Below are 277396 nucleotides of genomic sequence, written 5' to 3' on the forward strand. Positions count from 1 at the left end.
TCTCCCAGGCAGGCCTTCGCGGCCACTACACGGGGCTGAGCACTCGAGTCCTCGGGCGTCACGGGGCCCGCGGCCACGCCAAGCACGCACGACTCCCGGGTCTCGTCTGCTCCTGGGTGCCCTGGTTCTCTTCCCTGTGCCGCTGCTGGGTCTTGTGCCCCTGCTTGGCCTCCTTCAGACCCGACCCCGTGCTACGAGGCCACGTGCTACAGGATCGTGCCAGCAGAACTGGCCCTGGCTGAGCCCCGTACCCACCCTCCTGCCATCCCTGGCCCTGCTAGCAAATGGCAGAGATCCTCTGGCCTCCGAGCCCAGACAAAAATCCTTATGCAGTTGGCCGAGGGGCCGCAAACCAAGGCTTCGCTTGTTCCCGCTCAGGCCCCAGCCATACCCTCTTGTCCTTCGGCTGCTCGTGTGTGGGGTGGGGGAGAGGAGGGTGCGTCCCCGAGCGTGCGTGCGTGGTCTGGGTGTCTCTGCGTGGTGTGTGTGTGTGTGTGTGTGTGTGTGTGTGTGTGTGTGTGTGTGTTAGATGCCGTGCCTGGTGTAGGTGGGGAAGAGCAAGCCCTCACGCACAGAGCCCCATCACACACTGGGGCCGGGCCGAGGGGGTCAATCTGCTCGGCCTGATTGCGTTGGGCATACATTGCAGAAGGTGGGTTTTCCAAGGCGGAGCAGATGGTCCCGGCACCTGAGGTTGTCCACGGGGAGAATGTCTGTTCCACGGGGGCAAGCGGTCCCTTCCGTCGTGCCCAAGCCCATGTGACCCCGAAGGCCAGGTGGCCCCGGTCCTTGAGCTGACTGAGGAGTGCTTTGAGACCCGGAGGGTGGCACAGGCGACTGGGCGCCAGCGGCGGCCCTCCCTCCCTTTGAGCGGGACGGGGAGCTGCCGCTGGCATCCGGAGCTCTGGCGGCCTGCGCCCTCTGTCCCTGTGACCGCAGGCTCTGCCGTGGGAGGCGGGATCCCACGTAGAGGTCGCGCGCTGGCTGCCCTGTCTTGGGTTGAGCGACGGAGCGCGACGTGGAGCAGCACCCGACTGAGGCTCCCTGCTTCTCTGTCCCCTGGCGTCTTGCCATGGACCCAGTGCACCACCTTGTGGCGAGCCCAGGTGTGGGGCGTCCCGCTGTGGGGCACGCTGGGGTGCAGGACCCACTTTCTCATGGCTTCCGCACGTCCCTCCCCGCCCGCCTGGAGGGCAGTTGGGGAGCGGTCCCCAACGTGGCCTGGGACCAACCTCGCTGGTGACCCGTGTCGCGGGCGCGCGCCCCAGGAGAGTGTGGGGACGGGAGAGGATTCGGGGACGTAGCTGTGAGGATTCGGTGTGCGTGGGTCTGGCGGGTGGCCCGGACGGGGTCGGGGTCGTGGTCACGGTGGGTCGTTGTGGTGGTGGTGGTGGTGGTGCTGGGGGTGGTGGTGGTGGGGGGGGTCTTGGCGAAGTCCCCGAAGACAAAAGGAGCAGCGAGGGAGGGAGGAGCAAAAGCCTACAGCACCCGGTATTCCCAGGCGGTCTCCCATCCAAGTACTAACCAGGCCCGACCCTGCTTAGCTTCCGAGATCAGACGAGATCGGGCGCGTTCAGGGTGGTATGTCCGTAGACGCTAGCCGCCGCCTCCGGGAGCCCCAAGAGCCTGAAGAGGGCCCCGGCGTGCGTCTCCACGCTGCTCTCCTGGCAGGGCTGGGAGTCCGGGTGGGGGCTGGCAGCCCGGGGCCAGCGGCCAGAGGCCCCGCGCGCCTGCTCGGGCAGCCGGTCTCGCCCAGGTGGCCGCTGGGTGGCTTTCTTCCCGAGGTGTCCTGCTGCCAGGACGAGGGTCAAGTTTTCTCGGGGGAAAATTTCTCAGTGCTCTCGGGCGCTTGTTCTTCTGGGAATGTCCACTGCTGTGGCCAAGGCGGGGGACGCACAGCTCGGGCCAGGGCAAGCAGCCGCCCTCCTCCGTCGCCTCCTGGAGCCGTATCCTTGGGTGGGTGCGTGGCTCCCAGCGGTGGTCTCGGGGACCCTTCCGGTCCTCTTCGTCCGGAAAGCGCCACTGCCCCTCCAGCCCATCAGGAAAACGGCAGCCGCGCCCTTCGCCGACCCGCTCCGCCCTCCTCCACACTCAGGGCCTGGGGCTGCGGGGCTGAATCGTGAGGCTTTCCAGCCCAGGACTTAACCTCTGGCCCCTTTCACACCCGGGATCTTGGGAAGAAGAAACAAAACCAAACACAGCCAAAGCCATCTCCTCCGACCCGGGGCCCCTCCACATCCCTTCCGAACCCGGGTTCCTGCCGGCCTCCCGGGGCGTTTCTCCCAGGCAGGCCTTCGCGGCCACTACATGGGGCTGAGCACTCGAGTCCTCGGGCGTCACGGGGCCCGCGGCCACGCCAAGCACGCACGACTCCCGGGTCTCGTCTGCTCCTGGGTGCCCTGGGCCTCTTCCCTGTGCCTCTGCTGGGTCTTGTGCCCCTGCTTGGCCTCCTTCAGACCCGACCCCGTGCTACGCGGCCACGTGCTACAGGATCGTGCCAGCAGAACTGGCCCTGGCTGAGCCCCGTACCCACCCTCCTGCCATCCCTGGCCCTGCTAGCAAATGGCAGAGATCCTCTGGCCTCCGAGCCCAGACAAAAATCCTGATGCACGGGGCCGGGTCTGAAGGAGGCCAAGCAGGGGCAGAAGACCCAGCAGCGGCACAGGGAAGAGGCCCAGGGCACCCAGGAGCAGACGAGACCCGGGAGTCGTGCGTGCTTGGCGTGGCCGCGGGCCCCGTGACGCCCGAGGACTCGAGTGCTCAGCCCTGTGTAGTGGCCGCGAAGGCCTGCCTGGGAGAAACGCCCCGGGAGGCCGGCAGGAACCCGGGATCGGAAGGGATGTGGAGGGGCCCCGGGTCGGAGGAGATGGCTTTGGCTGTGTTTGGTTTTGTTTCTTCTTCCCAAGATCCCGGGTGTGAAAGGGGCCAGAGGTGAAGTCCTGGGCTGGAAAGCCTCACGATTCAGCCCCGCAGCCCCAGGCCCTGAGTGTGGAGGAGGGCGGAGCGGGTCGGCGAAGGGCGCGGCTGCCGTTTTCCTGATGGGCTGGAGGGGCAGTGGCGCTTTCTGGACAAAGAGGACCGGAAGGGTCCCCGAGACCTCCGCTGGGAGCCACGCACCCACCCAAGGATACGGCTCCAGGAGGCGACGGAGGAGGGTGGCTGCTTGCCCTGGCCCGAGCTGTGCGTCCCCCGCCTTGGCCACAGCAGTGAACATTCCCAGAAGAACAAGCACCCGAGAGCACTGAGAAATTTTCACCCGAGAAAACTTGACCCTCGTCCTGGCAGCAGGACACCTCGGGAAGAAAGCCAAACAGCGGCCACCTGGGCGAGACCGGCTGCCCGAGCAGGCGCGCGGGGCCTCTGGCCGCTGGCCCCGGGCTGCCAGCCTCCACACGGACTCCCAGCCGTGCCAGGAGAGCAGCGTGGAGACGCACGCCGGGGCCCTAGGCAGGCTCTTGGGGCTCCCGGAGGCGGCGGCTAGCGTCTACGGCCATACCACCCTGAACACGCCCGATCTCGTCTGATCTCGGAAGCTAAGCAGGGTCGGGCCTGGTTAGTACTTGGATGGGAGACCGCCTGGGAATACCGGGTGCTGTAGGCTTTTGCTCGTCCCTCCCTGGCTGCTCCTTTTGTCTTCGGGGACTTCGCCACCACCCCCCACCACCACCACCACCCCCAGCACCACCACCACCACCACCACCACAACGACCCACCGTGACCACGACCCCGACCCCGTCCGGGCCACCCGCCAGACCCACGCACACCGAATCCTCACAGCTACGTCCCCGAATCCTCTCCCCTCCCCACACTCTCCTGGGGCGCGCGCCCGCGACACGGGTCACCAGCGAGGTTGGTCCCAGGCCACGTTGGGGACCGCTCCCCAACTGCCCTCCAGGCGGGCGGGGAGGGACGTGCGGAAGCCATGAGAAAGTGGGTCCTGCACCCCAGCGGGCCCCACAGCGGGACGCGCCACACCTGGGCTCGCCACAAGGTGGTGCACTGGGTCCAGGGCAAGACGCCAGGGGACAGAGAAGCAGGGAGCCTCAGTCGGGTGCTGCTCCACATCGCGCTCCGTCGCTCAACGCAAGACAGGGCAGCCAGCGCGCGACCTCTACGTGGGATCCCGCCTCCCACGGCAGAGCCTGCGGTCACAGGGACAGAGGGCGCAGGCCGCCAGAGCTCCGGATGCCAGCGGCAGCTCCCCGTCCCGCTCAAAGGGAGGGAGGGCCACCCCTGGCGCCCAGTCGCCTGTGCCACCCTCCGGGTCTCAAAGCACTCCTCAGTCAGCTCAAGGACCGGGGCCACCTGGCCTTCGGGGTCACATGGGCTTGGGCACAACGGAAGGGACCGCTTGCCCCCGTAGAACAGACATTCTCCCCGTGGACAACCTCAGGTGCCGGGACCCTCTGCTCCGCCTTGGAAAACCCACCTTCAGCAATGTATGCCCAACGCAATCAGGCCGAGCAGATTGACCCCCTCGGCCCGGCCCCAGTGTGTGATGGGGCTCTGTGCGTGAGGGCTTGCTCTTCCCCACCTACACCAGGTACGGCATCTAACACACACACACACACACACACACACACACACACCACGCAGAGACACCCAGACCACGCACGCACGCACGGGGACGCACCCTCCTCTCCCCCACCCCACACACGAGCAGCCGAAGGACAAGAGGTTATGGCTGGGGCCTGAGCGGGAACAAGCGAAGCCTTGGTTTGCGGCCCCTCGGCCAACTGCATCAGGATTTTTGTCTGGGCTCGGAGGCCAGAGGATCTCTGCCATTTGCTAGCAGGGCCAGGGATGGCAGGAGGGTGGGTACGGGGCTCAGCCAGGGCCAGTTCTGCTGGCACGATCCTGTAGCACGTGGCCGCGTAGCATGGGGCCGGGTCTGAAGGAGGCCAAGCAGGGGCAGAAGACCCAGCAGCGGCACAGGGAAGAGGCCCAGGGCACCCAGGAGGAGACGAGACCCGGGAGTCGTGCGTGCTTGGCATGGCCGCGGGATCCGTGACGCCCGAGGACTCGAGTGCTCAGCCCCGTGTAGTGGCCGTGAAGGCCTGCCTGGGAGAAACGCCCCGGGAGCCCGGCAGGAACCCGGGATCGGAAGGGATGTGGAGGGGCCCCGGGTCGGAGGAGATGGCTTTGGCTGTGTTTGGTTTTGTTTCTTCTTCCCAAGATCCCGGGTGTGAAAGGGGCCAGAGGTGAAGTCCTGGGCTCGAAAGCCTCACGATTCAGCCCCGCAGCCCCAGGCCCTGAGTGTGGAGGAGGGCGGAGCGGGTCGGCGAAGGGCGCGGCTGCCATTTTCCTGATGGGCTGGAGGGGCAGTGGCGCTTTCCGGACGAAGAGGACCGGAAGGGTCCCCGAGACGTCCGCTGGGAGCCACGCACCCCCCCCAAGGATACGGCTCCAGGAGGCGACGGAGGAGGGCGGCTGCTTACCCTGGCCCGAGCTGTGCGTACCCCGCCTTGGCCACAGCAGTGAACATTCCCAGAAGAACAAGCGCCCGAGGGCACTGAGAAATTTTCCCCCGAGAAAACTTGACCCTCGTCCTGGCAGCAGGACACCTCGGGAAGAAAGCCACCCAGCGGCCACCTGGGCGAGACCGGCTGCCCGAGCAGGCGCGCGGGGCCTCTGGCCGCTGGCCCCGGGCTGCCAGCCCCCACCCGGACTCCCAGCCGTGCCAGGAGAGCAGCGTGGAGACGCACGCCGGGGCCCTCGGCAGGCTCTTGGGGCTCCCGGAGGCGGCGGCTAGCGTCTACGGCCATACCACCCTGAACGCGCCCGATCTCGTCTGATCTCGGAAGCTAAGCAGGGTCGGGCCTGGTTAGTACTTGGATGGGAGACCGCATGGGAATACCGGGTGCTGTAGGCTTTTGCTCCTCCCTCCCTCGCTGCTCCTTTTGTCTTCGGGGACTTCGCCACCACCCCCCGCCACCACCACCACCCCCAGCACCACCACCACCACCACCACCACAACGACCCACCGTGACCACGACCCCGACACCGTCCGGGCCACCCGCTAGACCCACGCACACCGAATCCTCACAGCTACGTCCCCGAATCCTCTCCCCTCCCCACACTCTCCTGGGGCGCGCGCCCGCGACACGGGTCACCAGCGAGGTTGGTCCCAGGCCACGTTGGGGACCGCTCCCCAACTGCCCTCCAGGCGGGCGGGGAGGGACGTGCGGAAGCCATGAGAAAGTGGGTCCTGCACACCAGCGGGCCCCACAGCGGGACGCGCCACACCTGGGCTCACCACAAGGTGGTGCACTGGGTCCAGGGCAAAACGCCAGGGGACAGAGAAGCAGGGAGCCTCAGTCGGGTGCTGCTCCACGTCGCGCTCCGTCGCTCAACCCAAGACAGGGCAGCCAGCGCGCGACCTCTACGTGGGATCCCGCCTCCCACGGCAGAGCCTGCGGTCACAGGGACAGAGGGCGCAGGCCGCCAGAGCTCCGGATGCCAGCGGCAGCTCCCCGTCCCGCTCAAAGGGAGGGAGGGCCGCCGCTGGCGCCCAGTCGCCTGTGCCACCCTCCGGGTCTCAAAGCACTCCTCAGTCAGCTCAAGGACCGGGGCCACCTGGCCTTCGGGGTCACATGGGCTTGGGCACGACGGAAGGGACCGCTTGCCCCCGTGGAACAGACATTCTCCCCGTGGACAACCTCAGGTGCCGGGACCCTCTGCTCCGCCTTGGAAAACCCACCTTCTGCAATGTATGCCCAACGCAATCAGGCCGAGCAGATTGACCCCCTCGGCCCGGCCCCAGTGTGTGATGGGGCTCTGTGCGTGAGGGCTTGCTCTCTTCCCCACCTACACCAGGCACGGCATCTAACACACACACACACACACACACACACACACACACACACACATACACCACACAGAGACACCCAGACCACGCACGCACGCACGGGGACGCACCCTCCTCTCCCCCACCCCACACACGAGCAGCCGAAGGACAAGAGGGTATGGCTGGGGCCTGAGCGGGAACAAGCGAAGCCTTGGTTTGCGGCCCCTCGGCCAACTGCATCAGGATTTTTCTCTGGGTTCGGAGGCCAGAGGATCTCTGCCATTTGCTAGCAGGGCCAGGGATGGCAGGAGGGTGGGTACGGGGCTCAGCCAGGGCCAGTTCTGCTGGCACGATCCTGTAGCACGTGGCCGCGTAGCACGGGGCCGGGTCTGAAGGAGGCCAAGCAGGGGCACAAGACCCAGCAGCGGCACAGGGAAGAGGCCCAGGGCACCCAGGGGCAGACGAGACCCGGGAGTCGTGCGTGCTTGGCGTGGCCGCGGGCCCCGTGACGCCCGAGGACTCGAGTGCTCAGCCCCGTGTAGTGGCCGCGAAGGCCTGCCTGGGAGAAACGCCCCGGTAGGCCGGCAGGAACCCGGGATCGGAAGGGATGTGGAGGGGCCCCGGGTCGGAGGAGATGGCTTTGGCTGTGTTTGGTTTTGTTTCTTCTTCCCAAGATCCCGGGTGTGAAAGGGGCCAGAGGTGAAGTCCTGGGCTGGAAAGCCTCACGATTCAGCCCCGCAGCCCCAGGCCCTGAGTGTGGAGGAGGGCGGAGCGGGTCGGCGAAGGGCGCGGCTGCCGTTTTCCTGATGGGCTGGAGGGTCAGTGGCGCTTTCCGGACGAAGAGGACCGGAAGGGTCCCCGAGACCTCCGCTGGGAGCCACGCACCCACCCAAGGATACGGCTCCAGGAGGCGACGGAAGAGGGCGGCTGCTTGCCCTGGCCCGAGCTGTGCGTACCCCGCCTTGGCCACAGCAGTGAACATTCCCAGAAGAACAAGCGCCCGAGAGCACTGAGAAATTTTCCCCCGAGAAAACTTGACCCTCGTCCTGTCAGCAGGACACCTCGGGAAGAAAGCCACCCAGCGGCCACCTGGGCGAGACCGGCTGCACGAGCAGGCGCGCGGGGCCTGTGCCCGCTGGCCCCGGGCTGCCAGACCCCACCCGGACTCCCAGCCGTGCCAGGAGAGCAGAGTGGAGACGCACGCCGGGGCCCTCGGCAGGCTCTTGGGGCTCCCGGAGGCGGCGGCTAGCGTCTACGGCCATACCACCCTGAACGCGCCCGATCTCGTCTGATCTCGGAAGCTAAGCAGGGTCGGGCCTGGTTAGTACTTGGATGGGAGACCGCCTGGGAATACCGGGTGCTGTAGGCTTTTGCTCCTCCCTCCCTCGCTGCTCCTTTTGTCTTCGGGGACTTCGCCACGACCACCCCCCACCACCACCACCCCCAGCACCACCACCACCACCACCACAACGACCTACCGTGACCACGACCCCGACCCCGTCCGGGCCACCCGCCAGACCCACGCACACCGAATCCTCACAGCTACGTCCCCGAATCCTCTCCCCTCCCCACACTCTCCTGGGGCGCGCGCCCGCGACACGGGTCACCAGCGAGGTTGGTGCCAGGCCACGTTGGGGACCGCTCCACAACTGCCCTCCAGGCGGGCGGGGAGGGACGTGCGGAAGCCATGAGAAAGTGTGTCCTGCACCACAGCGGGCCCCACAGCGGGAGGCGCCACACCTGGGCTCGCCACAATGTGGTGCACTGGGTCCAGGGCAAGACGCCAGGGGACAGAGAAGCAGGGAGCCTCAGTCGGGTGCTGCTCCACGTCGCGCTCCGTCGCTCAACCCAAGACAGGGCAGCCAGCGCGCGACCTCTACGTGGGATCCCGCCTCCCACGGCAGAGCCTACGGTCACAGGGACAGAGGGCGCAGGCCGCCAGAGCTCCGGATGCCAGCGGCAGCTCCCCGTCCCGCTCAAAGGGAGGGAGGGCCGCCGCTGGCGCCCAGTCGCCTGTGCCACCCTCCGGGTCTCAAAGCACTCCTCAGTCAGCTCAAGGACCGGGGCCACCTGGCCTTCGGGGTCACATGGGCTTGGGCACGACGGAAGGGACCGCTTGCCCCCGTGGAACAGACATTCTCCCCGTGGACAACCTCAGGTGCCGGGACCCTCTGCTCCGCCTTGGAAAACCCACCTTCTGCAATGTATGCCCAACGCAATCAGGCCGAGCAGATTGACCCCCTCGGCCCGGCCCCAGTGCGTGATGGGGCTCTGTGCGTGAAGGCTTGCTCTTCACCACCTACACCAGGCACGGCATCTAACACACACACACACACACACACACCATGCAGAGACACCCAGACCACGCACGCACGCACGGGGACGCACCCTCCTCTCCCCCACCCCACACACGAGCAGCCGAAGGACAAGAGGGTATGGCTGGGACCTGAGCGGGAACAAGCGAAGCCTTGGTTTGCGGCCCCTCGGCCAACTGCATCAGGATTTTTGTCTGGGCTCGGAGGCCAGAGGATCTTTGCCAGTTGCTAGCAGGGCCAGGGATGGCAGGAGTGTGGGTACGGGGCTCAGCCAGGGCCAGTTCTGCTGGCACGATCCTGTAGCACGTGGCCGCGTAGCACGGGGCCGGGTCTGAAGGAGGCCAAGCAGGGGCACAAGACCCAGCAGCGGCACAGGGAAGAGGCCCAGGGCACCCAGGAGCAGACGAGACCCGGGAGTCGTGCGTGCTTGGCGTGGCCGCGGGCCCCGTGACGCCCGAGGACTCGAGTGCTCAGCCCCGTGTAGTGGCCGCGAAGGTCTGCCTGGGAGAAACGCCCGGGGAGGCCGGCAGGAACCCGGGATCGGAAGGGATGTGGAGGGGCCCCGGGTCGGAGGAGATGGCTTTGGCTGTGTTTGGTTTTGTTTCTTCTTCCCAAGATCCCGGGTATGAAAGGGGCCAGAGGTGAAGTCCTGGGCTGGAAAGCCTCACCATTCAGCCCCGCAGCCCCAGGCCCTGAGTGTGGAGGAGGGCGGAGCGGGTCGGCGAAGGGCGCGGCTGCCGTTTTCCTGATGGGCTGGAGGGGCAGTGGCGCTTTCCGGACGAAGAGGACCGGAAGGGTCCCCGAGACCTCCGCTGGGAGCCACGCACCCACCCAAGGATAAGGCTCCAGGAGGCGACGGAGGAGGGCGGCTGCTTGCCCTGGCCCGAGCTGTGCTTCCCCTGCCTTGGCCACAGCAGTGAACATTCCCAGAAGAAGAAGCGCCCGAGAGCACTGAGAAATTTTCCCCCGAGAAAACTTGACCCTCGTCCTGGCAGCAGGACACCTCAGGAAGAAAGCCACCCAGCGGCCACCTGGGCGAGACTGGCTGCCCGAGCAGGCGCGGGGGTCCTCTGGCCGCTGGCCCCGGGCTGCCAGCCCCCACCCGGACTCCCATCCGTGCCAGGAGAGCAGCGTGGAGACGCACGCCGGGGCCCTCGGCAGGCTCTTGGGGCTCCCGGAGGCGGCGGCTAGCGTCTACGGACATACCACCCTGAACGCGCCCGATCTCGTCTGATCTCGGAAGCTAAGCAGGGTCGGGCCTGGTTAGTACTTGGATGGGAGACGGCCTGGGAATACCGGGTGCTGTAGGCTTTTGCTCCTCCATCCCTCGCTGCTCCTTTTGTCTTCGGGGACTTCGCCACCACCCCCCACCACCACCACCACCCCCAGCACCACCACCACCACCGCCACCACAACGACCTACTGTGACCACGACCCCGACCCCGTCCGGGCCACCCGCCAGACCCACGCACACCGAATCCTCACAGCTACGTCCACGAATCCTCTCCCCTCCCCACACTCTCCTGGGGCGCGCGCCCGCGACACGGGTCACCAGTGAGGTTGGTCCCAGGCCACGTTGGGGACCGCTCCACAACTGCCCTCCAGGCGGGCGGGGAGGGACGTGCGGAAGCCATGAGAAAGTGTGTCCTGCACCACAGCGGGCCCCACAGCGGGACGCGCCACACCTGGGCTCGCCACAAGGTGGTGCACTGGGTCCAGGGCAAGACGCCAGGGGACAGAGAAGCAGGGAGCCTCAGTCGGGTGCTGCTCCACGTCGCGCTCCGTTGCTCAACCCAAGACAGGGCAGCCAGCGCGCGACCTCTACGTGGGATCCCGCCTCCAACGGCCGAGCCTACGGTCACAGGGACAGAGGGCGCAGGCCGCCAGAGCTCCGGATGCCAGCGGCAGCTCCCCGTACCGCTCAAAGGGAGGGAGGGCCGCCGCTGGCGCCCAGTCGCCTGTGCCACCCTCCGGGTCTCAAAGCACTCCTCAGTCAGCTCAAGGACCGGGGCCACCTGGCCTTCGGGGTCACATGGGCTTGGGCACGACGGAAGGGACCGCTTGCCCCCGTGGAACAGACATTCTCCCCGTGGACAACCTCAGGTACCGGGACCCTCTGCTCCACCTTGGAAAACCCACCTTCTGCAATGTATGCCCAATGCAATCAGGCCGAGCAGATTGACCCCCTCGGCCCGGCCCCAGTGCGTGATGGGGCTCTGTGCGTGAGGGCTTGCTCTTCCCCACCTACACCAGGCACGGCATCTAACACACACACACACACACACACACACACACACACACACACACACCACGCAGAGACACCCAGACCACGCACGCACGCACGGGGACGCACCGTCCTCTCCCCCACCACACACACGAGCAGCCGAAGGACAAGAGGGTATGGCTGGGGCCTGAGCGGGAACAAGCGAAGCCTTGGTTTGCGGCCCCTCGGCCAACTGCATCAGGATTTTTGTCTGGGCTCGGAGGCCAGAGGATCTCTGCCATTTGCTAGCAGGGCCAGGGATGGCAGGAGGGTGGGTACGGGGCTCAGCCAGGGCCAGTTCTGCTGGCACGATCCTGTAGCACGTGGCCGCGTAGCACGGGGCCGGGTCTGAAGGAGGCCAAGCAGGGGCACAAGACCCAGCAGCGGCACAGTTAAGAGGCCCAGGGCACCCAGGAGGAGACGAGACCCGGGAGTCGTGCGTGCTTGGCGTGGCCGCGGGATCCGTGACGCCCGAGGACTCGAGTGCTCAGCCCCGTGTATTGGCCGCGAAGGCCTGCCTGGGAGAAACGCCCCGGGAGCCCGGCAGGAACCCGGGATCGGAAGGGATGTGGAGGGGCCCCGGGTCGGAGGAGATGGCTTTGGCTGTGTTTGGTTTTGTTTCTTCTTCCCAAGATCCCGGGTGTGAAAGGGGCCAGAGGTGAAGTCCTGGGCTGGAAAGCCTCACGATTCAGCCCCGCAGCCCCAGGCCCTGAGTGTGGAGGAGGGCGGAGCGGGTCGGCAAAGGGCGCGGCTGCCGTTTTCCTGATGGGCTGGAGGGGCAGTGGCGCTTTCCGGACGAAGAGGACCGGAAGGGTCCCCGAGACCTCCGCTGGGAGCCACGCACCCACCCAAGGATACGGCTCCAGGAGGCGACGGAAGAGGGCGGCTGCTTGCCCTGGCCCGAGCTGTGCGTCCCCCGCCTTGGCCACAGCAGTGAACATTCCCAGAAGAACAAGCGCCCGACAGCACTGAGAAATTTTCCCCCGAGAAAACTTGACCCTCGTCCTGGCAGCAGGACACCTCGGGAAGAAAGCCACCCAGCGGCCACCTGGGCGAGACTGGCTGCCCGAGCAGGCGCGGGGGTCCTCTGGCCGCTGGCCCCGGGCTGCCAGCCCCCACCCGGACTCCCATCCGTGCCAGGAGAGCAGCGTGGAGACGCACGCCGGGGCCCTCGGCAGGCTCTTGGGGCTCCCGGAGGCGGCGGCTAGCGTCTACGGCCATACCACCCTGAACGCGCCCGATCTCGTCTGATCTCGGAAGCTAAGCAGGGTCGGGCCTGGTTAGTACTTGGATGGGAGACGGCCTGGGAATACCGGGTGCTGTAGGCTTTTGCTCCTCCCTCCCTCGCTGCTCCTTTTGTCTTCGGGGACTTCGCCACCACCCCCCACCACCACCACCACCCCCAGCACCACCACCACCACCACCACCACAACGACCCACCGTGACCACGACCCCGACCCCGTCCGGGCCACCCGCCAGACCCACGCACACCGAATCCTCACAGCTACGTCCCCGAATCCTCTCCCCTCCCCACACTCTCCTGGGGCGCGCGCCCGCGACACGGGTCACCAGCGAGGTTGGTCCCAGGCCACGTTGGGGACCGCTCCCCAACTGCCCTCCAGGCGGGCGGGGAGGGACGTGCGGAAGCCATGAGAAAGTGGGTCCTGCACCCCAGCGGGCCCCACAGCGGGACGCGCCACACCTGGGCTCACCACAAGGTGGTGCACTGGGTCCAGGGCAAGACGCCAGGGGACAGAGAAGCAGGGAGCCTCAGTCGGGTGCTGTTCCACGTCGCGCTCCGTCGCTCAACCCAAGACAGGGCAGCCAGCGCGCGACCTCTACGTGGGATCCCGCCTCCCACGGCGGAGCCTGCGGTCACAGGGACAGAGGGCGCAGGCCGCCAGAGCTCCGGATGCCAGCGGCAGCTCCCCGTCCCGCTCAAAGGGAGGGAGGGCCGCCGCTGGCGCCCAGTCGCCTGTGCCACCCTCCGGGTCTCAAAGCACTCCTCAGTCAGCTCAAGGACCGGGGCCACCTGGCCTTCGGGGTCACATGGGCTTGGGCACGACGGAAGGGACCGCTTGCCCCCGTGGAACAGACATTCTCCCCGTGGACAACCTCAGGTGCCGGGACCCTCTGCTCCACCTTGGAAAACCCACCTTCTGCAATGTATGCCCAACGCAATCAGGCCGAGCAGATTGACCCCCTCGGCCCGGCCCCAGTGCGTGATGGGGCTCTGTGCGTGAGGGCTTGCTCTTCCCCACCTACACCAGGCAAGGCATCTAACACACACACACACACACACACACACACACACACACACCACGCATAGACACCCAGACCACGCACGCACGCACGCGGACGCACCCTCCTCTCCCCCACCCCACACACGAGCAGCCGAAGGACAAGAGGGTATGGCTGGGGCCTGAGCGGGAACAAGCGAAGCCTTCGTTTGCGGCCCCTCGGCCAACTGCATCAGGATTTTTGTCTGGGCTCGGAGGCCAGAGGATCTCTGCCATTTGCTAGCAGGGCCAGCGATGGCAGGAGGGTGGGTACGGGGCTCAGCCAGGGCCAGTTCTGCTGGCACGATCCTGTAGCACGTGGCCGCGTAGCACGGGGCCGGGTCTGAAGGAGGCCAAGCAGGGGCACAAGACCCAGCAGCGGAACAGGGAAGAGGCCCAGGGCACCCAGGAGGAGACGAGACCCGGGAGTCGTGCGTGCTTGGCGTGGCCGCGGGATCCGTGACGCCCGAGGACTCGAGTGCTCAGCCCCGTGTAGTGGCCGCGAAGGCCTGCCTGGGAGAAACGCCCCGGGAGCCCGGCAGGAACCCGGGATCGGAAGGGATGTGGAGGGGCCCCGGGTCGGAGGAGATGGCTTTGGCTGTGTTTGGTTTTGTTTCTTCTTCCCAAGATCCCGGGTGTGAAAGGGGCCAGAGGTGAAGTCCTGGGCTGGAAAGCCTCACGATTCAGCCCCGCAGCCCCAGGCCCTGAGTGTGGAGGAGGGCGGAGCGGGTCGGCGAAGGGCGCGGCTGCCGTTTTCCTGATGGGCTGGAGGGGCAGTGGCGCTTTCCGGACGAAGAGGACCGGAAGGGTCCCCGAGACCTCCGCTGGGAGCCACGCACCCACCCAAGGATACGGCTCCAGGAGGCGAAGGAAGAGGGCGGCTGCTTGCCCTGGCCCGAGCTGTGCGTCCCCCGCCTTGGCCACAGCAGTGAACATTCCCAGAAGAACAAGCGCCCGAGAGCACTGAGAAATTTTCCCCCGAGAAAACCTGACCCTCGTCCTGGCAGCAGGACACCTCGGGAAGAAAGCCACCCAGCGGCCACCTGGGCGAGACCGGCTGCCCGAGCAGGCGCGGGGGTCCTCTGGCCGCTGGCCCCGGGCTGCCAGCCCCCACCCGGACTCCCAGCCGTGCCAGGAGAGCAGCGTGGAGATGCACGCCGGGGCCCTCGGCAGGCTCTTGGGGCTCCCGGAGGCGGCGGCTAGCGTCTACGGCCATACCACCCTGAACGCGCCCGATCTCGTCTGATCTCGGAAGCTAAGCAGGGTCGGGCCTGGTTAGTACTTGGATGGGAGACGGCCTGGGAATACCGGGTGCTGTAGGCTTTTGCTCCTCCCTCCCTCGCTGCTCCTTTTGTCTTCGGGGACTTCGCCACCACCCCCCACCACCACCACCACCCCCAGCACCACCACCACCACCGCCACCACAACGACCTACCGTGACCACGACCCCGACACCGTCCGGGCCACCCGCCAGACCCACGCACACCGAATCCTCACAGCTACGTCCCCGAATCCTCTCCCCTCCCCACACTCTCCTGGGGCGCGCGCCCGCGACACGGGTCACCAGCGAGGTTGGTCCCAGGCCACGTTGGGGACCGCTCCACAACTGTCCTCCAGGCGGGCATGGAGGGACGTGCGGAAGACATGAGAAAGTGTGTCCTGCACCACAGCGGGCCCCACAGCGGGACGCGCCACACCTGGGCTCGCCACAAGGTGGTGCACTGGGTCCAGGGCAAGACGCCAGGGGACAGAGAAGCAGGGAGCCTCAGTCGGGTGCTGCTCCACTTCGCGCTCCGTCGCTCAACCCAAGACAGGGCAGCCAGCGCGCGACCTCTACGTGGGATCCCGCCTCCCACGGCGGAGCCTGCGGTCACAGGGACAGAGGGCGCAGGCCGCCAGAGCTCCGGATGCCAGCGGCAGCTCCCCGTCCCGCTCAAAGGGAGGGAGGGCCGCCGCTGGCGCCCAGTCGCCTGTGCCACCCTCCGGGTCTCAAAGCACTCCTCAGTCAGCTCAAGGACCGGGGCCACCTGGCCTTCGGGGTCACATGGGCTTGGGCACGACGGAAGGGACCGCTTGCCCCCGTGGAACAGACATTCTCCCCGTGGACAACCTCAGGTGCCGGGACCCTCTGCTCCGCCTTGGAAAACCCACCTTCTGCAATGTATGCCCAACGCAATCAGGCCGAGCAGATTGACCCCCTCGGCCCGGCCCCAGTGTGTGATGGGGCTCTGTGAGTGAGGGCTTGCTCTTCCCCACCTACACCAGGCACGGCATCTAACACACACACACACACACACATACACACAAACACACACCACGCAGAGACACCCAGACCACGCACGCACGCACGGGGACGCACCCTCCTCTCCCCCACCCCACACACGAGCAGCCGAAGGACAAGAGGGTATGGCTGGGGCCTGAGCGGGAACAAGCGAAGCCTTGGTTTGCGGCCCCTCGGCCAACTGCATCAGGATTTTTGTCTGGGCTCGGAGGCCAGAGGATCTCTGCCATTTGCTAGCAGGGCCAGGGATGGCAGGAGGGTGGGTACGGGGCTCAGCCAGGGCCAGTTCTGCTGGCACGATCCTGTAGCACGTGGCCGCGTAGCACGGGGCCGGGTCTGAAGGAGGCCAAGCAGGGGCACAAGACCCAGCAGCGGCACAGTTAAGAGGCCCAGGGCACCCAGGAGGAGACGAGACCCGGGAGTCGTGCGTGCTTGGCGTGGCCGCGGGATCCGTGACGCCCGAGGACTCGAGTGCTCAGCCCCGTGTATTGGCCGCGAAGGCCTGCCTGGGAGAAACGCCCCGGGAGCCCGGCAGGAACCCGGGATCGGAAGGGATGTGGAGGGGCCCCGGGTCGGAGGAGATGGCTTTGGCTGTGTTTGGTTTTGTTTCTTCTTCCCAAGATCCCGGGTGTGAAAGGGGCCAGAGGTGAAGTCCTGGGCTGGAAAGCCTCACGATTCAGCCCCGCAGCCCCAGGCCCTGAGTGTGGAGGAGGGCGGAGCGGGTCGGCAAAGGGCGCGGCTGCCGTTTTCCTGATGGGCTGGAGGGGCAGTGGCGCTTTCCGGACGAAGAGGACCGGAAGGGTCCCCGAGACCTCCGCTGGGAGCCACGCACCCACCCAAGGATACGGCTCCAGGAGGCGACGGAAGAGGCCGGCTGCTTGCCCTGGCCCGAGCTGTGCGTCCCCCGCCTTGGCCACAGCAGTGAACATTCCCAGAAGAACAAGCGCCCGACAGCACTGAGAAATTTTCCCCCGAGAAAACTTGACCCTCGTCCTGGCAGCAGGACACCTCGGGAAGAAAGCCACCCAGCGGCCACCTGGGCGAGACTGGCTGCAAGAGCAGGCGCGGGGGTCCTCTGGCCGCTGGCCCCGGGCTGCCAGCCCCCACCCGGACTCCCATCCGTGCCAGGAGAGCAGCGTGGAGACGCATGCCGGGGCCCTCGGCAGGCTCTTGGGGCTCCCGGAGGCGGCGGCTAGCGTCTACGGCCATACCACCCTGAACGCGCCCGATCTCGTCTGATCTCGGAAGCTAAGCAGGGTCGGGCCTGGTTAGTACTTGGATGGGAGACGGCCTGGGAATACCGGGTGCTGTAGGCTTTTGCTCCTCCCTCCCTCGCTGCTCCTTTTGTCTTCGGGGACTTCGCCACCACCCCCCACCACCACCACCACCCCCAGCACCACCACCACCACCACCACCACAACGACCCACCGTGACCACGACCCCGACCCCGTCCGGGCCACCCGCCAGACCCACGCACACCGAATCCTCACAGCTACGTCCCCGAATCCTCTCCCCTCCCCACACTCTCCTGGGGCGCGCGCCCGCGACACGGGTCACCAGCGAGGTTGGTCCCAGGCCACGTTGGGGACCGCTCCCCAACTGCCCTCCAGGCGGGCGGGGAGGGACGTGCGGAAGCCATGAGAAAGTGGGTCCTGCACCCCAGCGGGCCCCACAGCGGGACGCGCCACACCTGGGCTCACCACAAGGTGGTGCACTGGGTCCAGGGCAAGACGCCAGGGGACAGAGAAGCAGGGAGCGTCAGTCGGGTGCTGCTCCACGTCGCGCTCCGTCGCTCAACCCAAGACAGGGCAGCCAGCGCGCGACCTCTACGTGGGATCCCGCCTCCCACGGCAGAGCCTGCGGTCACAGGGACAGAGGGCGCAGGCCGCCAGAGCTCCGGATGCCAGCGGCAGCTCCCCGTCCCGCTCAAAGGGAGGGAGGGCCGCCGCTGGCGCCCAGTCGCCTGTGCCACCCTCCGGGTCTCAAAGCACTCCTCAGTCAGCTCAAGGACCGGGGCCACCTGGCCTTCGGGGTCACATGGGCTTGGGCACGACGGAAGGGACCGCTTGCCCCCGTGGAACAGACATTCTCCCCGTGGACAACCTCAGGTGCTGGGACCCTCTGCTCCGCCTTGGAAAACCCACCTTCTGCAATGTATGCCCAACGCAATCAGGCCGAGCAGATTGACCCCCTCGGCCCGGCCCCAGTGTGTGATGGGGCTCTGTGAGTGAGGGCTTGCTCTTCCCCACCTACACCAGGCACGGCATCTAACACACACACACACACACACATACACACAAACACACACCACGCAGAGACACCCAGACCACGCACGCACGCACGGGGACGCACCCTCCTCTCCCCCACCCCACACACGAGCAGCCGAAGGACAAGAGGGTATGGCTGGGGCCTGAGCGGGAACAAGCGAAGCCTTGGTTTGCGGCCCCTCGGCCAACTGCATCAGGATTTTTGTCTGGGCTCGGAGGCCAGAGGATCTCTGCCATTTGCTAGCAGGGCCATTGATGGCAGGAGGGTGGGTACGGGGCTCAGCCAGGGCCAGTTCTGCTGGCACGATCCTGTAGCACGTGGCCGCGTAGCACGGGGCCGGGTCTGAAGGAGGCCAAGCAGGGGCACAAGACCCAGCAGCGGCACAGGGAAGAGGCCCAGGGCACCCAGGAGCAGACGAGACCCGGGAGTCGTGCGTGCTTGGCGTGGCCGCGGGCCCCGTGACGCCCGAGGACTCGAGTGCTCAGCCCCGTGTAGTGGCCGCGAAGGCCTGCCTGGGAGAAACGCCCCGGGAGGCCGGCAGGAACCCGGGATCGGAAAGCATGTGGAGGGGCCCCGGGTCGGAGGAGATGGCTTTGGCTGTGTTTGGTTTTGTTTCTTCTTCCCAAGATCCCGGGTGTGAAAGGGGCCAGAGGTGAAGTCCTGGGCTGGAAAGCCTCACGATTCAGCCCCGCAGCCCCAGGCCCTGAGTGTGGAGGAGGGCGGAGCGGGTCGGCGAAGGGCGCGGCTGCCGTTTTCCTGATGGGCTGGAGGGGCAGTGGCGCTTTCCGGACGAAGAGGACCGGAAGGGTCCCCGAGACCTCCGCTGGGAGCCACGCACCCACCCAAGGATACGGCTCCAGGAGGCGAAAGAGGAGGGCGGCTGCTTGCCCTGGCCCGAGCTGTGCGTCCCCCGCCTTGGCCACAGCAGTGAACATTCCCAGAAGAACAAGCGCCCGAGAGCACTGAGAAATTTTCCCCCGAGAAAACTTGACCCTCGTCCTGGCAGCAGGACACCTTGGGAAGAAAGCCACCCAGCGGCCACCTGGGCGAGACCGGCTGCCCGAGCAGGCGCGCGGGGCCTCTGGCCGCTGGCCCCGGGCTGCCAGCCCCCACCCGGACTCCCAGCCGTGCAAGGAGAGCGGCGTGGAGACGCACGCCGGGGCCCTCGGCAGGCTCTTGGGGCTCCCGGAGGCGGCGGCTAGCGTCTACGGCCATACCACCCTGAACGCGCCCGATCTCGTCTGATCTCGGAAGCTAAGCAGGGTCGGGCCTGGTTAGTACTTGGATGGGAGACCGCCTGGGAATACCGGGTGCTGTAGGCTTTTGCTCCTCCCTAACTCGCTGCTCCTTTTGTCTTCGGGGACTTCGCCACCCCCCCCACCACCACCACCACCCCCAGCACCACCACCACCACCACCACAACGACCCACCGTGACCACGACCCCGACCCCGTCCGGGCCACCCGCCAGACCCACGCACACCGAATCCTCACAGCTACGTCCCCGAATCCTCTCCCCTCCCCACACTCTCCTGGGGCGCGCGCCCGCGACATGGGTCACCAGCGAGGTTGGTCCCAGGCCACGTTGGGGACCGCTCCCCAACTGCCCTCCAGGCGGGCGGGGAGGGACGTGCGGAAGCCATGAGAAAGTGGGTCCTGCACCCCAGCGGGCCCCACAGCGGGACGCGCCACACCTGGGCTCGCCACAAGGTGGTGCACTGGGTCCAGGGCAAGACGCCAGGGGACAGAGAAGCAGGGAGCCTCAGTCGGGTGCTGCTCCACGTCGCGCTCCGTCGCTCAACCCAAGACAGGGCAGCCAGCGCGCGACCTCTACGTGGGATCCCGCCTCCCACGGCAGAGCCTGCGGTCACATTGACAGAGGGCGCAGGCCGCCAGGGCTCCGGATGCCAGCGGCAGCTCCCCGTCCCGCTCAAAGGGAGGGAGGGCCGCCGCTGGCGCCCAGTCGCCTGTGCCACCCTCCGGGTCTCAAAGCACTCCTCAGTCAGCTCAAGGACCGGGGCCACCTGGCCTTCGGGGTCACATGGGCTTGGGCACGACGGAAGGGACCGCTTGCCCCCGTGGAATAGACATTCTCCCCGTGGACAACCTCAGGTGCCGGGACCCTCTGCTCCGCCTTGGAAAACCCACCTTCTGCAATGTATGCCCAACGCAATCAGGCCGAGCAGATTGACCCCCTCGGCCCGGCCCCAGTGTGTGATGGGGCTCTGTGCGTGAGGGCTTGCTCTTCCCCACCTACACCAGGCACGGCATCTAACACACACACACACACACCACGCAGAGACACCCAGACCACGCACGCACGCACGGGGACGCACCCTCCTCTCCCCCACCCCACACACGAGCAGCCGAAGGACAAGAGGGTATGGCTGGGGCCTGAGCGGGAACAAGCGAAGCCTTGGTTTGCGGCCCCTCGGCCAACTGCATCAGGATTTTTGTCTGGGCTCGGAGGCCAGAGGATCTCTGCCATTTGCTAGCAGGGCCAGGGATGGCAGGAGGGTGGGTACGGGGCTCAGCCAGGGCCAGTTCTGCTGGCACGATCCTGTAGCACGTGGCCGCGTAGCACGGGGCCGGGTCTGAAGGAGGCCAAGCAGGGGCACAAGACCCAGCAGCGGCACAGGGAAGAGGCCCAGGGCACCCAGGAGCAGACGAGACCCGGGAGTCGTGCGTGCTTGGCGTGGCCGCGGGCCCCGTGACGCCCGAGGACTCGAGTGCTCAGCCCCGTGTAGTGGCCGCGAAGGCCTGCCTGGGAGAAACGCCCCGGGAGGCCGGCAGGAACCCGGGATCGGAAGGGATGTGGAGGGGCCCCGGGTCGGAGGAGATGGCTTTGGCTGTGTTTGGTTTTGTTTCTTCTTCCCAAGATCCCGGGTGTGAAAGGGGCCAGAGGTGAAGTCCTGGGCTGGAAAGCCTCACGATTCAGCCCCGCAGCCCCAGGCCCTGAGTGTGGAGGAGGGCGGAGCGGGTCGGCGAAGGGCGCGGCTGCCGTTTTCCTGATGGGCTGGAGGGGCAGTGGCGCTTTCCGGACGAAGAGGACCGGAAGGGTCCCCGAGACCTCCGCTGGGAGCCACGCACCCACCCAAGGATACGGCTCCAGGAGGCGACGGAGGAGGGCGGCTGCTTGCCCTGGCCCGAGCTGTGCGTCCCCCGCCTTGGCCACAGCAGTGGACATTCCCAGAAGAACAAGCGCCCGAGAGCACTGAGAAATTTTCCCCCGAGAAAACTTGACCCTCGTCCTGGCAGCAGGACACCTCGGGAAGAAAGCCACCCAGCGGCCACCTGGGCGAGACCGGCTGCCCGAGCAGGCGCGTGGGGCCTCTGGCCGCTGGCCCCGGGCTGCCAGCCCCCACCCGGACTCCCAGCCGTGCCAGGAGAGCAGCGTGGAGACGCACGCCGGGGCCCTCGGCAGGCTCTTGGGGCTCCCGGAGGCAGCGGCTAGCGTCTACGGCCATACCACCCTGAACGCGCCCGATCTCGTCTGATCTCGGAAGCTAAGCAGGGTCGGGCCTGGTTAGTACTTGGATGGGAGACCGCCTGGGCATACCGGGTGCTGTAGGCTTTTGCTCCTCCCTCCCTCGCTGCTCCTTTTGTCTTCGGGGACTTCGCCACCACCCCCCCCACCACCACCACCACCCCCAGCACCACCACCACCACCACCACAACGACCCACCGTGACCACGACCCCGACCCCGTCCGGGCCACCCGCCAGACCCACGCACACCGAATCCTCACAGCTACGTCTCCGAATCCTCTCCCCTTCCCACACTCTCCTGGGGCGCGCGCCCGCGACACGGGTCACCAGCGAGGTTGGTCCCAGGCCACGTTGGGGACTGCTCCTCAACTGCCCTCCAGGCGGGCGGGGAGGGACGTGCGGAAGCCATGAGAAAGTGGGTCCTGCACCCCAGCGGGCCCCACAGCGGGACGCGCCACACCTGGGCTCGCCACAAGGTGGTGCACTGGGTCCAGGGCAAGACGCCAGGGGACAGAGAAGCAGGGAGCCTCAGTCGGGTGCTGCTCCACGTCGCGCTCCGTCGCTCAACCCAAGACAGGGCAGCCAGCGCGCGACCTCTACGTGGGATCCCGCCTCCCACGGCAGAGCCTGCGGTCACAGGGACAGAGGGCGCAGGCCGCCAGAGCTCCGGATGCCAGCGGCAGCTCCCCGTCCCGCTCAAAGGGAGGGAGGGCCGCCGCTGGCGGCCAGTCGCCTGTGCCACCCTCCGGGTCTCAAAGCACTCCTCAGTCAGCTCAAGGACCGGGGCCACCTGGCCTTCGGGGTCACATGGGCTTGGGCACGACGGAAGGGACCGCTTGCCCCCGTGGAACAGACATTCTCCCCGTGGACAACCTCAGGTGCCGGGACCCTCTGCTCCGCCTTGGAAAACCCACCTTCTGCAATGTATGCCCAACGCAATCAGGCCGAGCAGATTGACCCCCTCTTCCCGGCCCCAGTGTGTGATGGGGCTCTGTGCGTGAGGGCTTGCTCTTCCCCACCTACACCAGGCACGGCATCTAACACACACACACACACACACACACACACCACGCAGAGACACCCAGACCACGCACGCACGCACGGGGACGCACCCTCCTCTCCCCCACCCCACACACGAGCAGCCGAAGGACAAGAGGGTATGGCTGGGGCCTGAGCGGGAACAAGCGAAGCCTTGGTTTGCGGCCCCTCGGCCAACTGCATCAGGATTTTTGTCTGGGCTCGGAGGCCAGAGGATCTCTGCCATTTGCTAGCAGGGCCAGGGATGGCAGGAGGGTGGGTACGGGGCTCAGCCAGGGCCAGTTCTGCTGGCACGATCCTGTAGCACGTGGCCGCGTAGCACGGGGCCGGGTCTGAAGGAGGCCAAGCAGGGGCACAAGACCCAGCAGCGGCACAGGGAAGAGGCCCAGGGCACCCAGGAACAGACGAGACCCGGGAGTCGTGCGTGCTTGGCGTGGCCGCGGGCCCCGTGACGCCCGAGGACTCGAGTGCTCAGCCCCGTGTAGTGGCCGCGAAGGCCTGCCTGGGAGAAACGCCACGGGAGGCCGGCAGGAACCCGGGATCGGAAGGGATGTGGAGGGGCCCCGGGTCGGAGGAGATGGCTTTGGCTGTGTTTGGTTTTGTTTCTTCTTCCCAAGATCCCGGGTGTGAAAGGGGCCAGAGGTGAAGTCCTGGGCTGGAAAGCCTCACGATTCAGCCCCGCAGCCCCAGGCCCTGACTGTGGAGGAGGGCGGAGCGGGTCGGCGAAGGGCGCGGCTGCCGTTTTCCTGATGGGCTGGAGGGGCAGTGGCGCTTTTCAGACGAAGAGGACCGGAAGGGTCCCCGAGACCTCCGCTGGGAGCCACGCACCCACCCAAGGATACGGCTCCAGGAGGCGACGGAGGAGGGCGGCTGCTTGCCCTGGCCCGAGCTGTGCGTCCCCCGCCTTGGCCACAGCAGTGGACATTCCCAGAAGAACAAGCGCCCGAGAGCACTGAGAAATTTTCCCCCGAGAAAACTTGACCCTCGTCCTGGCAGCAGGACACCTCGGGAAGAAAGCCACCCAGCGGCCACCTGGGCGAGACCGGCTGCCCGAGCAGGCGCGCGGGGCCTCTGGCCGCTGGCCCCGGGCTGCCAGCCCCCACCCGGACTCCCAGCCGTGCCAGGAGAGCAGCGTGGAGACGCACGCCGGGGCCCTCGGCAGGCTCTTGGGGCTCCCGGAGGCGGCGGCTAGCGTCTACGGCCATACCACCCTGAACGCGCCCGATCTCGTCTGATCTCGGAAGCTAAGCAGGGTCGGGCCTGGTTAGTACTTGGATGGGAGACCGCCTGGGAATACCGGGTGCTGTAGGCTTTTGCTCCTCCCTCCCTCGCTGCTCCTTTTGTCTTCGGGGACTTCGCCACCACCCCCCCCCCACCACCACCACCCCCAGCACCACCACCACCACCACCACAACGACCCACCGTGACCACGACCCCGACCCCGTCCGGGCCACCCGCCAGACCCACGCACACCGAATCCTCACAGCTACGTCCCCGAATCCTCTCCCCTCCCCACACTCTCCTGGGGCGCGCGCCCGCGACACGGGTCACCAGCGAGGTTGGTCCCAGGCCACGTTGGGGACCGCTCCCCAACTGCCCTCCAGGCGGGCGGGGAGGGACGTGCGGAAGCCATGAGAAAGTGGGTCCTGCACCCCAGCGGGCCCCACAGCGGGACGCGCCACACCTGGGCTCACCACAAGGTGGTGCACTGGGTCCAGGGCAAGACGCCAGGGGACAGAGAAGCAGGGAGCCTCAGTCGGGTGCTGTTCCACGTCGCGCTCCGTCGCTCAACCCAAGACAGGGCAGCCAGAGCGCGACCTCTACGTGGGATCCCGCCTCCCACGGCAGAGCCTGCGGTCACAGGGACAGAGGGCGCAGGCCGCCAGAGCTCCGGATGCCAGCGGCAGCTCCCCGTCCCGCTCAAAGGGAGGGAGGGCCGCCGCTGGCGCCCAGTCGCCTGTGCCACCCTCCGGGTCTCAAAGCACTCCTCAGTCAGCTCAAGGACCGGGGCCACCTGGCCTTCGGGGTCACATGGGCTTGGGCACGACGGAAGGGACCGCTTGCCCCCGTGGAACAGACATTCTCCCCGTGGACAACCTCAGGTGCCGGGACCCTCTGCTCCGCCTTGGAAAACCCACCTTCTGCAATGTATGCCCAACGCAATCAGGCCGAGCAGATTGACCCCCTCGGCCCGGCCCCAGTGTGTGATTTGGCTCTGTGCATGAGGGCTTGCTCTTCCCCACCTACACCAGGCACGGCATCTAACACACACACACACACACACACACACCACGCAGAGACACCCAGACCACGCACGCACGCACGGGGACGCACCCTCCTCTCCCCCACCCCACACACGAGCAGCCGAAGGACAAGAGGGTATGGCTGGGGCCTGAGCGGGAACAAGCGAAGCCTTGGTTTGCGGCCCCTCGGCCAACTGCATCAGGATTTTTGTCTGGGCTCGGAGGCCAGAGGATCTCTGCCATTTGCTAGCAGGGCCAGGGATGGCAGGAGGGTTTGTACGGGGCTCAGCCAGGGCCAGTTCTGCTGGCACGATCCTGTAGCACGTGGCCGCGTAGCACGGGGCCGGGTCTGAAGGAGGCCAAGCAGGGGCACAAGACCCAGCAGCGGCACAGGGAAGAGGCCCAGGGCACCCAGGAGCAGACGAGACCCGGGAGTCGTGCGTGCTTGGCGTGGCCGCGGGCCCCGTGACGCCCGAGGACTCGAGTGCTCAGCCCCGTGTAGTGGCCGCGAAGGCCTGCCTGGGAGAAACGCCCCGGGAGGCCGGCAGGAACCCGGGATCGGAAGGGATGTGGAGGGGCCCCGGGTCGGAGGAGATGGCTTTGGCTGTGTTTGGTTTTGTTTCTTCTTCCCAAGATCCCGGGTGTGAAAGGGGCCAGAGGTGAAGTCCTGGGCTGGAAAGCCTCACGATTCAGCCCCGCAGCCCCAGGCCCTGAGTGTGGAGGAGGGCGGAGCGGGTCGGCGAAGGGCGCGGCTGCCGTTTTCCTGATGGGCTGGAGGGGCAGTGGCGCTTTCCGGACGAAGAGGACCGGAAGGGTCCCCGAGACCTCCGCTGGGAGCCACGCACCCACCCAAGGATACGGCTCCAGGAGGCGACGGAGGAGGGCGGCTGCTTGCCCTGGCCCGAGCTGTGCGTCCCCCGCCTTGGCCACAGCAGTGGACATTCCCAGAAGAACAAGCGCCCGAGAGCACTGAGAAATTTTCCCCCGAGAAAACTTGACCCTCGTCCTGGCAGCAGGACACCTCGGGAAGAAAGCCACCCAGCGGCCACCTGGGCGAGACCGGCTGCCCGAGCAGGCGCGTGGGGCCTCTGGCCGCTGGCCCCGGGCTGCCAGCCCCCACCCGGACTCCCAGCCGTGCCAGGAGAGCAGCGTGGAGACGCACGCCGGGGCCCTCGGCAGGCTCTTGGGGCTCCCGGAGGCAGCGGCTAGCGTCTACGGCCATACCACCCTGAACGCGCCCGATCTCGTCTGATCTCGGAAGCTAAGCAGGGTTGGGCCTGGTTAGTACTTGGATGGGAGACCGCCTGGGAATACCGGGTGCTGTAGGCTTTTGCTCCTCCCTCCCTCGCTGCTCCTTTTGTCTTCGGGGACTTCGCCACCACCCCCCCCACCACCACCACCACCCCCAGCACCACCACCACCACCACCACAACGACCCACCGTGACCACGACCCCGACCCCGTCCGGGCCACCCGCCAGACCCACGCACACCGAATCCTCACAGCTACGTCTCCGAATCCTCTCCCCTCCCCACACTCTCCTGGGGCGCGCGCCCGCGACACGGGTCACCAGCGAGGTTGGTCCCAGGCCACGTTGGGGACTGCTCCCCAACTGCCCTCCAGGCGGGCGGGGAGGGACGTGCGGAAGCCATGAGAAAGTGGGTCCTGCACCCCAGCGGGCCCCACAGCGGGACGCGCCACACCTGGGCTCGCCACAAGGTGGTGCACTGGGTCCAGGGCAAGACGCCAGGGGACAGAGAAGCAGGGAGCCTCAGTCGGGTGCTGCTCCACGTCGCGCTCCGTCGCTCAACCCAAGACAGGGCAGCCAGCGCGCGACCTCTACGTGGGATCCCGCCTCCCACGGCAGAGCCTGCGGTCACAGGGTCAGAGGGCGCAGGCCGCCAGAGCTCCGGATGCCAGCGGCAGCTCCCCGTCCCGCTCAAAGGGAGGGAGGGCCGCCGCTGGCGGCCAGTCGCCTGTGCCACCCTCCGGGTCTCAAAGCACTCCTCAGTCAGCTCAAGGACCGGGGCCACCTGGCCTTCGGGGTCACATGGGCTTGGGCACGACGGAAGGGACCGCTTGCCCCCGTGGAACAGACATTCTCCCCGTGGACAACCTCAGGTGCCGGGACCCTCTGCTCCGCCTTGGAAAACCCACCTTCTGCAATGTATGCCCAACGCAATCAGGCCGAGCAGATTGACCCCCTCTTCCCGGCCCCAGTGTGTGATGGGGCTCTGTGCGTGAGGGCTTGCTCTTCCCCACCTACACCAGGCACGGCATCTAACACACACACACACACACACACACACACCACGCAGAGACACCCAGACCACGCACGCACGCACGGGGACGCACCCTCCTCTCCCCCACCCCACACACGAGCAGCCGAAGGACAAGAGGGTATGGCTGGGGCCTGAGCGGGAACAAGCGAAGCCTTGGTTTGCGGCCCCTCGGCCAACTGCATCAGGATTTTTGTCTGGGCTCGGAGGCCAGAGGATCTCTGCCATTTGCTAGCAGGGCCAGGGATGGCAGGAGGGTGGGTACGGGGCTCAGCCAGGGCCAGTTCTGCTGGCACGATCCTGTAGCACGTGGCCGCGTAGCACGGGGCCGGGTCTGAAGGAGGCCAAGCAGGGGCACAAGACCCAGCAGCGGCACAGGGAAGAGGCCCAGGGCACCCAGGAACAGACGAGACCCGGGAGTCGTGCGTGCTTGGCGTGGCCGCGGGCCCCGTGACGCCCGAGGACTCGAGTGCTCAGCCCCTTGTAGTGGCCGCGAAGGCCTGCATGGGAGAAACGCCACGGGAGGCCGGCAGGAACCCGGGATCGGAAGGGATGTGGAGGGGCCCCGGGTCGGAGGAGATGGCTTTGGCTGTGTTTGGTTTTGTTTCTTCTTCCCAAGATCCCGGGTGTGAAAGGGGCCAGAGGTGAAGTCCTGGGCTGGAAAGCCTCACGATTCAGCCCCGCAGCCCCAGGCCCTGACTGTGGAGGAGGGCGGAGCGGGTCGGCGAAGGGCGCGGCTGCCGTTTTCCTGATGGGCTGGAGGGGCAGTGGCGCTTTCCGGACGAAGAGGACCGGAAGGGTCCCCGAGACCTCCGCTGGGAGCCACGCACCCACCCAAGGATACGGCTCCAGGAGGCGACGGAAGAGGGCGGCTGCTTGCCCTGGCCCGAGCTGTGCGTCCCCCGCCTTGGCCACAGCAGTGAACATTCCCAGAAGAACAAGCGCCCGACAGCACTGAGAAATTTTCCCCCGAGAAAACTTGACCCTCGTCCTGGCAGCAGGACACCTCGGGAAGAAAGCCACCCAGCGGCCACCTGGGCGAGACTGGCTGCCCGAGCAGGCGCGGGGGTCCTCTGGCCGCTGGCCCCGGGCTGCCAGCCCCCACCCGGACTCCCATCCGTGCCAGGAGAGCAGCGTGGAGACGCACGCCGGGGCCCTCGGCAGGCTCTTGGGGCTCCCGGAGGCGGCGGCTAGCGTCTACGGCCATACCACCCTGAACGCGCCCGATCTCGTCTGATCTCGGAAGCTAAGCAGGGTCGGGCCTGGTTAGTACTTGGATGGGAGACGGCCTGGGAATACCGGGTGCTGTAGGCTTTTGCTCCTCCCTCCCTCGCTGCTCCTTTTGTCTTCGGGGACTTCGCCACCACCCCCCACCACCACCACCACCCCCAGCACCACCACCACCACCGCCACCACAACGACCCACCGTGACCACGACCCCGACCCCGTCCGGGCCACCCGCCAGACCCACGCACACCGAATCCTCACAGCTACGTCCCCGAATCCTCTCCCCTCCCCACACTCTCCTGGGGCACGCGCCCGCGACACGGGTCATCAGCGAGGTTGGTCCCAGGCCACGTTGGGGACCGCTCCCCAACTGCCCTCCAGGCGGGCGGGGAGGGACGTGCGGAAGCCATGAGAAAGTGGGTCCTGCACCCCAGCGGGCCCCACAGCGGGACGCGCCACACCTGGGCTCACCACAAGGTGGTGCACTGGGTCCAGGGCAAGACGCCAGGGGACAGAGAAGCAGGGAGCCTCAGTCGGGTGCTGCTCCACTTCGCGCTCCGTCGCTCAACCCAAGACAGGGCAGCCAGCGCGCGACCTCTACGTGGGATCCCGCCTCCCACGGCGGAGCCTGCGGTCACAGGGACAGAGGGCGCAGGCCGCCAGAGCTCCGGATGCCAGCGGCAGCTCCCCGTCCCGCTCAAAGGGAGGGAGGGCCGCCGCTGGCGCCCAGTCGCCTGTGCCACCCTCCGGGTCTCAAAGCACTCCTCAGTCAGCTCAAGGACCGGGGCCACCTGGCCTTCGGGGTCACATGGGCTTGGGCACGACGGAAGGGACCGCTTGCCCCCGTGGAACAGACATTCTCCCCGTGGACAACCTCAGGTGCCGGGACCCTCTGCTCCACCTTGGAAAACCCACCATCTGCAATGTATGCCCAACGCAATCAGGCCGAGCAGATTGACCCCCTCGGCCCGGCCCCAGTGCGTGATGGGGCTCTGTGCGTGAGGGCTTGCTCTTCCCCACCTACACCAGGCAAGGCATCTAACACACACACACACACACACACACACACACACACACACCACGCATAGACACCCAGACCACGCACGCACGCACGCGGACGCACCCTCCTCTCCCCCACCCCACACACGAGCAGCCGAAGGACAAGAGGGTATGGCTGGGGCCTGAGCGGGAACAAGCGAAGCCTTCGTTTGCGGCCCCTCGGCCAACTGCATCAGGATTTTTGTCTGGGCTCGGAGGCCAGAGGATCTCTGCCATTTGCTAGCAGGGCCAGGGATGGCAGGAGGGTGGGTACGGGGCTCAGCCAGGGCCAGTTCTGCTGGCACGATCCTGTAGCACGTGGCCGCGTAGCACGGGGCCGGGTCTGAAGGAGGCCAAGCAGGGGCACAAGACCCAGCAGCGGCACAGGGAAGAGGCCCAGGGCACCCAGGAGGAGACGAGACCCGGGAGTCGTGCGTGCTTGGCGTGGCCGCGGGATCCGTGACGCCCGAGGACTCGAGTGCTCAGCCCCGTGTAGTGGCCGCGAAGGCCTGCCTGGGAGAAACGCCCCGGGAGCCCGGCAGGAACCCGGGATCGGAAGGGATGTGGAGGGGCCCCGGGTCGGAGGAGATGGCTTTGGCTGTGTTTGGTTTTGTTTCTTCTTCCCAAGATCCCGGGTGTGAAAGGGGCCAGAGGTGAAGTCCTGGGCTGGAAAGCCTCACGATTCAGCCCCGCAGCCCCAGGCCCTGAGTGTGGAGGAGGGCGGAGCGGGTCGGCGAAGGGCGCGGCTGCCGTTTTCCTGATGGGCTGGAGGGGCAGTGGCGCTTTCCGGACGAAGAGGACCGGAAGGGTCCCCGAGACCTCCGCTGGGAGCCACGCACCCACCCAAGGATACGGCTCCAGGAGGCGAAGGAAGAGGGCGGCTGCTTGCCCTGGCCCGAGCTGTGCGTCCCCCGCCTTGGCCACAGCAGTGAACATTCCCAGAAGAACAAGCGCCCGAGAGCACTGAGAAATTTTCCCCCGAGAAAACCTGACCCTCGTCCTGGCAGCAGGACACCTCGGGAAGAAAGCCACCCAGCGGCCACCTGGGCGAGACCGGCTGCCCGAGCAGGCGCGGGGGTCCTCTGGCCGCTGGCCCCGGGCTGCCAGCCCCCACCCGGACTCCCAGCCGTGCCAGGAGAGCAGCGTGGAGACGCACGCCGGGGCCCTCGGCAGGCTCTTGGGGCTCCCGGAGGCGGCGGCTAGCGTCTACGGCCATACCACCCTGAACGCGCCCGATCTCGTCTGATCTCGGAAGCTAAGCAGGGTCGGGCCTGGTTAGTACTTGGATGGGAGACCGCCTGGGAATACCGGGTGCTGTAGGCTTTTGCTCCTCCCACCCTCGCTGCTCCTTTTGTCTTCGGGGACATCGCCACCAACCCCCCCCAACACCACCACCACCAGCACCACCACCACCACCACCACCACAACGACCCACCGTGACCACGACCCCGACCCCGTCCGGGCCACCCGTCAGAACCACGCACACCGAATCCTCACAGCTACGTCCCCGAATCCTCTCCCCTCCCCACACTCTCCTGGGGCGCGCGCCCGCGACACGGGTCACCAGCGAGGTTGGTCCCAGGCCACGTTGGGGACCGCTCCCCAGCTGCCCTCGAGGCGGGTGGGGTGGGACGTGCGGAAGCCATGAGAAAGTGGGTCCTGCACCCCAGCGGGCCCCACAGCGGGACGCGCCACACCTGGGCTCGCCACAAGGTGGTGCACTGGGTCCAGGGCAAGACGCCAGGGGACAGAGAAGCAGGGAGCCTCAGTCGGGTGCTGCTCCACGTCGCGCTCCGTTGCTCAACCCAAGACAGGGCAGCCAGCGCGCGACCTCTACGTGGGATCCCGCCTCCCACGGCCGAGCCTACGGTCACAGGGACAGAGGGCGCAGGCCGCCAGAGCTCCGGATGCCAGCGGCAGCTCCCCGTACCGCTCAAAGGGAGGGAGGGCCGCCGCTGGCGCCCAGTCGCCTGTGCCACCCTCCGGGTCTCAAAGCACTCCTCAGTCAGCTCAAGGACCGGGGCCACCTGGCCTTCGGGGTCACATGGGCTTGGGCACGACGGAAGTGACCGCTTGCCCCCGTGGAACAGACATTCTCCCCGTGGACAACCTCAGGTGCCGGGACCCTCTGCTCCACCTTGGAAAACCCACCTTCTGCAATGTATGCCCAATGCAATCAGGCCGAGCAGATTGACCCCCTCGGCCCGGCCCCAGTGCGTGATGGGGCTCTGTGCGTGAGGGCTTGCTCTTCCCCACCTACACCAGGCACGGCATCTAACACACACACACACACACACACACACACACACACACACACACCACGCAGAGACACCCAGACCACGCACGCACGCACGGGGACGCACCGTCCTCTCCCCCACCCCACACACGAGCAGCCGAAGGACAAGAGGGTATGGCTGGGGCCTGAGCGGGAACAAGCGAAGCCTTGGTTTGCGGCCCCTCGGCCAACTGCATCAGGATTTTTGTCTGGGCTCGGAGGCCAGAGGATCTCTGCCATTTGCTAGCAGGGCCAGGGATGGCAGGAGGGTGGGTACGGGGCTCAGCCAGGGCCAGTTCTGCTGGCACGATCCTGTAGCACGTGGCCGCGTAGCACGGGGCCGGGTCTGAAGGAGGCCAAGCAGGGGCACAAGACCCAGCAGCGGCACAGTTAAGAGGCCCAGGGCACCCAGGAGGAGACGAGACCCGGGAGTCGTGCGTGCTTGGCGTGGCCGCGGGATCCGTGACGCCCGAGGACTCGAGTGCTCAGCCCCGTGTATTGGCCGCGAAGGCCTGCCTGGGAGAAACGCCCCGGGAGCCCGGCAGGAACCCGGGATCGGAAGGGATGTGGAGGGGCCCCGGGTCGGAGGAGATGGCTTTGGCTGTGTTTGGTTTTGTTTCTTCTTCCCAAGATCCCGGGTGTGAAAGGGGCCAGAGGTGAAGTCCTGGGCTGGAAAGCCTCACGATTCAGCCCCGCAGCCCCAGGCCCTGAGTGTGGAGGAGGGCGGAGCGGGTCGGCAAAGGGCGCGGCTGCCGTTTTCCTGATGGGCTGGAGGGGCAGTGGCGCTTTCCGGACGAAGAGGACCGGAAGGGTCCCCGAGACCTCCGCTGGGAGCCACGCACCCACCCAAGGATACGGCTCCAGGAGGCGACGGAAGAGGGCGGCTGCTTGCCCTGGCCCGAGCTGTGCGTCCCCCGCCTTGGCCACAGCAGTGAACATTCCCAGAAGAACAAGCGCCCGACAGCACTGAGAAATTTTCCCCCGAGAAAACTTGACCCTCGTCCTGGCAGCAGGACACCTCGGGAAGAAAGCCACCCAGCGGCCACCTGGGCGAGACTGGCTGCAAGAGCAGGCGCGGGGGTCCTCTGGCCGCTGGCCCCGGGCTGCCAGCCCCCACCCGGACTCCCATCCGTGCCAGGAGAGCAGCGTGGAGACGCACGCCGGGGCCCTCGGCAGGCTCTTGGGGCTCCCGGAGGCGGCGGCTAGCGTCTACGGCCATACCACCCTGAACGCGCCCGATCTCGTCTGATCTCGGAAGCTAAGCAGGGTCGGGCCTGGTTAGTACTTGGATGGGAGACGGCCTGGGAATACCGGGTGCTGTAGGCTTTTGCTCCTCCCTCCCTCGCTGCTCCTTTTGTCTTCGGGGACTTCGCCACCACCCCCCACCACCACCACCACCCCCAGCACCACCACCACCACCACCACCACAACGACCCACCGTGACCACGACCCCGACCCCGTCCGGGCCACCCGCCAGACCCACGCACACCGAATCCTCACAGCTACGTCCCCGAATCCTCTCCCCTCCCCACACTCTCCTGGGGCGCGCGCCCGCGACACGGGTCACCAGCGAGGTTGGTCCCAGGCCACGTTGGGGACCGCTCCCCAACTGCCCTCCAGGCGGGCGGGGAGGGACGTGCGGAAGCCATGAGAAAGTGGGTCCTGCACCCCAGCGGGCCCCACAGCGGGACGCGCCACACCTGGGCTCACCACAAGGTGGTGCACTGGGTCCAGGGCAAGACGCCAGGGGACAGAGAAGCAGGGAGCGTCAGTCGGGTGCTGCTCCACGTCGCGCTCCGTCGCTCAACCCAAGACAGGGCAGCCAGCGCGCGACCTCTACGTGGGATCCCGCCTCCCACGGCAGAGCCTGCGGTCACAGGGACAGAGGGCGCAGGCCGCCAGAGCTCCGGATGCCAGCGGCAGCTCCCCGTCCCGCTCAAAGGGAGGGAGGGCCGCCGCTGGCGCCCAGTCGCCTGTGCCACCCTCCGGGTCTCAAAGCACTCCTCAGTCAGCTCAAGGACCGGGGCCACCTGGCCTTCGGGGTCACATGGGCTTGGGCACGACGGAAGGGACTGCTTGCCCCCGTGGAACAGACATTCTCCCCGTGGACAACCTCAGGTGCCGGGACCCTCTGCTCCGCCTTGGAAAACCCACCTTCTGCAATGTATGCCCAACGCAATCAGGCCGAGCAGATTGACCCCCTCGGCCCGGCCCCAGTGTGTGATGGGGCTCTGTGCGTGAGGGCTTGCTCTTCCCCACCTACACCAGGCTCGGCATCTAACACACACACACACACACACACACACACACACCACGCAGAGACACCCAGACCACGCACACACGCACGGGGACGCACCCTCCTCTCCCCCACCCCACACACGAGCAGCCGAAGGACAAGAGGGTATTGCTGGGGCCTGAGCGGGAACAAGCGAAGCCTTGGTTTGCGGCCCCACGGCCAACTGCATCAGGATTTTTGTCTGGGCTCGGAGGCCAGAGGATCTCTGCCATTTGCTAGCAGGGCCAGGGATGGCAGGAGGGTGGGTACGGGGCTCAGCCAGGGCCAGTTCTGCTGGCACGATCCTGTAGCACGTGGCCGCGTAGCACGGGGCCGGGTCTGAAGGAGGCCAAGCAGGGGCACAAGACCCAGCAGCGGCACAGGGAAGAGGCCCAGGGCACCCAGGAGCAGACGAGACCCGGGAGTCGTGCGTAATTGGCGTGGCCGCGGGCCCCGTGACGCCCGAGGACTCGAGTGCTCAGCCCCGTGTAGTGGCCGCGAAGGCCTGCCTGGGAGAAACGCCCCGGGAGGCCGGCAGGAACCCGGGATCGGAAGGGATGTGGAGGGGCCCCGGGTCGGAGGAGATGGCTTTGGCTGTGTTTGGTTTTGTTTCTTCTTAACAAGATCCCGGGTGTGAAAGGGGCCAGAGGTGAAGTCCTGGGCTGGAAAGCCTCACGATTCAGCCCCGCAGCCCCAGGCCCTGAGTGTGGAGGAGGGCGGAGCGGGTCGGCGAAGGGCGCGGCTGCCGTTTTCCTGATGGGCTGGAGGGGCTTTGGCGCTTTCCGGACGAAGAGGACCGGAAGGGTCCCCGAGACCTCCGCTGGGAGCCACGCACCCCCCCAAGGATACGGCTCAAGGAGGCGACGGAGGAGGGCGGGTGCTTGGCCTGGCCCGAGCTGTGCGTCCCCTGCCTTCTCCACAGCAGTGAACATTCCCAGAAGAACAAGCGCCCGAGAGCACTGAGAAATTTTCCCCCGAGAAAACTTGACCCTCGTCCTGGCAGCAGGACACCTCGGGAAGAAAGCCACCCAGCGGCCACCTGGGCGAGACCGGCTGAACGAGCAGGCGCGCGGGGCCTGTGCCCGCTGGCCCCGGGCTGCCAGACCCCACCCGGACTCCCAGCCGTGCCAGGAGAGCAGAGTGGAGACGCACGCCGGGGCCCTCGGCAGGCTCTTGGGGCTCGCGGAGGAGGCGGCTAGCGTCTACGGCCATACCACCCTGAACGCGCCCGATCTCGTCTGATCTCGGAAGCTAAGCAGGGTCGGGCCTGGTTAGTACTTGGATGGGAGACCGCCTGGGAATACCGGGTGCTGTAGGCTTTTGCTCGTCCCTCCCTGGCTGCTCCTTTTGTCTTCGGGGACTTCGCCACCCCCCCCACCACCACCACCACCCCCAGCACCACCACCACCACCACCACAACGACCCACCGTGACCACGACCCCGACCCCGTCCGGGCCACCCGCCAGACCCACGCACACCGAATCCTCACAGCTACGTCCCCGAATCCTCTCCCCTCCCCACACTCTCCTGGGGCGCGCGCCCGCGACATGGGTCACCAGCGAGGTTGGTCCCAGGCCACGTTGGGGACCGCTCCCCAACTGCCCTCCAGGCGGGCGGGGAGGGACGTGCGGAAGCCATGAGAAAGTGGGTCCTGCACCCCAGCGGGCCCCACAGCGGGACGCGCCACACCTGGGCTCGCCACAAGGTGGTGCACTGGGTCCAGGGCAAGACGCCAGGGGACAGAGAAGCAGGGAGCCTCAGTCGGGTGCTGCTCCACGTCGCGCTCCGTCGCTCAACCCAAGACAGGGCAGCCAGCGCGCGACCTCTACGTGGGATCCCGCCTCCCACGGCAGAGCTTGCGGTCACATTGACAGAGGGCGCAGGCCGCCAGGGCTCCGGATGCCAGCGGCAGCTCCCCGTCCCGCTCAAAGGGAGGGAGGGCCGCCGCTGGCGCCCAGTCGCCTGTGCCACCCTCCGGGTCTCAAAGCACTCCTCAGTCAGCTCAAGGACCGGGGCCACCTGGCCTTCAGGGTCACATGGGCTTGGGCACGACGGAAGGGACCGCTTGCCCCCGTGGAATAGACATTCTCCCCGTGGACAACCTCAGGTGCCGGGACCCTCTGCTCCGCCTTGGAAAACCCACCTTCTGCAATGTATGCCCAACGCAATCAGGCCGAGCAGATTGACCCCCTCGGCCCGGCCCCAGTGTGTGATGGGGCTCTGTGCGTGAGGGCTTGCTCTTCCCCACCTACACCAGGCACGGCATCTAACACACACACACACACACCACGCAGAGACACCCAGACCACGCACGCACGCACGGGGACGCACCCTCCTCTCCCCCACCCCACACACGAGCAGCCGAAGGACAAGAGGGTATGGCTGGGGCCTGAGCGGGAACAAGCGAAGCCTTGGTTTGCGGCCCCTCGGCCAACTGCATCAGGATTTTTGTCTGGGCTCGGAGGCCAGAGGATCTCTGCCATTTGCTAGCAGGGCCAGGGATGGCAGGAGGGTGGGTACGGGGCTCAGCCAGGGCCAGTTCTGCTGGCACGATCCTGTAGCACGTGGCCGCGTAGCACGGGGCCGGGTCTGAAGGAGGCCAAGCAGGGGCACAAGACCCAGCAGCGGCACAGGGAAGAGGCCCAGGGCACCCAGGAGCAGACGAGACCCGGGAGTCGTGCGTGCTTGGCGTGGCCGCGGGCCCCGTGACGCCCGAGGACTCGAGTGCTCAGCCCCGTGTAGTGGCCGCGAAGGCCTGCCTGGGAGAAACGCCCCGGGAGGCCGGCAGGAACCCGGGATCGGAAGGGATGTGGAGGGGCCCCGGGTCGGAGGAGATGGCTTTGGCTGTGTTTGGTTTTGTTTCTTCTTCCCAAGATCCCGGGTGTGAAAGGGGCCAGAGGTGAAGTCCTGGGCTGGAAAGCCTCACGATTCAGCCCCGCAGCCCCAGGCCCTGAGTGTGGAGGAGGGCGGAGCGGGTCGGCGAAGGGCGCGGCTGCCGTTTTCCTGATGGGCTGGAGGGGCAGTGGCGCTTTCCGGACGAAGAGGACCGGAAGGGTCCCCGAGACCTCCGCTGGGAGCCACGCACCCACCCAAGGATACGGCTCCAGGAGGCGACGGAGGAGGGCGGCTGCTTGCCCTGGCCCGAGCTGTGCGTCCCCCGCCTTGGCCACAGCAGTGGACATTCCCAGAAGAACAAGCGCCCGAGAGCACTGAGAAATTTTCCCCCGAGAAAACTTGACCCTCGTCCTGGCAGCAGGACACCTCGGGAAGAAAGCCACCCAGCGGCCACCTGGGCGAGACCGGCTGCCCGAGCAGGCGCGTGGGGCCTCTGGCCGCTGGCCCCGGGCTGCCAGCCCCCACCCGGACTCCCAGCCGTGCCAGGAGAGCAGCGTGGAGACGCACGCCGGGGCCCTCGGCAGGCTCTTGGGGCTCCCGGAGGCAGCGGCTAGCGTCTACGGCCATACCACCCTGAACGCGCCCGATCTCGTCTGATCTCGGAAGCTAAGCAGGGTCGGGCCTGGTTAGTACTTGGATGGGAGACCGCCTGGGAATACCGGGTGCTGTAGGCTTTTGCTCCTCCCTCCCTCGCTGCTCCTTTTGTCTTCGGGGACTTCGCCACCACCCCCCCCACCACCACCACCACCCCCAGCACCACCACCACCACCACCACAACGACCCACCGTGACCACGACCCCGACCCCGTCCGGGCCACCCGCCAGACCCACGCACACCGAATCCTCACAGCTACGTCTCCGAATCCTCTCCCCTCCCCACACTCTCCTGGGGCGCGCGCCCGCGACACGGGTCACCAGCGAGGTTGGTCCCAGGCCACGTTGGGGACCGCTCCTCAACTGCCCTCCAGGCGGGCGGGGAGGGACGTGCGGAAGCCATGAGAAAGTGGGTCCTGCACCCCAGCGGGCCCCACAGCGGGACGCGCCACACCTGGGCTCGCCACAAGGTGGTGCACTGGGTCCAGGGCAAGACGCCAGGGGACAGAGAAGCAGGGAGCCTCAGTCGGGTGCTGCTCCACGTCGCGCTCCGTCGCTCAACCCAAGACAGGGCAGCCAGCGCGCGACCTCTACGTGGGATCCCGCCTCCCACGGCAGAGCCTGCGGTCACAGGGACAGAGGGCGCAGGCCGCCAGAGCTCCGGATGCCAGCGGCAGCTCCCCGTCCCGCTCAAAGGGAGGGAGGGCCGCCGCTGGCGGCCAGTCGCCTGTGCCACCCTCCGGGTCTCAAAGCACTCCTCAGTCAGCTCAAGGACCGGGGCCACCTGGCCTTCGGGGTCACATGGGCTTGGGCACGACGGAAGGGACCGCTTGCCCCCGTGGAACAGACATTCTCCCCGTGGACAACCTCAGGTGCCGGGACCCTCTGCTCCGCCTTGGAAAACCCACCTTCTGCAATGTATGCCCAACGCAATCAGGCCGAGCAGATTGACCCCCTCTTCCCGGCCCCAGTGTGTGATGGGGCTCTGTGCGTGAGGGCTTGCTCTTCCCCACCTACACCAGGCACGGCATCTAACACACACACACACACACACACACACACCACGCAGAGACACCCAGACCACGCACGCACGCACGGGGACGCACCCTCCTCTCCCCCACCCCACACACGAGCAGCCGAAGGACAAGAGGGTATGGCTGGGGCCTGAGCGGGAACAAGCGAAGCCTTGGTTTGCGGCCCCTCGGCCAACTGCATCAGGATTTTTGTCTGGGCTCGGAGGCCAGAGGATCTCTGCCATTTGCTAGCAGGGCCAGGGATGGCAGGAGGGTGGGTACGGGGCTCAGCCAGGGCCAGTTCTGCTGGCACGATCCTGTAGCACGTGGCCGCGTAGCACGGGGCCGGGTCTGAAGGAGGCCAAGCAGGGGCACAAGACCCAGCAGCGGCACAGGGAAGAGGCCCAGGGCACCCAGGAACAGACGAGACCCGGGAGTCGTGCGTGCTTGGCGTGGCCGCGGGCCCCGTGACGCCCGAGGACTCGAGTGCTCAGCCCCTTGTAGTGGCCGCGAAGGCCTGCCTGGGAGAAACGCCACGGGAGGCCGGCAGGAACCCGGGATCGGAAGGGATGTGGAGGGGCCCCGGGTCGGAGGAGATGGCTTTGGCTGTGTTTGGTTTTGTTTCTTCTTCCCAAGATCCCGGGTGTGAAAGGGGCCAGAGGTGAAGTCCTGGGCTGGAAAGCCTCACGATTCAGCCCCGCAGCCCCAGGCCCTGACTGTGGAGGAGGGCGGAGCGGGTCGGCGAAGGGCGCGGCTGCCGTTTTCCTGATGGGCTGGAGGGGCAGTGGCGCTTTCCGGACGAAGAGGACCGGAAGGGTCCCCGAGACCTCCGCTGGGAGCCACGCACCCACCCAAGGATACGGCTCCAGGAGGCGACGGAGGAGGGCGGCTGCTTGCCCTGGCCCGAGCTGTGCGTCCCACGCCTTGGCCACAGCAGTGGACATTCCCAGAAGAACAAGCGCCCGAGAGCACTGAGAAATTTTCCCCCGAGAAAACTTGACCCTCGTCCTGGCAGCAGGACACCTTGGGAAGAAAGCCACCCAGCGGCCACCTGGGCGAGACCGGCTGCCCGAGCAGGCGCGCGGGGCCTCTGGCCGCTGGCCCCGGGCTGCCAGCCCCCACCCGGACTCCCAGCCGTGCCAGGAGAGCAGCGTGGAGACGCACGCCGGGGCCCTCGGCAGGCTCTTGGGGCTCCCGGAGGCGGCGGCTAGCGTCTACGGCCATACCACCCTGACCGCGCCCGATCTCGTCTGATCTCGGAAGCTAAGCAGGGTCGGGCCTGGTTAGTACTTGGATGGGAGACCGCCTGGGAATACCGGGTGCTGTAGGCTTTTGCTCCTCCCTCCCTCGCTGCTCCTTTTGTCTTCGGGGACTTCGCCACCACCCCCCCCCCCCACCACCACCAACCCCAGCACCACCACCACCACTACCACAACGACCCACCGTGACCACGACCCCGAACCCGTCCGGGCCACCCGCCAGACCCACGCACACCGAATCCTCACAGCTACGTCCCCGAATCCTCTCCCCTCCCCACACTCTCCTGGGGCGCGCGCCCGCGACACGGGTCACCAGCGAGGTTGGTCCCAGGCCACGTTGGGGACCGCTCCCCAACTGCCCTCCAGGCGGGCGGGGAGGGACGTGCGGAAGCCATGAGAAAGTGGGTCCTGCACCCCAGCGGGCCCCACAGCGGGACGCGCCACACCTGGGCTCGCCACAAGGTGGTGCACTGGGTCCAGGGCAAGACGCCAGGGGACAGAGAAGCAGGGAGCCTCAGTCGGGTGCTGCTCCACTTCGCGCTCCGTCGCTCAACCCAAGACAGGGCAGCCAGCGCGCGACCTCTACGTGGGATCCCGCCTCCCACGGCAGAGCCTGCGGTCACAGGGACAGAGGGCGCAGGCCGCCAGAGCTCCGGATGCCAGCGGCAGCTCCCCGTCCCGCTCAAAGGGAGGGAGGGCCGCCGCTGGCGCCCAGTCGCCTGTGCCACCCTCCGGGTCTCAAAGCACTCCTCAGTCAGCTCAAGGACCGGGGCCACCTGGCCTTCGGGGTCACATGGGCTTGGGCACGACGGAAGGGACCGCTTGCCCCCGTGGAACAGACATTCTCCCCGTGGACAACCTCAGGTGCCGGGACCCTCTGCTCCGCCTTGGAAAACCCACCTTCTGCAATGTATGCCCAACGCAATCAGGCCGAGCAGATTGACCCCCTCGGCCCGGCCCCAGTGTGTGATGGGGCTCTGTGCATGAGGGCTTGCTCTTCCCCACCTACACCAGGCACGGCATCTAACACACACACACACACACACACACACCACGCAGAGACACCCAGACCACGCACGCACGCACGGGGACGCACCCTCCTCTCCCCCACCCCACACACGAGCAGCCGAAGGACAAGAGGGTATGGCTGGGGCCTGAGCGGGAACAAGCGAAGCCTTGGTTTGCGGCCCCTCGGCCAACTGCATCAGGATTTTTGTCTGGGCTCGGAGGCCAGAGGATCTCTGCCATTTGCTAGCAGGGCCAGGGATGGCAGGAGGGTGGGTACGGGGCTCAGCCAGGGCCAGTTCTGCTGGCACGATCCTGTAGCACGTGGCCGCGTAGCACGGGGCCGGGTCTGAAGGAGGCCAAGCAGGGGCACAAGACCCAGCAGCGGCACAGGGAAGAGGCCCAGGGCACCCAGGAGCAGACGAGACCCGGGAGTCGTGCGTGCTTGGCGTGGCCGCGGGCCCCGTGACGCCCGAGGACTCGAGTGCTCAGCCCCGTGTAGTGGCCGCGAAGGCCTGCCTGGGAGAAACGCCCCGGGAGGCCGGCAGGAACCCGGGATCGGAAGGGATGTGGAGGGGCCCCGGGTCGGAGGAGATGGCTTTGGCTGTGTTTGGTTTTGTTTCTTCTTCCCAAGATCCCGGGTGTGAAAGGGGACAGAGGTGAAGTCCTGGGCTGGAAAGCCTCACGATTCAGCCCCGCAGCCCCAGGCCCTGAGTGTGGAGGAGGGCGGAGCGGGTCGGCGAAGGGCGCGGCTGCCGTTTTCCTGATGGGCTGGAGGGGCAGTGGCGCTTTCCGGACGAAGAGGACCGGAAGGGTCCCCGAGACCTCCGCTGGGAGCCACGCACCCACCCAAGGATACGGCTCCAGGAGGCGACGGAGGAGGGCGGCTGCTTGCCCTGGCCCGAGCTGTGCGTCCCCCGCCTTGGCCACAGCAGTGGACATTCCCAGAAGAACAAGCGCCCGAGAGCACTGAGAAATTTTCCCCCGAGAAAACTTGACCCTCGTCCTGGCAGCAGGACACCTCGGGAAGAAAGCCACCCAGCGGCCACCTGGGCGAGACCGGCTGCCCGAGCAGGCGCGCGGGGCCTCTGGCCGCTGGCCCCGGGCTGCCAGCCCCCACCCGGACTCCCAGCCGTGCCAGGAGAGCAGCGTGGAGACGCACGCCGGGGCCCTCGGCAGGCTCTTGGGGCGCCCGGAGGCGGCGGCTAGCGTCTACGGCCATACCACCCTGAACGCCCCCGATCTCGTCTGATCTCGGAAGCTAAGCAGGGTCGGGCCTGGTTAGTACTTGGATGGGAGACCGCCTGGGAATACCGGGTGCTGTAGGCTTTTGCTCCTCCCTCCCTCGCTGCTCCTTTTGTCTTCGGGGACTTCGCCACCACCCCCCCCACCACCACCACCACCCCCAGCACCACCACCACCACCACCACAACGACCCACCGTGACCACGACCCCGACCCCGTCCGGGCCACCCGCCAGACCCACGCACACCGAATCCTCACAGCTACGTCCCCGAATCCTCTCCCCTCCCCACACTCTCCTGGGGCGCGCGCCCGCGACACGGGTCACCAGCGAGGTTGGTCCCAGGCCACGTTGGGGACCGCTCCCCAACTGCCCTCCAGGCGGGCGGGGAGGGACGTGCGGAAGCCATGAGAAAGTGGGTCCTGCACCCCAGCGGGCCCCACAGCGGGACGCGCCACACCTGGGCTCGCCACAAGGTGGTGCACTGGGTCCAGGGCAAGACGCCAGGGGACAGAGAAGCAGGGAGCCTCAGTCGGGTGCTGCTCCACGTCGCGCTCCGTCGCTCAACCCAAGACAGGGCAGCCAGCGCGCGACCTCTACGTGGGATCCCGCCTCCCACGGCAGAGCCTGCGGTCACAGGGACAGAGGGCGCAGGCCGCCAGAGCTCCGGATGCCAGCGGCAGCTCCCCGTCCCGCTCAAAGGGAGGGAGGGCCGCCGCTGGCGCCCAGTCGCCTGTGCCACCCTCCGGGTCTCAAAGCACTCCTCAGTCAGCTCAAGGACCGGGGCCACCTGGCCTTCGGGGTCACATGGGCTTGGGCACGACGGAAGGGACCGCTTGCCCCCGTGGAACAGACATTCTCCCCGTGGACAACCTCAGGTGCCGGGACCCTCTGCTCCGCCTTGGAAAACCCACCTTCTGCAATGTATGCCCAACGCAATCAGGCCGAGCAGATTGACCCCCTCGGCCCGGCCCCAGTGTGTGATGGGGCTCTGTGCGTGAGGGCTTGCTCTTCCCCACCTACACCAGGCACGGCATCTAACACACACACACACACACACACACACACACACACACACACACACCACGCAGAGACACCCAGACCACGCACGCACGCACGGGGACGCACCCTCCTCTCCCCCACCCCACACACGAGCAGCCGAAGGACAAGAGGGTATGGCTGGGGCCTGAGCGGGAACAAGCGAAGCCTTGGTTTGCGGCCCCTCGGCCAACTGCATCAGGATTTTTGTCTGGGCTCGGAGGCCAGAGGATCTCTGCCATTTGCTAGCAGGGCCAGGGATGGCAGGAGGGTGGGTACGGGGCTCAGCCAGGGCCAGTTCTGCTGGCACGATCCTGTAGCACGTGGCCGCGTAGCACGGGGCCGGGTCTGAAGGAGGCCAAGCAGGGGCACAAGACCCAGCAGCGGCACAGGGAAGAGGCCCAGGGCACCCAGGAGCAGACGAGACCCGGGAGTCGTGCGTGCTTGGCGTGGCCGCGGGCCCCGTGACGCCCGAGGACTCGAGTGCTCAGCCCCGTGTAGTGGCCGCGAAGGCCTGCCTGGGAGAAACGCCCCGGGAGGCCGGCAGGAACCCGGGATCGGAAGGGATGTGGAGGGGCCCCGGGTCGGAGGAGATGGCTTTGGCTGTGTTTGGTTTTGTTTCTTCTTCCCAAGATCCCGGGTGTGAAAGGGGCCAGAGGTGAAGTCCTGGGCTGGAAAGCCTCACGATTCAGCCCCGCAGCCCCAGGCCCTGACTGTGGAGGAGGGCGGAGCGGGTCGGCGAAGGGCGCGGCTGCCGTTTTCCTGATGGGCTGGAGGGGCAGTGGCGCTTTCCGGACGAAGAGGACCGGAAGGGTCCCCGAGACCTCCGCTGGGAGCCACGCACCCACCCAAGGATACGGCTCCAGGAGGCGACGGAGGAGGGCGGCTGCTTGCCCTGGCCCGAGCTGTGCGTCCCCCGCCTTGGCCACAGCAGTGGACATTCCCAGAAGAACAAGCGCCCGAGAGCACTGAGAAATTTTCCCCCGAGAAAACTTGACCCTCGTCCTGGCAGCAGGACACCTCGGGAAGAAAGCCACCCAGCGGCCACCTGGGCGAGACCGGCTGCCCGAGCAGGCGCGCGGGGCCTCTGGCCGCTGGCCCCGGGCTGCCAGCCCCCACCCGGACTCCCAGCCGTGCCAGGAGAGCAGCGTGGAGACGCACGCCGGGGCCCTCGGCAGGCTCTTGGGGCTCCCGGAGGCGGCGGCTAGCGTCTACGGCCATACCACCCTGAACGCGCCCGATCTCGTCTGATCTCGGAAGCTAAGCAGGGTCGGGCCTGGTTAGTACTTGGATGGGAGACCGCCTGGGAATACCGGGTGCTGTAGGCTTTTGCTCCTCCCTCCCTCGCTGCTCCTTTTGTCTTCGGGGACTTCGCCACCACCCCCAGCACCACCACCACCACCACCACAACGACCCACCGTGACCACGACCCCGACCCCGTCCGGGCCACCCGCCAGACCCACGCACACCGAATCCTCACAGCTACGTCCCCGAATCCTCTCCCCTCCCCACACTCTCCTGGGGCGCGCGCCCGCGACACGGGTCACCAGCGAGGTTGGTCCCAGGCCACGTTGGGGACCGCTCCCCAACTGCCCTCCAGGCGGGCGGGGAGGGACGTGCGGAAGCCATGAGAAAGTGGGTCCTGCACCCCAGCGGGCCCCACAGCGGGACGCGCCACACCTGGGCTCGCCACAAGGTGGTGCACTGGGTCCAGGGCAAGACGCCAGGGGACAGAGAAGCAGGGAGCCTCAGTCGGGTGCTGCTCCACTTCGCGCTCCGTCGCTCAACCCAAGACAGGGCAGCCAGCGCGCGACCTCTACGTGGGATCCCGCCTAGCACGGCAGAGCCTGCGGTCACAGGGACAGAGGGCGCAGGCCGCCAGAGCTCCGGATGCCAGCGGCAGCTCCCCGTCCCGCTCAAAGGGAGGGAGGGCCGCCGCTGGCGCCCAGTCGCCTGTGCCACCCTCCGGGTCTCAAAGCACTCCTCAGTCAGCTCAAGGACCGGTGCCACCTGGCCTTCGGGGTCACATGGGCTTGGGCACGACGGAAGGGACCGCTTGCCCCCGTGGAACAGACATTCTCCCCGTGGACAACCTCAGGTGCCGGGACCCTCTGCTCCGCCTTGGAAAACCCACCTTCTGCAATGTATGCCCAACGCAATCAGGCCGAGCAGATTGACCCCCTCGGCCCGGCCCCAGTGTGTGATGGGGCTCTGTGCATGAGGGCTTGCTCTTCCCCACCTACACCAGGCACGGCATCTAACACACACACACACACACACACACACCACGCAGAGACACCCAGACCACGCACGCACGCACGGGGACGCACCCTCCTCTCCCCCACCCCACACACGAGCAGCCGAAGGACAAGAGGGTATGGCTGGGGCCTGAGCGGGAACAAGCGAAGCCTTGGTTTGCGGCCCCTCGGCCAACTGCATCAGGATTTTTGTCTGGGCTCGGAGGCCAGAGGATCTCTGCCATTTGCTAGCAGGGCCAGGGATGGCAGGAGGGTGGGTACGGGGCTCAGCCAGGGCCAGTTCTGCTGGCACGATCCTGTAGCACGTGGCTGCGTAGCACGGGGCCGGGTCTGAAGGAGGCCAAGCAGGGGCACAAGACCCAGCAGCGGCACAGGGAAGAGGCCCAGGGCACCCAGGAGCAGACGAGACCCGGGAGTCGTGCGTGCTTGGCGTGGCCGCGGGCCCCGTGACGCCCGAGGACTCGAGTGCTCAGCCCCGTGTAGTGGCCGCGAAGGCCTGCCTGGGAGAAACGCCCCGGGAGGCCGGCAGGAACCCGGGATCGGAAGGGATGTGGAGGGGCCCCGGGTCGGAGGAGATGGCTTTGGCTGTGTTTGGTTTTGTTTCTTCTTCCCAAGATCCCGGGTGTGAAAGGGGCCAGAGGTGAAGTCCTGGGCTGGAAAGCCTCACGATTCAGCCCCGCAGCCCCAGGCCCTGAGTGTGGAGGAGGGCGGAGCGGGTCGGCGAAGGGCGCGGCTGCCGTTTTCCTGATGGGCTGGAGGGGCAGTGGCGCTTTCCGGACGAAGAGGACCGGAAGGGTCCCCGAGACCTCCGCTGGGAGCCACGCACCCACCCAAGGATACGGCTCCAGGAGGCGACGGAGGAGGGCGGCTGCTTGCCCTGGCCCGAGCTGTGCGTCCCCCGCCTTGGCCACAGCAGTGGACATTCCCAGAAGAACAAGCGCCCGAGAGCACTGAGAAATTTTCCCCCGAGAAAACTTGACCCTCGTCCTGGCAGCAGGACACCTGGGGAAGAAAGCCACCCAGCGGCCACCTGGGCGAGACCGGCTGCCCGAGCAGGCGCGTGGGGCCTCTGGCCGCTGGCCCCGGGCTGCCAGCCCCCACCCGGACTCCCAGCCGTGCCAGGAGAGCAGCGTGGAGACGCACGCCGGGGCCCTCGGCAGGCTCTTGGGGCTCCCGGAGGCGGCGGCTAGCGTCTACGGCCATACCACCCTGACCGCGCCCGATCTCGTCTGATCTCGGAAGCTAAGCAGGGTCGGGCCTGGTTAGTACTTGGATGGGAGACCGCCTGGGAATACCGGGTGCTGTAGGCTTTTGCTCCTCCCTCCCTCGCTGCTCCTTTTGTCTTCGGGGACTTCGCCACCACCCCCCCCCCACCACCACCACCCCCAGCACCACCACCACCACCACCACAACGACCCACCGTGACCACGACCCCGACCCCGTCCGGGCCACCCGCCAGACCCACGCACACCGAATCCTCACAGCTACGTCCCCGAATCCTCTCCCCTCCCCACACTCTCCTGGGGCGCGCGCCCGCGACACGGGTCACCAGCGAGGTTGGTCCCAGGCCACGTTGGGGACCGCTCCCCAACTGCCCTCCAGGCGGGCGGGGAGGGACGTGCGGAAGCCATGAGAAAGTGGGTCCTGCACCCCAGCGGGCCCCACAGCGGGACGCGCCACACCTGGGCTCGCCACAAGGTGGTGCACTGGGTCCAGGGCAAGACGCCAGGGGACAGAGAAGCAGGGAGCCTCAGTCGGGTGCTGCTCCACTTCGCGCTCCGTCGCTCAACCCAAGACAGGGCAGCCAGCGCGCGACCTCTACGTGGGATCCCGCCTCCCACGGCAGAGCCTGCGGTCACAGGGACAGAGGGCGCAGGCCGCCAGAGCTCCGGATGCCAGCGGCAGCTCCCCGTCCCGCTCAAAGGGAGGGAGGGCCGCCGCTGGCGCCCAGTCGCCTGTGCCACCCTCCGGGTCTCAAAGCACTCCTCAGTCAGCTCAAGGACCGGGGCCACCTGGCCTTCGGGGTCACATGGGCTTGGGCACGACGGAAGGGACCGCTTGCCCCCGTGGAACAGACATTCTCCCCGTGGACAACCTCAGGTGCCGGGACCCTCTGCTCCGCCTTGGAAAACCCACCTTCTGCAATGTATGCCCAACGCAATCAGGCCGAGCAGATTGACCCCCTCGGCCCGGCCCCAGTGTGTGATGGGGCTCTGTGCATGAGGGCTTGCTCTTCCCCACCTACACCAGGCACGGCATCTAACACACACACACACACACACACACACACCACGCAGAGACACCCAGACCACGCACGCACGCACGGGGACGCACCCTCCTCTCCCCCACCCCACACACGAGCAGCCGAAGGACAAGAGGGTATGGCTGGGGCCTGAGCGGGAACAAGCGAAGCCTTGGTTTGCGGCCCCTCGGCCAACTGCATCAGGATTTTTGTCTGGGCTCGGAGGCCAGAGGATCTCTGCCATTTGCTAGCAGGGCCAGGGATGGCAGGAGGGTGGGTACGGGGCTCAGCCAGGGCCAGTTCTGCTGGCACGATCCTGTAGCACGTGGCCGCGTAGCACGGGGCCGGGTCTGAAGGAGGCCAAGCAGGGGCACAAGACCCAGCAGCGGCACAGGGAAGAGGCCCAGGGCACCCAGGAGCAGACGAGACCCGGGAGTCGTGCGTGCTTGGCGTGGCCGCGGGCCCCGTGACGCCCGAGGACTCGAGTGCTCAGCCCCGTGTAGTGGCCGCGAAGGCCTGCCTGGGAGAAACGCCCCGGGAGGCCGGCAGGAACCCGGGATCGGAAGGGATGTGGAGGGGCCCCGGGTCGGAGGAGATGGCTTTGGCTGTGTTTGGTTTTGTTTCTTCTTCCCAAGATCCCGGGTGTGAAAGGGGCCAGAGGTGAAGTCCTGGGCTGGAAAGCCTCACGATTCAGCCCCGCAGCCCCAGGCCCTGAGTGTGGAGGAGGGCGGAGCGGGTCGGCGAAGGGCGCGGCTGCCGTTTTCCTGATGGGCTGGAGGGGCAGTGGCGCTTTCCGGACGAAGAGGACCGGAAGGGTCCCCGAGACCTCCGCTGGGAGCCACGCACCCACCCAAGGATACGGCTCCAGGAGGCGACGGAGGAGGGCGGCTGCTTGCCCTGGCCCGAGCTGTGCGTCCCCCGCCTTGGCCACAGCAGTGGACATTCCCAGAAGAACAAGCGCCCGAGAGCACTGAGAAATTTTCCCCCGAGAAAACTTGACCCTCGTCCTGGCAGCAGGACACCTCGGGAAGAAAGCCACCCAGCGGCCACCTGGGCGAGACCGGCTGCCCGAGCAGGCGCGTGGTGCCTCTGGCCGCTGGCCCCGGGCTGCCAGCCCCCACCCGGACTCCCAGCCGTGCCAGGAGAGCAGCGTGGAGACGCACGCCGGGGCCCTCGGCAGGCTCTTGGGGCTCCCGGAGGCAGCGGCTAGCGTCTACGGCCATACCACCCTGAACGCGCCCGATCTCGTCTGATCTCGGAAGCTAAGCAGGGTCGGGCCTGGTTAGTACTTGGATGGGAGACCGCCTGGGAATACCGGGTGCTGTAGGCTTTTGCTCCTCCCTCCCTCGCTGCTCCTTTTGTCTTCGGGGACTTCGCCACCACCCCCCCCACCACCACCACCACCCCCAGCACCACCACCACCACCACCACAACGACCCACCGTGACCACGACCCCGACCCCGTCCGGGCCACCCGCCAGACCCACGCACACCGAATCCTCACAGCTACGTCTCCGAATCCTCTCCCCTCCCCACACTCTCCTGGGGCGCGCGCCCGTGACACGGGTCACCAGCGAGGTTGGTCCCAGGCCACGTTGGGGACTGCTCCCCAACTGCCCTCCAGGCGGGCGGGGAGGGACGTGCGGAAGCCATGAGAAAGTGGGTCCTGCACCCCAGCGGGCCCCACAGCGGGACGCGCCACACCTGGGCTCGCCACAAGGTGGTGCACTGGGTCCAGGGCAAGACGCCAGGGGACAGAGAAGCAGGGAGCCTCAGTCGGGTGCTGCTCCACGTCGCGCTCCGTCGCTCAACCCAAGACAGGGCAGCCAGCGCGCGACCTCTACGTGGGATCCCGCCTCCCACGGCAGAGCCTGCGGTCACAGGGTCAGAGGGCGCAGGCCGCCAGAGCTCCGGATGCCAGCGGCAGCTCCCCGTCCCGCTCAAAGGGAGGGAGGGCCGCCGCTGGCGGCCAGTCGCCTGTGCCACCCTCCGGGTCTCAAAGCACTCCTCAGTCAGCTCAAGGACCGGGGCCACCTGGCCTTCGGGGTCACATGGGCTTGGGCACGACGGAAGGGACCGCTTGCCCCCGTGGAACAGACATTCTCCCCGTGGACAACCTCAGGTGCCGGGACCCTCTGCTCCGCCTTGGAAAACCCACCTTCTGCAATGTATGCCCAACGCAATCAGGCCGAGCAGATTGACCCCCTCTTCCCGGCCCCAGTGTGTGATGGGGCTCTGTGCGTGAGGGCTTGCTCTTCCCCACCTACACCAGGCACGGCATCTAACACACACACACACACACACACACACACCACGCAGAGACACCCAGACCACGCACGCACGCACGGGGACGCACCCTCCTCTCCCCCACCCCACACACGAGCAGCCGAAGGACAAGAGGGTATGGCTGGGGCCTGAGCGGGAACAAGCGAAGCCTTGGTTTGCGGCCCCTCGGCCAACTGCATCAGGATTTTTGTCTGGGCTCGGAGGCCAGAGGATCTCTGCCATTTGCTAGCAGGGCCAGGGATGGCAGGAGGGTGGGTACGGGGCTCAGCCAGGGCCAGTTCTGCTGGCACGATCCTGTAGCACGTGGCCGCGTAGCACGGGGCCGGGTCTGAAGGAGGCCAAGCAGGGGCACAAGACCCAGCAGCGGCACAGGGAAGAGGCCCAGGGCACCCAGGAACAGACGAGACCCGGGAGTCGTGCGTGCTTGGCGTGGCCGCGGGCCCCGTGACGCCCGAGGACTCGAGTGCTCAGCCCCTTGTAGTGGCCGCGAAGGCCTGCCTGGGAGAAACGCCACGGGAGGCCGGCAGGAACCCGGGATCGGAAGGGATGTGGAGGGGCCCCGGGTCGGAGGAGATGGCTTTGGCTGTGTTTGGTTTTGTTTCTTCTTCCCAAGATCCCGGGTGTGAAAGGGGCCAGAGGTGAAGTCCTGGGCTGGAAAGCCTCACGATTCAGCCCCGCAGCCCCAGGCCCTGACTGTGGAGGAGGGCGGAGTGGGTCGGCGAAGGGCGCGGCTGCCGTTTTCCTGATGGGCTGGAGGGGCAGTGGCGCTTTCCGGACGAAGAGGACCGGAAGGGTCCCCGAGACCTCCGCTGGGAGCCACGCACCCACCCAAGGATACGGCTCCAGGAGGCGACGGAGGAGGGCGGCTGCTTGCCCTGGCCCGAGCTGTGCGTCCCACGCCTTGGCCACAGCAGTGGACATTCCCAGAAGAACAAGCGCCCGAGAGCACTGAGAAATTTTCCCCCGAGAAAACTTGACCCTCGTCCTGGCAGCAGGACACCTCGGGAAGAAAGCCACCCAGCGGCCACCTGGGCGAGACCGGCTGCCCGAGCAGGCGCGCGGGGCCTCTGGCCGCTGGCCCCGGGCTGCCAGCCCCCACCCGGACTCCCAGCCGTGCCAGGAGAGCAGCGTGGAGACGCACGCCGGGGCCCTCGGCAGGCTCTTGGGGCTCCCGGAGGCGGCGGCTAGCGTCTACGGCCATACCACCCTGACCGCGCCCGATCTCGTCTGATCTCGGAAGCTAAGCAGGGTCGGGCCTGGTTAGTACTTGGATGGGAGACCGCCTGGGAATACCGGGTGCTGTAGGCTTTTGCTCCTCCCTCCCTCGCTGCTCCTTTTGTCTTCGGGGACTTCGCCACCACCCCCCCCACCACCACCACCAACCCCAGCACCACCACCACCACCACCACAACGACCCACCGTGACCACGACCCCGAACCCGTCCGGGCCACCCGCCAGACCCACGCACACCGAATCCTCACAGCTACGTCCCCGAATCCTCTCCCCTCCCCACACTCTCCTGGGGCGCGCGCCCGCGACACGGGTCACCAGCGAGGTTGGTCCCAGGCCACGTTGGGGACCGCTCCCCAACTGCCCTCCAGGCGGGCGGGGAGGGACGTGCGGAAGCCATGAGAAAGTGGGTCCTGCACCCCAGCGGGCCCCACAGCGGGACGCGCCACACCTGGGCTCGCCACAAGGTGGTGCACTGGGTCCAGGGCAAGACGCCAGGGGACAGAGAAGCAGGGAGCCTCAGTCGGGTGCTGCTCCACTTCGCGCTCCGTCGCTCAACCCAAGACAGGGCAGCCAGCGCGCGACCTCTACGTGGGATCCCGCCTCCCACGGCAGAGCCTGCGGTCACAGGGACAGAGGGCGCAGGCCGCCAGAGCTCCGGATGCCAGCGGCAGCTCCCCGTCCCGCTCAAAGGGAGGGAGGGCCGCCGCTGGCGCCCAGTCGCCTGTGCCACCCTCCGGGTCTCAAAGCACTCCTCAGTCAGCTCAAGGACCGGGGCCACCTGGCCTTCGGGGTCACATGGGCTTGGGCACGACGGAAGGGACCGCTTGCCCCCGTGGAACAGACATTCTCCCCGTGGACAACCTCAGGTGCCGGGACCCTCTGCTCCGCCTTGGAAAACCCACCTTCTGCAATGTATGCCCAACGCAATCAGGCCGAGCAGATTGACCCCCTCGGCCCGGCCCCAGTGTGTGGTGGGGCTCTGTGCATGAGGGCTTGCTCTTCCCCACCTACACCAGGCACGGCATCTAACACACACACACACACACACACACACCACGCAGAGACACCCAGACCACGCACGCACGCACGGGGACGCACCCTCCTCTCCCCCACCCCACACACGAGCAGCCGAAGGACAAGAGGGTATGGCTGGGGCCTGAGCGGGAACAAGCGAAGCCTTGGTTTGCGGCCCCTCGGCCAACTGCATCAGGATTTTTGTCTGGGCTCGGAGGCCAGAGGATCTCTGCCATTTGCTAGCAGGGCCAGGGATGGCAGGAGGGTGGGTACGGGGCTCAGCCAGGGCCAGTTCTGCTGGCACGATCCTGTAGCACGTGGCCGCGTAGCACGGGGCCGGGTCTGAAGGAGGCCAAGCAGGGGCACAAGACCCAGCAGCGGCACAGGGAAGAGGCCCAGGGCACCCAGGAGCAGACGAGACCCGGGAGTCGTGCGTGCTTGGCGTGGCCGCGGGCCCCGTGACGCCCGAGGACTCGAGTGCTCAGCCCCGTGTAGTGGCCGCGAAGGCCTGCCTGGGAGAAACGCCCCGGGAGGCCGGCAGGAACCCGGGATCGGAAGGGATGTGGAGGGGCCCCGGGTCGGAGGAGATGGCTTTGGCTGTGTTTGGTTTTGTTTCTTCTTCCCAAGATCCCGGGTGTGAAAGGGGACAGAGGTGAAGTCCTGGGCTGGAAAGCCTCACGATTCAGCCCCGCAGCCCCAGGCCCTGAGTGTGGAGGAGGGCGGAGCGGGTCGGCGAAGGGCGCGGCTGCCGTTTTCCTGATGGGCTGGAGGGGCAGTGGCGCTTTCCGGACGAAGAGGACCGGAAGGGTCCCCGAGACCTCCGCTGGGAGCCACGCACCCACCCAAGGATACGGCTCCAGGAGGCGACGGAGGAGGGCGGCTGCTTGCCCTGGCCCGAGCTGTGCGTCCCCCGCCTTGGCCACAGCAGTGGACATTCCCAGAAGAACAAGCGCCCGAGAGCACTGAGAAATTTTCCCCCGAGAAAACTTGACCCTCGTCCTGGCAGCAGGACACCTCGGGAAGAAAGCCACCCAGCGGCCACCTGGGCGAGACCGGCTGCCCGAGCAGGCGCGCGGGGCCTCTGGCCGCTGGCCCCGGGCTGCCAGCCCCCACCCGGACTCCCAGCCGTGCCAGGAGAGCAGCGTGGAGACGCACGCCGGGGCCCTCGGCAGGCTCTTGGGGCGCCCGGAGGCGGCGGCTAGCGTCTACAGCCATACCACCCTGAACGCCCCCGATCTCGTCTGATCTCGGAAGCTAAGCAGGGTCGGGCCTGGTTAGTACTTGGATGGGAGACCGCCTGGGAATACCGGGTGCTGTAGGCTTTTGCTCCTCCCTCCCTCGCTGCTCCTTTTGTCTTCGGGGACTTCGCCACCACCCCCCCCACCACCACCACCACCCCCAGCACCACCACCACCACCACCACAACGACCCACCGTGACCACGACCCCGACCCCGTCCGGGCCACCCGCCAGACCCACGCACACCGAATCCTCACAGCTACGTCCCCGAATCCTCTCCCCTCCCCACACTCTCCTGGGGCGCGCGCCCGCGACACGGGTCACCAGCGAGGTTGGTCCCAGGCCACGTTGGGGACCGCTCCCCAACTGCCCTCCAGGCGGGCGGGGAGGGACGTGCGGAAGCCATGAGAAAGTGGGTCCTGCACCCCAGCGGGCCCCACAGCGGGACGCGCCACACCTGGGCTCGCCACAAGGTGGTGCACTGGGTCCAGGGCAAGACGCCAGGGGACAGAGAAGCAGGGAGCCTCAGTCGGGTGCTGCTCCACGTCGCGCTCCGTCGCTCAACCCAAGACAGGGCAGCCAGCGCGCGACCTCTACGTGGGATCCCGCCTCCCACGGCAGAGCCTGCGGTCACAGGGACAGAGGGCGCAGGCCGCCAGAGCTCCGGATGCCAGCGGCAGCTCCCCGTCCCGCTCAAAGGGAGGGAGGGCCGCCGCTGGCGCCCAGTCGCCTGTGCCACCCTCCGGGTCTCAAAGCACTCCTCAGTCAGCTCAAGGACCGGGGCCACCTGGCCTTCGGGGTCACATGGGCTTGGGCACGACGGAAGGGACCGCTTGCCCCCGTGGAACAGACATTCTCCCCGTGGACAACCTCAGGTGCCGGGACCCTCTGCTCCGCCTTGGAAAACCCACCTTCTGCAATGTATGCCCAACGCAATCAGGCCGAGCAGATTGACCCCCTCGGCCCGGCCCCAGTGTGTGATGGGGCTCTGTGCGTGAGGGCTTGCTCTTCCCCACCTACACCAGGCACGGCATCTAACACACACACACACACACACACACACACACACACACACACACACCACGCAGAGACACCCAGACCACGCACGCACGCACGGGGACGCACCCTCCTCTCCCCCACCCCACACACGAGCAGCCGAAGGACAAGAGGGTATGGCTGGGGCCTGAGCGGGAACAAGCGAAGCCTTGGTTTGCGGCCCCTCGGCCAACTGCATCAGGATTTTTGTCTGGGCTCGGAGGCCAGAGGATCTCTGCCATTTGCTAGCAGGGCCAGGGATGGCAGGAGGGTGGGTACGGGGCTCAGCCAGGGCCAGTTCTGCTGGCACGATCCTGTAGCACGTGGCCGCGTAGCACGGGGCCGGGTCTGAAGGAGGCCAAGCAGGGGCACAAGACCCAGCAGCGGCACAGGGAAGAGGCCCAGGGCACCCAGGAGCAGACGAGACCCGGGAGTCGTGCGTGCTTGGCGTGGCCGCGGGCCCCGTGACGCCCGAGGACTCGAGTGCTCAGCCCCGTGTAGTGGCCGCGAAGGCCTGCCTGGGAGAAACGCCCCGGGAGGCCGGCAGGAACCCGGGATCGGAAGGGATGTGGAGGGGCCCCGGGTCGGAGGAGATGGCTTTGGCTGTGTTTGGTTTTGTTTCTTCTTCCCAAGATCCCGGGTGTGAAAGGGGCCAGAGGTGAAGTCCTGGGCTGGAAAGCCTCACGATTCAGCCCCGCAGCCCCAGGCCCTGAGTGTGGAGGAGGGCGGAGCGGGTCGGCGAAGGGCGCGGCTGCCGTTTTCCTGATGGGCTGGAGGGGCAGTGGCGCTTTCCGGACGAAGAGGACCGGAAGGGTCCCCGAGACCTCCGCTGGGAGCCACGCACCCACCCAAGGATACGGCTCCAGGAGGCGACGGAGGAGGGCGGCTGCTTGCCCTGGCCCGAGCTGTGCGTCCCCCGCCTTGGCCACAGCAGTGGACATTCCCAGAAGAACAAGCGCCCGAGAGCACTGAGAAATTTTCCCCCGAGAAAACTTGACCCTCGTCCTGGCAGCAGGACACCTCGGGAAGAAAGCCACCCAGCGGCCACCTGGGCGAGACCGGCTGCCCGAGCAGGCGCGCGGGGCCTCTGGCCGCTGGCCCCGGGCTGCCAGCCCCCACCCGGACTCCCAGCCGTGCCAGGAGAGCAGCGTGGAGACGCACGCCGGGGCCCTCGGCAGGCTCTTGGGGCTCCCGGAGGCAGCGGCTAGCGTCTACGGCCATACCACCCTGAACGCGCCCGATCTCGTCTGATCTCGGAAGCTAAGCAGGGTCGGGCCTGGTTAGTACTTGGATGGGAGACCGCCTGGGAATACCGGGTGCTGTAGGCTTTTGCTCCTCCCTCCCTCGCTGCTCCTTTTGTCTTCGGGGACTTCGCCACCACCCCCAGCACCACCACCACCACCACCACAACGACCCACCGTGACCACGACCCCAACCCCGTCCGGGCCACCCGCCAGACCCACGCACACCGAATCCTCACAGCTACGTCCCCGAATCCTCTCCCCTCCCCACACTCTCCTGGGGCGCGCGCCCGCGACACGGGTCACCAGCGAGGTTGGTCCCAGGCCACGTTGGGGACCGCTCCCCAACTGCCCTCCAGGCGGGCGGGGAGGGACGTGCGGAAGCCATGAGAAAGTGGGTCCTGCACCCCAGCGGGCCCCACAGCGGGACGCGCCACACCTGGGCTCGCCACAAGGTGGTGCACTGGGTCCAGGGCAAGACGCCAGGGGACAGAGAAGCAGGGAGCCTCAGTCGGGTGCTGCTCCACTTCGCGCTCCGTCGCTCAACCCAAGACAGGGCAGCCAGCGCGCGACCTCTACGTGGGATCCCGCCTCCCACGGCAGAGCCTGCGGTCACAGGGACAGAGGGCGCAGGCCGCCAGAGCTCCGGATGCCAGCGGCAGCTCCCCGTCCCGCTCAAAGGGAGGGAGGGCCGCCGCTGGCGCCCAGTCGCCTGTGCCACCCTCCGGGTCTCAAAGCACTCCTCAGTCAGCTCAAGGACCGGTGCCACCTGGCCTTCGGGGTCACATGGGCTTGGGCACGACGGAAGGGACCGCTTGCCCCCGTGGAACAGACATTCTCCCCGTGGACAACCTCAGGTGCCGGGACCCTCTGCTCCGCCTTGGAAAACCCACCTTCTGCAATGTATGCCCAACGCAATCAGGCCGAGCAGATTGACCCCCTCGGCCCGGCCCCAGTGTGTGATGGGGCTCTGTGCATGAGGGCTTGCTCTTCCCCACCTACACCAGGCACGGCATCTAACACACACACACACACACACACACACACCACGCAGAGACACCCAGACCACGCACGCACGCACGGGGACGCACCCTCCTCTCCCCCACCCCACACACGAGCAGCCGAAGGACAAGAGGGTATGGCTGGGGCCTGAGCGGGAACAAGCGAAGCCTTGGTTTGCGGCCCCTCGGCCAACTGCATCAGGATTTTTGTCTGGGCTCGGAGGCCAGAGGATCTCTGCCATTTGCTAGCAGGGCCAGGGATGGCAGGAGGGTGGGTACGGGGCTCAGCCAGGGCCAGTTCTGCTGGCACGATCCTGTAGCACGTGGCCGCGTAGCACGGGGCCGGGTCTGAAGGAGGCCAAGCAGGGGCACAAGACCCAGCAGCGGCACAGGGAAGAGGCCCAGGGCACCCAGGAGCAGACGAGACCCGGGAGTCGTGCGTGCTTGGCGTGGCCGCGGGCCCCGTGACGCCCGAGGACTCGAGTGCTCAGCCCCGTGTAGTGGCCGCGAAGGCCTGCCTGGGAGAAACGCCCCGGGAGGCCGGCAGGAACCCGGGATCGGAAGGGATGTGGAGGGGCCCCGGGTCGGAGGAGATGGCTTTGGCTGTGTTTGGTTTTGTTTCTTCTTCCCAAGATCCCGGGTGTGAAAGGGGCCAGAGGTGAAGTCCTGGGCTGGAAAGCCTCACGATTCAGCCCCGCAGCCCCAGGCCCTGAGTGTGGAGGAGGGCGGAGCGGGTCGGCGAAGGGCGCGGCTGCCGTTTTCCTGATGGGCTGGAGGGGCAGTGGCGCTTTCCGGACGAAGAGGACCGGAAGGGTCCCCGAGACCTCCGCTGGGAGCCACGCACCCACCCAAGGATACGGCTCCAGGAGGCGACGGAGGAGGGCGGCTGCTTGCCCTGGCCCGAGCTGTGCGTCCCCCGCCTTGGCCACAGCAGTGGACATTCCCAGAAGAACAAGCGCCCGAGAGCACTGAGAAATTTTCCCCCGAGAAAACTTGACCCTCGTCCTGGCAGCAGGACACCTCGGGAAGAAAGCCACCCAGCGGCCACCTGGGCGAGACCGGCTGCCCGAGCAGGCGCGTGGGGCCTCTGGCCGCTGGCCCCGGGCTGCCAGCCCCCACCCGGACTCCCAGCCGTGCCAGGAGAGCAGCGTGGAGACGCACGCCGGGGCCCTCGGCAGGCTCTTGGGGCTCCCGGAGGCGGCGGCTAGCGTCTACGGCCATACCACCCTGAACGCGCCCGATCTCGTCTGATCTCGGAAGCTAAGCAGGGTCGGGCCTGGTTAGTACTTGGATGGGAGACCGCCTGGAAATACCGGGTGCTGTAGGCTTTTGCTCCTCCCTCCCTCGCTGCTCCTTTTGTCTTCGGGGACTTCGCCACCACCCCCCCCACCACCACCACCACCCCCAGCACCACCACCACCACCACCACAACGACCCACCGTGACCACGACCCCGACCCCGTCCGGGCCACCCGCCAGACCCACGCACACCGAATCCTCACAGCTACGTCTCCGAATCCTCTCCCCTCCCCACACTCTCCTGGGGCGCGCGCCCGCGACACGGGTCACCAGCGAGGTTGGTCCCAGGCCACGTTGGGGACTGCTCCCCAACTGCCCTCCAGGCGGGCGGGGAGGGACGTGCGGAAGCCATGAGAAAGTGGGTCCTGCACCCCAGCGGGCCCCACAGCGGGACGCGCCACACCTGGGCTCGCCACAAGGTGGTGCACTGGGTCCAGGGCAAGACGCCAGGGGACAGAGAAGCAGGGAGCCTCAGTCGGGTGCTGCTCCACGTCGCGCTCCGTCGCTCAACCCAAGACAGGGCAGCCAGCGCGCGACCTCTACGTGGGATCCCGCCTCCCACGGCAGAGCCTGCGGTCACAGGGACAGAGGGCGCAGGCCGCCAGAGCTCCGGATGCCAGCGGCAGCTCCCCGTCCCGCTCAAAGGGAGGGAGGGCCGCCGCTGGCGGCCAGTCGCCTGTGCCACCCTCCGGGTCTCAAAGCACTCCTCAGTCAGCTCAAGGACCGGGGCCACCTGGCCTTCGGGGTCACATGGGCTTGGGCACGACGGAAGGGACCGCTTGCCCCCGTGGAACAGACATTCTCCCCGTGGACAACCTCAGGTGCCGGGACCCTCTGCTCCGCCTTGGAAAACCCACCTTCTGCAATGTATGCCCAACGCAATCAGGCCGAGCAGATTGACCCCCTCTTCCCGGCCCCAGTGTGTGATGGGGCTCTGTGCGTGAGGGCTTGGTCTTCCCCACCTACACCAGGCACGGCATCTAACACACACACACACACACACACACACACCACGCAGAGACACCCAGACCACGCATGCACACACGGGGACGCACCCTCCTCTCCCCCACCCCACACACGAGCAGCCGAAGGACAAGAGGGTATGGCTGGGGCCTGAGCGGGAACAAGCGAAGCCTTGGTTTGCGGCCCCTCGGCCAACTGCATCAGGATTTTTGTCTGGGCTCGGAGGCCAGAGGATCTCTGCCATTTGCTAGCAGGGCCAGGGATGGCAGGAGGGTGGGTACGGGGCTCAGCCAGGGCCAGTTCTGCTGGCACGATCCTGTAGCACGTGGCCGCGTAGCACGGGGCCGGGTCTGAAGGAGGCCAAGCAGGGGCACAAGACCCAGCAGCGGCACAGGGAAGAGGCCCAGGGCACCCAGGAACAGACGAGACCCGGGAGTCGTGCGTGCTTGGCGTGGCCGCGGGCCCCGTGACGCCCGAGGACTCGAGTGCTCAGCCCCGTGTAGTGGCCGCGAAGGCCTGCCTGGGAGAAACGCCACGGGAGGCCGGCAGGAACCCGGGATCGGAAGGGATGTGGAGGGGCCCCGGGTCGGAGGAGATGGCTTTGGCTGTGTTTGGTTTTGTTTCTTCTTCCCAAGATCCCGGGTGTGAAAGGGGCCAGAGGTGAAGTCCTGGGCTGGAAAGCCTCACGATTCAGCCCCGCAGCCCCAGGCCCTGACTGTGGAGGAGGGCGGAGCGGGTCGGCGAAGGGCGCGGCTGCCGTTTTCCTGATGGGCTGGAGGGGCAGTGGCGCTTTCCGGACGAAGAGGACCGGAAGGGTCCCCGAGACCTCCGCTGGGAGCCACGCACCCACCCAAGGATACGGCTCCAGGAGGCGACGGAGGAGGGCGGCTGCTTGCCCTGGCCCGAGCTGTGCGTCCCCCGCCTTGGCCACAGCAGTGGACATTCCCAGAAGAACAAGCGCCCGAGAGCACTGAGAAATTTTCCCCCGAGAAAACTTGACCCTCGTCCTGGCAGCAGGACACCTCGGGAAGAAAGCCACCCAGCGGCCACCTGGGCGAGACCGGCTGCCCGAGCAGGCGCGCGGGGCCTCTGGCCGCTGGCCCCGGGCTGCCAGCCCCCACCCGGACTCCCAGCCGTGCCAGGAGAGCAGCGTGGAGACGCACGCCGGGGCCCTCGGCAGGCTCTTGGGGCTCCCGGAGGCGGCGGCTAGCGTCTACGGCCATACCACCCTGACCGCGCCCGATCTCGTCTGATCTCGGAAGCTAAGCAGGGTCGGGCCTGGTTAGTACTTGGATGGGAGACCGCCTGGGAATACCGGGTGCTGTAGGCTTTTGCTCCTCCCTCCCTCGCTGCTCCTTTTGTCTTCGGGGACTTCGCCACCACCCCCCCCCACCACCACCACCCCCAGCACCACCACCACCACCACCACAACGACCCACCGTGACCACGACCCCGACCCCGTCCGGGCCACCCGCCAGACCCACGCACACCGAATCCTCACAGCTACGTCCCCGAATCCTCTCCCCTCCCCACACTCTCCTGGGGCGCGCGCCCGCGACACGGGTCACCAGCGAGGTTGGTCCCAGGCCACGTTGGGGACCGCTCCCCAACTGCCCTCCAGGCGGGCGGGGAGGGACGTGCGGAAGCCATGAGAAAGTGGGTCCTGCACCCCAGCGGGCCCCACAGCGGGACGCGCCACACCTGGGCTCGCCACAAGGTGGTGCACTGGGTCCAGGGCAAGACGCCAGGGGACAGAGAAGCAGGGAGCCTCAGTCGGGTGCTGCTCCACTTCGCGCTCCGTCGCTCAACCCAAGACAGGGCAGCCAGCGCGCGACCTCTACGTGGGATCCCGCCTCCCACGGCAGAGCCTGCGGTCACAGGGACAGAGGGCGCAGGCCGCCAGAGCTCCGGATGCCAGCGGCAGCTCCCCGTCCCGCTCAAAGGGAGGGAGGGCCGCCGCTGGCGCCCAGTCGCCTGTGCCACCCTCCGGGTCTCAAAGCACTCCTCAGTCAGCTCAAGGACCGGGGCCACCTGGCCTTCGGGGTCACATGGGCTTGGGCACGACGGAAGGGACCGCTTGCCCCCGTGGAACAGACATTCTCCCCGTGGACAACCTCAGGTGCCGGGACCCTCTGCTCCGCCTTGGAAAACCCACCTTCTGCAATGTATGCCCAACGCAATCAGGCCGAGCAGATTGACCCCCTCGGCCCGGCCCCAGTGTGTGATGGGGCTCTGTGCATGAGGGCTTGCTCTTCCCCACCTACACCAGGCACGGCATCTAACACACACACACACACACACACACACCACGCAGAGACACCCAGACCACGCACGCACGCACGGGGACGCACCCTCCTCTCCCCCACCCCACACACGAGCAGCCGAAGGACAAGAGGGTATGGCTGGGGCCTGAGCGGGAACAAGCGAAGCCTTGGTTTGCGGCCCCTCGGCCAACTGCATCAGGATTTTTGTCTGGGCTCGGAGGCCAGAGGATCTCTGCCATTTGCTAGCAGGGCCAGGGATGGCAGGAGGGTGGGTACGGGGCTCAGCCAGGGCCAGTTCTGCTGGCACGATCCTGTAGCACGTGGCCGCGTAGCACGGGGCCGGGTCTGAAGGAGGCCAAGCAGGGGCACAAGACCCAGCAGCGGCACAGGGAAGAGGCCCAGGGCACCCAGGAGCAGACGAGACCCGGGAGTCGTGCGTGCTTGGCGTGGCCGCGGGCCCCGTGACGCCCGAGGACTCGAGTGCTCAGCCCCGTGTAGTGGCCGCGAAGGCCTGCCTGGGAGAAACGCCCCGGGAGGCCGGCAGGAACCCGGGATCGGAAGGGATGTGGAGGGGCCCCGGGTCGGAGGAGATGGCTTTGGCTGTGTTTGGTTTTGTTTCTTCTTCCCAAGATCCCGGGTGTGAAAGGGGCCAGAGGTGAAGTCCTGGGCTGGAAAGCCTCACGATTCAGCCCCGCAGCCCCAGGCCCTGAGTGTGGAGGAGGGCGGAGCGGGTCGGCGAAGGGCGCGGCTGCCGTTTTCCTGATGGGCTGGAGGGGCAGTGGCGCTTTCCGGACGAAGAGGACCGGAAGGGTCCCCGAGACCTCCGCTGGGAGCCACGCACCCACCCAAGGATACGGCTCCAGGAGGCGACGGAGGAGGGCGGCTGCTTGCCCTGGCCCGAGCTGTGCGTCCCCCGCCTTGGCCACAGCAGTGGACATTCCCAGAAGAACAAGCGCCCGAGAGCACTGAGAAATTTTCCCCCGAGAAAACTTGACCCTCGTCCTGGCAGCAGGACACCTCGGGAAGAAAGCCACCCAGCGGCCACCTGGGCGAGACCGGCTGCCCGAGCAGGCGCGTGGTGCCTCTGGCCGCTGGCCCCGGGCTGCCAGCCCCCACCCGGACTCCCAGCCGTGCAAGGAGAGCAGCGTGGAGACGCACGCCGGGGCCCTCGGCAGGCTCTTGGGGCTCCCGGAGGCAGCGGCTAGCGTCTACGGCCATACCACCCTGAACGCGCCCGATCTCGTCTGATCTCGGAAGCTAAGCAGGGTCGGGCCTGGTTAGTACTTGGATGGGAGACCGCCTGGGAATACCGGGTGCTGTAGGCTTTTGCTCCTCCCTCCCTCGCTGCTCCTTTTGTCTTCGGGGACTTCGCCACCACCCCCCCCACCACCACCACCACCCCCAGCACCACCACCACCACCACCACAACGACCCACCGTGACCACGACCCCGACCCCGTCCGGGCCACCCGCCAGACCCACGCACACCGAATCCTCACAGCTACGTCTCCGAATCCTCTCCCCTCCCCACACTCTCCTGGGGCGCGCGCCCGTGACACGGGTCACCAGCGAGGTTGGTCCCAGGCCACGTTGGGGACCGCTCCCCAACTGCCCTCCAGGCGGGCGGGGAGGGACGTGCGGAAGCCATGAGAAAGTGGGTCCTGCACCCCAGCGGGCCCCACAGCGGGACGCGCCACACCTGGGCTCGCCACAAGGTGGTGCACTGGGTCCAGGGCAAGACGCCAGGGGACAGAGAAGCAGGGAGCCTCAGTCGGGTGCTGCTCCACGTCGCGCTCCGTCGCTCAACCCAAGACAGGGCAGCCAGCGCGCGACCTCTACGTGGGATCCCGCCTCCCACGGCAGAGCCTGCGGTCACAGGGACAGAGGGCGCAGGCCGCCAGAGCTCCGGATGCCAGCGGCAGCTCCCCGTCCCGCTCAAAGGGAGGGAGGGCCGCCGCTGGCGGCCAGTCGCCTGTGCCACCCTCCGGGTCTCAAAGCACTCCTCAGTCAGCTCAAGGACCGGGGCCACCTGGCCTTCGGGGTCACATGGGCTTGGGCACGACGGAAGGGACCGCTTGCCCCCGTGGAACAGACATTCTCCCCGTGGACAACCTCAGGTGCCGGGACCCTCTGCTCCGCCTTGGAAAACCCACCTTCTGCAATGTATGCCCAACGCAATCAGGCCGAGCAGATTGACCCCCTCTTCCCGGCCCCAGTGTGTGATGGGGCTCTGTGCGTGAGGGCTTGCTCTTCCCACCTACACCAGGCACGGCATCTAACACACACACACACACACACACACACACACCACGCAGAGACACCCAGACCACGCACGCACGCACGGGGACGCACCCTCCTCTCCCCCACCCCACACACGAGCAGCCGAAGGACAAGAGGGTATGGCTGGGGCCTGAGCGGGAACAAGCGAAGCCTTGGTTTGCGGCCCCTCGGCCAACTGCATCAGGATTTTTGTCTGGGCTCGGAGGCCAGAGGATCTCTGCCATTTGCTAGCAGGGCCAGGGATGGCAGGAGGGTGGGTACGGGGCTCAGCCAGGGCCAGTTCTGCTGGCACGATCCTGTAGCACGTGGCCGCGTAGCACGGGGCCGGGTCTGAAGGAGGCCAAGCAGGGGCACAAGACCCAGCAGCGGCACAGGGAAGAGGCCCAGGGCACCCAGGAGCAGACGAGACCCGGGAGTCGTGCGTGCTTGGCGTGGCCGCGGGCCCCGTGACGCCCGAGGACTCGAGTGCTCAGCCCCGTGTAGTGGCCGCGAAGGCCTGCCTGGGAGAAACGCCCCGGGAGGCCGGCAGGAACCCGGGATCGGAAGGGATGTGGAGGGGCCCCGGGTCGGAGGAGATGGCTTTGGCTGTGTTTGGTTTTGTTTCTTCTTCCCAAGATCCCGGGTGTGAAAGGGGCCAGAGGTGAAGTCCTGGGCTGGAAAGCCTCACGATTCAGCCCCGCAGCCCCAGGCCCTGAGTGTGGAGGAGGGCGGAGCGGGTCGGCGAAGGGCGCGGCTGCCGTTTTCCTGATGGGCTGGAGGGGCAGTGGCGCTTTCCGGACGAAGAGGACCGGAAGGGTCCCCGAGACCTCCGCTGGGAGCCACGCACCCACCCAAGGATACGGCTCCAGGAGGCGACGGAGGAGGGCGGCTGCTTGCCCTGGCCCGAGCTGTGCGTCCCCCGCCTTGGCCACAGCAGTGGACATTCCCAGAAGAACAAGCGCCCGAGAGCACTGAGAAATTTTCCCCCGAGAAAACTTGACCCTCGTCCTGGCAGCAGGACACCTCGGGAAGAAAGCCACCCAGCGGCCACCTGGGCGAGACCGGCTGCCCGAGCAGGCGCGCGGGGCCTCTGGCCGCTGGCCCCGGGCTGCCAGCCCCCACCCGGACTCCCAGCCGTGCCAGGAGAGCAGCGTGGAGACGCACGCCGGGGCCCTCGGCAGGCTCTTGGGGCTCCCGGAGGCGGCGGCTAGCGTCTACGGCCATACCACCCTGAACGCGCCCGATCTCGTCTGATCTCGGAAGCTAAGCAGGGTCGGGCCTGGTTAGTACTTGGATGGGAGACCGCCTGGGAATACCGGGTGCTGTAGGCTTTTGCTCCTCCCTCCCTCGCTGCTCCTTTTGTCTTCGGGGACTTCGCCACCACCCCCCCCACCACCACCACCACCCCCAGCACCACCACCACCACCACCACCACAACGACCCACCGTGACCACGACCCCGACCCCGTCCGGGCCACCCGCCAGACCCACGCACACCGAGTCCTCACAGCTACGTCCCCGAATCCTCTCCCCTCCCCACACTCTCCTGTGGCGCGCGCCCGCGACACGGGTCACCAGCGAGGTTGGTCCCAGGCCACGTTGGGGACCGCTCCCCAACTGCCCTCCAGGCGGGCGGGGAGGGACGTGCGGAAGCCATGAGAAAGTGGGTCCTGCACCCCAGCGGGCCCCACAGCGGGACGCGCCACACCTGGGCTCGCCACAAGGTGGTGCACTGGGTCCAGGGCAAGACACCAGGGGACAGAGAAGCAGGGAGCCTCAGTCGGGTGCTGCTCCACGTCGCGCTCCGTCGCTCAACCCAAGACAGGGCAGCCAGCGCGCGACCTCTACGTGGGATCCCGCCTCCCACGGCAGAGCCTGCGGTCACAGGGACAGAGGGCGCAGGCCGCCAGAGCTCCGGATGCCAGCGGCAGCTCCCCGTCCCGCTCAAAGGGAGGGAGGGCCGCCGCTGGCGCCCAGTCGCCTGTGCCACCCTCCGGGTCTCAAAGCACTCCTCAGTCAGCTCAAGGACCGGGGCCACCTGGCCTTCGGGGTCACATGGGCTTGGGCACGATGGAAGGGACCGCTTGCCCCCGTGGAACAGACATTCTCCCCGTGGACAACCTCAGGTGCCGGGACCCTCTGCTCCGCCTTGGAAAACCCACCTTCTGCAATGTATGCCCAACGCAATCAGGCCGAGCAGATTGACCCCCTCGGCCCGGCCCCAGTGTGTGCTGGGGCTCTGTGCGTGAGGGCTTGCTCTTCCCCACCTACACCAGGCACGGCATCTAACACACACACACACACACACACACCACGCAGAGACACCCAGACCACGCACGCACGCACGGGGACGCACCCTCCTCTCCCCCACCCCACACACGAGCAGCCGAAGGACAAGAGGGTATGGCTGGGGCCTGAGCGGGAACAAGCGAAGCCTTGGTTTGCGGCCCCTCGGCCAACTGCATCAGGATTTTTGTCTGGGCTCGGAGGCCAGAGGATCTCTGCCATTTGCTAGCAGGGCCAGGGATGGCAGGAGGGTGGGTACGGGGCTCAGCCAGGGCCAGTTCTGCTGGCACGATCCTGTAGCACGTGGCCGCGTAGCACGGGGCCGGGTCTGAAGGAGGCCAAGCAGGGGCACAAGACCCAGCAGCGGCACAGGGAAGAGGCCCAGGGCACCCAGGAGCAGACGAGACCCGGGAGTCGTGCGTGCTTGGCGTGGCCGCGGGCCCCGTGACGCCCGAGGACTCGAGTGCTCAGCCCCGTGTAGTGGCCGCGAAGGCCTGCCTGGGAGAAACGCCCCGGGAGGCCGGCAGGAACCCGGGATCGGAAGGGATGTGGAGGGGCCCCGGGTCGGAGGAGATGGCTTTGGCTGTGTTTGGTTTTGTTTCTTCTTCCCAAGATCCCGGGTGTGAAAGGGGCCAGAGGTGAAGTCCTGGGCTGGAAAGCCTCACGATTCAGCCCCGCAGCCCCAGGCCCTGAGTGTGGAGGAGGGCAGAGCGGGTCGGCGAAGGGCGCGGCTGCCGTTTTCCTGATGGGCTGGAGGGGCAGTGGCGCTTTCCGGACGAAGAGGACCGGAAGGGTCCCCGAGACCTCCGCTGGGAGCCACGCACCCACCCAAGGATACGGCTCCAGGAGGCGACGGAGGAGGGCGGCTGCTTGCCCTGGCCCGAGCTGTGCGTCCCCCGCCTTGGCCACAGCAGTGGACATTCCCAGAAGAACAAGCGCCCGAGAGCACTGAGAAATTTTCCCCCGAGAAAACTTGACCCTCGTCCTGGCAGCAGGACACCTCGGGAAGAAAGCCACCCAGCGGCCACCTGGGCGAGACCGGCTGCCCGAGCAGGCGCGCGGGGCCTCTGGCCGCTGGCCCCGGGCTGCCAGCCCCCACCCGGACTCCCAGCCGTGCCAGGAGAGCAGCGTGGAGACGCACGCCGGGGCCCTCGGCAGGCTCTTGGGGCTCCCGGAGGCGGCGGCTAGCGTCTACGGCCATACCACCCTGAACGCGCCCGATCTCGTCTGATCTCGGAAGCTAAGCAGGGTCGGGCCTGGTTAGTACTTGGATGGGAGACCGCCTGGGAATACCGGGTGCTGTAGGCTTTTGCTCCTCCCTCCCTCGCTGCTCCTTTTGTCTTCGGGGACTTCGCCACCACCCCCCCCACCACCACCACCACCCCCAGCACCACCACCACCACCACCACAACGACCCACCGTGACCACGACCCCGACCCCGTCCGGGCCACCCGCCAGACCCACGCACACCGAATCCTCACAGCTACGTCCCCGAATCCTCTCCCCTCCCCACACTCTCCTGGGGCGCGCGCCCGCGACACGGGTCACCAGCGAGGTTGGTCCCAGGCCACGTTGGGGACCGCTCCCCAACTGCCCTCCAGGCGGGCGGGGAGGGACGTGCGGAAGCCATGAGAAAGTGGGTCCTGCACCCCAGCGGGCCCCACAGCGGGACGTGCCACACCTGGGCTCGCCACAAGGTGGTGCACTGGGTCCAGGGCAAGACGCCAGGGGACAGAGAAGCAGGGAGCCTCAGTCGGGTGCTGCTCCACGTCGCGCTCCGTCGCTCAACCCAAGACAGGGCAGCCAGCGCGCGACCTCTACGTGGGATCCCGCCTCCCACGGCAGAGCCTGCGGTCACAGGGACAGAGGGCGCAGGCCGCCAGAGCTCCGGATGCCAGCGGCAGCTCCCCGTCCCGCTCAAAGGGAGGGAGGGCCGCCGCTGGCGCCCAGTCGCCTGTGCCACCCTCCGGGTCTCAAAGCACTCCTCAGTCAGCTCAAGGACCGGGGCCACCTGGCCTTCGGGGTCACATGGGCTTGGGCACGACGGAAGGGACCGCTTGCCCCCGTGGAACAGACATTCTCCCCGTGGACAACCTCAGGTGCCGGGACCCTCTGCTCCGCCTTGGAAAACCCACCTTCTGCAATGTATGCCCAACGCAATCAGGCCGAGCAGATTGACCCCCTCGGCCCGGCCCCAGTGTGTGATGGGGCTCTGTGCGTGAGGGCTTGCTCTTCCCCACCTACACCAGGCACGGCATCTAACACACACACACACACACACACACACACACACACACACCACGCAGAGACACCCAGACCACGCACGCACGCACGGGGACGCACCCTCCTCTCCCCCACCCCACACACGAGCAGCCGAAGGACAAGAGGGTATGGCTGGGGCCTGAGCGGGAACAAGCGAAGCCTTGGTTTGCGGCCCCTCGGCCAACTGCATCAGGATTTTTGTCTGGGCTCGGAGGCCAGAGGATCTCTGCCATTTGCTAGCAGGGCCAGGGATGGCAGGAGGGTGGGTACGGGGCTCAGCCAGGGCCAGTTCTGCTGGCACGATCCTGTAGCACGTGGCCGCGTAGCACGGGGCCGGGTCTGAAGGAGGCCAAGCAGGGGCACAAGACCCAGCAGCGGCACAGGGAAGAGGCCCAGGGCACCCAGGAGCAGACGAGACCCGGGAGTCGTGCGTGCTTGGCGTGGCCGCGGGCCCCGTGACGCCCGAGGACTCGAGTGCTCAGCCCCGTGTAGTGGCCGCGAAGGCCTGCCTGGGAGAAACGCCCCGGGAGGCCGGCAGGAACCCGGGATCGGAAGGGATGTGGAGGGGCCCCGGGTCGGAGGAGATGGCTTTGGCTGTGTTTGGTTTTGTTTCTTCTTCCCAAGATCCCGGGTGTGAAAGGGGCCAGAGGTGAAGTCCTGGGCTGGAAAGCCTCACGATTCAGCCCCGCAGCCCCAGGCCCTGAGTGTGGAGGAGGGCAGAGCGGGTCGGCGAAGGGCGCGGCTGCCGTTTTCCTGATGGGCTGGAGGGGCAGTGGCGCTTTCCGGACGAAGAGGACCGGAAGGGTCCCCGAGACCTCCGCTGGGAGCCACGCACCCACCCAAGGATACGGCTCCAGGAGGCGACGGAGGAGGGCGGCTGCTTGCCCTGGCCCGAGCTGTGCGTCCCCCGCCTTGGCCACAGCAGTGGACATTCCCAGAAGAACAAGCGCCCGAGAGCACTGAGAAATTTTCCCCCGAGAAAACTTGACCCTCGTCCTGGCAGCAGGACACCTCGGGAAGAAAGCCACCCAGCGGCCACCTGGGCGAGACCGGCTGCCCGAGCAGGCGCGCGGGGCCTCTGGCCGCTGGCCCCGGGCTGCCAGCCCCCACCCGGACTCCCAGCCGTGCCAGGAGAGCAGCGTGGAGACGCACGCCGGGGCCCTCGGCAGGCTCTTGGGGCTCCCGGAGGCGGCGGCTAGCGTCTACGGCCATACCACCCTGAACGCGCCCGATCTCGTCTGATCTCGGAAGCTAAGCAGGGTCGGGCCTGGTTAGTACTTGGATGGGAGACCGCCTGGGAATACCGGGTGCTGTAGGCTTTTGCTCCTCCCTCCCTCGCTGCTCCTTTTGTCTTCGGGGACTTCGCCACCACCCCCCCCACCACCACCACCACCCCCAGCACCACCACCACCACCACCACAACGACCCACCGTGACCACGACCCCGACCCCGTCCGGGCCACCCGCCAGACCCACGCACACCGAATCCTCACAGCTACGTCCCCGAATCCTCTCCCCTCCCCACACTCTCCTGGGGCGCGCGCCCGCGACACGGGTCACCAGCGAGGTTGGTCCCAGGCCACGTTGGGGACCGCTCCCCAACTGCCCTCCAGGCGGGCGGGGAGGGACGTGCGGAAGCCATGAGAAAGTGGGTCCTGCACCCCAGCGGGCCCCACAGCGGGACGCGCCACACCTGGGCTCGCCACAAGGTGGTGCACTGGGTCCAGGGCAAGACGCCAGGGGACAGAGAAGCAGGGAGCCTCAGTCGGGTGCTGCTCCACGTCGCGCTCCGTCGCTCAACCCAAGACAGGGCAGCCAGCGCGCGACCTCTACGTGGGATCCCGCCTCCCACGGCAGAGCCTGCGGTCACAGGGACAGAGGGCGCAGGCCGCCAGAGCTCCGGATGCCAGCGGCAGCTCCCCGTCCCGCTCAAAGGGAGGGAGGGCCGCCGCTGGCGCCCAGTCGCCTGTGCCACCCTCCGGGTCTCAAAGCACTCCTCAGTCAGCTCAAGGACCGGGGCCACCTGGCCTTCGGGGTCACATGGGCTTGGGCACGACGGAAGGGACCGCTTGCCCCCGTGGAACAGACATTCTCCCCGTGGACAACCTCAGGTGCCGGGACCCTCTGCTCCGCCTTGGAAAACCCACCTTCTGCAATGTATGCCCAACGCAATCAGGCCGAGCAGATTGACCCCCTCGGCCCGGCCCCAGTGTGTGATGGGGCTCTGTGCGTGAGGGCTTGCTCTTCCCCACCTACACCAGGCACGGCATCTAACACACACACACACACACACACACACACACACACACACACCACGCAGAGACACCCAGACCACGCACGCACGCACGGGGACGCACCCTCCTCTCCCCCACCCCACACACGAGCAGCCGAAGGACAAGAGGGTATGGCTGGGGCCTGAGCGGGAACAAGCGAAGCCTTGGTTTGCGGCCCCTCGGCCAACTGCATCAGGATTTTTGTCTGGGCTCGGAGGCCAGAGGATCTCTGCCATTTGCTAGCAGGGCCAGGGATGGCAGGAGGGTGGGTACGGGGCTCAGCCAGGGCCAGTTCTGCTGGCACGATCCTGTAGCACGTGGCCGCGTAGCACGGGGTCGGGTCTGAAGGAGGCCAAGCAGGGGCACAAGACCCAGCAGCGGCACAGGGAAGAGGCCCAGGGCACCCAGGAGCAGATGAGACCCGGGAGTCGTGCGTGCTTGGCGTGGCCGCGGGCCCCGTGACGCCCGAGGACTCGAGTGCTCAGCCCCGTGTAGTGGCCGCGAAAGCCTGCCTGGGAGAAACGCCCCGGGAGGCCGGCAGGAACCCGGGATCGGAAGGGATGTGGAGGGGCCCCGGGTCGGAGGAGATGGCTTTGGCTGTGTTTGGTTTTGTTTCTTCTTCCCAAGATCCCGGGTGTGAAAGGGGCCAGAGGTGAAGTCCTGGGCTGGAAAGCCTCACGATTCAGCCCCGCAGCCCCAGGCCCTGAGTGTGGAGGAGGGCGGAGCGGGTCGGCGAAGGGCGCGGCTGCCGTTTTCCTGATGGGCTGGAGGGGCAGTGGCGCTTTCCGGACGAAGAGGACCGGAAGGGTCCCCGAGACCTCCGCTGGGAGCCACGCACCCACCCAAGGATACGGCTCCAGGAGGCGACGGAGGAGGGCGGCTGCTTGCCCTGGCCCGAGCTGTGCGTCCCCCGCCTTGGCCACAGCAGTGGACATTCCCAGAAGAACAAGCGCCCGAGAGCACTGAGAAATTTTCCCCCGAGAAAACTTGACCCTCGTCCTGGCAGCAGGACACCTCGGGAAGAAAGCCACCCAGCGGCCACCTGGGCGAGACCGGCTGCCCGAGCAGGCGCGCGGGGCCTCTGGCCGCTGGCCCCGGGCTGCCAGCCCCCACCCGGACTCCCAGCCGTGCCAGGAGAGCAGCGTGGAGACGCACGCCGGGGCCCTCGGCAGGCTCTTGGGGCTCCCGGAGGCGGCGGCTAGCGTCTACGGCCATACCACCCTGAACGCGCCCGATCTCGTCTGATCTCGGAAGCTAAGCAGGGTCGGGCCTGGTTAGTACTTGGATGGGAGACCGCCTGGGAATACCGGGTGCTGTAGGCTTTTGCTCCTCCCTCCCTCGCTGCTCCTTTTGTCTTCGGGGACTTCGCCACCACCCCCCCCACCACCACCACCACCCCCAGCACCACCACCACCACCACCACAACGACCCACCGTGACCACGACCCCGACCCCGTCCGGGCCACCCGCCAGACCCACGCACACCGAATCCTCACAGCTACGTCCCCGAATCCTCTCCCCTCCCCACACTCTCCTGGGGCGCGCGCCCGCGACACGGGTCACCAGCGAGGTTGGTCCCAGGCCACGTTGGGGACCGCTCCCCAACTGCCCTCCAGGCGGGCGGGGAGGGACGTGCGGAAGCCATGAGAAAGTGGGTCCTGCACCCCAGCGGGCCCCACAGCGGGACGCGCCACACCTGGGCTCGCCACAAGGTGGTGCACTGGGTCCAGGGCAAGACGCCAGGGGACAGAGAAGCAGGGAGCCTCAGTCGGGTGCTGCTCCACGTCGCGCTCCGTCGCTCAACCCAAGACAGGGCAGCCAGCGCGCGACCTCTACGTGGGATCCCGCCTCCCACGGCAGAGCCTGCGGCGGTCACAGGGACAGAGGGCGCAGGCCGCCAGAGCTCCGGATGCCAGCGGCAGCTCCCCGTCCCGCTCAAAGGGAGGGAGGGCCGCCGCTGGCGCCCAGTCGCCTGTGCCACCCTCCGGGTCTCAAAGCACTCCTCAGTCAGCTCAAGGACCGGGGCCACCTGGCCTTCGGGGTCACATGGGCTTGGGCACGACGGAAGGGACCACTTGCCCCCGTGGAACAGACATTCTCCCCGTGGACAACCTCAGGTGCCAGGACCCTCTGCTCCGCCTTGGAAAACCCACCTTCTGCAATGTATGCCCAACGCAATCAGGCCGAGCAGATTGACCCCCTCGGCCCGGCCCCAGTGTGTGATGGGGCTCTGTGCGTGAGGGCTTGCTCTTCCCCACCTACACTAGGCACGGCATCTAACACACACACACACACACACACACACCACGCAGAGACACCCAGACCACGCACGCACGCACGGGGACGCACCCTCCTCTCCCCCACCCCACACACGAGCAGCCGAAGGACAAGAGGGTATGGCTGGGGCCTGAGCGGGAACAAGCGAAGCCTTGGTTTGCGGCCCCTCGGCCAACTGCATCAGGATTTTTGTCTGGGCTCGGAGGCCAGAGGATCTCTGCCATTTGCTAGCAGGGCCAGGGATGGCAGGAGGGTGGGTACGGGGCTCAGCCAGGGCCAGTTCTGCTGGCACGATCCTGTAGCACGTGGCCGCGTAGCACGGGGCCGGGTCTGAAGGAGGCCAAGCAGGGGCACAAGACCCAGCAGCGGCACAGGGAAGAGGCCCAGGGCACCCAGGAGCAGACGAGACCCGGGAGTCGTGCGTGCTTGGCGTGGCCGCGGGCCCCGTGACGCCCGAGGACTCGAGTGCTCAGCCCCGTGTAGTGGCCGCGAAGGCCTGCCTGGGAGAAACGCCCCGGGAGGCCGGCAGGAACCCGGGATCGGAAGGGATGTGGAGGGGCCCCGGGTCGGAGGAGATGGCTTTGGCTGTGTTTGGTTTTGTTTCTTCTTCCCAAGATCCCGGGTGTGAAAGGGGCCAGAGGTGAAGTCCTGGGCTGGAAAGCCTCACGATTCAGCCCCGCAGCCCCAGGCCCTGAGTGTGGAGGAGGGCGGAGCGTGTCGGCGAAGGGCGCGGCTGCCGTTTTCCTGATGGGCTGGAGGGGCAGTGGCGCTTTCCGGACGAAGAGGACCGGAAGGGTCCCCGAGACCTCCGCTGGGAGCCACCCACCCACCCAAGGATACGGCTCCAGGAGGCGACGGAGGAGGGCGGCTGCTTGCCCTGGCCCGAGCTGTGCGTCCCCCGCCTTGGCCACAGCAGTGGACATTCCCAGAAGAACAAGCGCCCGAGAGCACTGAGAAATTTTCCCCCGAGAAAACTTGACCCTCGTCCTGGCAGCAGGACACCTCGGGAAGAAAGCCACCCAGCGGCCACCTGGGCGAGACCGGCTGCCCGAGCAGGCGCGCGGGGCCTCTGGCCGCTGGCCCCGGGCTGCCAGCCCCCACCCGGACTCCCAGCCGTGCCAGGAGAGCAGCGTGGAGACGCACGCCGGGGCCCTCGGCAGGCTCTTGGGGCTCCCGGAGGCGGCGGCTAGCGTCTACGGCCATACCACCCTGAACGCGCCCGATCTCGTCTGATCTCGGAAGCTAAGCAGGGTCGGGCCTGGTTAGTACTTGGATGGGAGACCGCCTGGGAATACCGGGTGCTGTAGGCTTTTGCTCCTCCCTCCCTCGCTGCTCCTTTTGTCTTCGGGGACTTCGCCACCACCCCCCCCACCACCACCACCACCCCCAGCACCACCACCACCACCACCACAACGACCCACCGTGACCACGACCCCGACCCCGTCCGGGCCACCCGCCAGACCCACGCACACCGAATCCTCACAGCTACGTCCCCGAATCCTCTCCCCTCCCCACACTCTCCTGGGGCGCGCGCCCGCGACACGGGTCACCAGCGAAGTTGGTCCCAGGCCACGTTGGGGACCGCTCCCCAACTGCCCTCCAGGCGGGCGGGGAGGGACGTGCGGAAGCCATGAGAAAGTGGGTCCTGCACCCCAGCGGGCCCCACAGCGGGACGCGCCACACCTGGGCTCGCCACAAGGTGGTGCACTGGGTCCAGGGCAAGACGCCAGGGGACAGAGAAGCAGGGAGCCTCAGTCGGGTGCTGCTCCACGTCGCGCTCCGTCGCTCAACCAAAGACAGGGCAGCCAGCGCGCGACCTCTACGTGGGATCCCGCCTCCCACGGCAGAGCCTGCGGTCACAGGGACAGAGGGCGCAGGCCGCCAGAGCTCCGGATGCCAGCGGCAGCTCCCCGTCCCGCTCAAAGGGAGGGAGGGCCGCCGCTGGCGCCCAGTCGCCTGTGCCACCCTCCGGGTCTCAAAGCACTCCTCAGTCAGCTCAAGGACCGGGGCCACCTGGCCTTCGGGGTCACATGGGCTTGGGCACGACGGAAGGGACCGCTTGCCCCCGTGGAACAGACATTCTCCCCGTGGACAACCTCAGGTGCCGGGACCCTCTGCTCCGCCTTGGAAAACCCACCTTCTGCAATGTATGCCCAACGCAATCAGGCCGAGCAGATTGACCCCCTCGGCCCGGCCCCAGTGTGTGATGGGGCTCTGTGCGTGAGGGCTTGCTCTTCCCCACCTACACCAGGCACGGCATCTAACACACACACACACACACACACACACACACACACACACCACGCAGAGACACCCAGACCACGCACGCACGCACGGGGACGCACCCTCCTCTCCCCCACCCCACACACGAGCAGCCGAAGGACAAGAGGGTATGGCTGGGGCCTGAGCGGGAACAAGCGAAGCCTTGGTTTGCGGCCCCTCGGCCAACTGCATCAGGATTTTTGTCTGGGCTCGGAGGCCAGAGGATCTCTGCCATTTGCTAGCAGGGCCAGGGATGGCAGGAGGGTGGGTACGGGGCTCAGCCAGGGCCAGTTCTGCTGGCACGATCCTGTAGCACGTGGCCGCGTAGCACGGGGTCGGGTCTGAAGGAGGCCAAGCAGGGGCACAAGACCCAGCAGCGGCACAGGGAAGAGGCCCAGGGCACCCAGGAGCAGATGAGACCCGGGAGTCATGCGTGCTTGGCGTGGCCGCGGGCCCCGTGACGCCCGAGGACTCGAGTGCTCAGCCCCGTGTAGTGGCCGCGAAAGCCTGCCTGGGAGAAACGCCCCGGGAGGCCGGCAGGAACCCGGGATCGGAAGGGATGTGGAGGGGCCCCGGGTCGGAGGAGATGGCTTTGGCTGTGTTTGGTTTTGTTTCTTCTTCCCAAGATCCCGGGTGTGAAAGGGGCCAGAGGTGAAGTCCTGGGCTGGAAAGCCTCACGATTCAGCCCCGCAGCCCCAGGCCCTGAGTGTGGAGGAGGGCGGAGCGGGTCGGCGAAGGGCGCGGCTGCCGTTTTCCTGATGGGCTGGAGGGGCAGTGGCGCTTTCCGGACGAAGAGGACCGGAAGGGTCCCGAGACCTCCGCTGGGAGCCACGCACCCACCCAAGGATACGGCTCCAGGAGGCGACGGAGGAGGGCGGCTGCTTGCCCTGGCCCGAGCTGTGCGTCCCCCGCCTTGGCCACAGCAGTGGACATTCCCAGAAGAACAAGCGCCCGAGAGCACTGAGAAATTTTCCCCCGAGAAAACTTGACCCTCGTCCTGGCAGCAGGACACCTCGGGAAGAAAGCCACCCAGCGGCCACCTGGGCGAGACCGGCTGCCCGAGCAGGCGCGCGGGGCCTCTGGCCGCTGGCCCCGGGCTGCCAGCCCCCACCCGGACTCCCAGCCGTGCCAGGAGAGCAGCGTGGAGACGCACGCCGGGGCCCTCGGCAGGCTCTTGGGGCTCCCGGAGGTGGCGGCTAGCGTCTACGGCCATACCACCCTGAACGCGCCCGATCTCGTCTGATCTCGGAAGCTAAGCAGGGTCGGGCCTGGTTAGTACTTGGATGGGAGACCGCCTGGGAATACCGGGTGCTGTAGGCTTTTGCTCCTCCCTCCCTCGCTGCTCCTTTTGTCTTCGGGGACTTCGCCACCACCCCCCCCACCACCACCACCACCCCCAGCACCACCACCACCACCACCACAACGACCCACCGTGACCACGACCCCGACCCCGTCCGGGCCACCCGCCAGACCCACGCACACCGAATCCTCACAGCTACGTCCCCGAATCCTCTCCCCTCCCCACACTCTCCTGGGGCGCGCGCCCGCGACACGGGTCACCAGCGAGGTTGGTCCCAGGCCACGTTGGGGACCGCTCCCCAACTGCCCTCCAGGCGGGCGGGGAGGGACGTGCGGAAGCCATGAGAAAGTGGGTCCTGCACCCCAGCGGGCCCCACAGCGGGACGCGCCACACCTGGGCTCGCCACAAGGTGGTGCACTGGGTCCAGGGCAAGACGCCAGGGGACAGAGAAGCAGGGAGCCTCAGTCGGGTGCTGCTCCACGTCGCGCTCCGTCGCTCAACCCAAGACAGGGCAGCCAGCGCGCGACCTCTACGTGGGATCCCGCCTCCCACGGCAGAGCCTGCGGTCACAGGGACAGAGGGCGCAGGCCGCCAGAGCTCCGGATGCCAGCGGCAGCTCCCCGTCCCGCTCAAAGGGAGGGAGGGCCGCCGCTGGCGCCCAGTCGCCTGTGCCACCCTCTGGGTCACAAAGCACTCCTCAGTCAGCTCAGGGACCGGGGCCACCTGGCCTTCGGGGTCACATGGGCTTGGGCACGACGGAAGGGACCGCTTGCCCCCGTGGAACAGACATTCTCCCCGTGGACAACCTCAGGTGCCGGGACCCTCTGCTCCGCCTTGGAAAACCCACCTTCTGCAATGTATGCCCAACGCAATCAGGCCGAGCAGATTGACCCCCTCGGCCCGGCCCCAGTGTGTGATGGGGCTCTGTGCGTGAGGGCTTGCTCTTCCCCACCTACACCAGGCACGGCATCTAACACACACACACACACACACACACACCACGCAGAGACACCCAGACCACGCACGCACGCACGGGGACGCACCCTCCTCTCCCCCACCCCACACACGAGCAGCCGAAGGACAAGAGGGTATGGCTGGGGCCTGAGCGGGAACAAGCGAAGCCTTGGTTTGCGGCCCCTCGGCCAACTGCATCAGGATTTTTGTCTGGGCTCGGAGGCCAGAGGATCTCTGCCATTTGCTAGCAGGGCCAGGGATGGCAGGAGGGTGGGTACGGGGCTCAGCCAGGGCCAGTTCTGCTGGCACGATCCTGTAGCACGTGGCCGCGTAGCACGGGGCCGGGTCTGAAGGAGGCCAAGCAGGGGCACAAGACCCAGCAGCGGCACAGGGAAGAGGCCCAGGGCACCCAGGAGCAGACGAGACCCGGGAGTCGTGCGTGCTTGGCGTGGCCGCGGGCCCCGTGACGCCCGAGGACTCGAGTGCTCAGCCCCGTGTAGTGGCCGCGAAGGCCTGCCTGGGAGAAACGCCCCGGGAGGCCGGCAGGAACCCGGGATCGGAAGGGATGTGGAGGGGCCCCGGGTCGGAGGAGATGGCTTTGGCTGTGTTTGGTTTTGTTTCTTCTTCCCAAGATCCCGGGTGTGAAAGGGGCCAGAGGTGAAGTCCTGGGCTGGAAAGCCTCACGATTCAGCCCCGCAGCCCCAGGCCCTGAGTGTGGAGGAGGGCGGAGCGGGTCGGCGAAGGGCGCGGCTGCCGTTTTCCTGATGGGCTGGAGGGGCAGTGGCGCTTTCCGGACGAAGAGGACCGGAAGGGTCCCCGAGACCTCCGCTGGGAGCCACGCACCCACCCAAGGATACGGCTCCAGGAGGCGACGGAGGAGGGCGGCTGCTTGCCCTGGCCCGAGCTGTGCGTCCCCCGCCTTGGCCACAGCAGTGGACATTCCCAGAAGAACAAGCGCCCGAGAGCACTGAGAAATTTTCCCCCGAGAAAACTTGACCCTCGTCCTGGCAGCAGGACACCTCGGGAAGAAAGCCACCCAGCGGCCACCTGGGCGAGACCGGCTGCCCGAGCAGGCGCGCGGGGCCTCTGGCCGCTGGCCCCGGGCTGCCAGCCCCCACCCGGACTCCCAGCCGTGCCAGGAGAGCAGCGTGGAGACGCACGCTGGGGCCCTCGGCAGGCTCTTGGGGCTCCCGGAGGCGGCGGCTAGCGTCTACGGCCATACCACCCTGAACGCGCCCGATCTCGTCTGATCTCGGAAGCTAAGCAGGGTCGGGCCTGGTTAGTACTTGGATGGGAGACCGCCTGGGAATACCGGGTGCTGTAGGCTTTTGCTCCTCCCTCCCTCGCTGCTCCTTTTGTCTTCGGGGACTTCGCCACCACCCCCCCACCACCACCACCACCCCCAGCACCACCACCACCACCACCACAACGACCCACCGTGACCACGACCCCGACCCCGTCCGGGCCACCCGCCAGACCCACGCACACCGAATCCTCACAGCTATGTCCCCGAATCCTCTCCCCTCCCCACACTCTCCTGGGGCGCGCGCACGCGACACGGGTCACCAGCGAGGTTGGTCCCAGGCCACGTTGGGGACCGCTCCCCAACTGCCCTCCAGGCGGGCGGGGAGGGACGTGCGGAAGCCATGAGAAAGTGGGTCCTGCACCCCAGCGGGCCCCACAGCGGGACGCGCCACACCTGGGCTCGCCACAAGGTGGTGCACTGGGTCCAGGGCAAGACGCCAGGGGACAGAGAAGCAGGGAGCCTCAGTCGGGTGCTGCTCCACGTCGCGCTCCGTCGCTCAACCCAAGACAGGGCAGCCAGCGCGCGACCTCTACGTGGGATCCCGCCTCCCACGGCAGAGCCTGCGGTCACAGGGACAGAGGGCGCAGGCCGCCAGAGCTCCGGATGCCAGCGGCAGCTCCCCGTCCCGCTCAAAGGGAGGGAGGGCCGCCGCTGGCGCCCAGTCGCCTGTGCCACCCTCTGGGTCACAAAGCACTCCTCAGTCAGCTCAAGGACCGGGGCCACCTGGCCTTCGGGGTCACATGGGCTTGGGCACGACGGAAGGGACCGCTTGCCCCCGTGGAACAGACATTCTCCCCGTGGACAACCTCAGGTGCCGGGACCCTCTGCTCCGCCTTGGAAAACCCACCTTCTGCAATGTATGCCCAACGCAATCAGGCCGAGCAGATTGACCCCCTCGGCCCGGCCCCAGTGTGTGATGGGGCTCTGTGCGTGAGGGCTTGCTCTTCCCCACCTACACCAGGCACGGCATCTAACACACACACACACACACACACACACCACGCAGAGACACCCAGACCACGCACGCACGCACGGGGACGCACCCTCCTCTCCCCCACCCCACACACGAGCAGCCGAAGGACAAGAGGGTATGGCTGGGGCCTGAGCGGGAACAAGCGAAGCCTTGGTTTGCGGCCCCTCGGCCAACTGCATCAGGATTTTTGTCTGGGCTCGGAGGCCAGAGGATCTCTGCCATTTGCTAGCAGGGCCAGGGATGGCAGGAGGGTGGGTACGGGGCTCAGCCAGGGCCAGTTCTGCTGGCACGATCCTGTAGCACGTGGCCGCGTAGCACGGGGCCGGGTCTGAAGGAGGCCAAGCAGGGGCACAAGACCCAGCAGCGGCACAGGGAAGAGGCCCAGGGCACCCAGGAGCAGACGAGACCCGGGAGTCGTGCGTGCTTGGCGTGGCCGCGGGCCCCGTGACGCCCGAGGACTCGAGTGCTCAGCCCCGTGTAGTGGCCGCGAAGGCCTGCCTGGGAGAAACGCCCCGGGAGGCCGGCAGGAACCCGGGATCGGAAGGGATGTGGAGGGGCCCCGGGTCGGAGGAGATGGCTTTGGCTGTGTTTGGTTTTGTTTCTTCTTCCCAAGATCCCGGGTGTGAAAGGGGCCAGAGGTGAAGTCCTGGGCTGGAAAGCCTCACGATTCAGCCCCGCAGCCCCAGGCCCTGAGTGTGGAGGAGGGCGGAGCGGGTCGGCGAAGGGCGCGGCTGCCGTTTTCCTGATGGGCTGGAGGGGCAGTGGCGCTTTCCGGACGAAGAGGACCGGAAGGGTCCCCGAGACCTCCGCTGGGAGCCACGCACCCACCCAAGGATACGGCTCCAGGAGGCGACGGAGGAGGGCGGCTGCTTGCCCTGGCCCGAGCTGTGCGTCCCCCGCCTTGGCCACAGCAGTGGACATTCCCAGAAGAACAAGCGCCCGAGAGCACTGAGAAATTTTCCCCCGAGAAAACTTGACCCTCGTCCTGGCAGCAGGACACCTCGGGAAGAAAGCCACCCAGCGGCCACCTGGGCGAGACCGGCTGCCCGAGCAGGCGCGCGGGGCCTCTGGCCGCTGGCCCCGGGCTGCCAGCCCCCACCCGGACTCCCAGCCGTGCCAGGAGAGCAGCGTGGAGACGCACGCCGGGGCCCTCGGCAGGCTCTTGGGGCTCCCGGAGGCGGCGGCTAGCGTCTACGGCCATACCACCCTGAACGCGCCCGATCTCGTCTGATCTCGGAAGCTAAGCAGGGTCGGGCCTGGTTAGTACTTGGATGGGAGACCGCCTGGGAATACCGGGTGCTGTAGGCTTTTGCTCCTCCCTCCCTCGCTGCTCCTTTTGTCTTCGGGGACTTCGCCACCACCCCCCCCACCACCACCACCACCCCCAGCACCACCACCACCACCACCACAACGACCCACCGTGACCACGACCCCGACCCCGTCCGGGCCACCCGCCAGACCCACGCACACCGAATCCTCACAGCTACGTCCCCGAATCCTCTCCCCTCCCCACACTCTCCTGGGGCGCGCGCCCGCGACACGGGTCACCAGCGAGGTTGGTCCCAGGCCACGTTGGGGACCGCTCCCCAACTGCCCTCCAGGCGGGCGGGGAGGGACGTGCGGAAGCCATGAGAAAGTGGGTCCTGCACCCCAGCGGGCCCCACAGCGGGATGCGCCACACCTGGGCTCGCCACAAGGTGGTGCACTGGGTCCAGGGCAAGACGCCAGGGGACAGAGAAGCAGGGAGCCTCAGTCGGGTGCTGCTCCACGTCGCGCTCCGTCGCTCAACCCAAGACAGGGCAGCCAGCGCGCGACCTCTACGTGGGATCCCGCCTCCCACGGCAGAGCCTGCGGCGGTCACAGGGACAGAGGGCGCAGGCCGCCAGAGCTCCGGATGCCAGCGGCAGCTCCCCGTCCCGCTCAAAGGGAGGGAGGGCCGCCGCTGGCGCCCAGTCGCCTGTGCCACCCTCCGGGTCTCAAAGCACTCCTCAGTCAGCTCAAGGACCGGGGCCACCTGGCCTTCGGGGTCACATGGGCTTGGGCACGACGGAAGGGACCGCTTGCCCCCGTGGAACAGACATTCTCCCCGTGGACAACCTCAGGTGCCGGGACCCTCTGCTCCGCCTTGGAAAACCCACCTTCTGCAATGTATGCCCAACGCAATCAGGCCGAGCAGATTGACCCCCTCGGCCCGGCCCCAGTGTGTGATGGGGCTCTGTGCGTGAGGGCTTGCTCTTCCCCACCTACACCAGGCACGGCATCTAACACACACACACACACACACACACACCACGCAGAGACACCCAGACCACGCACGCACGCACGGGGACGCACCCTCCTCTCCCCCACCCCACACACGAGCAGCCGAAGGACAAGAGGGTATGGCTGGGGCCTGAGCGGGAACAAGCGAAGCCTTGGTTTGCGGCCCCTCGGCCAACTGCATCAGGATTTTTGTCTGGGCTCGGAGGCCAGAGGATCTCTGCCATTTGCTAGCAGGGCCAGGGATGGCAGGAGGGTGGGTACGGGGCTCAGCCAGGGCCAGTTCTGCTGGCACGATCCTGTAGCACGTGGCCGCGTAGCACGGGGCCGGGTCTGAAGGAGGCCAAGCAGGGGCACAAGACCCAGCAGCGGCACAGGGAAGAGGCCCAGGGCACCCAGGAGCAGACGAGACCCGGGAGTCGTGCGTGCTTGGCGTGGCCGCGGGCCCCGTGACGCCCGAGGACTCGAGTGCTCAGCCCCGTGTAGTGGCCGCGAAGGCCTGCCTGGGAGAAACGCCCCGGGAGGCCGGCAGGAACCCGGGATCGGAAGGGATGTGGAGGGGCCCCGGGTCGGAGGAGATGGCTTTGGCTGTGTTTGGTTTTGTTTCTTCTTCCCAAGATCCCGGGTGTGAAAGGGGCCAGAGGTGAAGTCCTGGGCTGGAAAGCCTCACGATTCAGCCCCGCAGCCCCAGGCCCTGAGTGTGGAGGAGGGCGGAGCGGGTCGGCGAAGGGCGCGGCTGCCGTTTTCCTGATGGGCTGGAGGGGCAGTGGCGCTTTCCGGACGAAGAGGACCGGAAGGGTCCCCGAGACCTCCGCTGGGAGCCACGCACCCACCCAAGGATACGGCTCCAGGAGGCGACGGAGGAGGGCGGCTGCTTGCCCTGGCCCGAGCTGTGCGTCCCCCGCCTTGGCCACAGCAGTGGACATTCCCAGAAGAACAAGCGCCCGAGAGCACTGAGAAATTTTCCCCCGAGAAAACTTGACCCTCGTCCTGGCAGCAGGACACCTCGGGAAGAAAGCCACCCAGTGGCCACCTGGGCGAGACCGGCTGCCCGAGCAGGCGCGCGGGGCCTCTGGCCGCTGGCCCCGGGCTGCCAGCCCCCACCCGGACTCCCAGCCGTGCCAGGAGAGCAGCGTGGAGACGCACGCCGGGGCCCTCGGCAGGCTCTTGGGGCTCCCGGAGGCGGCGGCTAGCGTCTACGGCCATACCACCCTGAACGCGCCCGATCTCGTCTGATCTCGGAAGCTAAGCAGGGTCGGGCCTGGTTAGTACTTGGATGGGAGACCGCCTGGGAATACCGGGTGCTGTAGGCTTTTGCTCCGCCCTCCCTCGCTGCTCCTTTTGTCTTCGGGGACTTCGCCACCACCCCCCCACCACCACCACCACCCCCAGCACCACCACCACCACCACCACCACAACGACCCACCGTGACCACGACCCCGACCCCGTCCGGGCCACCCGCCAGACCCACGCACACCGAATCCTCACAGCTACGTCCCCGAATCCTCTCCCCTCCCCACACTCTCCTGGGGCGCGCGCCCGCGACACGGGTCACCAGCGAGGTTGGTCCCAGGCCACGTTGGCGACCGCTCCCCAACTGCCCTCCAGGCGGGCGGGGAGGGACGTGCGGAAGCCATGAGAAAGTGGGTCCTGCACCCCAGCGGGCCCCACAGCGGGACGCGCCACACCTGGGCTCGCCACAAGGTGGTGCACTGGGTCCAGGGCAAGACGCCAGGGGACAGAGAAGCAGGGAGCCTCAGTCGGGTGCTGCTCCACGTCGCGCTCCGTCGCTCAACCCAAGACAGGGCAGCCAGCGCGCGACCTCTACGTGGGATCCCGCCTCCCACGGCAGAGCCTGCGGTCACAGGGACAGAGGGCGCAGGCCGCCAGAGCTCCGGATGCCAGCGGCAGCTCCCCGTCCCGCTCAAAGGGAGGGAGGGCCGATGCTGGCGCCCAGTCGCCTGTGCCACCCTCCGGGTCTCAAAGCACTCCTCAGTCAGCTCAAGGACCGGGGCCACCTGGCCTTCGGGGTCACATGGGCTTGGGCACGACGGAAGGGACCGCTTGCCCCCGTGGAACAGACATTCTCCCCGTGGACAACCTCAGGTACCGGGACCCTCTGCTCCGCCTTGGAAAACCCACCTTCTGCAATGTATGCCCAACGCAATCAGGCCGAGCAGATTGACCCCCTCGGCCCGGCCCCAGTGTGTGATGGGGCTCTGTGCGTGAGGGCTTGCTCTTCCCCACCTACACCAGGCACGGCATCTAACACACACACACACACACACACACACACACACACACACACCACGCAGAGACACCCAGACCACGCACGCACGCACGGGGACGCACCCTCCTCTCCCCCACCCCACACACGAGCAGCCGAAGGACAAGAGGGTATGGCTGGGGCCTGAGCGGGAACAAGCGAAGCCTTGGTTTGCGGCCCCTCGGCCAACTGCATCAGGATTTTTGTCTGGGCTCGGAGGCCAGAGGATCTCTGCCATTTGCTAGCAGGGCCAGGGATGGCAGGAGGGTGGGTACGGGGCTCAGCCAGGGCCAGTTCTGCTGGCACGATCCTGTAGCACGTGGCCGCGTAGCAAGGGTTCGGGTCTGAAGGAGGCCAAGCAGGGGCACAAGACCCAGCAGCGGCACAGGGAAGAGGCCCAGGGCACCCAGGAGCAGACGAGACCCGGGAGTCGTGCGTGCTTGGCGTGGCCGCGGGCCCCGTGACGCCCGAGGACTCGAGTGCTCAGCCCCGTGTAGTGGCCGCGAAGGCCTGCCTGGGAGAAACGCCCCGGGAGGCCGGCAGGAACCCGGGATCGGAAGGGATGTGGAGGGGCCCCGGGTCGGAGGAGATGGCTTTGGCTGTGTTTGGTTTTGTTTCTTCTTCCCAAGATCCCGGGTGTGAAAGGGGCCAGAGGTGAAGTCCTGGGCTGGAAAGCCTCACGATTCAGCCCCGCAGCCCCAGGCCCTGAGTGTGGAGGAGGGCGGAGCGGGTCGGCGAAGGGCGCGGCTGCCGTTTTCCTGATGGGCTGGAGGGGCAGTGGCGCTTTCCGGACGAAGAGGACCGGAAGGGTCCCCGAGACCTCCGCTGGGAGCCACGCACCCACCCAAGGATACGGCTCCAGGAGGCGACGGAGGAGGGCGGCTGCTTGCCCTGGCCCGAGCTGTGCGTCCCCCGCCTTGGCCACAGCAGTGGACATTCCCAGAAGAACAAGCGCCCGAGAGCACTGAGAAATTTTCCCCCGAGAAAACTTGACCCTCGTCCTGGCAGCAGGACACCTCGGGAAGAAAGCCACCCAGCGGCCACCTGGGCGAGACCGGCTGCCCGAGCAGGCGCGCGGGGCCTCTGGCCGCTGGCCCCGGGCTGCCAGCCCCCACCCGGACTCCCAGCCGTGCCAGGAGAGCAGCGTGGAGACGCACGCCGGGGCCCTCGGCAGGCTCTTGGGGCTCCCGGAGGCGGCGGCTAGCGTCTACGGCCATACCACCCTGAACGCGCCCGATCTCGTCTGATCTCGGAAGCTAAGCAGGGTCGGGCCTGGTTAGTACTTGGATGGGAGACCGCCTGGGAATACCGGGTGCTGTAGGCTTTTGCTCCGCCCTCCCTCGCTGCTCCTTTTGTCTTCGGGGACTTCGCCACCACCCCCCCACCACCACCACCACCCCCAGCACCACCACCACCACCACCACCACAACGACCCACCGTGACCACGACCCCGACCCCGTCCGGGCCACCCGCCAGACCCACGCACACCGAATCCTCACAGCTACGTCCCCGAATCCTCTCCCCTCCCCACACTCTCCTGGGGCGCGCGCCCGCGACACGGGTCACCAGCGAGGTTGGTCCCAGGCCACGTTGGCGACCGCTCCCCAACTGCCCTCCAGGCGGGCGGGGAGGGACGTGCGGAAGCCATGAGAAAGTGGGTCCTGCACCCCAGCGGGCCCCACAGCGGGACGCGCCACACCTGGGCTCGCCACAAGGTGGTGCACTGGGTCCAGGGCAAGACGCCAGGGGACAGAGAAGCAGGGAGCCTCAGTCGGGTGCTGCTCCACGTCGCGCTCCGTCGCTCAACCCAAGACAGGGCAGCCAGCGCGCGACCTCTACGTGGGATCCCGCCTCCCACGGCAGAGCCTGCGGTCACAGGGACAGAGGGCGCAGGCCGCCAGAGCTCCGGATGCCAGCGGCAGCTCCCCGTCCCGCTCAAAGGGAGGGAGGGCCGATGCTGGCGCCCAGTCGCCTGTGCCACCCTCCGGGTCTCAAAGCACTCCTCAGTCAGCTCAAGGACCGGGGCCACCTGGCCTTCGGGGTCACATGGGCTTGGGCACGACGGAAGGGACCGCTTGCCCCCGTGGAACAGACATTCTCCCCGTGGACAACCTCAGGTACCGGGACCCTCTGCTCCGCCTTGGAAAACCCACCTTCTGCAATGTATGCCCAACGCAATCAGGCCGAGCAGATTGACCCCCTCGGCCCGGCCCCAGTGTGTGATGGGGCTCTGTGCGTGAGGGCTTGCTCTTCCCCACCTACACCAGGCACGGCATCTAACACACACACACACACACACACACACACACACACACACACCACGCAGAGACACCCAGACCACGCACGCACGCACGGGGACGCACCCTCCTCTCCCCCACCCCACACACGAGCAGCCGAAGGACAAGAGGGTATGGCTGGGGCCTGAGCGGGAACAAGCGAAGCCTTGGTTTGCGGCCCCTCGGCCAACTGCATCAGGATTTTTGTCTGGGCTCGGAGGCCAGAGGATCTCTGCCATTTGCTAGCAGGGCCAGGGATGGCAGGAGGGTGGGTACGGGGCTCAGCCAGGGCCAGTTCTGCTGGCACGATCCTGTAGCACGTGGCCGCGTAGCAAGGGTTCGGGTCTGAAGGAGGCCAAGCAGGGGCACAAGACCCAGCAGCGGCACAGGGAAGAGGCCCAGGGCACCCAGGAGCAGACGAGACCCGGGAGTCGTGCGTGCTTGGCGTGGCCGCGGGCCCCGTGACGCCCGAGGACTCGAGTGCTCAGCCCCGTGTAGTGGCCGCGAAGGCCTGCCTGGGAGAAACGCCCCGGGAGGCCGGCAGGAACCCGGGATCGGAAGGGATGTGGAGGGGCCCCGGGTCGGAGGAGATGGCTTTGGCTGTGTTTGGTTTTGTTTCTTCTTCCCAAGATCCCGGGTGTGAAAGGGGCCAGAGGTGAAGTCCTGGGCTGGAAAGCCTCACGATTCAGCCCCGCAGCCCCAGGCCCTGAGTGTGGAGGAGGGCGGAGCGGGTCGGCGAAGGGCGCGGCTGCCGTTTTCCTGATGGGCTGGAGGGGCAGTGGCGCTTTCCGGACGAAGAGGACCGGAAGGGTCCCCGAGACCTCCGCTGGGAGCCACGCACCCACCCAAGGATACGGCTCCAGGAGGCGACGGAGGAGGGCGGCTGCTTGCCCTGGCCCGAGCTGTGCGTCCCCCGCCTTGGCCACAGCAGTGGACATTCCCAGAAGAACAAGCGCCCGAGAGCACTGAGAAATTTTCCCCCGAGAAAACTTGACCCTCGTCCTGGCAGCAGGACACCTCGGGAAGAAAGCCACCCAGCGGCCACCTGGGCGAGACCGGCTGCCCGAGCAGGCGCGCGGGGCCTCTGGCCGCTGGCCCCGGGCTGCCAGCCCCCACCCGGACTCCCAGCCGTGCCAGGAGAGCAGCGTGGAGACGCACGCCGGGGCCCTCGGCAGGCTCTTGGGGCTCCCGGAGGCGGCGGCTAGCGTCTACGGCCATACCACCCTGAACGCGCCCGATCTCGTCTGATCTCGGAAGCTAAGCAGGGTCGGGCCTGGTTAGTACTTGGATGGGAGACCGCCTGGGAATACCGGGTGCTGTAGGCTTTTGCTCCTCCCTCCCTCGCTGCTCCTTTTGTCTTCGGGGACTTCGCCACCACCCCCCCCACCACCACCACCACCCCCAGCACCACCACCACCACCACCACCACAACGACCCACCGTGACCACGACCCCGACCCCGTCCGGGCCACCCGCCAGACCCACGCACACCGAATCCTCACAGCTACGTCCCCGAATCCTCTCCCCTCCCCACACTCTCCTGGGGCGCGCGCCCGCGACACGGGTCACCAGCGAGGTTGGTCCCAGGCCACGTTGGGGACCGCTCCCCAACTGCCCTCCAGGCGGGCGGGGAGGGACGTGCGGAAGCCATGAGAAAGTGGGTCCTGCACCCCAGCGGGCCCCACAGCGGGACGCGCCACACCTGGGCTCGCCACAAGGTGGTGCACTGGGTCCAGGGCAAGACGCCAGGGGACAGAGAAGCAGGGAGCCTCAGTCGGGTGCTGCTCCACGTCGCGCTCCGTCGCTCAACCCAAGACAGGGCAGCCAGCGCGTGACCTCTACGTGGGATCCCGCCTCCCACGGCAGAGCCTGCGGTCACAGGGACAGAGGGCGCAGGCCGCCAGAGCTCCGGATGCCAGCGGCAGCTCCCCGTCCCGCTCAAAGGGAGGGAGGGCCGCCGCTGGCGCCCAGTCGCCTGTGCCACCCTCCGGGTCTCAAAGCACTCCTCAGTCAGCTCAAGGACCGGGGCCACCTGGCCTTCGGGGTCACATGGCCTTGGGCACGACGGAAGGGACCGCTTGCCCCCGTGGAACAGACATTCTCCCCGTGGACAACCTCAGGTGCCGGGACCCTCTGCTCCGCCTTGGAAAACCCACCTTCTGCAATGTATGCCCAACGCAATCAGGCCGAGCAGATTGACCCCCTCGGCCCGGCCCCAGTGTGTGATGGGGCTCTGTGCGTGAGGGCTTGCTCTTCCCCACCTACACCAGGCACGGCATCTAACACACACACACACAGACACACACACACCACGCAGAGACACCCAGACCACGCACGCACGCACGGGGACGCACCCTCCTCTCCCCCACCCCACACACGAGCAGCCGAAGGACAAGAGGGTATGGCTGGGGCCTGAGCGGGAACAAGCGAAGCCTTGGTTTGCGGCCCCTCAGCCAACTGCATCAGGATTTTTGTCTGGGCTCGGAGGCCAGAGGATCTCTGCCATTTGCTAGCAGGGCCAGGGATGGCAGGAGGGTGGGTACGGGGCTCAGCCAGGGCCAGTTCTGCTGGCACGATCCTGTAGCACGTGGCCGCGTAGCACGGGGCCGGGTCTGAAGGAGGCCAAGCAGGGGCACAAGACCCAGCAGCGGCACAGGGAAGAGGCCCAGGGCACCCAGGAGCAGACGAGACCCGGGAGTCGTGCGTGCTTGGCGTGGCCGCGGGCCCCGTGACGCCCGAGGACTCGAGTGCTCAGCCCCGTGTAGTGGCCGCGAAGGCCTGCCTGGGAGAAACGCCCCGGGAGGCCGGCAGGAACCCGGGATCGGAAGGGATGTGGAGGGGCCCCGGGTCGGAGGAGATGGCTTTGGCTGTGTTTGGTTTTGTTTCTTCTTCCCAAGATCCCGGGTGTGAAAGGGGCCAGAGGTGAAGTCCTGGGCTGGAAAGCCTCACGATTCAGCCCCGCAGCCCCAGGCCCTGAGTGTGGAGGAGGGCGGAGCGGGTCGGCGAAGGGCGCGGCTGCCGTTTTCCTGATGGGCTGGAGGGGCAGTGGCGCTTTCCGGACGAAGAGGACCGGAAGGGTCCCCGAGACCTCCGCTGGGAGCCACGCACCCACCCAAGGATACGGCTCCAGGAGGCGATGGAGGAGGGCGGCTGCTTGCCCTGGCCTGAGCTGTGCGTCCCCCGCCTTGGCCACAGCAGTGGACATTCCCAGAACAAGCGCCCGAGAGCACTGAGAAATTTTCCCCCGAGAAAACTTGACCCTCGTCCTGGCAGCAGGACACCTCGGGAAGAAAGCCACCCAGCGGCCACCTGGGCGAGACCGGCTGCCCGAGCAGGCGCGCGGGGCCTCTGGCCGCTGGCCCCGGGCTGCCAGCCCCCACCCGGACTCCCAGCCGTGCCAGGAGAGCAGTGTGGAGACGCACGCCGGGGCCCTCGGCAGGCTCTTGGGGCTCCCGGAGGTGGCGGCTAGCGTCTACGGCCATACCACCCTGAACGCGCCCGATCTCGTCTGATCTCGGAAGCTAAGCAGGGTCGGGCCTGGTTAGTACTTGGATGGGAGACCGCCTGGGAATACCGGGTGCTGTAGGCTTTTGCTCCTCCCTCCCTCGCTGCTCCTTTTGTCTTCGGGGACTTCGCCACCACCCCCCCCACCACCACCACCACCCCCAGCACCACCACCACCACCACCACAACGACCCACCGTGACCACGACCCCGACCCCGTCCGGGCCACCCGCCAGACCCACGCACACCGAATCCTCACAGCTACGTCCCCGAATCCTCTCCCCTCCCCACACTCTCCTGTGGCGCGTGCCCGCGACACGGGTCACCAGCGAGGTTGGTCCCAGGCCACGTTGGGGACCGCTCCCCAACTGCCCTCCAGGCGGGCGGGGAGGGACGTGCGGAAGCCATGAGAAAGTGGGTCCTGCACCCCAGCGGGCCCCACAGCGGGACGCGCCACACCTGGGCTCGCCACAAGGTGGTGCACTGGGTCCAGGGCAAGACGCCAGGGGACAGAGAAGCAGGGAGCCTCAGTCGGGTGCTGCTCCACGTCGCGCTCCGTCGCTCAACCCAAGACAGGGCAGCCAGCGCGCGACCTCTACGTGGGATCCCGCCTCCCACGGCAGAGCCTGCGGCGGTCACAGGGACAGAGGGCGCAGGCTGCCAGAGCTCCGGATGCCAGCGGCAGCTCCCCGTCCCGCTCAAAGGGAGGGAGGGCCGCCGCTGGCGCCCAGTCGCCTGTGCCACCCTCCGGGTCTCAAAGCACTCCTCAGTCAGCTCAAGGACCGGGGCCACCTGGCCTTCGGGGTCACATGGGCTTGGGCACGACGGAAGGGACCGCTTGCCCCCGTGGAACAGACATTCTCCCCGTGGACAACCTCAGGTGCCGGGACCCTCTGCTCCGCCTTGGAAAACCCACCTTCTGCAATGTATGCCCAACGCAATCAGGCCGAGCAGATTGACCCCCTCGGCCCGGCCCCAGTGTGTGATGGGGCTCTGTGCGTGAGGGCTTGCTCTTCCCCACCTACACCAGGCACGGCATCTAACACACACACACACACACACACACACCACGCAGAGACACCCAGACCACGCACGCACGCACGGGGACGCACCCTCCTCTCCCCCAACCCACACACGAGCAGCCGAAGGACAAGAGGGTATGGCTGGGGCCTGAGCGGGAACAAGCGAAGCCTTGGTTTGCGGCCCCTCGGCCAACTGCATCAGGATTTTTGTCTGGGCTCGGAGGCCAGAGGATCTCTGCCATTTGCTAGCAGGGCCAGGGATGGCAGGAGGGTGGGTACGGGGCTCAGCCAGGGCCAGTTCTGCTGGCACGATCCTGTAGCACGTGGCCGCGTAGCACGGGGCCGGGTCTGAAGGAGGCCAAGCAGGGGCACAAGACCCAGCAGCGGCACAGGGAAGAGGCCCAGGGCACCCAGGAGCAGACGAGACCCGGGAGTCGTGCGTGCTTGGCGTGGCCGCGGGCCCCGTGACGCCCGAGGACTCGAGTGCTCAGCCCCGTGTAGTGGCCGCGAAGGCCTGCCTGGGAGAAATGCCCCGGGAGGCCGGCAGGAACCCGGGATCGGAAGGGATGTGGAGGGGCCCCGGGTCGGAGGAGATGGCTTTGGCTGTGTTTGGTTTTGTTTCTTCTTCCCAAGATCCCGGGTGTGAAAGGGGCCAGAGGTGAAGTCCTGGGCTGGAAAGCCTCACGATTCAGCCCCGCAGCCCCAGGCCCTGAGTGTGGAGGAGGGCGGAGCGGGTCGGCGAAGGGCGCGGCTGCCGTTTTCCTGATGGGCTGGAGGGGCAGTGGCGCTTTCCGGACGAAGAGGACCGGAAGGGTCCCCGAGACCTCCGCTGGGAGCCACGCACCCACCCAAGGATACGGCTCCAGGAGGCGACGGAGGAGGGCGGCTGCTTGCCCTGGCCCGAGCTGTGCGTCCCCCGCCTTGGCCACAGCAGTGGACATTCCCAGAAGAACAAGCGCCCGAGAGCACTGAGAAATTTTCCCCCGAGAAAACTTGACCCTCGTCCTGGCAGCAGGACACCTCGGGAAGAAAGCCACCCAGCGGCCACCTGGGCGAGACCGGCTGCCCGAGCAGGCGCGCGGGGCCTCTGGCCGCTGGCCCCGGGCTGCCAGCCCCCACCCGGACTCCCAGCCGTGCCAGGAGAGCAGCGTGGAGACGCACGCCGGGGCCCTCGGCAGGCTCTTGGGGCTCCCGGAGGCGGCGGCTAGCGTCTACGGCCATACCACCCTGAACGCGCCCGATCTCGTCTGATCTCGGAAGCTAAGCAGGGTCGGGCCTGGTTAGTAGTTGGATGGGAGACCGCCTGGGAATACCGGGTGCTGTAGGCTTTTGCTCCTCCCTCCCTCGCTGCTCCTTTTGTCTTCGGGGACTTCGCCACCACCCCCCCCACCACCACCACCCCCAGCACCACCACCACCACCACCACCACAACGACCCACCGTGACCACGACCCCGACCCCGTCCGGGCCACCCGCCAGACCCACGCACACCGAATCCTCACAGCTACGTCCCCGAATCCTCTCCCCTCCCCACACTCTCCTGGGGCGCACGCCCGCGACACGGGTCACCAGCGAGGTTGGTCCCAGGCCACGTTGGGGACCGCTCCCCAACTGCCCTCCAGGCGGGCGGGGAGGGACGTGCGGAAGCCATGAGAAAGTGGGTCCTGCACGCCAGCGGGCCCCACAGCGGGACGCGCCACACCTGGGCTCGCCACAAGGTGGTGCACTGGGTCCAGGGCAAGACGCCAGGGGACAGAGAAGCAGGGAGCCTCAGTCGGGTGCTGCTCCACGTCGCGCTCCGTCGCTCAACCCAAGACAGGGCAGCCAGCGCGCGACCTCTACGTGGGATCCCGCCTCCCACGGCAGAGCCTGCGGCGGTCACAGGGACAGAGGGCGCAGGCCGCCAGAACTCCGGATGCCAGCGGCAGCTCCCCGTCCCGCTCAAAGGGAAGGAGGGCCGCCAATGGCGCCCAGGCGCCTGTGCCACCCTCCGGGTCTCAAAGCACTCCTCAGTCAGCTCAAGGACCGGGGCCACCTGGCCTTCGGGGTCACATGGGCTTGGGCACGACGGAAGGGACCGCTTGCCCCCGTGGAACAGACATTCTCCCCGTGGACAACCTCAGGTGCCGGGACCCTCTGCTCCGCCTTGGAAAACCCACCTTCTGCAATGTATGCCCAACGCAATCAGGCCGAGCAGATTGACCCCCTCGGCCCGGCCCCAGTGTGTGATGGGGCTCTGTGCATGAGGGCTTGCTCTTCCCCACCTACACCAGGCACGGCATCTAACACACAAACACACACACACACACACCACGCAGAGACACCCAGACCACGCACGCACGCACGGGGACGCACCCTCCTCTCCCCCACAACACACACGAGCAGCCGAAGGACAAGAGGGTATGGCTGGGGCCTGAGCGGGAACAAGCGAAGCCTTGGTTTGCGGCCCCTCGGCCAACTGCATCAGGATTTTTGTCTGGGCTCGGAGGCCAGAGGATCTCTGCCATATGCTAGCAGGGCCAGGGATGGCAGGAGGGTGGGTACGGGGCTCAGCCAGGGCCAGTTCTGCTGGCATGATCCTGTAGCACGTGGCCGCGTAGCACGGGGCCGGGTCTGAAGGAGGCCAAGCAGGGGCACAAGACCCAGCAGCAGCACAGGGAAGAGGCCCAGGGCACCCAGGAGCAGACGAGACCCGGGAGTCGTGCGTGCTTGGCGTGGCCGCGGGCCCCGTGACGCCCGAGGACTCGAGTGCTCAGCCCCGTGTAGTGGCCGCGAAGGCCTGCCTGGGAGAAACGCCCCGGGAGGCCGGCAGGAACCCGGGATCGGAAGGGATGTGGAGGGGCCCCGGGTCGGAGGAGATGGCTTTGGCTGTGTTTGGTTTTGTTTCTTCTTCCCAAGATCCCGGGTGTGAAAGGGGCCAGAGGAGAAGTCCTGGGCTGGAAAGCCTCACGATTCAGCCCCGCAGCCCCAGGCCCTGAGTGTGGAGGAGGGCGGAGCGGGTCGGCGAAGGGCGCAGCTGCCGTTTTCCTGATGGGCTGGAGGGGCAGTGGCGCTTTCCGGACGAAGAGGACCGGAAGGGTCCCCGAGACCTCCGCTGGGAGCCACGCACCCACCCAAGGATACGGCTCCAGGAGGCGACGGAGGAGGGCGGCTGCTTGCCCTGGCCCGAGCTGTGCGTCCCCCGCCTTGGCCACAGCAGTGGACATTCCCAGAAGAACAAGCGCCCGAGAGCACTGAGAAATTTTCCCCCGAGAAAACTTGACCCTCGTCCTGGCAGCAGGACACCTCGGGAAGAAAGCCACCCAGCGGCCACCTGGGCGAGACCGGCTGCCCGAGCAGGCGCGCGGGGCCTCTGGCCGCTGGCCCCGGGCTGCCAGCCCCCACCCGGACTCCCAGCCGTGCCAGGAGAGCAGCGTGGAGACGCACGCCGGGGCCCTCGGCAGGCTCTTGGGGCTCCCGGAGGCGGCGGCTAGCGTCTACGGCCATACCACCCTGAACGCGCCCGATCTCGTCTGATCTCGGAAGCTAAGCACGGTCGGGCCTGGTTAGTACTTGGATGGGAGACCGCCTGGGAATACCGGGTGCTGTAGGCTTTTGCTCCTCCCTCCCTCGCTGCTCCTTTTGTCTTCGGGGACTTCGCCACCACCCCCCCCACCACCACCACCACCCCCAGCACCACCACCACCACCACCACAACGACCCACCGTGACCACGACCCCGACCCCGTCCGGGCCACCCGCCAGACCCACGCACACCGAATCCTCACAGCTACGTCCCCGAATCCTCTCCCCTCCCCACACTCTCCTGGGGCGCGTGCCCGCGACAAGGGTCACCAGCGAGGTTGGTCCCAGGCCACGTTGGGGACCGCTCCCCAACTGCCCTACAGGCGGGCGGGGAGGGACGTGCGGAAGCCATGAGAAAGTGGGTCCTGCACCCCAGCGGGCCCCACAGCGGGACGCGCCACACCTGGGCTCGCCACAAGGTGGTGCACTGGGTCCAGGGCAAGACGCCAGGGGACAGAGAAGCAGGGAGCCTCAGTCGGGTGCTGCTCCACGTCGCGCTCCGTCGCTCAACCCAAGACAGGGCAGCCAGCGCGCGACCTCTACGTGGGATCCCGCCTCCCACGGCAGAGCCTGCGGTCACAGGGACAGAGGGCGCAGGCCGCCAGAGCTCCGGATGCCAGCGGCAGCTCCCCGTCCCGCTCAAAGGGAGGGAGGGCCGCCGCTGGCGCCCAGTCGCCTGTGCCACCCTCCGGGTCTCAAAGAACTCCTCAGTCAGCTCAAGGACCGGGGCCACCTGGCCTTCGGGGTCACATGGGCTTGGGCACGACGGAAGGGACCGCTTGCCCCCGTGGAACAGACATTCTCCCCGTGGACAACCTCAGGTGCCGGGACCCTCTGCTCCGCCTTGGAAAACCCACCTTCTGCAATGTATGCCCAACGCAATCAGGCCGAGCAGATTGACCCCCTCGGCCCGGCCCCAGTGTGTGATGGGGCTCTGTGCGTGAGGGCTTGCTCTTCCCCACCTACACCAGGCACGGCATCTAACACACACACACACACACACACACACCACGCAGAGACACCCAGACCACGCACGCACGCACGGGGACGCACCCTCCTCTCCCCCACCCCACACACGAGCAGCCGAAGGACAAGAGGGTATGGCTGGGGCCTGAGCGGGAACAAGCGAAGCCTTGGTTTGCGGCCCCTCGGCCAACTGCATCAGGATTTTTGTCTGGGCTCGGAGGCCAGAGGATCTCTGCCATTTGCTAGCAGGGCCAGGGATGGCAGGAGGGTGGGTACGGGGCTCAGCCAGGGCCAGTTCTGCTGGCACGATCCTGTAGCACGTGGCCGCGTAGCACGGGGCCGGGTCTGAAGGAGGCCAAGCAGGGGCACAAGACCCAGCAGCGGCACAGGGAAGAGGCCCAGGGCACCCAGGAGCAGACGAGACCCGGGAGTCGTGCGTGCTTGGCGTGGCCGCGGGCCCCGTGACGCCCGAGGACTCGAGTGCTCAGCCCCGTGTAGTGGCCGCGAAGGCCTGCCTGGGAGAAACGCCCCGGGAGGCCGGCAGGAACCCGGGATCGGAAGGGATGTGGAGGGGCCCCGGGTCGGAGGAGATGGCTTTGGCTGTGTTTGGTTTTGTTTCTTCTTCCCAAGATCCCGGGTGTGAAAGGGGCCAGAGGTGAAGTCCTGGGCTGGAAAGCCTCACGATTCAGCCCCGCAGCCCCAGGCCCTGAGTGTGGAGGAGGGCGGAGCGGGTCGGCGAAGGGCGCGGCTGCCGTTTTCCTGATGGGCTGGAGGGGCAGTGGCGCTTTCCGGACGAAGAGGACCGGAAGGGTCCCCGAGACCTCCGCTGGGAGCCACGCACCCACCCAAGGATACGGCTCCAGGAGGCGACGGAGGAGGGCGGCTGCTTGCCCTGGCCCGAGCTGTGCGTCCCCCGCCTTGGCCACAGCAGTGGACATTCCCAGAAGAACAAGCGCCCGAGAGCACTGAGAAATTTTCCCCCGAGAAAACTTGACCCTCGTCCTGGCAGCAGGACACCTCGGGAAGAAAGCCACCCAGCGGCCACCTGGGCGAGACCGGCTGCCCGAGCAGGCGCGCGGGGCCTCTGGCCGCTGGCCCCGGGCTGCCAGCCCCCACCCGGACTCCCAGCCGTGCCAGGAGAGCAGCGTGGAGACGCACGCCGGGGCCCTCGGCAGGCTCTTGGGGCTCCCGGAGGCGGCGGCTAGCGTCTACGGCCATACCACCCTGAACGCGCCCGATCTCGTCTGATCTCGGAAGCTAAGCACGGTCGGGCCTGGTTAGTACTTGGATGGGAGACCGCCTGGGAATACCGGGTGCTGTAGGCTTTTGCTCCTCCCTCCCTCGCTGCTCCTTTTGTCTTCGGGGACTTCGCCACCACCCCCCCCACCACCACCACCACCCCCAGCACCACCACCACCACCACCACAACGACCCACCGTGACCACGACCCCGACCCCGTCCGGGCCACCCGCCAGACCCACGCACACCGAATCCTCACAGCTACGTCCCCGAATCCTCTCCCCTCCCCACACTCTCCTGGGGCGCGTGCCCGCGACAAGGGTCACCAGCGAGGTTGGTCCCAGGCCACGTTGGGGACCGCTCCCCAACTGCCCTACAGGCGGGCGGGGAGGGACGTGCGGAAGCCATGAGAAAGTGGGTCCTGCACCCCAGCGGGCCCCACAGCGGGACGCGCCACACCTGGGCTCGCCACAAGGTGGTGCACTGGGTCCAGGGCAAGACGCCAGGGGACAGAGAAGCAGGGAGCCTCAGTCGGGTGCTGCTCCACGTCGCGCTCCGTCGCTCAACCCAAGACAGGGCAGCCAGCGCGCGACCTCTACGTGGGATCCCGCCTCCCACGGCAGAGCCTGCGGTCACAGGGACAGAGGGCGCAGGCCGCCAGAGCTCCGGATGCCAGCGGCAGCTCCCCGTCCCGCTCAAAGGGAGGGAGGGCCGCCGCTGGCGCCCAGTCGCCTGTGCCACCCTCCGGGTCTCAAAGAACTCCTCAGTCAGCTCAAGGACCGGGGCCACCTGGCCTTCGGGGTCACATGGGCTTGGGCACGACGGAAGGGACCGCTTGCCCCCGTGGAACAGACATTCTCCCCGTGGACAACCTCAGGTGCCGGGACCCTCTGCTCCGCCTTGGAAAACCCACCTTCTGCAATGTATGCCCAACGCAATCAGGCCGAGCAGATTGACCCCCTCGGCCCGGCCCCAGTGTGTGATGGGGCTCTGTGCGTGAGGGCTTGCTCTTCCCCACCTACACCAGGCACGGCATCTAACACACACACACACACACACACACACCACGCAGAGACACCCAGACCACGCACGCACGCACGGGGACGCACCCTCCTCTCCCCCACCCCACACACGAGCAGCCGAAGGACAAGAGGGTATGGCTGGGGCCTGAGCGGGAACAAGCGAAGCCTTGGTTTGCGGCCCCTCGGCCAACTGCATCAGGATTTTTGTCTGGGCTCGGAGGCCAGAGGATCTCTGCCATTTGCTAGCAGGGCCAGGGATGGCAGGAGGGTGGGTACGGGGCTCAGCCAGGGCCAGTTCTGCTGGCACGATCCTGTAGCACGTGGCCGCGTAGCACGGGGCCGGGTCTGAAGGAGGCCAAGCAGGGGCACAAGACCCAGCAGCGGCACAGGGAAGAGGCCCAGGGCACCCAGGAGCAGACGAGACCCGGGAGTCGTGCGTGCTTGGCGTGGCCGCGGGCCCCGTGACGCCCGAGGACTCGAGTGCTCAGCCCCGTGTAGTGGCCGCGAAGGCCTGCCTGGGAGAAACGCCCCGGGAGGCCGGCAGGAACCCGGGATCGGAAGGGATGTGGAGGGGCCCCGGGTAGGAGGAGATGGCTTTGGCTGTGTTTGGTTTTGTTTCTTCTTCCCAAGATCCCGGGTGTGAAAGGGGCCAGAGGTGAAGTCCTGGGCTGGAAAGCCTCACGATTCAGCCCCGCAGCCCCAGGCCCTGAGTGTGGAGGAGGGCGGAGCGGGTCGGCGAAGGGCGCGGCTGCCGTTTTCCTGATGGGCTGGAGGGGCAGTGGCGCTTTCCGGACGAAGAGGACCGGAAGGGTCCCCGAGACCTCCGCTGGGAGCCACGCACCCACCCAAGGATACGGCTCCAGGAGGCGACGGAGGAGGGCGGCTGCTTGCCCTGGCCCGAGCTGTGCGTCCCCCGCCTTGGCCACAGCAGTGGACATTCCCAGAAGAACAAGCGCCCGAGAGCACTGAGAAATTTTCCCCCGAGAAAACTTGACCCTCGTCCTGGCAGCAGGACACCTCGGGAAGAAAGCCACCCAGCGGCCACCTGGGCGAGACCGGCTGCCCGAGCAGGCGCGCGGGGCCTCTGGCCGCTGGCCCCGGGCTGCCAGCCCCCACCCGGACTCCCAGCCGTGCCAGGAGAGCAGCGTGGAGACGCACGCCGGGGCCCTCGGCAGGCTCTTGGGGCTCCCGGAGGCGGCGGCTAGCGTCTACGGCCATACCACCCTGAACGCGCCCGATCTCGTCTGATCTCGGAAGCTAAGCAGGGTCGGGCCTGGTTAGTACTTGGATGGGAGACCGCCTGGGAATACCGGGTGCTGTAGGCTTTTGCTCCTCCCTCCCTCGCTGCTCCTTTTGTCTTTGGGGACTTCGCCACCACCCCCCCCACCACCACCACCACCCCCAGCACCACCACCACCACCACCACAACGACCCACCGTGACCACGACCCCGACCCCGTCCGGGCCACCCGCCAGACCCACGCACACCGAATCCTCACAGCTACGTCCCCGAATCCTCTCCCCTCCCCACACTCTCCTGGGGCGCGTGCCCGCGACAAGGGTCACCAGCGAGGTTGGTCCCAGGCCACGTTGGGGACCGCTCCCCAACTGCCCTACAGGCGGGCGGGGAGGGACGTGCGGAAGCCATGAGAAAGTGGGTCCTGCACCCCAGCGGGCCCCACAGCGGGACGCGCCACACCTGGGCTCGCCACAAGGTGGTGCACTGGGTCCAGGGCAAGACGCCAGGGGACAGAGAAGCAGGGAGCCTCAGTCGGGTGCTGCTCCACGTCGCGCTCCGTCGCTCAACCCAAGACAGGGCAGCCAGCGCGCGACCTCTACGTGGGATCCCGCCTCCCACGGCAGAGCCTGCGGTCACAGGGACAGAGGGCGCAGGCCGCCAGAGCTCCGGATGCCAGCGGCAGCTCCCCGTCCCGCTCAAAGGGAGGGAGGGCCGCCGCTGGCGCCCAGTCGCCTGTGCCACGCTCCGGGTCTCAAAGAACTCCTCAGTCAGCTCAAGGACCGGGGCCACCTGGCCTTCGGGGTCACATGGGCTTGGGCACGACGGAAGGGACCGCTTGCCCCCGTGGAACAGACATTCTCCCCGTGGACAACCTCAGGTGCCGGGACCCTCTGCTCCGCCTTGGAAAACCCACCTTCTGCAATGTATGCCCAACGCAATCAGGCCGAGCAGATTGACCCCCTCGGCCCGGCCCCAGTGTGTGATGGGGCTCTGTGCGTGAGGGCTTGCTCTTCCCCACCTACACCAGGCACGGCATCTAACACACACACACACACACACACACACCACGCAGAGACACCCAGACCACGCACGCACGCACGGGGACGCACCCTCCTCTCCCCCACCCCACACACGAGCAGCCGAAGGACAAGAGGGTATGGCTGGGGCCTGAGCGGGAACAAGCGAAGCCTTGGTTTGCGGCCCCTCGGCCAACTGCATCAGGATTTTTGTCTGGGCTCGGAGGCCAGAGGATCTCTGCCATTTGCTAGCAGGGCCAGGGATGGCAGGAGGGTGGGTACGGGGCTCAGCCAGGGCCAGTTCTGCTGGCACGATCCTGTAGCACGTGGCCGCGTAGCACGGGGCCGGGTCTGAAGGAGGCCAAGCAGGGGCACAAGACCCAGCAGCGGCACAGGGAAGAGGCCCAGGGCACCCAGGAGCAGACGAGACCCGGGAGTCGTGCGTGCTTGGCGTGGCCGCGGGCCCCGTGACGCCCGAGGACTCGAGTGCTCAGCCCCGTGTAGTGGCCGCGAAGGCCTGCCTGGGAGAAACGCCCCGGGAGGCCGGCAGGAACCCGGGATCGGAAGGGATGTGGAGGGGCCCCGGGTCGGAGGAGATGGCTTTGGCTGTGTTTGGTTTTGTTTCTTCTTCCCAAGATCCCGGGTGTGAAAGGGGCCAGAGGTGAAGTCCTGGGCTGGAAAGCCTCACGATTCAGCCCCGCAGCCCCAGGCCCTGAGTGTGGAGGAGGGCGGAGCGGGTCGGCGAAGGGCGCGGCTGCCGTTTTCCTGATGGGCTGGAGGGGCAGTGGCGCTTTCCGGACGAAGAGGACCGGAAGGGTCCCCGAGACCTCCGCTGGGAGCCACGCACCCACCCAAGGATACGGCTCCAGGAGGCGACGGAGGAGGGCGGCTGCTTGCCCTGGCCCGAGCTGTGCGTCCCCCGCCTTGGCCACAGCAGTGGACATTCCCAGAAGAACAAGCGCCCGAGAGCACTGAGAAATTTTCCCCCGAGAAAACTTGACCCTCGTCCTGGCAGCAGGACACCTCGGGAAGAAAGCCACCCAGCGGCCACCTGGGCGAGACCGGCTGCCCGAGCAGGCGCGCGGGGCCTCTGGCCGCTGGCCCCGGGCTGCCAGCCCCCACCCGGACTCCCAGCCGTGCCAGGAGAGCAGCGTGGAGACGCACGCCGGGGCCCTCGGCAGGCTCTTGGGGCTCCCGGAGGCGGCGGCTAGCGTCTACGGCCATACCACCCTGAACGCGCCCGATCTCGTCTGATCTCGGAAGCTAAGCAGGGTCGGGCCTGGTTAGTACTTGGATGGGAGACCGCCTGGGAATACCGGGTGCTGTAGGCTTTTGCTCCTCCCTCCCTCGCTGCTCCTTTTGTCTTCGGGGACTTCGCCACCACCCCCCCCACCACCACCACCACCCCCAGCACCACCACCACCACCACCACAACGACCCACCGTGACCACGACCCCGACCCCGTCCGGGCCACCCGCCAGACCCACGCACACCGAATCCTCACAGCTACGTCCCCGAATCCTCTCCCCTCCCCACACTCTCCTGGGGCGCGCGCCCGCGACACGGGTCACCAGCGAGGTTGGTCCCAGGCCACGTTGGGGACCGCTCCCCAACTGCCCTCCAGGCGGGCGGGGAGGGACGTGCGGAAGCCATGAGAAAGTGGGTCCTGCACCCCAGCGGGCCCCACAGCGGGACGCGCCACACCTGGGCTCGCCACAAGGTGGTGCACTGGGTCCAGGGCAAGACGCCAGGGGACAGAGAAGCAGGGAGCCTCAGTCGGGTGCTGCTCCACGTCGTGCTCCGTCGCTCAACCCAAGACAGGGCAGCCAGCGCGCGACCTCTACGTGGGATCCCGCCTCCCACGGCAGAGCCTGCGGTCACAGGGACAGAGGGCGCAGGCCGCCAGAGCTCCGGATGCCAGCGGCAGCTCCCCGTCCCGCTCAAAGGGAGGGAGGGCCGCCGCTGGCGCCCAGTCGCCTGTGCCACCCTCCGGGTCTCAAAGAACTCCTCAGTCAGCTCAAGGACCGGGGCCACCTGGCCTTCGGGGTCACATGGGCTTGGGCACGACGGAAGTGACCGCTTGCCCCCGTGGAACAGACATTCTCCCCGTGGACAACCTCAGGTGCCGGGACCCTCTGCTCCGCCTTGGAAAACCCACCTTCTGCAATGTATGCCCAACGCAATCAGGCCGAGCAGATTGACCCCCTCGGCCCGGCCCCAGTGTGTGATGGGGCTCTGTGCGTGAGGGCTTGCTCTTCCCCACCTACACCAGGCACGGCATCTAACACACACACACACACACACACACACCACGCAGAGACACCCAGACCACGCACGCACGCACGGGGACGCACCCTCCTCTCCCCCACCCCACACACGAGCAGCCGAAGGACAAGAGGGTATGGCTGGGGCCTGAGCGGGAACAAGCGAAGCCTTGGTTTGCGGCCCCTCGGCCAACTGCATCAGGATTTTTGTCTGGGCTCGGAGGCCAGAGGATCTCTGCCATTTGCTAGCAGGGCCAGGGATGGCAGGAGGGTGGGTACGGGGCTCAGCCAGGGCCAGTTCTGCTGGCACGATCCTGTAGCACATGGCCGCATAGCACGGGGCCGGGTCTGAAGGAGGCCAAGCAGGGGCACAAGACCCAGCAGCGGCACAGGGAAGAGGCCCAGGGCACCCAGGAGCAGACGAGACCCAGGAGTCGTGCGTGCTTGGCGTGGCCGTGGGCCCCGTGACGCCCGAGGACTCGAGTGCTCAACCCCGTGTAGTGGCCGCGAAGGCCTGCTTGGTAGAAACGCCCCGGGAGGCCGGCAGGAACCCGGGATCGGAAGGGATGTGGAGGGGCCCCGGGTCGGAGGAGATGGCTTTGGCTGTGTTTGGTTTTGTTTCTTCTTCCCAAGATCCCGGGTGTGAAAGGGGCCAGAGGTGAAGTCCTGGGCTGGAAAGCCTCACGATTCAGCCCCGCAGCCCCAGGCCCTGAGTGTGGAGGAGGGCGGAGCGGGTCGGCGAAGGGCGCGGCTGCCGTTTTCCTGATGGGCTGGAGGGGCAGTGGCGCTTTCCGGACGAAGAGGACCGGAAGGGTCCCCGAGACCTCCGCTGTGAGCCACGCACCCACCCAAGGATACGGCTCCAGGAGGCGACGGAGGAGGGCGGCTGCTTGCCCTGGCCCGAGCTGTGCGTCCCCCGCCTTGGCCACAGCAGTGGACATTCCCAGAAGAACAAGCGCCCGAGAGCACTGAGAAATTTTCCCCCGAGAAAACTTGACCCTCGTCCTGGCAGCAGGACACCTCGGGAAGAAAGCCACCCAGCGGCCACCTGGGCGAGACCGGCTGCCCGAGCAGGCGCGCGGGGCCTCTGGCCGCTGGCCCCGGGCTGCCAGCCCCCACCCGGACTCCCAGCCGTGCCAGGAGAGCAGCGTGGAGACGCACGCCGGGGCCCTCGGCAGGCTCTTGGGGCTCCCGGAGGCGGCGGCTAGCGTCTACGGCCATACCACCCTGAACGCGCCCGATCTCGTCTGATCTCGGAAGCTAAGCAGGGTCGGGCCTGGTTAGTACTTGGATGGGAGACCGCCTGGGAATACCGGGTGCTGTAGGCTTTTGCTCCTCCCTCCCTCGCTGCTCCTTTTGTCTTCGGGGACTTCGCCACCCCCCCCCCACCACCACCACCCCCAGCACCACCACCACCACCACCACCACAACGACCCACCGTGACCACGACCCCGACCCCGTCCGGGCCACCCGCCAGACCCACGCACACCGAATCCTCACAGCTACGTCCCCGAATCCTCTCCCCTCCCCACACTCTCCTGGGGCGCGCGCCCGCGAAACGGGTCACCAGCGAGGTTGGTCCCAGGCCACGTTGGGGACCGCTCCCCAACTGCCCTCCAGGCGGGCGGGGAGGGACGTGCGGAAGCCATGAGAAAGTGGGTCCTGCACCCCAGCGGGCCCCACAGCGGGACGCGCCACACCTGGGCTCGCCACAAGGTGGTGCACTGGGTCCAGGGCAAGACGCCAGGGGACAGAGAAGCAGGGAGCCTCAGTCGGGTGCTGCTCCACGTCGCGCTCCGTCGCTCAACCCAAGACAGGGCAGCCAGCGCGCGACCTCTACGTGGGATCCCGCCTCCCACGGCAGAGCCTGCGGTCACAGGGACAGAGGGCGCAGGCCGCCAGAGCTCCGGATGCCAGCGGCAGCTCCCCGTCCCGCTCAAAGGGAGGGAGGGCCGCCGCTGGCGCCCAGTCGCCTGTGCCACCCTCCGGGTCTCAAAGCACTCCTCAGTCAGCTCAAGGACCGGGGCCACCTGGCCTTCGGGGTCACATGGGCTTGGGCACGACGGAAGGGACCGCTTGCCCCCGTGGAACAGACATTCTCCCCGTGGACAACCTCAGGTGCCGGGACCCTCTGCTCCGCCTTGGAAAACCCACCTTCTGCAATGTATGCCCAACGCAATCAGGCCGAGCAGATTGACCCCCTCGGCCCGGCCCCAGTGTGTGATGGGGCTCTGTGCGTGAGGGCTTGCTCTTCCCCACCTACACCAGGCACGGCATCTAACACACACACACACACACACACCACGCAGAGACACCCAGACCACGCACGCACGCACGGGTACGCACCCTCCTCTCCCCCACCCCACACACGAGCAGCCGAAGGACAAGAGGGTATGGCTGGGGCCTGAGCGGGAACAAGCGAAGCCTTGGTTTGCGGCCCCTCGGCCAACTGCATCAGGATTTTTGTCTGGGCTCGGAGGCCAGAGGATCTCTGCCATTTGCTAGCAGGGCCAGGGATGGCAGGAGGGTGGGTACGGGGCTCAGCCAGGGCCAGTTCTGCTGGCACGATCCTGTAGCACGTGGCCGCGTAGCACGGGGCCGGGTCTGAAGGAGGCCAAGCAGGGGCACAAGACCCAGCAGCGGCACAGGGAAGAGGCCCAGGGCACCCAGGAGCAGACGAGACCCGGGAGTCGTGCGTGCTTGGCGTGGCCGCGGGCCCCGTGACGCCCGAGGACTCGAGTGCTCAGCCCCGTGTAGTGGCCGCGAAGGCCTGCCTGGGAGAAACGCCCCGGGAGGCCGGCAGGAACCCGGGATCGGAAGGGATGTGGAGGGGCCCCGGGTCGGAGGAGATGGCTTTGGCTGTGTTTGGTTTTGTTTCTTCTTCCCAAGATCCCGGGTGTGAAAGGGGCCAGAGGTGAAGTCCTGGGCTGGAAAGCCTCACGATTCAGCCCCGCAGCCCCAGGCCCTGAGTGTGGAGGAGGGCAGAGCGGGTCGGCGAAGGGCGCGGCTGCCGTTTTCCTGATGGGCTGGAGGGGCAGTGGCGCTTTCCGGACGAAGAGGACCGGAAGGGTCCCCGAGACCTCCGCTGGGAGCCACGCACCCACCCAAGGATACGGCTCCAGGAGGCGACGGAGGAGGGCAGCTGCTTGCCCTGGCCCGAGCTGTGCGTCCCCCGCCTTGGCCACAGCAGTGGACATTCCCAGAAGAACAAGCGCCCGAGAGCACTGAGAAATTTTCCCCCGAGAAAACTTGACCCTCGTCCTGGCAGCAGGACACCTCGGGAAGAAAGCCACCCAGCGGCCACCTGGGCGAGACCGGCTGCCCGAGCAGGCGCGCGGGGCCTCTGGCCGCTGGCCCCGGGCTGCCAGCCCCCACCCGGACTCCCAGCCGTGCCAGGAGAGCAGCGTGGAGACGCACGCCGGGGCTCTCGGCAGGCTCTTGGGGCTCCCGGAGGCGGCGGCTAGCGTCTACGGCCATACCACCCTGAACGCGCCCGATCTCGTCTGATCTCGGAAGCTAAGCAGGGTCGGGCCTGGTTAGTACTTGGATGGGAGACCGCCTGGGAATACCGAGTGCTGTAGGCTTTTGCTCCTCCCTCCCTCGCTGCTCCTTTTGTCTTCGGGGACTTCGCCACCACCCCCCCCACCACCACCACCACCCCCAGCACCACCACCACCACCACCACAACGACCCACCGTGACCACGACCCCGACCCCGTCCGGGCCACCCGCCAGACCCACGCACACCGAATCCTCACAGCTACGTCCCCGAATCCTCTCCCCTCCCCACACTCTCCTGGGGCGCGCGCCCGCGACACGGGTCACCAGCGAGGTTGGTCCCAGGCCACGTTGGGGACCGCTCCCCAACTGCCCTCCAGGCGGGCGGGGAGGGACGTGCGGAAGCCATGAGAAAGTGGGTCCTGCACCCCAGCGGGCCCCACAGCGGGACGCGCCACACCTGGGCTCGCCACAAGGTGGTGCACTGGGTCCAGGGCAAGACGCCAGGGGACAGAGAAGCAGGGAGCCTCAGTCGGGTGCTGCTCCACGTCGCGCTCCGTCGCTCAACCCAAGACAGGGCAGCCAGCGCGCGACCTCTACGTGGGATCCCGCCTCCCACGGCAGAGCCTGCGGTCACAGGGACAGAGGGCGCAGGCCGCCAGAGCTCCGGATGCCAGCGGCAGCTCCCCGTCCCGCTCAAAGGGAGGGAGGGCCGCCGCTGGCGCCCAGTCGCCTGTGCCACCCTCCGGGTCTCAAAGCACTCCTCAGTCAGCTCAAGGACCGGGGCCACCTGGCCTTCGGGGTCACATGGGCTTGGGCACGACGGAAGGGACCGCTTGCCCCCGTGGAACAGACATTCTCCCCGTGGACAACCTCAGGTGCCGGGACCCTCTGCTCCGCCTTGGAAAACCCACCTTCTGCAATGTATGCCCAACGCAATCAGGCCGAGCAGATTGACCCCCTCGGCCCGGCCCCAGTGTGTGATGGGGCTCTGTGCGTGAGGGCTTGCTCTTCCCCACCTACACCAGGCACGGCATCTAACACACACACACACACACACACACACCACGCAGAGACACCCAGACCACGCACGCACGCACGGGGACGCACCCTCCTCTCCCCCACCCCACACACGAGCAGCCGAAGGACAAGAGGGTATGGCTGGGGCCTGAGCGGGAACAAGCGAAGCCTTGGTTTGCGGCCCCTCGGCCAACTGCATCAGGATTTTTGTCTGGGCTCGGAGGCCAGAGGATCTCTGCCATTTGCTAGCAGGGCCAGGGATGGCAGGAGGGTGGCTACGGGGCTCAGCCAGGGCCAGTTCTGCTGGCACGATCCTGAAGCACGTGGCCGCGTAGCACGGGGCCGGGTCTGAAGGAGGCCAAGCAGGTGCACAAGACCCAGCAGCGGCACAGGGAAGAGGCCCAGGGCACCCAGGAGCAGACGAGACCCGGGAGTCGTGCGTGCTTGGCGTGGCCGCGGGCCCCGTGACGCCCGAGGACTCGAGTGCTCAGCCCCGTGTAGTGGCCGCGAAGGCCTGCCTGGGAGAAACGCCCCGGGAGGCCGGCAGGAACCCGGGATCGGAAGGGATGTGGAGGGGCCCCGGGTCGGAGGAGATGGCTTTGGCTGTGTTTGGTTTTGTTTCTTCTTCCCAAGATCCCGGGTGTGAAAGGGGCCAGAGGTGAAGTCCTGGGCTGGAAAGCCTCACGATTCAGCCCCGCAGCCCCAGGCCCTGAGTGTGGAGGAGGGCGGAGCGGGTCGGCGAAGGGCGCGGCTGCCGTTTTCCTGATGGGCTGGAGGGGCAGTGGCGCTTTCCAGACGAAGAGGACCGGAAGGGTCCCCGAGACCTCCGCTGGGAGCCACGCACCCACCCAAGGATACGGCTCCAGGAGGCGACGGAGGAGGGCGGCTGCTTGCCCTGGCCCGAGCTGTGCGTCCCCCGCCTTGGCCACAGCAGTGGACATTCCCAGAAGAACAAGCGCCCGAGAGCACTGAGAAATTTTCCCCCGAGAAAACTTGACCCTCGTCCTGGCAGCAGGACACCTCGGGAAGAAAGCCACCCAGCGGCCACCTGGGCGAGACCGGCTGCCCGAGCAGGCGCGCGGGGCCTCTGGCCGCTGGCCCCGGGCTGCCAGCCCCCACCCGGACTCCCAGCCGTGACAGGAGAGCAGCGTGGAGACGCACGCCGGGGCCCTCGGCAGGCTCTTGGGGCTCCCGGAGGCGGCGGCTAGCGTCTACGGCCATACCACCCTGAACGCGCCCGATCTCGTCTGATCTCGGAAGCTAAGCAGGGTCGGGCCTGGTTAGTACTTGGATGGGAGACCGCCTGGGAATACCGGGTGCTGTAGGCTTTTGCTCCTCCCTCCCTCGCTGCTCCTTTTGTCTTCGGGGACTTCGCCACCACCCCCCCCACCACCAACACCACCCCCAGCACCACCACCACCACCACCACAACGACCCACCGTGACCACGACCCCGACCCCGTCCGGGCCACCCGCCAGACCCACGCACACCGAATCCTCACAGCTACGTCTCCGAATCCTCTCCCCTCCCCACACTCTCCTGGGGCACGCGCCCGCGACACGGGTCACCAGCGAGGTTGGTCCCAGGCCACGTTGGGGACCGCTCCCCAACTGCCCTCCAGGCGGGCGGGGAGGGACGTGCGGAAGCCATGAGAAAGTGGGTCCTGCACCCCAGCGGGCCCCACAGCGGGACGCGCCACACCTGGGCTCGCCACAAGGTGGTGCACTGGGTCCAGGGCAAGACGCCAGGGGACAGAGAAGCAGGGAGCCTCAGTCGGGTGCTGCTCCACGTCGCGCTCCGTCGCTCAACCCAAGACAGGGCAGCCAGCGCGCGACCTCTACGTGGGATCCCGCCTCCCACGGCAGAGCCTGCGGTCACAGGGACAGAGGGCGCAGGCCGCCAGAGCTCCGGATGCCAGCGGCAGCTCCCCGTCCCGCTCAAAGGGAGGGAGGGCCGCCGCTGGCGCCCAGTCGCCTGTGCCACCCTCCGGGTCTCAAAGCACTCCTCAGTCAGCTCAAGGACCGGGGCCACCTGGCCTTCGGGGTCACATGGGCTTGGGCACGACGGAAGGGACCGCTTGCCCCCGTGGAACAGACATTCTCCCCGTGGACAACCTCAGGTGCCGGGACCCTCTGCTCCGCCTTGGAAAACCCACCTTCTGCAATGTATGCCCAACGCAATCAGGCCGAGCAGATTGACCCCCTCGGCCCGGCCCCAGTGTGTGATGGGGCTCTGTGCGTGAGGGCTTGCTCTTCCCCACCTACACCAGGCACGGCATCTAACACACACACACACACACACACACACACACCACGCAGAGACACCCAGACCACGCACGCACGCACGGGGACGCACCCTCCTCTCCCCCACCCCACACACGAGCAGCCCAAGGACAAGAGGGTATGGCTGGGGCCTGAGCGGGAACAAGCGAAGCCTTGGTTTGCGGCCCCTCGGCCAACTGCATCAGGATTTTTGTCTGGGCTCGGAGGCCAGAGGATCTCTGCCATTTGCTAGCAGGGCCAGGGATGGCAGGAGGGTGGGTACGGGGCTCAGCCAGGGCCAGTTCTGCTGGCACGATCCTGTAGCACGTGGCCGCGTAGCACGGGGCCGGGTCTGAAGGAGGCCAAGCAGGGGCACAAGACCCAGCAGCGGCACAGGGAAGAGGCCCAGGGCACCCAGGAGCAGACGAGACCCGGGAGTCGTGCGTGCTTGGCGTGGCCGCGGGCCCCGTGACGCCCGAGGACTCGAGTGCTCAGCCCCGTGTAGTGGCCGCCAAGGCCTGCCTGGGAGAAACGCCCCGGGAGGCCGGCAGGAACCCGGGATCGGAAGGGATGTGGAGGGGCCCCGGGTCGGAGGAGATGGCTTTGGCTGTGTTTGGTTTTGTTTCTTCTTCCCAAGATCCCGGGTGTGAAAGGGGCCAGAGGTGAAGTCCTGGGCTGGAAAGCCTCACGATTCAGCCCCGCAGCCCCAGGCCCTGAGTGTGGAGGAGGGCGGAGCGGGTCGGCGAAGGGCGCGGCTGCCGTTTTCCTGATGGGCTGGAGGGGCAGTGGCGCTTTCCGGACGAAGAGGACCGGAAGGGTCCCCGAGACCTCCGCTGGGAGCCACGCACCCACCCAAGGATACGGCTCCAGGAGGCGACGGAGGAGGGCGGCTGCTTGCCCTGGCCCGAGCTGTGCGTCCCCCGCCTTGGCCACAGCAGTGGACATTCCCAGAAGAACAAGCGCCCGAGAGCACTGAGAAATTTTCCCCCGAGAAAACTTGACCCTCGTCCTGGCAGCAGGACACCTCGGGAAGAAAGCCACCCAGCGGCCACCTGGGCGAGACCGGCTGCCCGAGCAGGCGCGCGGGGCCTCTGGCCGCTGGCCCCGGGCTGCCAGCCCCCACCCGGACTCCCAGCCGTGCCAGGAGAGCAGCGTGGAGACGCACGCCGGGGCCCTCGGCAGGCTCTTGGGGCTCCCGGAGGCGGCGGCTAGCGTCTACGGCCATACCACCCTGAACGCGCCCGATCTCGTCTGATCTCGGAAGCTAAGCAGGGTCGGGCCTGGTTAGTACTTGGATGGGAGACCGCCTGGGAATACCGGGTGCTGTAGGCTTTTGCTCCTCCCTCCCTCGCTGCTCCTTTTGTCTTCGGGGACTTCGCCACCACCCCCCCCACCACCACCACCACCCCCAGCACCACCACCACCACCACCACAACGACCCACCGTGACCACGACCCCGACCCCGTCCGGGCCACCTGCCAGACCCACGCACACCGAATCCTCACAGCTACGTCCCCGAATCCTCTCCCCTCCCCACACTCTCCTGGGGCGCGCGCCCGCGACACGGGTCACCAGCGAGGTTGGTCCCAGGCCACGTTGGGGACCGCTCCCCAACTGCCCTCCAGGCGGGCGGGGAGGGACGTGCGGAAGCCATGAGAAAGTGGGTCCTGCACCCCAGCGGGCCCCACAGCGGGACGCGCCACACCTGGGCTCGCCACAAGGTGGTGCACTGGGTCCAGGGCAAGACGCCAGGGGACAGAGAAGCAGGGAGCCTCAGTCGGGTGCTGCTCCACGTCGCGCTCCGTCGCTCAACCCAAGACAGGGCAGCCAGCGCGCGACCTCTACGTGGGATCCCGCCTCCCACGGCAGAGCCTGCGGTCACAGGGACAGAGGGCGCAGGCCGCCAGAGCTCCGGATGCCAGCGGCAGCTCCCCGTCCCGCTCAAAGGGAGGGAGGGCCGCCGCTGGCGCCCAGTCGCCTGTGCCACCCTCCGGGTCTCAAGGCACTCCTCAGTCAGCTCAAGGACCGGGGCCACCTGGCCTTCGGGGTCACATGGGCTTGGGCACGACGGAAGGGACCGCTTGCCCCCGTGGAACAGACATTCTCCCCGTGGACAACCTCAGGTGCCGGGACCCTCTGCTCCGCCTTGGAAAACCCACCTTCTGCAATGTATGCCCAACGCAATCAGGCCGAGCAGATTGACCCCGTCGGCCCGGCCCCAGTGTGTGATGGGGCTCTGTGCGTGAGGGCTTGCTCTTCCCCACCTACACCAGGCACGGCATCTAACACACACACACACACACACACACCACGCAGAGACACCCAGACCACGCACGCACGCACGGGGACGCACCCTCCTCTCCCCCACCCCACACACGAGCAGCCGAAGGACAAGAGGGTATGGCTGGGGCCTGAGCGGGAACAAGCGAAGCCTTGGTTTGCGGCCCCTCGGCCAACTGCATCAGGATTTTTGTCTGGGCTCGGAGGCCAGAGGATCTCTGCCATTTGCTAGCAGGGCCAGGGATGGCAGGAGGGTGGGTACGGGGCTCAGCCAGGGCCAGTTCTGCTGGCACGATCCTGTAGCACGTGGCCGCGTAGCACGGGGCCGGGTCTGAAGGAGGCCAAGCAGGGGCACAAGACCCAGCAGCGGCACAGGGAAGAGGCCCAGGGCACCCAGGAGCAGACGAGACCCGGGAGTCGTGCGTGCTTGGCGTGGCCGCGGGCCCCGTGACGCCCGAGGACTCGAGTGCTCAGCCCCGTGTAGTGGCCGCGAAGGCCTGCCTGGGAGAAACGCCCCGGGAGGCCGGCAGGAACCCGGGATCGGAAGGGATGTGGAGGGGCCCCGGGTCGGAGGAGATGGCTTTGGCTGTGTTTGGTTTTGTTTCTTCTTCCCAAGATCCCGGGTGTGAAAGGGGCCAGAGGTGAAGTCCTGGGCTGGAAAGCCTCACGATTCAGCCCCGCAGCCCCAGGCCCTGAGTGTGGAGGAGGGCGGAGCGGGTCGGCGAAGGGCGCGGCTGCCGTTTTCCTGATGGGCTGGAGGGGCAGTGGCGCTTTCCGGACGAAGAGGACCGGAAGGGTCCCCGAGACCTCCGCTGGGAGCCACGCACCCACCCAAGGATACGGCTCCAGGAGGCGACGGAGGAGGGCGGCTGCTTGCCCTGGCCCGAGCTGTGCGTCCCCCGCCTTGGCCACAGCAGTGGACATTCCCAGAAGAACAAGCGCCCGAGAGCACTGAGAAATTTTCCCCCGAGAAAACTTGACCCTCGTCCTGGCAGCAGGACACCTCGGGAAGAAAGCCACCCAGCGGCCACCTGGGCGAGACCGGCTGCCCGAGCAGGCGCGCGGGGCCTCTGGCCGCTGGCCCCGGGCAGCCAGCCCCCACCCGGACTCCCAGCCGTGCCAGGAGAGCAGCGTGGAGACGCACGCCGGCACCCTCGGCAGGCTCTTGGGGCTCCCGGAGGCGGCGGCTAGCGTCTACGGCCATACCACCCTGAACGCGCCCGATCTCGTCTGATCTCGGAAGCTAAGCAGGGTCGGGCCTGGTTAGTACTTGGATGGGAGACCGCCTGGGAATACCGGGTGCTGTAGGCTTTTGCTCCTCCCTCCCTCGCTGCTCCTTTTGTCTTCGGGGACTTCGCCACCACCCCCCCCACCACCACCACCACCCCCAGCACCACCACCACCACCACCACAACGACCCACCGTGACCACGACCCCGACCCCGTCCGGGCCACCCGCCAGACCCACGCACACCGAATCCTCACAGCTACGTCCCCGAATCCTCTCCCCTCCCCACACTCTCCTGGGGCGCGCGCCCGCGACACGGGTCACCAGCGAGGTTGGTCCCAGGCCACGTTGGGGACCGCTCCCCAACTGCCCTCCAGGCGGGCGGGGAGGGACTTGCGGAAGCCATGAGAAAGTGGGTCCTGCACCCCAGCGGGCCCCACAGCGGGACGCGCCACACCTGGGCTCGCCACAAGGTGGTGCACTGGGTCCAGGGCAAGACGCCAGGGGACAGAGAAGCAGGGAGCCTCAGTCGGGTGCTGCTCCACGTCGCGCTCCGTCGCTCAACCCAAGACAGGGCAGCCAGCGCGCGACCTCTACGTGGGATCCCGCCTCCCACGGCAGAGCCTGCGGTCACAGGGACAGAGGGCGCAGGCCGCCAGAGCTCCGGATGCCAGCGGCAGCTCCCCGTCCCGCTCAAAGGGAGGGAGGGCCGCCGCTGGCGCCCAGTCGCCTGTGCCACCCTCCGGGTCTCAAAGCACTCCTCAGTCAGCTCAAGGACCGGGGCCACCTGGCCTTCGGGGTCACATGGGCTTGGGCACGACGGAAGGGACCGCTTGCCCCCGTGGAACAGACATTCTCCCCGTGGACAACCTCAGGTGCCGGGACCCTCTGCTCCGCCTTGGAAAACCCACCTTCTGCAATGTATGCCCAACGCAATCAGGCCGAGCAGATTGACCCCCTCGGCCCGGCCCCAGTGTGTGATGGGGCTCTGTGCGTGAGGGCTTGCTCTTCCCCACCTACACCAGGCACGGCATCTAACACACACACACACACACACACACACCACGCAGAGACACCCAGACCACGCACGCACGCACGGGGACGCACCCTCCTCTCCCCCACCCCACACACGAGCAGCCGAAGGACAAGAGGGTATGGCTGGGGCCTGAGCGGGAACAAGCGAAGCCTTGGTTTGCGGACCCTCGGCCAACTGCATCAGGATTTTTGTCTGGGCTCGGAGGCCAGAGGATCTCTGCCATTTGCTAGCAGGGCCAGGGATGGCAGGAGGGTGGGTACGGGGCTCAGCCAGGGCCAGTTCTGCTGGCACGATCCTGTAGCACGTGGCCCCGTAGCACGGGGCCGGGTCTGAAGGAGGCCAAGCAGGGGCACAAGACCCAGCAGCGGCACAGGGAAGAGGCCCAGGGCACCCAGGAGCAGACGAGACCCGGGAGTCGTGCGTGCTTGGCGTGGCCGCGGGCCCCGTGACGCCCGAGGACTCGAGTGCTCAGCCCCGTGTAGTGGCCGCGAAGGCCTGCCTGGGAGAAACGCCCCGGGAGGCCGGAAGGAACCCGGGATCGGAAGGGATGTGGAGGGGCCCCGGGTCGGAGGAGATGGCTTTGGCTGTGTTTGGTTTTGTTTCTTCTTCCCAAGATCCCGGGTGTGAAAGGGGCCAGAGGTGAAGTCCTGGGCTGGAAAGCCTCACGATTCAGCCCCGCAGCCCCAGGCCCTGAGTGTGGAGGAGGGCGGAGCGGGTCGGCGAAGGGCGCGGCTGCCGTTTTCCTGATGGGCTGGAGGGGCAGTGGCGCTTTCCGGACGAAGAGGACCGGAAGGGTCCCCGAGACCTCCGCTGGGAGCCACGCACCCACCCAAGGATACGGCTCCAGGAGGCGACGGAGGAGGGCGGCTGCTTGCCCTGGCCCGAGCTGTGCGTCCCCCGCCTTGGCCACAGCAGTGGACATTCCCAGAAGAACAAGCGCCCGAGAGCACTGAGAAATTTTCCCCCGAGAAAACTTGACCCTCGTCCTGGCAGCAGGACACCTCGGGAAGAAAGCCACCCAGCGGCCACCTGGGCGAGACCGGCTGCCCGAGCAGGCGCGCGGGGCCTCTGGCCGCTGGCCCCGGGCTGCCAGCCCCCACCCGGACTCCCAGCCGTGCCAGGAGAGCAGCGTGGAGACGCACGCCGGGGCCCTCGGCAGGCTCTTGGGGCTCCCGGAGGCGGCGGCTAGCGTCTACGGCCATACCACCCTGAACGCGCCCAATCTCGTCTGATCTCGGAAGCTAAGCAGGGTCGGGCCTGGTTAGTACTTGGATGGGAGACCGCCTGGGAATACCGGGTGCTGTAGGCTTTTGCTCCTCCCTCCCTCGCTGCTCCTTTTGTCTTCGGGGACTTCGCCACCACCCCCCCCACCACCACCACCACCCCCAGCACCACCACCACCACCACCACAACGACCCACCGTGACCACGACCCCGACCCCGTCCGGGCCACCCGCCAGACCCACGCACACCGAATCCTCACAGCTACGTCCCCGAATCCTCTCCCCTCCCCACACTCTCCTGGGGCGCGCGCCCGCGACACGGGTCACCAGCGAGGTTGGTCCCAGGCCACGTTGGGTACCGCTCCCCAACTGCCCTCCAGGCGGGCGGGGAGGGACGTGCGGAAGCCATGAGAAAGTGGGTCCTGCACCCCAGCGGGCCCCACAGCGGGACGCGCCACACCTGGGCTCGCCACAAGGTGGTGCACTGGGTCCAGGGCAAGACGCCAGGGGACAGAGAAGCAGGGAGCCTCAGTCGGGTGCTGCTCCACGTCGCGCTCCGTCGCTCAACCCAAGACAGGGTAGCCAGCGCGCGACCTCTACGTGGGATCCCGCCTCCCACGGCAGAGCCTGCGGTCACAGGGACAGAGGGCGCAGGCCGCCAGAGCTCCGGATGCCAGCGGCAGCTCCCCGTCCCGCTCAAAGGGAGGGAGGGCTGCCGCTGGCGCCCAGTCGCCTGTGCCACCCTCCGGGTCTCAAAGCACTCCTCAGTCAGCTCAAGGACCGGGGCCACCTGGCCTTCGGGGTCACATGGGCTTGGGCACGATGGAAGGGACCGCTTGCCCCCGTGGAACAGACATTCTCCCCGTGGACAACCTCAGGTGCCGGGACCCTCTGCTCCGCCTTGGAAAACCCACCTTCTGCAATGTATGCCCAACGCAATCAGGCCGAGCAGATTGACCCCCTCGGCCCGGCCCCAGTGTGTGATGGGGCTCTGTGCGTGAGGGCTTGCTCTTCCCCACCTACACCAGGCACGGCATCTAACACACACACACACACACACACACACACACACACACACCACGCAGAGACACCCAGACCACGCACGCACGCACGGGGACGCACCCTCCTCTCCCCCACCCCACACACGTGCAGCCGAAGGACAAGAGGGTATGGCTGGGGCCTGAGCGGGAACAAGCGAAGCCTTGGTTTGCGGCCCCTCGGCCAACTGCATCAGGATTTTTGTCTGGGCTCGGAGGCCAGAGGATCTCTGCCATTTGCTAGCAGGGCCAGGGATGGCAGGAGGGTGGGTACGGGGCTCAGCCAGGGCCAGTTCTGCTGGCACGATCCTGTAGCACGTGGCCGCGTAGCACGGGGCCGGGTCTGAAGGAGGCCAAGCAGGGGCACAAGACCCAGCAGCGGCACAGGGAAGAGGCCCAGGGCACCCAGGAGCAGACGAGACCCGGGAGTCGTGCGTGCTTGGCGTGGCCGCGGGCCCCGTGACGCCCGAGGACTCGAGTGCTCAGCCCCGTGTAGTGGCCGCGAAGGCCTGCCTGGGAGAAACGCCCCGGGAGGCCGGCAGGAACCCGGGATCGGAAGGGATGTGGAGGGGCCCCGGGTCAGAGGAGATGGCTTTGGCTGTGTTTGGTTTTGTTTCTTCTTCCCAAGATCCCGGGTGTGAAAGGGGCCAGAGGTGAAGTCCTGGGCTGGAAAGCCTCACGATTCAGCCCCGCAGCCCCAGGCCCTGAGTGTGGAGGAGGGCGGAGCGGGTCGGCGAAGGGCGCGGCTGCCGTTTTCCTGATGGGCTGGAGGGGCAGTGGCGCTTTCCGGACGAAGAGGACCGGAAGGGTCCCCGAGACCTCCGCTGGGAGCCACGCACCCACCCAAGGATACGGCTCCAGGAGGCGACGGAGGAGGGCGGCTGCTTGCCCTGGCCCGAGCTGTGCGTCCCCCGCCTTGGCCACAGCAGTGGACATTCCCAGAAGAACAAGCGCCCGAGAGCACTGAGAAATTTTCCCCCGAGAAAACTTGACCCTCGTCCTGGCAGCAGGACACCTCGGGAAGAAAGCCACCCAGCGGCCACCTGGGCGAGACCGGCTGCCCGAGCAGGCGCGCGGGGCCTCTGGCCGCTGGCCCCGGGCTGCCAGCCCCCACCCGGACTCCCAGCCGTGCCAGGAGAGCAGCGTGGAGACGCACGCCGGGGCCCTCGGCAGGCTCTTGGGGCTCCCGGAGGCGGCGGCTAGCGTCTACGGCCATACCACCCTGAACGCGCCCGATCTCGTCTGATCTCGGAAGCTAAGCAGGGTCGGGCCTGGTTAGTACTTGGATGGGAGACCGCCTGGGAATACCGGGTGCTGTAGGCTTTTGCTCCTCCCTCCCTCGCTGCTCCTTTTGTCTTCGGGGACTTCGCCACCACCCCCCCCACCACCACCAACCCCAGCACCACCACCACCACCACCACCACAACGACCCACCGTGACCACGACCCCGACCCCGTCCGGGCCACCCGCCAGACCCACGCACACCGAATCCTCACAGCTACGTCCCCGAATCCTCTCCCCTCCCCACACTCTCCTGTGGCGCGCGCCCGCGACACGGGTCACCAGCGAGGTTGGTCCCAGGCCACGTTGGGGACCGCTCCCCAACTGCCCTCCAGGCGGGCGGGGAGGGACGTTCGGAAGCCATGAGAAAGTGGGTCCTGCACCCCAGCGGGCCCCACAGCGGGACGCGCCACACCTGGGCTCGCCACAAGGTGGTGCACTGGGTCCAGGGCAAGACGCCAGGGGACAGAGAAGCAGGGAGCCTCAGTCGGGTGCTGCTCCACGTCGCGCTCCGTCGCTCAACCCAAGACAGGGCAGCCAGCGCGCGACCTCTACGTGGGATCCCGCCTCCCACGGCAGAGCCTGCGGTCACAGGGACAGAGGGCGCAGGCCGCCAGAGCTCCGGATGCCAGCGGCAGCTCCCCGTCCCGCTCAAAGGGAGGGAGGGCTGCCGCTGGCGCCCAGTCGCCTGTGCCACCCTCCGGGTCTCAAAGCACTCCTCAGTCAGCTCAAGGACCGGGGCCACCTGGCCTTCGGGGTCACATGGGCTTGGGCACGACGGAAGGGACCGCTTGCCCCCGTGGAACAGACATTCTCCCCGTGGACAACCTCAGGTGCCGGGACCCTCTGCTCCGCCTTGGAAAACCCACCTTCTGCAATGTATGCCCAACGCAATCAGGCCGAGCAGATTGACCCCCTCGGCCCGGCCCCAGTGTGTGATGGGGCTCTGTGCGTGAGGGCTTGCTCTTCCCCACCTACACCAGGCACGGCATCTAACACACACACACACACACACACACACACCACGCAGAGACACCCAGACCACGCACGCACGCACGGGGACGCACCCTCCTCTCCCCCACCCCACACACGAGCAGCCGAAGGACAAGAGGGTATGGCTGGGGCCTGAGCGGGAACAAGCGAAGCCTTGGTTTGCGGCCCCTCGGCCAACTGCATCAGGATTTTTGTCTGGGCTCGGAGGCCAGAGGATCTCTGCCATTTGCTAGCAGGGCCAGGGATGGCAGGAGGGTGGGTACGGGGCTCAGCCAGGGCCAGTTCTGCTGGCACGATCCTGTAGCACGTGGCCGCGTAGCACGGGGCCGGGTCTGAAGGAGGCCAAGCAGGGGCACAAGACCCAGCAGCGGCACAGGGAAGAGGCCCAGGGCACCCAGGAGCAGACGAGACCCGGGAGTCGTGCGTGCTTGGCGTGGCCGCGGGCCCCGTGACGCCCGAGGACTCGAGTGCTCAGCCCCGTGTAGTGGCCGCGAAGGCCTGCCTGGGAGAAACGCCCCGGGAGGCCGGCAGGAACCTGGGATCGGAAGGGATGTGGAGGGGCCCCGGGTCGGAGGAGATGGCTTTGGCTGTGTTTGGTTTTGTTTCTTCTTCCCAAGATCCCGGGTGTGAAAGGGGCCAGAGGTGAAGTCCTGGGCTGGAAAGCCTCACGATTCAGCCCCGCAGCCCCAGGCCCTGAGTGTGGAGGAGGGCGGAGCGGGTCGGCGAAGGGCGCGGCTGCCGTTTTCCTGATGGGCTGGAGGGGCAGTGGCGCTTTCCGGACGAAGAGGACCGGAAGGGTCCCCGAGACCTCCGCTGGGAGCCACGCACCCACCCAAGGATACGGCTCCAGGAGGCGACGGAGGAGGGCGGCTGCTTGCCCTGGCCCGAGCTGTGCGTCCCCCGCCTTGGCCACAGCAGTGGACATTCCCAGAAGAACAAGCGCCCGAGAGCACTGAGAAATTTTCCCCCGAGAAAACTTGACCCTCGTCCTGGCAGCAGGACACCTCGGGAAGAAAGCCACCCAGCGGCCACCTGGGCGAGACTGGCTGCCCGAGCAGGCGCGCGGGGCCTCTGGCCGCTGGCCCCGGGCTGCCAGCCCCCACCCGGACTCCCAGCCTTGCCAGGAGAGCAGCGTGGAGACGCACGCCGGGGCCCTCGGCAGGCTCTTGGGGCTCCCGGAGGCGGCGGCTAGCGTCTACGGCCATACCACCCTGAACGCGCCCGATCTCGTCTGATCTCGGAAGCTAAGCAGGGTCGGGCCTGGTTAGTACTTGGATGGGAGACCGCCTGGGAATACCGGGTGCTGTAGGCTTTTGCTCCTCCCTCCCTCGCTGCTCCTTTTGTCTTCGGGGACTTCGCCACCACCCCCCCCACCACCACCAACCCCAGCACCACCACCACCACCACCACCACAACGACCCACCGTGACCACGACCCCGACCCCGTCCGGGCCACCCGCCAGACCCACGCACACCGAATCCTCACAGCTACGTCCCCGAATCCTCTCCCCTCCCCACACTCTCCTGTGGCGCGCGCCCGCGACACGGGTCACCAGCGAGGTTGGTCCCAGGCCACGTTGGGGACCGCTCCCCAACTGCCCTCCAGGCGGTCGGGGAGGGACGTGCGGAAGCCATGAGAAAGTGGGTCCTGCACCCCAGCGGGCCCCACAGCGGGACGCGCCACACCTGGGCTCGCCACAAGGTGGTGCACTGGGTCCAGGGCAAGACGCCAGGGGACAGAGAAGCAGGGAGCCTCAGTCGGGTGCTGCTCCACGTCGCGCTCCGTCGCTCAACCCAAGACAGGGCAGCCAGCGCGCGACCTCTACGTGGGATCCCGCCTCCCACGGCAGAGCCTGCGGTCACAGGGACAGAGGGCGCAGGCCGCCAGAGCTCCGGATGCCAGCGGCAGCTCCCCGTCCCGCTCAAAGGGAGGGAGGGCCGCCGCTGGCGCCCAGTCGCCTGTGCCACCCTCCGGGTCTCAAAGCACTCCTCAGTCAGCTCAAGGACCGGGGCCACCTGGCCTTCGGGGTCACATGGGCTTGGGCACGACGGAAGGGACCGCTTGCCCCCGTGGAACAGACATTCTCCCCGTGGACAACCTCAGGTGCCGGGACCCTCTGCTCCGCCTTGGAAAACCCACCTTCTGCAATGTATGCCCAACGCAATCAGGCCGAGCAGATTGACCCCCTCGGCCCGGCCCCAGTGTGTGATGGGGCTCTGTGCGTGAGGGCTTGCTCTTCCCCACCTACACCAGGCACGGCATCTAACACACACACACACACACACACACACACACACACACACCACGCAGAGACACCCAGACCACGCACGCACGCACGGGGACGCACCCTCCTCTCCCCCACCCCACACACGTGCAGCCGAAGGACAAGAGGGTATGGCTGGGGCCTGAGCCGGAACAAGCGAAGCCTTGGTTTGCGGCCCCTCGGCCAACTGCATCAGGATTTTTGTCTGGGCTCGGAGGCCAGAGGATCTCTGCCATTTGCTAGCAGGGCCAGGGATGGCAGGAGGGTGGGTACGGGGCTCAGCCAGGGCCAGTTCTGCTGGCACGATCCTGTAGCACGTGGCCGCGTAGCACGGGGCCGGGTCTGAAGGAGGCCAAGCAGGGGCACAAGACCCAGCAGCGGCACAGGGAAGAGGCCCAGGGCACCCAGGAGCAGACGAGACCCGGGAGTCGTGCGTGCTTGGCGTGGCCGCGGGCCCCGTGACGCCCGAGGACTCGAGTGCTCAGCCCCGTGTAGTGGCCGCGAAGGCCTGCCTGGGAGAAACGCCCCGGGAGGCCGGCAGGAACCCGGGATCGGAAGGGATGTGGAGGGGCCCCGGGTCGGAGGAGATGGCTTTGGCTGTGTTTGGTTTTGTTTCTTCTTCCCAAGATCCCGGGTGTGAAAGGGGCCAGAGGTGAAGTCCTGGGCTGGAAAGCCTCACGATTCAGCCCCGCAGCCCCAGGCCCTGAGTGTGGAGCAGGGCGGAGCGGGTCGGCGAAGGGCGCGGCTGCCGTTTTCCTGATGGGCTGGAGGGGCAGTGGCGCTTTCCGGACGAAGAGGACCGGAAGGGTCCCCGAGACCTCCGCTGGGAGCCACGCACCCACCCAAGGATACGGCTCCAGGAGGCGACGGAGGAGGGCGGCTGCTTGCCCTGGCCCGAGCTGTGCGTCCCCCGCCTTGGCCACAGCAGTGGACATTCCCAGAAGAACAAGCGCCCGAGAGCACTGAGAAATTTTCCCCCGAGAAAACTTGACCCTCGTCCTGGCAGCAGGACACCTCGGGAAGAAAGCCACCCAGCGGCCACCTGGGCGAGACCGGCTGCCCGAGCAGGCGCGCGGGGCCTCTGGCCGCTGGCCCCGGGCTGCCAGCCCCCACCCGGACTCCCAGCCGTGCCAGGAGAGCAGCGTGGAGACGCACGCCGGGGCCCTCGGCAGGCTCTTGGGGCTCCCGGAGGCGGCGGCTAGCGTCTACGGCCATACCACCCTGAACGCGCCCGATCTCGTCTGATCTCGGAAGCTAAGCAGGGTCGGGCCTGGTTAGTACTTGGATGGGAGACCGCCTGGGAATACCGGGTGCTGTAGGCTTTTGCTCCTCCCTCCCTCGCTGCTCCTTTTGTCTTCGGGGACTTCGCCACCACCCCCCCCCACCACCACCACCCCCAGCACCACCACCACCACCACCACAACGACCCACCGTGACCACGACCCCGACCCCGTCCGGGCCACCCGCCAGACCCACGCACACCGAATCCTCACAGCTACGTCCCCGAATCCTCTCCCCTCCCCACACTCTCCTGGGGCGCGCGCCCGCGACACGGGTCACCAGCGAGGTTGGTCCCAGGCCACGTTGGGGACCGCTCCCCAACTGCCCTCCAGGCGGGCGGGGAGGGACGTGCGGAAGCCATGAGAAAGTGGGTCCTGCACCCCAGCGGGCCCCACAGCGGGACGCGCCACACCTGGGCTCGCCACAAGGTGGTGCACTGGGTCCAGGGCAAGACGCCAGGGGACAGAGAAGCAGGGAGCCTCAGTCGGGTGCTGCTCCACGTCGCGCTCCGTCGCTCAACCCAAGACAGGGCAGCCAGCGCGCGACCTCTACGTGGGATCCCGCCTCCCACGGCAGAGCCTGCGGTCACAGGGACAGAGGGCGCAGGCCGCCAGAGCTCCGGATGCCAGCGGCAGCTCCCCGTCCCGCTCAAAGGGAGGGAGGGCCGCCGCTGGCGCCCAGTCGCCTGTGCCACCCTCCGGGTCTCAAAGCACTCCTCAGTCAGCTCAAGGACCGGGGCCACCTGGCCTTCGGGGTCACATGGGCTTGGGCACGACGGAAGGGACCGCTTGCCCCCGTGGAACAGACATTCTCCCCGTGGACAACCTCAGGTGCCGGGACCCTCTGCTCCGCCTTGGAAAACCCACCTTCTGCAATGTATGCCCAACGCAATCAGGCCGAGCAGATTGACCCCCTCGGCCCGGCCCCAGTGTGTGATGGGGCTCTGTGCGTGAGGGCTTGCTCTTCCCCACCTACACCAGGCACGGCATCTAACACACACACACACACACACACACACACCACGCAGAGACACCCAGACCACGCACGCACGCACGGGGACGCACCCTCCTCTCCCCCACCCCACACACGAGCAGCCGAAGGACAAGAGGGTATGGCTGGGGCCTGAGCGGGAACAAGCGAAGCCTTGGTTTGCGGCCCCTCGGCCAACTGCATCAGGATTTTTGTCTGGGCTCGGAGGCCAGAGGATCTCTGCCATTTGCTAGCAGGGCCAGGGATGGCAGGAGGGTGGGTACGGGGCTCAGCCAGGGCCAGTTCTGCTGGCACGATCCTGTAGCACGTGGCCGCGTAGCACGGGGCCGGGTCTGAAGGAGGCCAAGCAGGGGCACAAGACCCAGCAGCGGCACAGGGAAGAGGCCCAGGGCACCCAGGAGCAGACGAGACCCGGGAGTCGTGCGTGCTTGGCGTGGCCGCGGGCCCCGTGACGCCCGAGGACTCGAGTGCTCAGCCCCGTGTAGTGGCCGCCAAGGCCTGCCTGGGAGAAACGCCCCGGGAGGCCGGCAGGAACCCGGGATCGGAAGGGATGTGGAGGGGCCCCGGGTCGGAGGAGATGGCTTTGGCTGTGTTTGGTTTTGTTTCTTCTTCCCAAGATCCCGGGTGTGAAAGGGGCCAGAGGTGAAGTCCTGGGCTGGAAAGCCTCACGATTCAGCACCGCAGCCCCAGGCCCTGAGTGTGGAGGAGGGCGGAGCGGGTCGGCGAAGGGCGCGGCTGCCGTTTTCCTGATGGGCTGGAGGGGCAGTGGCGCTTTCCGGACGAAGAGGACCGGAAGGGTCCCCGAGACCTCCGCTGGGAGCCACGCACCCACCCAAGGATACGGCTCCAGGAGGCGACGGAGGAGGGCGGCTGCTTGCCCTGGCCCGAGCTGTGCGTCCCCCGCCTTGGCCACAGCAGTGGACATTCCCAGAAGAACAAGCGCCCGAGAGCACTGAGAAATTTTCCCCCGAGAAAACTTGACCCTCGTCCTGGCAGCAGGACACCTCGGGAAGAAAGCCACCCAGCGGCCACCTGGGCGAGACCGGCTGCCCGAGCAGGCGCGCGGGGCCTCTGGCCGCTGGCCCCGGGCTGCCAGCCCCCACCCGGACTCCCAGCCGTGCCAGGAGAGCAGCGTGGAGACGCACGCCGGGGCCCTCGGCAGGCTCTTGGGGCTCCCGGAGGCGGCGGCTAGCGTCTACGGCCATACCACCCTGAACGCGCCCGATCTCGTCTGATCTCGGAAGCTAAGCAGGGTCGGGCCTGGTTAGTACTTGGATGGGAGACCGCCTGGGAATACCGGGTGCTGTAGGCTTTTGCTCCTCCCTCCCTCGCTGCTCCTTTTGTCTTCGGGGACTTCGCCACCACCCCCCCCACCACCACCAACCCCAGCACCACCACCACCACCACCACCACAACGACCCACCGTGACCACGACCCCGACCCCGTCCGGGCCACCCGCCAGACCCACGCACACCGAATCCTCACAGCTACGTCCCCGAATCCTCTCCCCTCCCCACACTCTCCTGTGGCGCGCGCCCGCGACACGGGTCACCAGCGAGGTTGGTCCCAGGCCACGTTGGGGACCGCTCCCCAACTGCCCTCCAGGCGGGCGGGGAGGGACGTGCGGAAGCCATGAGAAAGTGGGTCCTGCACCCCAGCGGGCCCCACAGCGGGACGCGCCACACCTGGGCTCGCCACAAGGTGGTGCACTGGGTCCAGGGCAAGATGCCAGGGGACAGAGAAGCAGGGAGCCTCAGTCGGGTGCTGCTCCACGTCGCGCTCCGTCGCTCAACCCAAGACAGGGCAGCCAGCGCGCGACCTCTACGTGGGATCCCGCCTCCCACGGCAGAGCCTGCGGTCACAGGGACAGAGGGCGCAGGCCGCCAGAGCTCCGGATGCCAGCGGCAGCTCCCCGTCCCGCTCAAAGGGAGGGAGGGCCGCCGCTGGCGCCCAGTCGCCTGTGCCACCCTCCGGGTCTCAAAGCACTCCTCAGTCAGCTCAAGGACCGGGGCCACCTGGCCTTCGGGGTCACATGGGCTTGGGCACGACGGAAGGGACCGCTTGCCCCCGTGGAACAGACATTCTCCCCGTGGACAACCTCAGGTGCCGGGACCCTCTGCTCCGCCTTGGAAAACCCACCTTCTGCAATGTATGCCCAACGCAATCAGGCCGAGCAGATTGACCCCCTCGGCCCGGCCCCAGTGTGTGATGGGGCTCTGTGCGTGAGGGCTTGCTCTTCCCCACCTACACCAGGCACGGCATCTAACACACACACACACACACACACACACACACACACACACCACGCAGAGACACCCAGACCACGCACGCACGCACGGGGACGCACCCTCCTCTCCCCCACCCCACACACGTGCAGCCGAAGGACAAGAGGGTATGGCTGGGGCCTGAGCGGGAACAAGCGAAGCCTTGGTTTGCGGCCCCTCGGCCAACTGCATCAGGATTTTTGTCTGGGCTCGGAGGCCAGAGGATCTCTGCCATTTGCTAGCAGGGCCAGGGATGGCAGGAGGGTGGGTACGGGGCTCAGCCAGGGCCAGTTCTGCTGGCACGATCCTGTAGCACGTGGCCGCGTAGCACGGGGCCGGGTCTGAAGGAGGCCAAGCAGGGGCACAAGACCCAGCAGCGGCACAGGGAAGAGGCCCAGGGCACCCAGGAGCAGACGAGACCCGGGAGTCGTGCGTGCTTGGCGTGGCCGCGGGCCCCGTGACGCCCGAGGACTCGAGTGCTCAGCCCCGTGTAGTGGCCGCGAAGGCCTGCCTGGGAGAAACGCCCCGGGAGGCCGGCAGGAACCCGGGATCGGAAGGGATGTGGAGGGGCCCCGGGTCGGAGGAGATGGCTTTGGCTGTGTTTGGTTTTGTTTCTTCTTCCCAAGATCCCGGGTGTGAAAGGGGCCAGAGGTGAAGTCCTGGGCTGGAAAGCCTCACGATTCAGCCCCGCAGCCCCAGGCCCTGAGTGTGGAGCAGGGCGGAGCGGGTCGGCGAAGGGCGCGGCTGCCGTTTTCCTGATGGGCTGGAGGGGCAGTGGCGCTTTCCGGACGAAGAGGACCGGAAGGGTCCCCGAGACCTCCGCTGGGAGCCACGCACCCACCCAAGGATACGGCTCCAGGAGGCGACGGAGGAGGGCGGCTGCTTGCCCTGGCCCGAGCTGTGCGTCCCCCGCCTTGGCCACAGCAGTGGACATTCCCAGAAGAACAAGCGCCCGAGAGCACTGAGAAATTTTCCCCCGAGAAAACTTGACCCTCGTCCTGGCAGCAGGACACCTCGGGAAGAAAGCCACCCAGCGGCCACCTGGGCGAGACCGGCTGCCCGAGCAGGCGCGCGGGGCCTCTGGCCGCTGGCCCCGGGCTGCCAGCCCCCACCCGGACTCCCAGCCGTGCCAGGAGAGCAGCGTGGAGACGCACGCCGGGGCCCTCGGCAGGCTCTTGGGGCTCCCGGAGGCGGCGGCTAGCGTCTACGGCCATACCACCCTGAACGCGCCCGATCTCGTCTGATCTCGGAAGCTAAGCAGGGTCGGGCCTGGTTAGTACTTGGATGGGAGACCGCCTGGGAATACCGGGTGCTGTAGGCTTTTGCTCCTCCCTCCCTCGCTGCTCCTTTTGTCTTCGGGGACTTCGCCACCACCCCCCCCCCACCACCACCACCCCCAGCACCACCACCACCACCACCACAACGACCCACCGTGACCACGACCCCGACCCCGTCCGGGCCACCCGCCAGACCCACGCACACCGAATCCTCACAGCTACGTCCCCGAATCCTCTCCCCTCCCCACACTCTCCTGGGGCGCGCGCCCGCGACACGGGTCACCAGCGAGGTTGGTCCCAGGCCACGTTGGGGACCGCTCCCCAACTGCCCTCCAGGCGGGCGGGGAGGGACGTGCGGAAGCCATGAGAAAGTGGGTCCTGCACCCCAGCGGGCCCCACAGCGGGACGCGCCACACCTGGGCTCGCCACAAGGTGGTGCACTGGGTCCAGGGCAAGACGCCAGGGGACAGAGAAGCAGGGAGCCTCAGTCGGGTGCTGCTCCACGTCGCGCTCCGTCGCTCAACCCAAGACAGGGCAGCCAGCGCGCGACCTCTACGTGGGATCCCGCCTCCCACGGCAGAGCCTGCGGTCACAGGGACAGAGGGCGCAGGCCGCCAGAGCTCCGGATGCCAGCGGCAGCTCCCCGTCCCGCTCAAAGGGAGGGAGGGCCGCCGCTGGCGCCCAGTCGCCTGTGCCACCCTCCGGGTCTCAAAGCACTCCTCAGTCAGCTCAAGGACCGGGGCCACCTGGCCTTCGGGGTCACATGGGCTTGGGCACGACGGAAGGGACCGCTTGCCCCCGTGGAACAGACATTCTCCCCGTGGACAACCTCAGGTGCCGGGACCCTCTGCTCCGCCTTGGAAAACCCACCTTCTGCAATGTATGCCCAACGCAATCAGGCCGAGCAGATTGACCCCCTCGGCCCGGCCCCAGTGTGTGATGGGGCTCTGTGCGTGAGGGCTTGCTCTTCCCCACCTACACCAGGCACGGCATCTAACACACACACACACACACACACACACACCACGCAGAGACACCCAGACCACGCACGCACGCACGGGGACGCACCCTCCTCTCCCCCACCCCACACACGAGCAGCCGAAGGACAAGAGGGTATGGCTGGGGCCTGAGCGGGAACAAGCGAAGCCTTGGTTTGCGGCCCCTCGGCCAACTGCATCAGGATTTTTGTCTGGGCTCGGAGGCCAGAGGATCTCTGCCATTTGCTAGCAGGGCCAGGGATGGCAGGAGGGTGGGTACGGGGCTCAGCCAGGGCCAGTTCTGCTGGCACGATCCTGTAGCACGTGGCCGCGTAGCACGGGGCCGGGTCTGAAGGAGGCCAAGCAGGGGCACAAGACCCAGCAGCGGCACAGGGAAGAGGCCCAGGGCACCCAGGAGCAGACGAGACCCGGGAGTCGTGCGTGCTTGGCGTGGCCGCGGGCCCCGTGACGCCCGAGGACTCGAGTGCTCAGCCCCGTGTAGTGGCCGCGAAGGCCTGCCTGGGAGAAACGCCCCGGGAGGCCGGCAGGAACCCGGGATCGGAAGGGATGTGGAGGGGCCCCGGGTCGGAGGAGATGGCTTTGGCTGTGTTTGGTTTTGTTTCTTCTTCCCAAGATCCCGGGTGTGAAAGGGGCCAGAGGTGAAGTCCTGGGCTGGAAAGCCTCACGATTCAGCCCCGCAGCCCCAGGCCCTGAGTGTGGAGCAGGGCGGAGCGGGTCGGCGAAGGGCGCGGCTGCCGTTTTCCTGATGGGCTGGAGGGGCAGTGGCGCTTTCCGGACGAAGAGGACCGGAAGGGTCCCCGAGACCTCCGCTGGGAGCCACGCACCCACCCAAGGATACGGCTCCAGGAGGCGACGGAGGAGGGCGGCTGCTTGCCCTGGCCCGAGCTGTGCGTCCCCCGCCTTGGCCACAGCAGTGGACATTCCCAGAAGAACAAGCGCCCGAGAGCACTGAGAAATTTTCCCCCGAGAAAACTTGACCCTCGTCCTGGCAGCAGGACACCTCGGGAAGAAAGCCACCCAGCGGCCACCTGGGCGAGACCGGCTGCCCGAGCAGGCGCGCAGGGCCTCTGGCCGCTGGCCCCGGGCTGCCAGCCCCCACCCGGACTCCCAGCCGTGCCAGGAGAGCAGCGTGGAGACGCACGCCGGGGCCCTCGGCAGGCTCTTGGGGCTCCCGGAGGCGGCGGCTAGCGTCTACGGCCATACCACCCTGAACGCGCCCGATCTCGTCTGATCTCGGAAGCTAAGCAGGGTCGGGCCTGGTTAGTACTTGGATGGGAGACCGCCTGGGAATACCGGGTGCTGTAGTCTTTTGCTCCTCCCTCCCTCGCTGCTCCTTTTGTCTTCGGGGACTTCGCCACCACCCCCCCCACCACCACCACCACCCCCAGCACCACCACCACCACCACCACAACGACCCACCGTGACCACGACCCCGACCCCGTCCGGGCCACCCGCCAGACCCACGCACACCGAATCCTCACAGCTACGTCCCCGAATCCTCTCCCTTCCCCACACTCTCCTGGGGCGCGCGCCCGCGACACGGGTCACCAGCGAGGTTGGTCCCAGGCCACGTTGGGTACCGCTCCCCAACTGCCCTCCAGGCGGGCGGGGAGGGACGTGCGGAAGCCATGAGAAAGTGGGTCCTGCACCCCAGCGGGCCCCACAGCGGGACGCGCCACACCTGGGCTCGCCACAAGGTGGTGCACTGGGTCCAGGGCAAGACGCCAGGGGACAGAGAAGCAGGGAGCCTCAGTCGGGTGCTGCTCCACGTCGCGCTCCGTCGCTCAACCCAAGACAGGGTAGCCAGCGCGCGACCTCTACGTGGGATCCCGCCTCCCACGGCAGAGCCTGCGGTCACAGGGACAGAGGGCGCAGGCCGCCAGAGCTCCGGATGCCAGCGGCAGCTCCCCGTCCCGCTCAAAGGGAGGGAGGGCTGCCGCTGGCGCCCAGTCGCCTGTGCCACCCTCCGGGTCTCAAAGCACTCCTCAGTCAGCTCAAGGACCGGGGCCACCTGGCCTTCGGGGTCACATGGGCTTGGGCACGACGGAAGGGACCGCTTGCCCCCGTGGAACAGACATTCTCCCCGTGGACAACCTCAGGTGCCGGGACCCTCTGCTCCGCCTTGGAAAACCCACCTTCTGCAATGTATGCCCAACGCAATCAGGCCGAGCAGATTGACCCCCTCGGCCCGGCCCCAGTGTGTGATGGGGCTCTGTGCGTGAGGGCTTGCTCTTCCCCACCTACACCAGGCACGGCATCTAACACACACACACACACACACACACACACCACGCAGAGACACCCAGACCACGCACGCACGCACGGGGACGCACCCTCCTCTCCCCCACCCCACACACGAGCAGCCGAAGGACAAGAGGGTATGGCTGGGGCCTGAGCGGGAACAAGCGAAGCCTTGGTTTGCGGCCCCTCGGCCAACTGCATCAGGATTTTTGTCTGGGCTCGGAGGCCAGAGGATCTCTGCCATTTGCTAGCAGGGCCAGGGATGGCAGGAGGGTGGGTACGGGGCTCAGCCAGGGCCAGTTCTGCTGGCACGATCCTGTAGCACGTGGCCGCGTAGCACGGGGCCGGGTCTGAAGGAGGCCAAGCAGGGGCACAAGACCCAGCAGCGGCACAGGGAAGAGGCCCAGGGCACCCAGGAGCAGACGAGACCCGGGAGTCGTGCGTGCTTGGCGTGGCCGCGGGCCCCGTGACGCCCGAGGACTCGAGTGCTCAGCCCCGTGTAGTGGCCGCGAAGGCCTGCCTGGGAGAAACGCCCCGGGAGGCCGGCAGGAACCCGGGATCGGAAGGGATGTGGAGGGGCCCCGGGTCGGAGGAGATGGCTTTGGCTGTGTTTGGTTTTGTTTCTTCTTCCCAAGATCCCGGGTGTGAAAGGGGCCAGAGGTGAAGTCCTGGGCTGGAAAGCCTCACGATTCAGCCCCGCAGCCCCAGGCCCTGAGTGTGGAGGAGGGCGGAGCGGGTCGGCGAAGGGCGCGGCTGCCGTTTTCCTGATGGGCTGGAGGGGCAGTGGCGCTTTCCGGACGAAGAGGACCGGAAGGGTCCCCGAGACCTCCGCTGGGAGCCACGCACCCACCCAAGGATACGGCTCCAGGAGGCGACGGAGGAGGGCGGCTGCTTGCCCTGGCCCGAGCTGTGCGTCCCCCGCCTTGGCCACAGCAGTGGACATTCCCAGAAGAACAAGCGCCCGAGAGCACTGAGAAATTTTCCCCCGAGAAAACTTGACCCTCGTCCTGGCAGCAGGACACCTCGGGAAGAAAGCCACCCAGCGGCCACCTGGGCGAGACCGGCTGCCCGAGCAGGCGCGCGGGGCCTCTGGCCGCTGGCCCCGGGCTGCCAGCCCCCACCCGGACTCCCAGCCGTGCCAGGAGAGCAGCGTGGAGACGCACGCCGGGGCCCTCGGCAGGCTCTTGGGGCTCCCGGAGGCGGCGGCTAGCGTCTACGGCCATACCACCCTGAACGCGCCCGATCTCGTCTGATCTCGGAAGCTAAGCAGGGTCGGGCCTGGTTAGTACTTGGATGGGAGACCGCCTGGGAATACCGGGTGCTGTAGGCTTTTGCTCCTCCCTCCCTCGCTGCTCCTTTTGTCTTCGGGGACTTCGCCACCACCCCCCCCACCACCACCAACCCCAGCACCACCACCACCACCACCACCACAACGACCCACCGTGACCACGACCCCGACCCCGTCCGGGCCACCCGCCAGACCCACGCACACCGAATCCTCACAGCTACGTCCCCGAATCCTCTCCCCTCCCCACACTCTCCTGGGGCGCGCGCCCGCGACACGGGTCACCAGCGAGGTTGGTCCCAGGCCACGTTGGGGACCGCTCCCCAACTGCCCTCCAGGCGGGCGGGGAGGGACGTGCGGAAGCCATGAGAAAGTGGGTCCTGCACCCCAGCGGGCCCCACAGCGGGACGCGCCACACCTGGGCTCGCCACAAGGTGGTGCACTGGGTCCAGGGCAAGACGCCAGGGGACAGAGAAGCAGGGAGCCTCAGTCGGGTGCTGCTCCACGTCGCGCTCCGTCGCTCAACCCAAGACAGGGCAGCCAGCGCGCGACCTCTACGTGGGATCCCGCCTCCCACGGCAGAGCCTGCGGTCACAGGGACAGAGGGCGCAGGCCGCCAGAGCTCCGGATGCCAGCGGCAGCTCCCCGTCCCGCTCAAAGGGAGGGAGGGCCGCCGCTGGCGCCCAGTCGCCTGTGCCACCCTCCGGGTCTCAAAGCACTCCTCAGTCAGCTCAAGGACCGGGGCCACCTGGCCTTCGGGGTCACATGGGCTTGGGCACGACGGAAGGGACCGCTTGCCCCCGTGGAACAGACATTCTCCCCGTGGACAACCTCAGGTGCCGGGACCCTCTGCTCCGCCTTGGAAAACCCACCTTCTGCAATGTATGCCCAACGCAATCAGGCCGAGCAGATTGACCCCCTCGGCCCGGCCCCAGTGTGTGATGGGGCTCTGTGCGTGAGGGCTTGCTCTTCCCCACCTACAACAGGCACGGCATCTAACACACACACACACACACACACACACACACACACACACCACGCAGAGACACCCAGACCACGCACGCACGCACGGGGACGCACCCTCCTCTCCCCCACCCCACACACGTGCAGCCGAAGGACAAGAGGGTATGGCTGGGGCCTGAGCGGGAACAAGCGAAGCCTTGGTTTGCGGCCCCTCGGCCAACTGCATCAGGATTTTTGTCTGGGCTCGGAGGCCAGAGGATCTCTGCCATTTGCTAGCAGGGCCAGGGATGGCAGGAGGGTGGGTACGGGGCTCAGCCAGGGCCAGTTCTGCTGGCACGATCCTGTAGCACGTGGCCGCGTAGCACGGGGCCGGGTCTGAAGGAGGCCAAGCAGGGGCACAAGACCCAGCAGCGGCACAGGGAAGAGGCCCAGGGCACCCAGGAGCAGACGAGACCCGGGAGTCGTGCGTGCTTGGCGTGGCCGCGGGCCCCGTGACGCCCGAGGACTCGAGTGCTCAGCCCCGTGTAGTGGCCGCGAAGGCCTGCCTGGGAGAAACGCCCCGGGAGGCCGGCAGGAACCCGGGATCGGAAGGGATGTGGAGGGGCCCCGGGTCGGAGGAGATGGCTTTGGCTGTGTTTGGTTTTGTTTCTTCTTCCCAAGATCCCGGGTGTGAAAGGGGCCAGAGGTGAAGTCCTGGGCTGGAAAGCCTCACGATTCAGCCCCGCAGCCCCAGGCCCTGAGTGTGGAGCAGGGCGGAGCGGGTCGGCGAAGGGCGCGGCTGCCGTTTTCCTGATGGGCTGGAGGGGCAGTGGCGCTTTCCGGACGAAGAGGACCGGAAGGGTCCCCGAGACCTCCGCTGGGAGCCACGCACCCACCCAAGGATACGGCTCCAGGAGGCGACGGAGGAGGGCGGCTGCTTGCCCTGGCCCGAGCTGTGCGTCCCCCGCCTTGGCCACAGCAGTGGACATTCCCAGAAGAACAAGCGCCCGAGAGCACTGAGAAATTTTCCCCCGAGAAAACTTGACCCTCGTCCTGGCAGCAGGACACCTCGGGAAGAAAGCCACCCAGCGGCCACCTGGGCGAGACCGGCTGCCCGAGCAGGCGCGCGGGGCCTCTGGCCGCTGGCCCCGGGCTGCCAGCCCCCACCCGGACTCCCAGCCGTGCCAGGAGAGCAGCGTGGAGACGCACGCCGGGGCCCTCGGCAGGCTCTTGGGGCTCCCGGAGGCGGCGGCTAGCGTCTACGGCCATACCACCCTGAACGCGCCCGATCTCGTCTGATCTCGGAAGCTAAGCAGGGTCGGGCCTGGTTAGTACTTGGATGGGAGACCGCCTGGGAATACCGGGTGCTGTAGGCTTTTGCTCCTCCCTCCCTCGCTGCTCCTTTTGTCTTCGGGGACTTCGCCACCACCCCCCCCCACCACCACCACCCCCAGCACCACCACCACCACCACCACAACGACCCACCGTGACCACGACCCCGACCCCGTCCGGGCCACCCGCCAGACCCACGCACACCGAATCCTCACAGCTACGTCCCCGAATCCTCTCCCCTCCCCACACTCTCCTGGGGCGCGCGCCCGCGACACGGGTCACCAGCGAGGTTGGTCCCAGGCCACGTTGGGGACCGCTCCCCAACTGCCCTCCAGGCGGGCGGGGAGGGACGTGCGGAAGCCATGAGAAAGTGGGTCCTGCACCCCAGCGGGCCCCACAGCGGGACGCGCCACACCTGGGCTCGCCACAAGGTGGTGCACTGGGTCCAGGGCAAGACGCCAGGGGACAGAGAAGCAGGGAGCCTCAGTCGGGTGCTGCTCCACGTCGCGCTCCGTCGCTCAACCCAAGACAGGGCAGCCAGCGCGCGACCTCTACGTGGGATCCCGCCTCCCACGGCAGAGCCTGCGGTCACAGGGACAGAGGGCGCAGGCCGCCAGAGCTCCGGATGCCAGCGGCAGCTCCCCGTCCCGCTCAAAGGGAGGGAGGGCCGCCGCTGGCGCCCAGTCGCCTGTGCCACCCTCCGGGTCTCAAAGCACTCCTCAGTCAGCTCAAGGACCGGGGCCACCTGGCCTTCGGGGTCACATGGGCTTGGGCACGACGGAAGGGACCGCTTGCCCCCGTGGAACAGACATTCTCCCCGTGGACAACCTCAGGTGCCGGGACCCTCTGCTCCGCCTTGGAAAACCCACCTTCTGCAATGTATGCCCAACGCAATCAGGCCGAGCAGATTGACCCCCTCGGCCCGGCCCCAGTGTGTGATGGGGCTCTGTGCGTGAGGGCTTGCTCTTCCCCACCTACACCAGGCACGGCATCTAACACACACACACACACACACACACACACCACGCAGAGACACCCAGACCACGCACGCACGCACGGGGACGCACCCTCCTCTCCCCCACCCCACACACGAGCAGCCGAAGGACAAGAGGGTATGGCTGGGGCCTGAGCGGGAACAAGCGAAGCCTTGGTTTGCGGCCCCTCGGCCAACTGCATCAGGATTTTTGTCTGGGCTCGGAGGCCAGAGGATCTCTGCCATTTGCTAGCAGGGCCAGGGATGGCAGGAGGGTGGGTACGGGGCTCAGCCAGGGCCAGTTCTGCTGGCACGATCCTGTAGCACGTGGCCGCGTAGCACGGGGCCGGGTCTGAAGGAGGCCAAGCAGGGGCACAAGACCCAGCAGCGGCACAGGGAAGAGGCCCAGGGCACCCAGGAGCAGACGAGACCCGGGAGTCGTGCGTGCTTGGCGTGGCCGCGGGCCCCGTGACGCCCGAGGACTCGAGTGCTCAGCCCCGTGTAGTGGCCGCGAAGGCCTGCCTGGGAGAAACGCCCCGGGAGGCCGGCAGGAACCCGGGATCGGAAGGGATGTGGAGGGGCCCCGGGTCGGAGGAGATGGCTTTGGCTGTGTTTGGTTTTGTTTCTTCTTCCCAAGATCCCGGGTGTGAAAGGGGCCAGAGGTGAAGTCCTGGGCTGGAAAGCCTCACGATTCAGCCCCGCAGCCCCAGGCCCTGAGTGTGGAGGAGGGCGGAGCGGGTCGGCGAAGGGCGCGGCTGCCGTTTTCCTGATGGGCTGGAGGGGCAGTGGCGCTTTCCGGACGAAGAGGACCGGAAGGGTCCCCGAGACCTCCGCTGGGAGCCACGCACCCACCCAAGGATACGGCTCCAGGAGGCGACGGAGGAGGGCGGCTGCTTGCCCTGGCCCGAGCTGTGCGTCCCCCGCCTTGGCCACAGCAGTGGACATTCCCAGAAGAACAAGCGCCCGAGAGCACTGAGAAATTTTCCCCCGAGAAAACTTGACCCTCGTCCTGGCAGCAGGACACCTCGGGAAGAAAGCCACCCAGCGGCCACCTGGGCGAGACCGGCTGCCCGAGCAGGCGCGCGGGGCCTCTGGCCGCTGGCCCCGGGCTGCCAGCCCCCACCCGGACTCCCAGCCGTGCCAGGAGAGCAGCGTGGAGACGCACGCCGGGGCCCTCGGCAGGCTCTTGGGGCTCCCGGAGGCGGCGGCTAGCGTCTACGGCCATACCACCCTGAACGCGCCCGATCTCGTCTGATCTCGGAAGCTAAGCAGGGTCGGGCCTGGTTAGTACTTGGATGGGAGACCGCCTGGGAATACCGGGTGCTGTAGGCTTTTGCTCCTCCCTCCCTCGCTGCTCCTTTTGTCTTCGGGGACTTCGCCACCACCCCCCCCCACCACCACCACCCCCAGCACCACCACCACCACCACCACAACGACCCACCGTGACCACGACCCCGACCCCGTCCGGGCCACCCGCCAGACCCACGCACACCGAATCCTCACAGCTACGTCCCCGAATCCTCTCCCCTCCCCACACTCTCCTGGGGCGCGCGCCCGCGACACGGGTCACCAGCGAGGTTGGTCCCAGGCCACGTTGGGGACCGCTCCCCAACTGCCCTCCAGGCGGGCGGGGAGGGACGTGCGGAAGCCATGAGAAAGTGGGTCCTGCACCCCAGCGGGCCCCACAGCGGGACGCGCCACACCTGGGCTCGCCACAAGGTGGTGCACTGGGTCCAGGGCAAGACGCCAGGGGACAGAGAAGCAGGGAGCCTCAGTCGGGTGCTGCTCCACGTCGCGCTCCGTCGCTCAACCCAAGACAGGGCAGCCAGCGCGCGACCTCTACGTGGGATCCCGCCTCCCACGGCAGAGCCTGCGGTCACAGGGACAGAGGGCGCAGGCCGCCAGAGCTCCGGATGCCAGCGGCAGCTCCCCGTCCCGCTCAAAGGGAGGGAGGGCCGCCGCTGGCGCCCAGTCGCCTGTGCCACCCTCCGGGTCTCAAAGCACTCCTCAGTCAGCTCAAGGACCGGGGCCACCTGGCCTTCGGGGTCACATGGGCTTGGGCACGACGGAAGGGACCGCTTGCCCCCGTGGAACAGACATTCTCCCCGTGGACAACCTCAGGTGTCGGGACCCTCTGCTCCGCCTTGGAAAACCCACCTTCTGCAATGTATGCCCAACGCAATCAGGCCAAGCAGATTGACCCCCTCGGCCCGGCCCCAGTGTGTGATGGGGCTCTGTGCGTGACGGCTTGCTCTTCCCCACCTACACCAGGCACGGCATCTAACACACACACACACACACACACACACACCACGCAGAGACACCCAGACCACACACGCACGCACGGGGACGCACCCTCCTCTCCCCCACCCCACACACGAGCAGCCGAAGGACAAGAGGGTATGGCTGGGGCCTGAGCGGGAACAAGCGAAGCCTTGGTTTGCGGCCCCTCGGCCAACTGCATCAGGATTTTTGTCTGGGCTCGGAGGCCAGAGGATCTCTGCCATTTGCTAGCAGGGCCAGGGATGGCAGGAGGGTGGGTACGGGGCTCAGCCAGGGCCAGTTCTGCTGGCACGATCCTGTAGCACGTGGCCGCGTAGCACGGGGCCGGGTCTGAAGGAGGCCAAGCAGGGGCACAAGACCCAGCAGCGGCACAGGGAAGAGGCCCAGGGCACCCAGGAGCAGACGAGACCCGGGCGTGGCCGCGGGCCCCGTGACGCCCGAGGACTCGAGTGCTCAGCCCCGTGTAGTGGCCGCGAAGGCCTGCCTGGGAGAAACGCCCCGGGAGGCCGGCAGGAACCCGGGATCGGAAGGGATGTGGAGGGGCCCCGGGTCGGAGGAGATGGCTTTGGCTGTGTTTGGTTTTGTTTCTTCTTCCCAAGATCCCGGGTGTGAAAGGGGCCAGAGGTGAAGTCCTGGGCTGGAAAGCCTCACGATTCAGCCCCGCAGCCCCAGGCCCTGAGTGTGGAGGCGGTCGGAGCGGGTCGGCGAAGGGCGCGGCTGCCGTTTTCCTGATGGGCTGGAGGGGCAGTGGCGCTTTCCGGACGAAGAGGACCGGAAGGGTCCCCGAGACCTCCGCTGGGAGCCACGCACCCACCCAAGGATACGGCTCCAGGAGGCGACGGAGGAGGGCGCCTGCTTGCCCTGGCCCGAGCTGTGCGTCCCCCGCCTTGGCCACAGCAGTGGACATTCCCAGAAGAACAAGCGCCCGAGAGCACTGAGAAATTTTCCCCCGAGAAAACTTGACCCTCGTCCTGGCAGCAGGACACCTCGGGAAGAAAGCCACCCAGCGGCCACCTGGGCGAGACCGGCTGCCCGAGCAGGCGCGCGGGGCCTCTGGCCGCTGGCCCCGGGCTGCCAGCCCCCACCCGGACTCCCAGCCGTGCCAGGAGAGCAGCGTGGAGACGCACGCCGGGGCCCTCGGCAGGCTCTTGGGGCTCCCAGAGGCGGCGGCTAGCGTCTACGGCCATACCACCCTGAACGCGCCCGATCTCGTCTGATCTCGGAAGCTAAGCAGGGTCGGGCCTGGTTAGTACTTGGATGGGAGACCGCCTGGGAATACCGGGTGCTGTAGGCTTTTGCTCCTCCCTCCCTCGCTGCTCCTTTTGTCTTCGGGGACTTCGACACCACCCCCCCCACCATCACCACCCCCAGCACCACCACCACCACCACCACAACGACCCACCGTGACCACGACCCCGACCCCGTCCGGGCCACCCGCCAGACCCACGCACACCGAATCCTCACAGCTACGTCCCCGAATCCTCTCCCCTCCCCACACTCTCCTGGGGCGCGCGCCCGCGACACGGGTCACCAGCGAGGTTGGTCCCAGGCCACGTTGGGGACCGCTCCCCAACTGCCCTCCAGGCGGGCGGGGAGGGACGTGCGGAAGCCATGAGAAAGTGGGTCCTGCACCCCAGCGGGCCCCACAGCGGGACGCGCCACACCTGGGCTCGCCACAAGGTGGTGCACTGGGTCCAGGGCAAGACGCCAGGGGACAGAGAAGCAGGGAGCCTCAGTCGGGTGCTGCTCCACTTCGCGCTCCGTCGCTCAACCCAAGACAGGGCAGCCAGCGCGCGACCTCTACGTGGGATCCCGCCTCCCACGGCAGAGCCTGCGGTCACAGGGACAGAGGGCGCAGGCCGCCAGAGCTCCGGATGCCAGCGGCAGCTCCCCGTCCCGCTCAAAGGGAGGGAGGGCCGCCGCTGGCGCCCAGTCGCCTGTGCCACCCTCCGGGTCTCAAAGCACTCCTCAGTCAGCTCAAGGACCGGGGCCACCTGGCCTTCGGGGTCACATGGGCTTGGGCACGACGGAAGGGACCGCTTGCCCCCGTGGAACAGACATTCTCCCCGTGGACAACCTCAGGTGCCGGGACCCTCTGCTCCGCCTTGGAAAACCCACCTTCTGCAATGTATGCCCAACGCAATCAGGCCGAGCAGATTGACCCCCTCGGCCCGGCCCCAGTGTGTGATGGGGCTCTGTGCGTGAGGGCTTGCTCTTCCCCACCTACACCAGGCACGGCATCTAACACACACACACACACACACACACACCACGCAGAGACACCCAGACCACGCACGCACGCACGGGGACGCACCCTCCTCTCCCCCACCCCACACACGAGCAGCCGAAGGACAAGAGGGTATGGCTGGGGCCTGAGCGGGAACAAGCGAAGCCTTGGTTTGCGGCCCCTCGGCCAACTGCATCAGGATTTTTGTCTGGGCTCGGAGGCCAGAGGATCTCTGCCATTTGCTAGCAGGGCCAGGGATGGCAGGAGGGTGGGTACGGGGCTCAGCCAGGGCCAGTTCTGCTGGCACGATCCTGTAGCACCTGGCCGCGTAGCACGGGGCCGGGTCTGAAGGAGGCCAAGCAGGGGCACAAGACCCAGCAGCGGCACAGGGAAGAGGCCCAGGGCACCCAGGAGCAGACGAGACCCGGGAGTCGTGCGTGCTTGGCGTGGCCGCGGGCCCCGTGACGCCCGAGGACTCGAGTGCTCAGCCCCGTGTAGTGGCCGCAAAGGCCTGCCTGGGAGAAACGCCCCGGGAGACCGGCAGGAACCCGGGATCGGAAGGGATGTGGAGGGGCCCCGGGTCGGAGGAGATGGCTTTGGCTGTGTTTGGTTTTGTTTCTTCTTCCCAAGATCCCGGGTGTGAAAGGGGCCAGAGGTGAAGTCCTGGGCTGGAAAGCCTCACGATTCAGCCCCGCAGCCCCAGGCCCTGAGTGTGGAGGAGGTCGGAGCGGGTCGGCGAAGGGCGCGGCTGCCGTTTTCCTGATGGGCTGGAGGGGCAGTGGCGCTTTCCGGACGAAGAGGACCGGAAGGGTCCCCGAGACCTCCGCTGGGAGCCACGCACCCACCCAAGGATACGGCTCCAGGAGGCGACGGAGGAGGGCGGCTGCTTGCCCTGGCCCGAGCTGTGCGTCCCCCGCCTTGGCCACAGCAGTGGACATTCCCAGAAGAACAAGCGCCCGAGAGCACTGAGAAATTTTCCCCCGAGAAAACTTGACCCTCGTCCTGGCAGCAGGACACCTCGGGAAGAAAGCCACCCAGCGGCCACCTGGGCGAGACCGGCTGCCCGAGCAGGCGCGCGGGGCCTCTGGCCGCTGGCCCCGGGCTGCCAGCCCCCACCCGGACTCCCAGCCGTGCCAGGAGAGCAGCGTGGAGACGCACGCCGGGGCCCTCGGCAGGCTCTTGGGGCTCCCGGAGGCAGCGGCTAGCGTCTACGGCCATACCACCCTGAACGCGCCCGATCTCGTCTGATCTCGGAAGCTAAGCAGGGTCGGGCCTGGTTAGTACTTGGATGGGAGACCGCCTGGGAATACCGGGTGCTGTAGGCTTTTGCTCCTCCCTCCCTCGCTGCTCCTTTTGTCTTCCGGGACTTCGCCACCCCCCCCCCCACCACCATCACCCCCAGCACCACCACCACCACCACCACAACGACCCACCGTGACCACGACCCCGACCCCGTCCAGGCCACCCGCCAGACCCACGCACACCGAATCCTCACAGCTACGTCCCCGAATCCTCTCCCCTCCCCACACTCTCCTGGGGCGCGCGCCCGCGACACGGGTCACCAGCGAGGTTGGTCCCAGGCCACGTTGGGGACCGCTCCCCAACTGCCCTCCAGGCAGGCGGGGAGGGACGTGCGGAAGCCATGAGAAAGTGGGTCCTGCACCCCAGCGGGCCCCACAGCGGGACGCGCCACACCTGGGCTCGCCACAAGGTGGTGCACTGGGTCCAGGGCAAGACGCCAGGGGACAGAGAAGCAGGGAGCCTCAGTCGGGTGCTGCTCCACTTCGCGCTCCGTCGCTCAACCCAAGACAGGGCAGCCAGCGCGCGACCTCTACGTGGGATCCCGCCTCCCACGGCAGAGCCTGCGGTCACAGGGACAGAGGGCGCAGGCCGCCAGAGCTCCGGATGCCAGCGGCAGCTCCCCGTCCCGCTCAAAGGGAGGGAGGGCCGCCGCTGGCGCCCAGTCGCCTGTGCCACCCTCCGGGTCTCAAAGCACTCCTCAGTCAGCTCAAGGACCGGGGCCACCTGGCCTTCGGGGTCACATGGGCTTGGGCACGACGGAAGGGACCGCTTGCCCCCGTGGAACAGACATTCTCCCCGTGGACAACCTCAGGTGCCGGGACCCTCTGCTCCGCCTTGGAAAACCCACCTTCTGCAATGTATGCCCAACGCAATCAGGCCGAGCAGATTGACCCCCTCGGCCCGGCCCCAGTGTGTGATGGGGCTCTGTGCGTGAGGGCTTGCTCTTCCCCACCTACACCAGGCACGGCATCTAACACACACACACACACACACACACACCACGCAGAGACACCCAGACCACGCACGCACGCACGGGGACGCACCCTCCTCTCCCCCACCCCACACACGAGCAGCCGAAGGACAAGAGGGTATGGCTGGGGCCTGAGCGGGAACAAGCGAAGCCTTGGTTTGCGGCCCCTCGGCCAACTGCATCAGGATTTTTGTCTGGGCTCGGAGGCCAGAGGATCTCTGCCATTTGCTAGCAGGGCCAGGGATGGCAGGAGGGTGGGTACGGGGCTCAGCCAGGGCCAGTTCTGCTGGCACGATCCTGTAGCACGTGGCCGCGTAGCACGGGGCCGGGTCTGAAGGAGGCCAAGCAGGGGCACAAGACCCAGCAGCGGCACAGGGAAGAGGCCCAGGGCACCCAGGAGCAGACGAGACCCGGGAGTCGTGCGTGCTTGGCGTGGCCGCGGGCCCCGTGACGCCCGAGGACTCGAGTGCTCAGCCCCGTGTAGTGGCCGCGAAGGCCTGCCTGGGAGAAACGCCCCGGGAGGCCGGCAGGAACCCGGGATCGGAAGGGATGTGGAGGGGCCCCGGGTCGGAGGAGATGGCTTTGGCTGTGTTTGGTTTTGTTTCTTCTTCCCAAGATCCCGGGTGTGAAAGGGGCCAGAGGTGAAGTCCTGGGCTGGAAAGCCTCACGATTCAGCCCCGCAGCCCCAGGCCCTGAGTGTGGAGGAGGGCGGAGCGGGTCGGCGAAGGGCGCGGCTGCCGTTTTCCTGATGGGCTGGAGGGGCAGTGGCGCTTTCCGGACGAAGAGGACCGGAAGGGTCCCCGAGACCTCCGCTGGGAGCCACGCACCCACCCAAGGATACGGCTCCAGGAGGCGACGGAGGAGGGCGGCTGCTTGCCCTGGCCCGAGCTGTGCGTCCCCCGCCTTGGCCACAGCAGTGGACATTCCCAGAAGAACAAGCGCCCGAGACCACTGAGAAATTTTCCCCCGAGAAAACTTGACCCTCGTCCTGGCAGCAGGACACCTCGGGAAGAAAGCCACCCAGCGGCCACCTGGGCGAGACCGGCTGCCCGAGCAGGCGCGCGGGGCCTCTGGCCGCTGGCCCCGGGCTGCCAGCCCCCACCCGGACTCCCAGCCGTGCCAGGAGAGCAGCGTGGAGACGCACGCCGGGGCCCTCGGCAGGCTCTTGGGGCTCCCGGAGGCGGCGGCTAGCGTCTACGGCCATACCACCCTGAACGCGCCCGATCTCGTCTGATCTCGGAAGCTAAGCAGGGTCGGGCCTGGTTAGTACTTGGATGGGAGACCGCCTGGGAATACCGGGTGCTGTAGGCTTTTGCTCCTCCCTCCCTCGCTGCTCCTTTTGTATTCGGGGACTTCGCCACCACCCCCCCCACCACCACCACCACCCCCAGCACCACCACCACCACCACCACCACAACGACCCACCGTGACCACGACCCCGACCCCGTCCGGGCCACCCGCCAGACCCACGCACACCGAATCCTCACAGCTACGTCCCCGAATCCTCTCCCCTCCCCACACTCTCCTGTGGCGCGCGCCCGCGACACGGGTCACCAGCGAGGTTGGTCCCAGGCCACGTTGGGGACCGCTCCCCAACTGCCCTCCAGGCGGGCGGGGAGGGACGTGCGGAAGCCATGAGAAAGTGGGTCCTGCACCCCAGCGGGCCCCACAGCGGGACGCGCCACACCTGGGCTCGCCACAAGGTGGTGCACTGGGTCCAGGGCAAGACGCCAGGGGACAGAGAAGCAGGGAGCCTCAGTCGGGTGCTGCTCCACGTCGCCCTCCGTCGCTCAACCCAAGACAGGGCAGCCAGCGCGCGACCTCTACGTGGGATCCCGCCTCCCACGGCAGAGCCTGCGGTCACAGGGACAGAGGGCGCAGGCCGCCAGAGCTCCGGATACCAGCGGCAGCTCCCCGTCCCGCTCAAAGGGAGGGAGGGCCGCCGCTGGCGCCCAGTCGCCTGTGCCACCCTCCGGGTCTCAAAGCACTCCTCAGTCAGCTCAAGGACCGGGGCCACCTGGCCTTCGGGGTCACATGGGCTTGGGCACGACGGAAGGGACCGCTTGCCCCCGTGGAACAGACATTCTCCCCGTGGACAACCTCAGGTGCCGGGACCCTCTGCTACGCCTTGGAAAACCCACCTTCTGCAATGTATTCCCAACGCAATCAGGCCGAGCAGATTGACCCCCTCGGCCCGGCCCCAGTGTGTGATGGGGCTCTGTGCGTGAGGGCTTGCTCTTCCCCACCTACACCAGGCACGGCATCTAACACACACACACACACACACACACACACACCACGCAGAGACACCCAGACCACGCACGCACGCACGGGGACGCACCCTCCTCTCCCCCACCCCACACACGAGCAGCCGAAGGACAAGAGGGTATGGCTGGGGCCTGAGCGGGAACAAGCGAAGCCTTGGTTTGCGGCCCCTCGGCCAACTGCATCAGGATTTTTGTCTGGGCTCGGAGGCCAGAGGATCTCTGCCATTTGCTAGCAGGGCCAGGGATGGCAGGAGGGTGGGTACGGGGCTCAGCCAGGGCCAGTTCTGCTGGCACGATCCTGTAGCACGTGGCCGCGTAGCACGGGGCCGGGTCTGAAGGAGGCCAAGCAGGGGCACAAGACCCAGCAGCGGCACAGGGAAGAGGCCCAGGGCACCCAGGAGCAGACGAGACCCGGGAGTCGTGCGTGCTTGGCGAGGCCGCGGGCCCCGTGACGCCCGAGGACTCGAGTGCTCAGCCCCGTGTAGTGGCCGCGAAGGCCTGCCTGGGAGAAACGCCCCGGGAGGCCGGCAGGAACCCGGGATCGGAAGGGATGTGGAGGGGCCCCGGGTCGGAGGAGATGGCTTTGGCTGTGTTTGGTTTTGTTTCTTCTTCCCAAGATTCCGGGTGTGAAAGGGGCCAGAGGTGAAGTCCTGGGCTGGAAAGCCTCACGATTCAGCCCCGCAGCCCCAGGCCCTGAGTGTGGAGGAGGGCGGAGCGGGTCGGCGAAGGGCGCGGCTGCCGTTTTCCTGATGGGCTGGAGGGGCAGTGGCGCTTTCCGGACGAAGAGGACCGGAAGGGTCCCCGAGACCTCCGCTGGGAGCCACGCACCCACCCAAGGATACGGCTCCAGGAGGCGACGGAGGAGGGCGGCTGCTTGCCCTGGCCCGAGCTGTGCGTCCCCCGCCTTGGCCACAGCAGTGGACATTCCCAGAAGAACAAGCGCCCGAGAGCACTGAGAAATTTTCCCCCGAGAAAACTTGACCCTCGTCCTGGCAGCAGGACACCTCGGGAAGAAAGCCACCCAGCGGCCACCTGGGCGAGACCGGCTGCCCGAGCAGGCGCGCGGGGCCTCTGGCCGCTGGCCCCGGGCTGCCAGCCCCCACCCGGACTCCCAGCCGTGCCAGGAGAGCAGCGTGGAGACGCACGCCGGGGCCCTCGGCAGGCTCTTGGGGCTCCCGGAGGCGGCGGCTAGCGTCTACGGCCATACCACCCTGAACGCGCCCGATCTCGTCTGATCTCGGAAGCTAAGCAGGGTCGGGCCTGGTTAGTACTTGGATGGGAGACCGCCTGGGAATACCGGGTGCTGTAGGCTTTTGCTCCTCCCTCCCTCGCTGCTCCTTTTGTATTCGGGGACTTCGCCACCACCCCCCCCACCACCACCACCACCCCCAGCACCACCACCACCACCACCACCACAACGACCCACCGTGACCACGACCCCGACCCCGTCCGGGCCACCCGCCAGACCCACGCACACCGAATCCTCACAGCTACGTCCCCGAATCCTCTCCCCTCCCCACACTCTCCTGTGGCGCGCGCCCGCGACACGGGTCACCAGCGAGGTTGGTCCCAGGCCACGTTGGGGACCGCTCCCCAACTGCCCTCCAGGCGGGCGGGGAGGGACGTGCGGAAGCCATGAGAAAGTGGGTCCTGCACCCCAGCGGGCCCCACAGCGGGACGCGCCACACCTGGGCTCGCCACAAGGTGGTGCACTGGGTCCAGGGCAAGACGCCAGGGGACAGAGAAGCAGGGAGCCTCAGTCGGGTGCTGCTCCACGTCGCCCTCCGTCGCTCAACCCAAGACAGGGCAGCCAGCGCGCGACCTCTACGTGGGATCCCGCCTCCCACGGCAGAGCCTGCGGTCACAGGGACAGAGGGCGCAGGCCGCCAGAGCTCCGGATACCAGCGGCAGCTCCCCGTCCCGCTCAAAGGGAGGGAGGGCCGCCGCTGGCGCCCAGTCGCCTGTGCCACCCTCCGGGTCTCAAAGCACTCCTCAGTCAGCTCAAGGACCGGGGCCACCTGGCCTTCGGGGTCACATGGGCTTGGGCACGACGGAAGGGACCGCTTGCCCCCGTGGAACAGACATTCTCCCCGTGGACAACCTCAGGTGCCGGGACCCTCTGCTACGCCTTGGAAAACCCACCTTCTGCAATGTATTCCCAACGCAATCAGGCCGAGCAGATTGACCCCCTCGGCCCGGCCCCAGTGTGTGATGGGGCTCTGTGCGTGAGGGCTTGCTCTTCCCCACCTACACCAGGCACGGCATCTAACACACACACACACACACACACACACACACCACGCAGAGACACCCAGACCACGCACGCACGCACGGGGACGCACCCTCCTCTCCCCCACCCCACACACGAGCAGCCGAAGGACAAGAGGGTATGGCTGGGGCCTGAGCGGGAACAAGCGAAGCCTTGGTTTGCGGCCCCTCGGCCAACTGCATCAGGATTTTTGTCTGGGCTCGGAGGCCAGAGGATCTCTGCCATTTGCTAGCAGGGCCAGGGATGGCAGGAGGGTGGGTACGGGGCTCAGCCAGGGCCAGTTCTGCTGGCACGATCCTGTAGCACGTGGCCGCGTAGCACGGGGCCGGGTCTGAAGGAGGCCAAGCAGGGGCACAAGACCCAGCAGCGGCACAGGGAAGAGGCCCAGGGCACCCAGGAGCAGACGAGACCCGGGAGTCGTGCGTGCTTGGCGTGGCCGTGGGCCCCGTGACGCCCGAGGACTCGAGTGCTCAGCCCCGGGTAGTGGCCGCGAAGGCCTGCCTGGGAGAAACGCCCCGGGAGGCCGGCAGGAACCCGGGATCGGAAGGGATGTGGAGGGGCCCCGGGTCGGAGGAGATGGCTTTGGCTGTGTTTGGTTTTGTTTCTTCTTCCCAAGATCCCGGGTGTGAAAGGGGCCAGAGGTGAAGTCCTGGGCTGGAAAGCCTCACGATTCAGCCCCGCAGCCCCAGGCCCTGAGTGTGGAGGAGGGCGGAGCGGGTCGGCGAAGGGCGCGGCTGCCGTTTTCCTGATGGGCTGGAGGGGCAGTGGCGCTTTCCGGACGAAGAGGACCGGAAGGGTCCCCGAGACCTCCGCTGGGAGCCACGCACCCACCCAAGGATACGGCTCCAGGAGGCGACGGAGGAGGGCGGCTGCTTGCCCTGGCCCGAGCTGTGCGTCCCCCGCCTTGGCCACAGCAGTGGACATTCCCAGAAGAACAAGCGCCCGAGAGCACTGAGAAATTTTCCCCCGAGAAAACTTGACCCTCGTCCTGGCAGCAGGACACCTCGGGAAGAAAGCCACCCAGCGGCCACCTGGGCGAGACCGGCTGCCCGAGCAGGCACGCGGGGCCTCTGGCCGCTGGCCCCGGGCTGCCAGCCCCCACCCGGACTCCCAGCCGTGCCAGGAGAGCAGCGTGGAGACGCACGCCGGGGCCCTCGGCAGGCTCTTGGGGCTCCCGGAGGCGGCGGCTAGCGTCTACGGCCATACCACCCTGAACGCGCCCGATCTCGTCTGATCTCGGAAGCTAAGCAGGGTCGGGCCTGGTTAGTACTTGGATGGGAGACCGCCTGGGAATACCGGGTGCTGTAGGCTTTTGCTCCTCCCTCCCTCGCTGCTCCTTTTGTCTTCGGGGACTTCGCCACCACCCCCCCCACCACCACCACCACCCCCAGCACCACCACCACCACCACCACCACAACGACCCACCGTGACCACGACCCCGACCCCGTCCGGGCCACCCGCCAGACCCACGCACACCGAATCCTCACAGCTACGTCCCCGAATCCTCTCCCCTCCCCACACTCTCCTGGGGCGCGCGCCCGCGACACGGATCACCAGCGAGGTTGGTCCCAGGCCACGTTGGGGACCGCTCCCCAACTGCCCTCCAGGCGGGCGGGGAGGGACGTGCGGAAGCCATGAGAAAGTGGGTCCTGCACCCCAGCGGGCCCCACAGCGGGACGCGCCACACCTGGGCTCGCCACAAGGTGGTGCACTGGGTCCAGGGCAAGACGCCAGGGGACAGAGAAGCAGGGAGCCTCAGTCGGGTGCTGCTCCACGTCGCCCTCCGTCGCTCAACCCAAGACAGGGCAGCCAGCGCGCGACCTCTACGTGGGATCCCGCCTCCCACGGCAGAGCCTGCGGTCACAGGGACAGAGGGCGCAGGCCGCCAGAGCTCCGGATGCCAGCGGCAGCTCCCCGTCCCGCTCAAAGGGAGGGAGGGCCGCCGCTGGCGCCCAGTCGCCTGTGCCACCCTCCGGGTCTCAAAGCACTCCTCAGTCAGCTCAAGGACCGGGGCCACCTGGCCTTCGGGGTCACATGGGCTTGGGCACGACGGAAGGGACCGCTTGCCCCCGTGGAACAGACATTCTCCCCGTGGACAACCTCAGGTGCCGGGACCCTCTGCTCCGCCTTGGAAAACCCACCTTCTGCAATGTATGCCCAACGCAATCAGGCCGAGCAGATTGACCCCCTCGGCCCGGCCCCAGTGTGTGATGGGGCTCTGTGCGTGAGGGCTTGCTCTTCCCCACCTACACCAGGCACGGCATCTAACACACACACACACACACACACACACACCACGCAGAGACACCCAGACCACGCACGCACGCACGGGGACGCACCCTCCTCTCCCCCACCCCACACACGAGCAGCCGAAGGACAAGAGGGTATGGCTGGGGCCTGAGCGGGAACAAGCGAAGCCTTGGTTTGCGGCCCCTCGGCCAACTGCATCAGGATTTTTGTCTGGGCTCGGAGGCCAGAGGATCTCTGCCATTTGCTAGCAGGGCCAGGGATGGCAGGAGGGTGGGTACGGGGCTCAGCCAGGGCCAGTTCTGCTGGCACGATCCTGTAGCACGTGGCCGCGTAGCACGGGGCCGGGTCTGAAGGAGGCCAAGCAGGGGCACAAGACCCAGCAGCGGCACAGGGAAGAGGCCCAGGGCACCCAGGAGCAGACGAGACCCGGGAGTCGTGCGTGCTTGGCGTGGCCGCGGGCCCCGTGACGCCCGAGGACTCGAGTGCTCAGCCCCGGGTAGTGGCCGCGAAGGCCTGCCTGGGAGAAACACCCCGGGAGGCCGGCAGGAACCCGGGATCGGAAGGGATGTGGAGGGGCCCCGGGTCGGAGGAGATGGCTTTGGCTGTGTTTGGTTTTGTTTCTTCTTCCCAAGATCCCGGGTGTGAAAGGGGCCAGAGGTGAAGTCCTGGGCTGGAAAGCCTCACGATTCAGCCCCGCAGCCCCAGGCCCTGAGTGTGGAGGAGGGCGGAGCGGGTCGGCGAAGGGCGCGGCTGCCGTTTTCCTGATGGGCTGGAGGGGCAGTGGCGCTTTCCGGACGAAGAGGACCGGAAGGGTCCCCGAGACCTCCGCTGGGAGCCACGCACCCACCCAAGGATACGGCTCCAGGAGGCGACGGAGGAGGGCGGCTGCTTGCCCTGGCCCGAGCTGTGCGTCCCCCGCCTTGGCCACAGCAGTGGACATTCCCAGAAGAACAAGCGCCCGAGAGCACTGAGAAATTTTCCCCCGAGAAAACTTGACCCTCGTCCTGGCAGCAGGACACCTCGGGAAGAAAGCCACCCAGCGGCCACCTGGGCGAGACCGGCTGCCCGAGCAGGCACGCGGGGCCTCTGGCCGCTGGCCCCGGGCTGCCAGCCCCCACCCGGACTCCCAGCCGTGCCAGGAGAGCAGCGTGGAGACGCACGCCGGGGCCCTCGGCAGGCTCTTGGGGCTCCCGGAGGCGGCGGCTAGCGTCTACGGCCATACCACCCTGAACGCGCCCGATCTCGTCTGATCTCGGAAGCTAAGCAGGGTCGGGCCTGGTTAGTACTTGGATGGGAGACCGCCTGGGAATACCGGGTGCTGTAGGCTTTTGCTCCTCCCTCCCTCGCTGCTCCTTTTGTCTTCGGGGACTTCGCCACCACCCCCCCCACCACCACCACCACCCCCAGCACCACCACCACCACCACCACCACAACGACCCACCGTGACCACGACCCCGACCCCGTCCGGGCCACCCGCCAGACCCACGCACACCGAATCCTCACAGCTACGTCCCCGAATCCTCTCCCCTCCCCACACTCTCCTGGGGCGCGCGCCCGCGACACGGATCACCAGCGAGGTTGGTCCCAGGCCACGTTGGGGACCGCTCCCCAACTGCCCTCCAGGCGGGCGGGGAGGGACGTGCGGAAGCCATGAGAAAGTGGGTCCTGCACCCCAGCGGGCCCCACAGCGGGACGCGCCACACCTGGGCTCGCCACAAGGTGGTGCACTGGGTCCAGGGCAAGACGCCAGGGGACAGAGAAGCAGGGAGCCTCAGTCGGGTGCTGCTCCACGTCGCCCTCCGTCGCTCAACCCAAGACAGGGCAGCCAGCGCGCGACCTCTACGTGGGATCCCGCCTCCCACGGCAGAGCCTGCGGTCACAGGGACAGAGGGCGCAGGCCGCCAGAGCTCCGGATGCCAGCGGCAGCTCCCCGTCCCGCTCAAAGGGAGGGAGGGCCGCCGCTGGCGCCCAGTCGCCTGTGCCACCCTCCGGGTCTCAAAGCACTCCTCAGTCAGCTCAAGGACCGGGGCCACCTGGCCTTCGGGGTCACATGGGCTTGGGCACGACGGAAGGGACGGCTTGCCCCCGTGGAACAGACATTCTCCCCGTGGACAACCTCAGGTGCCGGGACCCTCTGCTCCGCCTTGGAAAACCCACCTTCTGCAATGTATGCCCAACGCAATCAGGCCGAGCAGATTGACCCCCTCGGCCCGGCCCCAGTGTGTGATGGGGCTCTGTGCGTGAGGGCTTGCTCTTCCCCACCTACACCAGGCACGGCATCTAACACACACACACACACACACACACACACCACGCAGAGACACCCAGACCACGCACGCACGCACGGGGACGCACCCTCCTCTCCCCCACCCCACACACGAGCAGCCGAAGGACAAGAGGGTATGGCTGGGGCCTGAGCGGGAACAAGCGAAGCCTTGGTTTGCGGCCCCTCGGCCAACTGCATCAGGATTTTTGTCTGGGCTCGGAGGCCAGAGGATCTCTGCCATTTGCTAGCAGGGCCAGGGATGGCAGGAGGGTGGGTACGGGGCTCAGCCAGGGCCAGTTCTGCTGGCACGATCCTGTAGCACGTGGCCGCGTAGCACGGGGCCGGGTCTGAAGGAGGCCAAGCAGGGGCACAAGACCCAGCAGCGGCACAGGGAAGAGGCCCAGGGCACCCAGGAGCAGACGAGACCCGGGAGTCGTGCGTGCTTGGCGTGGCCGCGGGCCCCGTGACGCCCGAGGACTCGAGTGCTCAGCCCCGGGTAGTGGCCGCGAAGGCCTGCCTGGGAGAAACACCCCGGGAGGCCGGCAGGAACCCGGGATCGGAAGGGATGTGGAGGGGCCCCGGGTCGGAGGAGATGGCTTTGGCTGTGTTTGGTTTTGTTTCTTCTTCCCAAGATCCCGGGTGTGAAAGGGGCCAGAGGTGAAGTCCTGGGCTGGAAAGCCTCACGATTCAGCCCCGCAGCCCCAGGCCCTGAGTGTGGAGGAGGGCGGAGCGGGTCGGCGAAGGGCGCGGCTGCCGTTTTCCTGATGGGCTGGAGGGGCAGTGGCGCTTTCCGGACGAAGAGGACCGGAAGGGTCCCCGAGACCTCCGCTGGGAGCCACGCACCCACCCAAGGATACGGCTCCAGGAGGCGACGGAGGAGGGCGGCTGCTTGCCCTGGCCCGAGCTGTGCGTCCCCCGCCTTGGCCACAGCAGTGGACATTCCCAGAAGAACAAGCGCCCGAGAGCACTGAGAAATTTTCCCCCGAGAAAACTTGACCCTCGTCCTGGCAGCAGGACACCTCGGGAAGAAAGCCACCCAGCGGCCACCTGGGCGAGACCGGCTGCCCGAGCAGGCGCGCGGGGCCTCTGGCCGCTGGCCCCGGGCTGCCAGCCCCCACCCGGACTCCCAGCCGTGCCAGGAGAGCAGCGTGGAGACGCACGCCGGGGCCCTCGGCAGGCTCTTGGGGCTCCCGGAGGCGGCGGCTAGCGTCTACGGCCATACCACCCTGAACGCGCCCGATCTCGTCTGATCTCGGAAGCTAAGCAGGGTCGGGCCTGGTTAGTACTTGGATGGGAGACCGCCTGGGAATACCGGGTGCTGTAGGCTTTTGCTCCTCCCTCCCTCGCTGCTCCTTTTGTCTTCAGGGACTTCGCCACCACCCCCCCCACCACCACCACCCTCAGCACCACCACCACCACCACCACCACAACGACCCACCGTGACCACGACCCCGACCCCGTCCGGGCCACCCGCCAGACCCACGCACACCGAATCCTCACAGCTACGTCCCCGAATCCTCTCCCCTCCCCACACTCTCCTGTGGCGCGCGCCCGCGACACGGGTCACCAGCGAGGTTGGTCCCAGGCCACGTTGGGGACCGCTCCCCAACTGCCCTCCAGGCGGGCGGGGAGGGACGTGCGGAAGCCATGAGAAAGTGGGTCCTGCACCCCAGCGGGCCCCACAGCGGGACGCGCCACACCTGGGCTCGCCACAAGGTGGTGCACTGGGTCCAGGGCAAGATGCCAGGGGACAGAGAAGCAGGGAGCCTCAGTCGGGTGCTGATCCACGTCGCCCTCCGTCGCTCAACCCAAGACAGGGCAGCCAGCGCGCGACCTCTACGTGGGATCCCGCCTCCCACGGCAGAGCCTGCGGTCACAGGGACAGAGGGCGCAGGCCGCCAGAGCTCCGGATGCCAGCGGCAGCTCCCCGTCCCGCTCAAAGGGAGGGAGGGCCGCCGCTGGCGCCCAGTCGCCTGTGCCACCCTCCGGGTCTCAAAGCACTCCTCAGTCAGCTCAAGGACCGGGGCCACCTGGCCTTCGGGGTCACATGGGCTTGGGCACGACGGAAGGGACCGCTTGCCCCCGTGGAACAGACATTCTCCCCGTGGACAACCTCAGGTGCCGGGACCCTCTGCTCCGCCTTGGAAAACCCACCTTCTGCAATGTATGCCCAACGCAATCAGGCCGAGCAGATTGACCCCCTCGGCCCGGCCCCAGTGTGTGATGGGGCTCTGTGCGTGAGGGCTTGCTCTTCCCCACCTACACCAGGCACGGCATCTAACACACACACACACACACACACACACACCACGCAGAGACACCCAGACCACGCACGCATGCACGGGGACGCACCCTCCTCTCCCCCACCCCACACACGAGCAGCCGAAGGACAAGAGGGTATGGCTGGGGCCTGAGCGGGAACAAGCGAAGCCTTGGTTTGCGGCCCCTCGGCCAACTGCATCAGGATTTTTGTCTGGGCTCGGAGGCCAGAGGATCTCTGCCATTTGCTAGCAGGGCCAGGGATGGCAGGAGGGTGGGTACGGGGCTCAGCCAGGGCCAGTTCTGCTGGCACGATCCTGTAGCACGTGGCCGCGTAGCACGGGGCCGGGTCTGAAGGAGGCCAAGCAGGGGCACAAGACCCAGCAGCGGCACAGGGAAGAGGCCCAGGGCACCCAGGAGCAGACGAGACCCGGGAGTCGTGCGTGCTTGGCGTGGCCGCGGGCCCCGTGACGCCCGAGGACTCGAGTGCTCAGCCCCGGGTAGTGGCCGCGAAGGCCTGCCTGGGAGAAACACCCCGGGAGGCCGGCAGGAACCCGGGATCGGAAGGGATGTGGAGGGGCCCCGGGTCGGAGGAGATGGCTTTGGCTGTGTTTGGTTTTGTTTCTTCTTCCCAAGATCCCGGGTGTGAAAGGGGCCAGAGGTGAAGTCCTGGGCTGGAAAGCCTCACGATTCAGCCCCGCAGCCCCAGGCCCTGAGTGTGGAGGAGGGCGGAGCGGGTCGGCGAAGGGCGCGGCTGCCGTTTTCCTGATGGGCTGGAGGGGCAGTGGCGCTTTCCGGACGAAGAGGACCGGAAGGGTCCCCGAGACCTCCGCTGGGAGCCACGCACCCACCCAAGGATACGGCTCCAGGAGGCGACGGAGGAGGGCGGCTGCTTGCCCTGGCCCGAGCTGTGCGTCCCCCGCCTTGGCCACAGCAGTGGACATTCCCAGAAGAACAAGCGCCCGAGAGCACTGAGAAATTTTCCCGCGAGAAAACTTGACCCTCGTCCTGGCAGCAGGACACCTCGGGAAGAAAGCCACCCAGCGGCCACCTGGGCGAGACCGGCTGCCCGAGCAGGCGCGCGGGGCCTCTGGCCGCTGGCCCCGGGCTGCCAGCCCCCACCCGGACTCCCAGCCGTGCCAGGAGAGCAGCGTGGAGACGCACGCCGGGGCCCTCGGCAGGCTCTTGGGGCTCCCGGAGGCGGCGGCTAGCGTCTACGGCCATACCACCCTGAACGCGCCCGATCTCGTCTGATCTCGGAAGCTAAGCAGGGTCGGGCCTGGTTAGTACTTGGATGGGAGACCGCCTGGGAATACCGGGTGCTGTAGGCTTTTGCTCCTCCCTCCCTCGCTGCTCCTTTTGTCTTCGGGGACTTCGCCACCACCCCACCCACCACCACCACCACCCCCAGCACCACCACCACCACCACCACAACGACCCACCGTGACCACGACCCCGACCCCGTCCGGGCCACCCGCCAGACCCACGCACACCGAATCCTCACAGCTACGTCCCCGAATCCTCTCCCCTCCCCACACTCTCCTGGGGCGCGCGCCCGCGACACGGGTCACCAGCGAGGTTGGTCCCAGGCCACGTTGGGGACCGCTCCCCAACTGCCCTCCAGGCGGGCGGGGAGGGACGTGCGGAAGCCATGAGAAAGTGGGTCCTGCACCCCAGCGGGCCCCACAGCGGGACGCGCCACACCTGGGCTCGCCACAAGGTGGTGCACTGGGTCCAGGGCAAGACGCCAGGGGACAGAGAAGCAGGGAGCCTCAGTCGGGTGCTGCTCCACGTCGCGCTCCGTCGCTCAACCCAAGACAGGGCAGCCAGCGCGCGACCTCTACGTGGGATCCCGCCTCCCACGGCAGAGCCTGCGGTCACAGGGACAGAGGGCGCAGGCCGCCAGAGCTCCGGATGCCAGCGGCAGCTCCCCGTCCCGCTCAAAGGGAGGGAGGGCCGCCGCTGGCGCCCAGTCGCCTGTGCCACCCTCCGGGTCTCAAAGCACTCCTCAGTCAGCTCAAGGACCGGGGCCACCTGGCCTTCGGGGTCACATGGGCTTGGGCACGACGGAAGGGACCGCTTGCCCCCGTGGAACAGACATTCTCCCCGTGGACAACCTCAGGTGCCGGGACCCTCTGCTCCGCCTTGGAAAACCCACCTTCTGCAATGTATGCCCAACGCAATCAGGCCGAGCAGATTGACCCCCTCGGCCCGGCCCCAGTGTGTGATGGGGCTCTGTGCGTGACGGCTTGCTCTTCCCCACCTACACCAGGCACGGCATCTAACACACACACACACACACACACACCACGCAGAGACACCCAGACCACGCACGCACGCACGGGGACGCACCCTCCTCTCCCCCACCCCACACACGAGCAGCCGAAGGACAAGAGGGTATGGCTGGGGCCTGAGCGGGAACAAGCGAAGCCTTGGTTTGCGGCCCCTCGGCCAACTGCATCAGGATTTTTGTCTGGGCTCGGAGGCCAGAGGATCTCTGCCATTTGCTAGCAGGGCCAGGGATGGCAGGAGGGTGGGTACGGGGCTCAGCCAGGGCCAGTTCTGCTGGCACGATCCTGTAGCACGTGGCCGCGTAGCACGGGGCCGGGTCTGAAGGAGGCCAAGCAGGGGCACAAGACCCAGCAGCGGCACAGGGAAGAGGCCCAGGGCACCCAGGAGCAGACGAGACCCGGGAGTCGTGCGTGCTTGGCGTGGCCGCGGGCCCCGTGACGCCCGAGGACTCGAGTGCTCAGCCCCGTGTAGTGGCCGCGAAGGCCTGCCTGGGAGAAACGCCCCGGGAGGCCGGCAGGAACCCGGGATCGGAAGGGATGTGGAGGGGCCCCGGGTCGGAGGAGATGGCTTTGGCTGTGTTTGGTTTTGTTTCTTCTTCCCAAGATCCCGGGTGTGAAAGGGGCCAGAGGTGAAGTCCTGGGCTGGAAAGCCTCACGATTCAGCCCCGCAGCCCCAGGCCCTGAGTGTGGAGGAGGGCGGAGCGGGTCGGCGAAGGGCGCGGCTGCCGTTTTCCTGATGGGCTGGAGGGGCAGTGGCGCTTTCCGGACGAAGAGGACCGGAAGGGTCCCCGAGACCTCCGCTGGGAGCCACGCACCCACCCAAGGATACGGCTCCAGGAGGCGACGGAGGAGGGCGGCTGCTTGCCCTGGCCCGAGCTGTGCGTCCCCCGCCTTGGCCACAGCAGTGGACATTCCCAGAAGAACAAGCGCCCGAGAGCACTGAGAAATTTTCCCCCGAGAAAACTTGACCCTCGTCCTGGCAGCAGGACACCTCGGGAAGAAAGCCACCCAGCGGCCACCTGGGCGAGACCGGCTGCCCGAGCAGGCGCGCGGGGCCTCTGGCCGCTGGCCCCGGGCTGCCAGCCCCCACCCGGACTCCCAGCCGTGGCAGGAGAGCAGCGTGGAGACGCACGCCGGGGCCCTCGGCAGGCTCTTGGGGCTCCCGGAGGCGGCGGCTAGCGTCTACGGCCATACCACCCTGAACGCGCCCGATCTCGTCTGATCTCGGAAGCTAAGCAGGGTCGGGCCTGGTTAGTACTTGGATGGGAGACCGCCTGGGAATACCGGGTGCTGTAGGCTTTTGCTCCTCCCTCCCTCGCTGCTCCTTTTGTCTTCAGGGACTTCGCCACCACCCCCCCCACCACCACCACCCCCAGCACCACCACCACCACCACCACCACAACGACCCACCGTGACCACGACCCCGACCCCGTCCGGGCCACCCGCCAGACCCACGCACACCGAATCCTCACAGCTACGTCCCCGAATCCTCTCCCCTCCCCACACTCTCCTGGGGCGCGTGCCCGCGACACGGGTCACCAGCGAGGTTGGTCCCAGGCCACGTTGGGGACCGCTCCCCAACAGCCCTCCAGGCGGGCGGGGAGGGACGTGCGGAAACCATGAGAAAGTGGGTCCTGCACCCCAGCGGGCCCCACAGCGGGACGCGCCACACCTGGGCTCGCCACAAGGTGGTGCACTGGGTCCAGGGCAGGACGCCAGGGGACAGAGAAGCAGGGAGCCTCAGTCGGGTGCTGCTCCACGTCGCGCTCCGTCGCTCAACCCAAGACAGGGCAGCCAGCGCGCGACCTCTACATGGGATCCCGCCTCCCACGGCAGAGCCTGCGGTCACAGGGACAGAGGGCGCAGGCCGCCAGAGCTCCGGATGCCAGCGGCAGCTCCCCGTCCCGATCAAAGGGAGGGAGGGCCGCCGCTGGCGCCCAGTCGCCTGTGCCACCCTCCGGGTCTCAAAGCACTCCTCAGTCAGCTCAAGGACCGGGGCCACCTGGCCTTCGGGGTCACATGGGCTTGGGCACGACGGAAGGGACCGCTTGCCCCCGTGGTACAGACATTCTCCCCGTGGACAACCTCAGGTGCCGGGACCCTCTGCTCCGCCTTGGAAAACCCACCGTCTGCAATGTATGCCCAACGCAATCAGGCCGAGCAGATTGACCCCCTCGACCCGGCCCCAGTGTGTGATGGAGCTCTGTGCGTGAGGGCTTGCTCTTCCCCACCTACACCAGGCACGGCATCTAACACACACACACACACACACACACACACACACACACACACACACCACGCAGAGACACCCAGACCACGCACGCACGCACGGGGACGCACCCTCCTCTCCCCCACCCCACACACGAGCAGCCAAAGGACAAGAGGGTATGGCTGGGGCCTGAGCGGGAACAAGCGAAGCCTTGGTTTGCGGCCCCTCGGCCAACTGCATCAGGATTTTTGTCTGGGCTCGGAGGCCAGAGGATCTCTGCCATTTGCTAGCAGGGCCAGGGATGGCAGGAGGGTGGGTACGGGGCTCAGCCAGGGCCAGTTCTGCTGGCACGATCCTGTAGCACGTGGCCGCGTAGCACGGGGCCGGGTCTGAAGGAGGCCAAGCAGGGGCACAAGACCCAGCAGCGGCACAGGGAAGAGGCCCAGGGCACCCAGGAGCAGACGAGACCCGGGAGTCGTGCGTGCTTGGCGTGGCCGCGGGCCCCGTGACGCCCGAGGACTCGAGTGCTCAGCCCCGTGTAGTGGCCGCGAAGGCCTGCCTGGGAGAAACGCCCCGGGAGGCCGGCAGGAACCCGGGATCGGAAGGGATGTGGAGGGGCCCCGGGTCGGAGGAGATGGCTTTGGCTGTGTTTGGTTTTGTTTCTTCTTCCCAAGATCCCGGGTGTGAAAGGGGCCAGAGGTGAAGTCCTGGGCTGGAAAGCCTCACGATTCAGCCCCGCAGCCCCAGGCCCTGAGTGTGGAGGAGGGCGGAGCGGGTCGGCGAAGGGCGCGGCTGCCGTTTTCCTGATGGGCTGGAGGGGCAGTGGCGCTTTCCGGACGAAGAGGACCGGAAGGGTCCCCGAGACCTCCGCTGGGAGCCACGCACCCACCCAAGGATACGGCTCCAGGAGGCGACGGAGGAGGGCGGCTGCTTGCCCTGGCCCGAGCTGTGCGTCCCCCGCCTTGGCCACAGCAGTGGACATTCCCAGAAGAACAAGCGCCCGAGAGCACTGAGAAATTTTCCCCCGAGAAAACTTGACCCTCGTCCTGGCAGCAGGACACCTCGGGAAGAAAGCCACCCAGCGGCCACCTGGGCGAGACCGGCTGCCCGAGCAGGCGCGCGGGGCCTCTGGCCGCTGGCCCCGGGCTGCCAGCCCCCACCCGGACTCCCAGCCGTGCCAGGAGAGCAGCGTGGAGACGCACGCCGGGGCCCTCGGCAGGCTCTTGGGGCTCCCGGAGGCGGCGGCTAGCGTCTACGGCCATACCACCCTGAACGCGCCCGATCTCGTCTGATCTCGGAAGCTAAGCAGGGTCGGGCCTGGTTAGTACTTGGATGGGAGACCGCCTGGGAATACCGGGTGCTGTAGGCTTTTGCTCCTCCCTCCCTCGCTGCTCCTTTTGTCTTCGGGGACTTCGCCACCACCCCCCCCACCACCACCACCACCCCCAGCACCACCACCACCACCACCACAACGACCCACCGTGACCACGACCCCGACCCCGTCCGGGCCACCCGCCAGACCCACGCACACCGAATCCTCACAGCTACGTCCCCGAATCCTCTCCCCTCCCCACACTCTCCTGGGGCGCGCGCCCGCGACACGGGTCACCAGCGAGGTTGGTCCCAGGCCACGTTGGGGACCGCTCCCCAACTGCCCTCCAGGCGGGCGGGGAGGGACGTGCGGAAGCCATGAGAAAGTGGGTCCTGCACCCCAGCGGGCCCCACAGCGGGACGCGCCACACCTGGGCTCGCCACAAGGTGGTGCACTGGGTCCAGGGCAAGACGCCAGGGGAAAGAGAAGCAGGGAGCCTCAGTCGGGTGCTGCTACACGTCGCGCTCCGTCGCTCAACCCAAGACAGGGCAGCCAGCGCGCGACCTCTACGTGGGATCCCGCCTCCCACGGCAGAGCCTGCGGTCACAGGGACAGAGGGCGCAGGCCGCCAGAGCTCCGGATGCCAGCGGCAGCTCCCCGTCCCGCTCAAAGGGAGGGAGGGCCGCCGCTGGCGCCCAGTCGCCTGTGCCACCCTCCGGGTCTCAAAGCACTCCTCAGTCAGCTCAAGGACCGGGGCCACCTGGCCTTCGGGGTCACATGGGCTTGGGCACGACGGAAGGGACCGCTTGCCCCCGTGGAACAGACATTCTCCCCGTGGACAACCTCAGGTGCCGGGACCCTCTGCTCCGCCTTGGAAAACCCACCTTCTGCAATGTATGCCCAACGCAATCAGGCCGAGCAGATTGACCCCCTCGGCCCGGCCCCAGTGTGTGATGGGGCTCTGTGCGTGAGGGCTTGCTCTTCCCCACCTACACCAGGCACGGCATCTAACACACACACACACACACCACGCAGAGACACCCAGACCACGCACGCACGCACGGGGACGCACCCTCCTCTCCCCCACCCCACACACGAGCAGCCGAAGGACAAGAGGGTATGGCTGGGGCCTGAGCGGGAACAAGCGAAGCCTTGGTTTGCGGCCCCTCGGCCAACTGCATCAGGATTTTTGTCTGGGCTCGGAGGCCAGAGGATCTCTGCCATTTGCTAGCAGGGCCCGGGATGGCAGGAGGGTGGGTACGGGGCTCAGCCAGGGCCAGTTCTGCTGGCACGATCCTGTAGCACGTGGCCGCGTAGCACGGGGCCGGGTCTGAAGGAGGCCAAGCAGGGGCACAAGACCCAGCAGCGGCACAGGGAAGAGGCCCAGGGCACCCAGGAGCAGACGAGACCCGGGAGTCGTGCGTGCTTGGCGTGGCCGCGGGCCCCGTGACGCCCGAGGACTCGAGTGCTCAGCCCCGTGTAGTGGCCGCGAAGGCCTGCCTGGGAGAAACGCCCCGGGAGGCCGGCAGGAACCCGGGATCGGAAGGGATGTGGAGGGGCCCCGGGTCGGAGGAGATGGCTTTGGCTGTGTTTGGTTTTGTTTCTTCTTCCCAAGATCCCGGGTGTGAAAGGGGCCAGAGGTGAAGTCCTGGGCTGGAAAGCCTCACGATTCAGCCCCGCAGCCCCAGGCCCTGAGTGTGGAGGAGGGCGGAGCGGGTCGGCGAAGGGCGCGGCTGCCGTTTTCCTGATGGGCTGGAGGGGCAGTGGCGCTTTCCGGACGAAGAGGACCGGAAGGGTCCCCGAGACCTCCGCTGGGAGCCACGCACCCACCCAAGGATACGGCTCCAGGAGGCGACGGAGGAGGGCGGCTGCTTGCCCTGGCCCGAGCTGTGCGTCCCCCGCCTTGGCCACAGCAGTGGACATTCCCAGAAGAACAAGCGCCCGAGAGCACTGAGAAATTTTCCCCCGAGAAAACTTGACCCTCGTCCTGGCAGCAGGACACCTCGGGAAGAAAGCCACCCAGCGGCCACCTGGGCGAGACCGGCTGCCCGAGCAGGCGCGCGGGGCCTCTGGCCGCTGGCCCCGGGCTGCCAGCCCCCACCTGGACTCCCAGCCGTGCCAGGAGAGCAGCGTGGAGACGCACGCCGGGGCCCTCGGCAGGCTCTTGGGGCTCCCGGAGGCGGCGGCTAGCGTCTACGGCCATACCACCCTGAACGCGCCCGATCTCGTCTGATCTCGGAAGCTAAGCAGGGTCGGGCCTGGTTAGTACTTGGATGGGAGACCGCCTGGGAATACCGGGTGCTGTAGGCTTTTGCTCCTCCCTCCCTCGCTGCTCCTTTTGTCTTCGGGGACTTCGCCACCACCCCCCCCACCACCACCACCACCCCCAGCACCACCACCACCACCACCACAACGACCCACCGTGACCACGACCCCGACCCCGTCCGGGCCACCCGCCAGACCCACGCACACCGAATCCTCACAGCTACGTCCCCGAATCCTCTCCCCTCCCCACACTCTCCTGGGGCGCGCGCCCGCGACACGGGTCACCAGCGAGGTTGGTCCCAGGCCACGTTGGGGACCGCTCCCCAACTGCCCTCCAGGCGGGCGGGGAGGGACGTGCGGAAGCCATGAGAAAGTGGGTCCTGCACCCCAGCGGGCCCCACAGCGGGACGCGCCACACCTGGGCTCGCCACAAGGTGGTGCACTGGGTCCAGGGCAAGACGCCAGGGGAAAGAGAAGCAGGGAGCCTCAGTCGGGTGCTGCTACACGTCGCGCTCCGTCGCTCAACCCAAGACAGGGCAGCCAGCGCGCGACCTCTACGTGGGATCCCGCCTCCCACGGCAGAGCCTGCGGTCACAGGGACAGAGGGCGCAGGCCGCCAGAGCTCCGGATGCCAGCGGCAGCTCCCCGTCCCGCTCAAAGGGAGGGAGGGCCGCCGCTGGCGCCCAGTCGCCTGTGCCACCCTCCGGGTCTCAAAGCACTCCTCAGTCAGCTCAAGGACCGGGGCCACCTGGCCTTCGGGGTCACATGGGCTTGGGCACGACGGAAGGGACCGCTTGCCCCCGTGGAACAGACATTCTCCCCGTGGACAACCTCAGGTGCCGGGACCCTCTGCTCCGCCTTGGAAAACCCACCTTCTGCAATGTATGCCCAACGCAATCAGGCCGAGCAGATTGACCCCCTCGGCCCGGCCCCAGTGTGTGATGGGGCTCTGTGCGTGAGGGCTTGCTCTTCCCCACCTACACCAGGCACGGCATCTAACACACACACACACACACCACGCAGAGACACCCAGACCACGCACGCACGCACGGGGACGCACCCTCCTCTCCCCCACCCCACACACGAGCAGCCGAAGGACAAGAGGGTATGGCTGGGGCCTGAGCGGGAACAAGCGAAGCCTTGGTTTGCGGCCCCTCGGCCAACTGCATCAGGATTTTTGTCTGGGCTCGGAGGCCAGAGGATCTCTGCCATTTGCTAGCAGGGCCCGGGATGGCAGGAGGGTGGGTACGGGGCTCAGCCAGGGCCAGTTCTGCTGGCACGATCCTGTAGCACGTGGCCGCGTAGCACGGGGCCGGGTCTGAAGGAGGCCAAGCAGGGGCACAAGACCCAGCAGCGGCACAGGGAAGAGGCCCAGGGCACCCAGGAGCAGACGAGACCCGGGAGTCGTGCGTGCTTGGCGTGGCCGCGGGCCCCGTGACGCCCGAGGACTCGAGTGCTCAGCCCCGTGTAGTGGCCGCGAAGGCCTGCCTGGGAGAAACGCCCCGGGAGGCCGGCAGGAACCCGGGATCGGAAGGGATGTGGAGGGGCCCCGGGTCGGAGGAGATGGCTTTGGCTGTGTTTGGTTTTGTTTCTTCTTCCCAAGATCCCGGGTGTGAAAGGGGCCAGAGGTGAAGTCCTGGGCTGGAAAGCCTCACGATTCAGCCCCGCAGCCCCAGGCCCTGAGTGTGGAGGAGGGCGGAGCGGGTCGGCGAAGGGCGCGGCTGCCGTTTTCCTGATGGGCTGGAGGGGCAGTGGCGCTTTCCGGACGAAGAGGACCGGAAGGGTCCCCGAGACCTCCGCTGGGAGCCACGCACCCACCCAAGGATACGGCTCCAGGAGGCGACGGAGGAGGGCGGCTGCTTGCCCTGGCCCGAGCTGTGCGTCCCCCGCCTTGGCCACAGCAGTGGACATTCCCAGAAGAACAAGCGCCCGAGAGCACTGAGAAATTTTCCCCCGAGAAAACTTGACCCTCGTCCTGGCAGCAGGACACCTCGGGAAGAAAGCCACCCAGCGGCCACCTGGGCGAGACCGGCTGCCCGAGCAGGCGCGCGGGGCCTCTGGCCGCTGGCCCCGGGCTGCCAGCCCCCACCCGGACTCCCAGCCGTGCCAGGAGAGCAGCGTGGAGACGCACGCCGGGGCCCTCGGCAGGCTCTTGGGGCTCCCGGAGGCGGCGGCTAGCGTCTACGGCCATACCACCCTGAACGCGCCCGATCTCGTCTGATCTCGGAAGCTAAGCAGGGTCGGGCCTGGTTAGTACTTGGATGGGAGACCGCCTGGGAATACCGGGTGCTGTAGGCTTTTGCTCCTCCCTCCCTCGCTGCTCCTTTTGTCTTCGGGGACTTCGCCACCACCCCCCCCACCACCACCACCACCCCCAGCACCACCACCACCACCACCACCACAACGACCCACCGTGACCACGACCCCGACCCCGTCCGGGCCACCCGCCAGACCCACGCACACCGAATCCTCACAGCTACGTCCCCGAATCCTCTCCCCTCCCCACACTCTCCTGTGGCGCGCGCCCGCGACACGGGTCACCAGCGAGGTTGGTCCCAGGCCACGTTGGGGACTGCTCCCCAACTGCCCTCCAGGCGGGCGGGGAGGGACGTGCGGAAGCCATGAGAAAGTGGGTCCTGCACCCCAGCGGGCCCCACAGCGGGACGCGCCACACCTGGGCTCGCCACAAGGTGGTGCACTGGGTCCAGGGCAAGACGCCAGGGGACAGAGAAGCAGGGAGCCTCAGTCGGGTGCTGCTCCACGTCGCCCTCCGTCGCTCAACCCAAGACAGGGCAGCCAGCGCGCGACCTCTACGTGGGATCCCGCCTCCCACGGCAGAGCCTGCGGTCACAGGGACAGAGGGCGCAGGCCGCCAGAGCTCCGGATACCAGCGGCAGCTCCCCGTCCCGCTCAAAGGGAGGGAGGGCCGCCGCTGGTGCCCAGTCGCCTGTGCCACCCTCCGGGTCTCAAAGCACTCCTCAGTCAGCTCAAGGACCGGGGCCACCTGGCCTTCGGGGTCACATGGGCTTGGGCACGACGGAAGGGACCGCTTGCCCCCGTGGAACAGACATTCTCCCCGTGGACAACCTCAGGTGCCGGGACCCTCTGCTCCGCCTTGGAAAACCCACCTTCTGCAATGTATGCCCAACGCAATCAGGCCGAGCAGATTGACCCCCTCGGCCCGGCCCCAGTGTGTGATGGGGCTCTGTGCGTGAGGGCTTGCTCTTCCCCACCTACACCAGGCACGGCATCTAACACACACACACACACACACACACACCACGCAGAGACACCCAGACCACGCACGCACGCACGGGGACGCACCCTCCTCTCCCCCACCCCACACACGAGCAGCCGAAGGACAAGAGGGTATGGCTGGGGCCTGAGCGGGAACAAGCGAAGCCTTGGTTTGCGGCCCCTCGGCCAACTGCATCAGGATTTTTGTCTGGGCTCGGAGGCCAGAGGATCTCTGCCATTTGCTAGCAGGGCCAGGGATGGCAGGAGGGTGGGTACGGGGCTCAGCCAGGGCCAGTTCTGCTGGCACGATCCTGTAGCACGTGGCCGCGTAGCACGGGGCCGGGTCTGAAGGAGGCCAAGCAGGGGCACAAGACCCAGCAGCGGCACAGGGAAGAGGCCCAGGGCACCCAGGAGCAGACGAGACCCGGGAGTCGTGCGTGCTTGGCGTGGCCGCGGGCCCCGTGACGCCCGAGGACTCGAGTGCTCAGCCCCGTGTAGTGGCCGCGAAGGCCTGCCTGGGAGAAACGCCCCGGGAGGCCGGCAGGAACCCGGGATCGGAAGGGATGTGGAGGGGCCCCGGGTCGGAGGAGATGGCTTTGGCTGTGTTTGGTTTTGTTTCTTCTTCCCAAGATCCCGGGTGTGAAAGGGGCCAGAGGTGAAGTCCTGGGCTGGAAAGCCTCACGATTCAGCCCCGCAGCCCCAGGCCCTGAGTGTGGAGGAGGGCGGAGCGGGTCGGCGAAGGGCGCGGCTGCCGTTTTCCTGATGGGCTGGAGGGGCAGTGGCGCTTTCCGGACGAAGAGGACCGGAAGGGTCCCCGAGACCTCCGCTGGGAGCCACGCACCCACCCAAGGATACGGCTCCAGGAGGCGACGGAGGAGGGCGGCTGCTTGCCCTGGCCCGAGCTGTGCGTCCCCCGCCTTGGCCACAGCAGTGGACATTCCCAGAAGAACAAGCGCCCGAGAGCACTGAGAAATTTTCCCCCGAGAAAACTTGACCCTCGTCCTGGCAGCAGGACACCTCGGGAAGAAAGCCACCCAGCGGCCACCTGGGCGAGACCGGCTGCCCGAGCAGGCGCGCGGGGCCTCTGGCCGCCGGCCACGGGCTGCCAGCCCCCACCCGGACTCCCAGCCGTGCCAGGAGAGCAGCGTGGAGACGCACGCCGGGGCCCTCGGCAGGCTCTTGGGGCTCCCGGAGGCGGCGGCTAGCGTCTACGGCCATACCACCCTGAACGCGCCCGATCTCGTCTGATCTCGAAAGCTAAGCAGGGTCGGGCTTGGTTAGTACTTGGATGGGAGACCGCCTGGGAATAAAGGGTGCTGGAGGCTTTTGCTCCTCCCTCCCTCGCTGCTCCTTTTGTCTTCGGGGACTTCGCCACCACCCCCCCCACCACCACCACCACCCCCAGCACCACCACCACCACCACCACCACAACGACCCACCGTGACCACGACCCCGACCCCGTCCGGGCCACCCGCCAGACCCACGCACACCGAATCCTCACAGCTACGTCCCCGAATCCTCTCCCCTCCCCACACTCTCCTGTGGCGCGCGCCCGCGACACGGGTCACCAGCGAGGTTGGTCCCAGGCCACGTTGGGGACTGCTCCCCAACTGCCCTCCAGGCGGGCGGGGAGGGACGTGCGGAAGCCATGAGAAAGTGGGTCCTGCACCCCAGCGGGCCCCACAGCGGGACGCGCCACACCTGGGCTCGCCACAAGGTGGTGCACTGGGTCCAGGGCAAGACGCCAGGGGACAGAGAAGCAGGGAGCCTCAGTCGGGTGCTGCTCCACGTCGCCCTCCGTCGCTCAACCCAAGACAGGGCAGCCAGCGCGCGACCTCTACGTGGGATCCCGCCTCCCACGGCAGAGCCTGCAGTCACAGGGACAGAGGGCGCAGGCCGCCAGAGCTCCGGATACCAGCGGCAGCTCCCCGTCCCGCTCAAAGGGAGGGAGGGCCGCCGCTGGTGCCCAGTCGCCTGTGCCACCCTCCGGGTCTCAAAGCACTCCTCAGTCAGCTCAAGGACCGGGGCCACCTGGCCTTCGGGGTCACATGGGCTTGGGCACGACGGAAGGGACCGCTTGCCCCCGTGGAACAGACATTCTCCCCGTGGACAACCTCAGGTGCCGGGACCCTCTGCTCCGCCTTGGAAAACCCACCTTCTGCAATGTATGCCCAACGCAATCAGGCCGAGCAGATTGACCCCCTCGGCCCGGCCCCAGTGTGTGATGGGGCTCTGTGCGTGAGGGCTTGCTCTTCCCCACCTACACCAGGCACGGCATCTAACACACACACACACACACACACACACCACGCAGAGACACCCAGACCACGCACGCACGCACGGGGACGCACCCTCCTCTCCCCCACCCCACACACGAGCAGCCGAAGGACAAGAGGGTATGGCTGGGGCCTGAGCGGGAACAAGCGAAGCCTTGGTTTGCGGCCCCTCGGCCAACTGCATCAGGATTTTTGTCTGGGCTCGGAGGCCAGAGGATCTCTGCCATTTGCTAGCAGGGCCAGGGATGGCAGGAGGGTGGGTACGGGGCTCAGCCAGGGCCAGTTCTGCTGGCACGATCCTGTAGCACGTGGCCGCGTAGCACGGGGCCGGGTCTGAAGGAGGCCAAGCAGGGGCACAAGACCCAGCAGCGGCACAGGGAAGAGGCCCAGGGCACCCAGGAGCAGACGAGACCCGGGAGTCGTGCGTGCTTGGCGTGGCCGCGGGCCCCGTGACGCCCGAGGACTCGAGTGCTCAGCCCCGTGTAGTGGCCGCGAAGGCCTGCCTGGGAGAAACGCCCCGGGAGGCCGGCAGGAACCCGGGATCGGAAGGGATGTGGAGGGGCCCCGGGTCGGAGGAGATGGCTTTGGCTGTGTTTGGTTTTGTTTCTTCTTCCCAAGATCCCGGGTGTGAAAGGGGCCAGAGGTGAAGTCCTGGGCTGGAAAGCCTCACGATTCAGCCCCGCAGCCCCAGGCCCTGAGTGTGGAGGAGGGCGGAGCGGGTCGGCGAAGGGCGCGGCTGCCGTTTTCCTGATGGGCTGGAGGGGCAGTGGCGCTTTCCGGACGAAGAGGACCGGAAGGGTCCCCGAGACCTCCGCTGGGAGCCACGCACCCACCCAAGGATACGGCTCCAGGAGGCAACGGAGGAGGGCGGCTGCTTGCCCTGGCCCGAGCTGTGCGTCCCCCGCCTTGGCCACAGCAGTGGACATTCCCAGAAGAACAAGCGCCCGAGAGCACTGAGAAATTTTCCCCCGAGAAAACTTGACCCTCGTCCTGGCAGCAGGACACCTCGGGAAGAAAGCCACCCAGCGGCCACCTGGGCGAGACCGGCTGCCCGAGCAGGCGCGCGGGGCCTCTGGCCGCCGGCCACGGGCTGCCAGCCCCCACCCGGACTCCCAGCCGTGCCAGGAGAGCAGCGTGGAGACGCACGCCGGGGCCCTCGGCAGGCTCTTGGGGCTCCCGGAGGCGGCGGCTAGCGTCTACGGCCATACCACCCTGAACGCGCCCGATCTCGTCTGATCTCGGAAGCTAAGCAGGGTCGGGCTTGGTTAGTACTTGGATGGGAGACCGCCTGGGAATACCGGGTGCTGTAGGCTTTTGCTCCTCCCTCCCTCGCTGCTCCTTTTGTCTTCGGGGACTTCGCCACCACCCCCCCCACCACCACCACCACCCCCAGCACCACCACCACCACCACCACAACGACCCACCGTGACCACGACCCCGACCCCGTCCGGGCCACCCGCCAGACCCACGCACACCGAATCCTCACAGCTACGTCCCCGAATCCTCTCCCCTCCCCACACTCTCCTGGGGCGCGCGCCCGCGACACGGGTCACCAGCGAGGTTGGTCCCAGGCCACGTTGGGGACCGCTCCCCAACTGCCCTCCAGGCGGGCGGGGAGGGACGTGCGGAAGCCATGAGAAAGTGGGTCCTGCACCCCAGCGGGCCCCACAGCGGGACGCGCCACACCTGGGCTCGCCACAAGGTGGTGCACTGGGTCCAGGGCAAGACGCCAGGGGACAGAGAAGCAGGGAGCCTCAGTCGGGTGCTGCTCCATGTCGCGCTCCGTCGCTCAACCCAAGACAGGGCAGCCAGCGCGCGACCTCTACGTGGGATCCCGCCTCCCACGGCAGAGCCTGCGGTCACAGGGACAGAGGGCGCAGGCCGCCAGAGCTCCGGATGCCAGCGGCAGCTCCCCGTCCCGCTCAAAGGGAGGGAGGGCCGCCGCTGGTGCCCAGTCGCCTGTGCCACCCTCCGGGTCTCAAAGCACTCCTCAGTCAGCTCAAGGACCGGGGCCACCTGGCCTTCGGGGTCACATGGGCTTGGGCACGACGGAAGGGACCGCTTGCCCCCGTGGAACAGACATTCTCCCCGTGGACAACCTCAGGTGCCGGGACCCTCTGCTCCGCCTTGGAAAACCCACCTTCTGCAATGTATGCCCAACGCAATCAGGCCGAGCAGATTGACCCCCTCGGCCCGGCCCCAGTGTGTGATGGGGCTCTGTGCGTGAGGGCTTGCTCTTCCCCACCTACACCAGGCACGGCATCTAACACACACACACACACACACACACACCACGCAGAGACACCCAGACCACGCACGCACGCACGGGGACGCACCCTCCTCTCCCCCACCCCACACACGAGCAGCCGAAGGACAAGAGGGTATGGCTGGGGCCTGAGCGGGAACAAGCGAAGCCTTGGTTTGCGGCCCCTCGGCCAACTGCATCAGGATTTTTGTCTGGGCTCGGAGGCCAGAGGATCTCTGCCATTTGCTAGCAGGGCCAGGGATGGCAGGAGGGTGGGTACGGGGCTCAGCCAGGGCCAGTTCTGCTGGCACGATCCTGTAGCACGTGGCCGCGTAGCACGGGGCCGGGTCTGAAGGAGGCCAAGCAGGGGCACAAGACCCAGCAGCGGCACAGGGAAGAGGCCCAGGGCACCCAGGAGCAGACGAGACCCGGGAGTCGTGCGTGCTTGGCGTGGCCGCGGGCCCCGTGACGCCCGAGGACTCGAGTGCTCAGCCCCGTGTAGTGGCCGCGAAGGCCTGCCTGGGAGAAACGCCCCGGGAGGCCGGCAGGAACCCGGGATCGGAAGGGATGTGGAGGGGCCCCGGGTCGGAGGAGATGGCTTTGGCTGTGTTTGGTTTTGTTTCTTCTTCCCAAGATCCCGGGTGTGAAAGGGGCCAGAGGTGAAGTCCTGGGCTGGAAAGCCTCACGATTCAGCCCCGCAGCCCCAGGCCCTGAGTGTGGAGGAGGGCGGAGCGGGTCGGCGAAGGGCGCGGCTGCCGTTTTCCTGATGGGCTGGAGGGGCAGTGGCGCTTTCCGGACGAAGAGGACCGGAAGGGTCCCCGAGACCTCCGCTGGGAGCCACGCACCCACCCAAGGATACGGCTCCAGGAGGCAACGGAGGAGGGCGGCTGCTTGCCCTGGCCCGAGCTGTGCGTCCCCCGCCTTGGCCACAGCAGTGGACATTCCCAGAAGAACAAGCGCCCGAGAGCACTGAGAAATTTTCCCCCGAGAAAACTTGACCCTCGTCCTGGCAGCAGGACACCTCGGGAAGAAAGCCACCCAGCGGCCACCTGGGCGAGACCGGCTGCCCGAGCAGGCGCGCGGGGCCTCTGGCCGCCGGCCACGGGCTGCCAGCCCCCACCCGGACTCCCAGCCGTGCCAGGAGAGCAGCGTGGAGACGCACGCCGGGGCCCTCGGCAGGCTCTTGGGGCTCCCGGAGGCGGCGGCTAGCGTCTACGGCCATACCACCCTGAACGCGCCCGATCTCGTCTGATCTCGGAAGCTAAGCAGGGTCGGGCTTGGTTAGTACTTGGATGGGAGACCGCCTGGGAATACCGGGTGCTGTAGGCTTTTGCTCCTCCCTCCCTCGCTGCTCCTTTTGTCTTCGGGGACTTCGCCACCACCCCCCCCACCACCACCACCACCCCCAGCACCACCACCACCACCACCACAACGACCCACCGTGACCACGACCCCGACCCCGTCCGGGCCACCCGCCAGACCCACGCACACCGAATCCTCACAGCTACGTCCCCGAATCCTCTCCCCTCCCCACACTCTCCTGGGGCGCGCGCCCGCGACACGGGTCACCAGCGAGGTTGGTCCCAGGCCACGTTGGGGACCGCTCCCCAACTGCCCTCCAGGCGGGCGGGGAGGGACGTGCGGAAGCCATGAGAAAGTGGGTCCTGCACCCCAGCGGGCCCCACAGCGGGACGCGCCACACCTGGGCTCGCCACAAGGTGGTGCACTGGGTCCAGGGCAAGACGCCAGGGGACAGAGAAGCAGGGAGCCTCAGTCGGGTGCTGCTCCATGTCGCGCTCCGTCGCTCAACCCAAGACAGGGCAGCCAGCGCGCGACCTCTACGTGGGATCCCGCCTCCCACGGCAGAGCCTGCGGTCACAGGGACAGAGGGCGCAGGCCGCCAGAGCTCCGGATGCCAGCGGCAGCTCCCCGTCCCGCTCAAAGGGAGGGAGGGCCGCCGCTGGTGCCCAGTCGCCTGTGCCACCCTCCGGGTCTCAAAGCACTCCTCAGTCAGCTCAAGGACCGGGGCCACCTGGCCTTCGGGGTCACATGGGCTTGGGCACGACGGAAGGGACCGCTTGCCCCCGTGGAACAGACATTCTCCCCGTGGACAACCTCAGGTGCCGGGACCCTCTGCTCCGCCTTGGAAAACCCACCTTCTGCAATGTATGCCCAACGCAATCAGGCCGAGCAGATTGACCCCCTCGGCCCGGCCCCAGTGTGTGATGGGGCTCTGTGCGTGAGGGCTTGCTCTTCCCCACCTACACCAGGCACGGCATCTAACACACACACACACACACACACACACACACACACACACACACACACACACGCAGAGACACCCAGACCACGCACGCACGCACGGGGACGCACCCTCCTCTCCCCCACCCCACACACGAGCAGCCGAAGGACAAGAGGGTATGGCTGGGGCCTGAGCGGGAACAAGCGAAGCCTTGGTTTGCGGCCCCTCGGCCAACTGCATCAGGATTTTTGTCTGGGCTCGGAGGCCAGAGGATCTCTGCCATTTGCTAGCAGGGCCAGGGATGGCAGGAGGGTGGGTACGGGGCTCAGCCAGGGCCAGTTCTGCTGGCACGATCCTGTAGCACGTGGCCGCGTAGCACGGGGCCGGGTCTGAAGGAGGCCAAGCAGGGGCACAAGACCCAGCAGCGGCACAGGGAAGAGGCCCAGGGCACCCAGGAGCAGACGAGACCCGGGAGTCGTGCGTGCTTGGCGTGGCCGCGGGCCCCGTGACGCCCGAGGACTCGAGTGCTCAGCCCCGTGTAGTGGCCGCGAAGGCCTGCCTGGGAGAAACGCCCCGGGAGGCCGGCAGGAACCCGGGATCGGAAGGGATGTGGAGGGGCCCCGGGTCGGAGGAGATGGCTTTGGCTGTGTTTGGTTTTGTTTCTTCTTCCCAAGATCCCGGGTGTGAAAGGGGCCAGAGGTGAAGTCCTGGGCTGGAAAGCCTCACGATTCAGCCCCGCAGCCCCAGGCCCTGAGTGTGGAGGAGGGCGGAGCGGGTCGGCGAAGGGCGCGGCTGCCGTTTTCCTGATGGGCTGGAGGGGCAGTGGCGCTTTCCGGACGAAGAGGACCGGAAGGGTCCCCGAGACCTCCGCTGGGAGCCACGCACCCACCCAAGGATACGGCTCCAGGAGGCGACGGAGGAGGGCGGCTGCTTGCCCTGGCCCGAGCTGTGCGTCCCCCGCCTTGGCCACAGCAGTGGACATTCCCAGAAGAACAAGCGCCCGAGAGCACTGAGAAATTTTCCCCCGAGAAAACTTGACCCTCGTCCTGGCAGCAGGACACCTCGGGAAGAAAGCCACCCAGCGGCCACCTGGGCGAGACCGGCTGCCCGAGCAGGCGCGCGGGGCCTCTGGCCGCTGGCCCCGGGCTGCCAGCCCCCACCCGGACTCCCAGCCGTGCCAGGAGAGCAGCGTGGAGACGCACGCCGGGGCCCTCGGCAGGCTCTTGGGGCTCCCGGAGGCGGCGGCTAGCGTCTACGGCCATACCACCCTGAACGTGCCCGATCTCGTCTGATCTCGGAAGCTAAGCAGGGTCGGGCCTGGTTAGTACTTGGATGGGAGACCGCCTGGGAATACCGGGTGCTGTAGGCTTTTGCTCCTCCCTCCCTCGCTGCTCCTTTTGTCTTCGGGGACTTCGCCACCACCCCCCCCACCACCACCACCACCCCCAGCACCACCACCACCACCACCACCACAACGACCCACCGTGACCACGACCCCGACCCCGTCCGGGCCACCCGCCAGACCCACGCACACCGAATCCTCACAGCTACGTCCCCGAATCCTCTCCCCTCCCCACACTCTCCTGTGGCGCGCGCCCGCGACACGGGTCACCAGCGAGGTTGGTCCCAGGCCACGTTGGGGACTGCTCCCCAACTGCCCTCCAGGCGGGCGGGGAGGGACGTGCGGAATCCATGAGAAAGTGGGTCCTGCACCCCAGCGGGCCCCACAGCGGGACGCGCCACACCTGGGCTCGCCACAAGGTGGTGCACTGGGTCCAGGGCAAGACGCCAGGGGACAGAGAAGCAGGGAGCCTCAGTCGGGTGCTGCTCCACGTCGCCCTCCGTCGCTCAACCCAAGACAGGGCAGCCAGCGCGCGACCTCTACGTGGGATCCCGCCTCCCACGGCAGAGCCTGCGGTCACAGGGACAGAGGGCGCAGGCCGCCAGAGCTCCGGATGCCAGCGGCAGCTCCCCGTCCCGCTCAAAGGGAGGGAGGGCCGCCGCTGGCGCCCAGTCGCCTGTGCCACCCTCCGGGTCTCAAAGCACTCCTAGTCAGCTCAAGGACCGGGGCCACCTGGCCTTCGGGGTCACATGGGCTTGGGCACGACGGAAGGGACCGCTTGCCCCCGTGGAACAGACATTCTCCCCGTGGACAACCTCAGGTGCCGGGACCCTCTGCTCCGCCTTGGAAAACCCACCTTCTGCAATGTATGCCCAACGCAATCAGGCCGAGCAGATTGACCCCCTCGGCCCGGCCCCAGTGTGTGATGGGGCTCTGTGCGTGAGGGCTTGCTCTTCCCCACCTACACCAGGCACGGCATCTAACACACACACACACACACACACACACCACGCAGAGACACCCAGACCACGCACGCACGCACGGGGACGCACCCTCCTCTCCCCCACCCCACACACGAGCAGCCGAAGGACAAGAGGGTATGGCTGGGGCCTGAGCGGGAACAAGCGAAGCCTTGGTTTGCGGCCCCTCGGCCAACTGCATCAGGATTTTTGTCTGGGCTCGGAGGCCAGAGGATCTCTGCCATTTGCTAGCAGGGCCAGGGATGGCAGGAGGGTGGGTACGGGGCTCAGCCAGGGCCAGTTCTGCTGGCACGATCCTGTAGCACGTGGCCGCGTAGCACGGGGCCGGGTCTGAAGGAGGCCAAGCAGGGGCACAAGACCCAGCAGCGGCACAGGGAAGAGGCCCAGGGCACCCAGGAGCAGACGAGACCCGGGAGTCGTGCGTGCTTGGCGTGGCCGCGGGCCCCGTGACGCCCGAAGACTCGAGTGCTCAGCCCCGTGTAGTGGCCGCGAAGGCCTGCCTGGGAGAAACGCCCCGGGAGGCCGGCAGGAACCCGGGATCGGAAGGGATGTGGAGGGGCCCCGGGTCGGAGGAGATGGCTTTGGCTGTGTTTGGTTTTGTTTCTTCTTCCCAAGATCCCGGGTGTGAAAGGGGCCAGAGGTGAAGTCCTGGGCTGGAAAGCCTCACGATTCAGCCCCGCAGCCCCAGGCCCTGAGTGTGGAGGAGGGCGGAGCGGGTCGGCGAAGGGCGCGGCTGCCGTTTTCCTGATGGGCTGGAGGGGCAGTGGCGCTTTCCGGACGAAGAGGACCGGAAGGGTCCCCGAGACCTCCGCTGGGAGCCACGCACCCACCCAAGGATACGGCTCCAGGAGGCGACGGAGGAGGGCGGCTGCTTGCCCTGGCCCGAGCTGTGCGTCCCCCGCCTTGGCCACAGCAGTGGACATTCCCAGAAGAACAAGCGCCCGAGAGCACTGAGAAATTTTCCCCCGAGAAAACTTGACCCTCGTCCTGGCAGCAGGACACCTCGGGAAGAAAGCCACCCAGCGGCCACCTGGGCGAGACCGGCTGCCCGAGCAGGCGCGCGGGGCCTCTGGCCGCTGGCCCCGGGCTGCCAGCCCCCACCCGGACTCCCAGCCGTGCCAGGAGAGCAGCGTGGAGACGCACGCCGGGGCCCTCGGCAGGCTCTTGGGGCTCCCGGAGGCGGCGGCTAGCGTCTACGGCCATACCACCCTGAACGCGCCCGATCTCGTCTGATCTCGGAAGCTAAGCAGGGTCGGGCCTGGTTAGTACTTGGATGGGAGACCGCCTGGGAATACCGGGTGCTGTAGGCTTTTGCTCCTCCCTCCCTCGCTGCTCCTTTTGTCTTCGGGGACTTCGCCACCACCCCCCCCACCACCACCACCACCCCCAGCACCACCACCACCACCACCACAACGACCCACCGTGACCACGACCCCGACCCCGTCCGGGCCACCCGCCAGACCCACGCACACCGAATCCTCACAGCTACGTCCCCGAATCCTCTCCCCTCCCCACACTCTCCTGGGGCGTGCGCCCGCGACACGGGTCACCAGCGAGGTTGGTCCCAGGCCACGTTGGGGACCGCTCCCCAACTGCCCTCCAGGCGGGCGGGGAGGGACGTGCGGAAGCCATGAGAAAGTGGGTCCTGCACCCCAGCGGGCCCCACTGCGGGACGCGCCACACCTGGGCTCGCCACAAGGTGGTACACTGGGTCCAGGGCAAGACGCCAGGGGACAGAGAAGCAGGGAGCCTCAGTCGGGTGCTGCTCCACGTCGCGCTCCGTCGCTCAACCCAAGACAGGGCAGCCAGCGCGCGACCTCTACGTGGGATCCCGCCTCCCACGGCAGAGCCTGCGGTCACAGGGACAGAGGGCGCAGGCCGCCAGAGCTCCGGATGCCAGCGGCAGCTCCCCGTCCCGCTCAAAGGGAGGGAGGGCCGCCGCTGGCGCCCAGTCGCCTGTGCCACCCTCCTGGTCTCAAAGCACTCCTCAGTCAGCTCAAGGACCGGGGCCACCTGGCCTTTGGGGTCACATGGGCTTGGGCACGACGGAAGGGACCGCTTGCCCCCGTGGAACAGACATTCTCCCCGTGGACAACCTCAGGTGCCGGGACCCTCTGCTCCGCCTTGGAAAACCCACCTTCTGCAATGTATGCCCAACGCAATCAGGCCGAGCAGATTGACCCCCTCGGCCCGGCCCCAGTGTGTGATGGGGCTCTGTGCGTGACGGCTTGCTCTTCCCCACCTACACCAGGCACGGCATCTAACACACACACACACACACACACACACACACACACACACACACACCACGCAGAGACACCCAGACCACGCACGCACGCACGGGGACGCACCCTCCTCTCCCCCACCCCACACACGAGCAGCGGAAGGACAAGAGGGTATGGCTGGGGCCTGAGCGGGAACAAGCGAAGCCTTGGTTTGCGGCCCCTCGGCCAACTGCATCAGGATTTTTGTCTGGGCTCGGAGGCCAGAGGATCTCTGCCATTTGCTAGCAGGGCCCGGGATGGCAGGAGGGTGGGTACGGGGCTCAGCCAGGGCCAGTTCTGCTGGCACGATCCTGTAGCACGTGGCCGCGTAGCACGGGGCCGGGTCTGAAGGAGGCCAAGCAGGGGCACAAGACCCAGCAGCGGCACAGGGAAGAGGCCCAGGGCACCCAGGAGCAGACGAGACCCGGGAGTCGTGCGTGCTTGGCGTGGCCGCGGGCCCCGTGACGCCCGAGGACTCGAGTGCTCAGCCCCGTGTAGTGGCCGCGAAGGCCTGCCTGGGAGAAACGCCCCCGGAGGCCGGCAGGAACCCGGGATCGGAAGGGATGTGGAGGGGCCCCGGGTCGGAGGAGATGGCTTTGGCTGTGTTTGGTTTTGTTTCTTCTTCCCAAGATCCCTTGTGTGAAAGGGGCCAGAGGTGAAGTCCTGGGCTGGAAAGCCTCACGATTCAGCCCCGCAGCCCCAGGCCCTGAGTGTGGAGGAGGGCGGAGCGGGTCGGCGAAGGGCGCGGCTGCCGTTTTCCTGATGGGCTGGAGGGGCAGTGGCGCTTTCCGGACGAAGAGGACCGGAAGGGTCCCCGAGACCTCCGCTGGGAGCCACGCACCCACCCAAGGATACGGCTCCAGGAGGCGACGGAGGAGGGCGGCTGCTTGCCCTGGCCAGAGCTGTGCGTCCCCCGCCTTGGCCAGAGCAGTGAACATTCCCAGAAGAACAAGCGCCCGAGAGCACTGAGAAATTTTCCCCCTAGAAAACTTGACCCTCGTCCTGGCAGCAGGACACCTCGGGAAGAAAGCCACCCAGCGGCCACCTGGGCGAGACCGGCTGCCCGAGCAGGCGCGCGGGGCCTCTGGCCGCTGGCCCCGGGCTGCCAGCCCCCACCCGGACTCCTAGCCGTGCCAGGAGAGCAGCGTGGAGACGCACGCCGGGGCCCTCGGCAGGCTCTTGGGGCTCCCGGAGGCGGCGGCTAGCGTCTACGGCCATACCACCCTGAACGCGCCCGATCTCGTCTGATCTCGGAAGCTAAGCAGGGTCGGGCCTGGTTAGTACTTGGATGGGAGACCGCCTGGGAATACCGGGTTCTGTAGGCTTTTGCTCCTCCCTCCCTCGCTGCTCCTTTTGTCTTCGGGGACTTCGCCACCACCCCCCCCCACCACCACCACCCCCAGCACCACCACCACCACCACCACAACGACCCACCGTGACCACGACCCCGACCCCGTCCTGGCCACCCGCCACACCCACGCACACCGAATCCTCACAGCTACGTCCCCGAATCCTCTCCCCTCCCCACACTCTCCTGGGGCGTGCGCCCGCGACACGGGTCACCAGCGAGGTTGGTCCCAGGCCACGTTGGGGACCGCTCCCCAACTGCCCTCCAGGCGGGCGGGGAGGGACGTGCGGAAGCCATGAGAAAGTGGGTCCTGCACCCCAGCGGGCCCCACTGCGGGACGCGCCACACCTGGGCTCGCCACAAGGTGGTACACTGGGTCCAGGGCAAGACGCCAGGGGACAGAGAAGCAGGGAGCCTCAGTCGGGTGCTGCTCCACGTCGCGCTCCGTCGCTCAACCCAAGACAGGGCAGCCAGCGCGCGACCTCTACGTGGGATCCCGCCTCCCACGGCAGAGCCTGCGGTCACAGGGACAGAGGGCGCAGGCCGCCAGAGCTCCGGATGCCAGCGGCAGCTCCCCGTCCCGCTCAAAGGGAGGGAGGGCCGCCGCTGGCGCCCAGTCGCCTGTGCCACCCTCCTGGTCTCAAAGCACTCCTCAGTCAGCTCAAGGACCGGGGCCACCTGGCCTTTGGGGTCACATGGGCTTGGGCACGACGGAAGGGACCGCTTGCCCCCGTGGAACAGACATTCTCCCCGTGGACAACCTCAGGTGCCGGGACCCTCTGCTCCGCCTTGGAAAACCCACTTTCTGCAATGTATGCCCAACGCAATCAGGCCGAGCAGATTGACCCCCTCGGCCCGGCCCCAGTGTGTGATGGGGCTCTGTGCGTGACGGCTTGCTCTTCCCCACCTACACCAGGCACGGCATCTAACACACACACACACACACACACACACACACACACACACACACACCACGCAGAGACACCCAGACCACGCACGCACGCACGGGGACGCACCCTCCTCTCCCCCACCCCACACACGAGCAGCCGAAGGACAAGAGGGTATGGCTGGGGCCTGAGCGGGAACAAGCGAAGCCTTGGTTTGCGGCCCCTCGGCCAACTGCATCAGGATTTTTGTCTGGGCTCGGAGGCCAGAGGATCTCTGCCATTTGCTAGCAGGGCCCGGGATGGCAGGAGGGTGGGTACGGGGCTCAGCCAGGGCCAGTTCTGCTGGCACGATCCTGTAGCACGTGGCCGCGTAGCACGGGGCCGGGTCTGAAGGAGGCCAAGCAGGGGCACAAGACCCAGCAGCGGCACAGGGAAGAGGCCCAGGGCACCCAGGAGCAGACGAGACCCGGGAGTCGTGCGTGCTTGGCGTGGCCGCGGGCCCCGTGACGCCCGAGGACTCGAGTGCTCAGCCCCGTGTAGTGGCCGCGAAGGCCTGCCTGGGAGAAACGCCCCCGGAGGCCGGCAGGAACCCGGGATCGGAAGGGATGTGGAGGGGCCCCGGGTCGGAGGAGATGGCTTTGGCTGTGTTTGGTTTTGTTTCTTCTTCCCAAGATCCCTTGTGTGAAAGGGGCCAGAGGTGAAGTCCTGGGCTGGAAAGCCTCACGATTCAGCCCCGCAGCCCCAGGCCCTGAGTGTGGAGGAGGGCGGAGCGGGTCGGCGAAGGGCGCGGCTGCCGTTTTCCTGATGGGCTGGAGGGGCAGTGGCGCTTTCCGGACGAAGAGGACCGGAAGGGTCCCCGAGACCTCCGCTGGGAGCCATGCACCCACCCAAGGATACGGCTCCAGGAGGCGACGGAGGAGGGCGGCTGCTTGCCCTGGCCCGAGCTGTGCGTCCCCCGCCTTGGCCACACCAGTGAACATTCCCAGAAGAACAAGCGCCCGAGAGCACTGAGAAATTTTCCCCCGAGAAAACTTGACCCTCGTCCTGGCAGCAGGACACCTCGGGAAGAAAGCCACCCAGCGGCCACCTGGGCGAGACCGGCTGCCCGAGCAGGCCCGCGGGGCCTCTGGCCGCTGGCCCCGGGCTGCCAGCCCCCACCCGGACTCCCAGCCGTGCCAGGAGAGCAGCGTGGAGATGCACGCCGGGGCCTTCGGCAGGCTCTTGGGGCTCCCGGAGGCGGCGGCTAGCGTCTACGGCCATACCACCCTGAACGCGCCCGATCTCGTCTGATCTCGGAAGCTAAGCAGGGTCGGGCCTGGTTAGTACTTGGATGGGAGACCGCCTGGGAATACCGGGTGCTGTAGGCTTTTGCTCCTCCCTCCCTCGCTGCTCCTTTTGTCTTCGGGGACTTCGCCACCACCCCCCCCCACCACCACCACCCCCAGCACCACCACCACCACCACCACAACGACCCACCATGACCACGACCCCGACCCCGTCTGGGCCACCCGCCAGACCCACGCACACCGAATCCTCACAGCTACGTCCCCGAATCCTCTGCCCCCCCACACTCTCCTGGGGCGCGCGCCCGCGACACGGGTAACCAGCGAGGTTGGTCCCAGGCCACGTTGGGGACCGCTCCCCAACTGCCCTCCAGGCGGGCGGGGAGGGACGTGCGGAAGCCATGAGAAAGTGGGTCCTGCACCCCTGCGGGCCCCACAGCGGGACGCGCCACACCTGGGCTCGCCACAAGGTGGTGCACTGGGTCCAGGGCAAGACGCCAGGGGACAGAGAAGCAGGGAGCCTCAGTCGGGTGCTGCTCCACGTCGCCCTCCGTCGCTCAACCCAAGACAGGGCAGCCAGCGCGCGACCTCTACGTGGGATCCCGCCTCCCACGGCAGAGCCTGCGGTCACAGGGACAGAGGGCGCAGGTCGCCAGAGCTCCGGATGCCAGCGGCAGCTCCCCGTCCCGCTCAAAGGGAGGGAGGGCCGCCGCTGGCGCCCAGTCGCCTGTGCCACCCTCCGGGTCTCAAAGCACTCCTCAGTCAGCTCAAGGACCGGGGCCACCTGGCCTTCGGGGTCACATGGGCTTGGGCACGACGGAAGGGACCGCTTGCCCCCGTGGAACAGACATTCTCCCCGTGGACAACCTCAGGTGCCGGGACCCTCTGCTCCGCCTTGGAAAACCCGCCTTCTGCAATGTATGCCCAACGCAATCAGGCCGAGCAGATTGACCCCCTCGGCCCGGCCCCAGTGTGTGATGGGGCTCTGTGCGTGACGGCTTGCTCTTCCCCACCTACACCAGGCACGGCATCTAACACACACACACACACACACACACACACACACACACACACACCACGCAGAGACACCCAGACCACGCACGCACGCACGGGGACGCACCCTCCTCTCCCCCACCCCACACACGAGCAGCCGAAGGACAAGAGGGTATGGCTGGGGCCTGAGCGGGAACAAGCGAAGCCTTGGTTTACGGCCCCTCGGCCAACTGCATCAGGATTTTTGTCTGGGCTCGGAGGCCAGAGGATCTCTGCCATTTGCTAGCAGGGCCAGGGATGGCAGGAGGGTGGGTACGGGGCTCAGACAGGGCCAGTTCTGCTGGCACGATCCTGTAGCACGTGGCCGCGTAGCACGGGGCCGGGTCTGAAGGAGGCCAAGCAGGGGCACAAGACCCAGCAGCGGCACAGGGAAGAGGCCCAGGGCACCCAGGAGCAGACGAGACCCGGGAGTCGTGCGTGCTTGGCGTGGCCGCGGGCCCCGTGACGCCCGAGGACTCGAGTGCTCAGCCCCGTGTAGTGGCCGCAAAGGCCTGCCTGGGAGAAACGCCCCCGGAGGCCGGCAGGAACCCGGGATCGGAAGGGATGTGGAGGGGCCCCGGGTCGGAGGAGATGGCTTTGGCTGTGTTTGGTTTTGTTTCTTCTTCCCAAGATCCCGGGTGTGAAAGGGGCCAGAGGTGAAGTCCTGGGCTGGAAAGCCTCACGATTCAGCCCCGCAGCCCCAGGCCCTGAGTGTTGAGGAGGGCGGAGCTGGTCGGCGAAGGGCGCGGCTGCCGTTTTCCTGATGGGCTGGAGGGGCAGTGGCGCTTTCCGGACGAAGAGGACCGGAAGGGTCCCCGAGACCTCCGCTGGGAGCCACGCACCCACCCAAGGATACGGCTCCAGGAGGCGACGGAGGAAGGCGGCTGCTTGCCCTGGCCCGAGCTGTGCGTCCCCCGCCTTGGCCAGAGCAGTGAACATTCCCAGAAGAACAAGCGCCCGAGAGCACTGAGAAATTTTCCCCCGAGAAAACTTGACCCTCGTCCTGGCAGCAGGACACCTCGGGAAGAAAGCCACCCAGCGGCCACCTGGGCGAGACCGGCTGCCCGAGCAGGCGCACGGGGCCTCTGGCCGCTGGCCCCGGGCTGCCAGCCCCCACCCGGACTCCCAGCCGTGCCAGGAGAGCAGCGTGGAGACGCACGCCGGGGCCCTCGGCAGGCTCTTGGGGCTCCCGGTGGCGGCGGCTACCGTCTACGGACATACCACCCTGAACGCGCCCGATCTCGTCTGATGTCGGAAGCTAAGCAGGGTCGGGCCTGGTTAGTACTTGGATGGGAGACCGCCTGGGAATACCGGGTGCTGTAGGCTTTTGCTCCTCCCTCCCTCGCTGCTCCTTTTGTCTTCGGGGACTTCGCCACCACCCCCCCCCCACCACCACCACCCCCAGCACCACCACCACCACCACCACAACGACCCACCGTGACCACGACCCCGACCCCGTCCGGGCCACCCGCCAGACCCACGCACACCGAATCCTCACAGCTACGTCCCCGAATCCTCTCCCCTCCCCACACTCTCCTGGGGCGCGCGCCCGCGACACGGGTCACCAGCGAGGTTGGTCCCAGGCCACGTTGGGGACCGCTCCCCAGCTGCCCTCCAGGCGGGCGGGGAGGGAAGTGCGGAAGCCATGAGAAAGTGGGTCCTGCACCCCAGCGGGCCCCACAGCGGGACGCGCCACACCTGGGCTCGCCGCAAGGTGGTGCACTGGGTCCAGGGCAAGACGCCAGGCGACAGACAAGCAGGGAGCCTCAGTTGAGTGCTGCTCCACATCGCACTCCGTTGCTCAACCCAAGACAGGGCAGCCAGCGCACGATCTCTACGTGGGATCCAGCCTCCCACGGCAGAGCCTGCGATCACAGGTACAGAGGGCACAGGCCGCCAGAGCTCCGGATGCCAAGCCCATGTGACCCCGAAGGCCAGGTGGCCCCGGTCCTTGAGCTGACTGAGGAGTGCTTTGAGACCCGGAGGGTGGCACAGGCGACTGGGCGACAGCGGCGGCCCTCCCTCCCTTTGAGCGGGACGGGGAGCTGCCGCTGGCATCCGGAGCTCTGGCGGCCTGCGCCCTCTGTCCCTGTGACCGCAGGCTCTGCCGTGGGAGGCAGGATCCCACGTAGAGGTCGCACGCTGGCTGCCCTGTCTTGGGTTGAGCGACGGAGCGCAACATGGAGCAGCACCCGACTGAGGCTCCCTGATTCTCTGTCCCCTGGCGTCTTGCCCTGGACCCAGTGCACCACCTTGTGGCGAGCCCAGGTGTGGCGCGTCCCCCTGTGGGGCCCGCTGGGGTGCAGGACCCACTTTCTCATGGCTTCCGCACGTCCCTCCCCGCCCGCCTGGAGGGCAGTTGGGGAGCGGTCCCCAACGTGGCCTGGGACCAACCTCGCTGGTGACCTGTGTCACGGGCGCGTGCCCCAGGAGAGTGTGGGGAGGGGAGAGGATTCGGGGACGTAGCTGTGAGGATTCGGTGTGCGTGGGTCTGGCGGGTGGTATGGAAGGGGTCTGGATCGTGGTCACGGTGGGTCGTTGTAGTGGTGGTGGTGGTGGTGCTGGGGGTGGTGGTGGTGGTGGGGGTGGTGGCGAAGTCCCCGAAGACAAAAGGAGCAGCGAGGGCGGGAGGAGCAAATGCCTACAGCACCCGGTATTCCCAGGCGGTCTCCCATCCAAGTACTAACCAGGCCCGACCCTGCTTAGCTTCCGAGATCAGACGAGATCGGGCGCGTTCAGGGTGGTATGGCCGTAGACGCTAGCCGCCGCCTCCGGGAGCCCCAAGAGCCTGCCGAGGGCCCCGGCGTGCGTCTCCACGCTGCTCTCCTGGCACGGCTGGGAGTCCGGGTGGGGGCTGGCAGCCCGGGGCCAGCGGCCAGAGGCCCCGCGCGCCTGCTCGGGCAGCTGGTCTCGCCCAGGTGGCCGCTGGGTGGCTTTCTTCCCGAGGTGTCCTGCTGCCAGGACGAGGGTCAAGTTTTCTCGGGGGAAATTTCTCAGTGCTCTCGGGCGCTTGTTCTTCTGGGAATGTTCACTGCTGTGGCCAAGGCGGGGGACGCACTGCTCGGGCCAGTGCAAGCAGGCGCCCTCCTCCGTTGCCTCCTGGAGCCGTATCCTTGGGTGGGTGCGTGGCTCCCAGCGGAGGTCTCGGGGACCCTTCCGGTCCTCTTCGTCCGGAAAGCGCCACTGCCCCTCCAGCCCATCAGGAAAACGGCAGCCGCGCCCTTCGCCGACCCGCTCCGCCCTCCTCCACACTCAGGGCCTGGGGCTGCGGGGCTGATTCGTGAGGCTTTCCAGCCCAGGACTTCACCTCTGGCCCCTTTCACACCCGGGATCTTGGGAAGAAGAAACAAAACCAAGCACAGCCAAAGCCATCTCCTCCGACCCGGGGCCCCTCCACATCCCTTCCGATCCCGGGTTCCTGCCGGCCTCCCGGGGCGTTTCTCCCAGGCAGGCCTTCGTGGCCACTACATGGGGCTGAGCACTCGAATCCTCGGGCGTCACGGGGCCCGCGGCCACGCCAAGCACGCACGACTCCCGGGTCTCGTCTGCTCCTGGGTGCCCTGGGCCTCTTCCCTGTGCCACTGCTGGGTCTTGTGCCCCTGCTTGGCCTCCTTCAGACCCGGCCCCGTGCTACGCGGCCACGTGCTACAGGATCGTGCCAGCAGAACTGGCCTGGCTGAGCCCCGTACCCACCCTCCTGCCATCCCTGGCCCTGCTAGCAAATGGCAGAGATCCTCTGGCCTCCGAGCCCAGACAAAAATCCTGATGCAGTTGGCCGAGGGGCCGCAAACCAAAGCTTCACTTGTTCCTGCTCAGGCCCCAGCCATACCTTCTTGTCCCAAGCTCCTGCTTCTGATGCTCATGTGTGGCATGGGGGTCGGTGTGGGAGCAGATGATGTGTGCCATGTGTGTTCGTGCATGGACTGGTTGTCTCTGCGTGGTGTTTCTGGAGGTTTTCTAATCCTGCTGGCTAACTGAGGTCAGTTGGTTAGGTGTCCCCAACATGGTCTTGGAGCAACATTGCTGGTGGTCCGTGTTACAGGCTCCTGCATGAGGAGATTTTGGGGTGAGGTGAGGATTTGAGGGAGTTACTGTGAGCATTGTGTTGGCGTGGTTCTGGCACTTGGCCTGGACAGGGTCGGAGTCATGGTCATTGTGGTTCGTGATGTTGGTGATTTCCAGGCGGACAAAAGCATCAGTGGGAGAAGGGGAAGCAATAGCCTGCAGCACCTGGTTTTCCCAGGCAGTCTCCCATCTAAGTACTAACCAGGCCCGACACTGAGTATCTTCCAAGAGCAGATGAGATCTGGAGTGTTCTGGTTGCTATGGCTGTATTTGCTAGCTGCCGGTTCTGGGAGCCCCAGGAGCTAGCAGAGTGCCCGGGAGTGAGTCTGCATTCTGGTCTCCTGGCACGGCTGGGAACGGTCTGGGGTCTGGCAGCTTGGTGTCTGCGCTCAGAGGCCCCATGGCCTAATTCTGCAGCCGGTCTCACCCAGGTGGCCACTAGGTGGCTTTCTTCCCGAGGTGCCAGGACGAGGATCAAGTTTTCTCAGGGTACAATTTGTGAGTGCTCTCTGTCATTTGTTCTTCTGCGAATGTGTCACCGCTATGGCAAAGGAAGGTGATGCACAGCTTGGGCCAGGGCAAGCAGCTGCCCTTCTCCTTCACCTCCTTCAGCTGTACACTTCGATGTGTGGTTGCTAATGGAGGTCTTGTGGACTTTTCCAGTCCTCGTCTTCCCAAATGGGCCACTGCCCCTCCAGCCCTTTGGAAAATGGCAGCCACCCTCTTCTCCAACCTTCTTTGTCCTCCACGTGGCATGTGTCTGTCTTGTGGTAGGGAGAGTTTTGGGGTCGTGGTCACTGTGGTGGGTGGTGGTGGTGGTGGTGGTGATGTCCTGGAGGACAAAAGGTTCAGTGAGGGAGGGAGGAGCAAAAGCCTACAGCACATGGTATTCCTAGGCGGTCTCTTGTGCACTTGGTGCACAAGTACAGGCTGTAATTTCTGGGGACCTTTTGATATGGAAACATTGCAAATGTGAATTGTGAGATGCTGGCTTGTGCCCATACAAACTCCAAAGAGTTACATCTACCAACATCCTTCTTTCTACAGCACCAGTTGCCAACTCAGAGGCAGGTATTCAATTTAGCCTGCCATCCAGTGGACTAAAAGACACACACAGAGGGAAGGGACAAGTGCAACAGCAATAGAAAATTCACATTTTTTATGTAAAATTTATGCTCATTACTGCTGAAACTGTGATGTACATCTCTTGTTTGCTTAATTGCAGCTATGTTTTTCTTTTTTTCCTGCACATTCCAATAGAAGTTTTGCCTTCTTGCTCCCCAATTCCCGCTATTGACCTCACTCCATCCCTCTCTTCTTACTGCTGGCATCCACGAGACCCCCATAAGCCACTTTCAAGTTTGCAATTGTAAAGCTCTCTTCCTCCTCAATTCTTACTTTCTGTCAACCACCAGAACAGCTCTCTAGCTATCAGTGTTTTTTCTCTTTGTCTACCCTATCATAATCCTCCTTCACTATCAATAATTCCAATAGATAAAAGGATTCCCAGGTTTTTTCTCTTTGTTTTCCAGTTCTGTATAGTTTATATTTGTTTTTTCAATTTTTTCTCCAATATTACTTCTCCCCTCTTTTGTTATCTACCACCACCCATCCTACTACATAAACTTTTCAACTTTTTTTACTCACTAGACCTTTCCCTTAGTTTCTATCCCACCATGGATCCTATTACCTTTAGCATTCCAGGAACATGAACAGTCACCTTTGCTCCAATTGAAAAGCAAACATACTGGAACAGTAGCAGTAACTCATCTTCATCAGGATTTACTGCAACTTCAAGGCTGCAGTTCAGTAACTGAGAAAATTTTAGTAGCTAAGTATTCTTTCCCTATGGAGAAAGGGGATAGAATTCAACATCTTGATAATAAGAAGCTGAAGGGATTGATATTGATCCACTATCCCCCCCATATTAAGATAAGAATACACACCAGAGCTCAACCACTACCCAGTCCTGGACAATCTTTTACTAAATCCCAAGCCTGGGTGCACTAGGAACTAGAACCTCAAACCAAAAACAACTGGATGCATAAATTTCAACGCAGAAACATGAAGCAACAATAACTTTCCTTCAAAAGCTAAGTCCACTGTCAAAGATCTAAACAACAGTGAAGAGAAGGAAATATCAAATATTGAATTCCAAAAAATAAGGGCAAGAATAATTATTGAGCTCGGAGAAGAGACAAAAAAGATAGTGTCTGATCTCAAGAGCATATGAATGAATAATTAAAGGAGCTCAAAGAGAATTCAAACAAAAGAATGAAAGTAAGAAGACCATGCAGAACATGAAAGAGGAACTTAATAAGGATATATAAATCTCAAAAAAGAATCACTCTGGATTGAGATGGGGCAAGATTGCAGACACCAAAAGGCACAATCCGCTGGTTTTGTCCTCCTGGGCCTGGAGTGGCCACTATATGCAGACCCTGGAAGCCCATGCAACTGCACAAGTGGGTGACAGTACCTCCGCCCTGTAGGTGCCAGAAGGCAGAAATCCACTGGCTTTGCTGCCTTGGGCACATCAACTTGCTGCCACACCTGCTGCCAGGAACCTAATGCCATATGCAAAAGTGTACCCCAAGCTCCACGGTTTGGTACTCTGCCATCACCAGAAGCCTGCTTCTCCACAATACACAAAGGCTCAGTGCTCCTGACTTCATCCACATGTGGGAGAGCCCCCCATTCCTCCATCAATAAGTGGGAATGCCAACTTACCCCTGAGTGGAGAATAGCAATGACCTACTACTCTGCATGTGGTGCCAAGAGGCCTGATTTCCAGAGGTGCACACAGACCTGTGCTCCCCACAACACCCATCTGTAGAAGAATCCCTGCTCCCCTGTCAAAGAGCAGGAACCCCAGTTCCCTCACTGAAGGATGGAAAGTGGTAATCTGCACCACAACAAGAACCTTGCTCAGGTGCATGGTGTAAGGTTTCCATCATGCCTCTCTCTGAGGAAAAATGCTGGAACCCCAGAGGAAAAAGCTGAAAACCCCAACTACAGGGGAACAAGAGATTGAAATCTCAAAACAGAAACAATTCCAGATGCATAAATCTCAATGCAGAGTGAAACAGCAAGACAACCACTCTCCCTCAAAAGCTAATTCCAACACTAAGGATCTATACAGCTGTGAAGAGAAAGAAATATCAAATATTGAATTCCAAAAAATAATAGTAAGAATGATTAATGAGCTCAAAGAAAATATACAAAAGCTAGTGTCTGATCACATAGAGAATGTGAATAAACAACTAAGTGAGCTCAAGGAGAATACAAACAGATGAATGAAATTAAGACTATGCAGGATATGAAAGAGAAAATTAACAAAGATACGGAAACCCTGAAAAAACTGAAACAACTCAATATACCAAAAAAAATTCTCAATCAAAAGCTTGGCAAACAGAGAGGAACAAGTTGAAAATAGAGTATCAGGAACAGAAAACAAAGTACAGGAATTAGATCAAACAGTAGAAGATCACAAAAGAATGCAAAGAAAACATAAATGGAACATGCAAGACATCTGGGACATCATGAAAAGACAAAACCTATGAATCGTGGATGTAGAAGAGGAAAAGCGATACAAACTAAAGGCATAGACAACTTATTCAATAGACTAATAACTGAAAACCTCCCTAACTTTGAGAAAGATAGAATCATCCAGGTACAGGAAGCTTACAGAACACCAAACTGTCAGGATCCAAAAAGAAACATTCCAGACATACAATAATCAAAACATTCAGCACACAGAGCAAAGTAGGAAGACTGAAAGATGCAAAAGAAAAACAAGACAAATCACATATAACAGCAAACCCATTAAAATAAAAGCAGATTTCTAAACACAAATTCTCAGTGTAAGAAGGCCATGGAAAGACATAATTCACGCCCTGAAAGAAAGTTTCTGTCAATCTAGACTAGTCCATCCACCAAAACTATCATTCCTAATTGAAGGAGAAATTAAAACCTTCCACAACAAGGAAAAACTGAAGGAATTCATGACAACCAAACTGGCACTGCAGAAAATGCTTAAAGGATTTTTACACACAGAGAAACTAGAGTGAGACAGGAAGATGCAAACAACAATAAACCCTTTTGATCAAGCAGACCAGTAGACAAAGTAAACAATAAGAGAATAAAAATGATTGGAAACAACATGCACCTCTCAATATTAACATTATATGTAAATGGCCTCAATGGCCCAATCAAAAGACATAGACTAACAAAGTTGGTTAAAGAAACAAGACAGAACTGTACTTTGCTTACAAGAGACTCATCTCATTGAAAGAAAAACAATAACAACAACATTGACTTAGAGTCAAAGGGCAGAAAAAGGTTTTTTTAAGAAAATGGACTCCATAAATGGGCAGAAGCAGCTATACTCATATAGGACAAAGTAGACTCCAGACTAAAATCAGTCAGAAGAGAAAATGAAGGTCACTTCATAGTAATTAAAGGAGCAATTCATCAAGAGCAAATATTAGTTCTTAACATACATGCACAAAGCATAGGGGCACACATCTCTATAAAAAATACTCTAATGGACCTATGAGCACAGATAGACCCTAACACAGTGACAGTAAGAGACTTGAAATCCCCACTGTGACCAATAAATAGGTCATCCTGGCAAAAGATCAACAAAGAAACTTCAGAGCTATTTCCCATATTAGACCAAAAGTGACACATCAGATATCTATAGAATATTTCACAAAACACCATGCAGCATACATTCTTTTTAGCAGCTCATGGAACTTTATCCAAAATAGATTATATTTTATGACAAAACACAATCTCAACAAATTCAAGAAAATTGAAATATTCCGTGTATCATATCAGAACACAACAGAATAAAACTAGACCTGAACAACAAAGGGAACCACAGAAAATATTCAAACACATGGAGACTGAGCAACACATTGCTGAAAGATCAGTGGGTGACTGAAAGAATAAGAGAAGAAATAAAAAAGTTCCTAGAATCTAATGAAAATGAAAGTACAACCTACCAGAATCTGTGGGACAAAGCAAACACTATGCTAAGGGGAAAGTTCATAGCTGTAAGTACCTAGTTTAAAAAAAACAGAGACCTCCAAAATAACATAATGATATACCTTAAGCTCCAAGAAAAACAAGAACAAACAAAACCCAAAATAGCAGACAGAGAAAAATAATAAAGATTAGGGCCAAGATAAATGAGATTAAGACCAAAAAAACTGTAAAAAGGATCACTGAAACAAAAAGTTGGTTCTTTTTTAAAGATTAATAAGATTGACAAACCCTTCGCAAACATGACAGACTGCAAGAGGGAAAAGACGCAAATTAATAAGATCAGAGATGAAAAGGGGGACATAACACAAATAGTAATGAAAATCAGAGAATCATTAAAGACTACTTTGAAAACTTATATTTAAGTAAACTGGAAAATCTAGATGAAATGAATAAATTCCTAGATGCATATAACCAATCAAAATTAAATCACCTAAATAGACCTGTTAAAAGCTATGTAATTGAAGCATTAAAAAAACAGCCTCCCTACAAAGAAGAGCCCAAGACCTGATGAATTCACAGCAAATTTTGCCAAACCTTTAAAGAAAAATTAATACCAATATTCCTCAAAGTTTTCTAGAAAATAGAATGGGAAGGAACACTACCAAACTCATTCTATGAAGTCAGCATTATACTCATCTCAAAGCCCAATAAAGATGTAAACAAAAAAGAAAATTATAGACCAATATCTTTAATGAATATAGACAAGATTCTCAACAAAACATTGGTAAATAGAATTCAACATGTCAAAATGATCACACATAATGACCAAGATTGTTTTATTCCAGGAATGCAATGCTGGTTCAAAATTTGTAAGTCTATAAATGTAATAGAACACATAAGCAGATGAAAGGCCAAAAACCACATGATCCTCTCAATAGATGCAGAAAAAGCCTTGGACTAAATTCAACACCCTTTCATGATAAAAGCTCTGAAAAAAAACTAGTAATAGAAGAAATGTTCCTTAACATAATAAACTTACAGCCAACATTATACTAAATAAGGTACAACTGAAACTGTTCCCGTTAAAGTCAGGTATGAGTTAGGGATGCCTGCTTTCCATATATATATATATGGAATATATATATATATATTATATATATATATTCAATATAGTTTTGGAATTCCTAGAAAGGTCAATAAGACAAGAGCAAGAAAAAAAGGGATTTAAATAGGGAAAGAAGAAATCAAATTATCCCTATTTGCAGATGACATGGTCCAATTCCTAAAAGACCCTAAATATTCTACCAAAAAAATTAGAAATCATGACCAACTTTGGGAAAGAAGCAGGATACAAAATTAACATATAGAAATCCATAGCCTTCTTGTATGCCAACAACCAAGGGAGAAATCAGGGAAACAATCCCATTTTCAATAACCTCAAAAATAATAAAGTGCCTTGGAATAAATTGAACAAAAGATACCAAAGGTGTTTTTAATGAAAACTATAAACCACTAAAGAGAGAAATCAAAGAAAGCATCAGAAGATGGAAAGACCCACCTCTGTTCATGGATTGGTAGAATAAACATTGTGAAAATGACCATACTACAAAAGCAAATATACATGTTCAATACAACCTCTATCAAAATTTCCATAACATTCTGCACATAAACAGAAAAATCCATCCTAAAATACATATGGAGGCACAAAAGACATCAAATTGCCTAAGCAATTCTTAGCAAAAAGTCCAATACTGGAGGTATAATAATATCCAACTTCAAACTATACTACAGAGCAATAACAATAGAAACAGAATGGTATTGGCACAAAATTAGGTAGGAAAACCAATGGATTAGAATAGAAGACCAAGACATAAACTCACATTCCTATAGCCAACTGATCTTTGACATAGGATCCCAACACACATGGTGTAGGAAAAAGAGCCTCTTCAACAAATGTGCTAGGAAAACTGGATATCCACATGTAGAAGACTGAAACTAGACCCCTGCCTCTCACCCTGTATCAAAATCAACTCAAAGTGGATAAAAGACCTTAATAAAAAGCTTGAAACTTTGAAACAACTCCAGGATGCAGTGGAAAATACACTGGAACAGATAGGTATAGGGAATGATTTCCTAAGCAGAACCCAAAAGGCTCAATATTTAAGAGAAGGAATTAACAAATGGGGCTCCATCAAACTAAAAAGCTTCTGCACAGCAAAAGAAACAGTCACTAGACTCAAGACACTGCCCAGAGAATGGGAGAAAATCTTTGCCAGCTAGTCATCTGATAAGGGACTAATATCCACAGTCTATAGGGAACTCAAAAAACTTATCCCCAAAAGAATCAACATCCCAATGAAGAATGATCATATGAATTAAACAGGGAATTCTTAATGTACAAATGGCCAATAAAATATGAATAAGTGCTCAACTTCCCTGGCTATAAAAGAGAAGCAAATCAAAACTACACAGATTTCATCTCACCATAGGTAGAATGAATGTATTCAGGGGCAATAAAAACAACAAATGCTGGTGAGGATGTGGTCAAACAGAAACCTGTATACACTGCTAGTGTAGATGCAATTTAGTACAGCCACTATGGAATTAGTATAGAGATTCCTCAAAAAGCTAAAGATAGAACTCCCATATGATCCAGTGATGCCACTCGTGGGAGCAGATCTAATGGAACATAGTTATGATACAATAGAGACACCTGTAACACCAGTGTTCATTGCAGCACTATTCACAACATCCAAGATGCCCTACAACTGATGAATAGATCCAGAAACTGGTATATATACACAGTAGAATTTTACTCAGCCAAAAGGAATAGTGATATGTGGTTGGAATTGGAGAACATCATGTTAAGTGAAGTAAGGTAGGCTCAGAAAGACAAAGGTCACATGTTTTCTCTAATACTTGGAAGATAGATCCAAAAGATAAACATCAATAATATTGTAAAACATAACATCTGTGAAAATGGAGAATATAAGGGTATGTATTGAAAGCTATTGAAAACTGTGAGGTGGGAAGCTGGGAGGGCAATGGAAGGGTCAGAACAGACCAAAGTAAATAAGACTCAAAGTAGTGAAATATTGAGAAAGTCCTTGGAACATCTATTTAAATATTAATGATGAAAAACAGGACTGTAAAATAAGTACAGGTTGTGTCGCAGGTACTTGTGAGAGGCAGAGGGTGAATGAAGGAGATTAAAATGAGGTTTTATGGTGGATGGACTTCATGTACTTATATGAAATAGAATAACGAAACGTCTTGCAATTGCTTTAAGTGGGGAGGGTAGAGGGGAAGAAATGGCGGAAGTGATCTAACCAATGTACAATATAAGCCTATTTTGAATTTTCACAATGAATCCCCCTGCAATGAATATATACTAACAAAAATATTTTAAAGAAAGGAAGAAATCAACAATCCCTGTTTGAAGATGACATGATATTGTATCTAAAAGACCCAGAAAAATCCATGTAACACTACTAGACATCAAAAGATCTTCAGCAAAATAGCAGGATACAAAATCAATTTACAAAAATCAGTAGCCTTTATATACCAACAATGAACAGACTGAGAAAGAATATAGGAAAATAATTCCACTTTACAATAGCCTCAAAAAATACCTGGGAATAAACTTAACAAAGGAAGTGAAAGACCTCTACAATGAAAACTAAAAATCACTGAAGAAAAAAATCAAAGACTACAGAAGATGGAAAGATCTTCCATGTTCATGGATTGGCAGAATGAATATTGTGAAAATGTCTATATTACCTAAAGCAATTTACATGTCTAATGCAATCTCTATCAAAATTCCAATGACATTTATCACAGAGACTGAAAATTCAACACTAAAGTTTATTTGGATGCACAAAAGAGTTTGAATAACCAAGGCAATAATGAGGAAAAAGAGTAATGCAGGTGGTATCACAATTCCTGACTTCAAACTATACTACAGAGACATAGCAATAAAAACAGCATGGTACTGGCACAAAGACAGATATGAAGACCAGTGGAACAAAATAGAAGACCTAGATAAGAATCTACGCAGCTACACCCACCTAAGTTTTGACAAAGGCTCTCAAAATATGCAATGGAGAGAAGACAGTCTCTTCAACAAATTTTGTTGGGAAAACTGTATATCTGCACACAGAAAACTGAAACTAGATCAATGTCAGGATGATATTTGTCATCCTGTACAAATATCAAGACAAAGTAGATTAAAGACCTGAATACAAGGACTGGAACTCTGAAACAACTGCAGGAAGTAGTAGGAAATACACTTGAACATATAGGCATAGGCAATGACTTCCTAAGTACAAGTTCAGTAGCAATTAGAGGACAGATGAACAAGTGGGACTGCATCAAACTAAAAAGATTCTGCACAACAAAAGAAGTAGTCACAAGACTTAAGAGGCTGCCCACACAATGAAAGAATAAGCTCTTTACTATATTCCTTGTCTGGGAGGTATGCAAAGTTCAGAAACCTAGAGATAGGAGAATAACAAGGCAAAGACTAAGAAACAGGTAATTGTGAATCTTTGGTGAACTTCTCCAAAGATTAGTCATAGTATTAGTATTATTAGTTATAATACTAGTATTTTTACTCATTCTAGCCCCTGTGTTCTCTTCACTGATGCCAAAACTCAGTTTCAAAATCAAAGAACATTATGCATTACTCATATTACAAAAAGGAACTATTATAAAACAGATTTAACCAGATGGGTGTCTTAAGCCTACAATTCCAACTGGTTGAAAGGTGGAAATCAGGAGGATCACTGCCGTACACCATCAGACCCTATCTTAACCAATAAAAGCTGTGCATTGTGGCAAGTGCCTGTCATCCACACTACACAAAACCATAAATAGAAAGATCACAGTACAGATCATAAATGTGAGACCCTATCTTAAAAAAAGACAAAAAAGCATTGAAGGAGTGGCTAGAATGGAAGATAACCTGCCTAGCAAGTGTACGGCCCTGAGATCAATTCCCAGAAACACACACACACACACACACATACACACAATTTTCCTGAGATAGGAAGACCAAAGTTTTTAAATGACCACTTTGTAAAGCCTGATTATATTCTGAAAGAATAGAAACTCCTGCTCATTCCCTGAGTAGGTAGGTTTTATGTGTTTATCTAATTATATTGAAAGGTATTCATGATGACCTTGTTTTACTTGATATTCTCAGCATATTCTTTGTTTCAATAGAATTTTTGGCAGCCCTGACCACGATTTCCTATGATTGTGGAGGGAGAGTTCTCCATATAGTGTACTAGATTGATGAAAGTTAAGCAATCGCTTTACAAGGAGTTTTGTCTGTAACATTTTCTACACCAAGTCACACTGTCTTCCAAACTGCATCATACAAGCTACTCATCTTAACTTTTACTATAATATACATGGCAACAGAGAGATGACTGGGGAGATCTAACAAAAGTAAATTTATCTGTGGATGCTAGTATAGATATTGAGGTAAAGATATTTTTTAATGTGACTAAGATTATTTACACTAACAGTAAAGCTTGTAAACACCCATAATGTGGGTTGGTCTAAGACAATGAGTTGAAGGGAATAAAACAGAAAGTGCAATAGAGTTCCTGATTGAAAGGCGTCAATCCTTGGATTCTTAAACCATGTTTTTCAGTCTAGATCTAGCAGAAGAGAAAATCGGGGTAACACAGTAGAATATATGAAGTTTAACAGCTTGAGTTGAGTTTTGCCTTGAATCATCTTGACCCCTTCCCTATCCATCTATATCAGTCATTTGTTTCACATGCTCCTGATAACACTTCTATTCCTGTTGTATCATTTTCTCCTTCTCATTCTGCATATTACCAATTTTGAAGACTCACATTTTTGTGTTCCCTTGAAGATGATGATGAGGTACAAAAGCTCATGAAGATTCTATCATTTTATATATTTTCTTGCACTCTACTTGTTATTGTTGCTATTTCATAGAGGAAATTTTCTGGGGCCTTCTTTATTTTAGAGTAACCATAATGCTCCAGGCTATTATGCCATGCTTGGAAATGGCATATGTGTACTACATTCCCTTTAATGCCTTTTAAATATTCTATTGTACATCTCAAAATCTATCTATCTATCTATCTATCTATCTATCTATCTATCTATCTATCTATCTATCTATCTATCTATCCATCTCTTTCATATTGCTAAGCCATTTATATGATGGGCGCTTGGCTTGCTTTCACCCTTTGGCTGTGAAAAGTGTTAGCATGAATGCTGATTTACAAGTATTTGAGTACTTGTTTTTGTTCTACTCTTAGAATGCTGGGTCATTTGGTAATTTTATGTTTAAATTATTGAAGACATAAGAAATGCTTTTGCACAGTTGGAGGCTACATTTAATACACCACTTTGTAATGTACAGGGCTTCTAATTTTTTCACATCATTGTTAACACTTATTTCCTTTCTTTTTCTATTTTTATAGTGCATATCTTAATGAATGTGAAGTGATATTTGCTTCTAGTATTGATTTGTATTTCCTCAATCCTAATATTAAGTGATCATCTCTCATATATTCTTTATTGTTGCATATCTTCTTTGGAAAAATAAAAATACAGACACATATTCAGGTTTCTTTTTTGATTCTCAACTTAGGTTTCTTATCTTTTATCATTTTATTATGGGGGAGTATATGTTCTTTTATATTCTGGATTCTAGAATCTGGAGTGAAAACACTGCTTTGCTATTCTGGATGTAGTTTAAATATTCAAGGTGACCTAGGTCTGAGGAAAAGTACTAATTCTCCCAAAATGCTTATATAGGCAGGGATGGTTGATCCTCTCTTACATATGGACCTCTGCAAATGTCAGCTCTATCTGCATTCAGTGTCCAAGTATCAAACATTTTCCAACAGGCCATGAAGCCTCCGCCTACTTTTTAACAGCAAGTGGTCTATGGACTGAAATTCGTGTGCTCTGGCATTGATGGGTAATAAGTACTTCCCTTTAAGTGCAGTAGCATATGGTCTATTGACCACTGGCAGGAGTGATACTCAACTGAATCAAACAAAGAAATTGTTATCTCTTCAGGACACACACAAATCAATGAGGAAGAGCATCATAAGTATGATATGATGAAGAAAAAGTCCACCTTCATACCTATTCATCATAAAATACGTCTTGTTACACAATTTATACTCTTCTCTAGCAGAAAGTATAGATTAGTTATTATAGATAATAACTTGTATTGACAAGTTTCATCTTTGCAAATTTCATGATTCAACAGAACTACAAGTGTGATTATTTCAAGTGTAGATACTAGCTGTTGTCTTAGATTCTAACATTATCATTAAACTTTTATCCTGATAGGGTATATATTATAGAAAACCCCAGTTTAATGAATTTTCATGTTATAGCTATTATGTAGAAGATAATACTTCTTTCTCTGTATTGATTCTCCACTTTCTGAATGTTTTTCTGGAGTCCTTTGTCCTCCTTGAGTAGGAAAGAGAGTATTTAACATGGCACTGAATAAAAAAGATTTGGGAACTTAATACCTAATTTCCACATTAGTTCATCATTCTTTATTTCCAATATTTCTTCAAGATCTTTGAAATTTGATTCTAATTTTTGTTCTTCATCAGTCCTATTACGTACCTGTCTCCCAAGTCTTCTACGTTTGTTATACATTTTCTGGGTTTTACTCTTTAGATTAAGAATATATTTTTGCTACATTCCCTAAAATAATTTTGTTCTTGACTTCTACCTTGGTATTTGTGAATTCACATGTTGTATACTCATCACATGTAAATTGTTAGTTTTCTTCAGCTGTCGGATTATGTAGATTTTTTTGTTTGTAGTGGCTTCCAAAATTTATGAACTTAATAAACTGTGGATTGAACATGTTTTCCAGAGAAATGCATCTGTATTGGTTATATACAGACGTTTCTTGTTATTTTTTCCTAAACAATAATGAATGAATATTTCAGGTCTTGGCATTCTTGAGGGTTCATGGAAAAAATTCCATATAAACACTGATACAAAATTGTACATGCTCCAAAAAATTATTCAAATAAAAAGAACATTTGCCATCTGAATCTCAGAATAAGGGGAGATGTCTGATTAGGGAATTTCATGCAAAATTTCAAATGTTCCAAGGGTATGGAAAGGGAAAATACCCGAGAAGATTAGGACTTTAATAGAAAGAACATTTCTGAGCAGACATATAAGCTCAACATACATTTTGAGTAAGTCCTGGAGAACAGGAAGTTACTAGAAGTTTAGATATTTAAGCAATGTGCTCTTTGATTATGTGTGTTCCTACTTATGAAGGTGCTTCCAGAGATACAGTCATACAGAGAATGAGAAAAACAGAGTCACTGCTTGCTCAGGATAGACACATTTCTATGAAATATAACCTAGAAATTTACCCAGAACTCATTCCATTATAATTTCCCCATTTAACACATGAGAAAATAATAGATCTTGTTCTTGAAATGAGGATAAAAATCAGAGAATGCCTACAAAGTACTTATGCAATTCTTGTCAGTGAGTTACTGCTGTTTACCAGTGATTTAACAAAATTGATTTAATGTGATTTTATTCTATAAACAACTGACTTTTATAACTAGAGATGAGCAAGGGTGGGCACAGTGAGGCAATGAAAAGCCTGATAAAGAATATGGGGTTTAGTATTCCTCATTCTACATGATAATCTAATCCAAAACTGTAGTTTTAATTCAGGATTGTGAAAGATAAAACAAAGGCACAATGGAATACCTGAAACTTAAGAGCAAAAATCCCCTCTTGCTCTGCCTTTAATTGATCTCTATCCCTCTCCATCTTCTCAGTCAAGTGTTTCATGTGCTTCTGATAACTTTTTCCTTTCTGTTCCATCATCTGCTCATTCATCATTTGTGTTTCCTCCAACAGTTTTTCCGTAGCCTTGGCAGGTTCAGCTTTTTTTTGTTCTACTGAGAAAGGGAAAGGAAACTTGTATAGGACTGCAGTATGCTATGGACTGAATATTAGTGTCCCCTCCAAAATCATATGTCAAAAGCTTGTTCCCAATGTGATGGTATAAGAAGGTGGGGTCTTGTGTGTTAAGTTGATTTTTATCAGGTCATGAGGGTAGAGCTTTCCAAATGGAAATAGTGCTGTTATAAGAAGATGAAGAGACCAGAGCTCACTGGCTGTCCACCATATGAGAACGGAGAGAGAAGTCATCATCTAGAAACCAGGAAGAGGGCCCTGTTCAAGATTTGACAATGCTGGCCCCCTGACTTTCGACTCCTAATCTCCAGAGCAATTTTATTATCTGCTAAATGTTCATGGCATTCTGTTTTAGCAGTCTATGTAAATGAGACCCCCGTTGCCTCTCTTTCTTCCACACTTTGTTATTGTTACTATTTGATGTGGAGAATTTCTTGGGACCATTTTTGTTTAGGGGTGACTATAACAGTAACAACCATTTGTGCCATCCTCAGAAGCCTGTAGTTCAAATGAGTTTACTGCTCTCAGTTTTAACCTAAGAAAACATTTAAACTTTGAAGAGATCTTGTGAATAGTTTGTATCTTGAGTCACTCCTCATCTTCAATATCATTTTCCTTGGTTGTGAGATTCTGGTCTGTCTGTAGAACTGCATTAGTAATAGCCTCCTTGGGCTGTAGGTATGTCTGCAGAATCTCTTCAGCCTTAGAGTGCAGAAAACACAAAGTCAGAAGAAAGAAATGCTGCAAGCATTTCTTTTGTCCATCTCCCTACCATTCTCTTGGAAATGCTCCTTTTGGTCCTGATACACCATGATTCCCTGCCACAGGAATGGCCAAATGCTCCAAGTGGCCATCAACACCCCACTAAACAGATCCGTTATAAGAGCCTGGCACTGGGAAATGGATGCAGACTCTATGTCCATTTAAATTGAGGACTGCAAGAATGGAATTTTTGGTGTTGTCATCCTATATGGTCTTACCATTTTAGAGAATATAGCACTCATGGGACTTCAGAGAGATGGGTATGTAAGGAAGAAAGGGTGATAAGTGTGGGTGTGGAGGGCAATCATCAGACAGAGAAAGAGAAGGTAACATTATTTGAATATTTCAATTTTGAATATTTTAAAATCCAGTTTTACAGCTAAGCCAATAAGTTACTATTTACTTAAAGAGCAGTCAATGGCTTATGTCCTTTGAAACATCAATGTTCAGTTGTAATAGTGTGCTAGCATACTAATTAATCTCAAACTTGAATTATAATTCAAAAATTACTTGAGAACACTCTTTTTGACATGCCTACAATATTTCTGGTGTTCCCCACATCTGTTTATTGTACAAAAGGGTGAGTTCTTTGCAGACAAGAAGCCACAACTCGGAAGCCACATTGTACCTGTGTTCATCTTGGCATTTTAAGGAGGACAGTCAGTGCTTTGTCAGAACACACAGATAAACATCCTGCTTACCTGTATCCCATTCCTTGGTTCTAAAGGTACTTTTTCTTCAGCCTTTCTATCTTCTGAACAAAAAGACAGTAACCTCCTGGATTTTAGTAAATCCCCTGCTTCACTGCTTCTTCTGGGGTATAAAAATATCCTGAAGTAATTCCCAGCACCAATTGGATGATGCATCCAGATTGCATTTTTGAAAGTCACCACATTTTCTAGCTGAGACTTCAACGCAAAAATAGAAGTAAAACATATAACCAGATAAAGATGTTAGTGAGGTTTCAGAATTTCTGGAAATGCTGCTGAACAAACTTAACGTCCCCTGAATCTAAAATACAATGAAGGAGAACTTTTCCTCTTCTTTTGAAGTACAGTTTCTTATGAAGTGCCTTCTCCTTAAATGTGATACTCAGAGTAAAGATTTTAAGCTTTATGTCAGTTGTATATGTCTAAACTGCTTTTCAAATTGCACTGCTGATTGCATGAATGGAATGAAGGCCCTATGGCATAAGCCTACTGAAGAGAACTAAGATTATCTGTTTCATTTCTTTTATTTAATAGGAGAGCAAATCAGTCTAAAAACAGTGAGTAATTAATTAGATTAGGAGTTCAAATTGGCAATTATATGTATTCAATTTAATGAATGGCTATTAGAAAAATCATTTAAAACTTTTAGTCCATAATTATAAAAATTACTTCTGATTATTATGATTATTAAAGAGGTAGTTGTCACCATTTTAAAGGTGTTAAGAATTGTTTCATTCAAAACACTAATGTCATTTCCTAGTACTGCTTATTATTATAACACTAAAAAATTGTGAGAAAATTACCCTTAATTCCATTAGAAATACTTGTTCAACATCTTTGAAGGAACTTCTGATGTAGATTTCTGTGGCTTCACTTTCGTGGGCCCTGTTCAGGTCCAGCAGCTCCTGGAAGGTTTCCGTGGGCATATGCACCTTCTGACTCATCTGCTTAGTGGCCAATATCCTTTTTCACTGCTGCTGAGTTCTCTACCCAGAACAAAGCCAAGACTGCATTCCCTATGCAGGGCAGATCTCCACTGTTTATGGCATTAGTGTAGGTCAGCTTCAAGTTCTGTAGATCTACAAAGAAGGAGTAACTCAAGATATTTATTTATTTTACCTCTGAGTTAATTTTTATTTTAGTTGTGAACCTTGGCTATTGTTTGTATATTTTTATTTGCAAGCATGTCCATGTCATGTTTTGTTTCCCTTCAGGTTACCTGGCTGTTTGTGAAAAAGTGGTCTGCTCAAGGACATTGCTGACAATTATTACCAAGTTCACAGCATCAATTCCAATTTGTAGTTATTCTCACAGCCACAGGCTAGGCCACTCCCTAATGATCACATCCAGGCTGTCTCTGTGTGGTGGGTGGATAGTGGGTAAGGCAGATATCAGGGCTGATACAGAACTTCAGGTCAGGCATGATGGGCATGGTGGCTATGACCACTCACTGACTTTCTTCTTCAACCTCATGTGATCACTACTTCTTACATTTCCCTGCACTGGGTCCCTACAGAAATCCATTTTAGCTTCTTTGTATCCAATAAACTAAATCAAATGACTCATTTTTCCATCAGATCAAGTTTAAGATGTCTAAAATAATTGTAGACCCTGAATGTCTCAAACCTGAACTAAAGGAATGCTTCACCCTCCATTCATCTTACAATGAACAGAGGAACTGGGAAGTTGACTCATGAGGTCCATTGACCATGATGCCTCCTAGAAGAGTAGTCTTTGAATAAATGAAGATGTAGAAACAGAATTTTGCTACTTGTTGCACAAAATCAGAATCTAGCTCATTATCATGCAATGTCTCCAGACAGGTGAGCTGTCACTCAGTGAGTGGGTAGAAGACAAAACATTTCCTTCTTGGAAAGAACTTTTGAACACAGAGTCAGGGCAGGTTGTATTTTTCATATTCACTCAAACCTAGAGAATTTTTATAAAGAAAGAGAAACAGCTATTACAGTCTCAATGTGTCATTAAAAATTTCTTTAAGCTAATGCTTCTTCTAATCATACTGTTGGCTATGAGCAGTTTCACAAAACTCTAAGTAGGGCAATGAATACAATCTAATAACAGTGCAGGAAAAGGAAAGCAAAAGAAACTTGCAATTTATTGTAATTAATAAATCTGTTAAGATGGATTATCTATCTCAGTAATAAGAAATACTCCCTTGTGATAGCTAAAGCACAAAAATAGAAGCCTGGACATAAGTACTTGCACAAAAGTATTAATTCTTAGTGTTTTTCCTCTCTGTTTCCCAATCAGCAGTCCCTTTACCTATCTTTAGCTTCAGGGAATTCTCAAAGTATTCATCTGCTGTGAGTGGCTGTCCATATTCTTCCAGCTCCAGGGTCACATCTCTCAGAGTCCACACAAAGTCTGGGAAGAAGCTCACAAAGTCAGATGAGTCCTCAACCTCATCCTCTCCAGGAGAGGAATTTGCCCAGATTCGCTTGGTCAACTCTGTCACATAACTGAGTAGTTAATTAAGGCAAACCAGCAAAGAAAACCCTCCAAAGCTAGGACCACTTGTCCCATATTAGTACCATATTAGTCATTCTTAACCTAAGTATAAATCCTTTAATAGGTACTTAGCTCTTCCTAATGAAGAGTCATGTGCATGAGTCATTTTCATGTTTTCTGATTTTGAGACTGCATCATCAGGATCCAGAGTCAAGTAGTTGGCTTATTAACAAAGGTCTCCTCTCTGAGTTTGGTGTTGTTCTGGACCACAAAAAGGATACAGCAGCTGGTCCATGGCCTGCTATTTGATGTTTCCCCAGCACAAAGGTGCTGCTCACGAGTATTGCCAAGGCAATGATCCAGTAGCAGTCATTCTGGTTGCCTCCCTAGTGATCAGAAAACATTTGAGTCAGGAGTAGGTTGTTCTTATGCCACTTTCCACATTAGCAGTAGTTAAGCTATGTTTACCTAATTAGTATTTTTTCTTAGTCCAATTGGAAAAATCTATATGATCTTTATGAACTATAAAAGGAACTCAAGTCCAAAGCAGAATGATTTCTGGTTTGAGTAGGACTTTGCATGTTTTTGGTTTTCATGTTTTTGAGTTACATGATTCTAATGAGGCCCTCTAATGACCATTGGTAGATTGTTGAAAAACAAACAGTGGAGATTGGTGGGTATTCCAAGATCTTAAATACAATTTAAACTTGAAATTTTCTATCATGTTCATACCAATATAAATTTTTATAAAATTTATAATACTTGTATCCATTTTGATATTTTCCAGTGTTGGGATTGACCCAGAACCTCTCATAAGCTAGGCAAGTGCTCTATCAGTGACATATACATTCAGTCTATTGCAGCTGTCTTATTGAAGAATTATTATATGTCTGAAACATTATTTACCTTTTTCAATATTCAAAACAATGCTAGGAAGCAAATATAGAACTATTACATCCACTTGACCAATCTGAAAGCTTATGTTCAAAGAAATCAAATAAGTTGCTTGAGGCTACTGAGTTAGCAACAGAGTTTAAATTTAAACATGCCATAGTACTTCAAAGGTCAAATCCTTAACTAAAATTCTCTCTAGAATAAGACCCATGACATTGAATTTCTTTATGCAATCTTTATGCTTATGCATGTGGGGTAACAACTTACAAACTGTCGTTAATGATAAAACTACAGTGCACTCACCATCTTGCCCTTTTACTAGGATTCTGTCTTATTATTATTTTCCTCTCACAATATGTAAACATAAATGAAAAGGCATGCTATGTTAAGTGCAAGCTCCTAAAGAAAAATTTTTTAAAAATACAGAGATGTGTTCAGACAGGAGGGGTTTAATCCAAAATTGAATTCTCAATCCTTACTTTCTCCACATCTCCCAGAACTAGGGTGTGGTTTGGCTTCTTTGGATGAGGCACACACCACATCCAGATTCCTTTGGTGTGAGACTTCACTGTGGATCCCAGGGAGAAGCCTGCCAAACATGGAGGAGACAAGACAGGTGGAGATTTAGTAGCAGGTAGTTCTGGAAATTGACACAAAACATACCATACTCAAGGTTAGAAGGGACCACTGAAGTATCAATCTTAGTATCAGAGAAATAAGTAAAAATTAGAATATGGGAATAAATCATCACTTTCATGATAAAGAAAACTAGAAATAGAAGGAAAGTACTTTGGCATAATTAACACCATGTGAGAAAACCCACAGCTAACATCACCCTCAATGGCAAAACACTTAAAGATTTTCTTCTATGTTGACCACTTGTGTTCAACATAATACCAGAAGTCTTATCCAAATTAATTAGGAAAGAAAAGGAGATAGAAGGCATCCAAAATGGGAAAGATGAAGTAGGGTGATCTCTATTTACAGATGAAGTGATCTTACAAGTAGAACACCTTAAATACTCAACAAAACACTGTTGGAAAAAATTAATTAATTCAGTAAAGTTGTATCATACAAAATCACCATGCAGAAATCATTTCAGTGGTTAGTTCCATTTCTATATACTGACAATGAACAATTTGAATAGGAAATTAAGAAAAAAAATCCCACTACAACAGCATCAAATGCATAAATGACTTAAATATTTAGCCAAGAAGGACAAAGACTTACATAGAAAAAGTTGAAATGATTGGGAAAAGAAGTTAAAGATTACACAAAACACAAATAATTATAAAGATGAAAGACAGCCTGTGTTTATGTCTGGAAGACTTAATTGTCTTTAGATGTCAGCACTACCTGTACAGATTCAATGCAATGCCTGTCAAGATTCCAATGAATTATATTAATAGAAATGTAAAAATTCATCCTACTTTTCATAGAAAATGTTGAAATATCCCCAAATATTTAAAACAGTCTGAAAAAAAAGAACAAAGTTGGAGGTGTTACACTTGAGTTTTGAAACTTGCTATAAAATTGTGGCAATCAAAAAATGTACTTACATAACTGACTGGCACATGAACCAGTGGTACTTAATAGAAAACCCAGAAGTAAAGGACAGCTGGGTGCACCCTGTCATCCAAGTTATGTGGTCCAGATCAGTCTGGGCAAAAAGGGAGATCTTATCTCAAAAATAACCATATTAAAAAGGGCTGCAGGTATGGCTGAAGAGGTAGGGAGCTAGCAAGTGGAAGCCCAGAGATGATATCCTGGTACTAGAAAAACAAACGAATGAATAAACAAAAAATGTGACATTGAGAAAACTAGATATTGACATATAAAAAAATTCAACTGTTATCTTCTACCAAATGAAAATTGGCTCAAAATGAATCAAAACTCTAAACATTAGAATTAAAACTACATGCATCATGGAAGAAAACATAGGGAGAATGCCTCACTGTAATGCTAGATTTGACAATGATTGAGATGATATCAGAAACAACATAAAAAACATATATGGTAATCACATATGTAAATGTTAAATGAATACCCCAAAACAACTATTATATGATAAAAAATAATGTGGGATCTTCCTTATATGTTATATCAAATAAATGTCAGATTGATCAAAATATAGACATGAAGTATTGAACCATAAAAATAAATACTATGGGGGGGTTAAAAAGAGAATCCTGAAGTTGGCATTTTCAAACTGTGACATAAAAGAAATACATAAAAGAAAGAATTGATAGTCAACTATATAAAAAATTCTCCATGAAACCATAAAAAAAAACTAGAAAATAAGTGGCCATATGAAGAAAATATTTTATGTTACAAAACCACAAATTAATCCAAAACAATTCTTTCAATTTGTGAGATAAAGAATACCCTCTGAAAATAATTAGACGTATATATATATATATATATATATGGGGGAAATAATTAAACATGTTCTACTTCAAAAAAATAATAAGGTGTGAAAAGCAAAACTATGAGATACCTAGGTTCACTGTATTTTAGCTAGGAACAACATACTAGTTTTTATTTTTTTGTTTTGCTTTGAACCTGGGTTAAAGTTTGGGGAAAGAACAAATATATTGTCATTGCTGGTGAAAATACTAACTTGATGTGCAATTGTACATCAAATTCTGACATATACAAATCTATGACACACTAGGCAACTATGTTGTAGATTTCATTGCCAAATGCAATATTGTTCCAAGTGGCACATATAGTCATGGCACACACAGATGTGCACATTTGCCTGAATTTGCTGCCCTGTTCCCTTTGAGGATCCAGGATCACCATGTGAGCTGTGTTCTTCATGCTACTCACTTGTCATGATTACCCAGCACTGAGACACCGTCTTTGGCTCACAGCCAAAACAATTATGTTTAAATAGCGAAGAGAATTCTAGAATCATGTAAAACATCCATTTCTACCATATCAGTTCCTTCAATTCCCATCCTTCTCTGAAATAAAATTTTTTTAATGTAAGGATTAATTTGTCACTGAAAATGATGTAGACTTGCAGATAGGTGAATTCACAAGTTGCTCATAGAGTGGTCAAACAGAAACTCTGATTACTTCTAATTTCTTCCTTTGCTCTGTAGTCTTAATGACATAGCTCTACTTTCTAGAGGGCTGTAAATGAATATACAGTTGTCTTCTGGGTCCCCCAACCAAAGTCACTATAATCAAAGTCCTGCATCTGAGCTAGTCCACTTCCACACATTGGTGACAACCTCATACTGCAGGTCTGGATGGTCTGGTATAAGGGGACAAAGTGGCAATAACAATCCTGCTCCCTATCATAGCTCTCAGCACACATGAGCCACACCTGAAATGGTCATGAGTTCTGTATAATTCAGCTGTCTCTTCTTTGGGTCTTACCTATATCGCATAACACAATGAGTGTTAGGAAGCCAACTAACCATCATGAAATGTTAGCTCTGGAGTTAACAGGAAAGAGAAATAATTGGGAAGACAATGTTTATGAGAAATGATACAGTCTAGAGATCAGAAACATTCAAAACAGAGGCGAATAATTCATTAAATAACATAAAAGCATCTTACACACTTTGTCCTTCAATCATTAGTCATCAGTTCTTGCTTAAAAAAAGTTTATATGCACATCACAATTCGATTCCCAGCAGAAGGTCTTTGGCATATGTGAAAAATTTTAGATACATATTAAATTATTAAAATAATCAAAGAACTACATTAAGTACTTCTGTGATTATTCTATAAGCAGGCAGTCTCATGACCAATATTACACATAGTATTTTTATACAGTAATATGCCATTGCTTGAGCACTCCCACAATCCTTTCTCCCTTTTCTTGGGCTTCCTTTACAAACTGCCTCTCTGGCATTACCTCTTACAGAGTGAATTGGAATTGACCATTTATTTATCATGGGAAGTTCAGTGGTGAGTACTGGGAGAGGGTAGGAATGTGTCAGGAATTCGAAGAAAGCAGAAGAGTCTTCTGTTCAAGAATACTGGGAAATGGTTTATGGAGAAGGCCTAAAAAATTGGTTTGAGGTCTACTTAGTTCTTCCTCCCTATCTGTGGGCAGCAACAGTGGTGATGACATAAACCACAAGAGATGTTTCACTGAACTTGGCAGAAAGTGGCAAGAACAAATGTATCCAACCTTGACACATGACATAAATAAGTTTGGCACTCCAAACCAAATCCACAAATTCTCAGAATACTACTGCTTTCCTAAATATGCAGTGTTGGATGGTGCATGTGGCTGCCTGATTCAGTGTTCTAATCCTTGTCTTTAGATTCTGTTGCTCTTATTCCCTAATCTACATTCTGGAATCCTTCAACATATGCACATAGTAAGTCCATGAGCATCCATGACCTGTATAAACCTGCGTTCATTATGACTAGACCATAGTGGAGGCACTACTGAGTTTGAATCTATTGCTTGAGCCTTAGCATTGTGCCTCAGCCATCACCTTTGTTCCAGAATTTCCTTTTGGTGAACTTTTCTAGTACTCCATGATCTAGTAGGATTATAACCATCCATCTGTAAGTGATGCAGACTGACTTAAAATATCCCTGGGATCAATTCCTAATGGCACTGACTGGAATTCTGGGGTTCTGGAACCACTTGGATTCTGTTTCACTCTTTCTCTGATACCATCCATAGAGCCTCTCTAGTACTTAACTGGCTCTTTGTATGCACTTGTGATGGAAAGCCAAGGGGTCAACTAACAGATGTTGGGGTCTTTTAGTAATATTGAGAGCTGGGTCATTAGACATCAGGGAGCCTAGATCCTCATAGCCAAAACAACTGACACTAGGTTTTGGGTTACAGTGAGAAAATTCTCACCTTAAATCGTATCACATATGTGGCTTCACTAAGGAAAGAGATAAAAACTTTTCAGGCACCTATTAACAGCCTTGGGAATTCTGTTTATAAAAGAGCAGCATTGGGAACCATGAGGTTCTATTGCAGGAACCCTAACCTTGAAATGAAATGAGTGTAAAATTCTGCCTGGAAAAAGGACAAGTTCCAGTCCTGGGACAAGATGCAGCTCATTTGAGCTAGTGGGTCTTTCACTCCTCATGATTTGTTCATTTAAAGGTATCAGATCCACAGAATGAAGAGGCAAACCACAAAATGGAAAAAAAATCTTTTCCTGCTGAATATCTAATAAGACATAAATGACTTAACCAGACATACAGGGAGGGCAAACAACTAAACTCACCAAAAATCAATGACCCGATTAAGAAATGGGCTAATGAATTGAACAAAGAGTTTTCAAAGAAAGAAGCCTAAATGGTCAGAAAACACATGAAGAAAGGCCCAATATCCCAGGCAATTAAAAAATGCAAATCAAAACCATGTTAGGATTCCACTTCACTCTTATTAGAATGGCTACAATCAAGAACACAAACAAAAAACAAAATTAGCAAGGAAGTGAGAAATAAGAAACCCTTATACAGTGTTGATGGGAGTGTAAATTAGTACAACTACTATGGAAAACATTATGGAGGCTCCAAAATAGTAGAACTGGCATATTATCCAGCAATGCCATTTCTAGGGATATATCCAAAGGAATGTAAATTGGGTTACAATGAAGACACCTTCACATATACATATATATGTATATATATATATCATATGCATTATCTATGATATACCACATCTATTATATTTCCTTCTTCCAGATTAGGGCAATTTATGCTCATTAGCCTTCTCATAGATGAAAAGGGATCAACATCTAAACACGTATTACAATGCTTATGGTGGAATAGTTGAAGTAAATTGCTACATGAATAAAGTAGTAAATGTCTAAGTTCCAATGGCTACTGTCATTGAGCTTTGTCTCAATGCTCTCTTAGCAGGATAAAATGCCTTTTTAAAGCTCCAGCAATTCTATCATAGAAAGCTTTCTGACCCAGTCTGGATGCCAGTAGAATCCCGAATTTTAAGCAGCCATCATTCCCTAAACTATCGTTATATTAATAACACATCCTGTGCCCAATCACATTCTTGTATGACAGAATTTTGTATGTAGCTATTGCTTATTAAATACCTATCTATAATGTAATTGGTCACATGAAAATCAACACTCAAGGAATAGAAGTTACCCAGAAAATTGTTTCTTGAAATGAATTATTTTATAGAATGGAAAGCACTTTATTGTTGTGTATGTGTATTTCTATCACTAAAAACACTTCATGAAAAAATTCATGGCATAAAATATTGTAAAGTAAAAAATGAACAATCTCTTCAATGAGCTAGCAATGCTATGAATTTGGGAATAATATTTGTATGGTTTTATCATTATAGATTTGCAAGTATTTTTCCTAAATAGAATCATACTAAGTATATCTGAAATTAAGTCATTATTACCTGCTATCTACAAATATGTCTTCAGAAAATAAATTTACTTTATCTGCATTAAATCCTGATGGGTGAATAAGAAACACATTTATTTTATTTAAAATAGTATTCTATTATCCCTGGATTAATATTTTAGACCCCAATACAAAAATAAAATTAGATTTTGCTGGTCAAAGGAAAAGCGGCTGATTTCTGAGCATCACTTCTTCTTCCAAACAACCTTGCTCTGCTTTCACTTTCAATATCTTTTATGAGAAAAAGTCTAAATTTGTGTTTTGATATGAACACTGGAAAATACTTTTTATTCAAAATCAGAGGGTAAATTTAGTGATCATTATTTACAAAAATATGAACCTGACATGCTGAGAAAGAGAATGAAAAAAGACTCGAAGAATTGTTGAGTCTTGCTAGTTGTTTTAGGATTAAGGTTAAACCAGAACCCAATCTTTATGACACACTAGAAATTTTTGGATCTGGGTATCTGTTTGTGAGAACCTGGATAGCAGTCTCAATTTAGAATCAGGCATTAGGTTGTATGAAGATTGCACAAGATTCCAAATTCTATTAGGTGGTTGAGACATTGGAGAGGCTAAAATTTGACTTTTAATATCAGAGATTAGATTGTCACTTTATAAACTGTACATGAGTAGAATCATATAGTATGTATCCTACTGTGCCACATTCCTTTTGTTTACCATTATCATTGATATCTATCCACATTTTAATGTGTAACTTGTGGTTGGTAATTTTTATTGCTAAAACAATGAGTAAGTATCACAAGGAACAAGAGGAAAAGAGGGCATGGAGAAAAGAAAAGAAAAAGAGAATGTGGGCCAAAGGATGTGGTTTCTGTAAAAAATGGGTAACACAGTAAAAATATCAGCTCTCCTTGGTTCCAAGGGATTGGGGTCATCCCATAGGTTTGGCCATTCCTCCAGGAGCATGGCAACATTGCTCCTGCTCAGGTTGGCAACTTGGTTATCTAACTCTGCTGGTCCACTTCTCATGGAGCATCTTAATTCAATGGGGACAACCCCTTTAAAATGTGAATTATAAGTATTTTGTGCCCTGGACAATTCACAGAACTTGTGGATCCAGCCTGGAATCAGACAATACACAGTTTCAAACATTTCCTGATTTAATAATCAAATAGATAATGATACTGCGTAAGACTTTCATTTTTTAATCAACACAAATAGTGGTTCTGAAGGCTATGAAGTCAGAATATTAAGATGAAAATGTAAATGAATAGACTCAACTAGCATAGCCTGACTGACCAGTTTTTAAAGTCAAAATTTAACTACTTCTTAGTCTACAATGACCCCTGACAAGGTTTGGCAACATATATGGAGACTTTTAGCTGTGAAGACTACCAACAATCAACATATAATATATCTTTTTACTATCGCTAATCAATCAGATATCACAGAGCTCAGAGAGAAGCCAAACTATCTCTTGATGGATTATACAAATAGGAACTTAGAAGCAACAGTGAAGGTTTTCTCTTCCCAATTACCCTAATGTGTCTTTTACTGGGGGGCGGTAAAGAACAGCCAAGACTCTAGGGCTGTACGCACTGGCACTGTGTGTGATCACCATCACTATGTGACCTAAAGCAAGGGATTCTGTTTAAGGGTAAAAATAAGACGAAGTTAAACAATTTTTAAGTTAATGACAAACCACATTTGCAGTTAGCACTTCATTATCACATGAACTCTGTTTACAATATTATTCACTCTCCAATTCCCATGTATTCTATCTTCTGTGTGTGTTCTCAGATTACATGTGACCTCCATACAGCAAGTGTGTCTAAGTACCCTATCTTCAATTCCTGCTGTCTCTTCCCTGAGAAGATATGACTGTCCTACCATATGGGGACAGACATAATTATATGTGAAGTAAAGGAGAACCTGTTTTGCCAGGTGCCAGGTTACCTGTGCTGCCAGGTTTACCTGTTTTCTCTCACACATTCCCTGCTCTGGAAATTACAGCGTTCTCTATATTGCTTACCATTGTAAATATGAGGGCTTTGGATGAAAGTACATAAAAGGAAGTTGACAACAGATGAGTATTGTGAAGAATGGGAGACAGAAAGAGAAGGAAGGAAGGAAGAGGAAAAAGAAAAGAAAAGAAAAAAAGATGCCAGGCACTGCTCACGTCTGTAATCCTAGCTACTCAGGAGGCAGAAATCAGGAGAATCGCAGTTCAAAGCCAGCCTGGGCAAAAAAAGTTTGCAAGACCCTGTCTCGAAAAACCCTTCACAAAAATAGGGCTTGTAGAGTGGCTAAAGGTGAAGGCCCTGAGTTCAAGCCCCAGTACTGCTAAAAAAAAAAAAGAAAAAGGAAAGTTATAAAAAGGCCCCAAATCTCAGGACTTAGAGATTCACCACCAACTTTCTAATCAGAGAAGATTCATGTCAGGCCACAGCTGCAGTTTCTGTTTCCCTTTTACTCTAGAAAGCACCTGGAAAGGGGGAGGAAAGGGTGGTGCAGTTGGTAGACACCCAGTAACTGCTGTCGCAGAATTCATACTCTGGGGTCCAGCTGTTGATCACTGCTCTCTCGTGTTCCATGGGGAGGGGGTTATTTTCTTCAGGGTTCTGAAGCACAGTGAAAGGAAGGAGAAGGTAACCCTGCTGATGTCCTTGTCTAAATCCAAGAGGCACTGAAGGAAAATCATTGGTTCTGTCCAAGGTTTCACTCTATAGACACCACAGATAGTCACTGGATGCTTGTTATGTGCATCCTGGTTTCTCCTCTTTGCCCATCTCAGACCCCAAAGTCTGTCAACTTCAGTTTAATTTTTGAGATCTTGGTCGATCAAGCAATGGAAAGAATTGTCTTTCTACAGTAATTTATTTTTATTTTATATATGACTAAGGAAGGCTTGGAGTGGGTACTTTTAACTGTGAAATTTGGTATCAAGTCTCAAATTGAAAAGTTCAAGTTAAAATGAACCATCTCTGACATGTGGTGCAAATGTGTAAAGGGGAAGTCATGTGAGGGTGGTGTGAAGGTGGTTCACTTTCATTTGTCTTCTCCACTACAAGCTGGACTCATAGGGCTCCACACCTGCATCTTGCTGAAGTACCTCCTGAATGTGTACAGAAGTGCGAGGGGTGGGAGGAGGCTTCCCCATTATGAGTGCATAAAACTCAGTGGGCTTGTTTTCTGGGGGAGTGAGGATGCCAGGAGAGCAGGTGGTAGCCTATGGTAGCTAATCTGACCTAACTGAAAGTTAGATAAGTGGACAGAGAAACAGTTGGCTTGATCTGTGAGTTCATCCATTGTGGGGGAGGGAAAGGTAAATGTTGATCAATGAGTACCAAGTTACAGTTAGATAAGAAAAAATGGTCTGTGTACTACTGCACAGTGGAATAATTATAGATAAATAAAGGATTTTACATTTCCGAAAGCTAAAAGAAAGGATTTTAAAGTTTTCACCCTAAGGTAATGTTAAATGTTTGAGTAGATTGATACATTTAACCTGATTTACATATACATGACACAATGCATACAATTTATACATATTTGCAAACATCAAATTACCTGATTAATATGTATGATATATATGTTATTATTTATGGGTTAAAAGGAATTTAAGTTAAGTTAAAAAAAACTTCCTATTGCCTCAACTTTGAATTCTGTAGTTCACTAGGGTAGACTTATTCCCATTGTGATGTTCTGCAATTCCCAAATAAATGCAGTGTTCTTTGGAGAATCTATGAAACTCTTTGTTTCTTTGTGTTTTTTTTGTTTTCTTTGTTTGGTTTTGTTCCATTTTCGGGTTGTCAAGTCACTGTGGAAGACTGTGAAATTTCCTCCCTTTTCATTCTATGAAGTCCCGCTTCCTGACACACAGTGCCAAATTTTCAATGGTTAATTCAGTAAGAAATGAGTGTATTTAAAATTTTGCTTTTCCTCCTGATCAGAACATACTTGCACTATTGAGATATCAAGTTTCAATTCTCAAAACAGTGCTGTTCTGACCACCCAGGCTCAGAGGAAACTCCAAGCTAAGACAGCTGAGAACAAGTCTCCTGCCTACAAAGCCAGGTGAGTTCTCTAGGAAACCAGGTCTTCCATGAGTATTTCTTTTAATGAACAGCAACAACTAGGTCCTAGTGACTTAGGGAAAGGGGTCAGATTGGAGAAGGCAGTGGGAGGACAGAGGGAGGTCCATGGGACTCTGTGCTATAGGCACTCCAGTCTCCCTTTGCTCCAGAGGCTGCTGTGAGGCTGAAGTGACTGCCCCACGGTCCCAAGATACACTGCTCCTTCTAGGGGATCCATAGGATTGGAGCAAAGACTCCAGCTTGGCACACAGGAACTGAGTCCCTCCTTCATCTGCCCAGGCTGGGCTGAAGTCCCTCCTGACACTGAAGGACCAAACCCCAGCATCTGGCAGAGCAGAGGCACTGCTGCAGGGTCCTGCTGCCTCTCTTGACTCCAATACTCACATGTTTCCTGACTGTCCCCTGCCTGGATTTGGAAAAGAGAGGGTAGATGGCCCTCAGCACAGTCATTTTGAATCCCAAATACATCACTTGTCTTTGTGGCATCCACAAAGAATCCCATGGATTTTGCACAGGTGAATTTTATGGACTGCTTTACTCTCAGTCTAGCTAAGGAAATATTAAAAGCAACATGAAGGTATAGGCCTATGGGTGTATCCTACACTGTTTCAAATGTATAAGCCATCCAAAAACCACATCAGGATAACTTGTAGCACTTAGAGAAAATCATGGTTAGGACAGTTTTAACTGTCCCTCCAAATGACTTGTGGACAGCTGGAAATCTCTAATCATGTACATGACCTAATACAACTGTCTCATTCTTTTTTAATTTTTAATTTTAATTAAATTTTAATCCAAAAGCTTCTTGGCTTGGATACCTGGGTCCTGCATTGCAGTCAGAAAGCTGGGTAGAAGAGGAAGAGTTAAAAGAAAAGGAGGAAAAAGATTCATAAGCTCCTCGATCTTTTCCCAATGTTTCCTTAAACTTAAGAGGTAGAAATCTTCAATTTCTCCTATATGTAACACAGTAGTTAAAACCCATGCTTTGTTCCACAATTCTGTTCCCCAACAGCTATAGCAAAAGAATGAAAATTGTACATAGGAAGTCAGTGAAGAAACCAATTTTTTTTTCCTGACAAAAGTATTTTCTACTTCCCTTGGTAGTTACCAATTACAGGACATATTGATTCATATTAGCCTCTGCTTCACTGCCTCACTTGCTCTAATGAGCAGTTCTGTAATCAGAAATGTTAGTCATCCTGGGAGACTTAATAATTATTGAGAGCTTATTTTTTGTTGGCCTGCACCATAATGAAGCTGGCATAAACTGCTTGATCTATAATATTGATAAGAAAAGCAAGGCTTACAGAGGAATGTTCCCTTTCCAGGTCTTACAGGCAGTAAATGATAAGGACCCTGGGGTTTGACACCTGACAGTCTATCTCCTGAATCTGTGGAGAGCAGCCCAGGTGGCTCTGGGTTCCCAGGTCTGATTGATCCTCCACCAGTCCCTCCCTGTCACTATCTTCCTATTCCTTCTCTTCTGCCTGCCTTTCTTTGCTCCCATAGGTCTTTGTCTCCTTCATATCCAAATTAGCTTCTGGTTGGAAGCCATGTAACCAATCCTAACACTAACCAAAGTCAATCCCTTATTTGCACTTAGAATTCTATCTTTGTTACCTTGTGAGAGAATTAATTGTTCTTTAAAAATGAACACTTATACAAAACTTACTATATATTAGGAGTAGTTTGAAATATATGAGGAATATTATATAATATTTTATTTTCTTATACTCAATGAAGTGACTATTATTAGTATTCCCATCTTACATAGGAAGAAACTGAGGCATAGAAATGTCTTTAAAACCTCTGACCATTCCACTCACAATTCATTTGCATAGAAAGTCATAAGACCAATCTCTTGTAATCCACTGGGAAGATATAATCATCCCACAAGATCAAGGAGAAAATCACAAATGATTGATCAAATATCCCATATGAGGAATTTGACCTAATCAGAAACAGAACATTAATGATATGTGCATGCAGTCAATAATAAACTATTACCTGTGTGACTTCTCAGGTACCCTATCATCTGATAGTCCGGTGGGACCTTATTTATATCACATGCATAACATATCTTTAAGGTCAAGGTAATCACTCTAGTTTCTTTAGTATTATTTATGATGGACACTAAAGAACCAGCAAACTATGGCTAGGAGATGGAGTGCTGAGTATTCTGGCTTTACCACCAGGATGCTGCTAGCTATGATTCAGTTGAGAGGAAAATGAAGTCATGGAGAACATATCTAGTTTGGACTATACACACCAGTAATGTGATGATTCTGATGATATTTAACATTGCATGTATCATATCATTGATCTGGATAAGGTTCACTGAAAAGTGACCTGAGAGCTGGTTCCTGTCATTTTAAGAACTGAAATCCTATTCTTGAAAGCTTATTTAGAAACTCTAGCAGGGGAGTGCAGGTACTACAATACAAAGGACCCAAGAGAAAGAGTCCTCCACTATCATCCCCTTCAAACTTTGTACATTTTCCAGAAGGAGGCACATGATGCTGGGAGAGAGGAAGGAGGAACCCATGTAGTCAGCCATATCAGCTGAATCAAACCTGGAGAAGCATGGGAGATACAGTTGTCACATCGTCATAGACTGAAATCTCATTTTTCATGAAGGAAGAACAGACAGCAGCTCACCTAAAAATAAGGTGGTAAAGCTTTGCACTGATGAAAAATCTATCCCTAAATCCCCGGAAAGTTGCTTGCATCACTGTTTCACATACCTAAAGGATTTAGTGTCTTAGTATTGAAACTGATAGGATCATCAAGAAGCCCTCCTCTCTACTAGGAAGAGAAAGAATTCTTGAATCATGTCTAGATCTACTTTGGTAGAAAAAGAAAAGGTAAGAAAAACAAAGTGTCAAGTCCAAACTGAAGTAATATCACAATTAAGCTTCCAGTCTGAGTCAGGCATCAGTGGCTAATGCCCATAATCCTAGCTACTCAGGAGGTAGAGATCAGGAGGATCACAGTTCAAAGCCAGCACAGGGAAATACTTTGTGAGACCCTATCTCAAAAAAACTATCAAATAAAGGAAGCTCAAAGAGTAATCAAAGGCATCTGAGAACTTTCCCCTGCTTACACAGTCCATTCCAGGTGAGTCAGCTCTTAAACTCTGTCATCCAAGCCCCTTTCCTTCCCAGTACTGAAAAAAAAAAGTTCTACTCTGAGGGACTGAGACACCAAAAGAGAAAGGCCACTCTTCTTTTATAACTGAAATGAGCTGAGTACCCATTGACCTTTGTGGTGAATAATTTCTTTCCAAAAAGATTAAATCTCATTATTTTCCTGTGTGTGCAGGTTGAAGATTCTTGGCTTAAACACCTGGAACCAGAAATATTTCAAATTTCAGACTTTTTCAGTTTTTGGAATATGTATATATGTATAGTGAGGTATGGAAAACAAGTTCAAACTTGAAATTGATGTGAGTTTCATGTATGCCTTATGCACAAAGCTCAAAGGTTATTTTAAACTATATTTTTAATAACTTTGTGCAAAAATGTTACGTTTTTTGTAACTTTTCTACTTGTAGCTTTATGTCAGTGGTCAACATGCTTTGCATTCTGGTGCATTTTTGGATTTTGAATTTTCAGATTATGGGAGTTAAAGTGTGTTGCACAAATGATCAGGAAAGTCAAAGAGCAGTCTAGGCACTTCCCAGGACTGAGAAGTTCACTTCTGAGAAACAGGTGGGTGACATGCCAGAGTCCTGTTAGCTAGGGCAGGAAAGGAGCTGTACAGGGCTAACAGCTAGCTCTGATGCCAGATTTGCCTGTTGTGCTTCAAAAACTGGCTGGACTAGATATTACAGATTTCTCTACATTGCTTACTACTATGAGAATGAGGGATTTGACTAAAGGAATCAGAAGGGGGTGGCAAAGTGGATAGGGAAACTGTTGGCTCACTCTCTGGAGAGAAGTGGCAGAGGAACTTCAGAATGGGCTGGGAAGATCAGGACTTTCCTCTCCCCACCAACTCATTGCACAAACTCCCTTTTCCTTCCCATGAGAAAATATTGCAGAAACCTAACCTGTCACTTCAGTAGGAAGGAGTGCAGTTTCCACTTCAGTTCTCCATCATCTCAACTCCTAATTGGATGAATGCAATAACCTGTTTGATTTTCATCTTCTAAGAAGAACCGTGGGTTTTCCAAGGAATAATCAAGAAGAAGCTCAAGGAGTGAGCAAAGGTATCTGAGAATTTTCACCTGCTTATGGAGCCCATGACAGATAGGTCAGCTCCTAAACTCTGTCATCCAAGTCACTTTCCTTCAGCTGCCAACATCAATGAGTTGCCCAGTGCTCACTCCACTCTGGAGTTGCAGACTCAGAATGGCCAGTGGTCAAAAGCCATAGATTTCAGTTAGCGGTGGGATGGCGTCTGGCCCTCCAACACTTCACTGTAGACAGAATCAGTGTCTATGTTTTAAAGGTGGCTGCCAGGTGGAAGCACATATCCCACTTCCTTAGAATGTGCTCCTGCTGTTCCTTTTTGGACTTCCACCAGGAGCTGCAGCAGAGTCCTGCACGAAGGCCAATGAATGTCCAACCATGGTCCATGGGAACATGGGGATAAAGCCCTTTCTGGAAGTGAAGAGCCAAACCCCAGCACCCTTGTGAGAATGTCCTGTGAGGTAGCATCTTTCAGCCTCTCTCCTCCTATCCTCAGTGATTTCTGATATCTGTTCTCATCAAAGTCAAAGACATTGTTCATTTTCTCTCATTTTCCTGGAGCCCTTCTTAATCTGCTATAAATGTAAACTTAAAAATCAGCGTCCCTATCCCATTATCTGCTTATTTTCTTCTAAGAATTAACACACAGACATATACTTTATATATTTGATTTATTGTTTGTTTCATCCACTTGAATTTGATCCACTTTGTTTACTCTTTGATATTGAAAACCTAGAAGAGTGTCCACCAATGGCAGAGAATAAATAGTCAACGAATTAATGAGACACCAAATTTCTTTAGAATGCCTGGAACCTTTCCTAACTATTTTCCATCTTTATGATGTTATATTCTGCCTTCACATTCCCCAAAATCTCACTGTATTCATGGTCTGTCATTAATAAATTGCTTCTCTTGTTTCTTCCTTTAGAAGGTCATCATTTAGAAGACACTGTTCATAAGGCATCTGAGCCAGGCTGTGACATACTAGACTGTTTTTTTTTCTTTTGGATGCATACAAAACATAAGAAGTTGGCATACATGTTTCACAAGCACAAAGCTGATATGCACATCCCTTGAATAACCAGGAGAGATAACTTTGAGTTCATGCATTCCAGTGAGAGGTTTTCCATGTTTCAGAAACCATGCCATCTGTTTCTAGCATGAGGGCCCACATTTGTCTAGTGGAATAGAAGAAGGAGCAACTGATGGTGAATTCAGAAGCCTTAAGGATTCTTGAAAAGATATCTCAAACTTTGGTGATGGTAGCAATTGTCAGGCTGCATCATATGGGAAAATCCTACCCCATGAATTGTCTTGCTGGACAGAACAGTGGTGAGTGTGACCCCGGGGCAGATTCAAGTGATAGGACAAGCTGATGACAACTTCTCTAAGGACATCTTAGGAAGAGCCTCATCCCTCCCACTGAAGAACAGTTCTCCTTTGTCTCTCACTTATAATCTCAAACCTAGCCACAAAATCTCCCTCTTTTCCTATTAACAAAGAGCTTGCCAACCTATCCAAGGATCCACCCTGCTACTCTTCCTGATCCCATCTACTCTCACCTGCTCAGGAGAAGAACTCTAGCAAGTACTTCCTTCCTTTCTTCTGCATCCTTCTCCGAAGTTACATACTCATCCTAAGAAGCACACAAGTAGAGTTTAATGGGTCCTTTTTTAAAGTGGGTAAACAGAACAATGCATAGTAGAATACCTGTGCATAGATCCAGTATCCAAATTGCAGTATTTTGTGCGTTTTGTTATTTATTTAGCTTCTTAACAGAAAATATTTAATAAATTCTCACCACTGTAGCATATAGAATAGTCAAAGTATGAATGTTTAATAAAGCTCAGAAATACAAAGTACACCCAGATCAAGAAGAAAACCTTACCAACACTGCAAAATCCATTTTGCACCCTCTCACACCTTCCCTAAAACTCACCAATATTTTGCCTTTCAGGGCATGCTTCTTTTACTCTTGATTCTTCCATACTTCTTCCACTCTATAGCCTATTGTGCATTCTAGAAAACAACTTCTTTTGAATTTTATATAAAGGGAATTATCGTGTATGTATTATTGGTGTCTTGCTTCTTTTGCTCAAAAATAAGTTATAAGATTGCTCTAATTGTCACATGTATTTGTTGGTCATTAATTTTCACTATTTTATGCTATATTGTTATTTCATTACATTATTTGCCCATTTTGTGACTGATGAGCATTGGTGTTATTTGCTGTTTTAACCTTTAATGAATAATGTTGCCAAGAGTATTGCTTTTTTTATATCCTGGTGCACATGTGCATGAACTTCCCTTATACCACATAGCCAGAAATGGAACTTCTGAATGAGACAGTGTGTGTGTGTTTAGGTTTTCTAAGTAATATTAATCAGCTTTTCAAACTTTATTTGCAATTAACATACTCTTCATCAGTATCTAAGGGTTACACATATATTACAAAAATTTGGTAACAAAACACAAATGTTCCACTTGTTTATCTGTATACAGTATAGTTGTATGATGTTTATCTCACTAGAAATACGTTAGAGATCCTTGATATGGTATTCCCTATTTGGTAAGCATGTGTTTTTTTCCTACCAAATTCTCTCTTTTCTTTGCATTGGCTGTTATAACAATCTTACCATAATACTATTTGATGCTTCTATCTTTAAAGTCCCTACAGATGATTCCTTCCTCTCTGGCTCATAAACCCAGTACCATTATGGATTGAAAATTAATTTATTAAACCCTGAAGATCCCAAGGGGTTTCTCTCTCTCTCTTTCCCTTCCTTTCCCTTTTTTGCTTTCTATTCTTTCAATTTCTCATAAACAAGAATTTGCTTTCATCATTATTTTAGGGAAATTCTTGAACATCAGTCAAAAAGATATATTTCCTAGAAGGATCAAATAAATTAATAGGTTGTTTTTGAGGTATTTTTTGAAAACCCTAAGAGACAAATATAATAAAGGAGCTTTCAATCATATTGCTTTTAATTTATACTCAAGATAGCATTAGGCAACAATGAGGTAATTTCCCAGTGCAATGTTAAGGAAGTCTGTGATCCTAAAATGCTTTAACCATCTGAACTATGACTTTCCCACCTCCCATGACATAGAAAGAACAGAAATAATGAGACTCACTCATAGTCAAGCTCCATGAGCAGGAACAGCTTACTGCTGCTCTCTCTTTTGGGTGACTTGCTTTGCTTTGCTGATACCTCACATGACTGAGCGTGATGATTTCTCATCACATGTCATAGTTTCTACATTTGGCAGCACTGGGCACGAGCTGCCTCTGTATTAATCAGCAAACAATGAGATCCTACCACAATGCAAAAATGTGCAGATGGTGTGCCCCCTTTAAGGAACTCACACAGGGTGGGAAATTGATTCCCTAATCATGCTGTACTGTGAACCTCTAGGAACATTATGACATCTGTTTCTACTTAAAATTGAAAGAAGGAAGTATTGCCATATGACAGGTAGGCAAAACCTTGGGCTGTTAGGTAAGATAGATCACCCAACAGTTCTAGGAACTGGTCCTGAAATCCTCTAAACTGTAGGTTTAAGCCTTTGAAAAGTAAGGCCAATAGATATCTTTCCTGATTCGTTTCAGTTATATCCCACCAATAAAGAACATAGAGCTTATTGTTTGCTTAAAATGGAGTAAGAAAAGGAATGAAATAAGGGAGGAAAGGGGAGTAAAAAACCAACAAAAGCCAATGTACCCTTACAAATCCTGGGAGGACACATCACCCTCTCACCTATGTGAAAGTCAGTTTTCATCATTATGATAAGTCAGGCACAAAGATAAAACAGTTATTTTGCTTACAGTTTTAGAAGTTTCATTCCATGATCAATTGACACCAATGCTTTTTGGCTTGTGGTAAGACAGCACACATGCTAGGGAACACACAGCAAAGTAATCATGCTCTTCATGGTTAGCCAGAGAGAAAAAAATAAGAGGAAAAGACCTAGATCCTATAAGCTACTTCAAGGGCATACCATTACTAACTGGAAGACTCCCTACTAGGCCCACCTCTTAAAATTTCTATCCTCTCTCATTAGCACCACACTAGGGACCAATATTTTGACAGAAATGGTTTGGGGAAATATTCCAAATCCAAGCTATAGCATCCAGTCATGAGGTAATTGAAGAGCATTTAATGTAGCATTTAAAAGTGCACAGAAGGTTAAAGGTCACTAATAAGAAGTGAGAAAACACTTGGTGATGGCTAGGTAGATATTAGCACAATTGTACTCTGAAGAGACAAAGAATTGATGCCAAGATAAGGCAAATAGCAAAACTATTGGATAGAGATACATGAAAGGAACTATATGCCTTGAGGTAGAACCAGGCCCTTGGGACCCTGTGGTACAGTAGCATAGAATCTGGAGGACACATACCTAGTTTAGGGGTCCAGTGCTGTTGCTTCCCACTATTTGAATTCTGACAGACAACATAAGACACTGAGCTCTTTAGGGTGAGATAAAAGTACATAGGTTAACAGTTTACACTAGCTCCGTAACATGACATACATTGAGCATTTGGAAGAATAAGATGAATAAAGGGGCACAAAATGCTTCTTGAGAAAGTTTTTAATAAACACTGGATTAGTTACTCTTCTGAAATGGGAGCCCACATTTTCCTTGTCATTTGCTAAATGTTCCTACCATATTACCCAATGTAACTTCTGATCATAGTCTCTGCTGTGACTGTTTGTTGTTTCTCCTCTTCCCTTGCACGCTTCCCAATGGGATCTGCAGTGAGGTCTAAAACCAAGGGTATTTGGATGTGTTATCTGACACACCCCACTAAGCTAAACCACATACTGGTCCTTCTGGACACTGAGAGCCTGGGTGATACAGAATAAGTGAGGCAAAGAATCTTCTCTGCTCTTGATTATCCATTTGCTGTCAAAATTTTCACCTCAATTCAACTTCTGTGGCACAATCCTATAAGCTGCAAATCCAATCATGAATCATAAAACTCCATTTCCTCAAACTTTCTTACTAACCACAACTGCTTGATCTTTTTATGATGTAATGTCATAAGTATATACTAGCAGCTTACATCCAGGGCTCTGTGCTCAGTATTGCAGACATTACAGTAAAAAAATAAAGACCAAGAGATGGGTATAGAGATAAGATATATACAATGTGTTCAGTGCAAGTTAACAGATGCAGAAAGTGGTAAGTTTATCCAGTCCTTCCATTAAGGAATGCTCCATGGCAAAAGCTGTGACAAAAGGATCAAGGAGATAAACTAGTTAAGGTGCATGGGTTTGATGGGTTGATGATAAGAATCATGAAAATGGGGTTTCGGTCAAGGAATCTGAGATCTGGAGTTGAATTCTGTACTGACTAAAAGCATAAGCTAAACCCACTAAATATATTTCAAATTAGGACAGTTATGGCATTTTGTCTTTCTAGTATGAGTCACAATGTTTTCTCTTAGTTTGTATTAGTGTAAATTGAAAGTAGCAGCAGTAGATCCTTGGCTTCCATTACTGCAAAAGTTGGGGATGGGAGGAAGATGCATACGTAGAAGATAGTCCACTTATTTTGTATACTTGTATGAAAATAGAACAATGCACCCTGTTGAAATTTTTTTAAGAAGGGGGTAGGAAGAATGAAGGAGAGTGATGCAGAAGATGAATCTTATCAAAATACATTGTAAGCACATATGTAAATGTTCCAATAAAATCCCCTGTACAACTAATACATGCTAATAAAATAAAATAAAAATAAAAAATAGTGTGAAATTAAAAATTCAGTCTTACAGATCTCAGTCATCATCAAAATGTAACCCAAATGGACTTTTTACAGAATATAGATTGCATAATTTTTTTATATCTCCTTGCATTGACAATAGACCAGAACAAAACAAAATATAAACTGATAGTGGCAGAACAACTAGATGTCCTCCCAACTTACAGCATGGTGTTCCCATCATTCTTTTCTATTCTGGCATGTATAGTTATTGCTTTACTCCAATAAAGTATCTCTGCAATGCCTAAAATTTCCAGGCTCTAACAATTCTTCTTTGGTTTTTGCTGGTGCTTCCACTTGCTGGATCCCTTCAGCTTCACAAGTGTACGTTCTATCATCTCTCTCAAACTCAGCTATTTTCAACTTGTTCAATGGAAAGAGTTCTTGTGATAAATTCCCAGAGTTATTTCTCCCTGTAAATGGGGCCTTCCTCCTTAAATAATTTGTTTATTTTTAAAATAAATTTTGTTTCCACTTCTGGAACACAGTCTCATTTTGGTTGCACTTATATGTTAATATGCTTATTTGCCACTGAAGAAAGTCCCTTCTTAAGAGCCAGGACTGCTACATAGAAATTTGTATCCACAAAACCAAATAGAAGGTCTGCCATTTTTTCTCAGAGGCCCAATCTAGAGAAATCAAACTTAATTGAATATTTGTATCCTTACTACAGCCATGATCAAGACAAAGTTTTTAATGGAATAATTGCCCACTTATTAATGGATGACTACTATGTTCTAGAGACCCTATGAAATGTTTAATATACATTGAAAGTATCATTTCTCTTAGTAGCTAAACAAGCTAATGGATTAATATGAAAATCAATAATGAGTCCTGCATTTAGCATTATCTTCAAGATGTGTTATTTATCTTGGATTCAACACCAGTCCATCAGAAAGAATGAAAAAAACAAAAGGAGTGAATGAAGAATAAACCCTAAGTCCCTTGCTCTCATGAGCTTTCTAGGGTGACGCTAAGAATGACTCATGGATCTTTGCCCTGGCCGTGCTTCTGAGCAGCACCTTTGTGTACAACAGCATGGGCACCATCAACCACCAGGCCCTGGAGCAGCTGCAGTATCCTTCCAGGAACAAGACTGCCATGTTTTCTTGAGTTTAGTAGATGAGCTACTGAGACTGTTTCTTCGTTGCTTTAACTGAATTTTCTTGTTTGAGTAAAAGTGGAAACAGGAGAAAGGGGAATGTTTATAAAACTTGTTTCTAAGTGAGATCTGGAAATTTTATTGTCTCATATTCCTTAGCTATGATCCCAGTTACGTGACTGAATTAACACAGCTAATCAGGGCTAAATCCAGACCCAGACCTGATAAAGTAAAAGACTCCTCAGAGTTTCCTGACTTTGTTTGGACTGTTCGGGATGTTACTCTGGAGCTGAAGTTAGATAGTCATGACATCAGAGATGAGATACCTGGAGAATGCCTTGAAGTTGATTCAAGGTGTCAGAGCCTGGCCTGGGTGGGATAATGTTCAAGAGGGAACCGGGAACAACTGGACCCTATTCAGCCTTTGACATATATGTTTACTTGAGACTGTATTAGACCCTTCCTAATGGTGAATGGTAATTGACAGGTGGCTATGATTTTAACATGTTTTTGTTAAAAAGTTTCAGAGATTAAGATTAAACCCACTGAGGAAATTTAGGGACAATGTTGTATCAAGTAATTTTAAACCAGTTAGTATCATGGGAAAAGAAAGGTGAGGATGATGTTGACTGTATTATTTGGTTCTGATTTTGAAATATTTTTCTTTGCTGTCTGGAAAATCATCTGTCCTCATTTTATTTTTTCCAGCAATATCTTAGCATTATTTCTGCAATTGCTATATTTTAGAGAGTATGTCCAATTTCTGATGTGGGATGGCAATATGAGAAAAGACTTTCTGACATTTTATCTGTTGTGGTACTGGGGTTTGAACTCAGGGCTTACACCTTGAGCCACCCCACCAGCCCTTTTTTTCGTGATGGGAGTTTTTGAGATAGTGTCTCGCAAACTAATCTGCCCAGGCTGGCTTTGATCCTGATCTCTGCCTTCTGAGTAGGGTTACAGGTATGAGCCACCCGTGCCCAGCTGATATTTTATTTTGAATAATCAATCATTTCACACCTTTATTGAATTGTTTATTTATTGTCCACCATATAATGGTTATGGAAACAAATCATAGATGTCTCCCATTGAGATCAGGGCCTCCCTTCCTCTCTAGAAGTACTGCTTTGACTCTTAGTTCTGTTCAAAACTAGATATCTCTTGGAGTGGGTAGATATTCATGAGGGTGTTTGTAAAGTTGGATAAAAGTGCTATAGTTACACAAAGATTCTTGGAATCACCTTGTCTGCCAGCTGTCCCTTCAATGAATTTTCTTTTTATAAGAACAAATCCCAAAATTCAAAATTCCAACAAGCCTACAGAATGTATCAGATACTTCTTTCCAGTCCATAAGTACTTTGTCTTTGGCCTACAAGTGACAAAAAATTATTATACAATCTGGATGAAGTTCCAGAAAGCCAATTGGAGCAGAATTTCCGAATGCAATCAGAAAAATTCTATTCTTATGTCTTCACCAATGCAAAGATCAAGACACTGAGAAGTGAGAAGTGAAATGTCATGGGAAATGGTGAGTTTCCTGTGTCACAAAGCATGTCCTTGGGGTTTGGATTGTGTGACAAAGCTGTGATTCTTGGGGTTGGGAGGTTGTCAATATTTTTTATGCTTCTAAAAAGGAATGTGGAGAAGTAGATGCATTGTTTTTAATTAAAATTTCTATTTACTATCTTTTTTTTTGGTGGAGCGGAAGTATGAAATTAGGGCTTTGTGCCTGCAAAATAGGTACTCTACTATTTTGTAGGCACTTGAACTATTTTGCTACAGGTTTTGTTGGTGGTGGTTTTGCTTTGTTTTGTTTTGTTTCTTGGAGATGGTGTCTTGCAAACTATTTGCCCAGGCTGGGCTCAAACTGTGATCCTCCTGATTTCAGCCTCCGAAGTAGATAGACTTATAGGCATAAACTACCCATTACCAACCATAAATGAGCATTTATTAAAGATGAATACATCAAGAAAAACAAACTAATATGCTAAAGATATAAGGACAAACTACCACTAGGGAGAGAATCCTGCAAGATGAAGAGAAATCCCATAGGATCAGTTTTTCTCAGTGAGAACATAACAGATATTTTATGAATAGACACCAATCAGAAAATAAACAGAAAGCAATGAATCCCATGCAATTTTCTTGAGAAAAAAATTTAAAGAGGATTGGTGGCCTTTGTAATTATGGAGTCCTCATCCTAAGAAGGGGCAATGCTTGTTTCAGCACTCCCTATTGCTGTCTTCAAATTTATGAAATATTTTCTCCAGGGGACTTGCATTTTCATATGGGATTACAAGTTATGTAATTTACTTTCTTGTTTAGTAAGCTTTTTATTTTATTTAAATGAGAAAGATTTTTCCAGGAAGTCATAAAATCAATAATTTAATTTTATAATGAGAATTTGATAACCACAAAAGAAAGTATGTAGAGAGAAACACTGGTTATTAAACAGAAATTAATTCAGAGAACATGAAAGGAAGTATAAAAGACAAGATCCTGGGGAAAGGAAGAGAAGTCAAATTTTAAGATAAATAGATTTTTTTGTGATTTTTTTTATAATTCTAGTCCCAAAAGCCTGCATGCACAATGAATGAGAACCTTCTGTTTATTCCCTACCTACATGTCATTCAGGACTGGGCACACTGGTGAAGTCCTACTTGGATGCCATCAGCAGTGGAACAGTACCTTGTCTGGAGAACACAGTGACCACCCTATCCCAGCATGAGAATTTAGTGGCTGTGCAGAAGGCAGCCAATCACTACAGCAAGCACATGACCCAGTGAATGAGGCTCCCTATGAACACTCCAGGAGCTGCTGGACGTGCACAAATCCTGCAAGAGGGAAGCCATTTTGGTGTTCATGGAACTCTCCTTCAAGGATGACAACCAGGAGTTCCAAAAGAGGATGGTAAAATACACTTTAGCATTTACCTATCCTGACACCTGACCTTCTGGAATGAGGCTTAGCCTCCACTGTCTTCATCCCAAGGTTCACATACTTTTCATAATGGAGAAAACGTAAATTTTTCTTGGTAACAAGGCTCTTCAGTTTATAGTCCACCTTTTCTATAAAAGACACTATTTTGTATTGCACAAAATGAATTATCTTGTGCATAACAGCTTCAAACAGTATTTGTAAAAAAGCTCACCATCTTCAAGTCCTTTCTTCTTTCTTGTCTTTCTGCTTTCCTTTTCTGCTGCAACCAGATAACACTGGTACTTTAGAGGGCTCACATGATTAGGAATGCCCAACAGGGTACTCTCCTTTCAACCTATATTATTACAGAATGCAATCACAGGATTAATAGCCATTTTATTCACAGTCCCAGGGAGAAAAAGGGTGTGGACATCCACCAAGAAAGAGAACTTTCAAGGACATCTTAATTCACCTTTCCAGAGGCATCCTCAGGGAAATTCTGTCTCTCACTCTAACTGGATCTGTCTTAAAGGTGACAAAATTATGCAAATTTCTTAATTTCCATCTACTGAATTACAACGTTGAGTACATCAGAAGTCACAAAAACACAGGACACCCTCGTACACTCCATCAATTCCCACAATCTGAATTACTGGTTTTTTTTCAAGGATTCTTATGCCTACCTAAACATTGGCTATACTCAATGAGTGTGAAATAGTGGGTACTCAAAGAATTTTCATAAAGAGCAAAGAAATTAGTTCACTATGATACTGTGGGTATTATACACACTCATATGCATACACACACACACACACACACACACACACACACCCCAATGTCCTAGAAGCATGAGGAGAGATAAGCACAATAGTTGAAATCCCAGGGTTGCATGAATGTGTGGACACTTTCAAGTCTCAAAATAATCATCCAACTTAGAAAAATACATGAAGTGACATCATTTGCAACAATGTCCTTGGAAGGTAGGTATACTACCACTTTTACGCCAATGAAGAAATAAACACTAATTCACCAGTCTATGCGTGAAGCCATCAATGTAATTGAAATCATTTGAGCAAGCCAATGATGCACATGGATACATGTGTGAAGATCTTCAAACATGCATTAGACATATTCAATGAATGCTGTACATTTCCACACCTGACAGGTTGTCACAGCTGATCTTTGGAATAGCCATACCACAATTAGAGATGTCTGGGAAGCGTGCTGACTTCCATTCTTTGAAACAGAGCATTTAACAGACAAAGAAAGAGGAAATACTTTGAGACCACACCAGCAGCCACACACACCAATGCACTCCCAGCATGACTTAGTTCCACGAAAATTCAGTGTTCTGGTGTCACCGAATGTATGGGTTTTCATCTAATAAAGTTCTTTTTAGTGGCTCCAATTTTTAATGATCACCAGGAAACTGGATTTTTTGCCATCTTTCACTGCTTGTGATGGGGAGAATGGTTAATTTTAGCCCATAACACTACATGTAGGTCTCTGAATTGCATAGTTAAGGTAACTTCTTTTATTAACCTTCTTAGATGGTTGAAGTTCCGCCAGGAAAAATCAACTTCTATTCTAAAAATCAGTGAATTCCAAATTGAACAAGAAAAATCACACAAACACACACACACACGTACAAACACACAAAGTGCTGATATACTGTTTGGTAACGAGTGAACAAGTTTTTAACGACCATCTACTGAATTACAAGGTTGAATAGATGAGAAGTCACTGATCAGCAGGGCATCCTTGTGCACTCCATGAATTCCCACAATCCAAATGAGAGGTTTTCTTTCAAGGATTCTTATGCATACTAAACAGTGGATATACTCAACGAATGTGAAATAGTGGGTGCTCTTAAAAGTTTTACAAATAGAAAAGAAATTAGTTCACTATGACACTATGGGTGTTACATATAGTCGTATGCATATGCAAACACACACACGCACACAACTGTCTGAGGAGCATAAGGAGAGATAAGCGCAATACCTGAAATCCCGGGGTAGCCCGAATGTGTGGACACTTTCATGTCTCAAAAAAATCATCCAAATTAGAAAAATCCATGGAGAGACATCATTTCCTACAATGTCCTTGGAAGGTAGGTACACTACCACTTCAGCCAATGAAGAAAGAAGCACTAATTCACTAGGGCCTATGCATGAAGCCATCACTGTATTTGAAATCCTTTGTAGCAAGCCAATGATGCACATGGATACATGTCTCAAGATCGTTGAACATACACTGGACATATTCAATGAATGCTGTACAGTTCCTCACCTGGCAGGGTGGCACACCTGATCTTTGGAATAGCAACGTTGAGCCCTACCGAAATTAGTGACTTCCAGGAAGCATTGCTGACTTGCATAATTAGGAACAGAGCATTTAACAGACACAGAAATGGGAAATATTTGGAAACCACACCAGCGGCCACACACACAAATACACCCACAGTGTGACTTCCTTCCATGAATAATCAGTATTCTGGTGTCAGTGAAAGTATGGGCTTTCATGTAAGTGAAGTTCTTTTAAGTAGCTGCAATATTTGATGAACACCAGGAACCTGGATTGTTTGCCATCTTTCAATGCTCTTAATTGGGAGAATGGTTAATTTTAGCCCATACATCTACATATGGGAATCTGAATTCCATAGAAAAGTAACTTCTTGTATAAAGCATCTTAGATGGTTGAAGTTCTGCCAGGAAAATTCAACTTATATTCTCCCGTGTATCATGGCTTTCTAGAGAAGAAACAATTATTCAGCTCACAACAGTATATTTAAAATTGGGAAATACTTAAAAATATGTTGTGCCCATTCTAAAAAGACCTCAGTCATTAGGTTTAGTATCTAGAAAATATGTCCTATTGCTGCAATTGAGTGTATATTTCACATGTTACTTCCTTTCCTAGCATCATACTTCAACAGGAGTATGACTCATTTGGCCTTAATGCTGAGGTACGATGACTTTCATAGGAACATGTAACTCTGATACTAGAAACCTCTTGTGTAATATGTTGAATATCTGGCACCAGGTTCAAATCATTGATCCCAACATATGTCACAGGATAACTCCAAATTACTCCTGGTTTTGATTAAGAGAAAATTACATGTTTGTTCCTTACTTCATCTTAAGCATTAATTTCATACAATCAAATAAGCCCCATTCTACTACCCACATAGTTTGACGGTTGACATAGTTTGATGTCAGTCCAGCCATTCAATTCCCGGAATTCACTGTGCATTTCTCTGCATTTCTCCCCACAAATCTCCATTTTTCATTTGGAGAAACAGTGCTTCCACTTCATAATTTCGTGTTGCGGTGAGTTTCATAGAATTCAGTTACTCATGTTTAAAACCAACAGCTTTAGAAGGTTTTGTCTCTGGTGTTCTATCAAGTCTTGGAATAGAGGGCACATTTCACCATTTACTTCCCAGCTAGCACCACTTTTATGTTTGAACAAATTCAGATGAAATTTACCTCATAATGTTGTAGATATTCTATTGTGTTTCATAGATGAAGTAATAGGAAGTTTGAATATCTGGCAATTAGTTCAGCTAATAGGCTTCAGCAAATCTTTTATAGGATCGCTCCACTTCTGTGACTGGTATTTTTAGAGTAGAAATGTGAATGTTCCTGCATGATGCTATCTTTATTATTCACAATTTCCTACAAAAGTACTTCCCATTCTAAAATGAAATTAGTTTGAAGGTTGAATATGTGACACTTCCTTCAAGCCCTGGATTTTTCTCTATATTTCCAAGGATTACACCCATCTAGTACCATTTTTAATTAACAAAACAATGCTCATTTTTCCTCCTATTAGATGTATACACCTATATATATATATGTGTTGTATATATGTGTATATATATGTATATTAGTCTAAATTTCATAGAAAAACATAAATAGAAATTTAAAACGACCTTAAACAGATATTTATAGGTCTGCTTGCTCTGTATGTCATAGCATTTTTCCCAACTTTCCCGGCTTTCATTTGGAATATACATTCGATTAACTCACAATTCACTATCTCTTGTTGCAACTTTCATAGAAACGTGTAATTCTAAAAGAACAGAAAGTACTGATAAGTATTAATCTCTGGTAACAAGATGAATGCCAGGAACTCAGTAAGTCACAGGATTATTTCATATCGGCTGGATTTCTTTGATAGAAATATTGCCTTATGCCGAAATTCATATGCCTATGAACACCATGAAACACAGCTTACTCAGGGCAATTTCGTGCAACATTCCTTTCCTTAGTCAATGTCCCCTGATAGCTAAAAAGCAAGTGATGTCAGATCAACAGGTCACTTTGATTCCATGTAAACTTTATTCCTGCCTTGCGTGTCTGCTATCATCAAACCCTGACATCATGTGTTCAGGGTGAGACCTTGAATTCATGACAGCCAATGCACCCCAAGTTGATGAAGAAAGGTCTGTTCTGCTTGGTGTATTCCACACCCAAGTTGCACAAATGCCTGTGGACAATTCAAACCATGGGTCATGGTAGCTTGGGCTAGCAGTGTGTTTGGAATTCCACAATCCTGACGAGCTCAGGTCAACCATGTTCTGTTACTGTCCCTGTCTCCGTTTTCCGAAGGCAACACTTAACTGAGAAAGCTTCCACACAAGCAGGGTCACCTTCTTCCAGCTTCTTCATTGATTGGCTTGGCTGCCATAGTAACAGGCCAGGCAGGAGTTGCCTATGGACACTCACAGTTCCTGGTGATGTGGGCCCACTGTGACATCACAACCAAGTCTTTTCTGATTGGTCAGACTGCATATGCACTCCTGCTAATGCCCTCCCCCTCCACACACCAACCAATTTGGTGCCAGTAACAGGCAGGTCCTTCTGATCTGAAGATGGCTCATCTCCTGCAGTTTCTCTCCTCATCTTTTCAAGGTTCAACTGAGACGACATTCTTCTCCTGCTTCCTACAACTACCAATCTGGAAGCTGCACTTTGGAGGATAGGAAGTGTTTCTACTGGTGAGTACAAAAACACCCCAAGCCCTTTGCAGTGCAATCAGACAGGAAATGTCCAGTAACATTGGATGAGGAAATTTCTCTCCGAGAGCTACATCTCCCATCATTGGGTGCATATTCCCTTGTGGGGATGCAAAATATAGCACACTGAAAACCAGGGGTTTGTAATTCCATTCTTTTGCTTTCCTAACTACCTCAAAACACACAACTTCTCTCAGGGGCAGGCAAGAGCAACAAAGTAACCAATGTATTCATTTTATGTTGATCAAAAAATAAATTCACTTTGATCTGAGGACTATAGAGGAACACACAGCATATACTGCAGAATGCTTAGTAGTCCCTACTGAGTGAAATTGTTATCATCTCTCCTGTGCACAGAAGTTTAGGGAACACCAGAAATTCTGGACAACCATGAAGCACTCAGAAAGGACATTCCTTTCTGCAAAATTCTCTGGGGAACAAAACAGTACACCATTTCCTCATGGAACTGAACACACAGTCAGTGCAATTCAAGGCTGTAACTCAAAGTGACTTCAAGGCTTAAACATGCATTCTGAAAATCAGTGAATTCCAAATTGAACACGAAAAATCACACCCACACACACACACACAAACATACACACACCCAAAATGCTGATATATTGTTCGTAATCTAGAGAGCAAATTTCTTAATTTCCATCTACTGAATTACAACGTTGAGTACATCAGAAGTCACAAAAACACAGGACACCCTCGTGCACTCCATCAATTCCCACAATCTGAATTACTGGTTTTTTTTCAAGGATTCTTATGCCTACCTAAACATTGGCTATACTCAATGAGTGTGAAATAGTGGGTACTCAAAGAATTTTCATAAAGAGCAAAGAAATTAGTTCACTATGATACTGTGGGTATTATACACACTCATATGCATACACACACACACACACACACACACACACACACACACACACACACACCAATGTCCTAGAAGCATGAGGAGAGATAAGCGCAATAGTTGAAATCCCAGGGTTGCATGAATGTGTGGACACTTTCAAGTCTCAAAATAATCATCCAACTTAGAAAAATACATGAAGTGACATCATTTGCAACAGTGTCCTTGGAAGGTAGGTATACTACCACTTTTACGCCAATGAAGAAATAAACACTAATTCACCAGAGTCTATGCGTGAAGCCATCAATGTAATTGAAATCATTTGAGCAAGCCAATGATGCACATGGATACATGTGTGAAGATCTTCAAACATGCATTAGACATATTCAATGAATGCTGTACATTTCCACACCTGACAGGTTGTCACAGCTGATCTTTGGAATAGCCATACCACAATTAGAGATGTCTGGGAAGCGTGCTGACTTCCATTCTTTGAAACAGAGCATTTAACAGACAAAGAAAGAGGAAATACTTTGAGACCACAACAGCAGCCACACACACCAATGCACTCACAGCATGACTTAGTTCCACGAAAATTCAGTGTTCTGGTGTCACCGAATGTATGGGTTTTCATCTAATAAAGTTCTTTTTAGTGGCTCCAATTTTTAATGATCACCAGGAAACTGGATTTTTTGCCATCTTTCACTGCTTGTGATTGGGAGAATGGTTAATTTTAGCCCATAATACTACATGTAGGTCTCTGACTTGCATAGTTAAGGTAACTTCTTTTATTAACCCTCTTAGATGGTTGAAGTTCCGCCAGGAAAAATCAACTTCTATTCTAAAAATCAGTGAATTCCAAATTGAACAAGAAAAATCACATAAACACACACACACACGTACAAACACACAAAGTGCTGATATACTGTTTGATAACGAGTGAACAAGTTTTTAACGTCCATCTACTGAATTACAAGGTTGAATACATGAGAAGTCACTGATCAGCAGGACATCCTTGTGCACTCCAAGAATTCCCACAATCCAAATGAGAGGTTTTCTTTCAAGGATTCTTATGCATACCTAAACTGTGGATATACTCAACGAATGTGAAATAGTGGGTGCTCTTAAAAGTTTTACAAATAGAAAAGAAATTAGTTCACTATGACACTATGGGTGTTACATATAGTCATATGCATATGCAAACACACACACGCACACAACTGTCTGAGGAGCATGAGGAGAGATAAGCGCAATACCTGAAATCCCAGGGTAGCCCGAATGTGTGGACACTTTCATGTCTCAAAAAAATCATCCAAATTAGAAAAATCCATGGAGAGACATCATTTCCTACAATGTCCTTGGAAGGTAGGTACACTACCACTTCAGCCAATGAAGAAAGAAGCACTAATTCACTAGGGCCTATGCATGAAGCCATCACTGTATTTGAAATCCTTTGTAGCAAGCCAATGATTCACATGGATACATGTCTCAAGATCGTTAAACATATACTGGACATATTCAATGAATGCCGTACAGTTCCTCACCTGACAGGGTGGCACAACTGATCTTTGGAATAGCAACGTTGAGCCCTACCGAAATTAGTGACTTCCAGGAAGCATTGCTGACTTGCATAATTAGGAACAGAGCATTTAACAGACACAGAAATGGGAAATATTTGGAAACCACACCAGCGGCCACACACACAAATACACCCACAGTGTGACTTCCTTCCGTGAATAATCAGTATTCTGGTGTCAGTGAAAGTATGGGCTTTCATGTAAGTGAAGTTCTTTTAAGTAGCTGCAATATTTGATGAACACCAGGAACCTGGATTGTTTGCCATCTTTCAATGCTCTTAATTGGGAGAATGGTTAATTTTAGCCCATACATCTACATATGGGAATCTGAATTCCATAGAAAAGTAACTTCTTGTATAAAGCATCTTAGATGGTTGAAGTTCTGCCAGGAAAATTCAACTTATATTCTCCCGTGTATCATGGCTTTCTAGAGAAGAAACAATTATTCAGCTCACAACAGTATATTTAAAATTGGGAAATACTTAAAAATATGTTGTGCCCATTCTAAAAAGACCTCAGTCATTAGGTTTAGTATCTAGAAAATATGTCCTATTGCTGCAATTGAGTGTATATTTCACATGTTACTTCCTTTCCTAGCATCATACTTCAACAGGAGTATGACTCATTTGGCCTTAATGCTGAGGTAGGATGACTTTCATAGGAACATGTAACTCTGATACTAGAAACCTCTTGTGTAATATGTTGAATATCTGGCACCAGGTTCAAATCATTGATCCCAACATATGTCACAGGATAACTCCAAATTACTCCTGGTTTTGATTAAGAGAAAATTACATGTTTGTTCCTTACTTCATCTTAAGCATTAATTTCATACAATCAAATAAGCCCCATTCTACTACCCACATAGTTTGACGGTTGACATAGTTTGATGTCAGTCCAGCCATTCAATTCCCGGAATTCACTGTGCATTTCTCTGCATTTCTCCCCACCAATCTCCATTTTTCATTTGGAGAAACAGTGCTTCCACTTCATAATTTCGTGTTGCGGTGAGTTTCATAGAATTCAGTTACTCATGTTTAAAACCAACAGCTTTAGAAGGTTTTGTCTCTGGTGTTTTATCAAGTCTTGGAATAGAGGGCACATTTCACCATTTACTTCCCAGCTAGCACCACTTTTATGTTTGAACAAATTCAGATGAAATTTACCTCATAATGTTGTAGATATTCTATTGTGTTTCATAGATGAAGTAATAGGAAGTTTGAATATCTGGCAATTAGTTCAGCTAATAGGCTTCAGCAAATCTTTTATAGGATCGCTCCACTTCTGTGACTGGTATTTTTAGAGTAGAAATGTGAATGTTCCTGCATGATGCTATCTTTATTATTCACAATTTCCTACAAAAGTACTTCCCATTCTAAAATGAAATTAGTTTGAAGGTTGAATATGTGACACTTCCTTCAAGCCCTGGATTTTTCTCTATATTTCCAAGGATTACACCCATCTAGTACCATTTTTAATTAACAAAACAATGCTCATTTTTCCTCCTATTAGATGTATACACCTATATATATATATGTGTTGTATATATGTGTATATATATGTATATTAGTCTAAATTTCATAGAAAAACATAAATAGAAATTTAAAACGACCTTAAACAGATATTTATAGGTCTGCTTGCTCTGTATGTCATAGCATTTTTCCCAACTTTCCCGGCTTTCATTTGGAATATACATTCGATTAACTCACAATTCACTATCTCTTGTTGCAACTTTCATAGAAACGTGTAATTCTAAAAGAACAGAAAGTACTGATAAGTATTAATCTCTGGTAACAAGATGAATGCCAGGAACTCAGTAAGTCACAGGATTATTTCATATCGGCTGGATTTCTTTGATAGAAATATTGCCTTATGCCGAAATTCATATGCCTATGAACACCATGAAACACAGCTTACTCAGGGCAATTTCGTGCAACATTCCTTTCCTTAGTCAATGTCCCCTGATAGCTAAAAAGCAAGTGATGTCAGATCAACAGGTCACTTTGATTCCATGTAAACTTTATTCCTGCCTTGCGTGTCTGCTATCATCAAACCCTGACATCATGTGTTCAGGGTGAGACCTTGAATTCATGACAGCCAATGCACCCCAAGTTGATGAAGAGAGGTCTGTTCTGCTTGGTGTATTCCACACCCAAGTTGCACAAATGCCTGTGGACAATTAAAATTGGGAAATACTTAAAAATATGTTGTGCCCATTCTAAAACCACCTCAGTCATTAGGTTTAGTATCTAGAAAATATGTCCTATTGCTGCAATTGAGTGTATATTTCACATGTTACTTCCTTTCCTAGCATCATACTTCAACAGGAGTATGACTCATTTGGCCTTAATGCTGAGGTAGGATGACTTTCATAGGAACATGTAACTCTGATACTAGAAACCTCTTGTGTAATATGTTGAATATCTGGCACCAGGTTCAAATCATTGATCCCAACATATGTCACAGGATAACTCCAAATTACTCCTGGTTTTGATTAAGAGAAAATTACATGTTTGTTCCTTACTTCATCTTAAGCATTAATTTCATACAATCAAATAAGCCCCATTCTACTACCCACATAGTTTGACGGTTGATATAGTTTGATGTCAGTCCAGCCATTCAATTCCCGGAATTCACTGTGCATTTCTCTGCATTTCTCCCCACCAATCTCCATTTTTCATTTGGAGAAACAGTGCTTCCACTTCATAATTTCGTGTTGCGGTGAGTTTCATAGAATTCAGTTACTCATGTTTAAAACCAACAGCTTTAGAAGGTTTTGTCTCTGGTGTTCTATCAAGTCTTGGAATAGAGGGCACATTTCACCATTTTCTTCCCAGCTAGCACCACTTTTATGTTTGAACAAATTCAGATGAAATTTACCTCATAATGTTGTAGATATTCTATTGTGTTTCATAGATGAAGTAATAGGAAGTTTGAATATCTGCCAATTAGTTCAGCTAATAGGCTTCAGCAAATCTTTTATAGGATCGCTCCACTTCTGTGACTGGTATTTTTAGAGTAGAAATGTGAATGTTCCTGCATGATGCTATCTTTATTATTCACAATTTCCTACAAAAGTACTTCCCATTCTAAAATGAAATTAGTTTGAAGGTTGAATATGTGACACTTCCTTCAACCCCTGGATTTTCCTCTATATTTCCAAGGATTACACCCATCTAGTACCATTTTTAATTAACAAAACAATGCTCATTTTTCCTCCTATTAGATGTATACACCTATATATATATATGTGTTGTATATATGTGTATATATATGTATATTAGTCTAAATTTCATAGAAAAACATAAATAGAAATTTAAAACGACCTTAAACAGATATTTATAGGTCTGCTTGCTCTGTATGTCACAGCATTTCTCCCAACTTTCCCGGCTTTCATTTGGAATATACATTCGATTAACTCACAATTCACTATCTCTTGTTGCAACTTTCATAGAAACGTGTAATTCTAAAAGAACAGAAAGTACTGATAAGTATTAATCTCTGGTAACAAGATGAATGCCAGGAACTCAGTAAGTCACAGGATTATTTCATATCGGCTGGATTTCTTTGATAGAAATATTGCCTTATGTGGAAATTCATAGGCATATGAACACCATGAAACACAGCTTTCTCAGGGCAATTTCGTGCAACATTCCTTTCCTTAGTCAATGTCCCCTGATAGCTAAAAAGCAAGTGATGTCAGATCAACAGGTCACTTTGATTCCATGTAAACTTTATTCCTGCCTTGCGTGTCTGCTATCATGAAACCCTGACATCATGTGTTCAGGGTGAGACCTTGAATTCATGACAGCCAATGCACCCCAAGTTGATGAAGAGAGGTCTGTTCTGCTTGGTGTATTCCACACCCAAGTTGCACAAATGCCTGTGGACAATTCAAACCATGGGTCATGGTAGCTTGGGCTAGCAGTGTGTTTGGAATTCCACAATCCTGACGAGCTCAGGTCAACCATTTTCTGTTACTGTCCCTGTCTCCGTTTTCCAAAGGCAACACTTAACTGAGAAAGCTTCCACACAAGCAGGGTCACCTTCTTCCAGCTTCTTCATTGATTGGCTTGGCTGCCATAGTAACAGGCCAGGCAGGAGTTGCCTATGGACACTCACAGTTCCTGGTGATGTGGGCCCACTGTGACATCACAACCAAGTCTTTTCTGATTGGTCAGACTGCATATGCACTCCTGCTAATGCCCTCCCCCTCCACACACCAACCAATTTGGTGCCAGTAACAGGCAGGTCCTTCTGATCTGAAGATGGCTCATCTCCTGCAGTTTCTCTCCTCATCTTTTCAAGGTTCAACTGAGACGTCATTCTTCTCCTGCTTCCTACAACTACCAATCTGGAAGCTGCACTTTGGAGGATAGGAAGTGTTTCTACTGGTGAGTACAAAAACACCCCAAGCCCTTTACAGTGCAATCAGACAGGAAAAGTCCAGTAACATTGGATGAGGAAATTTCTCTCCCAGAGCTACATCTCCCATCATTGGGTGCATATTCCCTTGTGGGGATGCAAAATATAGCACACTGAAAACCAGGGGTTTGTAATTCCATTCTTTTGCTTTCCTAACTACCTCAAAACACACAACTTCTCTCAGGGGCAGGCAAGAGCAACAAAGTAACCAATGTATTCATTTTATGTTGATCAAAAAATAAATTCACTTTGATCTGAGGACTATAGAGGAACACACAGCATATACTGCAGAATGCTTAGTAGTCCCTACTGAGTGAAATTGTTATCATCTCTCCTGTGCACAGAAGTTTAGGGAACACCAGAAATTCTGGACAACCATGAAGCACTCAGAAAGGACATTCCTTTCTGCAAAATTCTCTGGGGAACAAAACAGTACACCATTTCCTCGTGGAACTGAACACACAGTCAGTGCAATTCAAGGCTGTAACTCAAAGTGACTTCAAGGCTTAAACATGCATTCTGAAAATCAGTGAATTCCAAATTGAACACGAAAAATCACACCCACACCCACACACACAAACATACACACACGCAAAATGCTGATATATTGTTCGTAATCTAGAGAGCAAATTTCTTAATTTCCATCTACTGAATTACAACGTTGAGTAGATCAGAAGTCACAAAAACACAGGACACCCTCGTGCACTCCATCAATTCCCACAATCTGAATTACTGGTTTTTTTTCAAGGATTCTTATGCCTACCTAAACATTGGCTATACTCAATGAGTGTGAAATAGTGGGTACTCAAAGAATTTTCATAAAGAGCAAAGAAATTAGTTCACTATGATACTGTGGGTATTATACACACTCATATGCATACACACACACACACACACACACACACACCCCAATGTCCTAGAAGCATGAGGAGAGATAAGCGCAATAGTTGAAATCCCAGGGTTGCATGAATGTGTGGACACTTTCAAGTCTCAAAATAATCATCCAACTTAGAAAAATACATGAAGTGACATCATTTGCAACAGTGTCCTTGGAAGGTAGGTATACTACCACTTTTACGCCAATGAAGAAATAAACACTAATTCACCAGAGTCTATGCGTGAAGCCATCAATGTAATTGAAATCATTTGAGCAAGCCAATGGTGCACATGGATACATGTGTGAAGATCTTCAAACATGCATTAGACATATTCAATGAATGCTGTACATTTCCACACCTGTCAGGTTGTCACAGCTGATCTTTGGAATAGCCATACCACAATTAGAGATGTCTGGGAAGCGTGCTGACTTCCATTCTTTGAAACAGAGCATTTAAAAGACAAAGAAAGAGGAAATACTTTGAGACCACAACAGCAGCCACACACACCAATGCACTCACAGCATGACTTATTTCCACGAAAATTCAGTGTTCTGGTGTCACCGAATGTATGGGTTTTCATCTAATAAAGTTCTTTTTAGTGGCTCCAATTTTTAATGATCACCAGGAAACTGGATTTTTTGCCATCTTTCACTGCTTGTGATTGGGAGAATGGTTAATTTTAGCCCATAATACTACATGTAGGTCTCTGACTTGCATAGTTAAGGTAACTTCTTTTATTAACCCTCTTAGATGGTTGAAGTTCCGCCAGGAAAAATCAACTTCTATTCTAAAAATCAGTGAATTCCAAATTGAACAAGAAAAATCACACAAACACACACACACACGTACAAACACACAAAGTGCTGATATACTGTTTGATAACGAGTGAACAAGTTTTTAACGTCCATCTACTGAATTACAAGGTTGAATAGATGAGAAGTCACTGATCAGCAGGACATCCTTGTGCACTCCAAGAATTCCCACAATCCAAATGAGAGGTTTTCTTTCAAGGATTCTTATGCATACCTAAACTGTGGATATACTCAACGAATGTGAAATAGTGGGTGCTCTTAAAAGTTTTACAAATAGAAAAGAAATTAGTTCACTATGACACTATAGGTGTTACATATAGTCATATGCATATGCAAACACACACACGCACACAACTGTCTGAGGAGCATGAGGAGAGATAAGCGCAATACCTGAAATCCCAGGGTAGCCCGAATGTGTGGACACTTTCATGTCTCAAAAAAATCATCCAAATTAGAAAAATCCATGGAGAGACATCATTTCCTACAATGTCCTTGGAAGGTAGGTATACTACCACTTCAGCCAATGAAGAAAGAAGCACTAATTCACTAGGGCCTATGCATGAAGTCATCACTGTATTTGAAATCCTTTGTAGCAAGCCAATGATGCACATGGATACATGTCTCAAGATCGTTGAACATACACTGGACATGTTCAATGAATGCCGTACAGTTCCTCACCTGACAGGGTGGCACACCTCATCTTTGGAATAGCAACGTTGAGCCCTACCGAAATTAGTGACTTCCAGGAAGCATTGCTGACTTGCATTATTAGGAACAGAGCATTTAACAGACACAGAAATGGGAAATATTTGGAAACCACACCAGCGGCCACACACACAAATACACCCATAGTGTGACTTCCTTCTGTGAATAATCAGTATTCTGGTGTCATTGAAAGTACGGGCTTTCATCTAAGTGAAGTTCTTTTAAGTAGCTGCAATATTTGATGAACACCAGGAACCTGGATTGTTTGCCATCTTTCAATGCCCTTAATTGGGAGAATGGTTAATTTTAGCCCATACATCTACATATGGGAATCTGAATTCCATAGATAAAGTAAATTCTTTTATAAAGCATCTTAGATGGTTGAAGTTCTGCCAGGAAAATTCAACTTATATTCTCCCGTGTATCATGGCTTTCTAGAGAAGAAACAATTATTCAGCTCACAACAGTATATTTAAAATTGGGAAATACTTAAAAATATGTTGTGCCCATTCTAAAACCACCTCAGTCATTAGGCTTAGTATCTAGAAAATATGTCCTATTGCTGCAATTGAGTGTATATTTCACATATTACTTCCTTTCCTAGCATCATACTTCAATGGGAGTATGACTCATTTGGCCTTAATGCTGAGGTAGGATGAATTTCATAGGAACATGTAACTCTGATCCTAGGAACCTCTTGTGTAATATGTTGAATATCTGGCAACAGGTTCAAATCATTGATCTCAACATATGTCACAGGATAACTCCAAATTACTCCTGGTTTTGATTAGGAGAAAATTACATGTTTGTTCCTTCCTTCATCTTAAGCATTAATTTCATAAAATCAAATAAGCCCCATTCTACTATCCACATAGTTTGATGGTTGACATAGTTTGATGTCAGTCCAGCCATTCAATTCCCAGAATTCACTGTGCATTTCTCTGCATTTCTCCCCACCAATCTCCATTTTTCATTTGGAGAAACAATGCTTCCACTTCATAATTTCGTGTTGCGGTGAGTTTCATAGAATTCAGTTACTCATGTTTAAAACCAACAGCATTAGATGGTTTTGTCTCTGGTGTTCTATCAAGTCTTGGAATAGAGGGTACATTTCACCATTTACTTCCCAGCTAGCACCACTTTTATGTTTGAAAAAATTCACATGAAATTTACCTCATAATGTTGTAGACATTCTATTGTGTTTCATAGATGAAGTAATAGGAAGTTTGAATATCTGCCAATTAGTTCAGCTAATAGGCTTCAGCAAATCTTTTATAGGATCGCTCCACTTCTGTGACTGGTATTTGTAGAGTAGAAATGTGAATGTTCCTGCATGATGCTATCTTTATTATTCACAATTTCCTACAAAAGTACTTCCCATTCTAAAATGAAATTAGTTTGAAGGTTGAATATGTGACACTTCCTTCAACCCCTGGATTTTTCTCTATATTTCCAAGGATTACACCCATCTAGTACCATTTTTAATTAACGAAACAATGCTCATTTTTCCTCCTATTAGATGTATACACCTATATATATATATATATTTGTGTTGTATATATGTGTATATATATGTATATTAGTCTAAATTTCATAGAAAAACATAAATAGAAATTTAAAACGACCTTAAACAGATATTTATAGGTCTGCTTGCTCTGTATGTCATAGCATTTCTCCCAACTTTCCCGGCTTTCATTTGGAATATACATTTGATTAACTCAAAATTTACTATCTCTTGTTGCAACTTTCATAGAAACGTGTAATTCTAAAAGAACAGAAAGTACTGATAAGTATTAATCTCTGGTAACAAGATGAATGCCAGGAACTCAGTAAGTCACAGGATTATTTCATATCGGCTGGATTTCTTTGATAGAAATATTGCCTTATGCCGAAATTCATATGCCTATGAACACCATGAAACACAGCTTACTCAGGGCAATTTCGTGCAACATTCCTTTCCTTAGTCAATGTCCCCTGATAGCTAAAAAGCAAGTGATGTCAGATCAACAGGTCACTTTGATTCCATGTAAACTTTCTTCCTGCCTTGCGTGTCTGCTATCATCCAACCCTGACATCATGTGTTCAGGGTGAGACCTTGAATTCATGACAGCCAAAGCACCCCAAGGAGATGAAGAGAGGTCTGTTCTGCTTGGTGTATTCCATACCCAAGTTGCACAAATGCCTGTGGACAATTCAAACCATGGGTCATGGTAGCTTGGGCTAGCAGTGTGTTTGGAATTCCACAATCCTGACGAGCTCAGGTCAACCATGTTCTGTTACTGTCCCTGTCTCCGTTTTCCGAAGGCAACACTTAACTGAGAAAGCTTCCACACAAAGCAGGGTCACCTTCTTCCAGCTTCTTCATTGATTGGCTTGGCTGCCATAGTAACAGGCCAGGCAGGAGTTGCCTATGGACGCTCACAGTTCCTGGTGATGTGGGCCCACTGGACATCACAACCAAGTCTTTTCTGATTGGTCAGACTGCATATGCACTCCTGCTAATGCCCTCCCCCTCCACACAACAACCAATTTGGTGCCAGTAACAGGCAGGTCCTTCTGATCTGAAGATGGCTCATCTCCTGCAGTTTCTCTCCTCATCTTTTTAAGGTTCAACTGAGACGACATTCTTCTCCTGCTTCCTACAACTACCAATCTGGAAGCTGCACTTTGGAGGATAGGAAGTGTTTCTACTGGTGAGTACAAAAACACCCCAAGCCCTTTGCAGTGCAATCAGACAGGAAAAGTCCAGTAACATTGGATGAGGAAATTTCTCTCCCAGAGCTACATCTCCCATCATTGGGTGCATATTCCCTTGTGGGAATGCAAAATATAGCACACTGGAAACCAGGGGTTTGTAATTCCATTCTTTTGCTTTCCTAACTACCTCAAAACACACAACTTCTCTCAGGGGCAGGCAAGAGCAACAAAGTGACCAATGTATTCATTTTATGTTGATCAAAAAATAAATTCACTTTGATCTGAGGACTATAGAGGAACACCCAGCATATACTGCAGAATGCTTAGTAGTCCCTACTGAGTGAAATTGTTATCATCTCTGCTGTGCACAGAAGTTTAGGGAACACCAGAAATTCTGGACAACCATGAAGCACTCAGAAAGGACATTCATTTCTGCAAAATTCTCTGGGGAACAAAACAGTACACCATTTCCTCATGGAACTGAACACACAGTCAGTGCAATTCAAGGCTGTAACTCAAAGTGACTTCAAGGCTTAAACATACATTCGGAAAATCAGTGAATTCCAAATTGAACACGAAAAATCACACACACACACACACACACACAAACATACACACACGCAAAATGCTGATATATTGTTCGTAATCTATAGAGCAAATTTCTTAATTTCCATCTACTGAATTACAACGTTGAGTAGACCAGAAGTCACAAAAACACAGGACACCCTCGTGCACTCCATCAATTCCCACAATCTGAATTACTGGTTTTTTGTCAAGGATTCTTATGCCTACCTAAACATTGGCTATACTCAATGAGTGTGAAATAGTGGGTATTCAAAGAATTTTCATAAAGAGGAAAGAAATTAGTTCACTATGACACTGTGGGTATTATACACACTCATATGCATACACACACACACACACACACACACACACACACACGCACACCAATGTCCTAGAAGCATGAGGAGAGATAAGCGCAATAGTTGAAATCCCAGGGTTGCATGAATGTGTGGACACTTTCAAGTCTCAAAATAATCATCCAACTTAGAAAAATACATGAAGTGACATCATTTGCAACAATGTCCTTGGAAGGTACGTATACTACCACTTTTACGCCAATGAAGAAATAAACACTAATTCACCAGAGTCTATGCATGAAGCCATCAATGTAATTGAAATCATTTGAGCAAGCCAATGATGCACATGGATACATGTGTGAAGATCTTCAAACATGCATTAGACATATTCAATGAAAGCTGTACATTTCCACACCTGACAGGTTGTCACAGCTGATCTTTGGAATAGCCATACCACAATTAGAGATGTCTGGGAAGCGTGCTGACTTCCATTCTTTGAAACAGTTCATTTAACAGACAAAGAAAGAGGAAATACTTTGAGACCACACACACACCAATGCACTCACAGTATGACTTAGCAACCACACACACCAATGCACTCCCAGCATGACAGTTCCACGAAAATTCAGTGTTCTGGTGTCACCGAATGTTTGGGTTTTCATCTAATAAAGTTCTTTTTAGTGGCTCCAATTTTTAATGATCACCAGGAAACTGGATTTTTTGCCATCTTTCACTGCTTGTGATTGGGAGAATGGTTAATTTTAGCCCATAATAGTACATGTAGGTCTCTGAATTGCATAGTTAAGGTAACTTCTTTTATTAACCCTCTTAGATGGTTGAAGTTCCGCCAGGAAAAATCAACTTCTATTCTAAAAATCAGTGAATTCCAAATTGAACAAGAAAAATCACATAAACACACACACACACGTACAAACACACAAAGTGCTGATATACTGTTTGATAACGAGTGAACAAGTTTTTAACGTCCATCTACTGAATTACAAGGTTGAATAGATGAGAAGTCACTGATCAGCAGGACATCCTTGTGCACTCCATGAATTCCCACAATCCAAATGAGAGGTTTTCTTTCAAGGATTCTTATGCATACCTAAACAGTGGATATACTCAACGAATGTGAAATAGTGGGTGCTCTTAAAAGTTTTACAAATAGAAAAGAAATTAGTTCAATATGACACTATGGGTGTTACATATAGTCGTATGCATATGCAAACACACACACGCACACAACTGTCTGAGGAGCATAAGGAGAGATAAGCGCAATACCTGAAATCCCGGGGTAGCCCGAATGTGTGGACACTTTCATGTCTCAAAAAATCATCCAAATTAGAAAAATCCATGGAGAGACATCATTTCCTACAATGTCCTTGGAAGGTAGGTACACTACCACTTCAGCCAATGAAGAAAGAAGCACTAATTCACTAGGGCCTATGCATGAAGCCATCACTGTATTTGAAATCCTTTGTAGCAAGCCAATGATGCACATGGATACATGTCTCAAGATCGTTGAACATACACTGGACATGTTCAATGAATGCCGTACAGTTCCTCACCTGACAGGGTGGCACACCTCATCTTTGGAATAGCAACGTTGAGCCCTACCGAAATTAGTGACTTCCAGGAAGCATTGCTGACTTGCATAATTAGGAACAGAGCATTTAACAGACACAGAAATGGGAAATATTTGGAAACCACACCAGCGGCCACACACACAAATACACCCACAGTGTGACTTCCTTCCGTGAATAATCAGCACTCTGGTGTCAGTGAAAGTATGGGCTTTCATCTAAGTAAAGTTCTTTTAAGTAGCTGCAATATTTGATGAACACCAGGAACCTGGATTGTTTGCCATCTTTCAATGCTCTTAATTGGGAGAATGGTTAATTTTAGCCCATACATCTACATATGGGAATCTGAATTCCATAGATAAAGTAACTTCTTGTATAAAGCATCTTAGATGCTTGAAGTTCTGCCAGGAAAATTCAACTTATATTCTCCCGTGTATCATGGCTTTCTAGAGAAGAAACAATTATTCAGCTCACAACAGTATATTTAAAATTGGGAAATACTTAAAAATATGTTGTGCCCATTCTAATACCACCTCAGTCATTAGGTTTAGTATCTAGAAAATATGTCCTATTGCTGCAATTGAGTGTATATTTCACATGTTACTTCCTTTCCTAGCATCATACTTCAATAGAAGTATGACTCATTTGGCCTTAATGCTGAGGTAGGATGAATTTCATAGGAACATGTAACTCTGATACTAGAAACCTCTTGTGTAATATGTTGAATATCTGGCAACAGGTTCAAATCATTGATCTCAACATATGTCACAGGATAACTCCAAATTACTCCTGGTTTTGATTAGGAGAAAATTACATGTTTGTTCCTTCCTTCATCTTAAGCATTAATTTCATACAATCAAATAAGCCCCATTCTATTACCCACATAGTTTGACGGTTGACATAGTTTGATGTCAGTCCAGCCATTCAATTCCCGGAATTCACTGTGCATTTCTCTGCATTTCTCCCCACCAATCTCCATTTTTCATTTGGAGAAACAATGCTTCCACTTCATAATTTCGTGTTGCGGTGAGTTTCATAGAATTCAGTTACTCATGTTTAAAACCAACAGCTTTAGAAGGTTTTGTCTCTGGTGTTCTATCAAGTCTTGGAATAGAGGGTACATTTCACCATTTACTTCCCAGCTAGCACCACTTTTATGTTTGAAAAAATTCACATGAAATTTACCTCATAATGTTGTAGACATTCTATTGTGTTTCATAGATGAAGTAATAGGAAGTTTGAATATCTGCCAATTAGTTCAGCTAATAGGCTTCAGCAAATCTTTTATAGGATCGCTCCACTTCTGTGACTGGTATTTGTAGAGTAGAAATGTGAATGTTCCTGCATGATGCTATCTTTATTATTCACAATTTCCTACAAAAGTACTTCCCATTCTAAAATGAAATTAGTTTGAAGGTTGAATATGTGACACTTCCTTCAACCCCTGGATTTTTCTCTATATTTCCAAGGATTACACCCATCTAGTACCATTTTTAATTAACGAAACAATGCTCATTTTTCCTCCTATTAGATGTATACACCTATATATATATATATGTGTGTTGTATATATGTGTATATATATGTATATTAGTCTAAATTTCATAGAAAAACATAAATAGAAATTTAAAACGACCTTAAACAGATATTTATAGGTCTGCTTGCTCTGTATGTCATAGCATTTCTCCCAACTTTCCCGGCTTTCATTTGGAATATACATTTGATTAACTCACAATTCACTATCTCTTGTTGCAACTTTCATAGAAACGTGTAATTCTAAAAGAACAGAAAGTACTGATAAGTATTAATCTCTGGTAACAAGATGAATGCCAGGAACTCAGTAAGTCACAGGATTATTTCATATCGGCTGGATTTCTTTGATAGAAATATTGCCTTATGCCGAAATTCATAGGCATATGAACACCATGAAACACAGCTTACTCAGGGCAATTTCGTGCAACATTCCTTTCCTTAGTCAATGTCCCCTGATAGCTAAAAAGCAAGTGATGTCAGATCAACAGGTCACTTTGATTCCATGTAAACTTTCTTCCTGCCTTGCGTGTCTGCTATCATCAAACCCTGACATCATGTGTTCAGGGTGAGACCTTGAATTCATGACAGCCAAAGCACCCCAAGGAGATGAAGAGAGGTCTGTTCTGCTTGGTGTATTCCATACCCAAGTTGCACAAATGCCTGTGGACAATTCAAACCATGGGTCATGGTAGCTTGGGCTAGCAGTGTGTTTGGAATTCCACAATCCTGACGAGCTCAGGTCAACCATGTTCTGTTACTGTCCCTGTCTCCGTTTTCCGAAGGCAACACTTAACTGAGAAAGCTTCCACACAAAGCAGGGTCACCTTCTTCCAGCTTCTTCATTGATTGGCTTGGCTGCCATAGTAACAGGCCAGGCAGGAGTTGCCTATGGACGCTCACAGTTCCTGGTGATGTGGGCCCACTGGACATCACAACCAAGTCTTTTCTGATTGGTCAGACTGCATATGCACTCCTGCTAATGCCCTCCCCCTCCACACACCAACCAATTTGGTGCCAGTAACAGGCAGGTCCTTCTGATCTGAAGATGGCTCATCTCCTGCAGTTTCTCTCCTCATCTTTTCAAGGTTCAACTGAGACGACATTCTTCTCCTGCTTCCTACAACTACCAATCTGGAAGCTGCACTTTGGAGGATAGGAAGTGTTTCTACTGGTGAGTACAAAAACACCCCAAGCCCTTTGCAGTGCAATCAGACAGGAAAAGTCCAGTAACATTGGATGAGGAAATTTCTCTCCCAGAGCTACATCTCCCATCATTGGGTGCATATTCCCTTGTGGGAATGCAAAATATAGCACACTGGAAACCAGGGGTTTGTAATTCCATTCTTTTGCTTTCCTAACTACCTCAAAACACACAACTTCTCTCAGGGGCAGGCAAGAGCAACAAAGTGACCAATGTATTCATTTTATGTTGATCAAAAAATAAATTCACTTTGATCTGAGGACTATAGAGGAACACCCAGCATATACTGCAGAATGCTTAGTAGTCCCTACTGAGTGAAATTGTTATCATCTCTGCTGTGCACAGAAGTTTGGGGAACACCAGAAATTCTGGACAACCATGAAGCACTCAGAAAGGACATTCATTTCTGCAAAATTCTCTGGGGAACAAAACAGTACACCATTTCCTCATGGAACTGAACACACAGTCAGTGCAATTCAAGGCTGTAACTCAAAGTGACTTCAAGGCTTAAACATACATTCGGAAAATCAGTGAATTCCAAATTGAACACGAAAAATCACACACACACACACACACACACAAACATACACACACGCAAAATGCTGATATATTGTTCGTAATCTATAGAGCAAATTTCTTAATTTCCATCTACTGAATTACAACGTTGAGTAGACCAGAAGTCACAAAAACACAGGACACCCTCGTGCACTCCATCAATTCCCACAATCTGAATTACTGGTTTTTTGTCAAGGATTCTTATGCCTACCTAAACATTGGCTATACTCAATGAGTGTGAAATAGTGGGTACTCAAAGAATTTTCATAAAGAGGAAAGAAATTAGTTCAATATGACACTGTGGGTATTATACACACTCATATGCATACACACACACACACACACACACACACACACACACGCACACCAATGTCCTAGAAGCATGAGGAGAGATAAGCGCAATAGTTGAAATCCCAGGGTTGCATGAATGTGTGGACACTTTCAAGTCTCAAAATAATCATCCAACTTAGAAAAATACATGGAGTGACATCATTTGCAACAATGTCCTTGGAAGGTAGGTATACTACCACTTTTACGCCAATGAAGAAATAAACACTAATTCACCAGAGTCTATGCATGAAGCCATCAATGTAATTGAAATCATTTGAGCAAGCCAATGATGCACATGGATACATGTGTGAAGATCTTCAAACATGCATTAGACATATTCAATGAAAGCTGTACATTTCCACACCTGACAGGTTGTCACAGCTGATCTTTGGAATAGCCATACCACAATTAGAGATGTCTGGGAAGCGTGCTGACTTCCATTCTTTGAAACAGTTCATTTAACAGACAAAGAAAGAGGAAATACTTTGAGACCACACACACACCAATGCACTCACAGTATGACTTAGCAACCACACACACCAATGCACTCCCAGCATGACTTAGTTCCACGAAAATTCAGTGTTCTGGTGTCACCGAATGTTTGGGTTTTCATCTAATAAAGTTCTTTTTAGTGGCTCCAATTTTTAATGATCACCAGGAAACTGGATTTTTTGCCATCTTTCACTGCTTGTGATTGGGAGAATGGTTAATTTTAGCCCATAATACTACATGTAGGTCTCTGACTTGCATAGTTAAGGTAACTTCTTTTATTAACCCTCTTAGATGGCTGAAGTTCCGCCAGGAAAAATCAACTTCTATTCTAAAAATCAGTGAATTCCAAATTGAACAAGAAAAATCACACAAACACACACACACACGTACAAACACACAAAGTGCTGATATACTGTTTGATAACGAGTGAACAAGTTTTTAACGTCCATCTACTGAATTACAAGGTTGAATAGATGAGAAGTCACTGATCAGCAGGACATCCTTGTGCACTCCAAGAATTCCCACAATCCAAATGAGAGGTTTTCTTCCAAGGATTCTTATGCATACCTAAACTGTGGATATACTCAACGAATGTGAAATAGTGGGTGCTCTTAAAAGTTTTACAAATAGAAAAGAAATTAGTTCACTATGACACTATGGGTGTTACATATAGTCATATGCATATGCAAACACACACACGCACACAACTGTCTGAGGAGCATGAGGAGAGATAAGCGCAATACCTGAAATCTCGGGGTAGCCCGAATGTGTGGACACTTTCATGTCTCAAAAAAATCATCCAAATTAGAAAAATCCATGGAGAGACATCATTTCCTACAATGTCCTTGGAAGGTAGGTACACTACCACTTCAGCCAATGAAGAAAGAAGCACTAATTCACTAGGGCCTATGCATGAAGCCATCACTGTATTTGAAATCCTTTGTAGCAAGCCAATGATGCACATGGATACATGTCTCAAGATCGTTAAACATATACTGGACATATTCAATGAATGCCGTACAGTTCCTCACCTGACAGGGTGGCACAACTGATCTTTGGAATAGCAACGTTGAGCCCTACCGAAATTAGTGACTTCCAGGAAGCATTGCTGACTTGCATAATTAGGAACAGAGCATTTAACAGACACAGAAATGGGAAATATTTGGAAACCACACCAGCGGCCACACACACAAATACACCCACAGTGTGACTTCCTTCCGTGAATAATCAGTATTCTGGTGTCAGTGAAAGTATGGGCTTTCATGTAAGTGAAGTTCTTTTAAGTAGCTGCAATATTTGATGAACACCAGGAACCTGGATTGTTTGCCATCTTTCAATGCTCTTAATTGGGAGAATGGTTAATTTTAGCCCATAAATCTACATATGGGAATCTGAATTCCATAGATAAAGTAACTTCTTGTATAAAGCATCTTAGATGGTTGAAGTTCTGCCAGGAAAATTCAACTTATATTCTCCCGTGTATCATGGCTTTCTAGAGAAGAAACAATTATTCAGCTCACAACAGTATATTTAAAATTGGGAAATACTTAAAAATATGTTGTGCCCATTCTAAAACCACCTCAGTCATTAGGTTTAGTATCTAGAAAATATGTCCTATTGCTGCAATTGAGTGTATATTTCACATGTTACTTCCTTTCCTAGCATCATACTTCAACGGGAGTATGACTCATTTGGCCTTAATGCTGAGGTAGGATGACTTTCATAGGAACATGTAACTCTGATACTAGAAACCTCTTGTGTAATATGTTGAATATCTGGCACCAGGTTCAAATCATTGATCCCAACATATGTCACAGGATAACTCCAAATTACTCCTGGTTTTGATTAGGAGAAAATTACATGTTTGTTCCTTACTTCATCTTAAGCATTAATTTCATACAATCAAATAAGCACCATTCTACTACCCACATAGTTTGACGGTTGACATAGTTTGATGTCAGTCCAGCCATTCAATTCCCGGAATTCACTGTGCATTTCTTGCATTTCTCCCCACCAATCTCCATTTTTCATTTGGAGAAACAGTGCTTCCACTTCATAATTTCGTGTTGCGGTGGGTTTCATAGAATTCAGTTACTCATGTTTAAAACCAACAGCTTTAGAAGGTTTTGTCTCTGGTGTTCTATCAAGTCTTGGAATAGAGGGCACATTTCACCATTTACTTCCCAGCTAGCACCACTTTTATGTTTGAACAAATTCAGATGAAATTTACCTCATAATGTTGTAGATATTCTATTGTGTTTCATAGATGAAGTAATAGGAAGTTTGAATATCTGGCAATTAGTTCAGCTAATAGGCTTCAGCAAATCTTTTATAGGATCGCTCCACTTCTGTGACTGGTATTTGTAGAGTAGAAATGTGAATGTTCCTGCATGATGCTATCTTTATTATTCACAATTTCCTACAAAAGTACTTCCCATTCTAAAATGAAATTAGTTTGAAGGTTGAATATGTGACACTTCCTTCAAGCCCTGGATTTTTCTCTATATTTCCAAGGATTACACCCATCTAGTACCATTTTTAATTAACAAAACAATGCTCATTTTTCCTCCTATTAGATGTATACACCTACATATATATGTGTTGTATATTTGTGTATATATATGTATATTAGTCTAAATTTCATAGAAAAACATAAATAGAAATTTAAAACGACCTTAAACAGATATTTATAGGTCTGCTTGCTCTGTATGTCATAGCATTTCTCCCAACTTTCCCGGCTTTCATTTGGAATATACATTCGATTAACTCACAATTCACTATCTCTTGTTGCAACTTTCATAGAAACGTGTAATTCTAAAAGAACAGAAAGTACTGATAAGTATTAATCTCTGGTAACAAGATGAATGCCAGGAACTCAGTAAGTCACAGGATTATTTCATATCGGCTGGATTTCTTTGATAGAAATATTGCCTTATGCTGAAATTCATATGCCTATGAACACCATGAAACACAGCTTACTCAGGGCAATTTCGTGCAACATTCCTTTCCTTAGTCAATGTCCCCTGATAGCTAAAAAGCAAGTGATGTCAGATCAACAGGTCACTTTGATTCCATGTAAACTTTATTCCTGCCTTGCGTGTCTGCTATCATCAAACCCTGACATCATGTGTTCAGGGTGAGACCTTGAATTCATGACAGCCAATGCACCCCAAGTTGATGAAGAGAGGTCTGTTCTGCTTGGTGTATTCCACACCCAAGTTGCACAAATGTCTGTGGACAATTCAAACCATGGGTCATGGTAGCTTGGGCTAGCAGTGTGTTTGGAATTCCACAATCCTGACGAGCTCAGGTCAACCATGTTCTGTTACTATCCCTGTCTCCGTTTTCCGAAGGCAACACTTAACTGAGAAAGCTTCCACACAAGCAGGGTCACCTTCTTCCAGCTTCTTCATTGATTGGCTTGGCTGCCATAGTAACAGGCCAGGCAGGAGTTGCCTATGGACACTCACAGTTCCTGGTGATGTGGGCCCACTGTGACATCACAACCAAGTCTTTTCTGATTGGTCAGACTGCATATGCACTCCTGCTAATGCTCTCCCCCTCCACACACCAACCAATTTGGTGCCAGTAACAGGCAGGTCCTTCTGATCTGAAGATGGCTCATCTCCTGCAGTTTCTCTCCTCATCTTTTCAAGGTTCAACTGAGACGACATTCTTCTCCTGCTTCCTACAACTACCAATTGGAAGCTGCACTTTGGAGGATAGGAAGTGTTTCTACTGGTGAGTACAAAAACACCCCAAGCCCTTTGCAGTGCAATCAGATAGGAAATGTCCAGTAACATTGGATGAGGAAATTTCTCTCCCAGAGCTACATCTCCCATCATTGGGTGCATATTCCCTTGTGGGGATGCAAAATATAGCACACTGAAAACCAGGGGTTTGTAATTCCATTCTTTTGCTTTCCTAACTACCTCAAAACACACAACTTCTCTCAGGGGCAGGCAAGAGCAACAAAGTAACGAATGTATTCATTTTATGTTGATCAAAAAATAAATTCACTTTGATCTGAGGACTATAGAGGAACACACAGCATATACTGCAGAATGCTTAGTAGTCCCTACTGAGTGAAATTGTTATCATCTCTCCTGTGCACAGAAGTTTAGGGAACACCAGAAATTCTGGACAACCATGAAGCACTCAGAAAGGACATTCCTTTCTGCAAAATTCTCTGGGGAACAAAACAGTACACCATTTCCTCATGGAACTGAACACACAGTCAGTGCAATTCAAGGCTGTAACTCAAAGTGACTTCAAGGCTTAAACATGCATTCTGAAAATCAGTGAATTCCAAATTGAACACGAAAAATCACACCCACACACACACACACAAACATACACACACGCAATATGCTGATATATTGTTCGTAATCTAGAGAGCAAATTTCTTAATTTCCATCTACTGAATTACAACGTTGAGTAGATCAGAAGTCACAAAAACACAGGACACCCTCGTGCACTCCATCAATTCCCACAATCTGAATTACTGGTTTTTTTTCAAGGATTCTTATGCCTACCTAAACATTGGCTATACTCAATGAGTGTGAAATAGTGGGTACTCAAAGAATTTTCATAAAGAGCAAAGAAATTAGTTCACTATGATACTGTGGGTATTATACACAGTCATATGCATACACACACACACACACACACACACACACACACACACACCAATTTCCTAGAAGCATGAGGAGAGATAAGCGCAATAGTTGAAATCCCAGGGTTGCATGAATGTGTGGACACTTTCAAGTCTCAAAATAATCATCCAACTTAGAAAAATACATGAAGTGACATCATTTGCAACAGTGTCCTTGGAAGGTAGGTATACTACCACTTTTACGCCAATGAAGAAATAAACACTAATTCACCAGAGTCTATGCGTGAAGCCATCAATGTAATTGAAATCATTTGAGCAAGCCAATGATGCACATGGATACATGTGTGAAGATCTTCAAACATGCATTAGACATATTCAATGAATGCTGTACATTTCCACACCTGACAGGTTGTCACAGCTGATCTTTGGAATAGCCATACCACAATTAGAGATGTCTGGGAAGCGTGCTGACTTCCATTCTTTGAAACAGAGCATTTAACAGACAAAGAAAGAGGAAATACTTTGAGACCACAACAGCAGCCACACACACCAATGCACTCACAGCATGACTTATTTCCACGAAAATTCAGTGTTCTGGTGTCACCGAATGTATGGGTTTTCATCTAATAAAGTTCTTTTTAGTGGCTCCAATTTTTAATGATCACCAGGAAACTGGATTTTTTGCCATCTTTCACTGCTTGTGATTGGGAGAATGGTTAATTTTAGCCCATAATACTACATGTAGGTCTCTGACTTGCATAGTTAAGGTAACTTCTTTTATTAACCCTCTTAGATGGTTGAAGTTCCACCAGGAAAAATCAACTTCTATTCTAAAAATCAGTGAATTCCAAATTGAACAAGAAAAATCACACAAACACACACACACACGTACAAACACACAAAGTGCTGATATACTGTTTGATAACGAGTGAACAAGTTTTTAACGTCCATCTACTGAATTACAAGGTTGAATAGATGAGAAGTCACTGATCAGCAGGACATCCTTGTGCACTCCAAGAATTCCCACAATCCAAATGAGAGGTTTTCTTTCAAGGATTCTTATGCATACCTAAACTGTGGATATACTCAACGAATGTGAAATAGTGGGTGCTCTTAAAAGTTTTACAAATAGAAAAGAAATTAGTTCACTATGACACTATGGGTGTTACATATAGTCATATGCATATGCAAACACACACACGCACACAACTGTCTGAGGAGCATGAGGAGAGATAAGCGCAATACCTGAAATCCCAGGGTAGCCCGAATGTGTGGACACTTTCATGTCTCAAAAAAATCATCCAAATTAGAAAAATCCATGGAGAGACATCATTTCCTACAATGTCCTTGGAAGGTAGGTATACTACCACTTCAGCCAATGAAGAAAGAAGCACTAATTCACTAGGGCCTATGCATGAAGTCATCACTGTATTTGAAATCCTTTGTAGCAAGCCAATGATGCACATGGATACATGTCTCAAGATCGTTGAACATACACTGGACATGTTCAATGAATGCCGTACAGTTCCTCACCTGACAGGGTGGCACACCTCATCTTTGGAATAGCAACGTTGAGCCCTACCGAAATTAGTGACTTCCAGGAAGCATTGCTGACTTGCATTATTAGGAACAGAGCATTTAACAGACACAGAAATGGGAAATATTTGGAAACCACACCAGCGGCCACACACACAAATACACCCACAGTGTGACTTCCTTCTGTGAATAATCAGTATTCTGGTGTCATTGAAAGTACGGGCTTTCATCTAAGTGAAGTTCTTTTAAGTAGCTGCAATATTTGATGAACACCAGGAACCTGGATTGTTTGCCATCTTTCAATGCCCTTAATTGGGAGAATGGTTAATTTTAGCCCATACATCTACATATGGGAATCTGAATTCCATAGATAAAGTAATTTCTTTTATAAAGCATCTTAGATGCTTGAAGTTCTGCCAGGAAAATTCAACTTATATTCTCCCGTGTATCATGGCTTTCTAGAGAAGAAACAATTATTCAGCTCACAACAGTATATTTAAAATTGGGAAATACTTAAAAATATGTTGTGCCCATTCTAAAACCACCTCAGTCATTAGGTTTAGTATCTAGAAAATATGTCCTATTGCTGCAATTGAGTGTATATTTCACATATTACTTCCTTTCCTAGCATCATACTTCAATGGGAGTATGACTCATTTGGCCTTAATGCTGAGGTAGGATGAATTTCATAGGAACATGTAACTCTGATCCTAGGAACCTCTTGTGTAATATGTTGAATATCTGGCAACAGGTTCAAATCATTGATCTCAACATATGTCACAGGATAACTCCAAATTACTCCTGGTTTTGATTAGGAGAAAATTACATGTTTGTTCCTTCCTTCATCTTAAGCATTAATTTCATAAAATCAAATAAGCCCCATTCTACTATCCACATAGTTTGATGGTTGACATAGTTTGATGTCAGTCCAGCCATTCAATTCCCGGAATTCACTGTGCATTTCTCTGCATTTCTCCCCACCAATCTCCATTTTTCATTTGGAGAAACAATGCTTCCACTTCATAATTTCGTGTTGCGGTGAGTTTCATAGAATTCAGTTACTCATGTTTAAAACCAACAGCATTAGATGGTTTTGTCTCTGGTGTTCTATCAAGTCTTGGAATAGAGGGTACATTTCACCATTTACTTCCCAGCTAGCACCACTTTTATGTTTGAAAAAATTCACATGAAATTTACCTCATAATGTTGTAGACATTCTATTGTGTTTCATAGATGAAGTAATAGGAAGTTTGAATATCTGCCAATTAGTTCAGCTAATAGGCTTCAGCAAATCTTTTATAGGATCGCTCCACTTCTGTGACTGGTATTTGTAGAGTAGAAATGTGAATGTTCCTGCATGATGCTATCTTTATTATTCACAATTTCCTACAAAAGTACTTCCCATTCTAAAATGAAATTAGTTTGAAGGTTGAATATGTGACACTTCCTTCAACCCCTGGATTTTTCTCTATATTTCCAAGGATTACACCCATCTAGTACCATTTTTAATTAACGAAACAATGCTCATTTTTCCTCCTATTAGATGTATACACCTATATATATATATATATGTGTGTTGTATATATGTGTATATATATGTATATTAGTCTAAATTTCATAGAAAAACATAAATAGAAATTTAAAACGACCTTAAACAGATATTTATAGGTCTGCTTGCTCTGTATGTCATAGCATTTCTCCCAACTTTCCCGGCTTTCATTTGGAATATACATTTGATTAACTCACAATTCACTATCTCTTGTTGCAACTTTCATAGAAACGTGTAATTCTAAAAGAACAGAAAGTACTGATAAGTATTAATCTCTGGTAACAAGATGAATGCCAGGAACTCAGTAAGTCACAGGATTATTTCATATCGGCTGGATTTCTTTGATAGAAATATTGCCTTATGCCGAAATTCATAGGCATATGAACACCATGAAACACAGCTTACTCAGGGCAATTTCGTGCAACATTCCTTTCCTTAGTCAATGTCCCCTGATAGCTAAAAAGCAAGTGATGTCAGATCAACAGGTCACTTTGATTCCATGTAAACTTTCTTCCTGCCTTGCGTGTCTGCTATCATCAAACCCTGACATCATGTGTTCAGGGTGAGACCTTGAATTCATGACAGCCAAAGCACCCCAAGGAGATGAAGAGAGGTCTGTTCTGCTTGGTGTATTCCATACCCAAGTTGCACAAATGCCTGTGGACAATTCAAACCATGGGTCATGGTAGCTTGGGCTAGCAGTGTGTTTGGAATTCCACAATCCTGACGAGCTCAGGTCAACCATGTTCTGTTACTGTCCCTGTCTCCGTTTTCCGAAGGCAACACTTAACTGAGAAAGCTTCCACACAAAGCAGGGTCACCTTCTTCCAGCTTCTTCATTGATTGGCTTGGCTGCCATAGTAACAGGCCAGGCAGGAGTTGCCTATGGACGCTCACAGTTCCTGGTGATGTGGGCCCACTGGACATCACAACCAAGTCTTTTCTGATTGGTCAGACTGCATATGCACTCCTGCTAATGCCCTCCCCCTCCACACACCAACCAATTTGGTGCCAGTAACAGGCAGGTCCTTCTGATCTGAAGATGGCTCATCTCCTGCAGTTTCTCTCCTCATCTTTTCAAGGTTCAACTGAGACGACATTCTTCTCCTGCTTCCTACAACTACCAATCTGGAAGCTGCACTTTGGAGGATAGGAAGTGTTTCTACTGGTGAGTACAAAAACACCCCAAGCCCTTTGCAGTGCAATCAGACAGGAAAAGTCCAGTAACATTGGATGAGGAAATTTCTCTCCCAGAGCTACATCTCCCATCATTGGGTGCATATTCCCTTGTGGGAATGCAAAATATAGCACACTGGAAACCAGGGGTTTGTAATTCCATTCTTTTGCTTTCCTAACTACCTCAAAACACACAACTTCTCTCAGGGGCAGGCAAGAGCAACAAAGTGACCAATGTATTCATTTTATGTTGATCAAAAAATAAATTCACTTTGATCTGAGGACTATAGAGGAACACCCAGCATATACTGCAGAATGCGTAGTAGTCCCTACTGAGTGAAATTGTTATCATCTCTGCTGTGCACAGAAGTTTAGGGAACACCAGAAATTCTGGACAACCATGAAGCACTCAGAAAGGACATTCATTTCTGCAAAATTCTCTGGGGAACAAAACAGTACACCATTTCCTCATGGAACTGAACACACAGTCAGTGCAATTCAAGGCTGTAACTCAAAGTGACTTCAAGGCTTAAACATACATTCGGAAAATCAGTGAATTCCAAATTGAACACGAAAAATCACACACACACACACACACACACAAACATACACACACGCAAAATGCTGATATATTGTTCGTAATCTATAGAGCAAATTTCTTAATTTCCATCTACTGAATTACAACGTTGAGTAGACCAGAAGTCACAAAAACACAGGACACCATCGTGCACTCCATCAATTCCCACAATCTGAATTACTGGTTTTTTGTCAAGGATTCTTATGCCTACCTAAACATTGGCTATACTCAATGAGTGTGAAATAGTGGGTACTCAAAGAATTTTCATAAAGAGGAAAGAAATTAGTTCACTATGACACTGTGGGTATTATACACACTCATATGCATACACACACACACACACACACACACACACACACGCACACCAATGTCCTAGAAGCATGAGGAGAGATAAGCGCAATAGTTGAAATCCCAGGGTTGCATGAATGTGTGGACACTTTCAAGTCTCAAAATAATCATCCAACTTAGAAAAATACATGAAGTGACATCATTTGCAACAATGTCCTTGGAAGGTAGGTATACTACCACTTTTACGCCAATGAAGAAATAAACACTAATTCACCAGAGTCTATGCATGAAGCCATCAATGTAATTGAAATCATTTGAGCAAGCCAATGATGCACATGGATACATGTGTGAAGATCTTCAAACATGCATTAGACATATTCAATGAAAGCTGTACATTTCCACACCTGACAGGTTGTCACAGCTGATCTTTGGAATAGCCATACCACAATTAGAGATGTCTGGGAAGCGTGCTGACTTCCATTCTTTGAAACAGTTCATTTAACAGACAAAGAAAGAGGAAATACTTTGAGACCACACACACACCAATGCACTCACAGTATGACTTAGCAACCACACACACCAATGCACTCCCAGCATGACAGTTCCACGAAAATTCAGTGTTCTGGTGTCACCGAATGTTTGGGTTTTCATCTAATAAAGTTCTTTATAGTGGCTCCAATTTTTAATGATCATCAGGAAACTGGATTTTTTGCCATCTTTCACTGCTTGTGATTGGGAGAATGGTTAATTTTAGCCCATAATAGTACATGTAGGTCTCTGAATTGCATAGTTAAGGTAACTTCTTTTATTAACCCTCTTAGATGGTTGAAGTTCCGCCAGGAAAAATCAACTTCTATTCTAAAAATCAGTGAATTCCAAATTGAACAAGAAAAATCACATAAACACACACACACACGTACAAACACACAAAGTGCTGATATACTGTTTGATAACGAGTGAACAAGTTTTTAACGTCCATCTACTGAATTACAAGGTTGAATAGATGAGAAGTCACTGATCAGCAGGACATCCTTGTGCACTCCATGAATTCCCACAATCCAAATGAGAGGTTTTCTTTCAAGGATTCTTATGCATACCTAAACAGTGGATATACTCAACGAATGTGAAATAGTGGGTGCTCTTAAAAGTTTTACAAATAGAAAAGAAATTAGTTCACTATGACACTATGGGTGTTACATATAGTCGTATGCATATGCAAACACACACACGCACACAACTGTCTGAGGAGCATAAGGAGAGATAAGCGCAATACCTGAAATCCCGGGGTAGCCCGAATGTGTGGACACTTTCATGTCTCAAAAAATCATCCAAATTAGAAAAATCCATGGAGAGACATCATTTCCTACAATGTCCTTGGAAGGTAGGTACACTACCACTTCAGCCAATGAAGAAAGAAGCACTAATTCACTAGGGCCTATGCATGAAGCCATCACTGTATTTGAAATCCTTTGTAGCAAGCCAATGATGCACATGGATACATGTCTCAAGATCGTTGAACATACACTGGACATGTTCAATGAATGCCGTACAGTTCCTCACCTGACAGGGTGGCACACCTCATCTTTGGAATAGCAACGTTGAGCCCTACCGAAATTAGTGACTTCCAGGAAGCATTGCTGACTTGCATTATTAGGAACAGAGCATTTAACAGACACAGAAATGGGAAATATTTGGAAACCACACCAGCGGCCACACACACAAATACACCCACAGTGTGACTTCCTTCCGTGAATAATCAGCATTCTGGTGTCAGTGAAAGTATGGGCTTTCATCTAAGTAAAGTTCTTTTAAGTAGCTGCAATATTTGATGAACACCAGGAACCTGGATTGTTTGCCATCTTTCAATGCTCTTAATTGGGAGAATGGTTAATTTTAGCCCATACATCTACATATGGGAATCTGAATTCCATAGATAAAGTAACTTCTTGTATAAAGCATCTTAGATGCTTGAAGTTCTGCCAGGAAAATTCAACTTATATTCTCCCGTGTATCATGGCTTTCTAGAGAAGAAACAATTATTCAGCTCACAACAGTATATTTAAAATTGGGAAATACTTAAAAATATGTTGTGCCCATTCTAAAACCACCTCAGTCATTAGGTTTAGTATCTAGAAAATATGTCCTATTGCTGCAATTGAGTGTATATTTCACATGTTACTTCCTTTCCTAGCATCATACTTCAATAGAAGTATGACTCATTTGGCCTTAATGCTGAGGTAGGATGAATTTCATAGGAACATGTAACTCTGATACTAGAAACCTCTTGTGTAATATGTTGAATATCTGGCAACAGGTTCAAATCATTGATCTCAACATATGTCACAGGATAACTCCAAATTACTCCTGGTTTTGATTAGGAGAAAATTACATGTTTGTTCCTTCCTTCATCTTAAGCATTAATTTCATACAATCAAATAAGCCCCATTCTATTACCCACATAGTTTGACGGTTGACATAGTTTGATGTCAGTCCAGCCATTCAATTCCTGGAATTCACTGTGCATTTCTCTGCATTTCTCCCCACCAATCTCCATTTTTCATTTGGAGAAACAATGCTTCCACTTCATAATTTCGTGTTGCGGTGAGTTTCATAGAATTCAGTTACTCATGTTTAAAACCAACAGCTTTAGAAGGTTTTGTCTCTGGTGTTCTATCAAGTCTTGGAATAGAGGGTACATTTCACCATTTACTTCCCAGCTAGGACCACTTTTATGTTTGAAAAAATTCACATGAAATTTACCTCATAATGTTGTAGACATTCTATTGTGTTTCATAGATGAAGTAATAGGAAGTTTGAATATCTGCCAATTAGTTCAGCTAATAGGCTTCAGCAAATCTTTTATAGGATCGCTCCACTTCTGTGACTGGTATTTGTAGAGTAGAAATGTGAATGTTCCTGCATGATGCTATCTTTATTATTCACAATTTCCTACAAAAGTACTTCCCATTCTAAAATGAAATTAGTTTGAAGGTTGAATATGTGACACTTCCTTCAACCCCTGGATTTTTCTCTATATTTCCAAGGATTACACCCATCTAGTACCATTTTTAATTAACGAAACAATGCTCATTTTTCCTCCTATTAGATGTATACACCTATATATATATGTGTGTGTGTTGTATATATGTGTATATATATGTATATTAGTCTAAATTTCATAGAAAAACATAAATAGAAATTTAAAACGACCTTAAACAGATATTTATAGGTCTGCTTGCTCTGTATGTCATAGCATTTCTCCCAACTTTCCCGGCTTTCATTTGGAATATACATTTGATTAACTCACAATTCACTATCTCTTGTTGCAACTTTCATAGAAACGTGTAATTCTAAAAGAACAGAAAGTACTGATAAGTATTAATCTCTGGTAACAAGATGAATGCCAGGAACTCAGTAAGTCACAGGATTATTTCATATCGGCTGGATTTCTTTGATAGAAATATTGCCTTATGCCGAAATTCATAGGCATATGAACAGCATGAAACACAGCTTACTCAGGGCAATTTCGTGCAACATTCCTTTCCTTAGTCAATGTCCCCTGATAGCTAAAAAGCAAGTGATGTCAGATCAACAGGTCACTTTGATTCCATGTAAACTTTCTTCCTGCCTTGCGTGTCTGCTATCATCAAACCCTGACATCATGTGTTCAGGGTGAGACCTTGAATTCATGACAGCCAAAGCACCCCAAGGAGATGAAGAGAGGTCTGTTCTGCTTGGTGTATTCCATACCCAAGTTGCACAAATGCCTGTGGACAATTCAAACCATGGGTCATGGTAGCTTGGGCTAGCAGTGTGTTTGGAATTCCACAATCCTGACGAGCTCAGGTCAACCATGTTCTGTTACTGTCCCTGTCTCCGTTTTCCGAAGGCAACACTTAACTGAGAAAGCTTCCACACAAAGCAGGGTCACCTTCTTCCAGCTTCTTCATTGATTGGCTTGGCTGCCATAGTAACAGGCCAGGCAGGAGTTGCCTATGGACGCTCACAGTTCCTGGTGATGTGGGCCCACTGGACATCACAACCAAGTCTTTTCTGATTGGTCAGACTGCATATGCACTCCTGCTAATGCCCTCCCCCTCCACACACCAACCAATTTGGTGCCAGTAACAGGCAGGTCCTTCTGATCTGAAGATGGCTCATCTCCTGCAGTTTCTCTCCTCATCTTTTCAAGGTTCAACTGAGACGACATTCTTCTCCTGCTTCCTACAACTACCAATCTGGAAGCTGCACTTTGGAGGATAGGAAGTGTTTCTACTGGTGAGTACAAAAACACCCCAAGCCCTTTGCAGTGCAATCAGACAGGAAAAGTCCAGTAACATTGGATGAGGAAATTTCTCTCCCAGAGCTACATCTCCCATCATTGGGTGCATATTCCCTTGTGGGAATGCAAAATATAGCACACTGGAAACCAGGGGTTTGTAATTCCATTCTTTTGCTTTCCTAACTACCTCAAAACACACAACTTCTCTCAGGGGCAGGCAAGAGCAACAAAGTGACCAATGTATTCATTTTATGTTGATCAAAAAATAAATTCACTTTGATCTGAGGACTATAGAGGAACACCCAGCATATACTGCAGAATGCGTAGTAGTCCCTACTGAGTGAAATTGTTATCATCTCTGCTGTGCACAGAAGTTTAGGGAACACCAGAAATTCTGGACAACCATGAAGCACTCAGAAAGGACATTCATTTCTGCAAAATTCTCTGGGGAACAAAACAGTACACCATTTCCTCATGGAACTGAACACACAGTCAGTGCAATTCAAGGCTGTAACTCAAAGTGACTTCAAGGCTTAAACATACATTCGGAAAATCAGTGAATTCCAAATTGAACACGAAAAATCACACACACACACACACACACAAACATACACACACGCAAAATGCTGATATATTGTTCGTAATCTATAGAGCAAATTTCTTAATTTCCATCTACTGAATTACAACGTTGAGTAGACCAGAAGTCACAAAAACACAGGACACCCTCGTGCACTCCATCAATTCCCACAATCTGAATTACTGGTTTTTTGTCAAGGATTCTTATGCCTACCTAAACATTGGCTATACTCAATGAGTGTGAAATAGTGGGTACTCAAAGAATTTTCATAAAGAGGAAAGAAATTAGTTCACTATGACACTGTGGGTATTATACACACTCATATGCATACACACACACACACACACACACACACACACACACGCACACCAATGTCCTAGAAGCATGAGGAGAGATAAGCGCAATAGTTGAAATCCCAGGGTTGCATGAATGTGTGGACACTTTCAAGTCTCAAAATAATCATCCAACTTAGAAAAATACATGAAGTGACATCATTTGCAACAATGTCCTTGGAAGGTAGGTATACTACCACTTTTACGCCAATGAAGAAATAAACACTAATTCACCAGAGTCTATGCATGAAGCCATCAATGTAATTGAAATCATTTGAGCAAGCCAATGATGCACATGGATACATGTGTGAAGATCTTCAAACATGCATTAGACATATTCAATGAAAGCTGTACATTTCCACACCTGACAGGTTGTCACAGCTGATCTTTGGAATAGCCATACCACAATTAGAGATGTCTGGGAAGCGTGCTGACTTCCATTCTTTGAAACAGTTCATTTAACAGACAAAGAAAGAGGAAATACTTTGAGACCACACACACACCAATGCACTCACAGTATGACTTAGCAACCACACACACCAATGCACTCCCAGCATGACTTAGTTCCACGAAAATTCAGTGTTCTGGTGTCACCGAATGTTTGGGTTTTCATCTAATAAAGTTCTTTTTAGTGGCTCCAATTTTTAATGATCACCAGGAAACTGGATTTTTTGCCATCTTTCACTGCTTGTGATTGGGAGAATGGTTAATTTTAGCCCATAATAGTACATGTAGGTCTCTGAATTGCATAGTTAAGGTAACTTCTTTTATTAACCCTCTTAGATGGTTGAAGTTCCGCCAGGAAAAATCAACTTCTATTCTAAAAATCAGTGAATTCCAAATTGAACAAGAAAAATCACATAAACACACACACACACGTACAAACACACAAAGTGCTGATATACTGTTTGATAACGAGTGAACAAGTTTTTAACGTCCATCTACTGAATTACAAGGTTGAATAGATGAGAAGTCACTGATCAGCAGGACATCCTTGTGCACTCCATGAATTCCCACAATCCAAATGAGAGGTTTGCTTTCAAGGATTCTTATGCATACCTAAACAGTGGATATACTCAACGAATGTGAAATAGTGGGTGCTCTTAAAAGTTTTACAAATAGAAAAGAAATTAGTTCACTATGACACCATGGGTGTTACATATAGTCGTATGCATATGCAAACACACACACGCACACAACTGTCTGAGGAGCATAAGGAGAGATAAGCGCAATACCTGAAATCCCGGGGTAGCCCGAATGTGTGGACACTTTCATGTCTCAAAAAATCATCCAAATTAGAAAAATCCATGGAGAGACATCAATTCCTACAATGTCCTTGCAAGGTAGGTACACTACCACTTCAGCCAATGAAGAAAGAAGCACTAATTCACTAGGGCCTATGCATGAAGCCATCACTGTATTTGAAATCCTTTGTAGCAAGCCAATGATGCACATGGATACATGTCTCAAGATCGTTGAACATACACTGGACATGTTCAATGAATGCCGTACAGTTCCTCACCTGACAGGGTGGCACACCTCATCTTTGGAATAGCAACGTTGAGCCCTACCGAAATTAGTGACTTCCAGGAAGCATTGCTGACTTGCATTATTAGGAACAGAGCATTTAACAGACACAGAAATGGGAAATATTTGGAAACCACACCAGCGGCCACACACACAAATACACCCACAGTGTGACTTCCTTCCGTGAATAATCAGCATTCTGGTGTCAGTGAAAGTATGGGCTTTCATCTAAGTAAAGTTCTTTTAAGTAGCTGCAATATTTGATGAACACCAGGAACCTGGATTGTTTGCCATCTTTCAATGCTCTTAATTGGGAGAATGGTTAATTTTAGCCCATACATCTACATATGGGAATCTGAATTCCATAGATAAAGTAACTTCTTGTATAAAGCATCTTAGATGCTTGAAGTTCTGCCAGGAAAATTCAACTTATATTCTCCCGTGTATCATGGCTTTCTAGAGAAGAAACAATTATTCAGCTCACAACAGTATATTTAAAATTGGGAAATACTTAAAAATATGTTGTGCCCATTCTAAAACCACCTCAGTCATTAGGTTTAGTATCTAGAAAATATGTCCTATTGCTGCAATTGAGTGTATATTTCACATGTTACTTCCTTTCCTAGCATCATACTTCAATAGAAGTATGACTCATTTGGCCTTAATGCTGAGGTAGGATGAATTTCATAGGAACATGTAACTCTGATACTAGAAACCTCTTGTGTAATATGTTGAATATCTGGCAACAGGTTCAAATCATTGATCTCAACATATGTCACAGGATAACTCCAAATTACTCCTGGTTTTGATTAGGAGAAAATTACATATTTGTTCCTTCCTTCATCTTAAGCATTAATTTCATACAATCAAATAAGCCCCATTCTATTACCCACATAGTTTGACGGTTGACATAGTTTGATGTCAGTCCAGCCATTCAATTCCCGGAATTCACTGTGCATTTCTCTGCATTTCTCCCCACCAATCTCCATTTTTCATTTGGAGAAACAATGCTTCCACTTCATAATTTCGTGTTGCGGTGAGTTTCATAGAATTCAGTTACTCATGTTTAAAACCAACAGCTTTAGAAGGTTTTGTCTCTGGTGTTCTATCAAGTCTTGGAATAGAGGGTACATTTCACCATTTACTTCCCAGCTAGCACCACTTTTATGTTTGAAAAAATTCACATGAAATTTACCTCATAATGTTGTAGATATTCTATTGTGTTTCATAGATGAAGTAATAGGAAGTTTGAATATCTGGCAATTAGTTCAGCTAATAGGCTTCAGCAAATCTTTTATAGGATCGCTCCACTTCTGTGACTGGTATTTTTAGAATAGAAATGTGAATGTTACTGCATGATGCTATCTTTATTATTCACAATTTCCTACAAAAGTACTTCCCATTCTAAAATGAAATTAGTTTGAAGGTTGAATATGTGACAGTTCCTTCAACCCCTGGATTTTTCTCTATATTTCCAAGGATTACACCCATGTAGTACCATATTTAATTAACAAAACAATGCTCATTTTTCCTCCTATTAGATGTATACACCTATATATATATGTGTTGTATATATGTGTATATACATGTATATTAGTCTAAATTTCATAGAAAAACATAAATAGAAATTTAAAACGACCTTAAACAGATATTTATAGGTCTGCTTGCTCTGTATGTCATAGCATTTCTCCCAACTTTCCCGGCTTTCATTTGGAATATACATTTGATTAACTCTCAATTCACTATCTCTTGTTGCAACTTTCATAGAAACGTGTAATTCTAAAAGAACAGAAAGTACTGATAAGTATTAATCTCTGGTAACAAGATGAATGCCAGGAACTCGGTAAGTCACAGGATTATTTCATATCGGCTGGATTTCTTTGATAGAAATATTGCCTTATACCGAAATTCATAGGCATATGAACACCATGAAACACAGCTTACTCAGGGCAATTTCGTGCAACATTCCTTTCCTTAGTCAATGTCCCCTGATAGCTAAAAAGCAAGTGATGTCAGATCAACAGGTCACTTTGATTCCATGTAAACTTTCTTCCTGCCTTGCGTGTCTGCTATAATCAAACCCTGACATCATGTGTTCAGGGTGAGACCTTGAATTCATGACAGCCAATGCACCCCAAGGAGATGAAGAGAGGTCTGTTCTGCTTGGTGTATTCCACACCCAAGTTGCACAAATGCCTGTGGACAATTCAAACCATGGGTCATGGTAGCTTGGGCTAGCAGTGTGTTTGGAATTCCACAATCCTGACGAGCTCAGGTCAACCATGTTCTGTTACTGTCCCTGTCTCCGTTTTCCGAAGGCAACACTTAACTGAGAAAGCTTCCACACAAAGCAGGGTCACCTTCTTCCAGCTTCTTCATTGATTGGCTTGGCTGCCATAGTAACAGGCCAGGCAGGAGTTGCCTATGGACGCTCACAGTTCCTGGTGATGTGGGCCCACTGTGACATCACAACCAAGTCTTTTCTGATTGGTCAGACTGCATATGCACTCCTGCTAATGCCCTCCCCCTCCACACACCAACCAATTTGGTGCCAGTAACAGGCAGGTCCTTCTGATCTGAAGATGGCTCATCTCCTGCAGTTTCTCTCCTCATCTTTTCAAGGTTCAACTGAGACGACATTCTTCTCCTGCTTCCTACAACTACCAATCTGGAAGCTGCACTTTGGAGGATAGAAAGTGTTTCTACTGGTGAGTACAAAAACACCCCAAGCCCTTTGCTGTGCAGTCAGACAGGAAAAGTCCAGTAACATTGGATGAGGAAATTTCTCTCCCAGAGCTACATCTCCCATCATTGGGTGCATATTCCCTTGTGGGAATGCAAAATATAGCACACTGGAAACCAGGGGTTTGTAATTCCATTCTTTTGCTTTCCTAACTACCTCAAAACACACAACTTCTCTCAGGGGCAGGCAAGAGCAACAAAGTGACCAATGTATTCATTTTATGTTGATCAAAAAATAAATTCACTTTGATCTGAGGACTATAGAGGAACACCCAGCATATACTGCAGAATGCTTAGTAGTCCCTACTGAGTGAAATTGTTATCATCTCTCCTGTGCACAGAAGTTTAGGGAACACCAGAAATTCTGGACAACCATGAAGCACTCAGAAAGGACATTCATTTCTGCAAAATTCTCTGGGGAACAAAACAGTACACCATTTCCTCATGGAACTGAACACACAGTCAGTGCAATTCAAGGCTGTAACTCAAAGTGACTTCAAGGCTTAAACATACATTCGGAAAATCAGTGAATTCCAAATTGAACACGAAAAATCACACACACACACACACACACACACGAACATACACACACGCAAAATGCTGATATATTGTTCGTAGTCTATAGAGCAAATTTCTTAATTTCCATCTACTGAATTACAACGTTGAGTAGACCAGAAGTCACAAAAACACAGGACACCCTCGTGCACTCCATCAATTCCCACAATCTGAATTACTGGTTTTTTTTCAAGGATTCTTATGCCTACCTAAACATTGGTTATACTCAATGAGTGTGAAATAGTGGGTACTCAAAGAATTTTCATAAAGAGCAAAGAAATTAGTTCACTATGACACTGTGGGTATTATACACACTCATATGCATACACACACACACACACACACACACACACGCACACCAATGTCCTAGAAGCATGAGGAGAGATAAGCGCAATAGTTGAAATCCCAGGGTTGCATGAATGTGTGGACACTTTCAAGTCTCAAAATAATCATCCAACTTAGAAAAATACATGAAGTGAAATCATTTGCAACAATGTCCTTGGAAGGTAGGCATACTACCACTTTTATGCCCATGAAGAAATGAACACTAATTCTCCAGAGTCTATGTGTGAAGCCATCAATGTAATTGAAATCATTTGAGCAAGCCAATGATGCACGTGGATACATGTGTGAAGATCTTCAAACATGCATTAGACATATTCAATGAAAGCTGTACATTTCCACACCTGACAGGTTGTCACAGCTGATCTTTGGAATAGCCATACCACAATTAGAGATGTCTGGGAAGCGTGCTGACTTCCATTCTTTGAAACAGAGCATTTAACAGACAAAGAAAGAGGAAATACTTTGAGACCACACCAGCAGCCACACACACCAATGCACTCACAGCATGACTTAGTTCCACGAAAATTCAGTGTTCTGGTGTCACCGAATGTATGGGTTTTCATCTAATAAAGTTCTTTTTAGTGGCTCCAATTTTTAATGATCACCAGGAAACTGGATTTTTTGCCATCTTTCACTGCTTGTGATTGGGAGAATGGTTAATTTTAGCCCATAATACTACATGTAGGTCTCTGAATTGCATAGTTAAGGTAACTTCTTTTATTAACCCTCTTAGATGGTTGAAGTTCTGCGAGGAAAAATCAACTTCTATTCTAAAAATCAGTGAATTCCAAATTGAACAAGAAAAATCACACAAACACACACACACACGTACAAACACACAAAGTGCTGATATACTGTTTGATAACGAGTGAACAAGTTTTTAACGTCCATCTACTGAATTACAAGGTTGAATAGATGAGAAGTCACTGATCAGCAGGACATCCTTGTGCACTCCATGAATTCCCACAATCCAAATGAGAGGTTTTCTTTCAAGGATTCTTATGCATACCTAAACAGTGGATATACTCAACGAATGTGAAATAGTGGGTGCTCTTAAAAGTTTTACAAATAGAAAAGAAATTAGTTCACTATGACACTATGGGTGTTACATATAGTCATATGCATATGCAAACACACACACGCACACAACTGTCTGAGGATCATAAGGAGAGATAAGCGCAATACCTGAAATCCCGGGGTAGCCCGAATGTGTGGACACTTTCATGTCTCAAAAAAATCATCCAAATTAGAAAAATCCATAGAGAGACATCATTTCCTACAATGTCCTTGCAAGGTAGGTACACTACCACTTCAGCCAATGAAGAAAGAAGCACTAATTCACTAGGGCCTATGCATGAAGCCATCACTGTATTTGAAATCCTTTGTAGCAAGCCAATGATGCACATGGATACATGTCTCAAGATCGTTGAACATACACTGGACATATTCAATGAATGCCGTACAGTTCCTCACCTGACAGGGTGGCACACCTCATCTTTGGAATAGCAACGTTGAGCCCTACCGAAATTAGTGACTTCCAGGAAGCATTGCTGACTTGCATAATTAGGAACAGAGCATTTAACAGACACAGAAATGGGAAATATTTGGAAACCACACCAGCGGCCACACACACAAATACACCCACAGTGTGACTTCCTTCCGTGAATAATCAGTATTCTGGTGTCAGTGAAAGTATGGGCTTTCATCTAAGTAAAGTTCTTTTAAGTAGCTGCAATATTTGATGAACACCAGGAACCTGGATTGTTTGCCATCTTTCAATGCTCTTAATTGGGAGAATGGTTAATTTTAGCCCATAAATCTACATATGGGAATCTGAATTCCATAGATAAAGTAACTTCTTTTATAAAGCATCTTAGATGCTTGAAGTTCTGCCAGGAAAATTCAACTTATATTCTCCCGTGTATCATGGCTTTCTAGAGAAGAAACAATTATTCAGCTCACAACAGTATATTTAAAATTGGGAAATACTTAAAAATATGTTGTGCCCATTCTAAAACCACCTCAGTCATTAGGCTTAGTGTCTAGAAAATATGTCCTATTGCTTCAATTGAGTGTATATTTCACATGTTACTTCCTTTCCTAGCATCATACTTCAATGGGAGTATGACTCATTTGGCCTTAATGCTGAGGTAGGATGAATTTCATAGGAACATGTAACTGTGGTACTAGAAACCTCTTGTGTAATATATTGAATATCTGGCAACAGGTTCAAATCATTGATCTCAACATATGTCACAGGATAACTCCAAATTACTCCTGGTTTTGATTAGGACAAAATTACATGTTTTTTCCTTACTTCATACAATCCAATAAGACCCCTTCTACTACCCACATAGTTTGATGGTTGACATAGTTTGATGTCAGTCCAGCCATTCAATTCCCGGGTTTCACTGTGCATTTCTCTGCATTTCTCCCCACCAATCTCCATTTTTCATTTGGAGAAACAATGCTCCCACTTCATAATTTCATGTTGCGGTGAGTTTCATAGAATTCAGTTACTCATGTTTAAAACCAACAGCTTTAGAAGGTTTTGTCTCTGGTGTTCTATCAAGTCTTGGAATAGAGGGTACATTTCACCATTTACTTCCCAGCTAGCACCACTTTTATGTTTGAAAAAATTCAGATGAAATTTACCTCATAATGTTGTAGATATTCTTTTGAGTTCCATAGAGGAAATAATAGGAAGTTTGAATATCTGGCAATTAGTTCAGCTAATAGGCTTCAGCAAATCTTTTATAGGATCGCTCCACTTCTGTGACTGGTATTTTTAGAGTAGAAATGTGAATGTTCCTGCATGATGCTATCTTTATTATTCACAATTTCCTACAAAAGTACTTCCCATTCTAAAATGAAATTAGTTTGAAGGTTGAATATGTGACACTTCCTTCAACCCCTGGATTTTTCTCTATATTTCCAAGGATTACATCCATCTCGTACCATTTTTAATTAAAAAAACAATGCTCATTTTTCCTCCTATTAGATGTATACACGTATATATACATATGTTGTTTACATGTGTATATAGATATATGTATATTAGTCTAAATTTCATAGAAAAACATAAATTGAATTTTAAAACGTACTTAAAGAAATACTTACAGGTCTGCTTGCTGTGTATGTCATAGCATTTCTCCCAACTTTCTCGGTTTTCATTTTGAATATACATTCGTTTAATGCCCAATTCACTATCTCTTGTTGCAACTTTCCTAGAAACGTGTAATTCTAAAAGAACAGAAAGTACTGATAAGTATTAATCTCTGGTAACAAGATGAATGCCAGGAACTCAGTAAGTCACAGGATTATTTCATATCGGGTGGATTTCTTTCATAGAAATATTGCCTTATGCTCAAATTCATAGACACATGAACACCATGAAACACAGCTTGCTCAGGGCAATTTCGTGCAACATTCCTTTCCTTAGTCAATGTCCTCTGATAGCTAAAAAGCAAGTGATGTCAGATCAACAGTTCGTTTTGATTCCAAGTAACCTTTATTCCTGCCTTGCATGTCTGCTATCATCAAACCCTGACATCTTTCACAACAATTATTCAGCTCGCAACAATATATTTAAAATTGGTAAATACTTAAAAGTATGTTGTGCCCATTCTAAAACCACCTCAGTCATTAGGTTTAGTATCTAGAAAATATGTCCTACTCAAAAAATTGAGTGCATATATTACAGGATACTTCCTTTCCTAGGATCATACTTCAGTGTGCATATCACTCATTTGTCCTTAAAGCTGAAGTAGGATAAATTTCATAGAAATGTGTAACTCTGATACTAGAAACAACTTGGATAATACATTGAATATCTAGCAACAGGTTCAAATCATTGATCTCAGTACATTTGTCACAAGATAACTTCCCATCTCTCTTTCTTTTGATAAGGAGAAAATTTCATGTTTGTTCATAGCTTTATTTTATGCTTTAAATTCATAAAATCAAGTAAGCCCCATTCTACTACCCACATAGTTTGAAGGTTGATGTCAGTGTAGCTCTTAACTTCAAGGAATTCACCATGGATTTCTCTGGATTTTTCCCCACCTATCTACACTTTTAATTTTGAGAAACATTGCTTTCAGCTCATAATTTCACATTATGGTGAGTTTCATAGAATTCAATTACTCATGTTTACAAACCAACAGCTTCAGAAGGTTTTCTCTCTAATATTCTATCCAGTGTTGGAAGAAAGCCTACATTTCACTTTTCACTTCCCAGCTACTACCACTTTTATCTTGGAAAAATTTCAGATCACATTTACCTCATAATGCTGTAGATATTCTAAGGAGTTTAATAGAAACATGAAATTCCCATTTAAATTCACAGTAATAGGACGGTTGAATATTTGGCAGTTAATTCAGCCAAAAGGCTTCAGCAAGTTTTCACAAGATTGTTCCACTTCTGTGACTGGTATTTATCGAATAGAAATATTAGTGTTACTGCATGATGCTATCTTTATTACTCAGAATTACCTACAGAAGTACTTCCCATTCTAAAACGAAATTTGTTTGAAGGTTGAATGTCTGACATTACCTTGAACTCCTGGATTTTACTCTGCATTTTAAAGGATTACTCCCCATCTAGTACCATTTTAAATTCAAAAAAATCAATGCTCATTTTTGCTTCTACTGAGACATACATACATACATACGTATATATGTTGTATATATGTATATATATATGTATACGTATATTATTCCAAATTTCATAGAAAAACGTTACTCAAAATTTAAAACCAACTTAATGTGCTGATTAAAGGTCTGCTAGGAGTTTTTTGTCTTGCTTTGTATGTCATAGTATTTTCCCATCTTTCCAGGTTTTCATTTGGAATAAACATTCATTTAACTCACAATTCAGTAGATAATGTTGTAATTTTCATAGAAACGTGTAATTCTAAAAGAACAGAAAGTACTTATACGTATTAATCTGTGTTAACTAATGAATGCCTGGAACTCACACAGTAAGTCACAGGATTATTTCATATCTGCTGAATTTCTTTGATAGAAATATTGCCTTATGCCAAAATTCATAGAAATATGAACCCCAAGAAACACAGCTTACTCAGGGCAATTTCATCCAACATTCATTTCCTTGGTCAATATACCTTGATGGCTAGAGAACAACTGATGTCACATCAACAGGTGACTGGGACTCCATGTAACCTCATTCCTGCATTGCGTGTCTGCTATTATCAAACAGTGACATCGTGTGTTCAGGGTGAGATCCTGAATTCATGACAGCCGATGCACCACAGTGAGATGAAGTGAGGCCTGTTCTGCTTGATGAGTCCAGACCCAAGTTCCACAAAAGCCTGTGGACAAATAAAACCATGGGTCATGTTAGCTTGGGTTAGCAGTGTGTTTCGAATTCCCCAGTCAGGATGAGCTCAGGTCAACCATGTTCGTTGCTGTCCCTGTCTCCGTTTTCCACAGGACACAAATAACTGAGAAAGCTGCCACACAAAGCAGGGGTACCTTCCTGCATCTTCTTCCAATGATTGGCTTTGCTGCCATAGCAACAGGCCAGGCAGGAGCTGCCTATGGATACTCCCCATTCCTTGTGATGTGGACCCACTGTGACATTACAACCAAGTCTTTTCTGATTGGTCAGACTGCATAAGCACTCCAGCTAATGCCCTCCCCCTCCACACACCAACCAATTTGGTGCCAGTAACAGGCAAGTCCTTCTGATCTGAAGATGGCTCATCTCCTGCAGTTTCTCTCCTCATCTTTTCAAGGTTCAACTGAGACGACATTCTTCTCCTGCTTCCTACAACTACCAATCTGGAAGCTGCACGTTGGAGGATAGGAAGTGTTTCTACTGGTGAGTACAAAAACACCCCAAGCCCTTTGCGGTGCAATCAGACAGGAAAAGTCCAGTAACATTGGATGAGGAAATTTCTCTCCCAGAGCTACATCTCCCATCAATGGGTGCATACTCCCTTGTGTGGTAGCACAATATAGCACAGTGGAAACCAGGGAGTGTAATTCCAGGCTTTTGTTTTCTGACTTCATCAAAACACACATATTCTATTTGGGGCTTGGTCGGTCATCAAAGTGACCAATGTGTTCATTTTCTATCGACCGAGTAATTAATGCACTTTGATCTGAGGACTATAGAGTAACACACAGGGTATACTCCATGAATGCTTAGTACTCCTTACTCAGTGAAATTGTTATCATCACTGCTTTGAATAGAAGCTTTCGGGAACACCAGAAATTGTGGAAAACCATGAAACACTCAGAAAGGACATTCATTTCCTCAAAGATTCACTGGTGCACAAAAGACTACACATTTTCTCATGGAACTGAACTCACACAGTCAGTGTGAATCAAGACTGTGCCTCAAAGTGACTTCAAGTCTTGAACATACATTCGAAAAATCAGTGAATTCCAAACTGAACAAGGAAAATCACACACACACACACACACACGCACACATACACTCAAAGTGCTGATATACTGTTCAATACCTGGTGAGCAAATTTCTTAACTTCCATCTACTGAATTATAAACTTGAACAGACCAGAAGAAAATGAACCCCAGGACAATCTCGTGGATTCCACTATTTCCCACTATCCGAATGAGAGGTTTTTTTTCAAGGATTCTTATGCATATCTAAACAGTGGATATACTCAATGAGTGTGAAATAGTTGTTACTCTAAGAATTTTCATAAAGAGCAAAGAAATTAGTTCACTGTGACACTATGGGTATTACACACACTCATATGCATACACAAACACACACAGACACAAAGGGCTCATGTATTGCTCGTTATCTAGTGAGCAAATTTCTTAACTTCCATCTACTGAGTTAAACTTTGAACAGACGACAGTCACAGAACCCCAGGACAGCCTGGTTCACTCAATCAATTCATACAATCAAATGAGAGGATTTCTTTCAAGCATTCTTATACCTACCTAAATAGTGGATATATTCAATGAGTGTGAAATAGTGGGTACTTTAAGAATTTTTATAAAGAGCTAAGAAATTAGTTGACTCTGACACTGTGGGTGTTACACACACTAGTATGCATACGCAAACACATACGCACACACAACCCTGTCCAAAGATCATGAGGAGAGATCAGCGCAATAGCTGAAATCCCGCAGTTGCCCAAATATGTGGACACTTTCATGTCTCCAAGTAATCATCCATCTTACAAAAATACATGAAGTGACATCATTTCCAACAATGTCCTTGGAAGGTAGGTATACTACAGCCTTTAGGCCAATGAAGAAATAAGCACTAATTCACCAGAGTCTATGCATGAAGCCATCACTGTAATTGAAATCATTTGTGGAAAACCAATAATGCACATGGATACATGTCAGAAGATCTTCGAACATACACTTTACATTTTCAATAAATGCTGTACATTTCCTCACCTGACAGGGTGTAACTGCTAATCTTTGGAAGAGCAGCGTTGAGTCATACCAAAATTAGTGACTTCCAGGAAGCATTGGTGACTTGCATTATTTGGAACAGAGCATTTAACAGACACAGAAACA

The 277396-nt window shown here is 57.4% G+C and overlaps 80 non-coding genes and 3 pseudogenes across 80 annotated transcripts; 80 read left to right on the forward strand and 3 right to left on the reverse strand.

Annotated features, from left to right (window-relative positions):
* Nucleotides 1-1476: 1476 nt before the first annotated feature.
* Nucleotides 1477-1595, reverse strand: LOC141412724 (5S ribosomal RNA). Its single transcript, XR_012437566.1, has one exon. It is a non-coding gene; the product is annotated as a 5S ribosomal RNA (ribosomal RNA).
* A 1887-nt stretch (nucleotides 1596-3482) lies between these two features.
* On the forward strand, nucleotides 3483-3601 carry LOC141412440 (5S ribosomal RNA). The gene has a single exon (XR_012437280.1). It is a non-coding gene; the product is annotated as a 5S ribosomal RNA (ribosomal RNA).
* Nucleotides 3602-5753: 2152 nt separating this feature from the next.
* Nucleotides 5754-5872, forward strand: LOC141412437 (5S ribosomal RNA). Its single transcript, XR_012437277.1, has one exon. It is a non-coding gene; the product is annotated as a 5S ribosomal RNA (ribosomal RNA).
* Nucleotides 5873-8037: 2165 nt separating this feature from the next.
* LOC141412279 (5S ribosomal RNA) lies at nucleotides 8038-8156 on the forward strand. The gene has a single exon (XR_012437118.1). It is a non-coding gene; the product is annotated as a 5S ribosomal RNA (ribosomal RNA).
* Nucleotides 8157-10294: 2138 nt separating this feature from the next.
* Nucleotides 10295-10413, forward strand: LOC141413001 (5S ribosomal RNA). Its single transcript, XR_012437843.1, has one exon. It is a non-coding gene; the product is annotated as a 5S ribosomal RNA (ribosomal RNA).
* A 2161-nt stretch (nucleotides 10414-12574) lies between these two features.
* Nucleotides 12575-12693, forward strand: LOC141412804 (5S ribosomal RNA). The gene has a single exon (XR_012437646.1). It is a non-coding gene; the product is annotated as a 5S ribosomal RNA (ribosomal RNA).
* Nucleotides 12694-14848: 2155 nt separating this feature from the next.
* Nucleotides 14849-14967, forward strand: LOC141412805 (5S ribosomal RNA). Its single transcript, XR_012437647.1, has one exon. It is a non-coding gene; the product is annotated as a 5S ribosomal RNA (ribosomal RNA).
* A 2155-nt stretch (nucleotides 14968-17122) lies between these two features.
* LOC141412806 (5S ribosomal RNA) lies at nucleotides 17123-17241 on the forward strand. The gene has a single exon (XR_012437648.1). It is a non-coding gene; the product is annotated as a 5S ribosomal RNA (ribosomal RNA).
* A 2155-nt stretch (nucleotides 17242-19396) lies between these two features.
* Nucleotides 19397-19515, forward strand: LOC141412280 (5S ribosomal RNA). The gene has a single exon (XR_012437119.1). It is a non-coding gene; the product is annotated as a 5S ribosomal RNA (ribosomal RNA).
* Nucleotides 19516-21646: 2131 nt separating this feature from the next.
* LOC141412723 (5S ribosomal RNA) lies at nucleotides 21647-21765 on the forward strand. The gene has a single exon (XR_012437565.1). It is a non-coding gene; the product is annotated as a 5S ribosomal RNA (ribosomal RNA).
* A 2144-nt stretch (nucleotides 21766-23909) lies between these two features.
* LOC141412281 (5S ribosomal RNA) lies at nucleotides 23910-24028 on the forward strand. The gene has a single exon (XR_012437120.1). It is a non-coding gene; the product is annotated as a 5S ribosomal RNA (ribosomal RNA).
* A 2141-nt stretch (nucleotides 24029-26169) lies between these two features.
* LOC141413379 (5S ribosomal RNA) lies at nucleotides 26170-26288 on the forward strand. The gene has a single exon (XR_012438171.1). It is a non-coding gene; the product is annotated as a 5S ribosomal RNA (ribosomal RNA).
* A 2144-nt stretch (nucleotides 26289-28432) lies between these two features.
* On the forward strand, nucleotides 28433-28551 carry LOC141412807 (5S ribosomal RNA). The gene has a single exon (XR_012437649.1). It is a non-coding gene; the product is annotated as a 5S ribosomal RNA (ribosomal RNA).
* Nucleotides 28552-30706: 2155 nt separating this feature from the next.
* On the forward strand, nucleotides 30707-30825 carry LOC141412283 (5S ribosomal RNA). The gene has a single exon (XR_012437122.1). It is a non-coding gene; the product is annotated as a 5S ribosomal RNA (ribosomal RNA).
* A 2159-nt stretch (nucleotides 30826-32984) lies between these two features.
* Nucleotides 32985-33103, forward strand: LOC141412808 (5S ribosomal RNA). The gene has a single exon (XR_012437650.1). It is a non-coding gene; the product is annotated as a 5S ribosomal RNA (ribosomal RNA).
* A 2149-nt stretch (nucleotides 33104-35252) lies between these two features.
* Nucleotides 35253-35371, forward strand: LOC141412284 (5S ribosomal RNA). Its single transcript, XR_012437123.1, has one exon. It is a non-coding gene; the product is annotated as a 5S ribosomal RNA (ribosomal RNA).
* A 2131-nt stretch (nucleotides 35372-37502) lies between these two features.
* LOC141412285 (5S ribosomal RNA) lies at nucleotides 37503-37621 on the forward strand. Its single transcript, XR_012437124.1, has one exon. It is a non-coding gene; the product is annotated as a 5S ribosomal RNA (ribosomal RNA).
* A 2144-nt stretch (nucleotides 37622-39765) lies between these two features.
* On the forward strand, nucleotides 39766-39884 carry LOC141412520 (5S ribosomal RNA). Its single transcript, XR_012437362.1, has one exon. It is a non-coding gene; the product is annotated as a 5S ribosomal RNA (ribosomal RNA).
* Nucleotides 39885-42027: 2143 nt separating this feature from the next.
* LOC141412445 (5S ribosomal RNA) lies at nucleotides 42028-42146 on the forward strand. The gene has a single exon (XR_012437285.1). It is a non-coding gene; the product is annotated as a 5S ribosomal RNA (ribosomal RNA).
* Nucleotides 42147-44306: 2160 nt separating this feature from the next.
* On the forward strand, nucleotides 44307-44425 carry LOC141412286 (5S ribosomal RNA). Its single transcript, XR_012437125.1, has one exon. It is a non-coding gene; the product is annotated as a 5S ribosomal RNA (ribosomal RNA).
* A 2121-nt stretch (nucleotides 44426-46546) lies between these two features.
* LOC141412521 (5S ribosomal RNA) lies at nucleotides 46547-46665 on the forward strand. Its single transcript, XR_012437363.1, has one exon. It is a non-coding gene; the product is annotated as a 5S ribosomal RNA (ribosomal RNA).
* A 2143-nt stretch (nucleotides 46666-48808) lies between these two features.
* LOC141412287 (5S ribosomal RNA) lies at nucleotides 48809-48927 on the forward strand. Its single transcript, XR_012437126.1, has one exon. It is a non-coding gene; the product is annotated as a 5S ribosomal RNA (ribosomal RNA).
* Nucleotides 48928-51071: 2144 nt separating this feature from the next.
* Nucleotides 51072-51190, forward strand: LOC141412522 (5S ribosomal RNA). Its single transcript, XR_012437364.1, has one exon. It is a non-coding gene; the product is annotated as a 5S ribosomal RNA (ribosomal RNA).
* Nucleotides 51191-53332: 2142 nt separating this feature from the next.
* On the forward strand, nucleotides 53333-53451 carry LOC141412502 (5S ribosomal RNA). The gene has a single exon (XR_012437344.1). It is a non-coding gene; the product is annotated as a 5S ribosomal RNA (ribosomal RNA).
* A 2160-nt stretch (nucleotides 53452-55611) lies between these two features.
* LOC141412288 (5S ribosomal RNA) lies at nucleotides 55612-55730 on the forward strand. Its single transcript, XR_012437127.1, has one exon. It is a non-coding gene; the product is annotated as a 5S ribosomal RNA (ribosomal RNA).
* Nucleotides 55731-57853: 2123 nt separating this feature from the next.
* On the forward strand, nucleotides 57854-57972 carry LOC141412692 (5S ribosomal RNA). The gene has a single exon (XR_012437534.1). It is a non-coding gene; the product is annotated as a 5S ribosomal RNA (ribosomal RNA).
* A 2144-nt stretch (nucleotides 57973-60116) lies between these two features.
* LOC141412523 (5S ribosomal RNA) lies at nucleotides 60117-60235 on the forward strand. Its single transcript, XR_012437365.1, has one exon. It is a non-coding gene; the product is annotated as a 5S ribosomal RNA (ribosomal RNA).
* Nucleotides 60236-62375: 2140 nt separating this feature from the next.
* LOC141412289 (5S ribosomal RNA) lies at nucleotides 62376-62494 on the forward strand. Its single transcript, XR_012437128.1, has one exon. It is a non-coding gene; the product is annotated as a 5S ribosomal RNA (ribosomal RNA).
* A 2145-nt stretch (nucleotides 62495-64639) lies between these two features.
* Nucleotides 64640-64758, forward strand: LOC141412291 (5S ribosomal RNA). Its single transcript, XR_012437129.1, has one exon. It is a non-coding gene; the product is annotated as a 5S ribosomal RNA (ribosomal RNA).
* A 2143-nt stretch (nucleotides 64759-66901) lies between these two features.
* Nucleotides 66902-67020, forward strand: LOC141412292 (5S ribosomal RNA). The gene has a single exon (XR_012437130.1). It is a non-coding gene; the product is annotated as a 5S ribosomal RNA (ribosomal RNA).
* A 2154-nt stretch (nucleotides 67021-69174) lies between these two features.
* Nucleotides 69175-69293, forward strand: LOC141412293 (5S ribosomal RNA). Its single transcript, XR_012437131.1, has one exon. It is a non-coding gene; the product is annotated as a 5S ribosomal RNA (ribosomal RNA).
* Nucleotides 69294-71449: 2156 nt separating this feature from the next.
* On the forward strand, nucleotides 71450-71568 carry LOC141412295 (5S ribosomal RNA). The gene has a single exon (XR_012437133.1). It is a non-coding gene; the product is annotated as a 5S ribosomal RNA (ribosomal RNA).
* A 2145-nt stretch (nucleotides 71569-73713) lies between these two features.
* LOC141412296 (5S ribosomal RNA) lies at nucleotides 73714-73832 on the forward strand. The gene has a single exon (XR_012437134.1). It is a non-coding gene; the product is annotated as a 5S ribosomal RNA (ribosomal RNA).
* Nucleotides 73833-75985: 2153 nt separating this feature from the next.
* LOC141412297 (5S ribosomal RNA) lies at nucleotides 75986-76104 on the forward strand. The gene has a single exon (XR_012437135.1). It is a non-coding gene; the product is annotated as a 5S ribosomal RNA (ribosomal RNA).
* A 2142-nt stretch (nucleotides 76105-78246) lies between these two features.
* On the forward strand, nucleotides 78247-78365 carry LOC141412298 (5S ribosomal RNA). Its single transcript, XR_012437136.1, has one exon. It is a non-coding gene; the product is annotated as a 5S ribosomal RNA (ribosomal RNA).
* A 2141-nt stretch (nucleotides 78366-80506) lies between these two features.
* On the forward strand, nucleotides 80507-80625 carry LOC141412299 (5S ribosomal RNA). Its single transcript, XR_012437137.1, has one exon. It is a non-coding gene; the product is annotated as a 5S ribosomal RNA (ribosomal RNA).
* A 2145-nt stretch (nucleotides 80626-82770) lies between these two features.
* On the forward strand, nucleotides 82771-82889 carry LOC141412300 (5S ribosomal RNA). The gene has a single exon (XR_012437138.1). It is a non-coding gene; the product is annotated as a 5S ribosomal RNA (ribosomal RNA).
* A 2158-nt stretch (nucleotides 82890-85047) lies between these two features.
* On the forward strand, nucleotides 85048-85166 carry LOC141412301 (5S ribosomal RNA). The gene has a single exon (XR_012437139.1). It is a non-coding gene; the product is annotated as a 5S ribosomal RNA (ribosomal RNA).
* Nucleotides 85167-87324: 2158 nt separating this feature from the next.
* On the forward strand, nucleotides 87325-87443 carry LOC141412302 (5S ribosomal RNA). Its single transcript, XR_012437140.1, has one exon. It is a non-coding gene; the product is annotated as a 5S ribosomal RNA (ribosomal RNA).
* A 2144-nt stretch (nucleotides 87444-89587) lies between these two features.
* Nucleotides 89588-89706, forward strand: LOC141412303 (5S ribosomal RNA). Its single transcript, XR_012437141.1, has one exon. It is a non-coding gene; the product is annotated as a 5S ribosomal RNA (ribosomal RNA).
* Nucleotides 89707-91851: 2145 nt separating this feature from the next.
* LOC141412637 (5S ribosomal RNA) lies at nucleotides 91852-91970 on the forward strand. Its single transcript, XR_012437479.1, has one exon. It is a non-coding gene; the product is annotated as a 5S ribosomal RNA (ribosomal RNA).
* Nucleotides 91971-94115: 2145 nt separating this feature from the next.
* LOC141412665 (5S ribosomal RNA) lies at nucleotides 94116-94234 on the forward strand. The gene has a single exon (XR_012437507.1). It is a non-coding gene; the product is annotated as a 5S ribosomal RNA (ribosomal RNA).
* Nucleotides 94235-96376: 2142 nt separating this feature from the next.
* Nucleotides 96377-96495, forward strand: LOC141412666 (5S ribosomal RNA). The gene has a single exon (XR_012437508.1). It is a non-coding gene; the product is annotated as a 5S ribosomal RNA (ribosomal RNA).
* A 2142-nt stretch (nucleotides 96496-98637) lies between these two features.
* Nucleotides 98638-98756, forward strand: LOC141412304 (5S ribosomal RNA). The gene has a single exon (XR_012437142.1). It is a non-coding gene; the product is annotated as a 5S ribosomal RNA (ribosomal RNA).
* Nucleotides 98757-100898: 2142 nt separating this feature from the next.
* LOC141412306 (5S ribosomal RNA) lies at nucleotides 100899-101017 on the forward strand. The gene has a single exon (XR_012437144.1). It is a non-coding gene; the product is annotated as a 5S ribosomal RNA (ribosomal RNA).
* Nucleotides 101018-103159: 2142 nt separating this feature from the next.
* LOC141412307 (5S ribosomal RNA) lies at nucleotides 103160-103278 on the forward strand. The gene has a single exon (XR_012437145.1). It is a non-coding gene; the product is annotated as a 5S ribosomal RNA (ribosomal RNA).
* Nucleotides 103279-105415: 2137 nt separating this feature from the next.
* LOC141412722 (5S ribosomal RNA) lies at nucleotides 105416-105534 on the forward strand. Its single transcript, XR_012437564.1, has one exon. It is a non-coding gene; the product is annotated as a 5S ribosomal RNA (ribosomal RNA).
* A 2142-nt stretch (nucleotides 105535-107676) lies between these two features.
* Nucleotides 107677-107795, forward strand: LOC141412308 (5S ribosomal RNA). Its single transcript, XR_012437146.1, has one exon. It is a non-coding gene; the product is annotated as a 5S ribosomal RNA (ribosomal RNA).
* A 2146-nt stretch (nucleotides 107796-109941) lies between these two features.
* LOC141412309 (5S ribosomal RNA) lies at nucleotides 109942-110060 on the forward strand. Its single transcript, XR_012437147.1, has one exon. It is a non-coding gene; the product is annotated as a 5S ribosomal RNA (ribosomal RNA).
* A 2140-nt stretch (nucleotides 110061-112200) lies between these two features.
* LOC141412310 (5S ribosomal RNA) lies at nucleotides 112201-112319 on the forward strand. Its single transcript, XR_012437148.1, has one exon. It is a non-coding gene; the product is annotated as a 5S ribosomal RNA (ribosomal RNA).
* A 2142-nt stretch (nucleotides 112320-114461) lies between these two features.
* Nucleotides 114462-114580, forward strand: LOC141412759 (5S ribosomal RNA). Its single transcript, XR_012437601.1, has one exon. It is a non-coding gene; the product is annotated as a 5S ribosomal RNA (ribosomal RNA).
* A 2154-nt stretch (nucleotides 114581-116734) lies between these two features.
* On the forward strand, nucleotides 116735-116853 carry LOC141412311 (5S ribosomal RNA). Its single transcript, XR_012437149.1, has one exon. It is a non-coding gene; the product is annotated as a 5S ribosomal RNA (ribosomal RNA).
* Nucleotides 116854-118997: 2144 nt separating this feature from the next.
* On the forward strand, nucleotides 118998-119116 carry LOC141412312 (5S ribosomal RNA). Its single transcript, XR_012437150.1, has one exon. It is a non-coding gene; the product is annotated as a 5S ribosomal RNA (ribosomal RNA).
* A 2154-nt stretch (nucleotides 119117-121270) lies between these two features.
* LOC141412313 (5S ribosomal RNA) lies at nucleotides 121271-121389 on the forward strand. Its single transcript, XR_012437151.1, has one exon. It is a non-coding gene; the product is annotated as a 5S ribosomal RNA (ribosomal RNA).
* Nucleotides 121390-123531: 2142 nt separating this feature from the next.
* Nucleotides 123532-123650, forward strand: LOC141412314 (5S ribosomal RNA). The gene has a single exon (XR_012437152.1). It is a non-coding gene; the product is annotated as a 5S ribosomal RNA (ribosomal RNA).
* A 2154-nt stretch (nucleotides 123651-125804) lies between these two features.
* LOC141412315 (5S ribosomal RNA) lies at nucleotides 125805-125923 on the forward strand. The gene has a single exon (XR_012437153.1). It is a non-coding gene; the product is annotated as a 5S ribosomal RNA (ribosomal RNA).
* A 2143-nt stretch (nucleotides 125924-128066) lies between these two features.
* Nucleotides 128067-128185, forward strand: LOC141412441 (5S ribosomal RNA). The gene has a single exon (XR_012437281.1). It is a non-coding gene; the product is annotated as a 5S ribosomal RNA (ribosomal RNA).
* A 2144-nt stretch (nucleotides 128186-130329) lies between these two features.
* Nucleotides 130330-130448, forward strand: LOC141412317 (5S ribosomal RNA). The gene has a single exon (XR_012437155.1). It is a non-coding gene; the product is annotated as a 5S ribosomal RNA (ribosomal RNA).
* A 2154-nt stretch (nucleotides 130449-132602) lies between these two features.
* On the forward strand, nucleotides 132603-132721 carry LOC141412318 (5S ribosomal RNA). The gene has a single exon (XR_012437156.1). It is a non-coding gene; the product is annotated as a 5S ribosomal RNA (ribosomal RNA).
* Nucleotides 132722-134863: 2142 nt separating this feature from the next.
* Nucleotides 134864-134982, forward strand: LOC141412319 (5S ribosomal RNA). The gene has a single exon (XR_012437157.1). It is a non-coding gene; the product is annotated as a 5S ribosomal RNA (ribosomal RNA).
* A 2126-nt stretch (nucleotides 134983-137108) lies between these two features.
* LOC141412320 (5S ribosomal RNA) lies at nucleotides 137109-137227 on the forward strand. Its single transcript, XR_012437158.1, has one exon. It is a non-coding gene; the product is annotated as a 5S ribosomal RNA (ribosomal RNA).
* A 2139-nt stretch (nucleotides 137228-139366) lies between these two features.
* LOC141412321 (5S ribosomal RNA) lies at nucleotides 139367-139485 on the forward strand. The gene has a single exon (XR_012437159.1). It is a non-coding gene; the product is annotated as a 5S ribosomal RNA (ribosomal RNA).
* Nucleotides 139486-141624: 2139 nt separating this feature from the next.
* On the forward strand, nucleotides 141625-141743 carry LOC141412322 (5S ribosomal RNA). The gene has a single exon (XR_012437160.1). It is a non-coding gene; the product is annotated as a 5S ribosomal RNA (ribosomal RNA).
* A 2149-nt stretch (nucleotides 141744-143892) lies between these two features.
* Nucleotides 143893-144011, forward strand: LOC141412323 (5S ribosomal RNA). Its single transcript, XR_012437161.1, has one exon. It is a non-coding gene; the product is annotated as a 5S ribosomal RNA (ribosomal RNA).
* A 2149-nt stretch (nucleotides 144012-146160) lies between these two features.
* LOC141412324 (5S ribosomal RNA) lies at nucleotides 146161-146279 on the forward strand. Its single transcript, XR_012437162.1, has one exon. It is a non-coding gene; the product is annotated as a 5S ribosomal RNA (ribosomal RNA).
* A 2147-nt stretch (nucleotides 146280-148426) lies between these two features.
* Nucleotides 148427-148545, forward strand: LOC141412325 (5S ribosomal RNA). The gene has a single exon (XR_012437163.1). It is a non-coding gene; the product is annotated as a 5S ribosomal RNA (ribosomal RNA).
* A 2147-nt stretch (nucleotides 148546-150692) lies between these two features.
* On the forward strand, nucleotides 150693-150811 carry LOC141412326 (5S ribosomal RNA). The gene has a single exon (XR_012437164.1). It is a non-coding gene; the product is annotated as a 5S ribosomal RNA (ribosomal RNA).
* A 2144-nt stretch (nucleotides 150812-152955) lies between these two features.
* Nucleotides 152956-153074, forward strand: LOC141412328 (5S ribosomal RNA). The gene has a single exon (XR_012437166.1). It is a non-coding gene; the product is annotated as a 5S ribosomal RNA (ribosomal RNA).
* Nucleotides 153075-155214: 2140 nt separating this feature from the next.
* On the forward strand, nucleotides 155215-155333 carry LOC141412329 (5S ribosomal RNA). The gene has a single exon (XR_012437167.1). It is a non-coding gene; the product is annotated as a 5S ribosomal RNA (ribosomal RNA).
* Nucleotides 155334-157493: 2160 nt separating this feature from the next.
* LOC141412330 (5S ribosomal RNA) lies at nucleotides 157494-157612 on the forward strand. The gene has a single exon (XR_012437168.1). It is a non-coding gene; the product is annotated as a 5S ribosomal RNA (ribosomal RNA).
* A 2134-nt stretch (nucleotides 157613-159746) lies between these two features.
* Nucleotides 159747-159865, forward strand: LOC141412331 (5S ribosomal RNA). The gene has a single exon (XR_012437169.1). It is a non-coding gene; the product is annotated as a 5S ribosomal RNA (ribosomal RNA).
* A 2134-nt stretch (nucleotides 159866-161999) lies between these two features.
* Nucleotides 162000-162118, forward strand: LOC141412332 (5S ribosomal RNA). The gene has a single exon (XR_012437170.1). It is a non-coding gene; the product is annotated as a 5S ribosomal RNA (ribosomal RNA).
* Nucleotides 162119-164263: 2145 nt separating this feature from the next.
* LOC141413027 (5S ribosomal RNA) lies at nucleotides 164264-164382 on the forward strand (annotated as a pseudogene).
* Nucleotides 164383-166527: 2145 nt separating this feature from the next.
* On the forward strand, nucleotides 166528-166646 carry LOC141412566 (5S ribosomal RNA). Its single transcript, XR_012437408.1, has one exon. It is a non-coding gene; the product is annotated as a 5S ribosomal RNA (ribosomal RNA).
* Nucleotides 166647-168788: 2142 nt separating this feature from the next.
* Nucleotides 168789-168907, forward strand: LOC141412567 (5S ribosomal RNA). Its single transcript, XR_012437409.1, has one exon. It is a non-coding gene; the product is annotated as a 5S ribosomal RNA (ribosomal RNA).
* A 2163-nt stretch (nucleotides 168908-171070) lies between these two features.
* Nucleotides 171071-171189, forward strand: LOC141412539 (5S ribosomal RNA). Its single transcript, XR_012437381.1, has one exon. It is a non-coding gene; the product is annotated as a 5S ribosomal RNA (ribosomal RNA).
* Nucleotides 171190-173333: 2144 nt separating this feature from the next.
* On the forward strand, nucleotides 173334-173452 carry LOC141412334 (5S ribosomal RNA). The gene has a single exon (XR_012437172.1). It is a non-coding gene; the product is annotated as a 5S ribosomal RNA (ribosomal RNA).
* A 2160-nt stretch (nucleotides 173453-175612) lies between these two features.
* LOC141412742 (5S ribosomal RNA) lies at nucleotides 175613-175731 on the forward strand. The gene has a single exon (XR_012437584.1). It is a non-coding gene; the product is annotated as a 5S ribosomal RNA (ribosomal RNA).
* A 2158-nt stretch (nucleotides 175732-177889) lies between these two features.
* LOC141412335 (5S ribosomal RNA) lies at nucleotides 177890-178008 on the forward strand. Its single transcript, XR_012437173.1, has one exon. It is a non-coding gene; the product is annotated as a 5S ribosomal RNA (ribosomal RNA).
* A 2155-nt stretch (nucleotides 178009-180163) lies between these two features.
* On the forward strand, nucleotides 180164-180282 carry LOC141412995 (5S ribosomal RNA). Its single transcript, XR_012437837.1, has one exon. It is a non-coding gene; the product is annotated as a 5S ribosomal RNA (ribosomal RNA).
* A 1312-nt stretch (nucleotides 180283-181594) lies between these two features.
* On the reverse strand, nucleotides 181595-181713 carry LOC141412439 (5S ribosomal RNA). Its single transcript, XR_012437279.1, has one exon. It is a non-coding gene; the product is annotated as a 5S ribosomal RNA (ribosomal RNA).
* A 15861-nt stretch (nucleotides 181714-197574) lies between these two features.
* Nucleotides 197575-204660, reverse strand: LOC109680987 (guanylate-binding protein 1-like; annotated as a pseudogene).
* Nucleotides 204661-217595: 12935 nt separating this feature from the next.
* Nucleotides 217596-226270, forward strand: LOC109680989 (guanylate-binding protein 6-like; annotated as a pseudogene).
* Nucleotides 226271-277396: the final 51126 nt, after the last annotated feature.

The sequence above is a fragment of the Castor canadensis genome, chromosome 10 (genome assembly GCF_047511655.1).
Source record: "Castor canadensis chromosome 10, mCasCan1.hap1v2, whole genome shotgun sequence".
Classification (NCBI taxonomy): Eukaryota; Metazoa; Chordata; class Mammalia; order Rodentia; family Castoridae; genus Castor; species Castor canadensis.